Raw genomic sequence first — 288,358 nt, forward strand, 5'->3', positions numbered from 1 at the left:
AGGGTGCCTATTAGGAATTCGCAAAGATTGGAGGGAAGGAAAGGAAGGCAACAAATGGCAGTGAGGGAAAATATGATCAATGTACATTATCTAAATGCATGAAAATGCCATAATGAATTAATCAGGAGTCATACAAGAACTACTTTAATTTACTCTTCCAAGGGCTGCACCACCAAAGACCCAGCAACTTCAAACTAGGCCCCACATTTAAAGGGTCCACACCTTTTACAACCAGATGGAGTACCAATTCTCCAATATGAGACCCTTATGGTTTCTTACACTGAAAAAATGGACATTCATTCTATCCCCAAAGTCTCAGTTCCAGTATTACTGGAACATCAATGTCAAAAGTCTCATCTGAGAATTAAAGCAAACTCCTCCTAGCTGTGAGCTCCTATAAAATCAAAAAAACAAGTTGTATATTTCCAAAATACAACGGCAAGACAGGAACAACTAAATATTCCTATTCATTCCATTGTCCTCATGCAAAGCAACCAGTTCCCTTTCATCCGCACTATTCTCTTTAGCAAGCAGTTTATCTGCTGCATCCTTATGTACTCTTTCTTTACTTCTTCCCTGGACAGGCTGCAAATTTTCTAAATCTTTTCACTCTGTTTCCATTTGTTTCTGAGTCTCACTGTACATCTGACTAAAGGCAGCCAGTAATATCCATGCCACATTCTGAATTCTTTGTTTTGTAATCTCCTCCATTAGTTCATCATTACTAAGTCTGACCTTTCACAACATCTTAGGGAATGGACACAATACAGCTAAGTTCTTCACTATGATGTAGCAAGGATGAACCTTTCTCCAATTTCCAATTGGATATTCATTTTCATATTAGACCTCATCAGCATGGCTTTTACTATATACATTTCCATCAACATTATGGTCAGAACCAATTAGCTAGTCTCTAAGTTGTTCCAGTTATTCTGTAGTCTCTTGGCCTTCTTATGTGTCACCAGATTTCCCACAATGCTCTGCTTACAGTATTCTAAGGGACTTTTAGCCTGCTTCTTGAAACTGCCAAATTTCAAGCATTGTTATAGTAACAACCTCACTGTAGGTACCAATTTTCTGCATTAGTCCATTTTTGTTACTATAATACAATGCTTGAGGAAGGCTAACTTTATAAAGAAAATAGATTTTTTAAGTTTTCAATGCTGAAGATACAAGGTGTGAGGGCTATATCTAATGATGCCCTTCTTGTTTGCAGGGGCTAAAGGCAGCATAGCCTTCATATGGCAAGAGACAGGGAGTGTGAGTGTGTGTGCTGTCCTCTAGTCTTTCTTCTTCTTTTAAAGCCACCAGAGTTTAAAGTCATGGGAGCTCCAATCTAATGACTTTATCTAAACATAATCATTTCCCAAAGGCCCTACTTGTAAACACCATAGTTGGTTTAAGTTTCCAACTTAATGCTTCAAAGTGAAGATTAAATTTCAACACATGAAACCTTAGCAGACTCTGAAATCTTAACCAAACCATAGCAGAAGTTAAAGGTGCAAAGATACGAAATGAGTTAAAAGGCTTGAACTTCATTCTATAGCCACTAGTGACAGAAACTAATGACAATTTGTGTGTGTGGTAATGTGATAATCAGAACTGCATGTCAGTAATATTAGCCAGCCTTCAAATCAACAAATATTTATGGGGTGTCTACTCACTACAAGGTACTGTGTATGCTAAATGATAAGAATAGAAAAGGGATATATCATGTAACCTCTGATCTAAAGAGCTTACATTCTCTGATGTGCCATATTCAAAGAAATATAACAAATTATAGCAAATTGCTTTTTTAAATAATCAGTATGGATAAGTTGTGATACTGGTTTTGGTTTCCAGCAAATGAAATCTGAAATTGTTTCTGTTGAGATTATTTGTTACAAGGCTGTCTCTTTGTTCTCAGTTTGCAATCTATTAGGTGGTTTTTAAGTTACTCCTTGTAGAAGTGGCATTATATAGTAAATTAGAGTGCTGCAAACCCGCTACCCTGAGTGGATTTATTAGGTGGATTTAAAATACCTGAAGCTCCCCTTTCCCCTAAACCATGCAGTACAACTAGCTGAATGGAGATTCTTTGTCTCAATGATTAATTGCATCTTGCTTGTACTGTCCTAAACTTGATATTTAATTATCCTAAAATGCTTTATGAATATAGATTATGTATCTCCAGGTTCATGGGAGTTGGCCAAGGATGTTTGTTGAGTGATCTCTTCTCTAATCAATGTAAATTTTGCCAGAGATATGCATCAACATCTTCATTGTCTGACTTTGAGCCATAGCTACCTCTGTAGAGAGAGAGAGAAGGAGATCATCACAAGGTACTGTTTATCTCAGGGCACAGAAGGAATTTGGATGCTTTGACAAGTCTCAGCTGTTAATTTTGTTTTAGTTTCTTATCATTAAGGTGCACACACAAATGGATCATTGACAATTTAAGCAGCATAAAATGAATTCTTTTTTGTTGTTTTGCATTTTGCTTGCTTTATTTTGGGAGGAAACACAAGAAATTGCTTTCCATTGCTGAGGAAACCTAGAAAATATTTCTTTTTTCTTTTTATCACCACCAGTGTTATGGTTTGGATAGGAAGTGTCCTTCCAAAAGCCTCATGTGGCGAAGGCTTGCTTGGTCCCCACTGCAATGTTCAAAGGTAGGGTTTTGGGAAGTGATTGGATCATAAGGATTTTGACCTAATCCATGGGTAAATCCACTGATAAATTCACAATCTGATGGCATTATTGAGAGGTGGTGGAAATAAGGATGTACATCCTAGTTGAATAGGTTACTGGGGGCATGGCTTTGGAAGATATATCTTGTCCATCCATAGCCCCTTGTCGGCTTGCTCACCTTGAGGTGAGCATATCTGTTCCACCACATGCTCCCTGACATATATTTTTGTCTTGTCACAGTTTTATAACAATCATGGAGTGAAACCTCTGAAACTATGAACCAAAATAAATCTTTCTTCCTTTAAACTGCTTCTTTCAGGTATTTGTCACATCAGTAAAAAGTTTGACTAGCACAACCACCATCACTTTGTCATCATCATCATTGTCATCATCAAAATGTTATGAAAAACTTCCACATGTAATGTTCTTTATAAAGGAGATGCACTTAAAGTCCTTAGTGGACAAGAGATGTCATCTCTGTATCAATAGACTGTTCTGGCAGTCAGTAGAATCAGTTTGTACTCTTGCCCTGCTAACTTTGCAAGATGAGTAACTGGGACATAGAGCTTAGCCTGAGGCCACAGGATGTAACATGTGTAAAGTTAGGACCTACACTTTATATAGGTTAGATCTTGTTCACGCTGCACAGAAATCCACTGCCTAATTGCCTACAGGCAAATAAGGAACTGAGAGTTAATGTATTAGGTGCTGATGAAAGGGCTGAATGTCTTCGAAAAAACAGCTGCTTCCTTCAAAACCTTTCTCCATATTTTTCCTCCTTGTGGGAAGTCCCTTCTGTCTTTTCAAGTCATACATTAGGCCAGTCTTAAAATTGGCACAGACATAGGCCCACACCTGAAAGTTATTAGTCTGCCCAAAAGAATGTGGCCCTTGCACTGATATGAATTTAAATGAAATATTTGAAAATTAGTTTCCTTCACTTTCTCTAGTGTTTCTACAGGTATTTAAGTTTTCTGGGTAGCTGCTGCTTTGTTCAGTATTGTGTGGAAAGGGTTTGTGAAAATGTTGTGGACTGACAGATGTTTTGAACCTCTCTAACTCCCTAGCTGTACCAGAATCTAACAGCCTAAAAATGATTTCCCTTTATGATATTTCATACCACATTGCAAATCTAAATTGAGGCCTGTTTTCTAAATATATTTAAATATTAGCTGAATATAAAAATGAATACAGCCAACAATCCATGAATACACAAATGTATTTCAAAACATTCTATACCCTGAGAATGAAAAAATGGCATATCTGGGACAACTGAAGATGAATACAAAAGACCAAAATGGAAACATGCTTATCTGTGTATCTAAGTGTTACTGTTATGTCTATCACCATAGTTTCTGGGCCTTTTGTTAGGAAACATTTCGTTTTCTTTATGATGATAAACTCAGGAATATTCAGGAACAAGAGACCTAATTTATAAATAACATGGATCTCATCCATAATAGCCAGTATCCTGAGGTCATTATGTAGATGTGTCCAGATCATTAAGTGGCAAGGCTGGCAACATTACAAATTTTTTTTTAATAATTCTTTATCCAATGTGTGGAGGCTGGGAGAGGGTGGGATAAGGGGAAAAGGATAACAGGCAGGTGTTCATTTTTGGTTTGGAGATAACAAAATGTAATGGGAACCTCTCAGTTTCATATATTAGCATTGTTGTCTCTGTAATGCTTTGCTGCCCTTCATAACCTAGATCTAGGTTTACAGACCTCTGCATTATTTGTATACCTTCTTTGTGAAATCTATTTTGGAGAGTGAAAGAGGTATGGATTGATTCAATAAAATGTACATTACTGCCATGGCTTTGTTTTTATTGTGGGCTCCATAAAATTTCCCATTTACATTGTTGCCAATAATGCAACTAAATCCATGCTGATATGCTATACAAAATACATTGAACTCCATCATCACTAGTGATTGGGCCAAGAGTGAGGCCCAATTTCAGCTTTTTCATAAAAACATTCATGTCTTCCTTTTCCCTGCATTTTTTTCCTCCCTGCTAAAACTGAACAGTTTTACAATGTAAAGAAGTACATCCTACACAAAATAAGAATTTTCTAATCCCCAGCATAGAATAGGTTGCATAAACAATTATTTGTCAGTGGAGTAATTTTTAGGCTATACACTATTGTTTCACTTTCTGAAGTCACTCATAGCTTAAAAACAATTATCGAGCACATAATTGCTTAAGTTATTTTTCATTTTATGTCTCTATATCATTCTTGTTTGATCTCCATATTTCATTGCAGAGCATTAAACAAATAGAAATTTACTTTAAGAGAACTTACAGTGTTTGTTTTTCTCTTTAAAGGACAATTTTTTTTAACATACCGGAAGTAACATATAGATACCTTCATTCTCCTGGCATTTGTCTAATGTGGCCTGTACTTCTCCTGAGTAGATGGAAGCAGATGTTCTTTGCATTTGAGAAACCCAGAAGGAAAAATGTTGCTTTTCTTTTTGTCGCTCCCCAGGCTCTATGCCGAAGTCTAGGAATACAGCAGTGAACAAGTGATCTGATTCTTGAGCTCACTGTGCATAAAATCCAGGGCAAGTGCAGTATCAAATGCTATAATAAGGATAAAATTTTAAAACTTAGGTTCAGTCTTAGGAATTGACATTTATAAAGAAGCAAAAGGCCTGTCCATATAAATAATTAGCCACATAATGGCCAGGTAATATATAGCCACGGAAAATCAAGCACTACAAATATTCAGAAGTTATTTCATAATGGATGCTCAAGAAAGACTTCACAGGAGATGAAGGAGCTGTTATTGATACAGGGGAGATTTTGATTGGTAGAGAAAAGTTTGTTATGTGTGGGAAGTAATGAACAATGTGATGTATTTTGTTGGGGCCAAGTTTGAGTAATGTGTATTTGGAGGACATTATGTGGGTCAAATTGTTTGATCAGAATTCATATGAAAGGGAGGTTTGGACTGGATTGTGAAGGGCTCTGAATAGCCTGTTGAAGAATTAATGCCATAATGGCCACAGGCATCCACTTAGTGTTCCTTTCAGTTTAAACGCTTTATCATTATGTATCGAAAAGCTAGCAGAGATCTTGTGACACCACCAACTTCTAGCTCATGTTCATATATATACAACAAAATATACCAACCTGAACAGGAGGTATTTTTTCTAGAACATCCTAACTGCCTAATCAAGTAGGTCACCATTTTCTTTCAATTACTATGTGGATTCCTTTTGCAATCCAAATCATACAGAGCAGATTTTCACAAATCAGAGACTAGTCTTGTTTTTCTCAGACACATTTATGGGATAGCTTTGATTACCTCAGAAACTCTAAATGCTGGCATTTGTCAGAGGTCAATGTACTGGTCACCCTGTTGAAGTTCCCCACATTTTATAATGGCAGTATCTAAGGATGAAATAATAGTACTCTGCCCCTCAAATGATAATCTTTTTTTCCTAACCACTCTGATGTCTCTGTGACAGTATTACGAAGTTGTACCTAACATGATGGTCCAGTGATGATCAGGGCAATTCTCGATGAGGTGACTTTCTTCATCACCTCCTGCATTCCTTTTACTTTGCAGACACTATGAAAACTAAGGCTAGATAAACATTTTTTCCTTTTTTAAAAAGTATATTAAAATGGTTAGTGGGCAGTCACTGTCTGCTCAATATAACTGAGTATATTATTTTACTAGAAGTGGAAATCTCTAAGTCCTGGGGAGCAGCACAATAGCAAAAACCAACCATCTACTAAGAGATTCCACATACCCAGAAGTGGGGGGGGGGTCAGGGAAAGCTGGGACAAAAGTGACATGAAGGCACCTTTTGACCAAGAGCATGGGCCATATTTTAAACTGTTTAGTGGTTTCTTCTTCTTACCTTGATGACTGCACTCCTCAGCCATTGTCTGCTCCAGAAGTGGGCTGGACTCTCTCTCCAAGGTACTCACTCATTTTCACCAGGCAGCTTTCTGTGATTCTTAGAACTTACTTGTTTTGAAGCAGGAATACCAATATACTGAAATACTTACCTGATTGTTTTGCTCTTGCTCTATTCCTCTTCCACCCTTTCTTGAAGATTTGTCTTCTGCAGGACACTTTCTAGGTCCATATTAACCCTCACTGTCATTGATTTCTCCTCTCAATCACTCACACTATGACTAAGGTCCACACTGAAACATCTGCTTGTTCTGATTTCTGGCTGCTCAACAGAATCACCAATGCAAAGATCCTTTTATCTTTTTATTTTCATTTTTAAATATTGAGTCACTGACTTTTATCTTGGCTCTGTATCAGAATTTGCTAGGGAACTTTGCAGAAACAGAGATGATGTACCCAGAAATTATGATTTGGGGTGGACTGAGCTACACTTGTATAATGTCTTGTGGTTGTTTCAGAGACATTGATAAGGTTCAGAAATTTTTATTTGCATTTGCCTATTTTTGTTACAACATTTGTATTGTCAATAGTACTGCTTTGGTTAATTCGCTTTGCAGTGATGCTGGGAGAAGTCAGGGGTCTGATTTCAGATTTTTCTCTCCCCTGCACTTATTGAACAGTTCTTATCAGGACAGACATGCAAAGACACTCCCACACCTTAATCCTCACAGGAAACACACACACACACACACACACACACACACACACACACACACGCTCACACACTTCAAGAGAACATTGTTTTGCCAGAAACAGCAGCCTGCAGGCACTTTTAGATATTTTTGTTTGAGAATCCAGAATTTATATGCATGGCAGTAATTCCTGATGAAAATAAAAATCTGTGATGATCTGATGTTCTAATCTGCGTTGAACTGTGGCTGTTTGGGGATTTAATTCAGGAAATGGTGGAGCTGCAGAATCTCTGAATAGATCAAAAGAAGGAACATAGTTTGGATAGGCCATTCTTCTTCAGGTGCCTCCATCCCTATATGTCAGGAAACAGATGGGGACAATTCTTATTCTCTCTCCTGCTAAGTCTTCCCTTTCTGTTGCTGTGGGGGTTTTGTTTTCCTCATGGTAGGAGAACTCCGTGGCAGGCCTCTGTGGACTCTAGAAACCCACCCTTGGTGAGAAAAAGCAGTCACCCCTAGGTTGAGGGCAGGTGACCATTCTCACAGTCTCTTTCACTGCCAGGCTTGTAAGACTACAGTGGATATGCTGCATTCCGGCCAAAAGAGGAGTCCCTGTTTTCCTATAACAGGTTACTTCACTCCATAAAAAGCTGAACAGGTTGTATTTGAAACTCGGCCTTGTATGTTCTCCCTCCAGGCTCCCACAAGCCATCCACCACCCCCTTCTACTTCCTCTTGGCCTCTATGAGAATGTGTGAGCCTGGCTCAAGGAAAGGAGAAGGGTAAAGCAGCCCCATCCATCCCAAAGCTTTTTACTGGCTTTGCTTTTAGATCAGGGAATCTGCTCACTTGACTAAGTTACTTTTAGGTCTCCTTCCTTCTCCCTCCTTGGCATGGAGGGGAGGCCTATTTTCACGTATATGCTCAGACATGCAGAAGCAAACGCCAAAATGAATTAACTGGAATAGCTCTATTAATTTATGCTTCGACAATAATGACCTTAAGACACAGAAGAATTATATATTAATTTGTTTCTAGTGTATAGCACTGCTAAGTTAACACATTTAGGAGAAACGCTTCCCTGTCTCCAGCTGTGAGGGTAAATGAGGCCGACTATGGCTGGAAGACAAGTTCGGGCAGCGCCCCGCTAGATGGCAGGGTGGCCTCAGGGATGGCTCGGCGGCCAGCGGCTGCAAAACACCGTTTGCAGTCATTATTTGACACAGTCAAAAATCGACGATTTTTCTCATGTTGTTCATTTGGAAATGATATTTAAACTTATTTACTTACACGGGCACATACATAGCATGTATATTTACAAACAAATACGTCGACACTGTCCGAGACTGAGGAGTTTAAGACACAATGCGCGTCCCGCGCCAGCCGGGCTGACTTGGGTGAAATTTCCTGGCTCTGCAGGCGCCCCGCTGCGCTCCACGCCAGCGCGCACTCCGCCATCCAGCCGTATTGATGTTGGGCAGGGAAGAGATGTCTTTTGAAAGTCAAAGGGCATAATCCCTTCCAAGAGGGAAACTGTTTTTAACACATGGTTTGGTCAGTTCGGGGCACTCTGGAAAAAGGCAAAAAAAAAAAAAAAAGCAGAGGAACAATAAGCATCTTACATCACACCCTCCTTCAGAGAGAAGATTAAAAGTAAAACCAGATTAGAGATCTGAATTTTATTCAAATCCTCTCTCCCCCTTCCCTGGTCCTCTAATCTCTCTTACTCTTTTGCCTCCTGTCTCTCCTCTTTGTTCCTGTGTCTATCAAATCTTCCTCCTTTTTCTTTTCCCTTTTCTCTTCCGTCTGCATCTCCCCATCTCTCATTTCTCAAGCCTTCATTCTCTAGGAATTTGATGCAGCTGAGTTGTCTGTGATCCCACATCCTTTTATACATCCCTTTCCCGTAGTTAATGAATTGTTAAAATTTCACAGAGAGCCATGACTGTGCTTTCCACTGCTCCTGGACACTACAACTTGCATGCCACTTTCTTTCAGAGCAGGAATCACAGCCATGAACCTCTGTCAGGCTCCTTGTCTGTAAATACTTTCCCAAAGTGCACACATTCAGGATGCAGGAGCGCCCTTCCTTCCTCCCTCCCTCCCTCCCTCCCTTCCTTTCTTCCTCCCTCTCTCCTTCCTTCACTCCCTTCCTCCCTCCCTCCCTTCCCTTTCTTTGTTTTTCTCATTCAGGTTTAGACAGGGTAAGAATTGCAGTTAATGAAGGTTCTGAAGAAAAAAATGACTTTATTCATGGCAGAGAAAACTGAAATTCCAGCAATCTTCTAAAATGCCTGGATATTGCAGTGGAAAAATTTTAGGAGTTGCATGCAAGCCGAGGACTATTTGATTGCATTTTCAGCGTGAGATTCTTGGAAGCACCTCTGACCGCAGTTGCACACCATACAATCTTGTACCAAAATATTGTGGCTTTTACTGCATTTCTTTACAGATAATATTAAGGTCACAGTGTTGGTTGTTTCTCTGTCCATTTGCACATATAGGCTTCTGTTGCTGGGTGTGACTTTTTCTTTCTTTATTGTAGGATGCTTGTCTTACAGGTAATGTATGGGTAGAGAAAAATAGAACAGAAAATGATCAACGAATGGTAGTCTAGATGAAGAAGTGATTTTATCCCCTTAAAATTTATCTGTAGGATAAATTTTCTGTGCAGTTCTACATATCATGTGTATATATGTTTATGGCCCACTTCCTTATTTAATATAAAAGTGTGTACCTTTCTGGAAACTATGTTGTCCTTTCATCTTGAACCCACCATAAGTTTTAAGTTTTACTAATTTGAACCACAGACTATAACAGATATGATCATCTGTATTTTATTCCCCATTTTATACCTTGCAAAATTGTTGTTATAGCAATTAATATATCTTAGACACCTAAACTTCAAAGTTCTTGCATAAATTTTTAGAAAAAGTCATATTTAATTGAAGTGTCTTTGTTAAATGTGTTTCTTATAATAGAAAATCTATGCATAGGATGAATGCCATTTTTTAGCTGCAAAGAAATATTGCTTACATAGAACATTCCATCCCTTAAAAATGTTGGGTAACTCAGCATTCAGTATTCTTCATTCCCCTTTATTACCTACTGTTTTGCTTCTTTCTTTTCCCCTTTTTCTCTTTATATCTTTCCTGTATGTCCCTATGGTCATTAACGAGAAATTTATGTCAGCAGTGTTATGAATTTAAAAAAAGAAAAGAAAATCACTAGAATTTCCTTCTCCATCATAGCATTTTCTTCAAAGTAAAGATGCTGACCATCTCAAAACTAGTAAATGGGCATTGACATTTTACAAATTTGTGCCCTTACCATAAACCTCAACCAAGCCCCCTAGATTATTCCAGGAAAATCTTTCTTCTCAGCCAATATTGGTCACATTTAGAAATCTAAGGAAAAATAAATTGTTCTCCTCCTGGTATACTGTGGCATGAATTCCATCGTTCAGTGAATAATGGAACAGTTTATTGTAATCAGGAGCTCTTTCAGAGGGGGATGCTGGAGAGGGTTAATTGCTAAGGTAAAACAACTATGGGAGTTCAGCTTACTGTGGTGCTAATTGGGTGACAGGAGAACATAAATAGTGTGGAGAAACAGGAAATTAGAACATAGGAGGAAAAGGGTAGATGTTAAGCTCTGCAAACCTTATGAATGTACTTAAGCCATAGGTGCCTCAAACTGGGGAGCAAGCTGTTTTCCCTTTTGAAATTTCAAGCTATGGTGCTGCCACTGGGATTGGCATGAGAGAGAGAGAGGGAGGTGGATTTCCCATTGAGTAAGGAATCTTACCTGGATCTGGGAAGCTGGCCTGACTCCCAGTTATGACATGACCAGAGGCTGAGGTGGCTCCTTCTTCCTGTATCTACTCAGAATTGGTGATCTTTTAATAGGTGTCAATACTGTTCACCTTACAAATAAAGGTTAGGTATAAATCATGCTTGCTTATGATTTATAAACACATTTGTAAACACATTAGAAATGCAGTGAACTATTTCCACTTGTGAGTGTATTGAATTGAGAGCATATTCTTTTTTTTCCCAAGACAAGAATAGAAAGAAAAGAGACTAAAACTGTGATCCTTAACCTTGGCTGCCAGTGAGAATCATCAAGGGATTGCCTAAAATTTCCTCTGCCCAGGCTGCATCCCAAACCAATTAAATCAGAATTTCTGAGGGTGGGTCTCATATCTGTAAACTTCAGAATACCCCAGGTGATCTTGATATAGGTCAAGGCTAAGAACCAGCAACTAAAGATAAAAGCAGTCTGGAAAAGAGCAACTGTGTGTGATACAGTGTGTTTATTTTGTACTTTACTGTCCTATGTTGAGACATCTGTAAGGGAAAAAGGAAGATTGTGTACAGGGGCTGAAGAGTCATTAAAAGGTGATGTAATTCTCATGCTACTGGCCCAGAAGAAAGAGCTCATTTTTAAGGACTGGGTAAGGAGAGCCCTGCAAAAGTGGGAGAGGGACCTCAGTCTCTCTTGGACCAGACTAAGAAGGGTGAAGATACCTAAAAATGTTCTGGATTGCAAATCACCATACAGTTTAAGATTCTAATCACGTAATTGCATAAGTGCAGCAGATATCTTTGGTGTCATTATTCAGCCTACCACAGAGGTCAATGAGCTCATACTGCAATATTGTTATGTATGAATGAATTTGCTCTATTAGCTCAAAATTTCCGTCTTTCAAATAGAAGCCTTTCCAGTATCTGAGAATCCCCTGTACCGTCTTCTTTCTCCAATTTGCCTAGATGAATGAGACAAAAAGTTGGTAATATGTTAGAGGTCCTAGACTTTGGGGGTAGTAAAGCTGAGGAGAATAACACAAAGCAACAATAGTTACTTATCCACAGATTCCCTTTCACCAATAACCTCAACTTATTTTCTTATAATCCTCTTCATCTAGGGTTCCTAGAAGTTTTAGTTTCATTCATTCTTTCCCTGTCTGTCCATCTATCCACTCATCTATCCATCTTCAGAAAACAGTTATCCAGCACTATAAGTAAGGATATTGAAGTCATTGTGTAAACATTATTTTACAGAAATAAATTTGGGGGACCTCAAGTCCAGAGGAATGTAATAATCTTTAGTTTATTAACTATCACAATTTGACATTAAATTTCCTTCCTTCTATTCTTCTCTCCCTCGATTTTCCTCTTTAATCATTTCTATTCCACTCTGTTCCCTTTAAGTATCCTTAAATTTATGTGTATCCTTATAGAATATCTATTGTTGCATATATATAGAATATTGCTTTGAAAAACATTTTGCTATGGGACTGATAATGTTTCTTAATTCTTAAATTCATCATTGTTTTATTAAGGTCCATCCATTTTGTTTTTATGCATTTTGTTGTCATTGCTTCTAATGCTTGTATAATATTCCATAGTATGCACTGACTACATTTCTACTTTTTGCTACTTATGGACTCCTAAGTTGTTTCCACCCCTCTGATATAACAAATATTTTTATATGTCTCATAGACACCATACATCATAGATTATATGTTTACTTATTGGACCAAGGATTGTGAGATAACTCTAAGAAATGGCTGTCCCAGTCTCTTTTTGCAAGTAGCAAAATAGAAGGGTACTCTTTTCTCTATATTCCCAGAAACATTTGTTATTATCAGTGTTCCAATTTTTGCTATTCAGATAGATGTATTCATCATTTAAATTTGCCTTTAATTACTATTGAGTTTGAATATCTTTCCAAATATTTTGGAAATATCTGCTTCTGTGAATTACCTGTTCAAAGTTTTTGGTCATTTTTATTTTTATTTCTTATTGTTGATTTGCAGAAATATTATATTGTAAATCTATGGTGTCCAGTAGAAACTACTTACTAGTTACTATTCAAAATCATGAAATATTTTGTGTTTAAATTTAGCTAGCTGAAAGTTAAGTAGCATTAAATTCAATGCCTCATCCCCTTTACTTACATTGATAATGTTCAATAGCCACATGTGTCTACTACACAGGTACTATATTAGTCAGTTTCTCTTTACTATCATAAAATACCTAAGGTAAGTAAACTTTACAAAGGCTCAGGCTTTTATAACAATACACTCTGTGAGAACTCATTCAAGGAGACCAGTATTCCTTTCAAGGGCAGAACCCCACAATGACCTGAAGACCTCAAAGGCCTTCTTCATAAAGGTTCCATCATCTCCCACACTACCACACTGGAATCATGCCCTCAATGCATGAGCCTTTGGCAACAATTACACCATATCTAACCATAGCACCTTTCATATTAGACAGTGCAAATAATGTTTCTATTATTATAGAAAATTATTTTGAACAGTGCTCTTCTGGAAATATTAATTAGTTTCTTGTTGGTTTTAGGCATGATTAATATTATCTCCTGCTCTATCATCAATCAATTCTATGATGTGACAAATTAAAGATGGCTACCTATTCTTTGCCTTTCCTCTTAATAAGTGTAATCTATGTACTTTCACCTCTATTCTGGGAGTCTTTCTATCAATATAATAGAATGTACAGTTTCTTGGCTAAGACTTACTAAACTGGCAGCTTCTACTTTCTGTCTCTTAAAATATTGTCTCTGGGAGTTCTGACCCTTTATGAAAGATGTCTGACTGCTCTGAATCCATGGATAGGCCATGGCTCTGGTCAACAGTGCCAGCTGAGCATAGCCTACTACAGATCTCTACCCAGAGAAGCAGGCATTTTTGGGAAGCTGTATTGGTCAATGTACCATGGAATAGAAAAATTATCCAGTTGAGGCCTTCTTCATTTCCTGATCTACAAATTCATGAAATATTTTTGAAATGTATTTTTTAAGCCTCTAAATTTTAGGGTATTTTTAAATGCAGCAATAGATAACCAGAATACATGACAATTTTTAAAAACAAAAATCCTAAATTTATAAGTGTATAATTTGATTTAACACATGCATTATTGCATATTGTCTGCAAAGGATAGGCCAGCAACAGTTAGACTGGAGTTTGGATGATGGCTCTCCCCGATTAGAGGTGTGAGACCGTCAGTTTGAGCATACTGATTTTCATTATCTTTGTCTATAAAACTTGGAGACTAATGCACCACAACACTAAGACTGGATAGGAAAGAAATGAGATAGCAGATGTTAAGAAAGCTCTTAGCACAGTGCCTAACTCATGAAGGGAAGAATGTTCTAATTGAGGAATATATAAGGTACAGACATGGCATGGAGGATAGATGATTAACTGCTTGGCCAAGTGAGGTGGGAGAGGATGTCAGGAATTCTATCAGCAAGTCTCCTCAGAATTGAAGGGTTAGCTGAATAGCAGAGGTGAGACAAGAATTTAGCAGACTCACTTGAGAGAGAAGTGACATCACAGGTAGAGCAGTCATGGTATGCTAAATCAGGGTCACTCTTATTTATTCATGTATTTAAATTTTTATAACTATATTTCTATTTTCACAGTTTGGAAGGTTATTTAATGATGAAGAAAAATGCTTGTTAACATTGTTAAGTGAACAGAACTAAGACACAACAGACAAGTTCCAAATTTGCTAAAAGTTGTAGATATTTTTAGAGTTAAAAAATATAGGAAACCATCACAAAATATTTGCTATAATTATCTCTGGGTGATGAACTCTCAGGACATTTTCTCAATTATTTCCATCATTTTTAATGTTTCTTATATATTTTTATAATAAATACAATCGCTTTTGCAATCTAAGCTAGCACACCTCAATACAAAGTAATTAATTTTGAGAATACTTAAGTATAAAGAAAATCCAAGTACAGCAGAAGCTCTTTCTACTGAAATGCCTTGCATTACCCCCTCTTGCTTCAATCTTTTCTCTCACATCTATTTCTTAGGACTACCCTATTGGGATCTACCAGGCTTGATATTTTCAGCAGGGTAGAATTAGTAATAGAGAGTTGCAGAAGATAGTGCCCTTTTCCAGCAAGTAGTTCTTTTGTTGTTAAAGTCAGGTTTGAATTCATACCCAATTTAATGCAGACAGATGTAGAATTTTCTGTCAGGACTATCTACCTTCAACCCATTGCACACATATTGAACCATCTCTGCCTCTAGGGTTTGCTACCTATGTTCTAAGATCACCACACCTGAGTTTGATTGTTGGTGCTATTCAAAAAGAAATTCTTATATATTTCTATTTTTGTTGGTTTTTGTATTTCTACAGCAATTGATATGATTTTTTGCATCTTGGCTTCTAAGTGAGTCTCTACTCTTGACTTTTGTTTTGAGCAGAATAGTGTGTGCTTGTGGGATCCAGAGGTCACTACATGTGTGTTGATGGCAATAGTGGTCAGCTTCTCCCTTGAATCCCAATTAGTTGTCCCTGAGCCCTATTCCTAAAGAGATATCATATTGATCAAGGAATCTTTACTATCAAAACAACTCTAATCTCAGGTCTTGACTCACAGATGAGATGATAGGACCTTAGTGGATGTCTGGTTCAATGCTTGAAGACATCTTCTGAAAGTCAATGCTTGTAAATTAAGTTTGAATTTTACTCTCAAGTTCATCTTCAACACTGAAATTCTGAACTCTGGAAAGATCACAGAGAATCATAGTGCTTTGGAAAAGGTGCTGACATAGATACTGAGAAGTTCTTATATAATTTCCAATTTTTGTTCAATTTGCTAACCTTGAACCTATTGCCTCTCTATATTGCACTTTTAACATTTGTAGACAGAAACAAATCTATGTAATCATGAGGCTATTGTGATATTGATGAACCAGTGCTCATTTTTAAAAAACTTTTTGCTTAACAAAAAACAAGGACTTATCATTAAGAATCATATTCAGAGATCTCAAAAACATTATTCTCTCTTTCAGTGTCATTTTGTACTCTTTCTTCCCTTCTGCCCCTCTGGATCAGTAATTCACCAGGTTATTCACACTTTTAAAACAGGATCAAGTATTTACATTTCAGTCTTAATCCCATGTTATTTTCTTTCCAAATATCCTTTGCCAAAATTCACAATTTTAGAAGCCTTCGCTATCTAAAATCTTAGCACTTTTCTGCTGTATAGGAAGCCTTTATGGAACCTACTACTAAGAATTACTGCCTCTCTTCTCTGTGCTCCTACTGCATTTTGTTCCCCATTCTTTGTAATGCTTATGTAACCATGGCCTATACCATCACTAGATATTTGCAAGTCCCTGTCCTTATTTGAGCCATGAAGTTTTTGCAGACAAAGATTAGACACTGCTGCTTTCCCAGGTCCACCCAGTAGAACCTCTCCCCTTGGCAGTGTAGAGTGCCAAAAAAAATCTTTAAATTAAATGGACATGAAGGCATTTTGAAAAATAAGAAGCAAATTCAAGATATTTGAAGCTTTATCATCTTCTAGTTGATGGAAAATTATTTCTAATTTTCTCTCTTTCTCTGATGATAACCTATCAATCTTTCAGCAATTTTGGTATTTTCCAAAAGTCCACATTTTGCTTCCCTTACTCAGAGGTAAGTGACATTTTCCTTGTCCTTAACCATGTCTTAGCAAAATTCCTTCTTTTTGGCAGACTTCTGACTTCCACAGGACTCACTATTTGATTTGTGTAGATGCTTAGAAAACTTATGAAACAAGGATAAAAAAGGGACTTTAAGAAAAGTTTATTTTCTTAAACTCTCTCTCTCTCTCTCTTTTTTAAATCTTTGGATATATTGACGAGCCCATCAAGTTCTATGTGGCAGGAAATGCATCAAACTGCAAATATTGATCAAGAAACATGTTTGCTGCTGATCAGAGATAACATTACTTGTAAAAATGTGCATTTTGGTCAATATTTATTCCTTCCTAAAATTACACAATTATGTTTTCTTCTCTTAAACTCAATTTGTCCAATTTACTCTAATGCAATTTCCTGTACCTATGTATAATTTATTTATATGGTTAGCGTATCCTCTGTGGAAACTTAAACTGATATAACTTCCTTTGAACAACATATCTGGGGTGGTTATGAAGTGTTATTATCAGCTAAGGGAAATATCTTGCTCTTGAGTCACAAAAACAAATGTGAACAAACAATCTCTTACAGTGATCAACTTTCATGGGATAGGTCTAGCAAGGGCAGGGTGGACAAAATTTATGCTAGTCATATAACTACATTCTCCCAATCCTACACATAGTTAAATGTATTCTTTGGTAACAAGATAATAGTAGTAAACAAAATAACAGATTTTTAACTATTGTTTATTTTCTATGACATGTCATAATCATTAACTGATTCACATCATGTATACATTATCTGTACAGGAGAAAGAACTGCTAAATAAAAATCTAGTAATCATGACAATAGACAATATTTGTTTAACAAGAATTTATATTGTGTCTGGGGTATCGATAATACTGTGATTGTTTCTGAAAGAAATGTAAATGAGTTAAGATATATGTTCTTGTAAAGTTTATATTAATAGCCATACAGATTCTAAAATAACCAGGTGGTTGATGTGTAATATACTTCTATTTTCTCACAGGTATCATTATTATTAGTAACTGTGAAATGAATGAAAGTAAGTCCTAGGTTATTCTGGATCTGAGAAATAGGGGTAACCATGCACACACATACTCACAAACACATACACACTTGCACACATGCAAAGTTGATTAGCTTTGGGATGTTCTTACTTTTCCATCAAAAGGTAAAATGGTGGCAGTTGTTTCTCTTATCACTTCATTTACTTGAGACTCTGTTTTTTTCTACTTGAAATCAATATTTTATTTAATGGGGGCCCTTCAGGTTGGTATGAGAAGCAAATCAGATCTTTTTTGCGAAGGTTAGTTTTTTATTGTTGTGCTGGGGGTACACTGTAGCATTTACAAAATTTCTTACAATGTATCAAGTATATCACAGTAGAATTCTCCCTCTTCATCATTTCCCTTTATCCCCCTCCCCCCATTCATTGACTAGTTTTAACAGTTCTCACTTTTCCATTTGCATAAATGTGTACACAGCATTTGTACCATATTCACCCTCCCACACCCTTTTCTCACATCATCATTCTCCCTCCCACTGGTACTCCCCCCACAAGAACTGTTCTGCCCTCCTATTCTCCATTTTTGTAAAAAAATGAAATTTTTGTTTAAGATAGCTATACATTGGTTTCCTTTTGACTTTTTTGTGTATACATGCATTACAACCCAAATTGGTTCATCTCTGTTTTTCAACCTTCTACCTTGTACCTGAAGGAATGTTAAGTAAGGTTACAATAAAGGCACTGACATTCCCTCCACTCCCTGCCCATTGCCCATGACACACAAAGAAGAAGCAGGGGAAGATTCTATGAAAATGTTTAAACTTGAGATCATCTTATAAAATAAATGGCAGATATATGTGTGGAGAGGTAGTCAGAGGGCCTGGCAAGGAGCTAATCACAGCCTTAGTTCAAGTTGCTGGAAATGACAATGACCTGAGAATGATCAGACTTGTTCAGTAGGATAAAGGAGAAAAAATACTGAGATGTATAGATTGGATCCAACTGGTGAGCTATCTTGTAGTAGGGAAAAAATACTAGAAAAATAATAATGGTTTTGAGTTAGAATTGATTACTCTCAATCACTTTCAGGGAATTTGAACAAAACCTATGACTTATCTTATATCTCAATTTTCTCATCTGTAACAAGAAAATAATGTGACATAATTTTACTTTTTCTGAAGTATAATAAAATTTATTTAGTTTATGATAGCTCCTATAATATATAATAACTCACATCAGACTTGTATGTACTCTTCAGTACTTTATAAGTGCATTATAAACTCTACAGACTATGGCTGCCATGATTAATAATACTTGTGTTCTGAAGAGGTGGTTTTGTGGTGGAGGTGACAGAGAACAAATGGACTTTGTTTTATAATAGGGAAACGTCATATTAAAAGCAACATGCTGGTAGCACTGACTCCAAAAGTTATTAATATGTCACATTGAGAAAATATTTAAAACATAGAAAAAAGAATTTTTATACTTACTACATAAAGAGGTCGTATTTCCCCTCCCAAGATGATGGTTGAACTATGGGAAAAGAAAATCCACAAAGAATTTCAACTGACTGGTAAACTTATCAATTTGAAAACCTACAAAATCTTTTTACCTGATTTTATGATAAAAAAGAATATAAATTAAGGAAGGGCTTTTCAGTCATCGCAAGCAAAGAACTTGAATGTAACTAAAAATCTTTGAGGATACAGTAAACTTACTTTATTCACATGTTTATTGCAAGCAGTTTTACCAAGTATGGTCAACATAAATAATAAATAAAAAAATCAAAAGAAATTTCAAAAACAAAAATTCTAAACTCTCACATGTGCATTATGCAGCTCATTTGATGTAGAGAAGCTCTCTGTGGGTCCCCCATTATGGTCAGTTGTTTTAAAATCATTTATTTAATTCTTTTGAAATATCTTTGTACTTGATCTTAGCCAAAAGACCAAGAAGTGATTGAGGTTTTTTTTTTGTGTGTGTGCTAGCCTTATATTCTGTAAAAATATGAAAAAGTAGCAAAAACTTTGTAGCATGGACAAGATCACAGATGGAAGCTCCCTAAAGAGATGGAGCAAGATCACCATAGCAAATGTTTTTAGTCTGGCTCACTATGAGGATGCTCAGGAAATTTGGGACTTCTGACCTATGGCAAATGCAGAGGTTTATCATCTATCAACCTGTATTTGATTTTCTATTCTAATGGGGACTTCATAAGTATTTGAATAGTCCATTATTTAACTACCTGACCATACCAAATCAAAGACCAAATAGCATTACTAAGGTTTGTTTTGGCAATTCCGTACACATTTCAGACTTCCAAGATAGTATAAAACCTTAAAAGCTCTAGGAGATGTTATTCTCAGCTTGGCAATGTTGTACTAGAAGTTAACTAGATTATAAAACTTATCTGGTTGATTTGTACTTATTGAGCTTATTTGTTCATTTAAATGGCCAACTCTTACTATTTCTTGGCCAGTATAATCAGCTGTGCAATGAATTAAAGTTAATGTAGTTCTGTTCTTTTAAATAATTCACCACATGTTATAACTGTTAAATGACTATGCATTAGCATAGGAAGAATTTATAAAAGCCCTTTTTTCAATTCTGTTATGGTGCTTAGGTTAAAGAGTGAATTTAAGGTCTATTTGGCCTCTTAATGCTCCAGAAAGGGTTAAGAACAATGGCATGAGTGAATGTTTAATGACTCTAAGAAAGTGGGATCTGATTTGTAGCATTTTGCCTATACTCATGGTGTAAATATTTCCACCACAGCCAAATTCAAGATCCTATTGTCACTGAATGCGCTTGGGAAGGGAAAACCAATCAGTACTCCAGTGAGTATGAGCCAGCTGCAGCACATACTGAAAGAGAACCCTTAACTACCTTCACTGCATCCTGTGCTTACATCGTTTATTTTATAGACTGTAATATGTGGATTATGCCTATCTCCTTCCAAATGATGGGCTGACATGATATTAAAAGAAAGGAAATCTTTTTCATGTTTTGTTTGAAACAAAACATGTTTTGTATTGAAATACAAATCCTTAGGGCCATGTCACATCGGTGTTTGAGAATACATGGGAAAAGCACAAGAAAATATCCTGAACTAAAAATAATTAATTATATTTAAAATATTATCATGTAAAATACTTTGTTTTTAAGTGCTCAGGCATCAGTTGTGTTTACAAAATTGTAGTAGGCATCAAATTCCATTTGATTAATTTATAATATTTAGTGTTATATGGGAGAGTTCATCTTAGAATCATAAACAAAATGGGATAAATATAAAACTACAGTATTAGTAAGACAAGAATATTTCTGTAGGAAAAGCTAGTTGCCTAGAAAAAAAGCAATTAGTTTCCCAATATTAACTATTGGGCCATATCCTGGTATTGATTTGTGCATGTAAAAAATCAATGCTAAGATAAGGACCTTCATAATTGACAGGAGTAATTTTGAGGTATATCCTCATTGACATTCAAAGAGCCAGGAAAGACAATATAGATGAGAAAACTTTGGATTCCTATCAAGTTTCAAGAACTGCTTTTCAAAATTTTGAGGGAAGTAGGGGTAAGAAGAGGATAAGAAACACATATTATTTTGTTGTGTATTCTTTCCAAGCTTGAAAAAAATGCAATTGACATTTAAAAGTAGCTTACATTCATAAAACCTGTTTTAATTTCACAAAAATCCCTTCACATTCATGTTTAATTCTCATTTCAATCTGGAGTAGAGACCTTGCAGTTGTTTTTCTCAGTTTTTTACAGATAAGAAATGAGACTACATCCCTGGACTTTGACTCTTACTGCTGCCTGGTTTTTATTAGAATGTATTTTCGTCCTGATAAGTGTTTGTGAGTACACTGGCTTTTTTTTCTTGAAAAGATAAAAGTGTGAAAAAGTTTGTCAGGAAATCTTAACAAGTTTATATCTCCTGGTGAAAAATCCATATTTTTTTCCTACTTATTTCATGTATGACCTTTCTTCTGGTCCGTGTAACTCTCTACTTGGCAATTTAATGGGACATTTGCAATAAGCAAATAGCATTGCCAATAAGAAAAGAAAATCCACTGGTTTAGGGTTTATTGTCATCTACTTGGATTATTTATCACTTCAGCTAGGTGTGGTATGCCCTAAGACTTTGAGTTGTAGATCAAGATTCACCTAACTTTATTCTATCCCTATAAAAACACTAAGACAACATCTTGCCTTTTTATTTCTTTGAGGAATAAAGTATACACATCTCTCTACTTCATTTTTCTTTTTTTCATTAATTTTTGTTTTTAATACTTCCATTTCCTTTTTATGCAAAGGAAATAACATACAATTCTCCTCCCTTACTCTTTTAACTATAAGCACTGAATAAAAACTTTAAAAACCAAAGTATTGCCACATGTTTAATTTTACCCACATTTTTTCCCCTACATAAAACTTTAGAACTGTGCTGGTATAGAGTGATTAAGAACAAACTGTAATCTAAGAGAAATGTGAGAACAGTAGATGTTTCTAGTCAAGTGCAACTTTTCTACAAGAAATGGAAGGCCATTACATCTGCCTCAAAGAGAGATTATTGAAAGGACATAATAGACATTATTTACCTAGTAATGTTCACGAAAATAAGTCCAGTCCAGACAACCTGTAACAGAACTGGAATAGGAAAGATCTGAATAGAATTGTTTGTTCAACTACTAGTGCAGTCACAAGGTCTTGGCCTGTGTCCCCACTGTATGTCTGATTCATTCTGTTCCTTGGCATCACTCGTACATATGAACTTATATCCTGCCCATTCTCCTTAACATTCATCTACATTCACTGCCCACTTGCCTTGGTGGTTGCACAGTTTAAGAGCTACTTGTCTTACAAATTACTTTGTCAAAATTCTGACAGGAGACATTTTCATTGCCCAGCACAGAGTGGATATTCACTCCTGGGACTACTTATCTACTTGATGTAGATATTTACCCTTAGTTCCAGGTTCTGAGGGTGAGGCAACTTCCCTAAGAAGTAGGTGTGGTAGGACAGACACTGATTTGGAAAATTTAGTAAACAAAGATCAAAAGGATGAAAACCCAACACAAACAAAGGATAATTGTCAAGAAGAAGAAATGCTAGTTACCTTGATTTGATCATTATACATTATCTACAGGTATCAAATTTACACCCTATCCCATAAATTTGTAAAATTATTATCTGACAAAAAACAAAGAATAAAAGCCAAAATTCGAATTCTTCTGAAATCACAACATTCTTCAGTGTATTGGAGCAAAGACCCTAGAAGGGAAATAGTATCAGTTAAAGATAAAGATTGTTTTGAAATTTATATTATTTTATTTTACGACTTAGGTAATGAGAGCACATTGATGGATTTTGGTTTGGGGGACATTGTGTACAGGAAATATCCTAAGAGAGTTTTATGAGATAAATTATAGCTTGAGTGGAGTAAGAATAAGGAATCATATTATTACCTTAAAGAACATTATATAAATAGCATAGCTATCATGTTGTATAAACAGTATAAAGTATGATTTTATGTTTTTTATGCTGTGACTTTTCATTGGTTTTACTTATTGTTTACTTATTTATTTAGTTTTAGTGGTTTTGGGGTTTGAACTTAGGTCTTTGTCCTTCCAGACAGGCATTCTACCACTTGAGTCATGCCTTCGACCCCATAAATTTCCTTTCTGCCTCCATGTGGGAGAGGATGCCTCTCTCCTCCCTTATTCTATCAGTGAGAAAACATACAGCCCTACTAAGTGATTTTAGTTCTCTTTTGAATATAGCACCTATCACACCCTTTTTCTATATAAAAGGGTGTCTCTATTCCCCTAGTATAGTGTAACTTTCTTGAAGTTATTGTAATTATTTGTGTCTTTCCCATCCTTCTATTTAGTATAGTATCTGAAACATAATCACAGTAAGTGACCATTCTCATTTCTATTGAGGAATATCTGCTTCACCTTAATGATTTGTAAGCCAGAAAAAGAAGACCATGTTGAGATTAGGAGGATGATAAAGTTCTATAATAAATGAGAAGATGAAAAGAGATGAGTCATTTAGAACGGTTCTTTAAAATTCCTACAAGTATGGTCATGGAACCTCTTACAAGTGTGGATTTTTAAGCACCCAAGAGGAGTGAGGAAGGTGTTATACATAATGAGGTTGGGGAGACATTGTTCTAGGTTGAGTATGAGAAAAACATAAATCTTTGTAATTGTATGCACTTACATTAGCCTGGAGCTATCGTGGCAGGAGAGACTAGACATATTTTGTATGGCTCTATATTGAAACAAATAAATGAACAAAATAAAAAAGCAATCACCTCTTATGAGGATGTAGCTAAAGGATTTCAATATTAAGTGAGGAAGAACTTTTAAGAGGTAGAAGTATCCTGAATGAGATTGACTTTCAAAATATCTTCTATTAACAGAAAGCATTCAAACCAAGACTAATTCTAAGGGAGATAAGATAAAGATTGTTTTACTGGATAGAAAGTTGTACTAAACTCCAAACACTTTTCCAAATCTAATGTTTTATGGCGTTATATTTTCTAAGTTGCAATGAAACTTCACATGCCTTTAAAATATAATCCACAAACATGCCGATAATCTATTTTTGGTGGGAAATTCACTAATCAATTTGAATAGTTACTTCTTCAATTCACTTACGTTATTTTATTCACCCAAAAGTTAAGAACAGACATAAAAATAACATTTTATATCATCTTTTATCTAGAAAAAAGTCTTTCTGAGAAAGAAGAAATGACAGGCTTGTTAAGAGTAAGGAAGGCTCCCAAGAAGATTAGCAAGTATGAATCATGCGCAGAGATCAGAAGGGTCAGTTCAATAAGGCAGGCTTTAAAAAGGTCCATTGGTCTGATCCCCAAGAGACAGGTTATGAAATGACTGATGCCAATCAAATCTCAAGTTGAAGGCTCTGTGTGTGTGAGTGTGAGTGAGTGTGCTTGTGTATTTCAACAGCTGAAATGTCAAATCAAAACCAACGTCAGTCATCATGGTGTCAGTGTGGTGGAGATGGAGTTGACATGTGGCTGGAGACTGGAGAACTGAAAGGTCTCTTTAAATGTTGAGAATTCATCTTATAGAGTATTGGCAAGCAGGGGAGGATTTAAGGCAGAGTACATAATTCTAGTCACGTTTAAGACTGGAAAAATTTTTTCTACATTAACAATGGAAGAATAACCATCTACTATAATATTGAATACCTTCCCTCAGACAAGCTCTAATTGAAGGCTTCTTATTTCTAATTCATTTAAACCAAGTATTATTGTCTCCGTCTTTATTCCCCCCCACTACCACTACTTTTTATTGTTGGCTACAGATAGCTATTTTTTTTTTCTCCAAGTTCCCCAAAGACATGATTATCCTGTCTTTACTTATGGTTCCTTCCTTTCTGAAATATTCTTATTCCTCCCATCTGGTTATTCATTACAACTAAGATTTCAAAAGCTTGATAATATACCCTATTTTAATGTAGACCTATCACATCACAACATATCATAGAATATCATTAATTTCCAACTATTTAGCTTTGTTTCATTTTCTCGCTAGAACTGTCCCAAATCATTCTTTTCTGTAACTCCCTCTGTTCGCTGACTTGCTATTGGAAGAAAATCTGGTACCTTCAGAAGGAATTAAAAACAGCATAACAAGTAATTTTCTTATTCAGCATTTGTGCTATAGCATCAATAAAGTAATTGATGTCTTTCAAGCCAGTGTACTTCTCATGGTTCTCCTGTATTTTTCTTTAACATAGTACTTTTGTAAAACACCATGCCAGATTTAAGATTTATATTTTAATTTACATTTTAATATTAACAACAGTACTGTTGATTTTAAAATATGATCTGTAAAGTAAATACTTGAAACATCATTGAAAGTCTTCATCTTATTTATTATCCTTGCCTGTTTCGTTGGGAATTGATGGAGAGTGGATTTCTCAAAGACAGGAGCTGTGAGTTATTTAGCTTTTTGGCAATAGTACCCTCTTTGATGGTGAGCATGTGAGAGGTACTCATGTATTCATCCATTTTATAAATGTTTTGGGGCCTTAATTATGGTGCAAGTACTGTGTGAGGCTCTGAGGGAAGAGTGGTAAGGAATAAGACAACCTGATTACTGCTATCCAAGGCAGACATTGTAGCATATCAGTTCAAAACAAACTGAAATTGAGTACTAGTTATGCCTCTTGGCATATGCATAACATTGAGAAAACTCATTTTTTATTTTCAATCAGGAGGCAGAGAAGTATCATTGTGGGGAGACCTTGAGTTTTCATTGAATTAATAAAAAGTACCTTGACCACTGCCTGACATAATTCATATTAATTTTTATGTCATGGAACTTATATTATAGCAGAGGAATGGCTAATTTAAGACATGAAAGTGTGGCAAGGGTTATGAGAAAGGAAGTATAGGACATTGTTGAAGAACCGCAGATAAGTACCTGGCTAAGATTAAGCATCAGGGAAGTGTGTGAAGGAAGTCAGATTTTGCTCTGAGAACTGCCCAATTAATACAATGAACGAATGCCAATAGCAATTCCTTTTGGGAAAATTATCCAGATTGGTAGTTATACAGGTTTTCCCTAATTTCCTCTTCTAATTCTCTTCCTGCTAGCAGCGATGGTGGTCACTTGGGCCTTTTTCACCCTTCAGGAGTTTCTGCTTAGCAGACGATGGGCGTAGTCTCATAAAGCGTGTCATAATCAATTGCTGTATGCTTCTGTGGTTGATTTTTTTTTTCATTTTTCTTTTATTATTCATATGTGCATACAAGGCTTGGTTCATTTCTCCCCCCTGCCCCCACCCCCTCCCTTACCACCCACTCCACCCCCTCCCGCTCCCCCCCTCAATACCCAGCAGAAACTATTTTGCCCTTATCTCTAATTTTGTTGTAGAGAGAGTATAAGCAATAATAGGAAGGAACAAGGGTTTTTGCTGGTTGAGATAAGGATAGCTATACAGGGCATTGACTCACATTGATTTCCTGTGCGTGGGTGTTACCTTCTAGGTAAATTCTTTTTGATCTAACCTTTTCTCTAGTTCCTGGTCCCCTTTTCCTATTGGCCTCAGTTGCTTTAAGGTATCTGCTTTAGTTTCTCTGCATTAAGGGCAACAAATGCTAGCTAGTTTTTTAGGTGTCTTACCTATCCTCACCCCTCCCTTGTGTGCTCTCGCTTTTATCATGTGCTCATAGTCCAATCCCCTTGTTGTGTTTGCCCTTGATCTAATGTCCATATATGAGGGAGAACATACGATTTTTGGTCTTTTGGGCCAGGCTAACCTCACTCAGAATGATGTTCTCCAATTCCATCCATTTACCAGCGAATGATAACATTTTGTTCTTCTTCATGGCTGCATAAAATTCCATTGTGTATAGATACCACATTTTCTTAATCCATTCGTCAGTGCTGGGGCATCTTGGCTGTTTCCATAATTTGGCTATTGTGAATAGTGCCGCAATAAACATTTTAACTTTTACTTGATATAGTTGTCATAACCAAGTGGAAGAAGTGCTATATTCCACAAGTGATGAGGAAATGGCTGGAAGATAGGTATGGCTGGAACAACTGTTCCAGATCAGATCAGAGCTGAGGAAAAATTATAAAGTAGGTAACATTTATCTTCAGTGCTCATTACTCCTCCCTTTCTTAAACTTCAAGGTTGCCAGAGAACATTATCTTATGTTTCTCTAGGGTATCGTCTATTCCTGAAAATAGTAAGCTAATAGATTAATTACAAATATGGGTTTTATAGGGTGAGTATGTAATTTATTATTTAATATTACTTTTAAGAATGAAAGGAATTGCAGTTTATTATTTCAGGACAACATACATAACCTATGATTATCTTTGGTAAGCCAAGGTGCATGATCATTGAAAATAAAAAAAAAATATTTGTATAGCATATTGGACAGACTTCAGTGTTTATTTTATAAATAATACCTCTGTCTTTGAGCATTTTTAACTTATAAATAAAAAGACTAAGTGAAAGACAATGATTAACTTGAATTAATACATCTCTAGTGATAGCATTTTAGACACTTTAACGCAGAATGAAGAAGATATTTAGTGGTCGATCATATTCCCCATACCAGTTGAATTATATACTAGTTGAATTATTATTAGTGAATCTTAACTTGGCCCATATATAACTTTTAAGGAATATCCATAGTATGTGTGTGTCCATGGGAATACAGAGTTGGAAAAGTTGGCAACTCTTTTTTTATTTCAGTTCATACACACTAGACAACCTCACAATTAGGACTGGGATCAAAGCTAAACTATATTCAGTGGTGAATAATTCATAACACACTTCCTTTCCCTCATCTCCTTTGCTTAACCCAAACTGAGATCCATTTTGTGTTCCATTGCTCCTTTGAGAAATAATCACTCACCACCTTAGCCCTTTTCCCAATTTCTGCCTTTCTGACAATGTCTGCTGTTTCAAAATACCTCATTATCTCTACTCTCCCACTGAGCCTGCAATGTGATGGCATTTGCCTTGCCTGAGGAATGAAGAGACAGTTTTTCCTCTCTCAACAGTCCTGCACATTGAGATCTGACCAGAGCATTCTCAAGCTGATTCCAAATATATTCCCTGGAAAGGGGATAGCAGACTTTCTCATCCTCATTTTCATCAAGTGGGAGAATGTTCTGCCAGGTATCCTGACAGATTTCCTAGTCAAAGAGAAAAGCTCTGTAGTGTTTAAAAGACAAAGCTATTTAAGGTTGCTTGGCTGTGAGCTGATAAACAAGGCCTGAAGTGAGAACACATACACACACACACACACACACACACACACACACACACACACACACACACACACACACAAACACACACGGGATCTGGCCAGTTGAAGACAAAACTGACGTACTTAGCAGTCAAACCACATTGCTTTCTTTCTGACCTGTTGGCTATATATTCAGTTGATAGCTTCCTGTTACCTATCACAAAACAATAAAAATCTTTTAAGAAGACAGCCCAAATTGCTCTAATACCTTCTTTAAAGAGAACAAAAATGCAGAAAGTTTGCCTGTAGGGACTTCATTTTTCATAGATATGCAATTTATGGTGTTTAAATATAAGCTTTTGATTCTAGGTTGAAACGATCTTGTCAAAAAGGCACATGAAAGACATTTACACTGGGCTCTTTTCTACTTAGGGTTATAGCTGAGCCTTCTCACGTCTTTTATCCGCAGAACACTTGACTGGCACCTGACTTCACTTTGCTTTAGCAGCTGATTCAGGAAAGGCTATTTTCTTTCCACTTTTTTTATTTTTGGTCTTGGATTTGGGTCTGGAGCTAGGATGAGCTAAGTGAGGGGTACTTGTCCCAGGCACTTTTAAAAACCCAAATAATCAAAATAAATAATATTTTGTTGCAATATTTAAAAAATAAAAACCAATGCCAAAATCCATGATGAACAAACTATCAAAATGTTAAAATAAGATGGGATCAGGACTACTGGTTTTTCTTTTTACCTCAGATACCAATATTATTCTGTGTGGCACTGAATGGATTGCAATGATGACAAGCTGAAGAAAGGGCTAACATTTCTGAGGCAAATGCGTATCTATTTCTCTACTCCTTCTGGAAAGGGATTGGCTAAGGTCATCATAAATCAAAATCAACTGAATCATGAGCATTCATGGAGTAACACTCCTATGTCCATAGATATTATAATCATATAACATACCATAACGGCACAGGATTATACATCTCAGTGCATATGCTCACTGAAAGGAAAGGAAGAGTGGAATGCATGGGAAATTAGGCTAGAGAAGAGATCAGGTTCTTTGGAAATTGTCATGGGAAGACACAGAAGTAGACCAGCATTTGTGTGCAGTATTCTTGGTAGTGCTTCCATTGGTTTTCTGGGAAGGATGTGGTCTAGGAACCACAAATCACAACTTGGACAAGTTACTTACTTTTTCTCTAGTTTGGTGTCTACTAATCACAGTGAAGTGATATAATTGTCACAGGACAATTATTGTTTTTATCTTCAAGCTTTCTTTTCAGATACTGGAATTGATTCATAGTGAGGTCTATAAATTTCTTCCTAGACAATCTTTCTCATCTTTAAAAAATGTGGCAAAACATACATAGCATAATACTTACTATTTAACCCATTTTGGCAATCTAGGGCTCCTTAAAATTCCATATTCTTCCTCATCTTTTAAAAACCTTTTCTGAGGGGGTGAGTTCAAATATGTTATGTTTATTATATTGTAAGAATATTTGTGGATGTCACAATGTACCCTCACTGAGCACAACAATAAAAAAATGTTAAAAAAGAAAATGCAAGAGGAAAAGTAATGAAAACCTTCTCTCTCATTTTATTAAGACCCTTTCCCTAGTTCTCAAACTTTCTTTTGCCAACTATAATTATGAGTGAATTTTTCTCTTCACTTATTATGTCTATCCCCTCATTTCCTTTTTAATCCATTGTCACTTGGCTGTTATCCCTACCACTCACTGTAAATCTCATCCAAGAGTTTTGTTTCTAAATGTAGGGGATACTTTCTTTTCTTAACCAACCAGTTGCATTTGAGACTAATAACCTTTTCTTGGGTATTAAACTATTTTTCCTCTGGCTCCTTGGAAGTTACTGCCACTGAGTTCTTCCTATCTTATTGGATTCTAAGGTTTTCACCATGTCTTAGAATTTTTTCTCTTGTCACTTAACAAATGCTTCTGAATGTATTCCCTTGGCCTCAATGCTTTTACTAACTTAATTACTAAATTTTGCATTTTATTATTTTAAAAATGTATGAAGGGCTGGCAGAGTGGCTCAAGTGGTAAAGCTCCTGCCTAGCATGCATGAGGCCCTGTAGCACCAAGTACAAACCCCAGTAGCACCAAGAAAAAATGTATGAAAAATATGGTAGAAGTCTATAGTTGCAAAAAAGCATAGACATAAGTAAAATCACACAAAATTACCAAGGAAACAGCATAATGAGAAGGAAAGAAAGCTTAGATTAGGTTGAAGACCCTCTCTCTCTCTCTCTTTCTCTCTTACTCTCTTTATATACATATATCTATATATACACACATATATGATAAATGTAATATTATGTTTTTCTTTTGGAGAAAACACCTGATGTAGCTTCTGAAGTTATTGAAGAATATTCTTTCTGGAGTCTTTGACTGAGTTGAATCTTGAACAAAGGCTTCAGGATAGCCTCATATTAATTTTTACATACAGTGAACACCTATGATATCATACCTTTTTGATAAAATTGGCAATGGGTCAAACATATTGGGTAGGTGGCTAAGATAGGTACCTCAAACCATGCTTGATTGTGGGGACAAGTTGCTCAGCTTTTCTAGACCTGGGACACTTCAGATTGAAAAGATAAGACTTCTTGATAGAATATTATTAAACCTCAGTGCTAGCAATATCTACAAAAATGGCCATATCTATATTGAGGGCAAATCAGGTATGCCTGGATTTTCAGGGACATTTGACAAGCATGGAAAGCAAACACTTTATGAGGCTGGAGACATTACTGAGCAGACATTAAAATGGTGGCATTAGGCCATCTCTTTGAAGAACAGGAAAGATTTCAGATAGAAAGCTGTGTGACAAGAACTCAGAGATGGGATAGGGGACTATCGAAAGCATCCAGTGCAATAATACTTGTCATTTCTTGATGGAAGACTTTTGATCAATATCCCAGGGTCTAGACAAAAGAACTTTTCCTAATTATAAGTCAAGCAAAAAAATCCAACATTGGAATGTCTAGAAAGGCTGAGCAAATTCAGACAGCCCTGCTTGGTGACTTGATAACAACAGTGATATTTTGGGATGCTAATCTTAGAGTACCCTTTGTGTTTTGTTTATCTTGCATAAAAGTTATAGGTGCAAATATCTGCAGAAAGAGGGATATTTCAGGATTTAAATGTGGAGACTTTCATTCATTCAGCATATTCATAAGGCAGGTAGTCATGATGTATGCTTTGAACTAGAGTTTAAGAAAGGATTCGGGAGGTGCCAAATTATTATTTATTTTTTTGTCTAGTTTTAAGCTAGCCAGTTTAGGAAGGGTTTCTGAATGCATTTCAGAGTTAGATTATGTGATGGAAGCCACATAGTTCACAGACTTGGGCAGTAGAAGGAACATGTCCATCTTCCTGCCCAGACTACAAGCTCAGCGCCTTACTTTCTTTGTAACCTGCCTCACTCACCATATGGGTCCCTAAGGATTGCTTTTCCTATATTGGTTCCACATCTGCTACTTTTTTCTTGGACCTGGCTCTGTTTTTTTTTTTTTCTGCGATCAAAACTATACCTTTCTTTTGTTCTGCTGGGTAACAAAAGCTCCTCTGAAAATGTATTCTGAGCCAAGAAATTCAAGGGATATTACTTTATGGATTGTAATACCCATAGAAATTGTTTGTCTTTGATCAGGGCCATTTAAAATCTTGTCCTACAGCTGTTAATTTTATGATGCAAATGTTAATACTTGTGACATGTGAGCTTGTGGGGGGATATCTCTTGGGGTGGATGATGGTTGGCTGTTCTTTCTTCCCTACCAGTGAACAGATATTCATAGGAAGGAGGATGGCTGGCATAATCAGTTGGCCAATAATTCCACTGGACTGGATTTTGATTTCTTTCCTAAGGAACAAAACTAAGGGAACTTGTAGGGTAGGGGGTTGGAATTGTTTTGGAAGTTTGAACTGATTCCCCTTGCTAGTTAAGAAATCACTGTGGCATAGCTGTTTGCCGTGGTATTTTTCACACTTTATCTAACATCCTGTATCTCTGTTGCCTGAGAACTGTATTTATATTTACACTGTGAAGCGTGAATATGCTGCTGTCCTTTGGGGAAAGGGATTCATCAAATAATCCCTTTGCTTGAGTATTATTAAGTGGACCATGGCACTTCCTCTGCTTGTTTTTGCTTGGAGCCCTTGGGACAAGTGAGGCGGCCTTGTCCACTTTAGTGGGTTTCAGCAGGGTGAGCCAGATTTAAAGAAACATAAATTCAGTTGAAAGAGAAGGTAACATGGCATAGCTGAATAATGGCCTTTAATAGGCAAACCAAATAGTTAAATGCAAGATGCTCACTGCATGTTAAAACTTAAGGAATGCATATTCAATGCAATACATTATTAAATACAACATTGAGCATATGGGTACCCACAATTAATGTATATAAATAGCTGATAAAACTGCTCCGTATTAGAAAGCTAGCGGCAAAAATGACCTCATATGTCAAGCAGACAAGTAGGCAGCTACCATTTTCTTTGTACACCTTACAGATGATAAATTAGTTTTATGGTCTGCATGGGGCTCTTATCACACTACAGCACCAAGTGCATGATAAAGAAAAAAATGCCTCAGCTCAAAAATCGAACTGGAATTTGGAGTCCCAGCGGAGCTCATTTTTTAAATGTAAAGAATTTTAGCCCGCTTCCTTTGGAGAAGATTTATTGAGACTCAGAGAAATGTAGATCTTGGTTATGTGTTTTGATTAAAACTTGATTTTTGTTTTTATTGACACTGGGTAGAGTGTGAATCCGTCATAACTGGCTGCCTATTGATTGAGAGTAGTTTGGTCCAATGGGCACAGGACAGGAAGAAGAAGGAGTCTTGGCTTTTATTTCCAGTTCTACTGCTAACAGGCAAAGCTGACCTTGGATACAACTTTGTAACTCTTTGCTAGCTCTGCTTGCTCTATTTAATCCCTCTCAAGGGTGGGGGAAAAACACACTCTGTCTTACCCTTGGTCCATAGGATAAAAGGAAAGCAGCTGCCTTATTTAGAATTAAAGGAAGCATATGACTTCAATTTAGAATTAAAGTCATAGCATTTTATGGGGAAAGCATTATCTAAATAAATGGATTATGCAGTAGCTCTGTGTTTGTGTGCGGGGCAGGGGGCAAGAGGTACTGATGCCTATTTCAAAATTTTTCATGGAAAGAAACCCAGAAATATCCCAGGCTCTGTCACATGGTTTGTGTGGGGTTTCTCAGCTTTTGATGATCATGTATGCCTCTCTTTGACAAACATAAAAATCTCATGCACTTCTTTCCCACACTTTAAAAATAAAAATAAATTTTGTGACTAAACTCAATTATTGAAATGGGATAGAGGTCAGTTTTGTTTTCAAATGATCTGAGACTCTGTCCTTAAATTCTACTCCCCTGGAGCTACTTCTTTGCCAGTTTAGTCTCCTTAGCATTATTTTTATATCAGGCCACATTAATGATTTATTATTTCATACCTAAGTCAAGAAGTAGTGTGGGTCTGTGCACAGCATGCATTCCTGAGCCTTGGGGCATGCCTGAAACTTCAGAGGTGATTATAACCTTTGTTTTAGGACCAGCATGAGTCAGAGTGCTGTGGTGTGAGGAGGATCAGTTAAGAGCTACAAAGAAAGATAGCTTGAAGAAGTAAGTAAATCTTTTCCTTTTCTTACTTGTTTTTTCTACTTTTGCATACATCCCCTTCATCAGCTGGCAAATCTCCTAGGAGAATGATGTTTTCTTTTTTACATTATTTCTTTAAAAACTCACTTAATTCCTACAGATAATCAGGTATAGTGTTTATTTCATTTACTTTCCCACATAGTAACCAAAAATGATGTGTTTGTTCATCTTAGAGCATCTAACCTGTTCATCACTGGGAGTGACTGCACACTGGCATGTGCTAAGGCCAAGTCAGAGCAAAGCCTGTGGTCTGTTTACACTAAGGTGTTGTTTCTGTAAGTCTCAGCAAAGCTTCATTGTGCAGCTTGATGTCTGATTTCCGGGGATATCTTTGTAGTAAATATGTGTTTTGCCTAAGAATATTTAAAAAAATTTTTTTTAGCATATATGAATTATACAAATGGGGTTAACATGATATTTTATACATGCATATGTTATGCTGTGATCACATTAACCCCTTTTATTGTCCATCTTTCCCAATCTCTCCTTGCTCCTATTTTTAACAGTTTTTAGTGTGTTTCATTATGCCATCATATATAGACATGAAGCCTTTTAATATTATTCATCCCCCTCATTCTCTCTCTCTCCCCCTCCAATTCGACCCTCCAAACATTCTACAATTTCATTCTTGTACACACACACTACACACACACGTATATTGTATTCTTTAGGAGTAGATTCTACATATGAGAGAAAACGTGATATTTGTCTTTTGGAACTTAGTTTATTTTGCATAACATGATGATCCCCAATTCCATTTATTTTCATGCAAAGGACATAATTTCATTGTTCTTTATTTGCCTCAGAAGTTTTGTTTTTCTCCTGTTATTAGGGAGTAGTGTGTAAGGGAATTGGTTATTTTCCTAAACTCTGAGCAAAGTGAATATTCCTTCCTGGTCTACATAATATTGCTAGGGTTCTCTATATGTCTTGAAATTTCATTCATCCATGCGTGTATTAATTGAGCACGTTTATCACTCTGTGCCAAATGCCAGTGATACAAAATCCTTCACTATCACTTTCCCAACTCAGCTTCACCCCTCCTCCACAGCACCACCATTTCTCCACGTCTATGCCAGTCTACTAAATGTCAAGTAGCCTTGAATGCAGTATGGGTTCTGATGCAATGAGCATTGATTTGTACATGATGCTTCTCTGCCAAAGTCATCTTGCCCCTCCTCTCCTCTCAACTCACACCTGGTTATTCTTTAGGTGTTTAATTAATTTACCCATTCTTCAGGAAACTGACTAGACTTTTTTAGACTAAATTGATGTTCTCTTTAAGTTTTACTGATACCAGCTGTTCAACTGTATTTCATTTTTGCCAGTTCCTTGAAAGCAGAGGGCCTCCTCTCCATTATAACCCTGCCATCTAAAAAGACCTTGGCATGCAGAAGACACTTAACAATACTTGTCAATAAATGAATGAAAACTCAATGGTCTCTCTTTGCTAAGCTGAAGAAGTGTCTGAGGCTGGAGTTTTAAAATCTGGGAAGTATGGGTTTTACCTCCTCCTGGCTGTGGTAGTTTAGGAGTGTCTGGATGAGTTGCTTAAGATGACAAGGAGACACAAAGTGTTTTAATTTAGTAACTATTTAAAATAGTGTTATTATCATAAGGCTCAGATTGGAATTGATTCTAATGTGTGTTTATGCTGTACATAATTTGGTGCCAATATAATTTGCTGTATTAATAATGTTCACAATTATTGATGTACATGCTATAAAGTCCTGGGAAAGAATGAAGAAAAAAGGCCTGTCACTACTCTTTCCTTGAACTCTCAGATCTGGAAGATGCTACATGACATCTTACAGGAGCTCTTTTCTGTATTATGCCCATAGCTGCTCATGTAGCTCCACATGGCAGTTGTTACTCCCCTTGGCTGACAATAAATTTCTTGTCACTTAGAACATTAATCTGGATAGGTAATGAGAGGAATGAATAAAGTCATTTTGTATATTTGTGAATGTGGTCATTAAAAATAAAGTAAGACTTCTCAAGAGGCTGTCAACCTTGCCAGCTATTTGGCATTGCTTAGATCATAGGACACTGTGCACTGTCTGAACAGACAAGAAAACAGTGGGATTTCCAAACAAATGCTGTTTTTTTTTTTTTCCTTTTGTGGTTGGTTGGTTTTCATTTTAAGTTTTACTTGAGTTTATTAGCAAAGTGAAGCTGATTTGGAATGGAATTGAAATGGTGCACAAGTGGGGTCTAGCAAAGCAATATAAGCAGCCTGGTCTGGTAACAATCACTAGATACGTCTGTTGAGATGACCTTTATTTCAGCTTAGCTCATGACTGTCCCCTCTTCTCTCAGCAAATATTTGGATCCTAGAGACTCTTAGAAAAGTACAATATGCTTTGTTCATGTTTGTTTGTAAAGTCACTTCAGAAAGTAGCACTGACAAAAGCGTTAGGGATTGGTTTCTTTTCACAGAGATTCTAAATGCGTACATAGACACACATGCACAAAGTAGGATTTATGCCTCTGAATAAGGCTTGCAAAGAGGGAGTAAACCTCCTGAATTTAGCAATCAAATTTGTTAAGGCTTCTCTAAAGCCTAAACTTCCAATTAACAAGCAAATCATCATCAGACAGCCAGTGAATGGCAAATTCATTCCATTCAACATCTTTTCAAAAGTGGATTTTGTGCACTTATCTCCATGAAAACCCAGCAGGAAGATTTTCCCTGGGAGTGCTCCTACATCTGCCTGTTTTTAATGATGGTAATGGCAAGCAATATTCTACAATTACTTTGGTGATCTCATTTCAAGCATGCAAATCATATTATTGAAGAGCCCAGCAAAAGCCATTTGTTCCTTGGAACCACCAGATAAGTTTTGTGGGGTGAGCAAATGCTGCTTGGAGAAGAGCAGGCCTTCTCTCTCATAACCTCAACTTCACAGTGAAAGAATTTGCCTAACAAAGACAGAATAAACAACCTGAATCTACACATCAAAGGAGAAATGAAACCAAATTTCATTCCTAACATAAGGGAGTCCTTTTGGTTTTCTTCATGGATGATTAGTTTTGTGACTCATTTACTAATTACAAATAATGCCATTTAAAGAAACAGAAAGAAAACACACACACACATACTGCTGATAAAGTTCATGAAGTAAAAGCCAAGATCCTGCTCAAAAAGTGATAATTTCTGTAAGTGCTCTGATGGTCTTAACATCTTTTCTATTTTCTTTATTTATGTCTTACTTGTCTGAGCTATAATATAACAGGAATCTTAGGTTTATCATATATGTGTTTAGAAGCCATATTAATTGATAATCTCATACTTCTTCTCCATAAAGATTTTTTTACTTGTCCCAAGACACTACCTGTTCACTTGTTGGATGTGGAAGACATCATCATGTTCCATCCCCTTTCAAGAACAAAGGGTTGCTTACCCCAGTTGGCTAGAGTGCTGCTAAAAGACAATATCCTTTGTCAGCCCCTTTGGACACTTCCCCTCTTTAGAGATTTGCATTAATGGCTGATGGATGAGGGATATAAAGGCTCAGGCTCAACTACTCCTTCTTCCTAAACCTGCTTCCTTCCCATCTCTTACATAAAAGCTCCTTCCAAAAGCACTCTTTTCTAATTCTTCATTGCATTAATGTTTAACTGAGTCAACCCAACATGAGATCTTGGCTGAATATGCCAATCCACCATAAACATTTTATTACTTAATGCAAGAAATGTGCTCTGTTAAAATTTCAATATTGAATTTGGTGCTGTTCTTAAACAATTTTTACTTTAATATGAGTTTAAGATTTTTTCTATGAGAAAATTTCTTGGATATGGAGAGTAGGCAGTAAGTCATAAAAGGCCATGGATAAAGGCAAAGAACTAGGAATAGGGGGTCACCAGGGACAATCGCCAACAACTTTGTGAGTTTTCCCAGAAATTTTACTCAAGCATTATTGGAAATAAATGATACCTTCTTTCAACACTGCAGCAGGAAGGTATGCCATTGTAAGGAGTCTTTCAGGGATTGAAGAGACATGAAATTTCACCCATAGTCAAGAAGATCCACGTAAGGCAGCAACTGTCTGAGTTTGGAGCTTACAGATAGTTACAACAATTCAGTAGTTTTCAGATGACCACATTATTGCTTTCCCCTTAACATGATGTAGTTCTTTTCTGCATGATGGGTCTGTTCTAGTGTTACTATCAACTGATCTCTCTTTCTTAACATCTGTTTTCTTCAGCTTGCTCATAATTTTATATGTTCTTTGCATGATTTTACAGATTTTCTTAAGTTTTCACTCTCTTTATTATCTGCCTGATTCTCTCTTCAACAGCTTCTGAGAAGGAGTCTAAACTAAAACCAGAGATTCTTCCATTGGTTGCTGGTAAGCTCATAAACTATTTGTTCTATTGTCCAGTTCTCACCCACAGGCAGCCAATTGTGTATAATTAAGGGATTGCAGAGTAGTGATGAATCATTTGATATAGGTTATGCCAGGTCCAAGCTATTTAATTCATGCTGCTTTTCTATAGGTGAGTCATCTACACACCATCATTGACCTTGGCCTTGGAGATTTTGGCCCAAGAAACTGTTTCTTTTATGAACATATAAACTTTAATACCTTTATGGTGGGATGGCTTACTTTAGGTTGCTGTATTTTGGGTGAAACGTTTGATAGTAATATCAACAATTAATCTAATGAAAATCTAACTGTTCTAAGCTGTTTCATTGCAAAACAATTTTAAGTAATGGTCCTTTTCCTCAAAGATCTTACATCTTTCTGACAAAATGAAGTATACATACATGTAAGGTAAATAATCATAGTGTGTATTGACATGTGATAAAATTATTTGAAGACATACATTGTGAAAGGTTGGGTAGGAAAAAAGATAGATCAACAAGGTGACTACTCTTAACTGGCTCACAACTGTAAAGGGGGGGGAGTGGCCTTTTTGGTTGGGACAATCAGGGTAGATGCTATGCAAAATTAACAATGAGGAAGTAAAGATACAATTCCAATGAGTGAGGAAGGCTCTGGGAGGATATTCCAGACATGATTATCTTTGACCTAAGCCACAAAAGGAGAGAACTCAGTTTATATTTATAGAATTTGATGAAGAATGATAGTAAATGCCACAGAGGGGGAATAAATGTTCATATGAAGTCTGTTGTTAGTGCTTTCACACCTTTTGTATCAGTTCTTCTTATCCAGTTTGACTCACTTTGGAGATGAGATTTTTGATTTAGTCATGAGGAATCATCCTACTGTTTTAGGTTGCTTCTTTCCCTTTTTCTTTAGGGACTTCCTAAGAATACACATTAGTCTGAGAATGGCAGAAGATATACCATGATGTGTGAGCTCTCTTCATACACCAGTCATTTTAGTTAAGCAGAGGAAGTATCATGATCTACACATGGGACACAGTGTGGTTCTTTTTTTCTTTTCCTTTTTTTTGGTGCCACTGGGGTTTGAACTCAGGGCCTCATGCTTGCTAGGCAGGCACTCTTCCTGCTTAAGCCATTCTGCCAGCCCATTTTTGTGATGGGTTTTTTCAAGATAGGGTCTTGAGAATTATTTGCCCAGGGCTGACTCCAATGATTCCTCCTGATCTCTGCCTCCTGAATAGCTAACATTACAGGTGTAAGCCACCGGAGTCTGGCTCTTAATATGGCTCTGATACTTATTTCTAGGGAAGGAATTAGTGGAAAGTCTTAGTCCATTACAGTTAATATTGTTTTTGTGGTATTGGGATGGAAATCAGGGCTGCACACTTGTTAGGCAAGTACTCTACCATTTAAATTATGTCTCGGACTGTTTGTTTCCATTTTGTTTTTGATGTAGGGTCTCACTAGCTTTGCCTGGGCTGGCCTTGCCTCCTGCCTCCTAAGTAGCTGGGATACCAAGCGTGCACCACCATGGCTGATTCCAGTCTGATTTTATTTCTCTTTTTTGCTAGTATGTATTAATTGTACAAACAAGTTTCATTGTAACATTTCCATGCATGCATATAACGTAATTTGATCAAATTCATCCTCTCTATTACTCTTTTTTCCCCCTTTTTGGAACAATTTCAGATTTCCTTATTCTATTTTCAAACATGTATACGAAATGCTTTAATCACATTCATGCCCTTCACCCTTTCCTTTCATCCTCTCTGCTTCTCTTAGTTCCTACTCCTAAGCAGTTCCACCATTTTGTACTTGTTTCATTCATTTTTTAGTGTCTAGGTTCTACTATGAAAGACAGCATGTGATATTTGCCTTTCTCAGTCTGGCTTATTTTCCTTAACATGATGATCTTCAGTTCTATCCCTTTTTCTGGAAACAATGGAATTGCGTTCTTCTTTATGGACAAATAATATTCCGTTGCATATACATACCACATTTTCTTTATCTGGTCATAAGAGACTTTTCCTGGAAGGCAATGGAAAGGTTGTTTAAGTTTCTTGAGCAGAGCATTTCATAAAGATTCATGTACAAGCACTCAACAGAGTGTAATAATAACAATATTCATATCTAACACTTAGCATCACTTGCCATGTTTCAGGCCCTGCTTTGAATAATTTACCTGTGTTATATCATTTAGTATATGTTTTCTAATGCGCAAAGGATTCCTTAGAAGTCATTCAAATAATAATGATATGAAGTGATAATGGATCATATATTTGATTCCTTCTTGTGCAACTATACATTACAGCAAAACAATCCACTAGTTGGTTGTGGAGACTTTGCTTTTAGGAGTCAGGGGCTTTTGGTGCTACACTAAGATGCTAAGTCACCATATCAACCTTCCTCAAAGCTCAACCACCATGGTTGTCCTTGTACACATTAGAACTGCTTACAGCATCTGCCTGTGTGGTCTTTGAGCACTTGAGTTACCTAAGGCAATCATAGAGCAAGTCCTTCTGTCATCACCCATAATGGAACAGCCACTATTTCTTAAGATATAGAGAGGCAGGAGAAGTGTTGATTTAATTCTCCTGAAAGCAAATTCAAACAAGCCACTGGCCTTTCCTACCACACCCTCCTATTCCTTCTGTGTGTTCCTATGTAATTCTCCAAAGTCCCTGATGATTAAGATTTAAAGAATTTGGTTATGGAAGAAAGAAAATTGTGAGGTATGAGTGTATAGTCTTGTTCCACCTCTGACTTTTTTCTCAAGGCTTAGAACCAAAAGGACAATTCTTCTCACTAAAAGCTATAACTTAGCTGAGAAGACAAGAGCATCTGCATGGCTTGAGAATTCCGTGCTCTAGGACCCTCTTCTTTCTATCTTTAATGGGAGACAATAAATCTTTTGGGTCAAAACCACAAAGGCAGAGAATACAAAAGGTTGATGACTGTAGACCCTGTCCATTAACTAAGGCCTGGATTAATTAGGTCATAGATCAAAAAAGGCATCGGTTGGTGGGCAAATGACCAATATGAAGCACTAATTAAACAAATATTCATTGACTAGCACTAAATGGCAAGTTAAATAATTTCCTGTGAGTGACAGCTTCTTCTTACTAGCTGCTTTTTGAAGTTATTATGTGGGAGAAACATCATCCCCTATATCTCTGACTGAACTTTTGCCTGCTGGACATTGAGTTCAATTTGGTCATCTTGTGCCTTGACAAATTATGTACATATTAATTGTTCTTTGCTCTTTATTATGCCATTTCTTTTTGTAAGAGGTAGTCAGGAGCTGACCTAGCTTTTAGACTCTCTTAGGATGGGAAATAAGGTAGTTTCTTATCTGCACTATAAAATGTATGGGACTCAGGGGAGGGTGTAGTATAGAAAGTCAAGAAGAAACAGCTTCACTAAACCAGTGAAAAGAATTTGAACAAGTTGCCGCACATAGGAGATAGAAATAGATATTGATAGCCAGCTTATAGGGCTAAGAAGGCAAGCAATCTGAGAGCAAGCTAGGGCAATAACCAGTAAATGGATTTCTGTCTATAGTTGGCCCTTGTCTGAATGCTGTGCAGGGAAACAGATGAAGTGTGCTGGCAATTTTAAATGACTAGAGGTAGGGGAGATGTTTCTTTCAAATAGGACTCCTTTCCTCAACTTACCATGCTATGTATAGTCATTTGATTTTCATTATTCACTACTTTGTTTATAATTAGTTATCTTTCATATGTGCATATCTATCATGTAAGCTCCTGGAAGGCAGGATAAAGTCTAAATCTTCTTTGTATTCCACACAACTCATGAAGATTGTCTTATATATCTCAAGGTGACCATTTATGATTGATTGATTAAGACAGGTTATTAGGACTCACTGCTGTGAGCTGTCTCTTGCTGTTTTGAACAGATGGTAGTGGTTTTACTGACTTCATGTGAACATAGTAAAAGATTCTAGGCATGGTTAGGAGGAAAGCCAGTGGAACTTGGAGTCTACATTATGGTCACCTCAGATCACATAGTACTTTCTCAAAGGGAACTGCTCCTATTACGTAGATAGTACTGAGAATGTGTGGTAGTGAGGGGCTCTCATCATCATAATATGGGAAAATATCTTCACACTTAAATGCATCTGATTAATAGCGAGCTTTATGACTATCCAAAGTATAGTGACACATACCTCCTTTCTTTGATCAAATTAGAATCTTCCTGTGGATAATTCAGGCCTAAAAGTTTATTATTTAGGGAAAGTTTTCCAATTGTTTAAATCCATCATTTTGATATTTTGTTGCATGCAATTGTATCTGTAATTTAGTTATATTTACTTTTTATCTTTTGGTGATAGTGGGGTTTGAAATCAGGGTTTTGTCTGTGCAGGCAAGCACTGTGCCACTTAACCCACACCCCTAACATTGAATCTGTAATGTATTTATATCTTACATAGCATAGTAGATGACAAGGACTACATATTTATATTTATTTATTTATTTTATCATTTTTACATTTACTCACATGTGTATACATTGTTTAGGCCACCATTCCCCCCACCCCACCACACCAGGAAGAACCTGTTCCTCTCTCTTGTTCTCTGATTTTGTTGAAGATAAAACATAAGAGATAATAAAAGACATAGATTTTTTGCTAGTTTGAGATAAGGATAGTTATGCAGAGAGATTCCTAGTGTTGTTACCATGTAGATGTATATTACAACTCACATTGGTTCATTTCTACCAGACCTCTTCACTACTTCTTAGAAGATCTACATCTTGTGTCTCTTTTATGTACCTCTAGATATGATCTAGCACATAGACTAAATATAGGAAATGTTCAATGTGTAATTTCTGAACTAAAATAAATAGTAAACATGAGGTAAATTGTATCTTTATATCTGCCTTGGAGCTTGTGCTGAATTGTCTCCTCCCATTTGATTGCAAGCTCCTCAAGGATCCGCTATTTGTCTGAATATAATTTCCCTTAATTCCAAAGCAATATATCCAAGTATGGTTTGTATAATACATATTTATAGCCTGTGACATAATTTTTTTAAAACAAGGGACAGTGTAGAGATAGCACATTGAATGTAATAAATAAATACATACATACACAGCCTCCTCCAAGAAGGGTATCTTTTAGCTCATTGTCTTTTAACATTAAGCTAAAAATTGAAACTGCAGAGCTCAGGAAATGGTAAGGGGCTACAAAGAATTACAAGTTTGTTGCAATTCACAAGTTAACCTTCTTTACAACTTAGACTTTTTTAGCAGTAGGGTAAGTAGAGAAATGGTGTTCAAAGGGTTAAAAACTTTCTGTTATAAGATGAATAAGTTCCAGGATCTAATATACCCCATGGGTAGTGATGGACATGTGAATAAATTTAATTGTGGTAGTCATTACACAACTACATAGGAGGCTTAGGTAGGAGGATTGCATTTTGAGGTTGGCCCCAGGCAAAAAAGAGACTTTATCTGAAAATAAACTAAAAAGCAAAAAGGGCTCCAGCCCTTTCAGTGAATCAGGCCTGATTCAAATGGAAGAGAATGTGCTTAGCAAGTACAAACACCTGACTTCAAACCCCAACACCATCAAAAATAATTTTTAAAAAAGTAAAAATGTAAACATAAATAACAGAGTTTAATGTCTTGAAGTAGATTTTTTGATAGGTAATTTCCAAGTAGTTTTGTACCTGTCCTGTATCAAACAGCTTTTCTATTTGTAGGCAATGAAATGAAATTATTCATGTAGTTCTTTAATATACTCTTTGGAACATAATGAAAAGTCACCCAGAAAATGAAACAACAACAAGGAAATGTCTTGGTTTTCTGATTGCTGCCTCATGGACTAAAAAGAAGTTTTTTTGTCTAACTCCTAGATAGGGTGTATGTGTATGGCACCATAACCATCGTCTTTTTGGCAGGGTGGGGGGGTGGAGAGGGGTGAGGGGAGCTGGGAGGGGGTGGAACTGGAGTTGGAATTCAGGGCTTTTTGCTTATAATGCAGTCACTCTATCACTTGAACCACACCTCTAGTTCATTTTGCTCTGTTTTGTTTGCTTGTTTGTTTAGTGATGGGGTCTCTCAAACTATTTGCCTGGGCTGGCCTCAAACCATGATCTTCCCCATCTCAGCCTCCCAAGTATTTAGGATTACATGTATGTGCTACCAACACCCTGCATAGCCATCTTTTTAAAGCCAGCTTCTTATTTATCACCATCATATTGGTTACCGTTTGAACTTCCTGTGAAGCCATAAGAATATTTGAGAATATATGCTATATTTCTTCCTGCTGACAAGTCATTCTAAGTTACGTGTGTGTGAAAACCTCATGGGAGAAGAAAGAGTCATTGTGTTGTGTTCTCCTTCTTATGTAGAACGAAGTCTGTGCTCAATAAATATTAATACCTTATGGTTGCCTTAGCTACTAATAGCTGGTTTTATCAGAAATAACTGGACCATGGAAAGTCCATATAGAGATTAATATGTTAATAAAATTGGAACTCTGTTTTTAATTTGTATTTGGTTCTTTTAGGAAGTTGTGGACTCTTTGACTAGTTTTCTATTTCTGTCTCAAGTATTTTGAGACAAACATGAACAAAAAATGATTAATCTTGAAATCCAAACTTTTCTGCATCTCTAAGAAGTAGTTCAGTGAGGTCAGTGTTGGGGCATTAGAACCCTGCTCCTCCCAGGTATGGCCATTGTGTCCCTCAGTTTCCCTAGAGTGAGGACCTCCAATTCTTCAAAGCTGTCAACCTGGTACTTTTTAACAACGTTTATGAAAGCCCTTAAAACAACAATGACAAGCCTCTAAAATAGATTCACAGGGTATGTGGTGGCTAAGAGCTGCATTTGCTAAAAATAAAGCTGCTTCTACTCCCCTCCATCATCTTTTTTCTGCAGACTATAATTAAAGTCCACATCTGAAATTCTTATTGAGTAGCAAAGTCCCATGAGTGATTGGCATCTGGCATCCAAAAATATTCTGCCAGGAACAGTGTTCTCAGTGGTACATCTGACAGGCTTGGCTTACTTTCAGTGCTCCTGGCTTCCCAATGAGTGGCAAACCAATGGATGAGCAGGAAGATTGCTGCAGTCCAATATCAATCAGTTGGTCCTTCCGTCAATGACATGAAGCAATTTCCCATGTCTACCCTCACTTATGCCAAATTGGCAGATGAGAAGAGAAGAGTGTTGGGGGGAATATATCAGCCTCACTAGTTGGAGCACTTTTTGCCTTTGCCAGTGCTAAGAAAGGGGACCCAGCTTAGCTGAGAAAATGTGGTTCCCTGGTGAGATGGAGAATTGCCCTTGCCTGCTGGCCTAAAGAGCATTAGTTTTTACATAGAAACTTTGCTCAAGTAAAGGATTTTTGCTTGAACCCAAAATTTGTGGTCTCTCTGGAATGGAGAAATTAGTTTTTGAGAAGAGAGGAAAAGCCTTTGCCATCATCTTGTTTTTCCTGCTTGTGTCATTTGCATGAGAACTAGACAATGTGTGATTGCACATGGGTTACTCCTCATAGCATCCTAAGTAAGAATATGTTGGACAAGGAGAAGTACTTTTTCCTCTGAGCAGTCAAATAAACCTGATCATATGAATACACAATGAGATAAAACACCAATCTTGCACTGAAAGGTTTTATGATTTTAAGTAGACTTATGCTAAACTCTTATAATTGTAATTAGAAAGAGCAGGCCAGTTTCCTGCTGCTCCTGCTCACATTTGACATGTGAACAGTATGAGGTTGGATGCCTCAGCTGAATTCTTGATTTGCATTAGTTTAGAGTTGCTGTTTGCTATGTGGCAAGTAGAGGTCATATAAAGTAACATTAACACTGTTAACAACAAATACATTATCTTTCTATAATTGCTATGGACAGCCAATATTTCAACTTTGTGTTGGGGAAAACTGTTAGTATACTTTAAGTTGAATAATTAAAAGGCTTCATAAAGGAAACCCATGAATATAAGAATTATAAACTTAAGCCGCAGTTAATGATCCCATGTTTTGATATCATGTGATTCACCTGATAGGTTGGTGCTAGAGGCATGAAGTTTGGCAATTGATTAAACCTATTACCTAGATCTAGCTTTATCACTGTGTGTCAAAGAAGGAGCAACAAAATAATAGTTTTAACGTGGAACTAGGCGTGAATATGACTGTGGGAAGTAAGCAGAAAGAGTAAAAGGTCATTTAGAGCTGTTTCTGCATAACAGACTGATGAACCAAAACCTATTGACAATTTATGCTTACTGGAGTCTTTTGAAGAAATATGATGAAGTCTTTTGTTCTCAGGTAGAGAAACTCTGACCAAAGAAGGTTAAGGAAAGAAGGTTAGGGAATCAACATAAAGTCTCTGTAATCAATTATGGCTTCAGATTCGCATTTTGATGCCTTAAATGTACTTTCGGAGATGGCCATTCCCCAGAAAAATGGCCTTGGAAGGAATATGAGAAATAAAAGTGGGCTCCCCACTTGGCATTAGCATCATGAGTTCTCATCAGAAATACACTTGAGGTCCTATTGTGTTAAAACTGACTAGCTTTTGTCTTAGAGTTTCAGCTTATTGGAGCCAACTAGTAAATTTTCAGAAGCTTTTTTAGGTGGTGGATGTCATATTAAAAACCTGAAATCAGCCAGAATGGAAGAATTTTAAATAATGAAGAACAATGCATGGAGTGAACAATGCAATGTTTGCTTGTAAGTGTACCAAGCTGTTGCTGTGTAATAAATACTTGTTCAAAGTAAAAGAAACAATCAGGGAGTTCTACTCCTTTAACACATGCTCATAAAAATAGCACTATCTGTTAGGGACCCAACTGAACACTGTTATTATTGTAGAAATGTGCTCTGGCTTGGAGATGAAGAGAGATGATTTCTGTTCTTCATGATGAAGGAACAATATGCCAATCTCATTTAGAGCAGTCTAGGAAGGAATCCCAGAGACACATTTCCTAAAATGGACAGTTCAAATCCACCCCTGGATGACTCTTGCTTTCTTTGTCAATTGCAATGATATTTACAGAATGAATCTATCCTAAGGCTGTCTGGAGAGACATGATGGTAAGGTATCCTAAAACAGAGAAACTCATTCATATTAAAGATAGTGGGATATTCAGTTAGCATGAACTGATTCAAGAGGGTGAATGCACACATTTCTTCTTAACTTTAGCCTCTATGATATCACTTGGGAAGCTTGAAATCAGCCATAATGGGGATAGTTATAACCAGGAACCTGAAAAACACTACAAATCAGGTTTTGGTGAGTTTCTTTTCTCTAGAGAAAGCTAGTTGTTAAACATCAGCATGTCATTGGATAGTATAGTGTTGTAACTTTAAAGCTACAAACAACAGTAGACATTTTATTCAGAAGAGTTTAAAAATATTCTTTAGAAATCCTTTCAAGTAAATATATAATTATGAAGTGGGGACATGCCATTGGTAGACCTATGAGGTAAAGCCCTGATAAGAGAGCCTCACTTGGAGATATAAGGAGGATTTTTGAAATAAAAAATGAGAACCAAAGTCCAAAGAATTGGACTTATATTTTGTCGTTCATCATTTAATATGTTTTATCTAAGACCTACACAATACCTACAAATATGGTAAGTGCTTTTGGGAATGAAAAGATGTATAAGCTTGCCATTACAGAGCTTCATATCTAAACAAATAAACTCTAGCAAAATATTGGAGGAAGGTACACTAACTACAATAAGAATTAAAAGGGAAAACAAGCTGAATATTGGGTGAACTCATCAGACAAAGGTCTACGGTGAAGGTAAAACTAAAGTGAAATCTTAATGAGGAATAATATTTGGATAATATTCAGAGGCATAGAGACACAATTCCTAACATGTTCAAGGAACATGTCTACAGGAGAAGTCATTGCGTATGTAGAGTCTGTTATAAGGACTTTCCAGCAAGAAAGAATGGAAAATGTGGCTAAGAAATAGCAACAAATAGAGTGGGATGCAGAAAAGGAAAGAAGAGAGGGACAGAAGAGAGAGTTTAGGTAAGGAGTGAAACAAAAAAATAAAAGGAGAAAAGAATAAATTGATTAACACAGGAGATTATATGAAACAGCCCTTATGGATATGACATCAAGTAGTTATCAAACATAGCTTGGAACAGACATTGTCCTCTCTTCACAAATTACTAAGCAAAATGGACTCAAATAATCACGAATCTGCCAAGGGTAGAACTTCGTCTAGTCCATCTCCTCTGGCTCTGGATTCAGAGATCTGCTGCAAATACCTGACACTACTCCTGATTTCTTGAAAACTCCAGCAATTTTCTGAAACCACTGTTTTACTTACAAATCAATAAGAGAGGGAAATACTTTACATGCAGGAACACAGAGGGGGGGTGGGTGAATCAGCTGTACACCAGGCACTCAAACATTTAACAAATGCCCTGTTTGAATATGGAGCGACAGTCCACTATTGAGGCAAAGGTCAAGGTTGTTTAAGGGGAAAAGCTTCATATCTAGCAGAAAAGACACCAAAGGGGCAGTAGCCATAGGTATGGAAGGAAAGAGGTTAAAGTCGAAATGGAAGGAGACAAAAGATTCAATAAAAGGAAATACTGAATCCTGAGCATTTATCATGAATGGTACCTCTGACTGATTCCCAAATGGCAGAACTACTGCAAGTTAACTCACCAGGGACCAAAAGATACTTTTGACAGAACTACAAAATTCCCTGGTAAAGATAAATGGGGTGTAATTTAAGTAGTCCCAAACTTTTCTGCAGGCTTCAAGATCATGGCACATTGTTGGATCTGTTCATAATGGCCTGGACTGTATCCCAAAAACACCAGTGGGAGAGACTCAAGCAGACTGGCCAGGCTAGAAAAGGAAAATGAAGCCATTTGGACTTGGCTGAGGCGATAGATGGTCTGACAGGTTGCAATTTATAATTTTTTTTTAGTCCTTTTAACATTCTTTATCTGCCTTTATTTGCTCAACAGCCCTTCGCTCAAGTTCATGCTTAGCTTACCACATTCGGTGAAGCACACAGCAGTGGACAGGGGAATTTAATCTAGAAATCAGGCTGACTTGTCTTTGCAATGTATTTTAGCTTCCAGGGCTGTGCTAGGCAGATGTGTAAGCAAGAGCCCTGTCTAGGTCAGGTGGCCTGAGAGTCCTGCCAGAATCCCTAACAATGCCTTTTAGGCAATGCTGTCAAACAGACTCCCATCTCCTTAACTGACAGCAATGAGCATTTTAATAAAATGAGATTCTGGTTGTTTTGAAGCATGAAGCCTGGTAGAAAAGAGAATCTGATCAGCTTTCACCATGGCTTTCATAATTGTGAATCCTTCCATCTGACTGCCAGTAATTCACCTTCCCAGACATTCAAAATAGATCATCCTCACTTCAAGCCGTCTCAGATGCCTTGCTTAGGATTCTTTCAACCTGCCTTGTAGCTTTCAGGTGTAAGATGGCAGGCGTCCAGTCTCTCTGAAGAAAAAGCCTTCATTGTTCATTGTGCCACTGTATCTTCCAACCCTTTTTGTTATATCCTGGAAGCCTATTTGCCTTTTAACTGCTGACATATACTGGGAAAACATCTTTATCGAGCAGTCCTCAATGCTGTGGCTTGAGAGTCCTTTTCATCAGGGGGCCTGTAAGTCCCTAGCTGAGATGAAAAGTCAGTGTGTTTCTGTCCACCTGGTTATCTTTGTGTCAAACGATTGCAATACTATTGGTCTGTGGGCTGCAGAAATCTTCCTGGAATCATTAGTTATCTTCCCAGAAGGCACAACTCAAATCCATTGGTAGATATTCCCAAATTAGAATTCATCCTAGTTCTAAATACATATATAACATTAACAGTATTCCACAAGAGGGACTTTTCCAACACACCAAGAAACTTTTGGTCAAACATACCATAAGTATGAAGAATGGATATTTGTCTACATTGCCAAAAACACATTCAATCTCTCTTCCATATTGCCTAAAATTTCCTTTCCCTTCAATGTATAAAAGAGCTTGATTTCCACTGACTAGAGTTCATTTGGGATTCTAAACATACCCTGTGATTCAAAATACAGTGTGTATTTTAAGCATACCTTTTCAAAATAATAATTCTGGAAAGATCAAAAAATATCTTTCATTTACACCTTAGATGAATTTGCTTAATTATCCTGCTTTCTTCCTGATATATAGCAGAAACCAGCAACATTGAGTAATGCAATTTTGCATTATGTGCCAATTTTATACAATGTGACCACTTTTCTACATAAATGTACTCAACACCAACAGACAGTCAGACAAACAGAAACTGTGTAATGATTGACATGTTGATTGACTTGGTTGTGTTAATTATTACACTATATATATATATATATGTATCAAATCATCACATTGCACGTCTTGATTATGTACAATTTTTGTTTGTCAATTGTGCTTTTATAAAGGGAAAAATAATGTGGGACAAGAGAAGGAGGAGATGAGGAAGAAAACAAAAGGTGATTTTGAGCAAGTACCTCTTTGAGGAAGGCAAAGCCAATTAAAGAGAGAAAGATTATATTCCATATAAAGAATTCTGAGGATGTTAAAGGTCCAGGAAAACATCATACTTGCAAATGCTGTTTTCACTTTCAACAGTTCCTTCCACAGAGGGGAAGCATTGATTGCTGTATGTCACACACAGCACTAAATGCATTGCAGGAATTCTCTTCCTTAATCCTCATTATACCTCTATAACTTGCTTGCTATTATTATACCCAGTTGGCAGATGTTGACATTGAGACTTGTCAAAGGTTTTATTCCTCATGCACAAAGACCAGAATTAAATTCAGCTTTGTCTGATCCTGAATACCTGATGGATTTCTGAAGAAAATAATTCTATCAATTCCTTGGGCTGATTATGTGGAAAAAACAGAAACCCATGAAGTTCTGCATTTACAGGATGATTTTGAAGGCTTCCTTCTAGAATCTCGCCTCATCCATCTACTTCATATATTTCTCTTATCTATGTTGAGGTACTCCAAGCCTGTCCAGTTGACCTTGTGCTGTTTCCCACAGTCTTTGTTATTCTCCCCTGATCTTCTACTCTAAAGAATCCTGTTGAGAATGTCCAAGAAGGGTTAGATTGAGGATCTAGACTTTCTTGCATCTAAATTTACTATCTGTGTATCATGTACCTCTTCTAACTAGGTTTTCTGATCAGTAAGTAAAGCAGTATGATGTGAAGATTAAATGATACAAGGTACTTAGTGTGAAGTCTGGCATGTAGTAAGTGTACAGTAAGTAAATATCACATCAGTAAATATTATCATTATTGTTTATGTTGTGTTTATGCTAGGCCACCTTCTTCACTGTCTTCTCTGAACTTTCTCAAAGCTATTACTTTAGTAGTAGTTTTATTCTATATGCATCTATTTACTTCACCAAGAAGTGACATAAATCATCTTGTTGAAAAGGAGTAGTTATATACAAATTTTCTGAGAATACAAAGTTCATGCCATCACATAGCTGTAATCAGAATGTGCCTAGACAATAGTGTTCTGATCCCTACCTGGGTGTGTGTGTGTGTGTGTGTGTGTGTGTGTGTGTGTGTGTTTGTTTTCAGGTCCCAAGTCATCATAAGGAGTCAGACAGCATATATGACAGTCATTAGATGCAAAAGGAGAAAATCAGTATTACCTGATTAAACTCATTTCTTCCTTGTAATGACTGGTGTCAATATCTTCCTTATGTGATCGTCTGGGTTCAAGGTATGTATTTACTTTAAAACCTGGTAATTCCTTAACACCTTTGGAAGCTTGAGTTTTAGCTCTTAGACGTTCAACTTATTACTTTAAAAGTTTATTTTATTTTATTTTTATTATCATATTATTGTTGAACTGAAGGTACATTGTGACATTTATAAAAGTGCTTACAATATATCCTAGCTAAATCACCCCCTTCATTATTCTCCTTTGATTCCCCTCTCCCTCTTAGAATAGTTTCAACAAGACTCATCTTTCTGTTTTCATACACGAGTACATATTTTCACCATATTCACTCTCCTTCCCTTTTTCTTTATGTTATACCCCATCCCACTGGTACCAACACCCAGACAGGGGGTTTCACCTTCTTATTGTTTTTGAAAAAGGCTTTTTTGTTTTTTTAAACAAAAAAGTGAGTTTCATTACGTGAAACTCACATACCGTGGGTTTCATTATGACATTTCCATGTATACATGCATTATGTTCCAAATTGGGTCATCTACTCCATTATTCTACTTTCTACCTTAGTCCCCTTCTTATGGTAATTTTGACAGGTTTAAATATTCTAGATTCATTTTTATATAGAAAATACATCAACTATATTCACTTTCTTTACTTCCTTCTTTAACAGTCTCCCTCCTGTTAGCATAGCTGCAAACTGGGCCTTGGTACTATGCATTTTGAGAAAAATGTAGGGGAAATAGAAGGACTCAGCACCCTCTGACCAACTATTTTTTTTTTGTAGTTGTTTCTAACAGCATGTTTCTATTTTCAAGGAATTTCTAGTTAGATTATGTAAAAACATGTGTCTGTACTATAAATTTAATCTCTTCCTTAGCCTCTTGCCTCTGACAACTTAAAGTAAATACGTTGACTAAATGCTCTGCCCTGAGAGCCTGGTAAACTATGTTATCTCAGCTTTAAAGGAGGAGAGGGAGCCAGAAATTGCATCTATTGAGTAACTTCCTTCTTCTGTTCTTCAGGGTCTACATCCCAAAACCCAAGAAAGAGGTGAATTCTTATGCAATTTATATAAAGGAACTAATGAGGATATATAATTCATCTGATACTCCAATAAATATTGGGGGAGAGGTTTTTTTTTTTTTTTTTGTCTTTTCTTTTTTGGTGCTGGGATCGAACCCAGGGCCTCACGCATGCTAGGCAAGCGCTGTACCACCGAGCTACATCCCAGCCCTCCAATAAATATAGGAAGCTATAACAGCTGTTGCAGGTATGTGAAAAGCATGCATTTAAGATATCTGTTTCACCTCAAGTTTGATACTAGCTTCATCAGTTACAAGAGAACATGTACACTCAGCCAGAGGAAGTACTAAAAGGATTTAAAGACTACTTATTTGGATTGCAGTATCATTCAGAGAATAAAGTATCATTAAACTGATTTTTTTAAGTCACTGATGAAGGAAACCAGAGATAAGATAAATTGGAGATGATGTAGGGAATTCAAAGTAAAGAAATTGGTTTTGGTGGAAGAGAAAGAAGATAATATTTAAACACAAGTACAGGAAATATTATTGCCAAACTTCTGTTGATACTTAGGGCAAGTTGTATAAAGGAAAGGACATAATTTATTATTAAGCTAGCTGAATAGTTTTAGAATAGAAACAGCTTTATAGCTTCAAAATGTCTATAATTGGGAAAATGGAATGGAGGTATGGTGGAAGCTAGTTGAACTAAAATAAGGGGAATTACATGCAGAATTAGTTGTAAAGCAAGAGTGTTGCAAAACGCATGCAGATGGAAGGAGATTGTGATTTCCTAATACAGATCACAAAATGTCTAAATTAGGGATAGGATTCATGTATGTGAATGTATAGAAGAACTCTTTTCACAAAATATACAAGCTACATACTTAAGGCAACATGAAAACCAACGAATTTTTATCAAATGCTAAATGAAACTGATATTCTGGACTCTCTTTTTTATGATATTGGGGATTGAACTCAGGGCTTTGTGCTTGCTAGGCAAGTGCTCTATCACTTAAACAAGCCCCCCCCTGCCCCCCCGCAGTCTCTTTTTTGTTTTTGTTTTCAGATAGGGTCTTCTACTAACTTTCCCTAGGCTGAACTATGATCCTCGTACCTCTACTTCTGGAGTAGCTGGGATTACAGTAATATGCTGGATTACTTTTTATTTTAAAGAAAGAGATCAGACCCTTGGAACAAAGTGATCATACAATTCTGAAATTCGTAATTAAGAGGAAAGAAAGAGGATTTTAAAGTAGAAGTGCCTAATAGGGTGGGACAAGGAGAAGAGTAAAATGCATCAGAATCACCTGATGGGCACTATGAACCACACACACACAGTTTTCTTGATCAAATAACACTGCAGGAGTAGGAAGGGGATGCTGAGAACAGAGTCATTTTCTCATAGACATTCCACAATGCTAGATCTTTCTCTACTGTTAAGAGAAACCCAGGTTTAAGCACCGTGAACAAGCAAAAAAAAAAAGGGAATTATGTCAACAAGAGGTCTTATTAGATTATAATGTGGCTGCAAGTTGAGATGATCGACTTTTTGGATCATAAATCCCACTGACCTTTTTTTCCCACCATTCAGTAGAGAAGAATAAGAAGTACTAGATTCTTTTCTTTGCAGGCATACTTAGGTGCTAGCTAGTCCTCTCCATTTGACCTCATTTATAACCTGCTTTTATGAGCTGCTTATGATAATAAGACATGTGATCCTGTAGAAGGGGACTAATATGGCCAAGGGAGTTGGTTAACTAGGTTTTGTTCATATGGATTTTAAGTGGCTGGTGGGGCAATTACGCAGAAATGGCTTTGCACAATATTGCCAAGGAAGAGTCCAGATAAGGCTACATCCAGGAAGAACAGTTGTAGCTGTTGCTGGTTGGGAGTGCCAAGACCAGGAAAAAAGCAGAAACAGAGGAGGAAGAGAAAAAGAATAAGGTAGATAAGAAAGTAGAAGAGTCTGTTGATACTATGAGCTACATAAATATCATTAGATAGGTATTAAGGGAATCACGTAGATAAAAAGGAGATGGGATAGTCTGAAAAATAAAGTTTAGAGTATACAGTCTGAGCATGAAGAGTTATTCAGAGAAAATATGACAATGCTGCTTTCAAATTCAGATAAAGCCTAAGGTTAAAAGGATGGGAGAAAAAGGAACACATGATTAAGAAAAAATGCAAAAGAGGTACCCAATTATATTTAAATGAAGGATTCCAGGAAAATAAATCCCAGGCTAAACAAAAGTAGTATTTTAAAAACTACTATAAAGGATTTTTGTTAGCATAGAATAGTTGTGCAGAGGATACATTGTGATATTTACATATGTGCTTATGATATATCTTAGTTAGATTTACCCCTTCTATTGTTTTCTCTGTTCCCCTTCCCTCCCTTCTTAGAACAATTTCAACAGGTTTCATTCTTCTATTTGCATATATGAATACAGAATACATCCACTATATTCACACTCATTCACCCCTTCCTTATACCCATTCCCTCCTGCTAGTTCCCATCCCTGGAAAAGTCCTGTTTTACCCTCTTGCCCTGAGTTATTATTTATTTTTTAGTCTCAAAGATTTTAAATGCTGCATACAAATAAAGAGTTGGTTTAATGCCTGGGAACACAAACAAAAGTTAGAAGACAGTAAAGAGATTAACTTTGCTTAGCTTCTAATTTGCTTTCACATTTTTTAACCAGCAGAATGGATCTTCATCCTTTTGACTAAAGTCCTTAGTTCCTTAGTGTAATAACATAGCCACCATCCTTGGTTTCTTGTGATAAATACCTTTACCATTTTATGGCTTAAGAGATCTTTTTAGCAGTAAAAATGTATAGCAGGTATCTAGTGTCTTTGCTATACATTTCTTCAGATCCTTCATATAGCAAGGTCACCAAATTGATATAACTCAAGATCACCATCACTGCAGTGGCTTGGCTATTACTTTGGCTTTTATGACTATTCATCACACTTGTTTTAGGTTTAATATTTCTTTCTTTTATTTTTATACTTAGGAACTAAAATTCCAGGAAAAAAAAAAAAACACCTGAGTTCCTTATTTTAGTCTGAATGTGATCTGAAGGTAGTTAACCTTGAAAGAAAGTAGAAATGAAGACAAACTTTCTTTCTGGCCTCCTGATGCTTGTGTGTGAATTGATGGATCCCTCAAGGATGAATGCGACACCATGACAAGTGTGGAGGGAAAAGTTATGCTGAAGCTGACATTCACAGGGTGTATTAATTATAAGTATCCATCTCCCTAGTGATCATGTACTTTTTTTCCCCAGGAAGCAAATCGACCAAGAATTTTACTTTTGATGGAAATGAAGAATGTTTGGAGTTCTTGTTAAGTTTCAATACCTTTAAGTTAAATTTATCTTCACATTAACTTTAGAAATCTGCAGATCTCAAACCTACATATAAAAAGGCTTAGGGTAGGGGAAAGGCACATTTTCTTTTTTTCATAGAACTGCACAGAACTTGGAGGAAACCCAGAATTCAACTAATTTGCATGAGAGTGGATATTTGGACTTTATTTTGGTGGCTGAAGAGGACAGAATTTCTTAGGAGATGATTACTATTTTTCTTTCTATTAAGATAATGGGGAAGTGTTCCTTTGTTGAAATCTTGGCTGCAGAATGGATTCACGATTGTGAAGTCAAATAAAGGAAGGATGGCTGCAAGTGTTCATTACAATATCTGTAAAGTGAAGCTTCAGGAAGAGATGGTGGGCTTGTGAACATGATCCAAGTTGGGTGACCACCCTTCTGCAGGTCCTGCAGGTCCTGAAACCATGGTCAGCTGCCTTCTAAAGAAAAAACATTCAGTCGGGCTGACTGTCATGTTTTGAGTCAAGATTTAAAAAAAAAATAGTGTTGACAGTATGTTCTCAAGGAAGTTCTGTGGCAACAAACTACATATGTATTTATATAATCTTCTCGTGCCATTTGGTGATATGCAGACACAGCCATAGACAGCCTGTCTGGCTAATTCAGGTCAAACTTAATGCATTTTCTCAGCAGTTTCTTTTGAATGAGTTAAGTGCAGCCCGCATTTCTTTTGGACAGGCACATTTGAGCTCTCCTGATTTCCATATCCACTGGGGGCTCTGCAATTATGTCATTTTACTGAGTTGATCCTTTATTCCTTGAGTAAATTTTTGTTGCTGCTTCTATTGCTGTTATTATTTGTTTGTTTCCTGCAGGGGAACAGAACTGACTTTTCTTAATTTGGACATTAACTTTTTCTCTTATCTGGAACTTTTTTATAGACTTTTTTCCATTTTTAATGAAAGCAATTATCTCAAGTAAACAAGCATATGCAAGAGTATGAAGAAATGGATCAGAAAGATATTTCTGTTTCTTTTAATCAATCACTTTTCATTTATTTTCTCTTTGTTGGGATGAACATAAAAACTGTATAGATTTTCCAGAAATGGTAAATCACCAATTTAAATTGCAGAGTTCTAATCTCCAACACTTTATCTAACGTCCATTGCTTACTCATAGCACTTAATTCTGCTTCCTTTACATTATGAGTTTTATAATATTCAGAAGCTCTGGAACTATTTTCTTTTAGTCAAATGTTTTCCAACTGGAAAATGTCATCATGTGGATAAGTCACAATAAGATCAACTCATGAATATTCACAAGGCATATTTTGAGTACTGTATTACCCACTTAACGCTCTGTTACTGGCTAGATCACCCATGTTCCTGATTACTTTCCCCCATTAAATCCTTAATTGCTATTTAAGCCAGGCAATTTTTCATAGTAATTCTTGCCCAGTCTAGTGTTCTGGTATTGCCTTTTGGTATTACGTATGACATGTAATTCCCCCTAATTCTGAAAATTTATGTGATATTCATTTATTGTTTTGCTTTTCAAGTAGGAATGTTTAATTTTTTTATTAAAAAAAATCATTGTCCATACTTCACATAAGGGGGAACTTCTGAGCTGTTAGAAAATGAATTCTAATATAGAAGTAATATAACATTCCCAGTTCACATGAAAAGACCTATGTTAGAATTATCACTCAAAATTCTTCATTTCTCAATTTAGAACAAAATATTTTATTCTTCAATATTTGTTATACTTGGTGCTAGACATATAGATATAGCATTTCAGCTGATTTTCCTCCCTAGGAGGTTGTAAAAGCTAGCAAATTTTATTTCTCAGAATTGATATTTATCCCTAACTACCCTGTCCTTTGATTTTGTTATATGGTTCCTTGCTTATTAGTCATTGAAGATATAAATCTTCATTGACTTCATTGAAGTCTTTATGAAATGTCTGTCAAAATACAATGCCAGGTTTTATGGTTTTTTTAGTTTATGTTTTGGTGAAAGTTTTGGAGGGGTGTGCAAACTTTTAGAAATCTTGGCTGGGTTGATGCAGACAATAGTCAATAGAATTGAACTTGTCTGAAAACTGACTTGTGAATGGGAAGCTTAAATTTCAAGTTCAAGTTTTAATAGTATATCTTTTTCAATGCTCAATCTGTTTTGACCAGGAAAATATTATTATTCAGTTTATATTTTTCTCAGTTTTAAATATTTAAAATAATAATATATATATGATTATGTTTATTTGAATAACCCAGATAAGTGTCTATATTCAACAAGAATATAACATATCCCATGGTCTCTTCTTCTGGTTTTAATCATTAATTCTTATTCTGAGCTCAAAGGGACAGTTTTTGCAGGTTGAATCATTGTGGCCTGATAGGCCAGTCATGAGTAAAAATACTCAATGATGTGATTAGGGCTATGCCTTCTGTAACATAATAGCCTATGCTTTATTCCACATTGCAATGAAAACATCTCCAAGAGAGGTAACACACTGAAAAGGTAGTTTGTTTTCCCTGTTGTGGGGTTTCTTAACGGTATACTGAGGTCCTTAAAATATAGCAATTTTGGAGTTAAACAGTCCTAGGATTTGGTGTTCAATCTACAAGTTCTTTGGTATATATATTTGAATTAGCCTCTTATTCTCTTTACTTCTCAGTTTTTTCATTTTTTAAACAGAGATGATAATACTGGTTGATAAAAGGATAACTTATCTAAGTCTGATCTCTTGTAAAACAGTTGGCTGTCTTCAAAGCTCCAAGGAAACCAGTTATGAGTCAATGCCATATGACAAAGCTTAGATCCCAACAACTCCTCTCACCCTCACCTTTCTCCCCTTGAGAGGGGTTGGTCCTATCCCAAGTAATTGGTGTGATGAATGATACCACTATCTTGCATTGCATCAATGCAATGACAAAGCATGGGCTGCAGATCATACCATGCAAAGGTCTGGTTCATTCTCAAGTCATAGGCACTAAATTACCAGAAAATGGATGAATTTAAGATTTTTCCATGTCTTCTTTCTGTTTGTATCCTAGTTCTAATGATGCAGTAGAGTGGTACTCTTATTCTTGCCTCTTATAGTCAATAGCCCAAAGGTTGTGTTCCGTTATATACTTGCTAAGTCTGTTTAGGACTAAAATTCAGTTGGGAAAGGCAAACTTACACACCTACTTCTACTACTGTCTCTATAACTTTCCCCAAAGAAAGATGCTCCAGCAGTTTAGAACAAATCTTAATTATCCAAAGTTACTTTCTTTAGTGTTTAAATTCATCAGATAATTGCTCAATTATCCACTTTGTTTTGTCTGTGTAGATATCCTGGCTCAAGTCCATTAACCAACTAATGTACAAAAGATGAGAAAATTAGGAGATTGTGCCTATGTTGATATTTCTGTTCTTAACCCAATGGTTTGTCTGTATCACTGATGTCTGCTGTCCTTATTAGGAGTTATGAAATCAAAATAATGTTTAATGCATCCAGAAAGTGAATTAAAGTATGTGCTTACTCTTTGCCTGCCAGCTTAAGGAGGCATTGGCTATATATCAGGGACAGAAAGGTAGATATTCCTTTTAACATTAGAAATCACTTCAGAGGAAAAACAAAAATCTCAATTTCTGGTGAGGAAGAATATAAGGGCATGTTATATGTACCCAAAATGATTTATATCACAAGATTTTTTTCTAATGAGCCACCATATCCACCCCTTTCAGCTGGAGCTAGTGATGGCCTTTATTCATTAAGATCACCTCTATCTAGTTCTGAGAGGATCTGAACCAGCAGGGGCCAACATTAATGCTTTTTGCTGCCATCTGTTCTCTGGTGTGCTTCTGTGTTAGATAACCCATAGATGATGGCCTCATTTTTATCACATAGCATTTCTTTTCCCTTCTGGGATTGTAAATCTGTCTTGTACTCCAGGTTGGTCAGAGTGACTTGCTATACTACATGGGGGAATTTTGTGCCTATTATGGCATAATATAAAGATCATAATCATTGGACTCAGAATTTACATTCTGTCTTTTACAAATTGATTCACTGTGGGAAGCTACTTAATGACTTTGATTATCATGGTCCTTACATATATAATATAATTCCCATATCATACTCTGTGAGGATTAAATGGAAGCCAAAAGGGTTCAAACACACTGATTATGGCACATGTCTTTTGGAACCCTATCATTGCTTGAGGTAATAGATCAATTATTTTTATCTACAACTTCTTGGCTTCAAAATTACATAGATTCCTCCTCTACATCTACTTTTATTTCCTCAACTCTTTTCTTCTTAGCCACTGGATGTTCTTTTCCAAACTTAGTGCCTCATCATTATGAACTACCAAATGGGTAGATATACAGACAGACAGATGATAGCTAGATAGATGATAGATAGATAGACAGATAGAAAAATAGAAGGACCCTTGACCAAGCCCAGTTGGGTTTACTTTCCTATTAGAACACAACTTGTTGAACTGCTGCTGAATATCCTCAGAGAGACCAGCATCTCTATTAATTTCTCCTTGTCTCTGTTCTACTCTTTTCCCTTCACTGTTCATGGTGTTCATTGTCCTGAGACGTACACTACAGCATACCATGAGAGGTTTCCAGAGAATAAAGCAATCCTTAATCTTCAGCCCCCAAAAGACTATCGCCATAGATAATTCAAGACTATCTTGATTAGAGAAAGTTTTAAAATTAACCATTATTAAGATAGGTTTGGTTCTTTTGGTGAGTTAATGTCCCTAATGTGACTCACTGCACTTGAGAAGTAGATGAAGTATAGTAGGTATAAATAATTTTTTTAATGAAAGACTTAGAAGACAGTAGCTCTTTACCATTGCTTAGTGCCTACTAAGTGGTCACCTTCCTTCCCATTTGCAAAATCACAAACCACCTTTCTGACCAGGTCTCGGATGTTGGACAGCAGGACCCTAGGGACATATCATCATAGGCCTCTGGATGGTATAGTATCCTGTGTTATCCTTCATTGATATCCATTAATGTCCTAAAATTGAGTTGCCTACCTAACTGTTCCAACCAATGGAATGTAGACATTAATGATTTTTATTACTTGTGGGGAAAAACTTAAAGAACCAATGCAAATTTGACTACTTCACTTTTTATAAAACTGCTTCAGTTATCATATATCTCTCAGTGACTACAATGATCAGAAAATCCTGATAACGTATGATGGACATGTAACATGCATGAGAAATAAACTTTGTTTTATAAGCCTCTGAGATTTTATGGTTTCCAGTAATCCAGTACAACCTGGTTTGCTCGAGTGATAGATACATCACTTGACTCTTCTGCTTCTATTCCGAAGTCTCCAGCAATAAGCAATAGACTCCTTACTGAGTGTTGAATGGTGGGGAGACTGAGCTAAGGATGAGGGGTGAGAGGAGTAACACTATTTTGTCTTACCTGGGATCTGAGATAAATTGTCTAACAGATAGTTGAGGTTAACTGTGACTTTTGCTTTCCTTCCATTACTTTTTCTATTCAAAAGTCCCTATTAATTACCATTATGTGAGCTACCCCAGGACAACCCTGAAAAATAGGCTAAAGGAACAACTTTATATTTTAATATATGGGCAAATGGACTTGGTGCTAGGACAGCACAGAGCAGCACAACATGGGCCTTAGAGTATTTAAAAATTAAAAGAAGGAAAGAGAATATAGCCTAAGTTATAAGGTATTCATAAATATTCATGACTTAAATCTTGCTGTATTTTTATATTAATTATTTTGCAATCAGTGATAGAGGAATTTTATCATTTAGTTAGTATCCCTAAATGATAAAATATTATTAATGTCACTGTTCATGGCTGTAACAATTGTGGCAGACACCTTATAAGATAGACCATGTCAGAGAGTCTGTCTCTGAATGAATCTCCCTTTTCCAGTTGCCTAAAAAAGGAAGTGGTTCTTTAAAAAAGGAATGTTAATTATGTTATGCAACTGCTAAAATGTACTTATTGAATATTTTCTTATCACCCCATTAGTAAACCCTATATTAATTTGCAGCTACCCTACATTTTTCTCTCTTTACAATAGCTAGTGACCACTAATCTACTTTGCCTGGTTTGCCTATTGTGGATATTTTGTATAAGTTGGGCTATATATTATGTAACCTTTTTGTCTAGATTTATTTTCTTAATTTAGCATATTGCTTTAATGACTTGTCCTTATTGTAGCATGTATCCGTACTTAATTCCCTCTTTATTGACAAATATATTGAATTGTGTGGCTATGCCTCATTTTGTTTATCTATTTATCAACTCATAAACACCTGGGTTGTTTCCATTTTTGAATATTATGAATAATGCTATCATAAACATTTGCATACAGATTTTTGGTGAATTTGTTTTTAATTCTTTTGATATGTACCTCAAAGCAGAATTGCTGGGTTACATGACAACTATATTTACTAAAATTTTTTTCTTATCATATTATTTTTGTACTGGGGGTACATTGTGACATTTACAAAAATATTTACAATATGCCTCATGCCTCTAATCCTATGTACTCAGGAGGCAGAGATCAGGAGGATCACAGTTCAAAACCAAGCCAGGCAAATAGTTTGAGAGATACTATCTCAAAGGAAAAAAAAGGACTGGTGAGGTGGCTCAAGGTGTAGGCCTTGAGTTCAAACTCCAGTACCACAAAAAAAAAAATGCTTACAATAAATCTTAGTTAAATTCATCCCCGCCATCATTCTATGTTTCCTTTTTAAAGTAACCGGCAAACAATTTTCCAAATAGCCTATACCAGTTTATATTCACACCAGTGGTGAATGAGTATTCCTACGTCTTCATACCCTCTTCACACTAATTGCTTTCTGTCTTTTATGTTTACAGTCATTCTATTGAGGAATATTTTATTGTGGTCTTGGTTTGTATTTCCTTAATGATTACTGATGTTTATCACCTTTTTATGTGCTTTTTGGTCATTTTTACATCTTCTTTGAAGAAATGTCTTTTCAAATATGCCACCAAGTTTTAAAAAATAGTATGATGATATTATTGTTGTACTGGGTATACATTGTGATATTTATAAAGGTTCTGACAATATATCATAGTTGAATTCACCCTTTCATCATTCTCCTTTATTCTCCCAAACCCATTCCTGGAATAGTTTCAATAGGTCTCATTCTTCCATTTCATACATAGATATGTAATATTTCTATCAAATTCACCCTCCCATAGCCTTTCCTTGCCAAATTTTTAATTGGTTTGCTTTTTTGCTTTTTATTTTTGAGTTTCAAGTGTTCATCATATATGCTGGGTATTAGACGATATCAGTCATATGATTAGCAAATATTTTCTCTAATTCTTTGAGTCATCTCTTCACTTTCTTGATGATGTTCTTTGAAGAACAAAATTTTTTCATTTTCATGAAATTCAATTTACCTATTTCTGTTTTGTTTGTTGCTTCTGTTTTAAGAGTCATGGCAAAGATATTATTGCTTAATACATGTTCACAAAGATTTATTCCTGTGTTTTCTTCTGTTTTATAGTATTAGTTTTTGCATTTTGGTTTGTGATCTGTTTTGAGTTAATTTTTAAAAATGGTGTGAGGTAGGGATCCAGCTTCTTTTTGCTATTGTTGAAAAGATTATTCATTCTACTATTGAATTTTCTCAGTACCCTTCTTGAAAATAATTAACTATAAATGTCAAAGTTGATTTCTGTACTTAAATTTTTTTCAGTGTATATATTCAGTCTATTTTTATGCCAATACCAAGCCATACTTATTACATTAGTTTTCTAGTAGGGTTTAAAATATGGAAGTATGGTGCTACAAATGTCTTCTTTATTAAAATTGTTTTAGGTATATGGGTCCCTGAATTTCAATGTGAATTTTAGGATCAGCTTGTCAATTTCTGCAAAGAAATCACCTGGAATTTTAATGGGAAGTACGCTGAATATGTAGGTCAATTTGAGGAATCTTGTTATCGTAACACAATTAAATCTTTCATTTATTTACAATTTCTATATTTTTAATGAATGTTTTTTATTTTTAGTGTATATTATTTGATAAAATTTACTATTAAGTATTTTGTTCCTTCTTATACTGTTAAGTAAGTTTAATTATTGTTCAAATTTCTGTTTTGGGTTAATCGTTGCTAATGTATAAAGCTGCAATTGATTTCTGCATGTTGATCTATCTTACAAACTTCATGAAGTTGTTTATTATTCTGAGAGTTTTTTGGAGAAATCCTTAGGATTTTCTATAAATAAGATGTGTCATCTGTAAATATTGATAGCCTTCTTCTTTTCAATCCAAATGCCTTTTATTACTTTCTTTTGTCTAATTTTCTTAGTTAATAGTTCCCATGAAGTATTCAACAGAAGGGCAAGAGTGGACATCCTTGTCTTTGTGCTAATTTTCTGTGATAAGCTTTCAGTGTTTCATAATTAAACATGATGCTTACTGTGGGTTTTCTGTAGCTGTCTTTTTTCATCTTGATTATGTACTTATTCTATCACTATTTTGCTGAGTGGTTTTTTTTTTTAATTATAAAGGATATAAGATTTTGCCAAATCCTTTTCCTGCACCTTTTGGGATTCTCATGTGATTTTTGTTCTTTTAATAGATTACATTGATTTTCATGTGGTGATCTAATCTTTTATTCTGTAGATAAATTTCCCTTCTAAATGGTGTGTAAGTCTTTTATTGCATTAACAAATTTGGTTTGATATTATTTTTGAATAATTTTTCATGTATGTGTAAAATGGGTATCAATATGTAGCTTTCTTGTGATGTTTTTGTCTTAGGTGTCAGAATAATTCTGGCCTCATAGAATGAGTTGGTAAGATTTTCCTCCTATTTTTGCAAGAATTTATTAAGTATTGCTGTAAATCTTTAAATATTTGGCAGGATTCACTAGTGAAACCACATTATCCTGGGTTTTTCTTCATAGGAAGTTTTAAGAAATTATTATTGATTAAATCTCTTAACTTGTTAAGGGTATATTATGATTTTCTATTTCTTTTTACATCAGATTTGGTAGAATATTTCTTTGTATAAATTGGTCTATTTAACCTAAATTATCTAATTTTTTGCATAGAATTGTATGATTTTATCATTTTTTGTGGGCATTGAATCTTTTTTTTTGAGGTAATAGTAATGTCCTCTCCTCTATTCTTGATCTTAACAATTTGAGTCTTCTTTTTTTTACTGCTCAATCAGTCTAGCTAAAATTTTCTAATTTTGTTGGTTGTAATTATTATTAAGGTTTTTCTTTTGTTAAAAAAAAAATATAGGAATTTTATTGAGTATTGCCTTTCTTCTGACTGCCAGAGGGCACTTCCTTACAAAAGCAAATTATGAATTATATTTATTCAGCAATTTTCCTGAAACAACTCATAACTCATTACAGATACATTGCTTGGAATTAAGATGAATATTCAAAAGTTGTACTTATGTTAATCATTGCGTTGCAAAGGTCGGTAAGTTTTATAATGTAAACATTCTCAAATATGCCCCAAATCTACTTTTTTTAGGTTATAACACATGTCATGTCCATCTCAAAAGTTTTACAATGTATGCTCCTCTTGATTATCTATATTCTTGATATCTAAGGTTTGTTCAATCAATGTGGATTCCACCTACTCATCATTTTTAATATTAAATACTTTATTTTTATTTCCCTTTCTTTGTTTGTGGGTGAAAGGGTCCTCTTCTATCAGTCTGTACTGAAACAGAAGGTCCTTAATCAGTCCTTTTGATTATTTGGAACTCTTCCACAGTCATTATGTCTCCCTTGAGGTGGAGTGCCCAGAATTGCATGTTGTATTCCAGATGTAAAAGCACCATGGTTTTGTAACAGAAGAGGATAATTTTCCTTGTACTGTGGAAAGGTGATTGATTGCAGGCTATGTGAAAATGGTAGTTCTATGAAGGGAGATTTTGTAGGATGGGGCTTTAAAATCTTTGAAAGGAGGAAGAACAGAATGTCCTGTATTTTCCTTGGGACAAATGCTTCAAGTAAACAAAATACAGCACATCTTCCAAACTGGTTTGTGACTAAAGCACATACGTTTTTGGTGAGACATTTCTATTGCCTACTAAAGTGTCCTTCTGTTGTCTGAAATCAGAATATGATTTGAGGTCTGCATGTGCCATCATTCATCTTAGTATTTTTTTTTCATCACTTCTGTTGCTTAGTAGCCAAATGGAAGATTAATCACAGAATTAGCATTTTCAAATCGCCAACAATCTCTTTTGCAGATGTGCAGTTATATTACTGAAGTCTGTTGTTTTGCCCTACATTTATTTTTAATAATTAATGTACATTTCTGGGTGAAATTATGTGCTATCACCATCTGGTTAATTTAATAGAAATAGTCAAATCTAAGCACTTTATTAAATATGTTGGAAATAATCATCATCATTACTATAATATAGCAAACATCATGTTTTTTCCATAAAAAATGCCAAAAAACAGAACAATTCACCGTATGTCAACTTGTTACTGTTACTACACACTAGGGTTTTGAAAAACTCTTTTTCTCATGTTATGTAGTCAGTGTGGGAATTAACAGAATGTAAAGTTCATGCATTAAAAATAGATTATTAGTAGTCTATTGAATTTTCAGTTAAAGAACTTTGATAATAAAAGTAGATTGTATTTGATAGGTGAAGAGTATTTTTCTCTTCCTCATTCTAGTCTTCATATTAAATATCAAATGGAAATTCTGGAGTGTTACAAGAATATAATTATTTGTCATTGTTCTTCTTAGAACTGTCTATGAAAAACAAATGATGTGAGGTAAATGTTCCTTTATGAATTTGTAAAGTGCCAATATAATGAAGAAAACAGCATTCAGCCATTATATAGTATGTCCTTCTTGGTAAGTTTTTCTCTGACGTATAGAACATCAACGAATTTTTAATAACATCTTGTTAATGCTCTGCTTATGTAACAGAATGCTCACTCTTTATATGCAAGAGGTACCAGTAAGTTATCAGGGTTTTCCCTACTCCATAGAAGTTATTTGCTTCATCTTGAAGACAGAGTCCTCCAAATTTGTTTTGTTCAATAATTTAAATATGTTAAAACTATTCTTCCCTTCCCTTCCTATTTGTTCCCCACTAACATCAGTTGAGCACAAAATCATAGTTTATGTAACCCCATTTCACTTTGTGATATTCCTGTTCCCATTTTTCCCAGATGTACATCTTACCCTAAGTGATTTCCAGTTAATCTTTTTCCATTCTGTAAGTGGATTTTGGTTTATGTTGAGATGCCATTCTGCAAGGTTTTACACCATAACATAGCTGGAAGAAGGCCCTAACTTGTCTATAAACATGAATAAAGTGTGTAATCATTGTACAGTCTCCTTTCTGTGATGAGAAATCAACATATGACATCATCTCTGCTCTTGAGAAGAATGAAAAAGATCTGATAATTTGTTAATAATCTTAGCTCTCATTTATGAGTTCTATGTTCTAAAGAGTATTTTCTGTACTTTCTGTGGATTATCTGTTTGAATACAAATAATAATGCTATAGGAAAGTTACCATTATTTACCATTTTATAGACTGAGAAACTTAAGACTAGAACTTGACTTAAGTCATACAGTAGGTAAGTGGTGGATCTGGATTCAACATAGGTGGATACTTAAGTAGTGTGATACTCAACCTTGGTTGTACACTGGAATTGCCTTGACAATTTTGAGGAGTAATACTATGACCAGTTAAGTTTCCCTGCTGGGGTAGTGAGGCCTGAGGATCAGTATTTTCTTAAAATCTTTTAGATTAGTCTACAGAGACTGCAGTTCTTTCTTTCTTCGTCTTTCTTTCTTTCTTTGTCTTTTTTTTCCTCTTTCTTTCTTTCTTTCTTTCTTTCTTTCTTTTTCTTTCTTTCTTTCCTTCTTTCTTTCTTTCCTTCCTTCCTTCCTTCTTTCTTTCTTTCTTTCTTTCTTTCTTTCTTTCTTTCTTTCTTTCTTTCTTTCTTTCTTCCTTCCTTCCTTCCTTCCTTCCTTCCTTCCTTCCTTCCTTCCTTCTTTCTTTCTTTCTTTCTTTTTCTTTCTTCCTCTCCCCTAGCCCCCAGCCCCTTTCTTTCTTTCTTTCTTTCACAGCTCTGGTAATTGAACTCAGGGCCTTGTGATTGAGCCATGCCCCTCATTAGATGGTATACTCTTAAGGATAGACATGCTCAGCTTAAAATTGGAATTTTAAGTGTACAAAATACCACCACCTTCTTAGTGGAGACTGACAGCATTATCTTTCATAGACAAAGAGGCTCAATGTAGAAAGATTAAGATGCTTGACTAAAATTTTCCTGAAAATAAGTCACAAATGTAGATGCGTGTTGAGTCCATTTAACATCCAAAATCCAAAACTTTTTGCATATAAAATAATGAATATTAATTATTTATCTAGTACATGAAGAATAATGTGCTGTTATGCAAATGCTTGACACTGCAGTAAACAATGTCAGAGTTACATTATTAGGTGTTAAACTGTGTACGACCAACCTCAGTGCTGAAAGTTTCAGAGGAAAACTGAGTCATAGGATTACTCAGAAAAAAGAAGGTTTACTAGCAAAGAGAGACTTCACAACTGGCTCTCAAATGAAAAAAATTTTCAAGGAAAAACAACAGAAGAAATCATAAGAACATGCAAGATTAACCGTGATTACCTTAGAATGATGGCCAGGAATTGGCAATTACCTCACATAGTTATATTCCTGTGCTGTGTCAAGTCAAATAGAATGCAGTTTATGAGTAACCTAGTTTTTTTCCTCTGGCCTTTAATATTTAGAGGTGAAATTTCAGCCTTAACTTCCAGTTTAAAGTTCTTCTTAGGCTAAATAGCTTGCTCAATTTTTCTCAATTTATAGCACTTATTTACTAATTAGAGCCTAAATTCCTGTGTTTCTGTGCAATATTTATATAAAATAGCAATGCTCTTTTTGGCTTAAATTGGCACTCACTAAAATATAATTACCATTCATTTATTGAAACATGAGATGTTTTATTGTATATCTACTATGTACCAGGCACTCTTCCAGCCAGTGAGGATAGTGAACAAAATAAATTTCTTGCCTAAATGGAGCTGACCTTATGGGGAGGTTGATGAGGACAGACAGATAATAAATAATAATAATTTTTAAAAAGCAAGTGCTATAGAGATAAATAAATATTTCCTCTCTGGATTGGGGAGAGGAAAGCATGGAGGAGTGGTGAATAAAATCAAAGTACTTCATATGCATGTATGAAAATAGAATAATGAGACCCACTGAAATTGTTTCAAAAGAGGGAGAGGTGTGATAAGGAAAAGTAGTATAGGGTGAATTTGATCAAAGTATATTGTATGTATATATGAAAAATATCATAAGAAACCCCCTTGTAAAATTAATATATGCTAATAAAAAAGAGAGAAAAAAGATAAATATTTCAGTAAAATGGGCATAAGAAGAACCCAGAGTGGGGAGATGCTATTTTTGAGAAGGAAGCCTAGTGAAAACATTAAAGGGAGAGAGAAGATGACATTTATATATGAATAGGAAATGTTTTCTTGACCAGAAAAATAGCAAGGGAAATATTTTGAGGCAGAAGGGCCTTTGTCACATTTGCCACACAGCAGAAAAACCGGGTAGCTTGAGCAGAGTGAAAAGGGAGAGGTCAGGGATGCTTCCAGTGAGGTGATGGGGAGTTCAGTTTATTTAGACCATTGTACTTCATGGGAGACTTTCTTCTACTGTACAGAAATGGATAATTAGTATAATATGAATAGAAAAGAATTATGACCAGATTTAAGTTTTTAAGAACATTTTCTTCACCCACAGAGTGGGAGAAAATATTTGCCAATTATACATCAGACAAAGGACTGATAACCAGAATATACAGGGAACTTAAAAAACTAAATTCTCCCAAAACTAATGAACCAATAAAGAAATGGGCATGTGAACTAAACAGAACTTTCTCAAAAGAAGAAATTCAAATGGCCAGAAAACACATGAAAAAATGCTCACCATCTCTAGCAATAAAGGAAATGCAAATTAAAACCACGCTAAGATTCCACCTCACCCCTGTTAGAATAGCCATCATCAGCAACACCACCAACAACAGGTGTTGGCGAGGATGCGGGGAAAAAGGAACCCTCTTACACTGTTGGTGGGAATGTAGACTAGTACAACCACTCTGGAAAAAAATTTGGAGGCTACTTAAAAAGCTGGACATCGATCTACCATTTGATCCAGCAATACCACTCTTGGGGATATACCCAAAAGACTGTTACTCCAGAGGCACCTGCACATCCATGTTTATTGCGGCACCATTCACAATAGCCAAGTTATGGAAACAGCCAAGATGCCCCACCACTGATGAATGGATTAAGAAAATGTGGTATCTATACACAATGGAATTTTATGCAGCCATGAAGAAGAACGAAATGTTATCATTCGCTGGTAAATGGATGGAATTGGAGAACATCATTCTGAGTGAGGTTAGCCTGGCTCAAAAGACCAAAAATCGTATGTTCTCCCTCATATGTGGACATTAGATCAAGGGCAAACACAACAAGGGGATTGGACTATGAGCACATGATAAAAGCGAGAGCACACAAGGGAGGGGTGAGGATAGGTAAGACACCTAAAAAACTAGCTAGCATTTGTTGCCCTTAATGCAGAGAAACTAAAGCAGATACCTTAAAGCAACTGAGGCCAATAGGAAAAGGGGACCAGGAACTAGAGAAAAGGTTAGATCAAAAAGAATTTACCTAGAAGGTAACACCCACGCACAGGAAATCAATGTGAGTCAATGCCCTGTATAGCTATCCTTATCTCAACCAGCAAAACCCCTTGTTCCTTCCTATTATTGCTTATACTCTCTCTACAACAAAATTAGAGATAAGGGCAAAATAGTTTCTGCTGGGTATTGAGGGGGGGAGCGGGAGGGGGTGGAGTGGGTGGTAAGGGAGGGGGTGGGGGCAGGGGGGAGAAATGAACCAAGCCTTGTATGCACATATGAATAATAAAAGAAAAATGAAAAAAAAAAAAAAAGAATTAACCTAGAAGGTAACACCCACGCACAGGAAATCAATGTGAGTCAATGCCCTGTATAGCTATCCTTATCTCAACCAGCAAAAACCTTTGTCCCTTCCTGTTATTGCTTATACTCTCTCTACAACAAAATTAGAAATAAGGGCAAAATAGTTTCTGCTGGGTATTGGTGGGGAGAGAGGGAGGGGGCGGAGTGGGTGGTAAGGGAGGGGGTGGGGGCAGGGGGGAGAAATGAACCAAGCCTTGTATGCACATATGAATAATAAAAGAAAAAGGAAAAAAAAAGAACATTTTCTTAAAATGTTCTGTATGTAAAATATAGTAAAAGTTAAACATGATTGCAATGTACTTTGTGAGGAATGATGGCAACTTGGACTAGACTGTAGTTGGAGGAAAACAGTGGTTATACTCTGTCAATATTTTGAAAGTTGAGCCAATGGAATTTTCTCTTGGGTTGTAGGTTAGTTATGGGTTAAATAGAAGAATCAGATTGACTTCAAGCTTTAGGACATAAGCACATGCAGAAATGGAGCAACCATTTACAGAGATGAAAAAGGTAGTAAAAGGAGAAGCTCTGGGGTAAAAGTATGATAAAAATAAAGAGATATTAGAAATGGCAAAAAGCAACCAGTGTGGTAGGAAATAAAGAAGTGTCTCAAAGCCAGAAGAAAGGAGGTTTTCAAGAAAGAGTAAGTGGTTAGCTGTGTCAAATACTGCTGAGGGGAGGGACCAGATAAGGGCTTAAAATCTGATCACTGACTGTAGCAATGTGGAAGCCATTATCAACTTTAACAAGAGTTGTTTCATGGATTCATTAAAAGATTCCAAAGTGGAAATCTTACTTGTAAAGATGTATGTACTTTCTTAGACAGGTGAATGAAACAAACATCCTTTATAAAGCTTTCACTTTTTCAATTGTACTGATAAATCTTTTCACCACTTGATTACGGATTTAGGTTTTTTTAGTTTAATTAAACACTGGAACTAATTTCCCTAACTATAGAAAACCTTTTAAATAGGTAAAGTTAAATACAACATATGGAAAAGAGAAATGATAGCTAACCTGTTGTTTGACCTGCGTTACTTCAGACAACCAGTTGAACTGCATATTTGTCCACAATGTTCTGGTAGATATCACCCAGATACACACTAAAGGCCTGAGAGGAAAAGTTTTGAATTAAAAATTTGAAGTGACTCAACATTGTTCTTAACATTTGGATCAGAGGAATAAAAAGGATCTGACAGGTTATCATTTCAGAGCCTTTAGGAGTTCGTTCACATGCATGTTTAAGTCCTTAACACTTTGATTATGCAAATGGATAAGTTGCTAAACTTGACCAAATACACTGTATTAATGATCCTAATGAGACATTGATGCATCCATTAAGAGAAATTCTCTAGTGTTGTGGTTGGAATGTATTTAGAGTCAGAGGTAAATATGTGTGACTCCAAATTCTGTGCTTGTGATATTATGTACGGTATCCTGTTTTTTTGTGTGTGTCAAATTAATGGCTCATCGCAAACCATCTTCAGTTTCTTAAGTAAAGGAACTTCTCCAATTTATTTTGATTTGCATTTGCTTTGACACTTGTCTCTCCTTTATTCTCTCTTTCTTCAAGTAAAAGTGACCCTCTGCTTCACATCTCTTATAAAGATACCATTTTTGTTCATTTGCTGTAAATGTCTCTTGTTCTGCAATTCTCATGTTAGAAGGAGGCATTTAACTTTTCTTGACCTTAGTTTCAGCCTTTTAAAATAGAAGTTTGGATTAGCTGATCTGTATGATCTCTTCAGGTGCTGAAAAAATTATAAATTTTATGGGTAGATGTTAATAAACATGAAACAATGTTATTAGATATGAAGACTGACTTGAAGTGCTTTTTCCCCCCATAAGGCAGGAATAGCTCTGTGATAGCACTTAGTCACATTATAAAAGGAGGAGAAAAGGTTACATAGTATCTCATAATACTGAGATGTGGTGTGTAATTATCCATTTGCAAAAGGCTTTCTTTATGTTCTGTTTCACTGGGAAAGTTAGAGCAAAGTGAAAATAAAGTTTTGCAATTATGAAATCTGCTCACTTGGCTCTTTCTGCTCTTCAAAGTAAATTCTGTGTTAATAGAGAAAAGTTAGTTAGTGTAACAGACCCCTAATTTGTTTTTTTTTTACCATTGTAATTATTTTTTTTCAGACCCATTAACAATTGTGAATGAATTTAATGCTCAGGAAAATGACGATCTCAGCCATGGTCTGATCAGGTCATGGCACGGCCTTCTGGGATAAAGATCTTTAAAATTGCTTCCAATCTACTTAATTTTCACTTAAAGAGTGTCCTCTTTTTTATCTTTGGAGACTTACTTACCTGAGATTCAGTGCTCTGTATATCATCAAGTGTTCATCCATTCTTTCAATATTTATTAATCACTATGTAGATGTTTTGGGTTACACACTAGTGAGAAAGCAGGGCACAAGTCAGATCTTCCAGTCTTCTGAAGAAGACATACATTTAGTTTATAACTAATTAAATTTCAATGCTGGGGAATTATACCCAGGGCTTCACAAATGCTAAGCAAGAACCTCACCACTGAGTCACACCCCCAGCCCAAGATATACATTTAAGCAAATTACTATCAAGTGTGATACACATTATAATAGGGAAAATAAGATACTATGGAAACAGGATTTATATTCAGACTCGGTGAGGGGTGGTCAGAGGAACACTGGAGGAAATGAGGCTTAAGCTGAACTCTAAAGATGAATTAGAATGGCTTGTTCTGATTCACACATGTGAAGTGTGTGTATTTCTGTATTTTCCTTGTGTCTATGCCTGTGTTTTTGACAGGGAAGACTATATTAGGGATTCAGATTTGATGATCATATTTTTAAAGGGAAGAAAACATGGAAATATGAAGAAATCTAACAGAGCCCAATTCTAATGTAATAGATGAGAGAGTTTAAAGGGGATGAAAATTGATGGGAAATGAGATTGGACAAATCATCAGGGGAAAGTTTTCCAACATGTTCAGAAGTTTTGTATTTAATCCTAAAAGCAAATGTAGAAAAAAAGATACAATTAGATGTGGATTGAAGAATGATCTCGTAAGTTTTAGTGAACATTGAATTGGAAGGGGAGAGACCAGGAAGCAGGGAGATCAGTTAGCACATGTCATAACATGCATACCCTGAGCTAGGAGAGAGATAATGGTGTGTCTCTAGGTTACTGATACTGAGTCTTGATCTTTTAGAGCTATTTAAGAGATGAAACCACTGGGCTTGGTTGGATGTAAGAAGTGAAGAAGAAAGAATAGTAAAGCATAACTTGCAGACTTCTGGCTTGAGTCACTGGGAGGTTAGAGTGGGTTATCATCATTTTTGCTTACTAAGATGGACAACTGAGAAGTGTTGCTGAGATGGGGAACTCAAGAGGAGAATAAGGGATCAGAGATGCAAGAGAATGAGTTATGACTTTGTCTTTATGTTTCAAAAATTGAGGAGGGTATAAGACATCCAGATGGAGACACCAACAGGGTAGGTATATGAGACTAGAACCCAGAAGCTAAATCTGGATGGGATTTGACAGTCATTTGTATATAGGTGTTTTTAGCCTTTGAAGCATTGTGATCATCCCTCTATTATAGCACTCTTTTTACCTTGAATTATTGACATCCCTGAGAACTTCTTATGCCTATACTCTAGAGTGGACTCTTTAGGAGTTGAAACTGTATTTCCTATTTTTTGATTACCCTTTCACATGTAGCATAGAGCCCTACAGTGAGAATTTACTCAATGATTACGTTCTAAATGGAGTTGTTTTCTATGATCTTCAGTCACCAACTGTCTTGATCATGGCCCACTGAGCTCTGTGTATTGGTTTTTTCCTCCTGTGCCGAAGGTGCATGCTTCTCTTCTTTCCTAGTTTAAATGCTACTTTCTTCTTACAGTCTATTTCTTTGTATTCTAGAGAAAACCACATATAACACAAAAGGACATGAAACTAGAGTTGGGGACTGTGTGGAACAGTGTCAGTTTCTTTTGAGCTGAGCAATCATGACCAAGTTATTTCTCTCACCTTCAGCTCACCTGTCTGTTGAAGAAATGGTCTCCAAGATTCCTTCTAACCCTAAAAATCTCAAATTCAAGTCCCCCCCCTTTTTTTATCTAATTCATCTTTTTTTTTCATTTTGCATATTGGTGTTTATGTTCCCAAATGTATAGCTATTTATGAATTTTATGACTTTTCTCTGTTCAAAAAAATTCAAAAGCTGATAAAGACTAATATTTTCTGCTTCTCAGCATAGTCCTCTGTCTATTGTAATGATAAATCTGATAAGAAGCTTAATAAATACTTGCTGAATACAATTGGGTAGAAACAAAAGCATCACCAATATGCATGTGGTTATTCTACTGATTTGTCATACTTTTGCCTGCATAGCTCCAACTCAACAAGGTATTGTGGGGCAGTAGTTAAATGTTTTTTTGTTTTTTCTTTTTAGTCATGATTAATGTTAGATGATAACTTCACCTCTCTGGGATGCTATATGGAAAATTTCTCTAAGTTGTTTTTCCTCCCAAGCAGTAGAAAAAAGGTGTATTTCAAACAATGATCTCTTGTTTTAAAAAATATTTAAAAATTAAATAAGAATGGATTTCTTAAAATAGTGATGGAAGATGGATTCCCCTTACATAATTTCCTCTTTGTGCCTCTCCCTTGTGGATGTTTGGGCAGAATTCTTTTAGATTTCTGGAGATATTCACTGTTCTCTAATTTTCTGACTTTCCAACTCTATAATTCTAATTGTTAGTAATAAGTTTTTTTTTTTTCTTGTATCAGGCTTACATTATATGCTGGGGCTTTTAGAGATAAGAAAATGTAACCCCTGCTGTCATTTACAATGATAATCTGCCTCACATGCACAAAACAAGTAAAGGACCTTGTATAATAACTTGGCATTTTTTTCCTGACTATGGAAGAGTTGAAGCAGGTGATCCACACAGTCTCTTCCGGCTTTCACATTCTGTGATTCTAAGTGTTAATGATGTGGCCGTGTGCATTAAGTGCTTTGAGCTCAGGAGTAATGCACTGTATAAATTCAAGGATCATTACATGCATAATCACAGCTGCTAAGCAGGGACGAAGTCCCTATTTGCATGATATTCTCAGGAAATCCCAAGGGCTTTTTAGGATCAAAACACTATTACCTTTTCTCTTTCTTAAGAATAGGAAGAAAGGAAGGAAGGAAGGAAAGAAGGAAGGAAGGAAGGAAAAAAGGAAAGAAGGAAAGGGTGGGTCGGCTCTTTTGCTTCACAAGCTCTTTCTCAACACATTGCTGCAGGTAAGTCATTCATTTGTCACTTAGGAAAATATCCCAAATAATATTCTCCCAATTCAAATAAAATTTCCAGTGCCAAGCTGTGCTGTTTGCCAGAAGTGTGTCTAGGTTAATTGTACACCTGCATTTTATTTCAAGTAAATTGCATGGTGCCCCGCTCTCTTTGCCCCTCGCAAAGCAGGAGCCCACCTGTCTGGAAGCTCTTTGGGCATTAAAGGGCCGCAAGAAAAAATTAGTCATCCTTTTTTCTTCCCAGTGACTTCTTTGACCTTGAGACTTCTAATGGAATCTCAGACAAAATGAACATAATCTAATGGACAGCGGGGAAGAGGGAACGGCTGGGTACATCTGTCGTATTACTGGGCTGTCTGAACAGTCAATGAAGCAGGGCCAAACCATAAGAGGCCTGTTCAGTTTAGCTCCAGGGTCTGCAGAGAAGGAGCACAATCATTTATCTTTATTTACTGAACTCTGCTTTCTGTTTAAGAAAAAAAAATTGACAGGTTGACAAAAACCCAAGTTGGTGCTGCCCGCTGCCCAGAGATAAATGCTATTTGTGCTCTGGAGAGTCAAGGACAGCTCACGATGCCCTTTAGCTGGTCTCAGTAGGTGCCTATTATATGGAAACAAAAATGCCAAGGTACTTGGATCCTCTTTCCCCACCAATACCTCCATCTTTCCTTAGAAGAATTCCTATAGATGGATCCACAACAAAGGAATTCTGTAAGTAGGGACACATTCACCAAGGAAACAGAACAAATTGGAACAGCATAGGCAAAGGATCCAGAAGACAAAAACACCTGTGAAGTGTTGAGTATCTCATAGATTTCTCTCTCTGTTTTTTTGGTGGGGCTGAGGTTTGAACTCAGAACTTAGCATTTGCAAAGCAGGTGCTCTACCATTTGTGCCATCCCTCCAGTCCATGTTGTTGCTCTGCTTATTTTTGGAGATAGGTTCTCAAGAGCTATTTTTCTGGTCTTGTCTTGAACCTCCATTCTCTTGATCTCAGCTTCATTATAGGCATGAGTTACCAATGCATGTCTCATAGGTTTCTTTATGATGAGATAATGAGAAATCTACCAAGACAACTACAACAACATATACATCCATTTATACCAAGGAAACAGAGACCCCCAATAATGCATGTTTCAGCTACACAAAGAACTTTTTCTTTGTGTGACACAGCAAGAATTCAGAAATCGGATTATGAGGGCTGGTGGTATTGCTCAAGTAGTAGAGCACCTGCCTAGCAAGTGCAAGGTCCTCAATTCAAACCCTGGTACCACACACACACACACACACACATGCACACACAATAATAATAATAATAGAATAAAGAAAACAACAATGCAGAAATTGGATTTTAAAGTCCTGTCCACCTGTGTCTCTTTCTGGCTGTGTGACATCATTTATCCTTTTAGTGACACAGGTGTAGTTTACCACATTTTTCTTAGTCCAGTCCTCACCAAAGTGGGATTCCTGCCCTTAGTGGGCATATGAGACTTTCTACTGGGAGTGAGGAAAGTGCTTCTTTTAATTTTTTTTCCCTTCTTTCTTTGCCTCATTTATGTTATGCTTCAAAATTTCCATTTTTTCAGATGTTTTATTATGTGCATATTCATATACTAGAATTTAGGTACCATTTATAAATATAAAAGAGGCTGTATGTACACAAAATCTTTTTCAGATAGGAATCAGAACAGAAAAAAACCTAAGACCATCTGAGCTTTTGGAATGTGTTATACCATTAAGATTAATCCTCAGGTGAATTAACTATACTCAAGATGCCCTAATGTTTACCTAGATAACTTTCCAAAACCTCTGGGAAGCAGTCATTTCTTGATCCTTTTTAATTTGTCAATAATACTTCACAATAAAATTGGTATAACATCACTTTTTTTCTCTTCGTTAAAATAACTCATATGTATTTTATTTTTTATATAAATTTTTATTAGAATATATTCATGATACAGGGGGTTTCACAGTGACAATTCCGATTAGACTTGTATTGTACATTAGTTACATTGCCCTCATCATCTCTCCCCCTCAGTCCCCTCCCCACTCCACTTAAAGCAATTGCAAGAGGTTTTCTAGTTTTATTTCATATAGGTATATGAAGTCCATCTACCATATACATATGTATTTTAATATGACCAGTAATCAGTTTTGGAGATACTTTCTCATTCTATTTGCACAAGAATCACCAAGTCCTTTGTGGGCAGGGGTTAAGGTTGTTGATAGAGTGGGGGAGAGTGCAGAAAAGCCTTTATGCTTGGTGTTTGCTACATCTGTGTGTATGTGTAGGAGACTCTCAGTAGAGCAGCAAAGACTCTGTATGCTTTAGGGTATAAAGAGCACAGCTTAAAGGTAGACCCATCAATTTTTCTCCTCTTCACTAACTTTGACCAGAATCTGTTTTAACTACTTTTCAAAAAAATGTAAGTGTAAGTTACAGGTGTGTGACTGTGAGGATTTAATTTCAGAAGATTAAACAAAAATCTAAACAGAGACAGAGATCCAGCACTCTGGAGCCAAAGTTGGTGACGTACAACTCACTGCAGGGACAGCTGCAACAGCCACCTGAGTCCAGATGCAATGTCGGAGATTTGGGATGAGTCTGGGTAGGTTGAGGGTGGATTTGTTAGTACCAGAGCAGAAAGCTTGTCGAGAAGGTAAAAGGGATTCCACTGACACAAAGCCACAGTCTCATTAGAAGGGTGTTAATGAAGCAGACATGGAGTAAGAGTAGAAGAGGTCACTCAGAGGGCATGAATAGAAAGAAGTTAGATGGTAGTGACCCAGAATGAGTTAGTTAGTTTGGGTTTTCTGTGACTGGTCCTTGAATTCTTAGCAGTGGGCTTGGGAAGGAGGTTGATACATTTTGCTGAGATAAAGCTGGCAGCTGTGGAGGCCAGTGGGGTGGAGAAGGTTGTGTTTCTTAAAGTCACTTTAAAGGTTTGTGATCCATGGTTTCTGCTGGCTTGAAGCACTGTCACTGTGTCAGGTTTTGTCATGTTTAGGAAACTTACTTTGACTGATGCAGCAGGTGGGTCCACAGAACCTGATGCTACAGACCAGAACCTTGAAGAAGTGGTGTTATGAACATAAGTCTTGAGTGCTGTAGATGACATAAATGTCAGCAAGCCCAAATTCCCTTGCTCTGAGTTGTGTGCTAAAATTGTTGCTCATATTCTCTAGCCCCTGAAGAAATAAACAATCACCAGGATATTTTTATTCTATTAACTAAGAAAACAATAAATTTATTTTAAGGAGTGTATAAAGAGAGTATACATTTCATCCATTTACTTAATGATTTGTAAAAATGAAAAACAATCTAGGGGCATTATGATAAGTATTTTCTAAAAATGTCTCAACTAATTACTGTTTTCTATTCAGTTTTTTATAATTGGATAATTCAATTCTAAGCTGTTATGAATAATTATTTTGAAATATTAAACATAATCACCATTTTCTTTCTGATGTTTATTTCTTATTATTTATAACGTCATCAGTGGTATCCAGATACTTCTTATTCATTAAAATCCATTCATGATATGAGTTTGTGTTTCTAATTGATTTGGTAAGCACTGAATATTTAGTTATGTGCATAGTATTGTGCTAGGTGTTAGAATAGACTGTATGGATGATCAAACATGATGCCCTAGGGGATTCTTTGGCAGGGACTAATGGGGTAGCTCAAGTCGTAGAGTTCCTGCCTAGCAAGTATGAGGCCCTCAATTGAAACTCCAGTACCAACAACAAAAAAAGTAAAATAAACTTAAGACCCGATACAAAAACATATTATATCTCATTAATTTTGGAGTCCAATGTAGATGCTAGTATAATATCAGACAGCTCTGAGTTGAGGGTCCAGGATCTTTTCATCTCAAGATTCTACCATCTTTTGTACAAGGCCTTCAAGGTGCTTATAAAGGGAAAGAGAAAGGACTGCACAGGTTGGATTTCAGGTGCAGAGCTAGAGGTGACTTCATTGCTCTTGTTGACACTACATTGGGTAGGGCTTAATCACTTTTCCAATATACACTACTAAGTTTAAGTTTTCTAACCTCTTGCTTTAGTACAATAAGCTCATTCGGTGTGCAGTCTGACTTCCAACTTATAGTAGGGACAGTTCTACCAGTTCTACCAAGACTTTTTCTGGTGCATAAGATTCATACCATCTTTCTAACCTCCTCTGTTTTCAACCTCATGAATTTTACTGACTTTCATTGTTCAGGTACTATGTCAGTTCAGTATAGATTCTGTAACAAATAGAGCCTAGAATAAGACAGTTGGGATGAACAAGAGTTACAATTAGAAATATTTGCAGGATCCAGGTCACAGACAAGTGGGAAAAAGATGTAATTTAGCAGAAGCATACAGACATAAAATAAGGAGAAACAGAGGCAGACTAACCATTTAGGAGATGACTTCTGTAATCTTAGTAAGGAGGGAAAGCAAAGGCTAAAACAAAGGTTGTGTGAAAGGAACAGAAAAAAAGGGAGGTGCTTGAAAGATATCCTGAAAGAACATCTGGCTTTGGAGAAAAGTAGTCAATCAAAGTCAAAGGCACAGGTACTCATTCTAATTTTTCAATTCACTTGCCCTTTAATTTCCTTAATCCTTTGAATACTTATTCTAAGATTGAAATGGTTGAATTTGACCTATAGATTTCTAAAGTTTATTTTGAACACCAAATAGTTAAATAAGTGAAAATGTTTTACAAATTTTAGTAGGTAATATAAATGTTAATTAAGTCATTAGGTAAAAATGAAACCTTTTAAAAATGGCTCCAAAGCTTTGTGTTTGAATATCTATGGAAATGCTACATTCCTAAAACAAACGATAAGAAAAAGTGACTAATAGGACATAATGATGCATTTGGGGTTGACCACAATAAATTGGAGTTTTCATCCAGATATTCATGGGGAATATCAGTGTGTCATAGTGGATTTCCAGAGGATGATCCTGAAATGATGTATTGGGTGTAGGTAATTTGGGTTTTGGGTTTTTTTGTCTCTCAGAAATGTATTTTATTTTTATAATTTTATATATATATATGGTGAGGGTCTTTCTAGAGAAACAGCTATGGCTTCTCTTTGGTGTATCTAAATTGCCAGTATCATTATCCTCACACTTTGGTGCCATTATTAAGTAAAATGAGGATTATTTGGACATAAGCACTGCAGTGCCTTGACAGTCAATCTGTAATGAAGACTACTACTAAGTGACTAATTGGTAGGTGGCATATATAGCATGAATCTGTTGAGCACAGATGATTCACATCATAGAGGTAATTTGTTAGGTAAAAATAATAAAGTAGAAAAGCAGGTCAGGAAAAAGAGAGAAGTCACACAAGGTTCAGACTTCAGGTAAGGTGTTATGAAGGATAATTTTTGCCTGATCTTTCCAAAGTTGGGATTTTAACTCATTTTCTGTGTTCAGCCCATGTGGAAATAGGGGAACTAGGCTGTTAGATTGCTGTTCAGTTGCTGGCTAAAAACCAGAGGAACACAAACTTCTAGGTACTTCTTTACCTTTCTTGAGTTGGCAAACTGTCTCTGAAAACCAGTTGAAGAAGAGTTGCAGCTGTGGTCAATTGGAATAAAAAACATGAGGCAAAAACAGCAAGAGATATGCAGTGAGATCTGAGGAAAGTTTCAAAAGTATCATTTTTGATTATAGGAGAAGGGTGATTTTTTTTTTAGCCTTAAATAAGTAATTGAAGTTAAGGGCTCTATATGTTAATGAGATTTTTAAGTATGTCTGAGTTTTTAAAATTATTATCTGTCCATAAATTTCCAACTTATTGTTTCTCATATTATCTTTCCCCTAGTTTTCTTCTGTTGTTCTGGGAGGTCTGCAAAGACAGACTTGTGACTTAAGCAAAATTATCTTCAATGCTATACTAAACCTTTGCAAAGATCCTCAACCATCTTCTCAACTCTGATTGTATCTTACACCACCCCATGTTCTCCTGGATACACCTAACATGTTGTCTTCATTCCCAAGATAGAGATTAAGTTCTTTTTATCCTTTTATTCAGTCTAACATTTCCCCTGGTCCTTTAATAACATATTTATTTGTATGGTAGAATTTTATTTAGTATGAAATATTTATTGAGTATATTTTCTTTTTTAAAATTTTTATTAATTTTCTTAGTTCACAACTTTCTACAAGATATTAGGAACTGAAGAGATTTAGCCTACTGCATTTCACACCCTACTTGATATTTTTTGAAACATTGGATGCTTAAAAATTAGTCTAATTTTAAGTAACATTATGTTATCCCCACTCATAGCTTAATACTATGGAGCATAAGTGAAAACTGTAGTGATTTTTGAGAATAACTATGAGGATAATAAGGAAGAAGATACAGGGCTTGAAAGACCAGGAAGACAGCTCCACTTGGCTGGAACCACTGGCTTTCTCACTGACACACAGACTTCTGTGTCTTGAAGATGTGTCTTGAAGGCAAATCTGACACACAATGCTCTCTGAGCCCTCAAATGAAGTTACAAACTTTTTTTTCCCCTTTGCTGGGAAGTGAGGATTTATGTGGCAGAATTTCTACTTGGTAATTAATTTGGACCCCAACAGCGTGGAGGTGGTGAGAAAGGGCCCCTATTAAGACTTGATATTCTGTTAATAGCAGGTGACAGTGACTTCATCAAAACCCCTGTGCAAACCATCAAGTAGATGGAAATATCAGTTCTGGTACATTACTCGACTGAGTATCATCAGACCTGCTTATAAGGGTCATAAAGATTATTTGTACATTAAAGAATGGCCTGTCCATCAAGCTCAGTATGAAAAGAGAAGCAAGAAAAGTACCATCTGATGGAATGCAAAAAAAAAAAAATCAGCGCAATTCCACTAATAAAATGCCCAACACTGGGGAAAATTCTCACTGGCTATTTTTCATTATTTCCTCAGACTCTTAAAAGAAAAACCCACATATGCACATGCTCACATACATACATATACTCACATAATTCCTATTAAAGAATGAGGGAGGGAGGACTACAGCAGATATCATTACCATTTCTATAACCTCTATGAAGAACCACAAAGAGAAAGGTTAGGAGGGGCACTGGTTGCATTGCCATGCGATTTATACAAAACTTGCTAGCTCAATAGTTGTCAAGGGTCATGAAGTAAAATGGAAACTTACTAAGGCTAGGACAAGTATAAACAAATCACAGTCACTGTGGAATATTAACTCTTGCTGTGTAAAATCATTGTGAATGGACTAGAGATCAGGCTAAAAAGCAGTAACAGAAAATGTCTGCATAAAATTTCTAAAGTTGACAACAATGTGCACTGTATAAAGTTATAATTTAAAAAGATGATACAATCAAGTGTTTCAGATATACAGGACCACAGGAAGTCATAGGACACCCATTTCATCTTGAACCATTTGGATAATCACCCTCTATTCATCATGGATTGAGCCCATGATTTAGCAACACTTCTGTATCTTCCAAATAGCAAGCTTAGAAGTTGTGTGCAAGTTGTTTGCAACAGGAATATCTTTGTTTCTTACCTCTGTCCCTTGTGCCTTCTGAAAGCCAAAAGGACATTCCTGATTAATATGGTAATTAGATGGTTATTAAAAACAGTAATCATCCAGAAATTATTTGGTGCCATAAACATCCCATACAGAGAAAATATTTGAACATTTAAAAGTTGAACATTACAATCAGCTTCATATGCAAGAATCCAAAAGGGACATAAAGAATTTTTAAGTTCCCAAGAAAGCACTCACATTAAGAACAAGTTGTCTTCTTGATCAGGTTGGAAGTTAGTGCTACATATCCAACAGATTCCCCTTGTGGCCAGTAGCAATGAACCAATTTCTATTAATGAAGAGCTCATGTTTATGGCTAATATAGAAGAAAATGTACTGAAGGGGGGAGCTCAGTCATTCATTGGAGATAGCTTAATTCTGGTAATTTTCAATTTCCAAGCTTGTTTTAATTTGTTATCAAAGTAATCACTCATTCCGGCTGGAGTCAGAAATAGCTTTTTGTCGTCTGTATCCTGACAGATTATTCAGATGGAACTCCATTTTTTAAAGCTCACCTGCTCAGCATCTGTGATATGTTCACAAGTTCCAAGAGATACAGTTTTTACCATTACAGCCAAGATTGAGAAAAAAAAAAAAAAACAGGAGGGCTGGTTTTCTACAGTTTTCTGAGCCAGGGAGCATTTATCTCATGCCTCTAAATCCTGATTAAAACTCAGGTACAAAGAGCAGAATATGATGCAAACAGGGATGGGAAGATAAGCTATCTACCTGATGTCATCTCTATACCAGCCTAACTTTGCAAGTGTTCTTGTGTACCCTTACCACTGGAAAAGTTTCTCTGGATTTTGCTGCAAATATGGGCCTACTCTCACAGGATTGAACTTGGCTTTTCAAGTAATGGTCTATATTTCCTTTGATCCATAATTTTCATTTATCCACAATATCCAGGAGAATGATCAGCTTCGTGTGTTTGGCCATCTGCATTGAAGCTCAGCAAATGCTGTTGTGAAAATGCGAAACGCTATTTAGAAATTGAACTTTGAGGTCTATATTGGATTATGTGATTTATGAAAATGACTTTACCACCGGAAGTTTGGACATTACTTTGCATTGTTTTATTGGGGAGAAATAATGAAATAACAGTTCCTATTTAGTACCCTACTGGGTTCTAAAGCCATAGGAGTAGAGAGATTCTAGGAAGTATATGGAACTTTATTTAGTACATGGAGAAGCTGGAAAGACCTTAGGATTATTTCCATAGGACAGGAGAAGGCAAGCTGGCTCGATTGACTTAGTCACATTTACACAGTTTGGTAAGGTTTTATTGAGGATTTGAGGCCTGATTCACAATCAGGTTTTCTTTACATCTGAAGAAAAATAATAGTTGAGACAGAGATGTCAGGAGAAGAGGAGACAAAGAATAGAAATGAAAGGAAAGAAGAGAATTAAAGGAGGGCATTCATGTCTCAAAGGCTCATTATTCTCCCAAATTTGTCATCTCAGTTGATCTCTTGGAATCTCATTTAAAAAACAACAACAATAACAAAAATAAAGTACAGAATGGGACCTCAGAATTGACAAAGCTGATTGTCACTAAAACTGCAACTTCAGGATATGCATTCTGAATTATACAGAAACGCTAGAAAACCCAAACCACAGTTCCCTCATTGCCACTGAGTAGCTTCCAGGGATGATAATGAAGAATTGTCTCCTCTTATTGCTTTGGCTGGTGCTTGAGTCTGTGAGGCCAAGAATCTGAATCTCCCAGAGTCACACAGTGGAAAAACAATACATTAGTATTAAATAATGGAATCTCTGGTGCCTGGATTGCAAAGGAGGAAGGGTTAACAGAGCTTAAGCTTTGTAGAGTGGGAGCTTCCATCTATAATCTCTTGTTTTTCTAGGCTGGGAGGAAGAGAAAGGAGCCTTCAGGGAGGAAAGCACAGAGTGCCCTAATCTTATGATAAAAATAATTTGATTCCTATACTTGCTATCTCTCCCCACCAGGTTTCCACTCCTACCACAGAACTCCTAGTAATGCCCATAAATGTCGGTTAAAATAAAAATTTCTGTCCCATTAAACATATGAAAAATATGTTGCATTGAATACAGTTGGTTTGGGAAATGCATTTTTATCCCTTCTAACCAATTGTCCATACTCTTGCAGCTGCTACAAGTGACAATAGGGCGGGCCATGGCTGGTTTTCACACAGGGTTGGGTTTACAATGTGCACAGTTTCCAATGTGAGTCACAGTGGTCCTTGCAACAGCTCAACCCTGTTCAAATTCTCAGAGACACAATCTGGCTTCCTTGCTCCTGGAATTTAGTGTGTATTTTTGTCCTCCACTGAGGTTCTTATTTGGGGAATCTTAAACTACAGTGGTACATCCTAAATCAGGGTGGGACTCTCATCAGCACACATACTGAGATATAATATCAACCTGTAATAAATATCTTTGATGACACTTGGCAACAGAATTGGCTGTGATGACTCACTTGGATATGGAGGCATCAGTCCGCCAACTATTTAAGGAATATTTCTTATTTACCCACCACATAATAAGCACTGTCCTGAGGATGCCTCTCAGTTACTGAGCACCTTCTGTGTGAAGGAAATTATATTGGAAAAGATTCTTGGATAAGGTCATGCCCATTAATAAATGGTGCCTCTTTAGTCTAATTCCTCCCTCTCCCTTTTCCTAGATGTGGACCTTTAGCCATGGACAGTTCTACTAGCACATTCTGTCTCTCAGCCCCTTCTTGTACCTAAAGGGCTTTTTTTCCTTTCTTCCTAACTGTTATTTACTCTTCAAGATTCTTTTGTTAAACAAATAAGGAAACTGAATTTTATTCAGGCTATTGTAGTAGGAACAACATGCCACATATGAAGGATGGTGGGTTTTGGCAAGATGGTTTTGCCTTAAATTTTTATAGAAAGTAGTGGACAGGTACAGTAGATATGATTCACAATGGAAGTCTCAGTTGTCCAAACAGGAAATGTGTATAATTTTAAGGGATGACATTTTATCTCATTTACTAATTCATGAGACAAAGAATAGGGAGTTGGAGGGTCTGTGTCTAGAATTTCAGCAGGTCAAGCAAAAGGAGCAGGTCTGTGTCAGCTTTGTCACTGAGAAACTGGTGAGTCATCTGTGAGTCTTAAGGGAAGAGTAGACTACAAGTCTTTTTTAGGCCAGGTAAAGGGTGATTCTTTCATTTCCCTGCATACAGAGGTAGGGGATATTTCTTACCTATTACCATTTTCATGGCTCTGATGAATTTCAACATTGTCATATTTCAGGACAATCCTCTAGTTTAGATTAGCAGCTTCCTTTCCTTATTCCCAGTGTGTCCTGGACCTGCATCTATCATCACACTCATGACACTGTATTTACTTATTTGTTCGCTTGACTGAGTTCCCAGTTAACCACCCACTTGAAGATGATTGCCTCCTGGCCTTTTTATCCACACACCTAGCTCAGCACCTTGCCCATAGGAGGCATCATTAGTTGTAGAAATAAAGCAGGTAGAGTCAGATGCAATTGAGAATTCCAAGGTAAAGACAAAGCTGGAAAAAAGGCACAGTGAGTGAACCTGACTGGTGCAAGGGGGACAGATGAGAGGGAAACTGAGGCTAGATGATGTCTGGATCCTGCAGTGGTTCCAATTGCCATAAGAGTATCTAGCATCCGTCCCTAAGTCTAGCCACAGGATGCCCTTCAACACTCTTTGTGGTTTTTCCTGGAGTCTGGTCTTACAATGATCCTCACTGTCACTTTCACTTTTTCCCGAGTGGCTGATTTTTCTGTGGTTCTGATGATACTGCTGTCAGAAAGTTTTTCCTGGCAGTTCAGCAAAGGGAAACAGAGGGTATTGTATTCCATCAGCTGCTCACGAATCCCTTCTCTTCTCACTGCTTCCACCCTACAAATATTTATAGATATCATTATGCCTCCCTTAGCTATCATTTATCCAAGCGGTAACAGCACCAGTCTTTCCATCTTGCCTCATAAATCAACCCCTCCAGCCCCTGTAATCATCTTCCTGTTCCTCTCTGAACTCTCCAGGGTCTGACAACATCTTAATAAGGTACCCGAAACTGAAGTCTTCTCTCCACCAGGGTACCAAAGCAATTACCTGCCTATTTAGGGAGATGGCATATGCTAAAAAGATTCTTTGGCCTTGTGGATGCCATTATAGAGTTCAAGCTCATTTCTCACATGTGGCCACTTCTCCATACAATTACTACCAGTGTGCTCCTTCTCTCCCTCTACTGGCAGACAGACAAAAATTAGAAACAGGCAGGGTTTGCTCTCTGCCTTTTCTCCTATCCTTTAAGGCTCTCCATTCTAAATCACATCTTTGCATTCTCTTGACCTTCATGGTGGCCTATAATGGGCCACCAGTCTTGACTGTGTCTTTCTATATAAAACCCCAAACTTCTCCCCCTCCCTGGGTAACTACTGCATATCAGTAGGGCTTTACGTTTGGGTAGGCTTGTATTCAAACACTCGGTCCAGGACACTGGCCTGTGGATGACTTTAGGCAAATTATTTAAATTCTCTAAACCTCATTTATCTTACCTGCAAAATGAGAATAAGCATTACATCCAATATATGGATTGTGAAAATTAAAGAAAATCTTATAATAATAACACTTAATTAATAGTAGTCACTGTGATTGTCCTCTTCCTCTTCCTTTCCCTATACTTTTCTGTCTATTCTCCTTTTCATCTCATCTATTTATATGTCAGGGGAGGATTTATGCAAGTGCTTCATAAGTCAAAAAGTGGCTTTAAAGGAGACTTTTTCATTATTTGTTTCATTTAGCATGTGGAGGTGCTCTGAAATGGTATAGAGCTTCAAAAAGAAGCATTGATATTGTTCACTAATTGTCATGGTATTCACTAAAAAGTTACCAAGAAGAAGAAGAAAGGAATTTGACAGAGGATGAATTAAGTTACTTTCCTTCTGAAGCAGCCATGATAGTATCTAGGAAAGTGAAGAAAGAAATAGAATATATTTGACAGTGTTAGAGTATATTTAAATAGATAAATTGATAAATATTATGTGAGAGGCACCTCTATAGCTATATTAGAGTTCAATTAGAAAAACAGTTTCTACCAGGAAATTCAATAGTAGGAGTTTATTTTTGACAACTACTTAACAAGGTCTTGATTATAATACAGAGCCAGATATTAGCAATGGTAGGAAGAGGTTATTACCCTTAGGTTTAGAAAAACCAAAGGTTGTGTGGCTAGAACCCAAGAACCAGGATGCCTGGAAGGCATTGTTACTACACCGAGGTTACTCCTTAGGAAAGAGGTGGCATTGCTTAAGTCACTTGCCACAAAGGAAGAGAGAGGAGGTCCGTACTTCTCTCAATTTCCTCTCCTACAATTTTCCAACGTTTCCTGAGCTTAGCCAGAAATTAGTTGGCAAAAGGATGTGAATGAGTCCCTTCAATGAAGAGAATGAAAAACAGTTGAATAGATAGCACAGCAAAAATCATCAACAAATTATCAACAATAATAGTCAATAAAATGCTGAAGGAGTTTAGAGGATTATTCAAATGGAATTCTCTCTCTCTCTCCCTCCCTTGCTCCCACTCTTGTTCTTGTTCTTATACTTTGTGGCTCTACAACTACCTCTATTTTTATTTCTATCTACAGATTAAAGGAAAGGTACTTTCCTTAAAGAAAAAGCAAATTCTGCTTAATGGTCTAGGTTGAATCAGGAGACAGGAACCATATAATAATTTGAACAGAGAGAATACAATATGGAGAATTGGTAAGTAAGTAAAAGATAGATAACTCCTAAAAGGCACAAATGGTATCTAGAGGGTAACAGAAGTAGCAAGTGGGGGAAAAAGTAACCAAGAAAAAGCACTTGGATACTTAGGGGAGGTCCTCAAGGTTGACACCTAGCTATTGCCCAGCTAACAAAGAAACAAAGTTCCTTTTAATGTCCTAACTCAGAATCACAAAGGAAAACCAAAATAAAAAAGTGAAATTTTAGCTGAGAAGCAATAAACTAATAACTGGGAGATCTGCAAAATCTTAGCAATTTGGACTTTCAGTGTTTAAGTGTTTTCATTTTCTTATTTAAGCCATCATCTAAGGGTCAAATTCAAGATGAACACAAATCAACACATTTGATTAAGACTGTAATGGCAGGCAGTCACAAGTGAGGCTTTGGATATTCTATATGAGTTTCGTAGATATGTATGATTCATCACACCAAAAGATTGCTAAATATGGAGTCTATCTTGATTGAATCAACAAGAAGAGATTCCCCTGTCTGTGGGCAGAATGCTGTGGTAGAAACTTAGGAAATTGCTTCCCTCTTCTCTTTGCTTATCTAAGTCAGATCTTGCTTTCAGGTTCAGTTGAAGTCCCATCCATTCCCTTTCCTGACATCAACTCTTTTTCAACATAAATCTTTTTCTTATGGTGCTTTTATTGCTTACCTTCCATTTGAAAAAAGCCTAGTTTATGTGTTCTCTCTCCCTTCTCTTTCTTTCCCACATCAACAGTTTCAATGGGATTGGTAATCTGCACTCTGAATTCACTGAGTCCTTGAGAGGTTTATGCAGAGGGGGTGATACTTCAGCCTGAGTCACATCTTTCGATGATTTGAATTTCAATAAATGGAAAAGCAGTTCATGCATGTATCAGTGAACATCAGAGGGTCTGTGTATATGTTTGCTGGTTATGGTCCTAAGGTGGATCTGCTTCTTAACAATGAAAGCACAGTGCATGATTAGGAACACTGGGACCAAATCTAAGAAGAAAGAAGACAGACAGTATGTAGCAAACACTAAGGATTTGAGAAATATTCTTGCTCCCTTTCCTTTTCAAAATTATGACCTCGTGCCTTTGCATACTGATTCCCTGAGGAGTGAACAAAACACTCCTTTTGATTAGCAGTAATCTTCATGCAGGAAATTATTTTCCTTTCCCCAGCACCTCGAGAAAATGCTAGTTCTCTTTGTACTGTTTGTCCTTGCTGCTGAACGAGTGTAAGAGATGGAAGATCTATCAGGACATCTCTTCACCATCTTTTCAGAGTTGCATTGTTCCCAGCATAATACAATCTCTTTCCCTGCCTTTTGTCTGCTCTGGTTTTTTATTTTGAGAGCAGAAGCTGCCTGCACTTAGTTGGACAGATTGTCCCTGATTAATAAATCTTAGCATCAGGACCTGCTCCTTTGTACTCACTGAGAATTTTAGCCCTTATTTGGCTGAGACTGGTTATACCAAAATGTACTTTCTTCAATGTTACTCATTATCTTTTCTATTTTGGGTTTTGTTCAGGAATATGCTCTGGAAAGGTAGATTGCAGTAATTGCCCCAGGCACTGTGTTCCAGCACCCAATATTGCTGTAACTTGGGAACAGAGTGTATATAAAAATAAAATTTAAAAAGCCAAGAACCCAGTTTATATACTCCCACTTTATCCTGTCTCCATAATTCCCATTGTAAAATAAGTTGAAATGCTTCTTTCCCCTGTCTCTTCTTCATTCTTTTCTCCTCAGATAGTTTCAGTGTATATATTATATGACATTTATTCAGGAAACAAAGGTAACTAAAATTCTACCATCAGCCTTGGGGAAACAAAAACTATTATTTATTGAGTACCTACTAGCAATCTTATATACGTTAATTAACTTAATTAGACCAGGCAGGAATTATCTTCACTCTACAGATAAAGTTTAGAAAAAAAGATTGACCTGTGTTCACAAGAACTATAAGATCCCATATCACACATCATCTAACAGTTAGGATACCTAGTAACCTGGGTTCAACTCCCATTGTGAGAATGCTAAGTTTTAGAGCAGGTAGAATAGCTCAAGTGGTATAGTGCCTGCCTAGCAAGCTTGAGGCTCTTAGTTCAAACCCCAGTATCACCACAAAAATAACTAACTAACTAACTAAATAGATAAATAGATAAATAAATAAATAAATAAATAAGGCTAAACTAGAAGCAAAATACCAAAACCAAATGAAAGCACCCTCAGATGTTCTTGAACTATCCTTCACTCCTTCTGTGGTCACAGCCCACATATGGGTAAACACATGTCACTGCACAGAAAGATGAGTGCTGGAGTCCGGGGTTGGGGCTGGGCACGACACTCTGGGAGAGCGCTGAGGAAGAGATGCCTTTTCATGATCTCAGCTTGGGAAAAGATTCATAAAGTTTTGTCCAGTGGGAGCAAGGTAGCCAATGACAATCAGTGAGTGGCTATCATGTGGAACAAGGATTGGTCTTTTCTGTGTGTCTTAGGGGGCAGACAGTACAAAAATATACCTGTTGGGGGAAGATTGATACTGACTTAGAATCAGGAAGCTCATGTGACAGCTAGAGCTGCTCTGAAAGGGACTGGGTATGTGCAGAATGTGCAGTGCCTGGCACCAGGGGTGCTGAGCACAACCCAGGTTGGTGTCCTCTGCAGTCCCTTCCTGCTTTGACTCTGTGAAAAATAAACTCACTTCTCCCTCAGGCTTCACTCTTGATCTCTCAATGGGTAGCAATCACCTCTTTTAGTGATCATTTATTTCTTTTAGCTTGTGGTTGAAACCAAGAGAACAGAAATTTTAGGAGCCCCAATTCTTAGGTAGATTTTGTAGAGTCTGGTTTAAGAAAACCAATACAGAACTGTGTGTTCTCAACAGAGCCAACGTGCAAGGAAAGAGCCAGTGACTTAGCATCTGTTAAATGAGCTGGGAATGTATTTGTTGTCTCCACGTCAGGGTGGATAAAGAAATTATGCAGATTAAATAATTGTGAGCACTGCAAATGGGCTAACATCTCAGCCTGCATCCAAGCAATATAAACTGTTAAGGAAAAATGAGAAGAATTTTTCTGATAGTTCCAACCACCTTGAAATTTAATATTCAACTTTTAAAAATTATCAGTATTTTATTCTATTGTCTCAGCTTGTATTTAGTTTAATTCAATTAGTTTATAAACACTGAATTATGATAGCCAACCTAGAACTTAATTCTACAAGATCTGCCCACTAAGAAACAAAACCCTAAAAGAATATTCCAAAATGACATTTTTTTTCTTATTGTTGCTGAGGTAAATTTTTTTATTAACACTATTGTCTTTTGGTCAATTCTGACAGGAATAAATTAAACCAATTTAGGCTTAAAAGTCTAAAAAAAAGTGTGGTCATATATTCCTTAAATTAACCTACCACTCTTCCTAGATTCCTTTCAACTCCTTTTTTCTGGGGAGTAGTCAAGGATTTATTCAAAATCATGCAATGCCTAAAATAATCATTATTCCCTGTATTATAGGTGGCATTATATCCGGGGCCCTCTCACTTACAGGCATGTCTGTCAAAGGGACCATTTTTCAGGCTCACAGTTCCCAAGACTCTGTCACTTTCTTACTTACAGAGGCCCAAAATGGAAACTATTTTTCTTTTCATTATGAGCTGTCACTTTTTCATCTTGGCACTGCAATGATAGACTTTCATTCATCTTCTATATTACCTTTCCTGAAACCTCTGACACAGACTGACACAATGCAAAATGCAGGAGATCTTGGAGCATACGTTGGCAATTTTGAGGGAAGGCAGAAGCTTGTCTTGCTCTGTTATTTTGAATATATATTGAAAATGCCAAGATTCCCGATGTGGTAGACTGGAAATGCTAAACGTGCCATGGTCTGTTTTTACACATCCTTATAATGTCTGTTCCCTGACCTCAAATCAAAGTGAAGGGTTGGCAAAGGGCAGCAGAGTTGCCAAGTCTTTACTTGAGAGGAGGGCAAAAGTAAAAGTTTGCTCAAAATTCATGAGGACAAGAGGCAGGAGGGGGAGCATGGGTTACATTTCCTCAATTCCTTTTGAGACTGTTGAGGAGAACAGTGATACCTCTGTGTACATTGGGGTATGCCAGTGCCAAAATAAGTCCTTAGGTAATTCCACCCTACCACACATACCTGGGTATTGAGTAGAAATGCAAGGACATCTGATTAGCAACATCAGAATCCACATGCATTCAACTGATTCTGTCCTAAGTGAGGTTGATCCATAAGTATTTCTCACAGCACAGGAGATCAAAGGCAAGAAGGATTCAAAGAATAGGAAAAAAAAAAAAAACAGGTCCAATAAACTCCTACCTCTTTCAGAGCACACTGACTTTCTATTGTACTTATTTATAGATATAAATATCCAGTGTATCAACATTCCTTACATTGCTTGGATTCTGAAAATGTAAAAGGAAAAAAAGATATTCTTGATAGTAACATTTCTAAAGGGACAGAGGGCAGGTTAAAAGAAAAATTACTTAAAAAAAGAAAATTTGTTACTCCTTGCTTTACTTAAAATTGAGCATAGATATTTATTGGATAAGAATTTTCATTGCTTAGTACATTTTTGTGAAAAAACAACAGGACAGGTACATTCACCAGAAATGCCACAACATTGTCAGTCTACTGTCTCTGAAGTAGGTCTCATACCTGCTCTTAAAGTCTAAAATCCTCTAGCCAAACCCCAGTTAAATAAAATCTTACCATGTGTTATCTCATCTGAGAGTCTCCTTTTACATTGTTAGACAGATATTTTGTCCTTAAAGAGATTATAAGCTATTTATAGTTAGGAATTGGGTTTTACTTAACATTATATCAGTAGTTCTTGACACAATTCTTGCTTAATAAATACCTGTTGATTAAAATATTGAATGATGAAAGGTTTTAACCAGATTAAAAACCTGGTTATTTTCAATCCTGACCATAAATATGAGATTAGTGGTGTTTTTTTTCACCAGGGGAGTGATTTGAAAGTATGAATTGTAATGCTTGTTGACTGGACACACCCTTTTCTATTCTTCACAACCCACAGTATTCCCTCTTCATGTGTTTAGTATCACCTGTGTGACTTAGCTAAGCTCAAGTGTATTAGATTCTTCAATTTCATCTTCTACTGAATCTGTAACACTCCACATTTCATGGAGTTTTCAACTCACTCCTTATTACTTTGGGTACCTTTTTTTTTTGAGCCTGACAAAGGCCATGGACACTCTCCCACTCATAATAAGTCATGATTAATGTAGGCTACTTCTCAGCTGCCACTAAGTTCCACAAGGAAAATTTAGCCTATTTCATACATGAGTGGGCAACCATCCTCTGTGCATTGCTAAAGGATGAGCAAATAAGAGAAATAATCAGAAGAAAAAAGAAATATTGCAGAACACAAAGTGCCACCTGTTAGGCTCATGATGATAGGGAGAGAAGGATAAGGCAAGAGGCACAGGAAAGGATATTGAGGAGACCAGCTCCTGTGGGGAACAGCCATGGTGATCTGTCTGGGAAAATGACAAGCAGACAGAGATATGCAATGGATTTACAGAATTTCAAACATGGAAGGGCCATTCAGGGCAAGCATAAGGACATGCAAAGGGTAGACAAGGATATGGGTTGTGATTTTCTGTGATAGACTGAGATCAATGATGCTTTACACTCACCCAGTTTAACATGAATTCTTCCTCTTCTAAACTTTGATCACATCACTAGTTTTCACTCTGATAATAAATCATATTATGCTATGTAGACATTTTGCGTCTCTTCATATATTTAATAACTCTCAGCTTTTCAAGTTTTCTCTTTAAAAGGAATTATTAAGTAAAGCAATTCTATACACCTTTTCATTAACTAAATTATTTCTATTGGACATTTTTTTCTGTTGGAGATATGTCTAAACTTCCTTTTGTTTCCACAGCTTAGTATATTGCTTCTCCTACTATTTCTCAAACTATCTTTTCTACTCTAGATAAATATTTCCCCTTCACTGGGCTGATCCAAGGAGACTCCCTCTCTTTGCCTCTGGAAACAGCAACTCTGTGCTGAGGAACTCCCTAATGTCCACTAATTCCTTTCCCAAAGGAGTTCTGAGGAACATGTCTTGCTAGGTAATTAAAGCATCTGTTATTGAAGAACTTTGTGAATTTCTGCTTGCTAAATCTTTCTCTTAGTGATTCTCAACATGTCTTATCATGTGAAGGATCTGAGACTTCTTTCAGCAAAGAAATTTCCACTGGATTTTGATGGAAAAACGTTTTTTCATATAACCTCTGATAATATTCCCTAGAGATAAAGATTCTCAAACAAATCTCTGAGTTCCATTGCTTTTTAATTTTCACAATTTTTTTCTAGTAGTTTTTTCCCCATAATTTCTTAAATGTTACTTATTAAGTTTGGTTTTAGAGAACAAAGATATCTTCTGAAGGTCAAGAATCAAGACATGGTATGCTGCAGTGATGACATATAGCACATTTAATGACACGGAAAATAGATCCAGAGACAGACCCAAACAAATAGGAGCAAGTGATTCTCAACAAAACCACAAGGGCACTTCTGTAGAAGAAATGTGTTTATTCATCAGGTGGTATTAAGTAAGACAATTAGATATCAGTGCACAGATAACAAAATTTAGATCTTATATAAAAATTAACCCAAATGGATCTTAGACCTAAGTGTACAAGCTGAAACTATAGAGCTTCTAGAAGAAAACATAGCAGAAACTCTTTGTGATCTTGGATTAGGCAAACATTTCTTAAAATTGTGACTGAAATTATGACCTGGCACAATATATTTGTGAATAATATACAAGATAAAGAATATGTATGTAGAACACACAGTGATTTCTCACTCCTCAATTATAAAAAAATGCCAATTTAAAAATGAGCTTAAGATCTGACTAGATACTTCATCAAAGAAGATAAATGGGTGACAAAGCAGTATGTGGGAAAATGGGCAGCATCATAAGTCATTAAGAAAATTTGAGGTAAAACCACAATGAGATATTTCTAAAAACCTGCTTAACTGCTAAAATTAAAAAGAATGGTCATACAAGTGTTAGTGAGGAGGAATGCATAAAAAATGGAGCTCTCAAGCACTGCTGGGGAGAATAAAAATATGACAAACACTTTGAAAACTTTTTTTAGGTTCTAAAAGAAGGTAAGCATATGACTTTCATATGTTCTATCACTCAACTGCACATTTACCCAAGGGAAGATAATGTGCATGTCCACATGAAGGCTTGTATTCAGATGTCCCTAGGACCTTTATTGGGAAAAACCAAATCCTGGAAATAACTTGAATTCTTTAAGTAGATGAATGGATAAGCAAACTGAGATAAATACACACAATAGAATATTACTTATTGATGAAAAGAATGAATAGTTGATACACACAGCATGTGTGCATGTGTGGAATTATCACAATGAAAATTCCTTATATTACTCATGAATGCTAATTAAAAATATAATAACACTTAAAAACACAAACTCACCCCATCAATCTTATTCTTTCTTAGCAACTTTCCCTCTTGCCCTCTCTTCTTTTTTAACAGTTTTTGTGGGTTTCATTGTGGTATTTTCATATATTTATAGTACACATATATGAAGTATACATTATATATACTTCTTTAAATTATTTATTTTATAGACAAAAAAACTCCCAAAATTCAGAGAGCCAACAGGTAAAACTCTCCCTTCTCCCAACACATGCACACACACATAGTATATTTTCAAGTCTAAGCTAGTGCAGTCCCATGAAACCCTTTACAATGATGGACATACAGACACTGCATCTGCTCTGTTCAATATGGCAGCACTTGCCATAGTAGCTATGAAGCACTGAAGTGTGGTTTATGTGTTCAAATAAGCCATATGTGACTGGTGGCTATGCTGTTAAACTGTACATTTCTAAGGCCTTGTTCATATTCTTTCTTTTGTGCTTCCTGTTTAGGCTTGTTTTTCAAACTTCTACCCATTTAAAAATGTTCTTTTTTGGGGGAAATCTCACCTAGGTAGCCCAGGCAGGCCTAGAATTTGTGATCCTCTTGCCTCAGTCTCCTGAGTACTAGACTTATTGGTGCACACCACCACGCTCAGCTTAAAATAATGCTCCTTTTAAGAATAAGTCATTTCTCCTTCATGAGGTCTCCCTGGATCATTTTAGGTTATCTAGAACTGTAGTGTCTTTTGTTTTATTATCTTTTTTTGGCATTATCATTCAACACATTCAAAACCTTAGGCAAATGATTGCTTTTATAAATCTATGTGTCGTCAATTAACTTTTAAAATATGTTATATAACTTGTAGCTAACTCATAAATTATTGTTAGTTCTGTCTTTATTTTTATATGTGTCATGGCTTCTCATATCTTTCTAACTATAGATTATAAATCTCATGAAGTTGGAGATGATATCTAACAATCTCTTGATTTGCACAAAATAGACATCTGATAACTATGTTAGTTTATCAGGTAGGTGAATTTTGCCCCTGAATTGATGATAAAGTCATATGCTATAGAAGAACCAATACTATACTATAAACCAATACTATAAATAACATCTATGATAACCAATACTATAAATTAACATCTTTTTCCTGTCATATTTACCAAGTAATGAGGAGGTAGTGGCTTCATGATGTACTGGGATGGAGGAAAGAAATATAATACAGATCAACTTGTGGAATTTAGGTTAAAATTCCAAAGCAGAATGTACAGAAGTCTAATTTGGTAAACTACATTCTGAAGGATCTTGGGACTGTTGAAACCTCTGCTGTTTAAGGTCAGTATCCTATCTTTCCATCATGCCTTAGCATGATGCACAACAGTTTTATCTACCTTATTTTGTGATTTGTATACACATTAGTTATAAAGGAAAGATAATTTTCTTCTTCCTATGTAGTCTGCCAGTCATGGTCTCATTGGTGGAAATCAATGTATGGTTTCCATTCCATGAAATCTCTGGACTCTGCCTGTATGCCACATAATTAGGTAGGTCTGTTTAACTTAGTTCCCGTTCTTTGCATTCATTCATATTTCTTTCTTTCTATAAGTCTAAGCTCATTTATTACAGACTGATGAGTTTTAAGTGTTCAACTCTATTTTTAAATTTAACACATGATTTGGCAGTTTGCACAAGAATTGACACTTTAAATACATCAATAGAAATCTATTATTTTTTAAAAAGGAATAGATTGATTTGCCAATAGTAAAAATGTCCCTTTTTGCAGTATGAAAAGCCAGTGAGAGATTGGGGATATAATTTATCTGTTTACTGACAGGAGCTAAATAGTCAGAATACTTTAAATAAAAAGAGGTTTGCATCTGTTCTCCTCACTTTCTGATCTAATCAGAAGAGAATGAATTCATAGAGAAAGCATTTTTTGGTAAGAAACATTTTCTTTTCTCTACCATCTCTTTTTCACTTAGGGCCTACTCAAGTCTTACTTCTTTAGGAAACTATACCTATACGTTCACCTCCTGCAAACTCATTTTTTAAAATTCTTTTTAATCCTTTCTATACTTTTTTCTAGTAGTTAGGTTTGAACTTGGGACCTTGTATTGCTAGGCCAGTGCTGTACCATTTGAGCCATGCCACCAGTCCTCATCTACATTAGTTATTTTGGGACTAGGGTATCACATTTTTGCCTGTGTCAGCCTGCATGGAGATTTGCCTACCTATGCCTTTTGTGTAGCTGGAGGTTGTAGATGGTAATCACAATGCCAAGAATATTGGTTGAGAGTGGGTCTCACTAACTTTTTGCCTGGGATGGCCTTGAACCACGATCTTCTTAGTAACTAGGATTACAGGCATCAGCCACTGTACTTGAGCACATACAATTTTTTTTAAATTATTGGTTTCTTTAAGTGGTCTCTTCCTTCCTTCCTTTTTTCTTTCTTTCTTTCCTTCTTTCCTTCCTCCCTCCCTCCCTCTCTCCCTCCCTCCCTCCCTCTTGTCCTTCCTTCTTTCCTTTCTTCCTTCCCTCCCTCATTCTTTCCTTCCTTCCTTCCTTCTTTCTTCCTATTCAACTCTCAGTTTAGATGGCATACTCCCAAAGCAACAGGAAAGAATGTAACTATTGTCTGTCTAACATGGGGAAGTAGAGAAGTCTTTAAACATTTTGTATTGATTCACTGACTTGATTTTTCTTAGTAAATTCAAATCTCTTGAGCATTCTGTTTCACCTTGCCTATGCATTTGCATAACTTTAAGTAAAATTTCATACTCCTTTGGTGTATGTGCCCCTATGTATACCTGAATCACAGGTAAGCAACTGTAGGCAATTGCTTCTAGGTGTCTACAGAAGAACTTGCTGTCTGTCAGCAAGCCAGTGACAGGTTGGGGCTAATTTCTCAAAAGAAATAATTAACTCTCAGGAGTCTTAATGGTATATTTAAGGAGAAACAATCTGTTTTTCTTCACTCTCACCTTTAATAATGCTTTTCCATGCACAAACATACACACAAATTCAAACTCACACATGCCCAGGGTTTTTTTTTTTTTTTTTGGATTTTCTAACTATATTTATTATTCAGGTCCACTCGCTCAAATAGTATATAAGCAAAGACTCACTAGCAGAAGAAACCAGATCATCTTTGTACCTCAAGATAATAAAGGCACAAATAATTAATAAAATAAAGATTGCATGCTGTCCTGTCCCTCCTTAGGATGGATTAGGGGGATCCAATATTCTCTTAACAAAGGATTTGATGATACATTAGGATCTTTCATAGCTGAATACACATAATGTCTTCTTTCCAGGATGCTCAATTTGAAGGAAACTCTAGGATTAGAAAGCAAAGAACAAGCGTGCACTCCTCTATCAAAATCAGTTGAATAACTCAGTTTTAATGCACTGACCCCAAAAACAGCCTGCAATGCTGGTAGCTTTAGCTGTATTTGACAGGAGAAGTGAATAAAAATTAACTTACCGTAAGATGATAATGTTACTCATGCTCTTGTTTATAAAAATCAGTGACATTTTCATTGAAACACCTTTACTAATGCCTACTATGTTTACTATACTGGCAGGAGAAGGCCTGGTTGGCAAGCATGTATCCTCCTTAATAGACCTCGGCCACCACAATGAATAAATGAATGGATGCAAGAATAAGTTAATTTACTGCACATTTCCATTACAAGTCACAAAGCTTTACCATCTCTAGTTTAGTGGGGTAAGACCCCTTACAGTTTCTAAAATTAGCAATTGACCTGTCACTGTAGTCCCTAAATACACACATGTATCAGAATCATCTAGAAAGATCATAGACACCTTGGTCACACCCCTAGAATCTCTGATTCCCTAACTCTGGGATGAAGCCTGAGAATTTGTTTGGAACAAGGTCTCAGATGATACTGATTGTGCTGGTTCAAGGACCCCACTCTGAGATCGATACGGAAAACCCTGATCCTTGATTATAACTGCCACAGTACAGAAGTTATGGAGCAGCAATTAAATAAATATTGACTATTCACTCTTTCCAAATAGAAAGAACACGGCATGTTTTCTGTTTTCAGTGTATTCATCATGTCATTGAGAAGAAGTTTTAAACTGTGGTATGAAGTTAAATGACATAGTGCCTGTATTTCTCCTATTGATAAGAACATGTACTTGGAGGCCTGAGGTCAGATAGCCACAGGCCAGGAGCTCACTAAACTTTGCATAATAAACGGGATATAAGGAAATGTATTGCCTGAGGAATGGGTGACACAGAGACATTTACAGTCAGAAGTAGGAGCCATGGAACTCAGCAACTCTTTGGATGTAAACTGTTTAAGGATAAGGGCAAATTTCTGTTTTACTTTAAGGAGAACCTAAAAGAGAAAAAGCACTGACAGGAAAAAGCAGTGGACATTTAGAATATGGAGGGTGATATTGCCGTTGACAAATAGAGTTTTATCTTGCATAAAAGCAAAGTTTCACTGTCTAAAGACAAAACTTTCAAAATAAAAAGTCATGTAATGGTTAAGAACAGTCATCGTACCTTGGAGAATGCACCTTTGTAAACAGAGATCAACTGAGTGCTCTTGTTATTTCCCTTCAAAACCTGTGGACCTCTGAATGAACCTCTTCATGAATAAGGGCAAACCCCTTCCCATTTCAGCTTGCTCTTCTTGTCTAGTTAGGTGGTAAAAATATGTGAGTGTGGAGGTCAGCAGCACCAAGTTCAGAAGAGGCATTCTGTTGTTGGAGTCTTTGTCTGTGACAGGCAAGAGACACACCCACAGAATCTATTTAATAAAGGGAGAAAGGTGACAGGTAGTTATTTATTTCTAGAATATCAGAGCTTGGAAAGACCTTAGATATGAGCTGAGACAATAACTTTCTCAAGCAAATTAGAAAAGCTAAGTTCTAAGGAAGTGGGTGACTCACCAAAGATGGCATAATTCACAGGTAGTCTGAGTTCAGCTCATTTCTGGTCTGTGGTTACTCTTACTGGGGCCTTAAGTCTCAAAAACCAGTCCCAGAGCACACTCTTCTAGCCATTGTGTGAACCTTATTCACCTAGAATTTAAAAAAATCATCATAATAATTACATGAGGATTATATAAAGTTGAAAAAATTAATGTTTTGTTTATATAAAGTCAAATTTTTATTAACAAAATTGTGCTTGAGTATACTTTTTCAAACATTTTGTTGAAGGATCCTACTGAGAAAAGACTGCTTTTGAAGCAGGACCCTTATTCAGAAGTCTCAAATCACAAATTCATGCTGAAAAGCCCCTGTAGTTATTAACTGGCATGTTCAAGCAGAAAAGAATTCTAGGTCGCCAAGGCTCCTTGTATGTTTATAGCTCTAGCTACAGCAGAACTGGTTCCTTGTAAATGTCACAGGAGATAATAATTGCAATGGAAAAGAAAGAAAATGTTTGGAACTTATGAGAAAAGACCATATCTCTCCCAATCATAGGACTGGAGAGGTCAAGAAAACATCCCTAGGGCAAGAGAGATGAAACTTTCCTACGGTAGAGAAATTAATGCTGACACCTCGTCAGTTAGGTAAAGTGCAGGGCAGAAAGAGCCAGCCTGGCTGTGTTATGGCTTATGGATAGAGCTGTGTGTGTACAGTCCAAAGAGAAACAAGTGTAAAGATCATCTTGTCACTGTAAATAAAAATCACCCATTGCCCAAGGGACTGAGAGCTTAGTTACAGTCTGGCCAGTCCCAGCCAGGCCATCACTGTGCTGTTATTGATGATAATATGGGAAGAGGATCATTTTCGCTGTGGAGTGGGAGAATGTAGCCATAGTGCTAACGCCCAATTACCTTAATGAACACGAAATCTGGCTCCGTGTGGGCATTTCTCCTTTTGCTCTGAATTAGATTCTAGAGGGTAAAACAAAAGATAATGAAAGATTTTCTTCAATGCCATTTTTCTTTAGCTGTGGTTATAGAGATGTATTTGAAAGAAACATAGCCTTCTGGTTTATTAAACAGCCCATGTGCAGGATGTCTAAGTGTTGAACACAAGGCAGATTTTCAAGAAGGACAAAAGGTCTTTGCTATCTCTGTCCTTTTGGGTGCTTGCAGAACAATTCAGAACGTGTAATGTGTTTATCTGAATTCAGACAGATTTTAGAAGCCAGTGTAAAGAGCTGTCCATCTGAGGAATAAAGAGAAAAAGATCCACAAACATGCATGATGGCTATTTTACTCTGAGCATCCTCAGAATATTTTCCTCATTGGAAGAGCAATTTTGCCTATGGTGAGATTATTTCAAAGGATAATATATTTCTATATTACCTGAGGAGTAAGGGTTGAGAAACAAAACAAACCAAAAAATAAAAGCTATGGTAGACAGAATAATGGCCTTCAAAGATGTCCATGTATCTACCTACCTAATAGATACTCCCTAAGTGGCAGTTGACAAAACTAGTTAATCCCTGGCATGTGTGGATAGGTTATTTTACATAGAAAAATGAACTTTGCTGAGACAGGTGTGATTAAGTTAAGAATCTTGGGATGAGGAGATTATCCTGGTTTATCTAGGTAGACATTTTTATAATTGTGAGGCTACGTCTAAGGGAAGTGAGCAAGGAGTAGAGTCAGAGAAGATTTGGCAACAGAAGCAAAGGTCAAATGCCTCCCTTAGTGATGGAAACTGACCACCAGCCTAGGAAGCTTGGCAGCCTCAAGAAGCTGGCAAAAGCAAGGGGCAGGTTCTCTTCTGGAGCCTTCAGAAGGGGCATACCCTCACCTACTAATTTTATCTCAGTGAGACTTCTGACCTTCATAATTTTAAGCTACTAAATTTTTAATGTTCAGGCTATTATGTTAATGGTACTTTGTTGCAGCAGCAACAGGAAGCTAATACACAAACACTTATATTAAAGGAACATAACCACTAGATATCACTTTGGCTACCATATAGTGTGATTTAATTCTAAAACTTGATGTTAATGCTTCCCTAAAGACTCTGGTGTCCATATTATTAAATGTTTATCTTCTTCCCTTCCTCTCCAATGGACCTACAAATAGAGGAAATAAGCATTGGGTATGGCTCATTTATCCCTTGACTTCCTTAAAGCTTGACAAAATCTAATCCATTCCACTGTTAGGTATATTACAGAGGGTATATCTGGAATTATATTAAACCTCGATAATTTGGCTTTGTAATCTGAGAATATGTGAGAGGAATGAATTTTTCAGCAGTAACCTAATTTGAAATGCATTTAACTGCTGCTTAGAAACACACACACACACACACACACACACACACACACACACACATGCATATATACAAATATACCAAGCCTTATTGAGTCCTTTTGTGTTTAGAAAACACTTTCATTTATATTATCTCATCACCTTTCCACCACACATTATGTAGGTGCTATTATTGTCTCCATGCTAGCTTTGAAAGAAAGTAGGCTCAGAGCACTGGAATGCCTCTACCATGGCATCCTCAAACACTGAAAGCTGGAGTAAGGTTTTGATCTGGCATCAAAGTTCATGCTCTCTTCCCTTCATCACAGGACCTTATGGTTTTCTAACTCCCAACCATAGCTTGAAGCATTCACGATAAGCATGCAGGAAATACTTCCAAACATAGTTGGATTGATGTCTCCTTTCAGAAACTTCAAGGCCATGTCTTCTGAGTGAGTTAAGGCATTTGTGTTTTGGGGAAGAGAAAAGAAAAAAGATGAATTCTGGAGCTTAACATGTTCCAACTAAGCTGTATTTATACTTATGAAGAGCAAATATTGCTTTTTTTATCTTTGGCTGTATAGACCACCCCAAGCAAATCCATTGACCACTCTTCTCCTTTCTCTCACTGCTCAACCAATTGCAGAATAATTTTATTATCCTCATGTGAGAAAGAATTCTGAAACATGGTCATTTCCTACATTCTGAGGATCCCCAGGAGTTCTGTTCTATTTTCCTTTTACATAGCTCCATTTGCTGCTTCTCCCATGTCTTTTAGCTACACAGTGGCCAGCACAGATGCCACAACACATTGAAGCCACCACCATAGTGAACCATTAGCTCTCAATGAAGGCTACCTGGTAGCAGACTCTGGGAGCTATTTTTGCATATCTTGCATAATCTAATGACAAAACAAGCTAACAGCCTGCCATGTTCTCCTGATGATAGGAATGTGACAAAGACCAGCAGCTCCTTTTTTCTGTCTTTGACCTCTAAGGGTGTGACATAGATCAGTAGATTATGTCTACTTTCATCTGTCAATTTATTATGAAGTGAATGAGTATAGTTTTGTTCTTCAGAGTATGAAGGTCTTCATTTCTTTAATAGATCTTTATGTGTTGAGAAGGAGTAAAGAAAGCCAGTTGACACTTTGGCCAATGTCCTTGCTCTGTTATATGAAAGCTGTGAATGTTGATAAAGTTTATAGCTTAAACACCGCTCCTCAATTACTTTGTCTATAAAACAAAGATAATTATGTTAAAAACATTCATAGGTTCCACATATAAATGAGGTCATGTGCTTATTACTTAAATGTGGTAGCTTAAAACTTGATTTCACATAAAAGTGTAGAACAGTGATTATTGGATCATAAGAAGGGTATGGGAAAGGATGGACAGAGAAAAGACGGTTAACCACACAGGCATGAGATTGGATGGAAGAAATAATTTCTAAGATCCTATAGCATGGTATGATAACTATGGTTGACAATAATTAACCATATGTTTCAAAATAATAGGCATGATTTTGAATATTCTCCAAAAAAAGAAAAAGTATATGTCTCAGCTGATAGATAGTCCAATTACTCTGATCTGGTCATCACACATTGGATGGATGTATTCAAATATCATACTGTGCTCCATAAATAGTACAATCACTGTATGTCTTTTTAAAAATTAAAAACATTAAAAAATATCCCATAGATTCTCTGGTGAGGACTACATAAATTTCTACATATGAAGTGATTAAAACAGGACAAAGCACATAATAAGTATTCAATAAATAAAAGCTATAAACCTTATTATTGTTTGTTGGGCATCCACTATGTATGTAACTCTCTTCTGAGTATTGAGGTATCAGAAATAAACAGGACAAGAAGCTCACATCTCAGTGCACATCGTATCATACTCAAATTCCTTGAATGTACTTTCTCTTCCCTTATCCATTATATTTATTATAAACGCCAGTACCCTGGGCTTCATCTCCAGGGATGCTTTGAAAACTTGTGATCTACTCAAAGTAGACAAATCCACATATTTGACATTGCACCTCACTACCTCTTACTGCTGGAGCTCTGTACACGCAGCCTATTTTAATGGAAATGTTGTCTCCAGGAACTGCCTCTATTGAAATCTAACCTGATGACAATTTGGCTCATTTAAAAAAAAAAAACAAAAACAAAAAACTCACCTATAAAGCATTCTTTGATGTCCATCCTGCATAGTCTATACTCTCAGAGTTAATATTCCCTTTCTAGGACGCCCTTGGTGCTTTTTATCTGCCTTCTTGTGGCGTATATCACTTCATACTTAGAAGTAAAATTTGAGTCTGGTTTTTCTTTGACTCTGGGTAATAAGCTGCTTAGGGAAGAGTCTATGACTAATTCATCTTCATAGCTCCTACAGCATCTGATTCATGACCTAGTATATCATAGATGCTCAACAAATATTTAATGAACATGTATCTGTTTAATGATGAATGGTGAAACTATTTGTATTATGGAACTTGCTCTCTATACATGAGCACATGTGTGTACTAACATTCAATAATATTACGGACTTTTGCATGTGTTGTATGCAAATCACACAAATGCACACACACACATGCCCACCTCAACCATTGGAAAATATTTGAATAATGGTTACATATTACGTGAATAAATATATTTTCCTACTGGAAATAATGCCAATGTTTTATTAGTGTCTCTGGCTGTAATCATCCTCTCCGTGGTCTACTGATTCTGACTATCATAACCATATCAACAGAACCAGGGAACCTCTGTGCCTCTTTCTTGAGGGATTAGGAAATAGGAAACCTATTATAACTCTGAACAGCTGAAGTGTGAGTGAGGAAAGAAGAGAATAAATCCATTCATGGTATAAATCAACAAGTAAATTAAGAGAGAAGACTGGATGGACAGGGGCCAATGAAGCTGGTGGTTTGTACTGGTCCCCAGCCTATGTCAGTTGCCTGAGTTATTTTGTTTTGTTTATTCTTCCACAATCATCAAGGTGCTAGCTTTTTCCTCCTCAGTGGAAATAATTTTAGAAGATGAAATCTGTCCCCAAGCTCTGTTACTGACACACTTACCATAGAGTAATCGGCAAACACTGCAGCCTTTTGCAGCAACTTGGAATATTTTTCATGTCACTGTAATGTCCCTACTTAGCCCGGATGGCAATTCATTTTAATATTTTTGTCTGAAAAGAAAAACGATTTCGATTTTTCTGATCACACTTGTGTTCAACTATGTATCAATTTATTTTTAAGTTCAATATTTGTATTCCTGATTTAAGTGCAAACATACAGTCAAATAGAGAAAAAATACCTAAGCAAAAGAGCAAGTTGCAAATAGAAGCAGAACTAAAATTTGATTGTCTAAACAGCTTGTCTTCAGAATTAGGGAAAATGTTTATGGGATTATGATGGATTATCAAATGCTAATAGTTGTAATTTCAATTGCTTCATTAATATCTTCACATTTTTTATTGTTATTGTATTTTATTTTTCCTTCTTTTTTTAAAAGTGGGATTGAAGCTTATTCATATGAAGTCAAAAAAAATCTGGAAGAAGAGAGTTCAGAACTGGAATGGTGGGTATGTGAAGTAGACAGAAATAAGGTTCTTCCCTCTACTTGGATTTCCAGAGAGAGCAAAGAATAATGCCTTCTGCTACCTGACATTGTGTATACATCCTGCAATCCTTCCAAGTGGAAGGCTGAAGCAGGACTCCAAGTTTAAGGCCAATCTGGGCTGAATAGTGAGACCCTGATTCAGAAAATCAAAAAGGGGGAAAAAAAAAAGATATTGCCTGTCTTTTAAAGAAAAATAAAATCCCTCTGACATCCCCTCATTTTTCAGTCAGTTTACTTTGGTGTTGCAGATATTACTTCATTACTTTGACAGTACTGATGCTCCTTACATTGAAGTGTGCTTTGACTTTACAAATGCACCCCACTGGCTTTCTTATTCTTATTGTTTTCAGAGCTTATTTTTAACTATACTTGTACTTTGAAACTCTCCTGGCTTTATATTTTAAGCACACCATTTTTAGATAGCAGATGAATGGTCATGCTGTGTTTATTCCATCTGACAGTCTCTACTGTGTAAATGGAATGTTAAGCTCTAAGATTTCTTAACATCTTTCATTAAGTCCTGATTAAATAGGAGGAGGCCCAAACAAGAGGATCATGGGTGAGATGGGATTAGTGAGGCCCCATCTCAACAAACAAGCTAGATGTGGTTTATATATATCTATAATCCCAGCTACTCAAAAGGAATAGGTAGGAGAATCATGATTCAAGGCCAGCAGGCCAAATTAACTTGAGATACTATCTGAAAGATAAACTAAAAGGAAATGGCCTAGGAGCATGGTTCAAGTGGTAGAGCACTTGCCTACCATGTACAGGTCCTGAGTTCAGTTCCCAGTCTGTTTAAAAAAACAAAAAAACTTCATTAGATAAAGATAGATACTTACAACACATGCCTATATTAGAAGCATGGCAATTGTATTGCCACCATCCACTTTAAAAAGTAAAACTTGAAACATTCTGTGGGCCTTTTATTCCGTTTACTCCCATTACACTTGCCAGAAGGACCACAGATCTCAATTGGGTTGCTATTCTCCTTTATGTTTTATTGTTTTACAACAATTATGGATGTTCCCACATAACATATTATTTAATTACCTATGTTTTCAGTGTTTACAACTGTAGCAATACCCTTTAGCTTTTGTGATTTGCTATTTATTCAGAAGCATGTTAAAAGTTCCATCCATGTTATTACATGCAGCTGCAGTTTTTAAATTTTTATCACTGCATCAACTTAATACAAATTTCTTTTTTACGTACTTTTTTTGGGTAACACTGGGGTTTGGCTTGAGGGCACTCTTACCACTTGAGCCGCTCCACCAGCCCCTGCATACTGTTCATGGGCATTTCCCTTGCTTCGATTTTTGTTTTTACAAGCAGTATTACTTATGAATATTCTTTTTCCTTTTGAACATTTTCAATGAGATAACATTTGCATAATATAAATTGCAAATATCTAAAGTATACTATTTGCTCTTTGGTAAGGTTTTTTAGATGTTTTCAATCTTCTACCTTTGTTTGTTTTTTGTACTGTTGAAGCTCAAACCCTGGGCCTGATGCTTGTTAGGCACTGAGCTACATCCCCAGCCCTAATAGTGGGGATGCAGGTGTGCACTTAGGAACTCATCACCACCATGGAAACTAGGAAAATAAGCATCCCTCCCTAATGTTTCCTTATGTCCTTTGTAATCTTCTTCTGCACCTCCCTCATTACCAGGCAACCACTGATCTGTTTACAATAATTGTATATTTGCATTTTGTAGATATTTTATAAATGCAGTAGATCATTTGTACTATTTTTGTCTGTCTTTTATTCTGCATTATTTTGAGATTCATTCATGCTGTGTATAAATAGTTCACTCCTCCCCTCTTTTCTTTGATGGTACTGGGGGTTGAATTCAGGGCCTCGTGCTTATTAGACACGCACTCTACCACTTGAGCCACTCCACCATCTCTCTTTGTATTGGTTATTTTTTGGATATTGTCTCACTTTATGCCCAGGCTGTCCTGGGCCACTGTCCTCCTATTTGTGTATCCCCTGTAGCTGGGATGACAGGTGTGAGCTAGTCACCACTCCCAGTCTTTGGTTGAGATAGAGCCTTTTAAACTTTTTACCTGATCTGACCTGAAACTGTGATCTTCCCTTTCTCTGCTTTCCAAAAGAACTGGGATTATAGGCTTGAGCCACTACCTAAGACCTGTTCATTTACTTTTACTGCCAAGTAGTACTCCATTGCATAGAATTTGTTTATATTTTCAATATTGCTAGGGATTTGAGTTATTTCTGGATTTTGGTAATTACAAATAAGGCTACTATGAATATTTGTGTGCCAGTCTTTAGATAGAAATCTCTGTTCATTTTTCTTGAGGTAAGCACCTAGGAATGGAATGATGAGGGTAATATAGTAGATATATGTTTAACTTTTTAAGAAATTACCAAAATTTTGTATCATTTTCTGTACTCATCAGAAGTATAAATCATTTACAATGCTTCATATACTTGCCAATGCTTATTACATGAAATATTTCTAATATTTCAAAAAACGTTTCAGTGATAGCTCATTGTGGCTTCAATTTCCATTTCCTTAATGAGTAAGGAATTTGAACATCTTTTGTGTGATTTTTTTTGCTATTCTTTTCTTATTCATTTGCTTTTCTTTTTATGGGTTGTTATACTCCTTATTATTGAGTTTGGAGTGGTCTTTTTAAATTCTGACCAGAATCTTTTATCAGTTGAGTAATATACAACTACGTCTCCTAGTTTATGAAAATACTTTATCCCAGCTTGTCTTTTTATTTTCTGAACAGTGTTACTCAAACAGAAGAAGCCTTCCATTTGGATGAGATCAAATGAATGTTTCCTTCCTTTATATGAATAGTTGGTGTTGTATGCAAAGAAATCTTTGATTAAACTAAGTCATAAAGATTTTTTCCTATACTTTAATGTAGAAGTGTTATAGCTTTATATTTTCAGATTTTATACTTACTTCATGGTTCATTTTTAGTTAATTTTTGTACATGGCAGCACAAGTTTCTTTTTTGGGGAGCTCATGGTGTCCAGTTGTTTCAGTACTATGAGTTGAAGTGATTCTACTGCATTGGCCTTTAAGACTGTCAATAAACAGTTAACCATGTATGTGAGGATTTAATTCACTATATTTTGTTTAATTGTTGCTGTGATTTGGCCATATGGGTTTTTAAAAAATCTCTTGCTATTGTTCTTCGATCATTCTTTGTCTTCTTTTAGTTCAACATGCTATATTTTTAGTATTTGTTTTTTTAGCTTTATCTATTACCCTTTTTGATTGTTTTTGTTTTTTGGTGGTATTGTGATTTAAATTCAGGGTCTCACACTTGTCTATTATCTGTTTAAAGCTATAACTCCTTGTATTTATTAATGGTCAATGGTGGGTGGTTTTTGTTTCCTTGACTTGTCACAGTCTACACAGAATTAATATTATAGCACTTCAGGTAGCATATAGTTATCTAACAAATGTATTATTTCACTTATTCTCCCTCATGCTTTGCTCTGTGCTACTGTGTCAACTATTTTATATCTATACATATTCTAAACTCTATAATAAAACACTACTTTAATTATAAGTAGTCAGCCATTATAAAGAAGTCAAGAAAAAAAATATGCTAACATTTTGTTTTTACCCACATATTTACTATTTCTTTTACTAAAACTCTGAGTTTCCATCTGATGTCATTTCCCTTCATGATGAGTAACTTTTTAGCATTCTTTGTCATTCAGGTGTACTTATAACAAATTCTTTAAGCTTTTATGTTTCTGAAAACATCTTTATTTCATCCTTATTTTTAATAGCTTTTTCAAATGATATGGGCTTCTGGTTGATTCTTTTGTTTTGTTGTTAAAGCACTTTAAAGATGTCATTTCATTGTCTTCGGGGTTGCATTGTTTCTGATAAGTTTGTTTTCATTCTGTGTTTCTGTTGCCCAGTATGTAATGTGCTTTTTTTCCATTGACTGCTTTTATGATAATTTTCTATTTCTGGCAGTTTTATTCTGATGTGTCTGGGTGTAGTTCTTTTTATATTTGTCCTGTTTAGGGTTAACATGGATTTTTAGATCTGTAATTTGATGTTTTCAAACAATTTTGCCATTCTTTCTTCATATACTTTCTGCCCATTTGGTAATTTTTTCTTTAGCAACTTGAGTTACATGTAAGTTAGATCTCTTGATATTGATTCATGAGTCTTTGAAAATCTGTTGATTTGTTTAAAAAATTTTTGCCTTTGATTTTTAGGTTTGATAATTTTTTTTCTCCATGGTATTAGACTTGAATTTAGGGCCTTGCGCTTGTTAGGCAAGCATTCTGCAGCTTGAGTCATGTAATGAGCCCTTCTCTGTTCCAGTTATTTTTTTTTTTTAGATAGGGTCTTGTGCTTTTGCACAGAGTGACATGAGAATACAATCCTCCTACCTGTGCCTCTTCTGTATCTGACATGGAGTTTTCCTAACTCTTTTGCCTGTGCTGGTCTCTAACTATGAACTTCCCAATCTGTGCCTCCCAAGTTGCTGCGATTATAGGTGTTTGTTACCAAACCGAGGCAGATGTCATCATATTGACCTACCTTTAAGCTTTTCAAATATTTTTTTTCTGCAGTTTCCAGTATGTTATTAAACTCAGTCAGTGGCTTTCTTATTTCACAATTTGTATTTATAAGTTCTAGAATCTCCATTTATTTTATTTCCCGTTCCTTATCTATCCATTCAAGATGATATTCTCTATTTTAATAATTCCTATAGTATATATATATGAAAACTGCTTTTATAGTCTATCTCAAAATTTATTCTCCTTTTTAAACTTATTTTATTTTTTGCAGTACTGGAGATTGAACCCAGTACCTTACCCTGAAGGCAAGTGCTCTAACACTGAACTATATCCCCAGCCCAATTTTTAATTTCTTGATCGTGGATTTCATTTTTTCCACTCTCTGTATGTCTAGGAATGTTTTGGTTGTATGATAGATATCAGGAATAATACATTTTGTTTGGAACCTAGATTGTGCTATCTGTAACAAATGTTGACAACTTTTTGTTAAATTATCAGTATATCCTTTAGATTCTATCAGGCTATTTTATTATTTGCTAAGATCAATGTTTATTCATTTACACTTTTATTTGTTTATTTTTGTTTTGGTTTTGTCTTTAATCCTATAGTGCTGCTCTTTCCTTAGAGCACACCCCTTACTCCTAAAGCAAGGCTTTTTGGGGGTCATAACTGAAGACCTGAGATTTGAGTCTCTTCAATCTTGTCTGAAATGGGAAATGAACACCTCCAACTCTGTCTGACTTGTGATATCTGCATTTGGTTTTCAGCTCCACAGCATGTGCTCCTTACCTATGTGGCAGACTTTATAGGTTCTTGCTTGATACATACACAGCTCAGGCTTGGCCATGGATCTGTAGAGAACCCCCATGGAGAATTTGGAAAGGTATGGAAATGTAGCTTTGTGCCAGGCAAGCACAAAGCCTGAGTTCAATCCCTAGCATAACAGTAGTAGTAGTAGTAATAATAATAATAATAATAATAATAATAGCAATAGTAAGGTTAGAAGTTGCTCTATTCTCAGTTATTTTTCTCTAGTCCTTCACCCAGCAAATCTTGGTGACTTTAGCGTTCCTGAATTCCAATGTCTGTCTTGTCAGCTCATGTTGTTTTGCTGGACTTCCCACTCTGTGCCACAGTAGTGAAAATGCCTATAGTTGAGAGTCTTCATGAACCAGGGACTCAATTTAAGTGTCTCCTTCTGTTAAGAATCAACATCTGACTTTATTTCATTACTTAGAAACAGTGGAGTTTTACATGTTGATGAATTTTATATTATTTACAGTAGGTGGGTATACTTTCATAATTAAGATAAATTTAATTAATGGGCTCAAATAGTGCTACAGTAAATGATATTTGAAGAATTAGAGAAAAGCTAGGGGGAAAATGTTATCATGGTAATTTCTTTGCATAGAATTAAGAATAATACTGTGTAATGATAGCTACTGCCATGAAATGTTTCAAAAAATTTAGCAACTAACTATATGTCTATATGGTTGTAAATTACAATGGAAGAAAAAATGGAAAAACTAGGGCAAGACAAGGTATACAGTATGGTTTTTACTAAACAAACAATGATGACAGTGCAGAAAAAAAAAAAACAGCAGAAGTCAGGAAATCTGGCCTGCAGTCTCTGCTGCTCTAATTACTCTAGGTAGAGCAACTGGCCTCTCTGTCTTGTCCTACACCTCTTAGATGGATATAGCTATACTTACATATATTTCATTCAGGATACAGGACATAATGTAAATTCTGAAGTTTTACAAAAGCAAATTTTATCATTATTATCAATAATTATATCTGTAGAAGTCACCATGTTTATTGTTTTTTTCATTGATTTTAGATAATAATCACTACTATGTGGATTATCAAAGGATGAACAATAATTTCTCCACCAAAGCCCCAGGGAAATAGTAGATTCCTGATTATGAGAAAAAGACTATTGGGCTTACTGTCTGAGCCTTCTACTGTTGACTTTTTGGAGAGATTTATTTTTGGAGATTATAAACCATATCTTAAAATGATCTTCAAACATAGATTTACATAGAAATCAGCCTTATATTCCACGTGGGGGGAACACTTTGAAAAATCAAGTTTTGCCTGTGTCACACACAGCAAATAACATAAAAGAGAATGCTCAGACAGTTATCTACTTAATCCCTACTGGTTTGCTGATTTATTTTTAGTAGTTTCTCCTGTTTTTGATAGATTCATAGATGCTTTAACTCAAATATATTCAGATAAAAGAGAAAAGCAAAAATTCATTCCTGGGCTTATGAAGTGAGCTGGTCCACCTGGATTCAGGGTACAGGTTGGATATCTGTTGTTCTATGTGACTTATTGAATGCACATGTATGGCTTATGAATCTCACTTATCTTTGATTCTAATACTTTCGTGATTAAAGGAGAGAGTTATTACTTTTATTGAGAAAAATAACTGTATATAGATTCAGTTGCCACTAATTCTTTAGGAGGGAAATAATATATGTTTTTAAGAGAAGGAAGATTTTCTTATCAAAAACACATGCTAGAGCCAGGCACCAGTGGCTGACGCCTATAATCCTAGCTTCTCAGGAGGCAAAGATCAGGAGGATCGTGGTTCAAAGGCAGCCGAGTGCAAATAGTTCGTGAGGCCCTATCTCAAAAAAGCCCATCACAAAAAGGGCTGGTGGATTGGCTCAAGGTAAGGCCCTGAGTTCAAGCCCCAGTACTGCAAGAAACAAAAACACATACCAGTTATATCCTTTTGAGGAATACCTCACACTTAGTATGTGCTCAAAAATATTTGACTAAATAAATGTAAACTTTTCTTGATCAGAGAAAAATATTTAGAATATTTTTACCTTGGCAGAAAATATTTAATAGGAAATTATGCAATCAATATCTAAAATAATTGACTTCATGATGTGAAAATTGTTGTTACATCTTTGAAAGTGGTGAAATTTTATTGACCCATGTAAGGCAGTAAGATTAATCATCAAATGAGCAATGTGAATTTTGATTGTGTGAGGACAAGGTGTATCTGACTTTCCATTCAGACTCTTTTGTGCATCCATCTCTTTTTATAAGTTACTGTGACTAAAGGCTAATTTGAGGGTTGATAAGGAAGCTGGAGTGGACTATACCACTTTCTCCATTTCCAAGGACCACTTTAACAGGAGCTGTGTGAGTCCTGGGACAGCAGCAGTGTCACCTGTGTATGTAAGTAAGCAAGGGCAAGCAGAGTAAGAGAGAGGACATTCTGCTCACGTTTTCCAGGGACAGCTTGGCCAAACATGGCAAAAAGTGGGAAGAAGAAGGGCAGGCTGGCCTGGATGCAGCACTCTCTCAGAACACATCATCACCTATGGTAGAGGAGAGGCACGTCACTAAATGTCTTGGTCAGTGGACTTCTGATGGAACTTAGAGAGAAAGAACAGATATACATTTTTTCCTGAAGAAATACAAGGTGAAGCTCATTCTGGGGCCTCCCAAAAATAACTGAGAGATGATCAAAGACCTTGGGGTGTGGGCCATGGGAATGAAGAATGAGAACCTGCAGTTCTGCAAGTGTGGCTGCAGGCCAGAAAAAAACTGATTATTAATATTAATGTGACCTCATTTTACCCACAGACTGCTGAGAGTGCGAAGTTCAGGTTACACATAGTATATTTCTTTTCCAAGCACTTTTATTTCTTATTGTATTCTTATTTGAGTCTTGTGATCAGAGTCATCCTTGGGCATGTGGATTGAAGGCCAGATCTCACTGTGCTAATCCTTTGTCCTGATCATTCTCAAGAGAAATCAGGTTAGGGTGAATATCAAGAGAACCCTTGAGGAAAATATAAGGCATAACAGGCACGTCATTGAAGTGATGTCTCTTCACTCTTTCCTTCTGATTGCTTATATAGGGCCAGTAAAGGAGAGATGGGTTTTGCATATATAAGCATTAGTGAGTTTAACCTGAGCATTAGTTATGTGGATTCCTGGTTTCAGAAGTGTTCATTGTGATGGAGAAACTCATCGGGGGCAGGAGCTGATTTTTCTAAAAGCATGATGCTGTTTCCACCACCAGAATATTAGCTCCATATTGTAAGTTGAATTATGTCCCCACAAAATTCAATGTTGAAATTTCAAACCCATGTACTCAGACTATAATTGTATTTGGATGAAAACTCTTTAAAGAGATGATGAAGTTAAAATGAGGATGTTGGGGTGGCTCTATCTAATATATCTTTATAGCAAGAGAAGAAAATCAGAAGAGTGCTGTACATAGACAGGTGACCAAAGTTGGCCACCTACAAGAGAAGGAGAGAGACCTCAGAGGGAACCAAAAACTGTTAGCACCTTGATCTTGACCTTTCTGGCCTCTAGAACTATGAAAATAAATTTCTGCTGTTTAGCTCATCTCATCCAGTCTGTAGTATTTTGTTATGGAAACTGTACTAAAATATTTCACTCCATAGTGACAGAATCTCGGTCTCATTTCTTACATGTGATCGACACCTAGAAAAGTTCCTGGCACATAGTAGGTAATCAAGAACGCTTTGCTGGGTTAATAAAACTGGAATGGGACACAAGATTGGAAAGTTTCCCTACCAAAGAAATAGTAGTTACAAGAGAAGGGGCATGTTTGAGTGATTATGGCTTTCATTTTCTTCTGCCTAAAGTGAAATTTCACACTGCACAATTAAAAACCTTTCTTGACCTGAGTTTCACTTACATAGTCTTAATTTTCAGTTTCTCCTCTATGAGTCCTTCATATACGCTGGTTTGGCCTATAAATTATTGCCAACACAGAATGACTGTCACATCCTTGCCATTTTTACTCTTCTTATTTCCTCTATACATACCCATACCTGTCCTTTCAGGCCCAGATAATGTTCCACCAGATTCCTGGTATTTTGTCTTTTCTGATTGCTTCATTTATGCTCTAAAATCCTCCCTCACTTACTACCTATATTATTCACCTGAGTTAGTCATAATACCTAACTTAACACTCTAAATATAAAAAGCTAACAGAAAGAGTTAGGCTCTGCTAAAGTAACCATGATGGCAATGGTGGTGGAGGTGGTAGCAAAGAAAGTTCTTCTGACTTTGTACTGAGCCATTTGCCTTTATCTATGGACACAGGACCACAGCAGACCTGATCACTCCATTTCACCACACTAGCTATAGAGTTTTTTAATGGTGGCAATTGTGGCCAAATAACCATCAAATATCAATATCTGTATCCATACCAGCCCTACATGGTGCTGTAGCATCATGAACTACCTCCAGGTACCCCAAAAGAGTCAAATGATCATTTCTCCATTGGGAAGGTTCCTGAAAGCACAAAGTCAAGGGCTTTAGGGGTAAATGGACCTCTATCTGGCACTAAACCAACAGTGAATATACAAAGCAGGATTTGCAAGCTATTAGGATGATAATTGCTTATGGAATTGCTAGAGCATGGCATCTTTTCAGACGAGTCTACCTGAGAAATTCAGCTCCAGTACACCCGAGGAGTGACTGAAATAAATTAGGAGATGGGAAAGATTCAGAACTGCATCAGGCTCAGATGAGTCAGGGGAAGTGAATCAGATAAAAACATTAACACATACACATGGTGACGGATGAGGCAGATGACATTTTATGCTCCTTTAAACTGACTGATGAAGATCAGACAAATTAGAAATAGCTGTGGACAAGTTCAAGAACGTCTTTCTAGTGTGTACTACAAAGGAATCTTAAGGAGCAGAGATGTGAAGTACCTCTGGAAAATGGAAAATGGGGTAATGGGAAGAATATTATATTAGTTGTATACCTGTGCTGAATTGTTATAAACTATAAGAGAATAATTACAAATATATGTCTTGAAATATAAAAATAAGACATTATTTTAAAGGATCTCAGAGCATAAAAATAACATTAAAGACTAAGACCATTTCAATTACAAATGTATGTCTTGAAATATAAAAATATGACATTATTTTAAAGGATCTCAGAGCATAAAAATAACATTAAAGACTAAGACCATTTCAGTTTTAGTATGAATTATAATCTTATAGATATTAATTTTTCTTTTCTTTGTTTTTGTCATGGACTATGAACCCATGAGTTTAGAGCATAACTTAGATCACGAATAATATACCACAGGTACTGACTTTCACTTGCTGTATATTCAGTGCATCTTTATTACATGTGAATATCTGCAGAAAATCACAATGTATTTTAGTTACTTAAATTTAGGTTATATTTAGATCTCAGAAGTCTCCTGATTCTAATTAAGCTTTATGTAAGGCATTACCTGCCTTTCTTTCTCCTCTATGTGGAACTATATGAGTGTTTGTGTTTCCAATGTATATTTGCTTTTATCTTGTGTTGGAAGTTTGGAAAGCTGAGGGATGAAATGGTATGTCTAATCAGGAAATAAGTGAATTTGAAATTTGTGCCTAATGGCAAGTTTACATTTTGAAGGTACATTGATTTTTGGGAAAATAATGATAAAATAAGTTAATTCATAAGCAGAGAAGAAAAAAGGCAAAGGGTAGAGGTGACTGGCATTTCCTTCTTCATGAGTTGTTATGCTATGATAGCTAAACCCTTCCAGTGCAATGGTAAACTTAACCCTCATAGATGGTCAATGCAGCACAGTCATCAGCTAGTGAGCATGCAGTTGGTACAGAAATAGACAGTCACATACCAGAGGTAAAGTGAACTTCTAAGTCAAAACTGGACAAAAGCAGAATCATGTATCATTTTCAGAGTACAGTGCTTCAGTGTATAATAAGATACAAGGCGTCTCTGCATGGAATAAGTAGGAGCAATCAAATTTCAATTCTAATTTTCCAATGCAAGCTTTCTGTTTAGTTAGATTGAATTATGTCCTAAATTCATCATTTCCAGCCTAAACCCCTCCCAAAAGGACACCAGGAATTGTGATACTGTGTTACATGGTTTGCAAACATCCATTTGACACTTCATGTTTGCCACTTTATAACATGATAGTCAATGGGAACTTCATGTCATCTTGACTGTCATTTTTCTGAGGGGACACAACGTGGCTTTTGGTTCTATGTTCTCCAATTTGTTTATTGAAATGTGCTCATTGATTAGACAAAAGACAATTGTTTAATGACTTTCCATTTGCATATTTCTTTTACTTTCAAATAACCTTTTTTAAAAGCTGAGCTGAGAAATCTCATTTTGATTTTTATATTTGAGAAACCATTTATTAAGGGCACTTCATTTACTATAAACCCAGATGATATAGAAACTTGAACTATATTAAATAAAAATGTTTTCAGTGTTTCTCAATGCAGACCTCATGGCATTGTGTCTCAGTTTTTCTTATTAAGGAACCATAAATCAGAAAGAAAAAAAAATACAGTGTCTACTATCACTGACTATCCAGAATAAATTTAGAGCTTTCTAGACTGAAGGAACAGTTCAACATGATAAGTGTGGGGAGGTAGGGAATATCTAGGGATTTGAGAAGCATCATGGCAAGTGTGTGTGGGGAGTTCATCTAGGGTGTTTAGAGATGTTGGAGGAGCAGTGGGTTATGTACAGTTTGGTGTTTATGCTACACAAAGACAGTGCCAGAAGACCTGAGCATGTGACTGGAGTGTAGCAGTAGTCAGATCATGAGAGGCCTGGATGCCCCACTGAGCAGCAAATTCATTGGAACATGCAGTGGAGGATATGGGGTTAGATTCATATTTTATTAAGACCACCACTCTGTGTTGAATATTATTGGCTCATTTCCTCATATGAGGTATATGACCATGACACTCTTAGTCTTGAATCCACTTAACCACAAAATCCATCCTCCTAGGCTATAATGACTTATGACTAGTATTAAATGTCTTGGGGAAAACTATACCAAGTGAAAAAAGGTGGCATTATTCTCAAGTCATCTAAACAGTGTGACTAATTACTGAAGATCAGCTTGACATTTTCTTCATTATTATTGGGACAGAAGGAATAGATAAGTGTAGGTGGAAAGACTGCTAAGAGTAGAAAGTAACTAGAGTGCTAAATGCACTTGACACTCATATTTTGAAGATGGAAAGATAATGGTGTCTAAAACAAAAGAAAAATGTTTTATTTTCAAATTCCAATTAGCAAACAAATAACAAAGAAACTTCATTGCTTTTCTAATAAAAAGTTAATTTTTATTTTCCTAAAGCTCTATCATTGTTGCTTAGGGCAGGAAGACTTAAAGGAAATTTAAGATATTGAACCAAAAAGGAAGATGTGGCAGCTGGCTTGGAAATAAATCAATCAAAGCTTAATTATATAGCCAATGGCACCTGTCCTAAGTCACCATAACCCTCCAGATGTCAAAGTGAGAGACTGGGAGAAATAGTTTAGCAACTTGCTATAGTAATTTTTTTTCATTTGTTGTGCAGAAAGTATATAGTGTCACTATGTGATACTAAAATTTTAAAGATTTGAAAAATTAGGGAAAAATATAGGAGAGATTTGAGACCCTGTAAACCTGATTCACTATCCCTGAAAAGGAATCTTGGCTTGAGAAAATCTGTAGAGTGTGGATACAAATTTGCTCAAATGTCATATTGAAAATTTGGAGATTTGTCAGTTTGGGAGGTCATTAGATCCTTCCTTTGCTGGGCTGGTCTTTTCTAAGCATTCAGCTTTCTAGAAGAGGAATGTTTGGTCATATTGCTGAAATACAGGCTTGGAACAGGAGCTATAGCTCACCTACTGACCACCAGGATTTGTAATTGCTTCCACAGAGGCCTGTTCATCTCCACTAAGTTGTATGGCTTAAATGCTATTACTCAACAGCCATTTGTGTTCAAAGGTAAAAGAAACCATGCTACCTAGACCAATATCTGCTGCATTGGATGGAGAATACACTTTTTTTATACAGAAGTGATTCATTGGGTAGGATACAATGTGAAAATCAAAGTCAGACCAAACCAGTATTCCAGGATGAGAGTCTAAGGGCCTATTTAGGCCTCACAGGGCTGGTTACTAGATGTTGTACAGTATTGTATGATGTCTCATTATAGATAGTACCAAGCTCCAAATGAAATGTCACAGGGAATGATGGAACATCAAGGACAGAGACTAGAAACTATGGGTTTCAAACACCAGATTTCAAAATTGCCTACTTGGTTTAAACAGAGAAAAGAAAAAACTACTTATAGCTTATTCATTGTTCATTCATTCACTTCTTCATTCAGAATTATGGCTTTATTTAATGTAAATATACACTGTTGAATTAAAGAAACTATAGTAAAAGTCAACAAAATAACAGAAATAAGAGAAATGGCAGTCAACTTCTATGATTCTAGTCTTCCTAATTTGCCCTACTTATTCACATTTTGATCTTTGAGATCATTTCCACTTAAGATCTAAAGTCTTACTGTTCAGTGCCAGGCAACCTAACATAACCGTCTTGTTTGTCTCTTTGTTCTTTTTCTTATTCTCAAATCAGTTGATGTTCTGGTGTCATGTTGAAACATCTTCTGAATGGGGAGAGTCAGGGAGGAAAGACTGTTGCCTAAGTCACTGAAACAGAAACAGTATTTTGAGTGTTCTGAATAAGTGTCACCAAACCAAGGAATTAAAATTATGTATTTCATCTGACAAATATTATTATTTTCAAGTCTATTAGAATTGTCTAGAATTACTTCATTCTAGGTAATAATAGTACCTCCTTGTTCCAATGGTGCTGCTGTAAAGAATTTACAAGTGATAGTAATTATCCTTCTTGATATCTTCTTGCCTCCTCTGAAAAAAGTAGAACCAACAATATGTCCAGTTTCCTCCTTGAAATGGGTGTAGGATAGTTACTATGACAATAAACTACTCCTTTAGTCTCTCTCTATCTCTAACTCCACCCTTTCTTGTGGTATGTAGTAGCTGTATAAGTTTTCCTAGAAATAACCAGTGCCATAAATAACTCTGTAGAAATGGGTATTTGGATACTTTTCTGTCCTATACATACAACTTCACAAGTTGTCTGAGGGAGGCTTTCAATTCTCCCCTGTTTTATTGCAGGCTGCATCCATCTTACATTGATAAGTGATTACAAATAAGATAAAAATTTTCCCAAATGTTTCAACAGAAAAATCAAACAAGAATTTGTCTTGGTTTTACTGTTTTGGATTTCAGGAATGTGACATGGGCCTGTCCTGTTGACTTCTCATTTCGAGTGTGTTATGTTAACTCTTAACACCATTGTTTCACTCCTGTCTTACTCTATTTGGCCATCCACTTTCTGCTTGAATTCAAACTGTTTGTCAAATGTGATAATGGACAGAAAGGTGCAGCCTGAGAAGTTAGCCTTCTTGTCTTTCAACATTTTCTTCTAGATGTAATTTTCTTAATATTAGTGCAACTGTGTATTTGACTCACAAATTCCAAAGCCCTTCAGAAAGGGCAATTGTGTCTTCATCATGAGTTCATAGTCTTATTCTGTGGTTCCAGTAACCTTCATTTTTATGAGTTCAGGCTCATTCTGAAGATGCAGAACTGGGAAAGATGCAGAACTGGGGGAGAAGGAACCTTAATCTCCTTATTTCTTGGTGTACACTCTCACATATCCATGTTTGACCTCTACTACCAAACCTAGGGAGCCCCAAAATGGTTCTGCACTTTGTCTCATTTATGCTGCATTGCATCTTTCAATCCATCTTCTTTTTAGTGGTTGTTACTTCTGACATCTCTCTCACTGGCATTGTCACCAACCACCTCTATCTTTATATTCTTTTCCCTTTTAAAAAAATGTCAAACTGTTGTTAAAGAGGGTGGATTAGCCAGAAGTCTAAGGACAAAGCTAAGTTGTTGGAGGCTCCAGGTCTCTCTGTCTGCAGCAGATACTCTGTTTGGCCTTGTGCAGGTCATTCTGGATCTCTCCACTTCTGCTTTCCCATCTGTTAAAAAGTGGATAATAATATTTGCCTCACTAGGGTGTATTTATGCTTAATTACTGTAATTGCTTGTAAACAATTTGGTATCCCAGGATAAAACATATGACTGAAGAATAAAAATTAGAGGAGATGATTTAATATCTCTTTATTTATTTTTAAAATTTAATACATGATTGCTTTTTCCAAGATAGTTTATTTTAAACTGTATAATGCTTTTCAAGACAAGGAACAATGTGACATCATGAAAAAACACCTTGTGCTAGAAGTCAAGTTTTCTTGCTAGATGTAGCCTTAAGTTACTGTGTGATTTTTTTCACTTCTCCATGCTTCAGATATTTATTTTAAAAGGGATAGCAATACCTGCCCAGTTTGTCTTACAGAGATGAGAAGAGTATTATGTGCAGCAACTTATGTAAAGGATGATTTGGGAAATTAAAAGACCTATGGTAATGGTTTTACTCAGCTCTTTTAAAGCAAGATGAATCTTAGGACTAATGCATGAATGAAAAAAATAGAATGATGGGAAAATGCCCAGAAAAATTATACAAAAATATTTTCCTAAAAGTTAGAATACTTGGAAAGTCCTTAGTTAAATTAGCTGTTATTGATCCTGCCTGGGGGCTAGAACCAGTGGGAACAGGGAGGATATAAGAAAAGAGTGAAGGAGGCTAATGTAGTGGAAATATTATGTACTCATTTATGAAAATGGAAGAATGAGACCTGTTGAAACTGTTCTAGAAATGAGAGGAGGGGAAATAAAGGAGAATAATGGAAGGGGTGATTTCAACTATGATATATTGTAAGAACTTTTGTAAATGCCACAATATACCTCCAGTGCAACAATAATATGATAGTAAAAAGTTTTAAATGATTAGCTGTTACTATTATCTGTTGGTCACCCAGAAGACTTCATCTATGACCCTGAAGCTAACACTACCAATGTCATAGGATGTGATTTTTTTCTATGGTCTCTTTTACCCATGTATGGCTAACTCTACATACAAAAGGCAACATGCATGGTGTTATCAAAAGATGCAGTATGACCTTCATCCCAGGCCTCTGACATCTCTCTATGCACCTTGAATTTTTAAAGGAACTTATGAACTCATTCCAACATTATGTGTCATTCCAACATTAGAGGTTCACTCTTCTTGGTCTCTTTACAGAGGGAAACAAAATCTTAAAGGAGTTTTGAGCTCCTTTAAGTCATTACTACTGACTTTCAGACTTGTCATTTCAAAGGCAGAAATTTTCTGGTATTTGTGAAGTGCTTCATGGGTAGTCCTGAGGACAAATGAGGTAATGGGGTTGCCAAAAAGAAGATGGAAATAGAAGTTTGTAAAGGTGGGATTGGAACAGATATTATATAGAAAGAGAATAGAGTATGGTAGAATAGAATAGAATAAAATAGGAGAATCCTACAGAGGAAAATAAATCTCTTGCTGGTCATTCTGGCACCCCTGTATTCTGCCACTACCAGGGAGGCTGAGGAAGGAAGATCTTGACTTTGAGGCTAACCTGAACTACATAGCACATCTCTGTCTTCAAAAACCTTGAATCTATATAGGTATATCTATCTATTATCTATCTGTCTATCTATGTCTACATTTATACAATAGACAAATTTATAGAATTTCTTTTTACTTTATACTGTCCTTGATAGAGTTCATGAGGTTTAACTCAGTTTGTTAAAACTGGCTTGATTTTTTTATCATATTAGAGAAGGGGGATGGGTACTGATTTTGGGGAAAATCTTTATATATAAGAACCTCTCAACTCAGGGATCACAGATGGAGATCCACATGGGTAAGTACAGAGCATATGCCAGACACCGCAAGTTTGCTTTCTTCACTCTCAGAAGGAGAGGAGTTAGGCCATATAGGGCCCAGGAATTCTACAAATCCATTCCAGAAAAGTCACTCATATTCATTTTTTAGGCCCAGCATTGGAATGTTTTCTAGGTAGAAGGCTATTGTACCTGGTGAGTATTTCCTTGCTGAAGTTACAGTTATGCCCCCAAAACAGAGATCTTTGGAGGACAATGCTAAAAAAAGAAAAACTGTGTCCCTATGTCCATCAGAAGGAAGTCTTCTGGATCATAGCAGGACAGACATGGATATGTGGATTTTGACTGTAAAAGATATTCAAAAGTACTCCCAGTGTTTATTTTCAATTGTAGATATGAGTCATCGTGATGATGTCAATATGAGCTCAGATCAGAAGAACCATGTGAAAGCTAGCAGGGGTGAGAGGAGTAAGTCCGAGTGGAGTTAATCTTTTCTCCCTATTATGTGTTTTGTTGTATGACTGGAAGTTCCTGAATAGGCCCAGACAAAGCCGCATATTGATTCCTCAATTCCTCTTCATGATTTTGCATGCTCTGCCCCGAGACCATTATCTAAAACACTGTCTGCAATTAATCTTCAAGGCAGCGTATAATCAGCCAAGGGTTACAAGACTAGAGTTTCAAACAGTCCCAAATACTGAGGTTTGGGATATATGCTAGGGAAGACTAGGTAGAGAGTCAGCTAAATAGTCAAGCTTCCTTGGACAAAGTAGATTATTATGTGTGATGAGTTGGGACACGAAAACACGAGGACATCGGATATGAGTGAATGTATTTCTTTATAATGTATCTGTCCATGGAGGCGGAGGAAGGAGGCGGGGAATTGGAAGGTGAAAGCGTCCAGATGCTTGAGCGCAGTAAAGCATTCCTGGCTGTTAGTTCCAGTAGGTCATTACTGCATTAATTTGGTGTTTAATTAAATGCCTGTGCAACAGACCATTTATTTGTTATCTAATATTAGCTTTAGTTCTTATCAATTAAATGCTAGCTGAGGGCTTGATTCACTTACATTTTATGTCCCCTTACACTCTATTCAGAAACAACAGCCAAACCCAACAAGGCCTTACTGTGCCTGCAAAGATTTATATCCGGATTTCAGTGTGGGGACTACAATATGCTGTTGTTATTAGGTGAGAGTAAGGGAAATAAAAAGAAGACGCCATTTCATTTTGAGAAAGCAATTACCTCAATACATGGTTCATCGTCTCCCTCTCCTTTCCTACTATTCCTCCGTGCAGTAAGAGATATTAAGAGGGAAATGTATAGAAGGGACATATATTCTCCATCCTGTGTCAATATACTTCCTGCTCCACTTCATGCTATGTTCCCTAGTGAAGGCAAAGACTGCTGGCTTCTCCCTGCTAAAATGCTCATTCCCTTGTGTATACCTAAGCTTTTAGTGAGTCTTACAGCATCACCACAAAATGCATGAACAGTGGAGGGTTGTGTACTTACTGTCAAATCAAACAAGGTGCACTTCAAATGAATGATTATTTTGGGCAAAGGGTAGCAAAAAATCCAAGAAAGGTGGAAGAAAGGAATTCTGCAGCCCAGTGGAAGTGTTGAAAGTCTGAACCAAACCAGTGTTTGCTGCCAGTCATTTGCATATCACTGTCAACATTTGCCCCATGTCTTGTCATATACCCCTTGTACTATCAGTGACTTAATTTTTTTCTTCAAGCCTAGTCACTCTTTTGTAACTCAGAACTTTATTTTTAAGGGAAAATTTGATTTCATTGCATTAAATAAATAACTGGTATTATTTTCCATAGAAGAATAGTAAGAAGAAAAAGACAGACAGTATAACTAAACATTATTAATTTCTAGGAACATAATATTACCTGTCAAAGGTTCTGAACTTTAAACATGCATCTTCTTTATTAAGAAAGCAGAAAAGAAAGTGTTGGAGATGTGTTAAAGATGTTCAGAGCCAAACTGAGAATTTATCCTTGATGTCATCAGAAGGATCAAAAGAGAATTGAAAAGGGAATAACTTTCTCACTATGTAATTCAATTTTATTTGCCAAACTTATGCACCACCTAAAATTATCTGCAGTATTTTACACTAGAAGAAAGACATCTCTAAGTCAAAATAGCACAATAGTTTAGTTCTAAACTTTTCCAAAGTCCTAAGATAAACTCAAGAATACTTTTGGATGGAACAATTGGAAGGGATAAATAGTACACTTTGGAAATCAAGAGTCCATTTGGTTTTGGGGAGGATGTCCAGTGAAGGGGAATCACAAAATGGAGCTTTTAATGGTAACAATTGTTTCCATGGAATGTTTAGTCATAGCCCCTCAATGCTCAATCTTCCCTCCTCTGTTCTCTTGTCTTATCAAGGATATAACAAGTATATAATCTGTCTTTTATCATCAATCTATAGACTTTAACACCTTACAAAATGCTCCCTAAGAATCATTCCTTTTAGGCCCTTACTGTGACAAATTGTCACATATTTTTAATATCAATAGTGCATCAAACCACAATTAATCATAAGTTTTATCTTGCACAATGGATAACAGCATGTGTGATAACAGAGCTATTGCATTTTGGAGATGGAAAATGTTAAGCACATAAAATAGAAATCTGGTGCTATAGATTAAATACTTATGGCCCTCCTAAATTCATGTGTTGAAATCCTAACCTACAATGTGATAGTACTAGGAGATGGGGGTTTGGGGAGATGCTTAGGTCATGATGGAGAAAATGTCATGAATGGGATTAGTGACTGTAAAAGAGACTCTCCTGAGAGCTCTATCTTTCCTTCTGCCATATGGGGACACAGAGAGAAAACAGCCAAGTATGGACCAGGTATTGGGGCTTCACCAGCCACTGATTCTGCCAGCATTGTGATCCTAGACATCCCATTCTCCAGAACTGCAAGAAATAAATTTGTATTGTTTATAAGCTGTCTTGACTAAGGTACTTACATAACAGCCCAAGAAGACTAATATCCGAGAGTGTAAGCATGGTGGAATACCTTGGTGAGTCACTTATAGTACTGTGCCAGACTTAACCCATCTGTACCCGAAGGGTTAATTTCTCAAGGCTCTATGAATATGGATACTTAATAGGGTTTTTTTTTTCAAATCTTAATTGTTTCTCTTTCATGGCTTAACCTATTCTGTAGCACATTGTTTTCAAAATACAACTGAAATGTAGATTATCTTGTAATCACTTTGGCAATGGTCTCTAATTTTCAAATCACATAACAAAGCATGAGTTCAGGAAGCTGAAAGGACTACAAAAAGATAGGACCAGAAATCAGGTCCCCAGGTCCCATTTAGGTTAAAAAAGTACTGATGAGAATGATTCTGCTGTTTGTTCAACTATAGTGGGTAAAACTAGATGTTAAAGAAATGTGGCAATAAGTATAATCCAAGCAAGACATACATTTTAAAGGTATGAAAAATGAGAAGATGTCCCATCAGTCAGGAAAAATGCTACATGGCAGAAGAACAAGATGATGATCTGTAAAAATTTAAGTAAATGAGCTAATCCATAGAAGCCAACATTAGAATCATTTTTGGGCATTTTGGAGATCCCAGTACCCTCAGGTTAAAGGTTTATAAGACCACTCTTAAAAGTGATATAATTCCTCCAGAGATAGATTCAGAGGAATAAGTATATGATTCAAATGTTCAGATTATGGTATACAACTGAGTAGCAAAAATCAAAATTAGTGTTATGTAGATACTGGAGCAGGAGGGGACAAATACTGGGGAGGGGACAGACTGAGGGAAAGAAAAGAGTGTGCTAAAACAAAGACTGGGCAGGATGCCACTGTGACCTGTGGTAATGCCTTGGATATCAATGAAAGCCTATAAACAAGAAACTACAACCAAGAAGGAGGTGAATTCCAAAGGAAGAGAGGTGAATGGGTGGTTTTTATAAGCCAATAATAGATTTGTCAAGGTCCAGCCTGGAAGAATAAACTAAGAAAATATATTAGGGGGAAAATAGGCTGGGTATGTCCAAAGTCATCAACTTTCCCTCCTCCCTCACAATGCAAGACCCAAATGATCCTCAAGTAATCTGTTTTGTCTTTCTGTTGTTCCTTATTACTAATCTGTTTCTCCTGCTCTTCTTTTCCTTGCTTCCTTCTGAGAAATCATATATTAACCACATACAGTAAACCACATGTAAACCACAGCAGTTCACTAGTCTTTCCTTCCTGTCTCACAGCAAACATGCACCTTTCCTTGTACATCTTTAGCACAAGTTCCCTGTCACTGACTGCCATTTATCCTTAGGTTGCATATATCCTAAGGTTTTCTTACTTTAAGGAGATGCAATGAGAATGCTCTCCATGAGTGCAGGATAGCATATATGGATGAGTCCTATTGTCTTACAGGGTTCTCTGAATATCCAAAGAAATGTAGCTGAAAAAGTGCTCCATAAAATTAAAAGTACTTTACAAATCTAGGAGTGTTCTTCCTGTGATATTATTTAGTTAGTAGTTGAATGTCTTTGCTTTGCTCAGCATATGTAGACCTTACCATGGACTTGGTTTGCTCTGGCCCTGGGGGAGTTCCCAGCTGCTCCATGCTTCTCCTGGAACTACTGACAAAGCCTCAGCTGCAGCGGTGGTAGCAGCTGGTGTTCTGATAATGTCGACTCCCGTTGAGGTACAGGAAAACAGAGCAGCTGAAGACTGAAATCAGAGAGATAACAGGAAATGAAAAATGAGGCAAAGTTATATCTTCTGTTCCCTCATAAAGGCTCCTGTGACAAATGGAATCACAGGTATCACGCAAACTGCCTCACTGAGCTACTGAAGACATGAGCTATCTTGACGGCAAATATCCGTTCTCTGGTTATCTGTGGGAAAATAATAAGCAAATGGTGCATGAGAGAGAGAGAGAGAGAGAGAGAGAGAGAGAATCAGTTAATCATCAAATATAACTACTATCTACAGCATGAAAAAATAGTGACCTGTGTATCCCAAATGCTAAAATTTGAATATTTGTTTAACTACTGTCTTGCTGAAATTGCTGAAATAGTGCTAATAACTAAAACAGCTGCTAAGTTGATTTTCTGCTTTAAATATAATTTCAAAGAGTATGGACTCAACCATAAGTGGTCATACAATTGCACTCTCATGGCCAAGGCAGACACTCTTAATTAAAGACTAATGTTTAGCCTTTTGAATTACTGTGTGAATATACAGTTCATTCATACATTGTATAGTTTATACTAAGTTTGAAATTCATCTTTTAATCCATATGTATTAATATAAATGTAAATACATAATGGTACAGACAGGAAAAATATAATCTCTTTGGCATTCAATTTATTAGAAGGTAAATCATGATTCAGTTGGGTGTCTGACAGAGACTAGATGTTCAATAAATATTGGTTAGAGAATGTACTCTTAGAAGGATACGGTGCCAAAGTAAAGCCTACGTTTCCCTTGTCATGTTTGTATGGAGAGTAAATCATGTCAAATGGTATTTAGAATTTTGAAAGAGAAATGAATTACAAAAAGTAATCCTATAGAAGCAGGGTGCTCTTGAGGAGAGGTGGAGGAGGAAAATAGAGGAATATATTCTACACTTTGCCCAAGGGGGTGGGGATGGTTACAGTCAGATCTCTCTAAGCACCGTTGAGTAAGCCTCTAACCCAGCTGGATGTAAACTTAAATTGCTGTACTGGAATATGGGTTATGGAATATCTCCAAATCACTTATGTGATAGATACATTGATTCGCTGTTCCTCACAGGGGAACACATCTCCATCCTTACAAGCACAATTCACCTGAACTGTGAAAAGCAGCTGAAATATGTGGTTATTCCAATTTATTGTAGCTCATTATTGACTCTTCATGATTGTCAGACTGCAGTATCTGAGCAATGGTGCCACTGGGTGGGGAACTAGCACAAGAGATTGTAACAACTTGGTACCTCAAATCTTTAGGGTGATTATAATTCTGACATCTTTGGGAAGATTTAACACACCTGAAAAAACTTCCCTTTAATCTAGTCAGTCCCTAATTCATCTGTAATTATTTAAAAAGAGTACTAGATGGGGTGAATATGATCAAAGCATATCATATGCATGTATGGAAATGTCATAATGAAACTTATTATGCAATTTATATTATTATATTTATCATATAATTTAGTATATGACAATAACAATGTAAAAAATAGAATAAAAATAAACTGCCTCATTTTATAAGTAAAAATATTTTAAAGACCCCTTCTTTCCTTTTTGGGAGTAGGCACACAATGCATTTTAAAGATTCTAGGCAAGTACCTTGTCTTAGACAAGATCACACCTCCATTTTGTTTTTTATAGAGAAAAGAGGTTGCATTTTCAAGAAAAAATATAAGACACAGTTTCCATAGCTTTAGTGGACCAGCATAAGCTTCTTGGAGATATTTTTAGAACCTTAAAGTTCAAAGAAGTTGGTACTGAGGATATAAATTTGGGAAGTATCAAAATGCAAATGTCAATTAAAGCTGTGGAAATGAAGAGAAAGGATATAGAAAAAAATAGAAAGGTGAAGCCCTAAAGGACTCAAATATTCAGCTGTCAGAGAGAGGAGAAGGAACCTATGAAGCAGGCTGAGAAGAGCAATGAAAATAAGGGAAGGATGTCATTCCAAAGTTCAGAAGAGGAAAGACCAGGAATAAGGACCTGCATTCAACACTGCCGCCATGTGGTACATTTTCAGTGGAATGTTGGGAGGGAAGTTAGACTGGAGTGGATAACAAAATGGAAAAGAAAAAGAATAATAGAGTGTATTGGGTAATTCTGAGAATAGGTTTGGATGAGAAGAAAAGCAAGGAAATGGTAATGTAGCTTTAGGAAACTATAAGGTCATGGTAAGCTGATTTTATATTGCTATATTTGTATTTTAATATATTAGCGGTAACATGTTTATATGCAAATATGAACAATTTGGTGAAAAGAGAATTGATGATATAAGACAAAAAAGCGGGGGGGGGGGGCAGGGAGGGACAACTGACAGAGTAAAGTCTTGGAGAAGATGAGGGGATTTGTGATGCAGAGCACATGTGGTGAGTCCTCTTGACAGAGGAGAGATACTTAATCACCTGAGCCGAAGGAAACATGAAGAGAAGGATATTTATGTGGGTTGGTTAATGGATTTGGATATGGGAGTAAGAAAACTCCAGGCTGATGGCTCCTGATTTGCTCAATAAAATATAGGAAAAGATAGCCTAAAGTAGTGAGGACAGAACAAAAATAAAAGAGATGCAAAGTAGTCTCTGATAATAATGGAAGGGTGAGCATTACAGAGAAATGTAGTAAGAAGGTCAGCTAAGGCTGCATGTCTGCTTGTAGATGGTTATCAGAATTTCATAATGACTTTTCTTCCAAGTTATGTAATTTTGGTTAATAAAGGGGGAAAAGGAAAGGACATTGGGGTCATCTAAGTTTGGAGTTTTGGCACAAAAATACGAGGGAAGAAAAAGGAAGCCATGGAAATTCAGTGTTTGTAAGGAAGAAAGAACAATGAGAAACTGGAGAATCCATGAAGCCTTGGGAGGAAAGCAGAGACAGAAGAAGGAGAGTAATAAGAAGAAAACCAAGAGATGAGAAAGCTCAACAAAGCAGATTCATTGCCTTTGAGGGATGCTTTAGCAGGTGAACTAGTTCAACAGAAGAGTGGGATACTCTAATTAGTAATTTGGAAGTTTGCTGCTATTTTTTTTATGACCACTTTTCCTTAGATTTTATGACCCTATTTCACTTCTGCCTCCTATAGATGCATCCAGGTATTGGGAGCTTAAGGGACATTTCTTACAACTTCCAAGAAGCCAAGTAAGAAATCAATCTGCCACCTCCTCTGGGTGATTCACAGGAGCCATCTGGCTAGGAGAATATCCCAGATTTACTGAATTAGGAAGTTCAAAGGGTACAGAAGAAGCAGTCAGCAGAGCAATAGGAATAGACTTGCAGAAAGTCTGACTGAACTTAGAAAATCAGTTTTTATAGCCATAGTCATCCACAATCACACGAATTGTTTTCACATAGCTGCATCTCTGATTAGTGAGGGCATGTTGTTGGTAGATATAAGTTGTAAAGGCCATTATGTTCTCTGCTTCTGGACCTGCCTTTATTACAATAGGATTTCACAGATTGTTCCACAGATATCCCTTCTCCTACCACCATTTCCTGGCCTTTCCTTTCATTTTCTGGCTCCCAGAGCAATTGTACCTGTAGACATTTTCAAAAGATTTGACTTTCTTGTGCCCACCATCCATCTCCTCTCACTTAGCAACCCACACTTTAAGGTTGAAAGCAGGTAAGTTACATTGTAGAGGGGAGATAGTGGGTTCTGAACTTTCTGAATAAAGCACAGAAGTGAGAATAGGCAGATTTCATTTGAAAAAATAAAAGGAATTTCAGTGGCTATGATCTAATACAGGGATGGTATGTGAAAAAAATCTAGTGCTAGTCTAGGGATAAATCTTACAGTGCTTTATAATTCTAAGTGTTGTAGGAAGCCCCTCCACTTTCCTCCACAAACATCACAGATAAAAGTTTGAGTTATCTTACAGTGTCACTTGATACTTTTGCTTTTTGAGATAGGGAGCTCAAGAACCTGAAGCATAGGCAAAGCAGTAAACTACTGGAATGGAAGGGTCTCTCTATACGTCCCAGCTCTACCACTGGTGGAGTAGAAATAGAATTCAATTCATTTGTACAACTGTCCTTCCCTACCTTTCTCCATCCATTCCTCTCCCCTCTCTTCTCTCCTCTCCCCTTCCCTCCCCTGTGCCTCCCTTCCTTCCTTCTGCTTAGTACTTCTTCCTTTCCTGACTCATTCCTTATGTCCCTTCTACCTCTGCCTTTCCTTTTCACCTTTTCTCTTCTTTCTTATCTTCTTTCTTTTGCACCACACCATCCCTTCCTTGCTTTTCCTTTTTCACTACAAGCTACTAAATAAGCAGATTTGCAGGCCTCCGTGGGGAATGTGAGCATCAGTTCTCTGCTGTCCCCAGGGCCTCAGTGTCCATTCTTCTTTCCCTGCTGACTGAAGTCTGCATTTTTTCGGCCCTGCTATTCTTGGTAAAGAGGCCAATAAAATGGAGATAACAAGTCCCAAATCCCAGTCTGCAGGGAAGCTTCTTCTTCTCAATGAGAGATTAAAAAAAACAATGGCTGGGGCCTCAGCAACGCTGGCTGCAGCCAACTTTAAAAAGTCCAGATCAGACCATCTGGGCTTTTCTTTCTTATTTTTAAGACTGTTCTTCTCTCCTTCTTCTTCTTCTTTTTTTTTTTTTTTTCAACTCTCATCTTTCACAATGCCCTGTATTTCCCTCATTAAGGTGTATGGTTTGGAAATGAAAAGAAAAAAGCAGGTACATCGTTCTTTATTTCAAAATTTAATCATCGTACAATCCTCTTTGAGATCACCAAATTACAATTAGATTTCACTTTGTTAAAAGCAAATAGAAGGTTATATCTTAGAGTTTCAAGCCTGTGGAAGCTTCCTGCTCCATAGTTCTTTTCCTAGGGTTTGACAGAGGACCATACAACCACTGGCCATCTTTCCCACTGTGAATTTAATGTCTCTAAGGCACCAGGTCTCAGAATTAACTCACTAATTTTTTACTCAACTTCTTACTCACTGCATGGGTGAAAACCATCTACTTTCAAAACTACCTGTGCTCCTCACTACTATGCAAATGCTTAGAAGGCAGCAAAGTCCAAAACACATCTCTCTAAGCATTTCTACCTCTTTCTTGAATTCTTAAAGTTACAGGGTCTGAAAAAATACCTGGTGTGGCCCTGTATTGCCCAGCTATTTGGGAGGTGGAGACAGGAGGCCAGCCCTGGGATGGATGGAAGGTGCTATATGAAAGACAAACTTAAAGGAAAGGACTGTGTCATGGCTCAAATAGTATATATACCTCTGCCTAACAAGAGGATGTTAGTTTGATTCCCTGAGTTCAGTCTCCAGACAATTGCATTATTTAAGTACTGTAATTTTTTTTTAAATTTGGGGATAGTGATTTTAAACTCTATGTCTTTGCATTGATCAATAATCCTGACATATAATGCCATAGTCCCTTTCAATACCTGCATTCCTACCCTCCAGAACTTCCATATTTTATAAAGCAGTGCCTTCCCTTTCATCTCAATTTGTGTAACCAGACACTCAAACAAGACACACAAATGCTACAGAAGCCAGGCAAGGAAAAGAATGATTAAGGAAGATAGGATAAGGCAGCATGAGGCAGTAGTGAAGACAAGAGCCAATAGGATGACCCAGACATTGGAAAGTATAGGGAAAAAATGCATTTCCTGCCTTAAAGGAACTTTTAAAGGGTAGAGAACAATTTTAAGACATGAAATATTTAAGTGACAATGTAGATGATTTAGTGACAAAATGAATAGTTATTAAAAATTACTCTAAAACTAATAAAAAAAAAGTGGCAGCCTATATATCTTACCCACAAGTATGTTTTACTAGTACGGTGTTTAAAAAGAGTCACTATTTAAAAATTGTGGGTCTAGAGGCATGGCTCAAGTGGTAGGGCACCGAACAAGCACGGAGCCCTGAGGTCAAACCCCAGTAGTGCCAAACTGGGCACTACTAAACCCTAGTAGTGCCAAACAACAACAACAAGAAAGCTTTTTAGCTTCTGGTGAAAACATTAAAAGCTCTTGTCCCATACTGGGGTACCATCTTGGATGGTAACATCAGAGCTGACTGAAGGTGGAACCTCTGGTAAGGCTAGGAACACAGCCATATAATCAAAACCACAGTTTCAAGGGAAGTTTATAGGAGTTTGGGGTTTCTAATAAGCAGAGATTAACATGTAAAAGATGTGCTTTCCTTTGTTCTTCCAAAAAGATGATATTTAAGATGAAATTCCTAGAGTGACTTCACCCCTTTCCATTTCCTATATTAAGCCCCAAATCTTATGCTGTACTATCTATATCTGTATGTAATAGCACAGAACTCAATAATTCGAATAATTCAAATGATGAACAAGACAGTCTGGTCTGCTTGAATGTGTGTGTGTGTGTGTGTGTGTGTACACTGAATGTTTCCTGAGTCTCAGTTACCTAATAACAGTTACCTGACATTAGCAAATTTGTACTGATAATTCTAAGAAGTTAGAATTCACTCTCTTCCCCATTCATTCCAGACCCACTTGTTTTTCCATGTCCAGCCTCGCTGCAACTTCAACTGCCTATCAGAGTGGCATTAACTTCTGTCTCTTTGATCTTCTATAGCTCCCCTGGCTTGTATTCCTAGGCTACTTTATGTTATCACTTATGACAACATTTGCAACTTTCTGGGCACATGGAATGTCATATAAGTCACTGATCTTTCTCTCCTCCTGAGTCTAACCAAGTGTTCTGCACTATGCAAAGGTCACTAAATACTGGATTTGAGACAGGCTAGAAGTTGGAAAAGTTTGGGACTCATGTAGGTTGCCTGGGGATGGCCCAGACCACCTGCCCCTGGCTGGGAACTGCCCATATCCCTCCCCACTCCTTCATTATTGGGTGGGAATCTCCTGGGTCTGTTCTTCCCATGGGTTTGTGTATTAAAAACACCTGAAAAAGAAAAGCATGCTCTCTCTGCCGGCAGACTCTATCTGCGCCCCACCATGCTCCCTTTGTATTTTCCTTTCCCTAACTTTTATTAAGTCCCATTTATACCCTTGTGTTCTGCTTGGATTTTTCCATGCTGGCACACAAGAACCAAGGTCTTCTAAAAACACTGTTTTTCCATCAACAGAGTAAACAGGGTTTCTGTGTGAGTTTTTGCTTTTTCTTCTTAGTACATAGACAGCTCTTGGTTCCTCACAGGTGTTTGATAAATATTGTGAATAGACATGCTCAGGGAAGTGGGAATGTAGGAATTTTGGGTGTCCTTTATACAGAGCCATGGGGAATGTGACACTGCTTTCACATGGCAAGTGAGAGCCATGCTACTCTTAGAACTGAGATGTCCCAGTTTCCTGTCCCATGCTCTTTCCCCATAGTGGTGTGTGTAAACACTGACTCTAGTGTCTGATGGTCTGGGGTCAAACCCTAGCTCTGACATCTTCCCACCTTGAACATGTTTCATCTTGTCTCTGGGCCTCAGTTCTCTCTTATATAAAATATGGATTATAGAATTTGAGGGAGAATTAAATGAGTTAATGCATACAAACTGTGTGGCTCAGAGCCAGGTGTATAGCTATCGTTCAGCTCCTACTATAACAGTTTGGTAGGGTAGTTTGTTAGCCAAATCCTAGAACCGGAAGTTTCTACCCTTACCTTTATATCATCTCTATACTTAGTTCCATTTCAATGCAACATTTTGCTTTCCTGCCAATCCTAAAGCCTGAAATAATGTGTTCTGCATAGTGTAACTGATTACCCCAGATGGAGCCAGATTTACCCACTAGCATTAGATGCCCTGTATTAAGTGGCTAAAATCAGAGTGAAAGATTCAGGGAAGGAACACCCACACCAAACATCAAGCCCAGAAAGTGAAACACAAGATACATCAGAGACAGTGGCCAAGGTCGGGTGTCAGGCCAAATAGAAGAGAAGAGCGTCATCATGTCTCAGGTTAGGATCCCAGAAGGAGCAATTGGATGGACCCTGAAGTCCCAAGTTCATTCCCACAGTCGTTCGGCCATTGGGCCACACATAGATACATAGTTTGCTGCCAGCCTCCAGCCCGGTCACCTGGTCCCAGAGAAACCTGCCTGTCCCATAGGAGTTTGTGCACTGACTATTAAGTGATTAGACAGTGGCTTCAAGAGTTAAACATTTCCATTGTGTGAAAATAGGATTCAAACATCCTCCCATGACATAAATCTAAACACAATAGGCCTTGTCTATGTCACTAACCTAAAACACAGCTCATGCATATTTCTTCACAGATGACATGCTTCTTGGGTGCGTCATTGCTCAGTTCTGAAGCATGCCAATCTCATTACTGCCTCAGAGCCTCAGCACATGTTTCTCTCTTTGGAAGTTACCTCTCAATCTTTATTCCATCTTTGGTCTGTGTTTAAAGCTCTAACCTAAGGTAATCCCCTCACCTTACTCTGCCGAATCATTTCCTATTTCAATGTTTTCCTTGCTTCCATTATGCAAATTGTACTCTAATTTATAAACATATATATATCTACGTATGTATACATATGTATGTATGTATTTGTCTCTGCATTTTTTTCCCATTATTACACTAGAATAGAAAGGCTAGGCCCATAAGCATAAGATGTATCTTATTCACCATGGTATCGCCAGGATCTAGCCTAGCTTTTAATGCTAAATTTTTAATGAAAGAATAAATGAATGAATAATTTGCTTTTCTTTTATCAACATCCTGGAAATATAGGCATTGTGTCAGCTGGGAGTACAGAGCAGAGTATCATTGTGCTCCAAACTTTCACTGCTTTGCTTATGTTTCTGGCTGCATTGCTTATGATACACAGATAGTCGAGGATGTCAGCTTTGTTTAACGGAGCACAGCCAAGCAAGGCAGAATGCAAAGGGTATTTCCTTTTAAAAAAAAATGAAGACAATCTAAGACTTAAATAAATATTTTAGAGGAAATGGAAGCAAATTATCTCAATTATCAACTTAAACTCCCCAGTTCCCTGAAGATCTTTTCCCCCTTGAAAATGGATTAACTCTAATGGCCCACCATAATGTGATAGCAGCAAACTTGTTGGGTGGTAAATATCCAACCTTCTTTTCTAAAGACACCAGGGGAAAGAAGTCAAGCTCAGAAAAGGAGCCAGCAGTTACACTTGCCAGGCTAAGACTTACAAGGGCCGTCAGGACTCTTGCTTAGGGGCAGAAGTTGGTCACCAGCTGGGCTCAGAAGAGATTGCTCCAAGCCCCCTGCTCTGACACCGCACAATTAGGTACATCTCAGCAAGGAATTTTGCCTTTCTTTTTCATACTGTTCTACACTGGCTACTCTCAGAGGCAGGATCCTGGGCTGGATGGACCATTGGTCTGGTTCCACTGGGGCAATTCTTGTGCTTTGATGGTTTTAAACAAACTTGCTGAGAGATAAATGTGATTCTAAGAGGATTTTTGAGATAAATTCCCACAGCTACAAAGATAAAAAACATTTGACTCCAGTTTTGATGTAAGCAGCAGCCTTAATATTTAGTCATTTGCTTCATTTATTTTCTCAACTGTTTCAGCACATCTGAAAAGACACGACTTGCAGCTTGCACTAGACTAACTTCTTCCTTTATTCTGCAGGGAATCTTTACCCTGCAAGCTGATGCATCTATAGAATTAGCTGTAGTTGAATTTTTCTTCTTTTTGAAGCTTTTTCTGTTCATGAATTTGCCCTCTTCAAATTGTACTATGTATTTAAGTTCAAATATTTCTATAAACACATGATTCTCAGTATAAGCTAGTTAATTTGAAAACTAGCATAGAAAACAGCTCTTTACTTTTATTTTTTTTTCTACAGTTAAAGCCACCAGATTTTTTTGTCTACTGTATTATTACAAAGAGGTTTTTTTTTTTTGGTGGTGGTACTGGGTTTTGAACTCAGGTCTTTATACTTGCTAGTTAAGTATTCTACTACATTAGTTATACCTCCAAACCTTTTTGCTTTAAGCTATTTTTCGGATAGGATCTTGTATGTTTTTCCTGGGGCTGGTCTCAGACCTTGACCCAGCCTCCTGTGTTGCTGGAATTATAGGCTTGTCCCACAACACTTGGCTTTGTTTGTTGAGATGGGATCTCATGATCTTTTTACCCAGGGTTGGCTTTGAACTGAGATCTTCCTGATTTCTGGCTCTTGAGTAGCTGGGATTACAGGCATGATCCACAAAAGGATTTTTTTTCATTGTACAAAACAAAGGGTTTCATTATGACATTCCCACACATACATACAATTTACCTTGATCCTATTTGTACCCCATCCTCTTCCTTTCCCCTGGTCTCCCCTCCCCGAACAGCCCCCCATTTAAGTTCATGTCTTTTTGTTTGTTTGTATGGGTGGATCTAGATTCTGTGTGTGAGAAAAAACACTGTATTTGCCTTTGTGAGTCTGGCTAATTTCACTTAACACAATCATCCCCAGTTCTATGTTCTTCCATTTTCCTGCAAATGACATAACTTCATTCTTCTTTATGTCTGAATAATACTCCATTGTGTATATATACCGTATTTTCTTTATCCATTTATTTATGTGTACCTCAGTTGATTCTATAACTTGGCTATTGTGTATTGGGCATCAAGAAATATGGGTGTACAGGTATCTCTATTGTATACTGATTTACATTCCTTTGGGTGTACGTCCAGGAATGAGTATAGCAGGATTTTAAAGATAAACTATAAGAGGTAATCAGCTCTATTTAATCCTGTTTAAGATTCTAGGTTAATTAATAAAACTGTGTTATGTATCTCTTCTGTGCTAGTGCCAGGAGGGTTTGCTTTCACAGAGCTGGAATGAAATCATAGTATCAAAAGACAATTATCCATTCCTGGTGTATATACTCAAGAGAAATGAAAATATGTCTATACAAAACTGTGTCCACAACCATTCATATCAATGTAATGTAGAATAGTTAGGAGAAAGAGGAGACAACTGAGGAGTCCATCCACTGATAAATGAGTGAACAGAAGGTGATATGTCTATACAGTGAAATATTATTTGGCATAGGAAAGGAATGGTGTATGATGATATATGCTGCAACATGACGGAACTTTGAAAGCATTATACTAAGTGCAAGAAGTCAGACACAAAGCACATATTGGGTTATTCCATTTACATTAAATGTCCAGTAGTCAATCAACAGTGACAGAACGTAGATTAGTGGTTGTCAGGGCCTAAGGAGAACATGAATGGAGAGTGACTGCTAATGGGTACAGAATTTCTTTTGGTGAAATAGCAATGTTCTTAAACTAGATAGTGGTGATGTGTGTATAACTTTGTGAATATACTAAAAAATGAATTGTATACATTAAAGGAGTGAATGTTATGTACTTAAATTATATCACAACAAAATTTATATAGACAATAAATAATAAGAAGGACATAAATAGTGGAAGCATTAGGCAGTGGAATGAGCTCCACTTAACCAGGTGGAAAATGACATAGAAAGACTTGGTATTTTAGATTAAGGAAAATAAGGGAAGGTTCTCTGAGGAGATATCATTGATATGAGTCCTTGGTGAACCAAAAGGACCTAAAGATTCTGGGGCAGGTACATTACAGGAAGACAGAATATGTTTAGCACATTTGAAGTCTGAAAGAAGGGTAATATTGAGCAGGGGAAGATTAATTCAAAACCAATTCAGAGACGTAGGCAGAGTCCAGTTTTGATGGAACCTTGTAGAACATGGTATACAGAATTTATTTCATTTTAATGGAGAACCACTGGTGAATTTTGAGCAGTAGTGGGGGATGATCTTATGTGCATTTTCTGTTGTATATAATATGGATTATGAATGCAGAAATGAGTTAGGATTCAATGCTGTATTTCATAGCAAAGATGACGTAGCGGAGACTAGGTTAAGAGTTAAGAAGATAGAAGTGGGCAAATGTAGAAATCTTTAGAGGTGATGTTGACAGACTGAAATAGACTCATGATTCAAAACACTCATGTTTCAGATTTTGAATTTTTTCAGACTTTGGAATATTTGCATATATATCATGAGTTGTCTTGAGGATAGGATCCAAAGCTAAACAAAAAATTATTTGTATTTCATATATACATAGTATGAATATGATGGATAATCTTGACTGTCAACTCGATTGGATTAAGTAGTGTTTTGAAGATTACAAAAGCACACCCCTGGGTGTACCTGTGAGGGTGTTTCTAAAGATTAACAAAGGAGGAGATATATACCCAGATGTGGCATCATCCCTGTGAGCTGGTGTCCTGGGTAGAATAGAAGGGGAAAAAGGAGAAATGCAGGCATACTCATCTCTGCTTCCTAGCCACAAAATATGAGCAGCTCTGCTTTGCCCTGCCCTCCTCATCATAATTAACTGAAACCTCTGAAACTGAGCCAAAATAAATCTTCCCTCCCTTAAGTAGCTTATATTGGGTATTTTGTCACAGACATGAAAAATTCTAAAACAGAAAATTGGTACCAAAGAAATGGAGTCTTTCCTGTGACAACTTGTACATGTGGTTTAGAATACATTCGAACTAATTTGATGGAGTTTTAAAAGTTTGGAGAATCAGACTAGAGAAGCCCTAGAACACTGTGTGCATCTAGAGCTTCATGATTCTGGTAGGAGCTTAGAAAACCTGACTGTGCTCATGAGGTTTCAGATGGGAAAGAGGAATCTATTGGGAACTACACCAGAGGACATTCATGTTACATTATGGCAAGGAACTTCTTTACACTATGTCCAAGCCCTGAGACATTGTGGGAAGTAAAATTTAAAGAAGACAGAGTAACTAATCTGGCAGAGGAGCATTCAGGCTGTGGCATGGTTATTGTTTGCCTTTTTTGAGCCCAGTTTGGAAGGAAATTGTGATCAAAAAGCAAAGCGCAAAGTTTGAAAAACTTAGTTTGTCCAGAAAAGAAGCATAAAACTGGAGCCAATGAAAGTGTGGCTGCTGAGGCGGAGATTAGAACCATGAAAAAGAAGCCAAGTATTTTGCATAGGAGCAATTGGAAAGATAAAAGGCATCTCAGGAACTGGCTAACACCCATACATGAGACTCATGGGTATAAAGATTTTCAACTCATTTGAAAGACTTTTCTTTGAGAGGAGAGTTTGGGGCTCCCTGCTCGAACAGGGTGACTTATGGAAGGTTTTCCCATGTTCAGCAGCCAAGCACTTAGAGGCTCCTGCAGTCATGGTCTGTCTCCCTCACACGCTGGTAGAACACCAGCTGGTGTTGTCCTTATGATGCTGATTATGGGGTCATGGAGACTTCCATATGGATTTCAAATGAAAGCTGTAGAAACCAAGTAATGTGTGGCAGGATCAGGATCCCTGCAGGCCATCCCTGAAAGGGCAATTCCTGAAGCTATGAAGGTGAAACCAAAGATCAAATGGAGTCAAGAAGTTTGAGATGGCAAGAATGTAGAACAGCTACAGAAGAAAGCTGGAGGAAGTGAGTGGAGTCAGCCCAAAAACGAGAAACCATGTGGGGTGAAAATTTCAAGGCCATAGTGGTGAGGCTGCTAAAGAATTTTGGGGCCCACAGATCATGCTACCATGTTTTCCACATGTTTCCCAGATGCTGGAAATAGATCTACAGGATTTGCTATTTGGTTTACTTAGTTTTAATCTTGCTTTGGTCTAATCCCAACTTCACATCCCCGCATTCTTCCCTTTATGAAATTGGAATGTTTATTCCTTTCCATTGTATTTTAGAAGCACATACTTGTTTTTCATTACAGGGACTAACAGGTACCTTTAGTCTCAGAAAAGATTTTGGACTTGGACTTTTGAAAAATGTTGGAACCAAATGTTAAGACCTATTAGGGACTCTTGGAGAAGGATGGATAAATTTTTCATTATGAGATGTACATGAATCTTTTGGGGCTCAGGGGTGGAATAGTATCATGAAAGGAGACATGCTTGGGTATCAAGTTGATAAGGAGTGGACTTTTGATGGTTAACCTTGATTGACAACTGTTTGGATTGAGAGATGCCTAAAAGATTAGTAAAGCACACCTCTGGGTGTGACTGTAAGGATGTTTTCGGATTAACTAAGAAGATCTTCCTTGAATGTGGGTAGCACCATACCACAGGCTGGGGATCTGAAGGAATAAAAGGGAAAAAGAGAAAGCATGTATGTGCAGTTACACTCCTCTCTGCTTCCTGACCACCATGATGTGAGCTCCTCTGTCTGGTACACCAACTCTCTGCCATGCCATGATGGATGGAAACCATGAGCCAAAATTAATCTTTTATCTGTTAAGGGGTTTATGTCAGGTATTTTTTCACAGGCTTGAAACAGTTTAATTTGTAATACATTGAAGGTAATTTTATACAATATTATTAGCACACCTGTGTTTTAATAGTGACCCCCCCTCATTTGAAGTCAAATATGGAGGTAGAAGTCAAGTCTACTGATGGTGTCATGTTGGTGTTCAAAAAATTCTAGATTTCGGGACAATTTGGATTTTGGTTTGTGGATTAGGGTTGTTCAACCTATGTTCACAAAAACATGGCAAGATGTTAATAGTAACACTTTTACTAATAGCCTTGATTATACCCAAATTTTTATCAACAGTAGCATGGCTAAATACATTATGGGCTATTCACACAATGGACTATTATACCAGCTATAATAAGGAATAGATTGTAAGAAACAAAACACCATACCAGAGTTCATTCAGTATTATCCTATTGAAACAAAATTTGAAAAGGGGTTGAAATAATAAAGTTAGAAGTTAGAATAGTGTTTTCTCCTGCTGAGCAGGGGCTAAGAGAGGGGGGCTGGCAGTAACAGAGACAAAGGAGGAGCTTCTGTGGGAGGGATGCTTATGTTCTATTTTTTTTTTAATTTGGGTTTGGTTGCTAGCTATAAAAGTTGTCCTCTTGAAAATTTATCAAGTTGGACACTTAAGCTTTCCCTTTTCTGTCTGCTTACCTGCATAAATATTAAAAATGAAATAATGAGCCCAAACTAATATGTCAACATTAATCAGGGATTCATGAATATTTCTGCTTTTGGACTCAAAAAGTATCCATAGTTTAACATATTTGAATAGGTATAATTAAAATTATTTAAAATATTTGAGTTTGGGTTGATGATAATCTTAGTATAACAATATGATATGGCTATAAATAATGAGTATAAGCAGTTTGGGCTCTATTACTATTGAAATAGTATATATCGTGACTGCTCTGACATTCCTTTTGCCATCCTGGTCATCTTTCCTGGTACATTCATTTCAAGGTTCAGGACCTTTTATGGCTCTTTTATAAAGAATTCTTGACTGGATAGTGGAGTTTTTCCACTTAATACTTTATTTATTTATTCACTAATTCATTTCATTATTTTTTCCATTCAATAAATGATTAATAATGAATGAATCTCTAGGATATACAAATGCTATGCTGGTGCTATGGACCAAAGATGACTAACACATTGCCTTGAATTCTCAGGCAATCCTATTTCAATATTTTGTACTTATCCTCTTACCTGAGGCAAGAAACATACAGTGTTAGAGAATAATTAAATTCTAGTTTTAAGTTTTAAAAGTTTTTATTAGTTTATAATAGTTGCACAGGGGGTTTGGTTGTGACATTTCCATGTATGCATGTATTATTCCCCAGTTTGACTCATCTGCTTCATTGTTCTCCTTCTTCTCCCTCTCCCTTCTTTAAATGAATTTGACAGATTTCAATGTTCCATATTCAAATATGTATAGAAAATATATCAACCATATTCACCATTCTTTACCCTCTTAATTTACCTTCCCACTAGTACCCTCCTCTTATCATGACTTATTCTACATTTTTGTCCCTTATTGTTTTAAGAGTCTGTTCATGGTTTGGTGTGTTTTTGCCTTGGTATTTCACCTGTAAATATATTGTACTTTAGTCAGTCTAACACCCTCTGTTATTTTTCCTTACCCTTACCCTATATTGTTTAGCAATTTTTAGTGTGTTTTGTCATGTTTTGTTTCTACACAAATGTGACATATTTCAATATTATTCACTATCATTCTCTTCTTTCCATCCTCCTCTAGTCTCTAACAGTCCCACTATTGGAGGTGTGTTTTAGCTATCTATCTATTGTTCTACCTATCATCTATTTATCACCTAGAGCAATGCTCTCTGGTTCCATCCATTTACGTACAAATGACCAAATTTCATTCTTCATTATGGCTCAAGAATATTCCATTGTATATATATCACATTCTCTTAATTCATTCATCAGTTGTAGGGCATCTGGACTGTTTCCAGAGCTTGGCTGCAATAAACATGGCTGTACAAGTGTCTTTATAGTATCCTGATTTATATTCCTTTAGATATATGCCTAGGAGAGGTAATGCTGGACCATATGGCAGCCCTATTCTTAGTCTTTTGAGGAACTTCCACACTGTTTTCCATAGTGGCTGTATTAAATTACATTCTCACCAACAAAACATGAGGATTCCTTCACCACCACCACCCCACCCCAAATCCTTGTCAACATTTGTTATTTTTTGTGCTCTTGATGATAGCCATTCTAACAGGAGTGAATAGGAATCTTTATACCTTTTAAAATTATTGTGCTGGGTGGGGTACATTGTGGCATTTACAAAAGTTCTTAAAATATATCAAATATATTATACTTGAATTTGCCCTATCTACCATTCTCCTTTATCCCACCTACCCCCCCACTTCCTAGAATACTTTCAAGAGCTCTCATTTTTCCACTTACATACAATATGTACACAATATTTATACCATATTCATCCTCCTACACCTTTTCCCCACTTCTTCCTCTCTCCCACTGGCACAACCCCCTCCCCCCCACAGGGAGGACTCTCATGCATGCAGGGAGTTTCCCTGTGGTGCTTTCATATATGTGTGTGTGTGTGTGTGTGTGTATTATAGCCTTTATTGGTTCATCTCCTCTATTTTTCTTCTTTCTACTTTAGTCCCTTTCTTACAAGTTGGAATCTTATATGGTGAGGGATATTCAGCATTTCTTCATGCTTTTTGGTCATTTGTACTTCTTCCATTGAAAAATTTTTGTTCAGTTCCTCTGCCCAATTCTTCATTGGGTCATGATTCTTTGGGTATAGCTTTTAAATTGCAAAATGATGATATCTAAATGATTAAAGGCTCTTTTATCCTCTATGATTCTAGGATTTTATATTTGAACTATTTCTGTTTTGAGAAAATGGATTCAACTATTATCCCTCCCATTTTACAGATGAGAAACTTTTGGAAAAAGTTTCCAAAGTAAGGAGTTTATCCAAAGTCATTAAGTTCAGAAGTAATTGTTCTCAAGGCTTTTGTTTTTTAGTTCTTGCTCTTCCCTGAAGAGAGACTTTCCCAATAACATTGAGCACATCATTATCTCCTTAGAAACAAATACACCCCCCCATTGATTGTTTTATCAGTTTCTGGCAGGCAACAATTGGTGCTGACAGTAATTCAAAGTATTAGTGCATTGTGAGGCAATTCATTGTGCTTGTGACAAGGTGGTGCTCAGGGAAACCAGGGACTCAGTGGATTTTATTGTAAACCTTTGGAGTCAATGCAGTGTCCTGCTTGTTATTGGAGACACATCAGGGCTGTAAGCATTATAAATTACTACACACAGTGCAAGCATGGTTTGAGATTCTAATTTCACTTAGTGAATAAAACAGGAAGGAAATTATGAGTAATGTTAACAAAAGCCCTGGATTTTAAGATTGTTTGGGAGATAGCTAAAACATTGCATTTCTTTGTAACTTTTTAATTTTTATCAAGAACAATATTTTTCATACTTCTTATTTGAGAAACTTGTTGCTCAAATAAATTTAGTGTGAAATAGAATCAGTATTTTACAGCCAGTTGGAGGTGGGTAGAAAATTAGAGGTCTATCTCTGAGGGTCTCCTATCTCCAAGGTAGACAAGTAGGTGGCAGAAACGCAAGCTCAGAGAGAATTTGTATGATTCTTGGAGTTCAACTCATAAATCATTGTTAATTCATTTTAATAGAAATTTTAAGTTTTCTTACCCATACTCTGTGAACTCCATCAATTTCATCTGTTCAGTGTTCAGACTCTGAGAGCATTTTCACATAATTTGTGGAATTGGCTACCTTTCAGATTAGTCTTTAGTTAAATACTTTACACATATCATTACATTTGATCTGTTCCTGTCCTCAGCTGCCAGAGTAGGAATAAAGGCCTCAAGCTAGGATGGGCGTAGGGCATAGGACAAACCCACTGGCAGGTAGGAAACTCAGAGCATTGTTCTCCAGGTCTCCATCTGATTTTCTAGACCCAGTCACTGAGTATATCTTGTCATGGACATACAGGTTATTTGGAAAGCCTGAAAGGTAATCTCCCTCTAGAGTAACAACTGTGGAGGCAGAGCTGCCTGATCTCTGAATCATTTTGTTGGGATCATGCTGCTCACCTCTTTAGTAGGGGAAGATCCTGGAGGTGGAGAGCTGAGCAAATGGTCTACTTCTGACTCTTCTTCATTTCCCGATTCTTGCTCCCATAGACATAGGCTTTTCTGACCCTCTGTTCTTTTTATCTGACTGGAGCTCCTCTTTCATATGTCATTTAACTCCAGGTTCTTGGGTGGCTGTGTTACATAAAACCCAAGGCAATTTAGGATTTCCTTTCTGGAGGTCTTTCCTTAGTACATTCAATGGTGGCTGCCGTAAACTGCATCAATTCTTGCCTCTCTATGCGTAGGCGGCTCATTTTCCTGGTGGGTGAGGAAACTAGTTAGTGCTTCTGAAACTTTAAAATACTTATTTCTGGAATGTACACATATGATAACATCAGGGCTTCTGTATGGAGGTTAACTCAATGTGTTAGTGGGAGAGTGCAGGAATCTGTCTTGAATAACTATTGCTCCTCACCCTGACCCAGTTCCATCAGGTGACTTATGTAAATTTTATTGTCATACTTTGAAAAACACTGTCAGGCCTTAGAAAGCCACTGTCCCTATATCTACAAAATGCTCTCCCTTTTTTTTTTGCTCTTGTTGAATTTTATTAAATAATGTTACTGACAGAAAATTATAAATACTTTATTTCACCCAAAGAAAATTAGCCAACTCCATAAATGAATTTATGTGGAACCAGTAGAATCACCATTTCAAATTTAGTACTTAATTAGGGGGTAAAGATAATTTGATGAAATTCATTAAACAATTTTAAATCTCCTCTCTTCACTTTGGTGCTATGACGATGAATTTTTTTAATTTGGTGCAATCTCAGTCTACTTGGTAGATATCCTATAAGTTAGTATTGACAGTTTGTAGTTTACCTGCACAAAGATATTCACTATGCACAAATCAAAGAACATGACAGATAGGGTCCTGAATAGAACCTAAACTATTTCTTTCAACCTGTTCTTGTTTTTGGTGATGCTGGGGTTTGAATTCAGGGCTTTGCACTTGCTCTGGTTATGTTTTGGAGATAGGGGTCTCTCCTGGGCTAGCCTTGAGCCATAAGTCCTCTTGTTCTCCACCTCCCAAGTAGCTAGGATTACAGGAGTGAGTCCCCAGTGCCTGGACAACCGCTTCTTAAGGTAGAGAATGGATGAAGATGAGTATTTCTACTGGAATTTTTGTTAAATATGTTACTTTGAATATTTAAGTAAGAAAAATGGAAATAAGCTGACATTTGTTGTGCACATCTGTAATTCTAGAACTTGGCAGGTAGAAGCAGGAAGATTGTGAGTTCAAGGACAGATGGGACACATCTAGAGACCCTTTCTCAAATACAAAAAAAAATTTAGAAAGGAAATATGAATATAATTTGATTTTTCTTCTTTCACTAAGTAAGTATCCTGGATAATGCAAATTTTTTATGAAGAATAATCGTCTATGTTAAGTAAATGGCACTTCTCAAATTTATTGACATGTCTTGCTTTGTCAAAATAATCACTGGTATAGAATTCTAAAAGCTGTATGTTCCAGGGGTCATATTCATTCATTGTCACATTCTAAGAAGTTAGCTCTTGGTTAAGGTGACTCATTCTGGTAAAAATATAAGATGATCAAAATCAGAACCATAAATTGAAATTTACCATGTGTTTACATTGTATGTTCTTTTGTAAGAAGTCAGAAAGGCTAAAGTTATTACATGCTTCATGGGTACTATTTAATTCATTTTATTTCTTGCATATAGAATAGGAAATTTATATTGCAAGGCAGAGTCCTCCTCGTGAGGAACCAGGGATTGTTAATGTTTCAGGTACAAAAATATTTACCATAACATTTTGCTCCTTAGCCAAATTATCTACATTTCCAAAAATATCAGGTCATGTTGAAAATGCATTTGCTGGGAAGTTAGAACCAGAGGTAATCTATAACATTCCACTGAGGAAGTATGACCTTGGATAAAAAGATTTCCACACTATAGAGTTGTTCAGAGAGCACTGAGTTTTAATTCAACAGAACTCGGTTCAACCCACAATTTAGGCACTTACTCCCCTTATAATCTAGAGAAAAATAGCTCAAATTCTTAAAGCCATAGTATTCATAATTACAATATGAGAATAATAGTAGTGGTTACCTCATTGTGATATACAAAATGATTAAAATAGTTAATATGCATAATGTGCTTAAAAGAATAATTTTCAATGAAAGTTAGTGGTGGTTGTCATCTCAGTGGTTATTATATTCTCTAACCAGGGACAAGAATACCTATTTGTTTAATTTCTTTTTTGATGTGTATAAATAAGCAATTATATGCATAAATATTATTTGGAAACCAAAAAACACTGCATCATTTTATTGTTATTTCATAGTTTATTTCTGGTGTTAGCATTCAGTCTACTTGGCAGAAGTGGCTTTGTTGGAGGTGTGTAGTCTCAAAAATGGATACATACATTAGCACTTTAGTTACCCTGAGGTCCAAGACTGAATATCCAGGAAACAATGGCAATGGGAACATATGAGATTGGTTTTTATGTTAATGCCTACATTCCTGGAGGAATTCAAGTGGTCCAAGAAGTGTTGGAATGGTGTTCTATGAAAGGAGAAGAGAGATGACAGGAAGGTGCTCAAGACAAGCAGGAGTCACAGAAAATGATTTATGTTTCCTATATAGATTGCTGCTCTTTGGCCTATCATAAAGTCTTACTAGCAAAATTGTGACATCTGAAGTATGGTTTTCTCTCAAATTCTTTTGCATTTCACTTGTCCAGCCTCATTGTGTCTTCTTAATTTGAGGCTTAGGAAGGATACTAACACCTTTGTGGGAATTAGTACAGTGTATTGGGACTATTTTAAATTTAAAGGGTCAATTCTGTATAAAAACTTTAACTAAGTGATCTTTCTAGAGTAACATTTTAGGAGACAATGGCAACCATCTCAGAGAGCTCTTTACAGATGCTGTTCAAACCATAGACATCCACTGAGGTATGTGGTACATATGCCAAGGTCCAATTTTCCTTGAGATGGAGAGAAAATAAGAATAGGAAGCATGAACATTAAGTAGGATCTTGCATTGTGTCTTTTTCTTATAACAATAAATAAGGTCAAAGTCATCTTAAAACAAGACAAAACTCTTGTGTAAACTCCAGAAAATCTTTGGCTATGTGATTCATTGCATTCTTCCTCAGCCAGAATTCATTTTCTTCCATACTTATATTTGATTTCAATTAAAAAAAGGACAGCTTGTGCTTAATCTTTCTCACAAACTGATACAGTATATACCTGAGTGAACGGGACAATTTTCCTTATAAATTATGTATAAAATCCTCAGCTGCCACCTCTCTCTTAGAGACTCAAAAGAAAATTCAATTTCTTTTAGCTTATTTTTTTTTATGGTTCTTGGGATATTCATTTCAGATTTTCCACTCATTTTTATAAATGTCTTATTTATTCAAGCTCTTCATAAAGGAAAGTAATGCTGTGCATTGCTGATTTTATTACTCTGGACAGGTTACAATATCTTCTCAGAAGCCTACACACTAATTGATTTTAAAGTTCCTGTAAATGTTGGGAAGCTTTCTTTCCACACACTTACGAGGGGAAAATGTGGGAAGTCTCTGGCCCCACTAAGAGGTGGGACACTCTGAGTTTTGTCTATCCTCCTTCCTTCCTTATCCTAGGAATGTTTCTGGACCTTAGCTGCCTTCAGTTGTAACATGTCTACACCATAAAGATCTCAATGTTTCCTAGAAAATCCTTCTGATATTTCTCTGTAGCACTTCTAGATGTTTGTCATGATTCTACTCATAACGTCCCTTAACAGAAACAGTTTTAGTGAGAACCTCCGACCATAAAAGTGAGAGACGAGAAGAGTAGTTAGTTATCTTCTGCTCTGTTGACCAAGTGTCCTTCAGTCATTGTTTGAGTTCTTAGAGACTCTGGGGCCAACTTGGATGATGGGATCCAGGGTTATGGGGAAAGAGTCTGTAATAAATATGATGAGCCTTTGTTCATCTTAGCCTATGACCATAGCTGACTTTGTTTCCATTTCTCTCATTGAAATATCTTGTTATACTATATTTTCTCCCATTATCAAGTGTCTTTCTTTGCTTTATGTATACAGTATAGGAATATAATATAATATGACACGATATGATATAATATAATATAATATAATATATGGATGTTTGATATTATTCCAATGAGTGAGAATCTTTGACTTAGCCAATGTCTACTTCTTCAGCTCCTCTGAAAGCAAATGTCCAATCCCAAGCATTCATCTTTGCAGAGCACTATTCCTTGTTTCAGGAACTTTTATATTTTAACTGAATAGCTGCTTAGATTCAAGTTCACTGGAGATGCTGTGTTCCATTCCTGTATGCTTTTGTGGTCTAAAAGTTCTAGAAACTAACTGAGCATTTCACCAGGATAGACCAGCTATGAATACTCCTACCTCCCCACCCCATCCCTATGAAAAAAGTATATAGAATACTGAGCCAGCTGTGTCCATGAAAGTGAGATTTAAGGGTCAACAAGAGAAAAAGAGTTGAACAAGTAGGTTTTAACCCAATCTAAATAAACTAAATCAATTCAGACATATCTCAAAGAAATTTTAAGATAGTGCCAGATTAACATTGGCAGCTTTGCTTTATTCCATAATTTTTTTTTGATGCCAGACTGTTCATATTGTCTACTGGTCCTTTGTGAACTGTGTAAAATGGAAGAGGAAAAGGAACTAATTCAGAGTTTGTGGGACTAATCTTTCTGCACCATCACCATGCTGCCAGCGGGAGAGCTAGACATTGTGGAGACGGTCTAAACTCTCTAGGGCACAATTCCCAACTGCAGGACAAGAGGAAATAGATCAAGGAGGGAGCCACTCTCTGCATACCCTTAACTGTTGATGTTTAGAAATTGTGCATTTATAGTCTGGTTACAGAGTCCTTTTCCATTTTGAGTCTGAATACAAACATAGTTATAAAAAAGGAAACAGGTTATTCTCTTTTCTATGAGTAAAAAGATGAGAAGCAGCAATTCAAGGTTCAGCATGGAGGGAGTTAAGTCATATTTTAGGGAAGATTTTCCTGACAGTGATGATTCCATGGTGCAACAGGGTTTTAGGAGACCTGCAGGAAGATAAGAACAATGTATGATTGATCTGCCCAGAACATTCTGGATGGCATACCTTCCGAAGGTGAAAGGGGGAAAGAGGTGGACATCCACATGAAGAGCTACCATCCAAAGGCACAAGCAATATTCAAAACAAAAGTCAGTTTGTGAAATATGCTTTCAAGATAGGGGTATTTTATGGGTTCTACAATTTCTCTCTCAGGTGTGTTTAAAAAATATTTTTTGAGTGGGCTGTTATGACTCATGCCTGCAATCCTTGCTACTTGGTAGGATGAGATTGGGAGGATTGTGGTGGATTGTGGTTCAAGATAGTGTGGGGAGGGCAGGTTGGTTAAAAGACCCACCTCAATCAATAAAAAGCTGGATGCCATGGTACTTACTTGTCATCATAGCTAAGCAGGAAGTATAAATAGGAAGACCCTGGTCCATGCTGCCCAGGGGATATATTTTGCTATTTGCAAAATACCTAAAATGTAAAGGATTTGGGGCATTGCTCAAGTGGTAGAACACATGCCTAGCAAGAGCAAGGCTTTGAGTTCAAATCTCAGTACTGTGAAAAACAACAAAACAGATTTGAATTTATTAGATTCTGAAACAGCTAGTGATGGCTTTTATCATATTAAGCAACAACAAAAAATGAATTCATTGAGGCATGCAATTGATATTTGAGGCTAGATGCAGGCCCACTCTGATTTATAGGGACTTCTTTCACAGGGCTGCTGGCAGGGGGCTCTAGCTTTGACATCCTCAGGCCAAATTTCAGCTTCTGTAACATCTCTGAGGAATGCGTTTTAACTGGTGCAGGAGCCTCAGCAACATAATGGTGCTAACATTTTTTTGCTGCCTTTTAAGTCATAGCTCGGTGGTCTTGCCCTTTCCTATTTCATGGATTTGCCTTCTCCATTTGTTCTTAGTTGATTAGGAAATTGCTGAACACAGAACTTCTCCCTGTCCATAAATATCACCCAAGTTGCACAGCATGAGAAGCGAGCTGCTATTTGTTTGGTTCACTGACTTCGGGATTTTTTGCAAATTAAAGGATTTGAGAGGATCTAATATGGCCATATTGTCAGATAAATCGTTAGGGTCAAGTTCTCTCCTTGGGGTTTTCATTTAAGTTAGCGTAATAGAAGGTGTACTCGGGCATCCAAGGACAGGAATTAGTCCTCTGTTAGTAACCAGATGCCAGTGTGGGGGATGAGCCTCATTTCTGAGTTTGCAGCCTTGCTTTGTATTTCAGAATTTCAAATTGTCATGCTCCACTGTGCAACATGGTTTCACTTCCTAGAGGAGTTTAGAAAAGGAATTGCTGTTTTTATTGGTGCTCTGTCACATGTTTCTTTACTGAAAGATAGTGGGCTTTTGAGATGGAGCAGGATTTCGTGGTAATATTTGGAATGATGAAATTTAGTAAGTCTAATGAAAAAACCGTGTTGTATGCTGTCTGCATTCTCAGGTCTGTATTAGGTTTTTTGAAGATGGAAAAAGTTTCTCTCAGAAAGGAAGTTGAAATTCAGTTAGAAACAAAATCATACACATAGAAAGCAGAAGTATACACAGAAGTGCTTATCTTTGTGGTCACAGATGGGGTGGGATCACAGGGACCCAAGAAGCATCATGATTAAGCTGAGGAAGTGGTCCCTAAGGAATTAGTCATATTTTACTCATTTCCAGCTGATTGATAGACCATATATTATAGGAAAATAACATTATCCAAAACTCTGCAAGCTGTTTCTAATTGCAGCCTTGCAACTAGAACCATTTGAATTTCTTCAGAAATTTTATTTCCTCTACAGAGCCTTCATCTAGAGAAATTCAAACAACTCAGCTATATTCCCTTCCTTCCTTATTGTTGTGTTGTCTTTCCACACTTACACTTTCTTTCAATATGATAATCTGTGGAAAGCATCCTAAAGGAGTGTTTAACTCATACCACATTTTTGTTGTCTTCACTGTTGTAATTGATTACTTACTACTTGGTACATTATTGATTGTGGCATTAATCTTATCTATGTTGATCAACACTTATTTTGTTTCTACTAATGGACCAGCATTCTGTTAGTTAAAAGGAAGTACAAAACAAACAAAAGGCAAAAGACATACCTTGTGCTATCAAGGAGCTTCATGGGGAAGGAAAAATAATGGATGTGAAACATTTGATGAGTAGTTCACTGCAGGGTGAATTACAGTGTAGTGAGCACTTGAAAACAACTAAAGATAGCAAAAACTAGAATGATCAAAGAATGAAAGAATCAAGACTGGGGCCAGACTTGAACATGTTGGGAAAATTTAGAGGCAGAAAGAATGCCAATTTCTGGAAGAACAGTCAGATCTGTCAATAATAATCGTTAAACATCCACAAAGTACATGAATGGGCATGAAGAAAAAAAAAACCAGAAGAACAAGGAAAATACAAACATTTACTTTTTCGTTGTAACTTTTTCAGGTAGGAGTTATTTGGAATTATCTCTATTGTACAAAAGAAGCAACTGGAGCCCAGAAAGAAAAATGGCAGAATTAGTTAGAAGCCTGACTCTTTACAGTCTCTATAGCTTCAAAATGCCATTATTTTTGCTCACCACTCCCTGATGTGCCACCTAGCAAGATATTTTGCCATACTGTTGAAGAATGAAAATAAAAGACTTCTGATTCAGGGAAAACTTGATTTATCCAATTGAAGAGAAAAGATGCAGACCCGGAAAATCACCACACAAGGCAACCCATTATGATCAAAATAGGAAGTCTGAAATCACCACACAAGGCAACCCATTATGATCAAAATAGGAAGTCTGAGAGATTCGTGTCCTCTGGGGTCATCAAAAGAGGTGGGAATTGGGTTGGACAGTGAGACTATGATGCTTAGAGTATGATTTAGAACCAAACTAGATTTTGACAGATTTTATATCAGCTTGAAATGGTGGTCAACACAAGAATTTATAAGCCTTACTAATCTAAGTATCCTGTACAAAACAGCAGGTCTTATCTGCTGCTTCTGGTCTTCTATGAATGAATCTATGACAGAATTCAAACAAACAAGTTTGGGTGGTATGGAAGAAGGTGGAAACTTGGGGAAAAAAAAACACATGTCCAGGAAGCAGAAGCTAGAGAGCTTGTTTATCTGTCCTAATCAGGTCTGGTTTTGGGAAGGGATTGTTGTAATGGAAATAAGTAGAATAGGCAGTTTTATGCCCTAAATATTTATATCATCTATTAAAGATATTGCTATAGTCCCTTTTCAATGATTTGCTGGGCAGTTAAATTCAGACTTCAGTTCAGTTTAACACCCTGAAGTGGTTGTTTTGCATAATTTATGTCACCTGGATTCCTTTTGAAACACATTCCAATGTTCACAAAGTAAAGAGAAGGCCACAATCTGAGTCCAACCAGGGATTCAGCAGGACTCCTTCAGGAAGTTCACTAGACCTGGTTTGTTCAAGCTGTAGTGTCACCCCATATCTAGGGAGTGTATTGTAAGAGCACATTTATTTTGGGGTATTGAACTTAATTATGTGCTAATATGTTAGTCTCCATCACTGACAGCTCTCTGTGTGAACATGTCTTGTCTCCACAATTACGCTACGACTCCACAAAGGTGGGCTCATATCTCATATCAGATCAACGAGGTTAGTTTTTGTTTTCATCAAGCTTTCCATAAAGATTTACTTGGCTTACTTTGTAAGGAAAATGGGAGGAAGAAGAAATGTTATAATATCCATGCTTACACTTTCATTTGTAATCAATCTGTTTTCTATTCTCTATGCCACATGCTCCTTAACGTCCTGTTCCTACCCCATACAGAACTGTATTCATACATTATTAATAGACTTTCCTAGCTCTCCATCCTTTCTGCCTATTCATTCTTTTCATTTAAACTGCATGGGCAGCTACTGTTAGTGTCTACCCAGCACTCCTATGCCTATTAGGTAAATGTCCTTTCCCCATCCTGTCAGGTATAAGGAGACAGTCACACACTGTTTCACCCACTTCTGGCCTCAGGAATAGGCATTAGACTAAGCTGTGGTTCTCCCACTCTATATGTGCATGGTACGCTGTTTACAAGGTGACCTCACAGCCATGCAGAGTCAGTGGGCATCCTGCCAAGAGATTATTAAATAGGTGGAAACCAGGGAGGGAAGATGTTTTTGCCACTGGGGTCACAAACAGTGAGGGCTATGTGTGTTCAGACTTGAAAGGAGCTCTTTTCCTGTCACTTGAAGTTAACTGCCTGGGAAAGAACACAAAATCCCGGGAAATGAGTTCTGCAGGACTGGAGAGTGTATGTAAAGTGTGACAAAAAGTTGAAAAGGATATTGTTTGAGTACCTGGATTCAGACGTGCTTAAAATCAATGCTATTCCTGGAGTTCTTATTAACCAATAAATTCCTGTTTTCAGTTTCATCTCTGTTATTTGGTATCAAAAGATTCCCCACCATCTCAAAAGTCAATGGCAAGTTTAATCCACCCCCTCCCTACAGCCTGCTCTGATAGACTGCCCAGTTTGACCTTGCTATTTTAATATAAGTCTTTTCTAGTTGTATGCAATGTGTTGATGTTTTCTACATAACCTTCAAATTCTGGAATAATGTTTACTCAAGTACTTACCTCTGTCCTGGTGCCTGAGATGAGGGAGGGTTGAACAGTAGGTTGCCAATAGAGGTAGGGCTATTGAAGTGCTTATACTGGTTCCTGAAAGTGAGAACCAAAAAAACTAATGGTACTTGTAGAGGATGCAACTCTTCCATTCTTTCTGTGAGTTGTGAATGGCAAATGTACTGATCGTGAATTCTGGAATCTGAACTGTTGAAAACACATGACGATAAAAATGACTCTCCCTTGTTTTATGATTTGTATTCTAGATTTCATTTTCTCTCCCACACTTTTGCTAATGGGATTTGGTTCTCATGACTTGATGGAACACTTGGAATAGGTAAGAGAACGTTGGGCTGTGGGCCTTACCAAATCAAGTCTCATACTTAGGTTTTCTGAATTTGGGTATAGTTTCTTCACTCAGATGAAATGATCCTAAAATTCAAACATAAATAACGTGAAAATTTTTATTCTGTGCAGTTATTTGTTTATAATCTAAGGAGAGCAATTTTATAACAGGCACCTATATAGAAGAGTATTGTATTCTATGTTGTGAAGGGAACAAGAGTCAATAATAAATAAAGACAAAGGGCAAGAAGCTAAATAACTGTATGATTTTAATTATGTATTTTTTTTTCTGGTTCACACTCCATCTATTTTGTGCCTTGATTCAATGTGTGCAAGGGCCCTGCTTGGGCCCTGCTTGGGCCTGAAGCTGAAGCTGTGACAAGGGACCTATTTGGGGTTTTTATACTCCATTGTTCTCTTTTTCACAGTAAATGCACATTGAGTACTTAGAACAGAGCTGGTACACATGTGGGAAAAGCAGTACACTTTTTTTTTTTGAGAGAGAGAGGGTCTTGCTGTGTAGCCCAAAGTGGCCTCTAACTCACAATCCTCCATCCTCAGCCTCCTGGTGCTAGGATTATAGGTGTCACTACCACTCCTGGCTAGTACACTTTTTGTAAAAAACTTGCATTTATACACAAAATATATAATATAAATCAAAGGAATATAGTTGAGTTTACTAAATTACCTGTCTTTCTTTTGAATGTGTCTAAATTTTTCCATTTCCCTTTCTGAAGAGAATTTTTAAATTTCTTATCTACATATGAAAAAACAGACTTCAGTTCACAGATGGATCCCACATATAAGAAATCTTTTCATCCTGGGTTCCAGGACTCCTCTAAGGTACACTCTAATACTCTTCATGTCTCCAGAGATATTCTTATCCAATGACTAATGAAAGTTTGTGATTATCACACCTGGATGCTTCTTAGTGCAAGGTTGGTTCAGTGGGGATGCAGACTGTCATGGAGAATGAGGGTTTTGTTCATTTCCTTCAGCCTAACTTTTAGTTCACTAATGCCCACAGAGCTGACACCTTAGTTATAATCCCACAAGCACTGTTCACTGTTCTTTAAGTGAAAGATTTTAGAGACTAGAAGCATTGTGAAAGCAGAGCGGCCCAAAGTGGGGCTTCAGTATTTATGAGAAAAATAAGTCTTTTGTTTCTCTCTTTCCCAAAAAGCTCTTCAAAAATGACTTCATGAAATAGTAGGAAAATTGTGAGTTGAAGTGACTTTTTTTCCTTTTTTTCATTTACATCATTGATATGCACTGAAGAGAGAGGGGACCATAGAAGTGCAATAATACACTGGAGAAATTTAAGTCCCCTGCTAAATGTAGACAAGATTATTTGTGTCATTTATAGGAAAATGTTGTGATTTCTTCTAGATCAATTTTTATCTAACACATTTCTGCTTTTTGCCACATATTAGTCACTGGAGTATGCATTCACTTACTCTTTCATATTGTTATACATCTCAGTGATTTATTTGAAAGTTTATAATTTCAGAGTACCATTGAATATTTATGTGAATTAGCAGTCATTGTTAGAAATTGATTGTTGTATATTGATTGACAAGAATAAGATAGTAAGAGAATGGTTAAAAAAGTGGACTCTAATCGAAAGAAGCCAGACACAAAAGGCCACATGTTACATGCTTTCATTTATATGAAATATACAGAATAGACAAATTCATAGACAAAAAAAAAGATTATTCTTTCCCAGGAGCTGAGAATTGGGAGTGATAGCTAATGGGTTATGAGATTTAGGAGGAGGATGATGAGTGGTTTAAAATTATCTTGGAGACTGTTGCAGAATTCTCCACATTATATACCTTACATTGGTAAAGATATATGGTCTATGTATTAATGTGCTACAATAAACTAATACAAACTGAGCATCTCAGAGTACAGAAATTTAATTTCTCACAATTTTGGAAACTGAAAGTTCAAAAGTCAAGGTGTCAGTAAGACTGGTTCTTTCTGAGATTACACAAAAGTTGTCTTTCCAGACCTCTCTCTTTGCCTTGTTATAGCTACAGATATGTGTGTATATATAGATGTATGTGTGTGTCTACATATGTGTCTTTGAAACTTCTTTCCTTTGTACCTTTGTACCTTTCTGTGTCTAAATTTTTTCTTCATGTAAGGACAGCAGTCATATTGGCTTAAAGCCCACTCTAATGATCTCATTTTAGCTCAATTCTTCTGTTAAGGCCTATCTTCCAATATGATCACATTCTACAGTACTAGCAGTTAGAACTTCAACATATGATTTTTTTCTTTGTTCTATTTTTTCAGCAAAACTGAGGTTTGAACTCAGAGCTTCATGCTTGTTCAGCAGGCCCTCTTACCACTTGAGCCACTCCACCAGCCCTCAACATATGAATTTTGAGAGAAGACACAATTAAGCCTGCGAGAGTATGTGAACTGTATCACAATAATGCTAGAAAGAAAACAATCAAACAAGAAAAAGATACAAAGAAAGCTATGCTGTCAGGCTTACTGAGTTCAAATCCTGTCCTTTTAGTGACTTTGGGCATGATATCAAGACACTCTGTGCCTGACATTCTATATTTATAAAATGGCAATAATAATAATAACACATCACAAGGTTATTGGGAAGATTAAATGAGTGGTTATATGAAAGATTTGAGAGTGTTGACTGGCATACAGGAAGCATTAGATATAAATGAGCTGCAATAATGGCAAATAAGGGCAGGAGGCAATGTAAGATTATGGTGAATCACATGGGAAGGGAAGTCTGATGAATTAGACATGGGTATGCCTCTTTCCTGATAGTTATAAATTCTTCCTAAGAAGATTACTTTGTCTAAGCCTACTTATGAGAGTTTGAAAGCAAAAATATCTTCCCAGACCAACTAGGGGTATCGTGCTTTGGAATAATCCATTCACCTATTCAACACATATTTATTGAGAATTGCTTGATGAATGACTGCATTAGTGCCTCTTTAAACACACTACATTGATAGGGAGAGATGTTGTATTACAGTGCTAGCTTTGTTTGTCTTCTTTTACTCATTAGTATCTTTTTTTCAGGCTTTACTGTTTTTCAGGTGTCAATGGGTTGCTTAACCTATGCTGTGCTTCATTACTGAGACTATGAATAATGAGGAAAAGTTTGTAGTTTTCTTCCTTTGTATGTTTTTCAATTAAAATGTAGAAGTTCTTTTCAATTTATGACCAAAAGTTGTGCTCTTACCTCGACCAGGATCCCATTTCTTTCCAAAGAAGAAGTATGATGATTAATAGTGATGATCAAAATATAAAAAGTCTCAAGACAGACTATCTGATTTTATATTCATTAACTTCTTCCCACAACACCAGGGTTGTACTTTCCTCGCTCTGTTTGTTCTAACCACATGTCATTGTTACCCCTGTTAAAGATGTTCTACCTCCTCCTCATTTCTCAAAAGCCACCTGAATCCAACTTAAAGACATTATTTCTCCTCATTTCTACATTTTTTTTCCAAAAGCTTGTGGCAAAAACTTCCTTCTCTTTCTAGTCTCCTCTCTTTTTACAATCCTTTCTACCTCTGACTTTTATTTCAAAGACTTTTTTTTCTTTAAAAAAATTACTCTCCAAATGATTCTCACACATTAAAACAATTTTCCTGAGATTCTGAAAATGCATCTAGTATGACCACATTTACCCTGAAATTCGACCTAAAGTCAACTTCTATGGGGTATTTAAATTATGGTAGGGTGGTTTTGGGGAAGATTGAGTGAATACATATTAGATGAGTATTGCTTGATATATAGGAAGCATTCATACTAAGTTTGTATATTTTATATGTGATATTTATAACATTTTATATAGTTATATTAATAAATATTTATATATGGTGTTATCTTAACACTCATATCTTGTATGTGGTTGCATTTATATTTATTAGTAAATATTAATTTACTGTCTAATTCTGTGGTGAGTGTTAGTAGGAAAATTAAAGATACATAAAACACTGCTCCAATGTTTGGGAGCTTACAATATTGTAGGATAAACAAGAGAAGTATATATAATATATAAAGCAGATGTGAGAGAGACTCTATTAATGAGATATAGCCACATTTATTTGGAACAAAAGAGAAAACTCCATCTTATACATAAGAGTAAAAGCTTATTATGAACTGATCCATCTGATTGTGCTCCTCTAAAAATTGCTCCTACATCTCCTCTAATTTCCTATTATCTGGAGTATCATCATGGAAGTAATAGGGATGTTAAACCAAACTGTAGGTCTAATGAGAATAGAGATGAAATTATTCTTTAGAGTAAAATAAATAAACTAAAATAAACCCGTCTCCTATAAGAGAATGCCCCAGCAGGTAGCTTTCTAATGAAAACAATGATTTCCAAGGGGTTGTGCATTTCAAAAGTTTTGGCAAAGTGCTCATTTTCAGAGGCTGTTCATCCAAAGAAGAAGCAGACAATATGATGACTCCAGCCTTATACTCACCATCTGAGATTGAAAGAAATGATTAGGACAATTACCCACTCCCCTTGGTGCCCCTCCCCCAAAGTGAAAACTTGGTTGGAGTGTTGTAGAAGCTTGACATAACTAATTGGGGCAAATATTCAGCACAAGGCATGGGAAATTAACCACCAAAGTCTCATTAGCATTAATGGGAATTGCACAGCTAATTCCCTCCCCATTGTGCACAATATTTACTTCATAATGTTTATCCTGACACTCTACAACTTCTAGCAGGAAGCAATGATTTAGGCACATGGGGCTGAAAATTCTGTTGGGAACCCCATCATCTCCTTTTCACTCTTGCTCATAGACTCTAAGGATGACCTCTCAATGCTGTCATTGGTTTGGTGGTAGCCATGTTTGTCTTTTTATCCCTAATCCCCTTCCATTCCCTTGTTCCTCTGCATTCCACACAGATACACATTGCAAGAACATACATTGATTTCATCTTGATATTTTTTCTACAGAAGTCAAAATTCCAAAAAGGCACTGCTATTGCCTCTCCTACCTTTTCTTCCTATATTCAACACACCACCTACTGTGCTCAGAATCTCTCATGGCCAAAGCCTCTAAACTACAGTTAGATATGTGCCTGTTTCATTGTAATGATGTTTAGGGTATCTGTGGAGTCATGTTATCCAAATTACATATTCTTAAATTGCCCATTGTCCTTGAAAGTGCAAAGATCTTTGATCTCTTTAGTTCCATTAACTCCTTCCTCCTTGATAAGAGTGTCTTGTATCCATGAAGCTTTGAGCAACAAAGTACTGTGATTTTCTCTGAGTACTTGTTCTGGCAAGTGGAATTTAAGGCCATCCTTTATCAGTTTGACTTCCTGAGGGACTGGAGCTGAGTAGTAAATGACAGTTATGTGGACACTCTGCAAGTATGTGATTAATTCCTATTCAGAACTCCAGACATGTTGGGTACAAGCCAGATACAACTGCAGTATAATTCCAGTTGTGTGAACTTTAAAACAAAAATCAAACTAACTGTAGTATTTAGAGATGTTGGGTAGGGAAAAAGCTACAAGGAATTACAAATTTGGGTATGTGTACAAAACCAGAATAGTGGCTCCTGGAGGTGTAAGGTAGAGTCAGAAGGGATTTTCTTGATCTGGAAGGTAGTTTCATGTTCACTTTGTCACAAATCATTGATTATTAATGAACCCGTGTACTTCTTTTTAAGTTTATTGTGAAATAAACACACCACAAAGAGAAAACTTCATCTTTTTTTTGTTAATTTACACATGATGCAGTGGTGATAAAGACAATTTAATATATTTAAGGAGTTATTTCTAAAACAATATGGTTAAATCGATGGATGGAAACCAAAAGAAAGAATAACTTTGATTCAGTTTTAGAAAAATTAGAAACATACCAAGTTTCATTTTGCCTAGTAGGGTGGTGTTTACCACAACTGTGGGGCACCCTATTCTGCCTTGACCAAAGGAATCTGTCTTTGTGATCACATGCTGCTTTCCAGGATCCCTCTGAAAGCTTAGTGGAGGGAAATTCACTGTCTAGTGTTCTGCCAGAAGCATTTATTCTGAAATTGCAATATGAGCAACTATGTCAACGCACTGAAAATTTAGAAGGGAAAGGCTCATCTTATTAAAAACTCATGCTTCCAAACCTTGCTTGGGGGTTATCTAATGAAAACTGTGGCCTTTCACCTGTCAGATCCTTGCCAGAATATCCAGGAGTTAACTGAGAAAACACACCACCAGCAATGTTATTTAGCGGCTCCAGAATAATAACTATAAATTTATGCCCTGGCCTCATATACTGTCTTTTTTAAGAAACACCGCAAGGCATTGTAAATTCACTATCTCATCATAGTTCCTTTGGGCCCACAGGAGCAAAGTGGCTTGTTTACTTCATATTTACATATAAGCAACATAGATTGGTCCTGCAGTCCTTAACTGTTTTGACCTTTGCTTACTGGCCTATGTCACACAGTATCCTCAGATAACTGGTAGCTTATCTCTGAACTATCCCTGAAAATGAAAGTTTTGTTAAATCCACCCTTTGACCACCAAATGACAAAAATATATCTTAAGATTTGGAAATTAAAGAGTATCAAGCAAATTACTTACCTACAGATAAATGAGAAAACTATTTTTTTGCTAAAACACTTCCAAACAGCCTAGAGTATGTGCTTCTTCTAGTCAGTCCCTTGTGGTAACAATAATTAGGTTTCTGACCTTAAGTTGAGGCTCTTTCGGGGGCACTTTGGCTTTATTCAACCCAATTTGATTTCCTCAGGATACCACAATGAACATTAGATTTCATACTCACAATCTGTAGACGGCATTAGAGAAGGATCAGAAGATGAGTTCAATTTATAAAATTCCCAGTTTTCATTGTCTTTCTTCTCCAAACTTAGTGTAAAGAAATCTCATCTCAGTATTTGAGGCAATCAGAGACTCAACTATACCCTTTTCCTCCCTATGTAGACCCTTGTGCGATTTTTTCCTCAGACTTGGCGCCTGCCTTCTTTGTCCACGTGAGGATAGACACCGCTTTATGAGTCACTAAAAGGATCAAAGTGACCCTGGGCTCCCTGAAGATTTATATCACTCATGCACACATTTAATAAAGGTTGGAATTTGATAGTTCTTACTATTCTAAATTAACTATTGCTTCAGATATGTGTGGACTTACAGAAAAAAAATGAAGAAAATGCTTCTATTAACCCTTACATATAACAACTTCAACTATTGTTACTTTCTGTGACATATATGAAAGGTTATTGCTCATTCTTTACCATTTCATACTTGTTTCATATATTGCACCGATGTCTTTATTTAAAATGTGTGTAGGTGTTTAAACATTTGCAAGCTGGAACTCTTGCTTATGAAATACCAGAATCCAAGTTTTGGAATCAAATATCTTGAAGTTAGAAGAGGAAATTTGTATATTTGAAAGTACATGTTTGCCTTCTCATCATTTTTGTGGAGATTGTATTAGCAATATTACACAGAGAAGTAAAATGGGTTCTCTAGAGGCTAGGCTGCCTTCTCACTAATCTTCCAGGTATTTTTCTAGGTAACTCTGAACTAAAAATGTTCCAGGTAACTCAGAGTATCCCAGATCCAAACAATGATTTTGAATAGAGCAAAATCAGGTTTTTTTCCTAGTAAAACTGGACAGTGATCTGCTTACTAAATTCTAATCCTTCCCATACCAGAAGCTATGTTTGTGAACAATCCTCAGGCAGAATTTCTCCCTCAAATCTCTTTTCTGTAAATCCTATTGTCTTCTGAGGGAGTAGATATGCAGATTCCTGGGCAGAACTTGGCTGCCATTTGGATCTCTTGTAAAGAGATCAGATCAGTCAACAGGGAGGCTCTCTAAATGGAGGTTTATGGTAATGCAATTGTTCCCCACCAGCAAGGCAGCTCTCAGCACTCCAAGGGTTGCAAGAGGATTGAAAACCAGGTTGATAGACAGCCAGTCCCAGGCCAATGTTGCCTGTGTTGGAAAAGCCCAAGGCCAGCAGCCTGGTAAACTTAGAGCTCCAATCAAATCGATGTCTATTACAATTGGTGTTACTCCAAGCCCATGCCAACTCATGGGCTTTGTTGGATTCTTAGGATCAAGATGCTTCTCCAGAAAAGAGGGATGAAAAGAAAAGAAAAGTCAGGTTTCACTAATGATCTACTGAGGATGTACTTTTTTTTTGAAATCACAAGAGTTTTCAATGTGGGGAAATTATTTAGGCCTAAGGAGAAAGTAAGAGCTAGAAATGTCCAGACACTTGGGAGAAGGGATTCATGATACAGTTCTTATATCATTTCTGCTATTGCATGGATACATAAACCAGTCAATTGCTAGGAGCTTAGCTCAGTAAGGTTTCAAATACAGAGTAGTCTTTATTTTTCTAAGTACTTCTTTCTACTCTTTTCTGTCTCTACTCTCTTGCTACTGCATAGCAGTTCCCACAACTTCATGATCAATTCAAAATATTAAAATTAGTACAGTCTGATTGGAAACCTAGTCTGCTTTTCCTTTCTCACCTTCCCATAATGGCTGTGATTCTGAGGAGCTCTCTATGACACAGAGAGTATGGTTTACAGTTTTAGTTCTTGCCCAGCTCTACATCTGTCTTCTTTTATAGTGTGAATGGGACTTGGGAGGCAAAGGACTTCTGGTAAAATTGGTCACATACTTAGAGATGTGGAGACCACAGCAGTCTCTGTGGTTTGTTCTGGGTCTGTAAGGCCAGGCCCAGACTGGGTCCATGCCAGTGGGGAAGCTAATGGGATTTCCAAGGAGCAGAGTCCAGCTGAGTCCTCCCTTGACCTTCCTATCACTTTCTATCACAGAATATTCCCTTATTTCTTTTCTTTTTCTGGGGGTAGGGGGTGGTATTGGGTTTTAAACTCATAGCTTCATGCTTGCAAAGCAAGTGCTCTACCACTTGAGTCATACTTCCCGTCCATTTTGCTGTAGTCATTTTAGAGATGGAGTCTTGTGAAGTATTTGTCTGGGCTGGACTCAACTGTGATCCTCCTGATCTCAGTGTCCCAAGTAGGAATACTGGCTCATTTGACACTGGTCATGCTCCTGGTACTGCTATAGTTGAATCTTATCTTTGGCTGATTCATACTTCCTGGGGTAGCCCCACTACTCCCATTTCTCCTCCTGAGTATCCTGGGATCTGTCTTTGCTGTAGTTAGAATAAATATCCATAAGTTACAGGCTTGATCCTCAGGGTGGTTCTATTGGGAGGCAGTAGAACCTTTTGAGATGAAGTCTAGTAGGAGGTCCTTAGGTCATTGGCAGTGTTTTCTTGAAAGGAGTTGTGGGACCCTACTCTCTTCCTGCTTCTCTCTGTCTCTCTCCCTTGTTTCCTTTCTGCTTCCTAGCTCATGAGGTGAGCAGTTTGCTTCACTATGCATTCCATACTATTGCCATATCATGCCCTCACTAGAAGCCCAAAGCAATGGGGCCATCTGGTCTTGATCTAGAATCTCCAGAACTGTTTGTCAAAATACACATTCTCTCTATAAGTTAATTGCTTCAGGTATTTTGTTATAATGGAAAGCCCACTGATACAATCCTCCTGTAGCATCATCTGCACAACTGAGGAATTCTTTTGACTGCTCCGGAGGCAAATGGAAATTAGATCAACACCTTCTACCTACTCTCTCTACCTCATCTTCAGATTTCTCCAGGAAAAAAAGAGGGCACAGGTCTCAAGTTCACATAGGATCTCAGTTTCCATGTCCAAGTTATGAAGTTTTCCCAAGAAATTACTCTCCTAGTAGACTCCTACTCTGCTCTTCAGCAATCCCAGTGTGGACCTACTGAGTGTCACCAAGTTCAGCTAGATCTGTTTTTATTTATCTTTGTTTCTCTCAAATAGGTATTGTTTCTCTTTACTGGATATTGTTTTAAAGAAAGACAGGAAGTTAATGATCAAAAGTCTATTTCTTATCTTTAATAAAGAAAACTACAGATATTTATAATTGGGATAAATAAGCAAAAAAAAGGAGAGAGAGAAACATAAGCAATGTGGCAAAAACCATGTCTAATGCCAGGAGACAAAACAAATCAAAAGAGAAAGCTTATACATTTATGAGGTTTTCTGGATGTCACACCTAGGCAAGCAATGCTACATAAAATATTAAGCAGCTCTAATGCTGACTGAAAAAATTTATGAAGTCTGAAGTATCTGTCTTAAATCATATCTACTGCTTACCTCTGTTTCTTACTCTTTAACCAAGCTTCTCTAACATTTAAGTTGTGCCTTTTTGTTTCTTTGAATTTTGTGTAAAGGCTAAACCTAAGAAGAAATGAGAAAAACAGAGTCGGGGGTATTAAGCATAGAGAAGATTGTTGCCATGTACAGATGTGCTCAAGCTGCTGTTGGCTGGAGGTGTTTATTTTGGATGAAGAGTTTGCTATTAAATGAAAAAAAAATAGGCTTATTTTTCCTTCATTCCTCTCTGTTACATTCTTCCCTTTATTCTATCAAGAAATATTTATTTAGCAACTTGGATTGCAAATAAAGTGCTGGAAGCCTTGAAAGATGACAATTATATGAATCATATTCTCTAGCCTTTAAACTCTTTCATCGAGTTTGGGAAAAATAAATCTTATATATGAACAAGTAATGTATTACATTATGATAAGATAGGTGCTTAATTAATTGAATTAAAGAGTTATTAGTGAAAGGAATAAGGGATATTATTTTATTCATGACTTCATTTATTCATTTACCCATTAATTTCAGAGGTTTTTTTTTTCTTAGTGCATAGCCTCTCCCACCCTTGCCCCAGGTTCCTCTGCCCAAGTTCTGGGAAGAGAGCCAATTTTCTTTCTTTCTTTCTTTTTTTTTTTTGGTAAGTATTATGCATTTTTTTTATGCAGTGAAGATTGGTGATTTTTAAGAATTTTCATTCTAGTGAAGAAGATTATAAACATAATGAATAGTATAATTTTAGACAGTAGCAAGACTCTGAAGGAATAAAACCATGCAGATTTGCAAGTAAACTGGATGGAAATTGTTCTACACAGAGTCATCAGGAAATGCCTCTCAGGAGGCACCATTTAAACCACTACTTAAGTCAAGAGAAAGAGGCAGCATGAATGTGAGTGAGGAGGGGAGTGGTTGTAGGTCTGGTTGATCAGTTTGGAAAAGGAGGCAGGGCCTGCTCATGCATGGTTTTGTAGATTAGTGGAAGGATTTGGATTGGATTCTAAATGCAATGGGAAGGTGGTGAAGTGCTTTGGGAAAAATGTGAGATTGTATTAGAATTTTCAAATGCTCATGCTCCCAGTAGCTTGGAGAGTGATTTGGAGGCAAGGAAGAGAAGCAGGAACATGCAATAGTTTTTCAGTGGGAGATGCTTGTTGTTTAGATGGAGGTGATGGCACATCCTTCACTCTAGGGCAAAGAAAGAGTTTATGAGATGTGTCACAGTTTAACTCCTGGTGAATAGACAGCCAAAAACAGAAAGACCTCTTCTTTTGGTTGAATAACTCAGTGCCTGGAGACAATGAAGGAGTTTATTTACAAATGTAGTAAGTGATATAAGTGAAATATTAATAAGTGCTGTTAGGTAGAGAGTTTGAATTTACCCAAAAAGGTCTGATTTGAGGTAAATAAACAAACTTTCATGCCTTGAACATATGGATACTATTTAAATCCTAATACAATGCTCTTTTAGGAAGAAGGTGTAGAGGCAAGGAGAAAAGAGTTTAAAGAGAATGCATGGGAGAGAAGAAGTACACAGAGAAGCACAAAATATTGCAGTAAGGTAGGACAAAACCGAGGAAGGCAGCTTCATAGAAACTTAGAGAACAATGTCAGAAGACAGACACAATGAATTCAGTTCCCTATCCATTGGATATGACACCTTGAATCTGCTATAGATCCTTAGTTCTTTATTGTTTTTACTAAATGCCAGTCAATAGACAGGTCAACACAGGGTTGCTATGCTTTGGATCTTATGATGTTCCCCAAAGGCCCATGTGTGAAAAGCTTAGTCTCCCATTTGGTGCTATTGAGAAATGGTGTAAACTTCAAGAGGTAGGGCCTAGTAGAAGATCTATCCATTATTGGGAGTACACTTGAGGGGATTTTGAGTCTCCAGCCCCTCTTTTTCCTCTCTCTTTTTCTATTCCTCGCCTTGTGGTAAATAAGGGTCTACCATTACACACTCCTGCTATGAAGTACTGTGTCATCATAGGCCCAAAACAATGGGTCACTAGGTCATGGACTGAAGGCTCCAAAACTGTGAGCCAAGATAAATCTTTCCTCTTCTGAACTTGATTTATCTTAGGTATTTCAGTAAGGGAAAGATGACTAACGTAATAGTGTTATAAGGCGAACATTTGGTGAGCTCCTTTCTACTATCCCAGTAATGCAGAATATGGCCAATAGAAGAGAACTTATCTAGATTCTCTTCTACCTCATTGTTTATCTTTAAAGTCCTCTCTGTGGTATTGTACTGCTAGCACTACTTTTCTACCTACTTCTTCTCTCTCCCAGCGACTGACCTGTATGAATTCCATTAATGGATTCACTTGCCCATGGTTTAGATCAGCCAATGAGGAAACCTAGCAAGAGATCAGAAAACAGGTTTTGACATCTCTATGGTGTCGTCTGGGGCTGAATTTATTCTTTTAATAGAAGTAACAATAAAACAGTGTAGAGCATGTAAAACTTTAAATTTAACACACACACACACACACACACACACACAAAGTAACGTCTCTTTTAGAAGAGTCCATCTTTGTACAGCTTTCTGTCTCAAGTTTGGCCCCCTTCTCAATCATTTCAGACTTAGGAAGTGAGGCATGACTGCTGTTGACCATGTTGCTCTTTTTGTTTCCCTACACCCATCACCACTTCTGAAAGTAGCTCTATTAGATCTTCCTCAACTTATCCTGATTTAAATGTGCCATCTATTATTTGCTTGACATCAAACATTATAGAAATTAAAATCTAGATGAAACAAGCTAATACTAACTGAGCTGTGTTACACATGCCAGGTGATATAGGAACTCAGAAAAGGAAGAGGGAAGTAAAACAAAGAAAGATTAGGAGTCAGAAAAAAGATAAGGCTTAAATGGGAAGTAAGTTGAAAGTGAACCCTGGGAAATGGTTAATGGGAGACAGTATTATACATATGTGAATAAAAGGAACCACCTTTATGGCAAGAAAAGTAATGAGAGGATGCAAATGCATTGTTTTAAGGAGTAAAACTTTAGGTCTATATAGGCAAACTTTCTAACCTTTTTTTGACTGCAAAGGAATCTGAACCAGATTCCTGGTTCAGACCTAAAACTTTTTTAATATTCATAATGAATCCCTTTCATCGTACCTGAGTTTATTGGACATGAGTTCATTTAGGGTGCGCACTGTAGACAACTTCAGGATGGTACTGCTAACAAGAAAGCACATGCCTTGAGGGTAGACAATTTAGCCTCACACCTTGACCTCCAGGGAGAACAAGGGAACTGAAGATTAGGTTAAATAATCTCTTGAAAGATAGATTTTTTGGTGAACATACTGAGTTGCTAAGAGAATGATATGCCTGGAGAGGGCATGTGAACTCTGTATCTAGTCTTATGTATCTTTTCCAATTGGTTGGTTCTGAGTCATATAATTTACAATAAACCATCAATCATAAGTAAAGCATTTCCTGAGTTCTGTGAGTCATTAGTGAATGATTAAAACTACAGGGAGGGGGGTCATGAGAATCACCAAATTTATAGTCAGCTATGGGACACCTGGGGATATTAATAATAGCTGCTGTCTGAAGCAGGGATGGTCTCATGAGATTTAACCCTTCAACTTGTAGAATCAGACACCAATTCCAAGTAGATGGTGTCCGAATTGAATTGAATTATTGGACTCCTAGTTGGTGTCAGGCTTTTGGTTATTAGTGTTGGAATGTACACACTCACACACATACAAAAACAAACTAATTGCAATTTCTTTTACTTTATAACAAAAAATTGAATTTAAAATAGCTGCAAGACTGAGTAGTCTTGGCTTATCCCTCACTCTCTAGTAGTTCTTAAATCCATGTTTATGGTAGCACTAAGCTATGGAATCAGCCTAGGTGCCCAACAACTGATAACTGGGTAAAGAAAATGTAGTACATTATACAATGGAGTATTTTTCAGGAATAAAGAAGAATTAAATTATTGCTCTTGCAGAAAAATGGAACTGGAGATTATCATGTTAAGCAAGAAAAGCCAGACTCAAAAAAGAGAAATATCTCGTTTTCACTCATGTGGAATCTAGACCTAAAAAATAATAATATGACACGATTGTAAAAGGAAGACTATTGAGGAGAAGAAGGGGGAAATGAGAGGTGATGAGGGGGTGGATATGATAGTATATTATATATATGTATGAAAATAGCATAATTAATCCCACTAAAAACTACTAAAAAGAAGGGGGGAGAAAGGAGTGGAATTAAGAAAGAGTAGTACAAATGGGGTGAATTTGAACAAAGCACATTATATGCATGTTATAAATATCACAATGAAACCCCTTTGTGCAACTAATTTATGCCTATAAAGTTATTTTTAAAAGCAAATACATTTTCAAAGTCAGTAACAAGACACAGTGCATCCTTCTCTCCTCCTTGGGATGCCTGACAATGAAGGGACTTACTGTCCAGTAGGCCAGTCACTCCTCAGCCTAAGAATACATTAGGAAGACCCAGGGTGTTTAATGAGGATAAACACGGGAAGCATTCTCTCTCTTCCTTTTTCTTTCTTTCTTTGTAAACTAGAAGGACTTTAACTAATGCTCCATAAAAACTGGCTTAATATACAGTTATTACAAAGCTTCAGATTTTTGACAGATTAAGTGCTATTAAATCACCTTACTGTGAAGGCACTAAAGGTCACAAGATAAATTAGTTTAGGCCATCTTCTCTCAGTCTTCAGCAACCAGCTCCTTTCAGACCTGCCTCCCCTCACCAAGAAAAAGAAAGATGAATAAAGGTAAAAGGAACTGGAAATTATGACCCTCTAAATGTCTCCGGGATGGGAGGCTGTGAAGAATGGCACCGCCTTGTCTTGGGAGGCAGACGGGTTTTTATCAGCTTGGAGGGCAATTTTCTACTTTACTTTTCCCCCTTTGGTTGACTGTGATCCATAATGTTGCATTTTGCCCTTTAGGAAGAATTTTCCAGTTGACAGACTCAACAGCCACATCTTGTCCCAGTGCTTGGGAAAGAAAGACAGAAGAAAGGACTTCATCTGGATTCAATAATTTTAACAATACAGTCACATCTGTTTTTTAGAAATTCTTTTCTTTCTGTGTGTTTTGCTGGGAGAACTGAACCTCAAATTTATATAACAGATAGCTACTCTCATAAATGCAGTTGTGAAGGTTCTGATAAATATATATATATATCCCATACATTAAGGATTTCTGGGGAAAAGGAAGTGTATGGAACACTGTTACTGAAGCAAGGCAGGACTGATCAGTGATTATTAACAGCCATGGTAGCTGTTGTAATTTGAAAACAGTAGCAGTGTTTATTTTTCTGTTTTGTTTTTACTTGCCTGATAACCCATCTATAGAAAAATCTCACATAGGGAAAAAAAATGAAAGCCAGTCTGAGAAAACGGGAGCATAATTTCCTACAAAGGTAACTTTGGAAGTTATTTTTTCCATGTAGGTAAAAATGACACACAATTCTAGGTTTTGTCTTTGTCTTTAACTAACTCAGCCCTGTCTCTGTCAGTTGGTATCCTGTGTGGCTCTGTGTCAGGCTCTGTTAACACACAGGGTCTTGTCTTAGTAGCTTAGCTACAGCTGCACAGAATGGGCAGTGTGGCCCCTCAGCACACTCCAATCATACAGACACAGCTTCATATTGAATTTCTTCCTTCCAGGTAATTTTTCGTCCAGATTTTAGTAGGGACCTACACTCACACTCTAAGCACATTGAAATACGCACACATTCACACACATGCACAGCCATTCAAACTCACAAAAGTAAACTTAATTTCTTAAATTAATTTCTTAAAAACTTAATTTCTTAACTTCTTAATTTCTGAGGCTCATTTTTCCTCTAATCTTAAAGTTTCTGTGGCTGTGTTTTACTGTCTTAGAGGTGATTTAACAGAAGACCTGTTCAGAATGGGGTGGGCGGCATGGCTTTGGTGAAGATTTCCAGTATCTTTGTAAACCTACATCAGAGAAAGTAGGAGGTCCTGGATGACAGGTTGTTTTGAAGTGAAAGAAAAGGAAATAAACATTTTATTTGCCCTCTTCTACACCTTGTGCTAGGTCTGTCCTAAGTACCCTCACTTAATGAGATTTGAGAAATCTAATTACAAATCATCACTGATGCGATTGCAGAGAAAACTTATTTCTGAACCCTAGTTTCTTTGACCCCAGTATCCATACCCTTTCCATAGTCATATCTTGACTCTTGAGATGGTATTAGTTTCTTTAGTTAGCTTTTATAGTTTCCTACAGTGGGCTATGGATTGTGCCAGGTATCACACGTAATCCTCACCAGCACACAACTACCTCATGAAATGGAGAGGAGACTGGGGTGTGTAATTGGTGACCGACTATCCACATTTAGCAACTGGAAGAGTGAAAACAGTCATGGCCAGAAAGTGGTGAATCTAAGTCTTGGGTTTGTGTCTTCTCGTTGCTAATACAGGATTTCTTCAGTGATAGTTGGCCAAATTGGTGGTTCAGGCTTCTCCTAGTTTTTATTTTTCAGTGTATTGTGGTAGCTCTGTTTCTCTGATATTACAACAGAGCATGGTAAAGTTCCTACATTTCTTTACCTGAGTTCTTTTTTGTTGTTGTTGTTCCAGATATCTTGTCAATAAAATAAGAGATTAGATTATCCCAGGATTTCTCTTCAAAGAAAGACGTGGTGAATAATTATCCTTGAAGGTTAGTTATGGCTATAAACAGTATTCATTTTCTTCAAAGCATTTCTTTAGACAGTTCATGAAGAGATGTTGAAGAAGTATAACTAATTAACTCTTGCTTACTTTGAACAAAAATGAATCAATGATACCTAGTATACTTACCCTAAATAATTTTGCTCAAGACTTCAGATATATTCAAGATCCAACAAAGAAAACTTTAGAGAAGATAAAGGAATAATAATGATGGATAAATAAAATGTACTTATAATTCTAAATGTTAAGCCCAACTTTGTGCTTGTCAGTTCATACATATTAAACCTTTGCTTTGACCATGGGTAGGCTCCGAGAAGCAGCATATCCACAGCAAGTGTGTGGTCTGGAGGACCCACAGGATAAGTGAGTACCAACCTTTCCAGGAGTTCCGGTTCATCAGGAAAGGGGCTTCAAAAAAGCCTCCAGCTCTGCTCCCAGCTTCAGGGCCTATGGGTGTCTAGTCAAAGCACAGTTTTTATGACATTTCCCAGTGGATAGAACCATGGGAGGACCTGCACTCTAACTTCTGCTTTGTGCCTGTGCTTCCTCCTAGACATCTAAAGTGCTCACTCTTGGTGGGGCTGTGCATCCCACTTTCCTTTCTTACTATCCCACCAAGGTAGAAAGATAAGAACACTGCTGGGTCCTCTGGTCTGAATAGTTCTTGCTACCAACAGGAAGGTAGCCTGCTTTATACATGCAAGTCTTCCTTCCTTCACTTCTGTTTCTTCTATCAGAAATGTCCTTATTCCTAGATTACCCTACATTCTACAGATGTTCTAAATCAGAATCAGGAGATACTCTCTCCAGGAGTGTTCTGGATAGCTCCTGTAATCTATCTCCTTAATTGGACCATCCTGTCTGTACATGACAGCCTTCTGATAGTCTTAAGAGACGCACCCCATTTCCAACACTTGGACTCTGCAGCACTTGGCTTTCTAACACTTGAATGGATGAACCGATCATGACCATTTATTTGGAGGTAGCATTCTCTAGTAGGGGAGATTAGAATGTGCTTGAGGTCTAAGTAGTTTGCTTTTTATCCCTGAGAACTCACATTATTCTCTGTGTTTAAAACAAAAAAAAAGAGCCCCAAATGAGAAATCATTTCTGCACATTTTTACAAGCACAAACTCACTTACATTTTCTTTATAACTCCCTTCCCTTAAATATTAGCCCAAATTTCAATTCTATTCAACCCTATAGCCTACTTTAATCTAAACTCTGCATCTTCATATTCTGGATTACTTAGGGAGCATTTGCATATAATATTTTATTTAAAAATATTCTTTTATTGAAATGTTCTCTCTTCTCATTTATGATCTAAATGACTATGGAGTGTAAGTCTTAACCCTCAAATCTGGGAGTGTTTCTTGATGATAACAAGCATCTAATAAGTGCTTGTTCTGGCTGTTAAGCTCTACTTTTATCTTAGATATTCACCTGATACTCATTCCATTATAGTTTCCCTCAAGGAGATAGTATCTGTCCATTTCTACTTGTATGCTCTTTCTCCAGTTGAGAGCTTTTCTCTCTGCTTTCCATAGTGGAAAATCTGGTGTTTTGTCCAGAGTATATGCAAAAAACAAATTGCTAATAAACTTATTGCTTTGATTTTTTGTTTTGATCATCAAACAACATAATGCTTGTGAATGCAATTTGCAACAAGAAAAAAACCCATAAAATGTAAATGTATGGGATTAATGCTGTGATTCAATGAGCCCAGTCTCAGGTTGGCATGTGATTTGATGGTGATGATTTAAATCCCCTAGGTCAATATGCAGCAAATCCTTCTCAGACTCACTCCCCTTTAAAAGGCATGATATGATATAGGTTTATAATCTCAAGTTTCCTGATTTACTAAAATACATTTTTAGATGAGTGTGTGTCATGGTCAGGGACCCTACACATCTAAATATTAAACAGGATTGCTTTATATGTCCTTACGCCAAAGTTGCCAATATGTTATTTGGCTGTTGCCTAGTGGGTCCCTCGGCTTTTCATCATCCAGTGCATATATTGGCTGCAGAGTGCCTGGGCAGCAAGAATAGTGGGGTTGCTGAGGCGTCCAATGCAATCAGAATGTTATTTAGAAAAGCTGGCTTGGCAGCCAAGCCTTGCACACCTCTTTTATTACACAGTATCTTTGTGACATATTATTTCTGCTTCACAAGGTCACCTGATCCTGAATGGGACCTGTGGTCCATTGATAACACAGCTGGATGATGGCTGTGAGATGAGTTAGGACTGGACACAAAGGACGATGAATCTCCAAAATTCCCAGGATACTGCGACTGAGTTCTTGATGCCTCTTCTGTTCCTTACCTCTTCCTTTTTGCTGTTACCGGTATGTGAAGAGGGTTAGACCAGGCAGGGGATGGTTTAATCAAATGCTCTTTCCATAGACAAGTGGGATGGAAAGTCAAAGAAGTAGGCAAAATTCACCACTTCTTACACCTGAACTGCAGCCCATATCTTAGCCTCTGAAGCAAGGTTTCATGCACTGGGTCTTCTTTCTTTTCATTTGTCTTGTTCTCCTCACTGGCCACCTCCCAAGCAAAAGCTCAAAATTTTGCTATGAAATATTTATGTATTCTTGGTGTTTGATCCCTTGGCGAGGCAGAGAACAATTTGCTCTCTGACTGATTTATTCACCTACTGTTTATTTAGCATCTGCTATGTGCCAGACATCTTTCTGGTTACTAAGGAAACAGCACCAAACATTCTAGTGAGGACAGTCAGACTTAAGTAAGTAAATCAACACCAAAATGTTAAGTAATAATTAATGCTATGATGAAAACATAATCATGTGAATGGATGCAAATTTAGATTAATGGTGGGGGTAAGGACCCTTCTGAAGAAGAAACATTAAACTAAGATCTGGACAAGAGGTCAGCAAAGTGAAGGTCATGAGAGAGCAGTTGGTTCAGAAAAGACCTGAAGATACAAGGAGGTTTGTTGTGTTCTTGGAATAGACAGAAGTTGGTGTTTCTGAAAGGCAGAAGCCAAAGGGAAGCATGTATTGAAGTCAAGTCAGAGAGATGGTCAGCACCAGTTTCTGCACATGCTTCTGGATTAGGATGACGAAATAGGGTCTCTTTATAAATGTGCAATGAGAAGTTGCTAAGGAATTTTAGACACAGAGAAGGTGCTCTGATTTATGTTATTAGGAAAAAAGAGTCAAGGTCATTAGCCCATTCTTATGGCCATCTATTGATTCAACATCATTCAGAGACAGATAGAATCTTAACTCTGGTTAGTAGTTGACTGACCTTGGGCAAGTTCACCCATCTGTATTTATCTTTCCTCAGCTACATAACCAGAGCATCAGTACCCCCTTGTAGCTTTTGGACAATTAATCCATCCAGCACAGTAGGAAGCATATGGCAGAATTTCAGCCTATAGTCTCTTTCCTGAACTACTTTTGTACAGGCCTCCTGAAATTAAATCATGGGTTATAAGGTGAACAGGCTAATCATATCAACTATCAGATCATTTTCATTAGCACCGTCATGGTGACAAACCAAAATGTCATTACACTTTGGAGTCAGATGCACAGAGAGGGTCAGAGTGTAAAAGCGATATATGCCTTTCCTTTTGGGAAAAAAAAAACGTGTTGTTTCACTGAGTGACAATATCAAGCTTCTTTTGTAGCACCGGTCTGAAAAGGAACAGTCTATTTTTTCCCCAAATATATTTTCCTGACCAAGTGGGTGCATTCTGTCAGGCAGGGCAGCTGCTGACAGCTAGGCGAAGAAAAGAGAGGAATTATGCAGACATTTGGCAGTGTAAATGTTAGAACAACTCAACTGCATGTGTGTTCAGGAGAGTTCAGTAGCTTAGGTGAACGCAACTTCAAGAAATAAAATGACAGCGTCCCTTAACCATTATGCTAATGGGCAGGGTGGGAGGTGTCTCCGAGTTGGAGCAGACACTTGGGAGACAAGACTTCTGAGCTCAGATCCCACTGACAACAACATCTCCCACTGTGATTTTGGGCAAATTACTGAACTTCACTGTACTTTTAGTTCTATTTCTCCATCTACAAACCCAAGCTAATAATAGTTACCTTCGCTACAGGGGTTGTACAAAGATTAATGAGTTAATGAGCAGAACGTGCTGTGGAGAGAAGGCAGGCTGTAGGAGTGCTATCATTTTTACAAATCTCTGATTTGCACATAGCCTGCCATAGAAGCTTTTCTGAATGTTATGCTCACTTCCTTTTCTTCCCTGATAAGGAACCATACATCCCATTTCTGTTCTTGAGAGATACGGATTTCTTCTGCAGGAAGTGATGAGTTCTTCCATGGCCCCAGTCAGGGTGTAGTATTGAAAGGATAAGGAGAGAAAGCCTGGGTCACAGAAGGATGGAAATCAGAGAAAGATGTGAGAGGTGAGAGAACTCTATGTTTAAAATAAAGTAAATAGTTTAAGCACCTTCCTAATTTTGCAGTTCTATCTGAGAGAACAATAAACAGTGATGAGCAGGAATATTTTCCAAAATGAGTGTCACAATACACAGAATACAAAGTAACTTCAGTAAAATATTTTCAAATGCAATCATGATGTACTCTAGCAAACAGCAGACTTTGTTGTGTTTTAGGGTGTGGAGTAATACAGTTCCCCTACTATAGGGCTTTTCCTGGCTTCCTGCCTTCAGCAGAAATCAGACCTAGAAGAAAAATAGCAAAATAGAAACAAACTAATATTATGCATAGATAAAGGCACCAGATTTGCTAATATAATCTTAGGACTTAAAAAATTAAACCAAAGACAAATAACAAACAAACTAGTTTTAAGAACAAAGTACCTATGAATACTATCAAAAACAGGAAATGAAAAGTAATTATGTTATACACATGATCTCATTCATTGGTCTTAATTTTGGAAAGTAAATATATGACTCCACTTCCTAAAATTGGAGAGTCTGTGGTTCATAGATGTTAATGACCTTGCCCAGAATCACAAAGGTAACAGTGGTGATCTGTTATTGAATCCAATTCTTAGTTACATCAATATCTGTGTTTCAATTGCTTTTTCCCATACTTTCTGGAGTGCAGAATGCTTGCAGCCTATAGAAAAAGAGTAATGTGACACATACTACATATATAACTGGTTGAAAATGTGTACATACATTCTTTTGATCATCTGCAAAATATTTGATGAATACTATGACCAGTGCTAAGATATGGAGTTCAGCAAAGGTAAGGAAGACTATGCCATTTACCTGAGTGTGGCAAGTAGGACTCAAAATCCAAAAAAGCATCCCTAAGCCAGCAGAAATAGACTCTGATTCTGGAACTGTGGACAGTCTCTTTTGCTGGGTACAGTGCTATTGGGACCAGAGGCTTTGATCCCTGCTAGAAGAAGACCACAGTGCAACTCAGCTCCTACTCTGGTAGAGACAATAAGAAAAAAATTGAAGTAAAGTATAAAATATATATTCTGTTGCATCTCTGCTATAGTTATTTCCTTATAAAGAATTTGGAATGTATAAAAATTTTGATTTGGTGGCATAACATTATAAGGGAACTCTAGAAAATCATTTTGGCCACAATCTTAATAGTCCATTGATCTCCCTCTATTGAGCACATCTGAATATTTTAGGCTTATTATCATTTAAATAGGTCAGGAGATATGAAACTCAAACAGGTCATACAAAAGCCATAAAAGCACAAATTTCTTATGTCTTAGTTTTTGAAAACCAATTTTTGTACCCTGTGTCTATTCAGCTTGATCAGTTGTTTAGAATTATCAGAAGATGCGTCTGCTTATGATGGAATAAAGGGAATAGAATTTTGCATCTTTATGTACCTGGGACTAAATAAAAAATCAAGAGATCCAAACAACTCTGATTGCCTGAAGTGATGATTGCAGATAACTCAGTTGCACTCCTTCTAGATAAACATTGCTAATATGTACCAGGTGGTCATGTCCTCTTCTCTGTTGAATTTGTAACAATTATTGTCTATTCTACTTACCTATTACACAATCAGGTATTCTATTTATGACATAAACCTATTATACTTTGGATATGAAGTCCCCCCAAAGGTTCATGTGTTGAAGGCATAGTCCACAGCACAGCAGTGGTCAGAGCAAATAGGATCATTAGTTTCAATGGACTGAAACCTCTACTATGAGCCAAAATGAAACTTTCCTTCTTTAAATGGGTCTTTCTCAGGCTTTTTGTCATAGAGAAAGATAACTGAATAACACAAAAAACTATTACAAAGAAGCAGGGTTGTTGCTGTGACTATACTTAACCATGTGGCTCAGAATCCTTAAAAACTGGTTTGTGGGAGGAATTGAGAAACTTTTGGAGAAACAGACAAGGAAAAACTTACAATGTAAGTAGAATTTAATGGGTGATTCTGGTGGAAGTTCAAAAAAAACAGAGTGCCCATTGTAATGTAAATAGTAAAGGCTATGTTCATGAGGTATCTTTTAGATGAAAGTGAGGACTCTGTTGGAACTGGAGTAAAGACCATATATTACAGTCTGGCAAAGAACTTGTCAAGATTTTTGTCCATATCCTAAGACTTTGTCTGAAGCTAAGTTTAAAAGAGATGGATTAAATAATCCGGGAAAGGAAATTTCAAGGCAGCAAATCATTCAGGCAATGTCATGGGTATTTCCAGTGACAGAAATCTGACTAACACAATACCTTTCTTTGCTGCTATTTTAATTTTGAATATTTACTCAACCTTTGTGCTGGCATACAACTTATTATGCTTTTTATATCTCATATCACAAACAGATTATATGCACTTTATGCCAGAGACTTTGTCTCATATATCTCTAGTCTCCTTCATTTCCATGTATACTATATATGCTTAGAATATTGAAGGCCTTCAGTAGATACTTATTAATTCACACAATTAATGAATCTACTTGGTGTTGAGGACTGGTTTCATGTGAAATCTGACGCTTATAAAGTTTGTATTTGGTATTCTTGCACTTGACTGTTAAATGCCAATGTTTCTTTACATAATTCTCCAACATAGGTCTGGTTGTCAAAGTGTTAAAACCAGGTCAGAATTGTATTCTATTATGAAAATAATTTTGATCATTATCTTAGCATCTTCTTTTTAATCACTTTTATAGTGGTTTTACTCATTCATCTGTTCATTTGTCTGTTCTTTTGTTTATCAGCCAATTATTTTGTGCCTTCTTTTGTGTGTACAATTGCTCTGGTTAGATAGATACTGGGATTCAGTGTTATGCAAGAAAGAGAATGTTTGCGGCTGTAATGGAACTTATGGTCTAGGAGCAGAGGCTGACATTAAACATGCCAAATATCCATAGAAGACCATTTCATATGTGATGGGCATCCTAAGCAAGAGTGACATGGATGAGAGACTGGGGAGATCACACTTGGTCTTTCCAAAGAGGTGACACTTAACTAAGACATGAAGGACAAAATGTGTACCAGGAAATGATCCTTTGGGAAGTCATTGCCTAAATCTCAGAATGTGAAGGAGGAAAGCACAGATGTAGCCAAAGTACAACTGATGAAGTGCATGTTTCATACAAAATGAGTTTGTCTAAGCCAGCAGGAATTGGAACACATGTCTCTTATGGGAGATAGTGATACATTTTGATAATAAGGGTCAGAGAGGGCGTAGAGAAAGGTCTAAGCAATAGAATAAATTGATTGGAATTATACCTTAAAAAGGTGTCTCTCACTACTTTTTTCATAGTATGATTTTTTTTTCTAAATTGTATTATAAAGACTAATGGGTGAATAGAAAATTCATTTTACAGAAATTTTCTGTAAGGCTAGGTTTGTCAAACTAATTTTTGCAAAAAGCCAAAGAATCTAGTGAAAGACAACATTTAGCAAGCTCAAGATCACCTGTATTTCAGATATATGATATGCCATGCATGTCTGTATTCCATGCATGCTGATATTTGACTTCAAGCATACCACAAACTCTCTGGGTCTTATAAATGAGGAAATTTGAAATGATTGCCAAATTCCTTTTGAGCTCTAATATTTTATGACCATGAAATTAGTGCATTACAAACTGATTAAAATCTAAAAGGCTATGAAATAACCCTTCTCTTCAATCTTGTGAGTGAAATGAATCAGAGATATGACTACTATTTATGATGGACAACCTGTGTGCAGCATTTTATAGTCTGCTAAAGATACATCCATTGTACCATTTGAAATCACATAATACAGAAAATAGCCATTATTATTTTTTCCAATGAGAAAAGTGAGTTTGGAGGAATTGTTTGCTGTAAAGAAGATAAGTAATTAGCTAGTGGTAGCACCAAGATCAGACAAGAAATTTACTGTAGGGACAAATCGAGAAAATTGTATTTTATGTTTCCTTAAAATAGCTATATTGGCTTACTTAGAAATTAACCTTCCACCACTTCCTTACCAATTATATCTGCCTTAACTCTTTGATTATTTACTAACAATTATTCAAAGGGCCCTTAAGGTTCAAATCACTGCTCTTTATTGCAGTTCAAGGTAGAAAAAAGCATGAAATAAGAACAGCTTTATTAAATCCACACTGTTGGTGAAGGTCTAATACATGTGTTGTCTATTTTAATGTAAGAGTCACTGAAGAAATTATTTAGACAATTGACAGGTTTTTATTGTTTGCTCTGTAGACATATAGCCTTTGAATATAGGAAACACATGCATATGAGTCTTTTTCTTAAGTTTTATTTTGTCTTAAGGGGCTGTTATGGCTCTACCTGCTCATACATGTTGATATGGTCACATGTAGACCCAATTCATCACTACCACCATCACAGATTTTGTAAGCCTGAGTGAAGATGGAGACCTATCACTTTTCTCTGTGATGGAGGCTCTTTCCAGATTAGGTTGAAGGAGTTTTTAGAATAAACTTCCTTATCACTCCTCCCTACCACTTCCTCCCAGGTACGCTTCTAAAAGTTTGACTGCATTTCTTAGCTGCTTTTTGTATACTAATGGTACTAATTATTGCATAAATGCAAAATTGTTTTTATCATGTAGATCACATATATCATTATGCACAAAACTTTCAGAAATCAAGCAAACAAGCAGCTTCATATAAAATCAGACAAGGATTGGGTCCAAATTATTTTAGAATCACTCAGACGAGTTTGGCAGTATAAATGTTTCAAAGACAAACCTGTTGAAATGACTTACTTTTGACAGCCCTTTGTGGAACTTTTGCAGTCTCTTCCCCTCCCCATTTTCCTCTCCTCCCTTAGTGTCAGCTGTGCCTTGTTTGAAATTCCTGGGCCCACTATGTGTGTGCTGTCTTTATATATACACTCATCTCTCCTGAGGAAAGATTTCAACTTCATGGCAAAACTGAAGAAAGCATGTCAGAATGCTGTCGGCAAGAGAACTTTCTTTTCTACAACTGTTTGGGATACCAGCCAAAATTTTCCCTTTCTGACTTTTACTCTTGACACTATTTCCCCATGGAGTAAAAGGGATATTTTAGCAACTGGCAGACGGTGCCCCCTCAATGCCAGCATGGGCACTCCAGAATTCAGAGCACTGACTCTATCTTCGTGGAGATAGGAAATAAGCATATCATTTTAAGGCAATGCAGGGCAACTTTTCTTTTGAGGCTATCTGGGGAGATTTTTTTTTATTTTATGAAGGGTTTTATATAAGACATCAAATAGTTATGAGGAATGTGGTTGTGCTTTTTATAACACAAGAAAGGTTAAGAGCAGAAATTTTTATAGACACTGTAAGAACTTTCAAGGGACTAAAAGGCTCAGTGGACTCTGTAGACAGATTTCACCTTCAGGAAGAGGATTCAAGTTCATCTGAGGAATCAACAAGTTACAAGAATTGAGAAACCCTGCTAGGTCTCTGTTGTTGGTTGAGCACTCCCTCTGAAATCTGCTTTGCAACTAATTGAAAGAAAATTGTTTTGCGTGAAAAAGTTTTGTAGCAACATAACATGCAGGGGACTGATGTTTGAGAATGGCCAAACAGTAAGGTTTAGGCTATGAATTTACTGAAAATAAAAGTGTTTTTATTTTGCCTTTTTCAGTGCTGCAAACCAAGAGGAACTGTGCTGAATATCCACAGAGATGATTCTGTGAAAATGATATTGTTCCTTTTGGGTAATTTTTTACACTAATACAGGCCAGGTACTCTCTGTGTTGAAGTGTGGGTTACATTTAGGAGATAAACGTTGGGTAGATGAAATTCTCTGACATGTAGAAGACCTAGGAGCAAGTAGGGGATCTCCAAAAGAAAAAATGGATTGAGCATGGAAGTGAATCCAAAGCAAAAGAAAGAAAATGAGGACATGTGATAATTAAAATCAACTGGCATAGAATTAAGTGGAATGTCTACTTCAGTAAGGTTACGTTCTTTGCAGTTGAGAGTTACATGCTAATAGTATAACTTGATCTCATCTTTTGTCCAGCAAGAATTCAATCATTAGGATTATTTAGCCTGAGACTTTGGCTATATGAGTAACTGTGACCTTGGCCAAAAGAATGACTTAAATTATCATGCAAAGAATGAGTTAACTATGCTTATAGTATTGCTTCTTTTGTCCTTAGAATTATTATCCCAGGAGAGGATCAGATTTAGTGAGTGTTACCAGTGTCTTTAAACTACAAGTCTGAGAGGCCAATACAATTTCTTTTTCACTACCAATGTTAGATCCAAAGACACCCAGACTGGAAACCAGATGGCTTAGATTGCTTTCTGAAAAGAAAAGACCTTGTATAGAAGATAAAATTCCCTGCACATGTATGAAAGAAACTCTTTGAACATAGCTTCTTTACAGTTTTGCCTTTACCAGTGATATTCTATAACCTCAAGTCTTTGTTTTTCAGACTTTGTACCCAATAATTTCAACTCACATTGACCTCTCCTTCTTCAAGGAGTAATCTTTATAGCAATCTTTACATATAATCTGTCCCTCAATGTTGTACTGTAATAATTTTTTCTTTTGAACCAGAAATTACTTGTTTACTTCCATATTTCCAGCAATAGAGATCCTATTAGCTATCTAGGTAGTCACATCATTTTCTTGCGCCTTGTAAACATATTGCCGAAAGTATTATATTAACATATTCCTAATATTTCAGATTGTTTTTAGCAGTGATAGCTTACCGACAAAAATAATATGACCATTTCAGAACATTTGGACAATATTAAAAATACAAGAAAAGTAGCAATGAGGTTAGTATGGCTCAGTGGTAGAACACTTGCCTAGCATGTGTGAGGTCGGGGGTTTGCTCCTTAGCAAGATAAAAAAGGTAATAATAATTCATAACCCAATATTTCATGTATAAAGTATGCTGTTTTTCATAAATTTATTTAACTTTTTCTATATTTGTCTACTTTTATATATGTATCTATGCACAAAATTATATACATAGAAACATTCTTAATAAAATCTAATGTATATATTTTATTAAAATATAAATATTTGTATTTTAACAGATATAGTTTATGAGTATAGATGAATTTAATTAAAAAATAAATAAAATATTTATAAACTCATTTTTCTTCCTATCTATTGGAATCATGTCAGTAAATATTCAGTGTATACTACTTAATTTTCATTCTTTAACATATAGGATACCCCCATTTTTTGTTTGTTGTCAGTATATATCATGCTATCATTTTATGATAAATAACTATCCTGTAGATGTATTTATTATGCACAGCATCTTTTGCCTTGTTTTGTTTTCTTATTGCTGTTAAGGTAAAATATCACAGTTCTTTTTTCAATTTATTTAAATTCTGCTGGTTATTGTCTGTTCATGCCCTTCATCTACTTTTTTCAGAATTGTTTTCTTTTATGAAATGTCTGTGTGCAGATTTTCTTACTCATTTAAAAGTTTTGCTATTGATTTGTAAAAACACAAATTTATATTAAACATTTTTGTTTGTTTTTGTTTTTAGTTTAGCTTATAGGCTCTTTGTTGAGTTTCAGGAATATTCTGTTTTTTATACCAACACATTGTTTCTTGCATCCCCAAATGACTTTCCTAAATTTTATGCATAGAAAAACCTTCTTATCCTGGAAAAATATTGATGTCCTCTGATATTTTCATCTAGCATTCTGTTGTATTATTTCAAAGAAAGATTTAACACTTTGATATATGAAGAATTTTTCTACTTCACATTCTCAATAACATTTATAAAAATAATGCATACTTTTGTCACTGACTTATGATGCCAGTTTCAAAAATTCTCCTTCAGTTTGTTGCTATTATTATTTCTGTGCAGTTTTTGTCTATTTCTTTCTTTTTTAAAATTTTTTAATTATTATTTTATTATTCATATGTGCATACAAGGCTTGGGTCATTTCTCCCCCCTCCCCCCTCCCTTGCCACCCAGTCTGCTCCCTCCATCTCCCCCCACCCCCTCAATACCCAGCAGAAACTATTTTGCCCTTATTTCTAATTTTGTTGTCTATTTCTTTCTTTCTGGAAATTCTTGTTGAACAAAATACTTGTCAATCAAAGGTATGGTGATAGTTATTGTTCCTACTCTACTACCTTAGCAGTAGCCAGGTCTCCTTTCAGATCTACATTCAGCCTTCAATTTGTGGGACTAGCTCCTGCTTCACTGGTCTTGGAGAGATATATCCGAGGCTGTTGACCTTTCTGATCTCCTGGATGACTATTCCTCACAGGTATGTGAAAATCTGCACTGCAGGAAGTCCTGTATCACAAATTCTTATTTTTTTCTCTTCATCTCACTTATCCATGACAACATTTTATTTGTGAGTGAGCTCTGTCCATTTGGATGCCAGTTTTCCTTGTGTGTACTTATCCTTGACACATTTCTCCATTCCCTGCTACTCCCTCTCCTTCCCTAACTTTTTAGCTAGTCTAGATCTTTTATTTATGAACCAAGAAGACCAGTAAGGAGAAGAATAAATACTATTTTGATGTATGAACACATACATTATAGCTTTGTGTTTGTAGAGGGGTGCATGACATAGAGTAGTACTTCCCAACATGGTAGCCATTAACTCCATATGGCAACTGAGAAATTGGAATCTGGCTAGTTTGGAGTGAGATGTGTTTTAAGTATAAAATATATGCTACACTTATTTCAAATGTAAAATATTTCATTAAATTTTTATATTAACTAATGGTCATATTTTGGATAATTTTAAATTAATGTTGCTTTTTTTAAAAAATATGCCTAGTAAAAAATTTTAAATTACATATGTGACTCATATTTTTGGATTGCATCATAATTTTTTGGATAGCACTGTATGTATGGAAGTTTTACAATGTTCATTTTTAGTACCATGACTGTGTCCTTGCAGTTAAGAGAACATTTTTCCATGTTCTGAAGATAGGTTGATGCCAGTTTTTAACTGCCATGTATATGAGTACATATCCTGAATCTTTATAAGTTGATGCTCACAATAAATTTTGCCTTCCTCAAATATGTTCTTGTTAAGGCTGATTTCTGTTGTATTGGTTAAACAAAGTGGCTATTTGATGCTGATTCTCTGTGTCTCTAACTTAATGCTTAGCATCTTTTGAGTTTATGTGTGGCGGGGGGGACATGCACTCATGTAGGTGCCTTTTTTCAATGTAATTTGACATAGATAAGGGTATCTTTTAAATCCTTTTCAATTGGATGCCAAACAATTTTGTGAAAATGGTTTGTTTTGAAATTTGTGAAAATGACCTGACATTTACTCTGAAAAAGTAAAAATGCATATATTCTTTCCCTCTGTAACCCTAAGAAGTGAACATGACATGGTCTTTGAAGTCAAACACAACACCTTTGATATCAAACATGACACCTTTGAGCTTTGTGGTCATTGCACAAATTATTTACTTTCTCACAGCCTCAGTTAACATATCTCTAATATGGTTCAATCATAATTTTATTTAAGAGTTCCATCACTTAACATGCCTAACCTCTACCCTCTTCTCTTTGCTGCTTTATTTCATGCATTTAGATCTATATGGCATGAGACAAATTGCCAGCAAGCAGGTATGAGGTACATGATACTGTTGGTAGGGGTGTCAATGGAGTGACTTGCTGAGGAGGAAGAGTACCTTAATGCCTGTTAGACTAGGTCCTGATTCCAAATGCAACTGTCAGAAATTTACAAATTTTTATGCAATAGATTACAGAAAATAACAATTCACCATGCCAACCTTGGCATCAAGTGTGCCTTCAGACCAGAGGGTGATGCCAACCCCTTTAGGAGATGTGAGGAATGGATTTGCATTAAACTTCCTTCTTGAAAGAGGCCAAGAAATTTCAAAGCTTTTAATTTTTGCCAGAGAAAAGATGTTATGAGTTTCTTCCATACCCTCCTAGAAATAGAATTTCAGCAAGACACTTGATAAATTATCATAAATGTCAGACCAATAACTGTGTTAAACAAGAATGGCAGTCTCCCTGCCAAAGGTGCAATGTGTATGGGAATGATTGCAGGGCAGCTTGTGGCAGGCTGTCATGGCAGGTGGCCATTTTGGAATGAGGAAATAAGTAATGACGGATGAATGGTAAAATGTTCTGACTGGGTAGATAACACCCCAGAAGGTCTAATATTCTTTTTGCCCATCTGAAGCTCAGTACTTTCAGTCTTGCCAAATTTGTCTGGAAGTCTCCATGTTGACCATTTTGGGTTATTTATTAATGTCCATCAAGTTACAGAATGTCAGCAAAATGAAAAGGAAGGTGGAGTAAAAGGGGAGACTATACTTTATCTTGGATTAAGAAAAATACAAATCACTGAATTTGAGTTCTAAAAATCTCCCTAGTAATTTATATTTTAAAGGGTAAAGATTCCAATATTGGATAAAGTTAATGCACAAAGTGTCAGTGGTTTCTTTTTTTGGTATATGTGTATATTTTCTTTAGATACCATTACTTATTTTCTCCTTCTTTGTGTTTTAGCCCTGGGTTTTAGTATTAAAACCCATCAGAGTTCAAAGTTTAAGGGATTTACATGCACAGATAACCAATCTGGGTAGCCCAATGGGCTTACACACACAACAGTTCCATAGTGTGGAACCAACAGAATGTTGCAAAAACGGGGAAAACTGGCGGGCTTGGAATATCAATAGGCTACAAAACATTCCTAATGATTTTAAATTAGGTGAGTTACAGTGTTTAATATCTGCAATGTGTTCATTAATTGGTAACATTTACATAGGTCTCTATATACATATGTATAGGCACCCTCTTCATGAGAACTAGTAATATATATTAGGTGATTTACACAATTGCCAGTTGGGTTTGAATTGAGGGCTACTGAAGGTGGTTTTCTTTTCTAAATGACATTCTCTGTTAGTCTTTCACTGTGGTCAGGAACTGTGCTTCATTCTTAGAGGCAGCCTAATACAGTGGAAGCAGCATGAGATGTAGAACTAAGCAGAATTGGCCGCAATCCTCTATCTATGCCATTTATTAACTGGGTGATATTGCACCTCAGTTACCCCTCATATAAAATGGGGAAAATAACTGACCTGGCAAGTTTGAGTTTAAACAATTCATTGAATGTACTATGCCTACCATATGGTAGGAGCTCAAAAAATGGTAGTTTATAGTGTTGTTCCCACTGATAAACTGTAAACAGCTCCGAAAAGGTCCATTGAGCCCTGCCAGTCATTCACCATATGTGAGTAGATGTATTCCATTCCTTTTGCCTTCTGTGTCACTGAGCCTGAATTTTGCCATGTGAAAAGGAGGTTAGAGGAAGGAAAGGATCAGCACAGATGTCCTTGTGAGATGAGACTAAGAAAGTCACTAACAGAACTGTACAAAGGACTGCTCTCCATACATCAGCATGTCAGCTTTTAGGTCAGTGACCTTCTCCTGCAACCCCATCCCCATCAGTAACACTGCCCCTCCTCTGTTACCTGGAATAATTATATTTATAATTTTCCCTCCCACCAGTCAAATTAATGTTAGATAAAATCTGAAAATTTTATTTTCCCCTTAGGAGATATGAAAAATTTGTATTTTATAGAAGATGCTATGCTCTAAGTCAGAAGAATAATTATCTTTCTGAGAGAATTCAGACAAATTGGACATGTAAACTTTGTTGGCTTTAAGGAGCCTTCGCAACATTTCCTTCCACCTCGCCCCTGATATCTCCCAACTCAGTGATATATATATTACATTATATATATATATTCCACATTATATATTGTATATATATGTGTGTGCTTATATATATAATATATATGTGTGCATATATATATTATATATACGTATATACCACATATTATTACTGAGAAACTTTCATCAGGTAATAATTTTTGTACAGATTTTCCATGGAAATTTTGAAGAACAGTTCTAATCAAGTGAGGGGCATATAAAGACAGAAATAGTCCCCATTTTTTAGGAAGACCAGAAAAAAGTTAAAAGATTTACTTTAAAAATGGGGAGCTAGTACTTATTAGGCAGTATTTTTATTGTACTAAAGCAAAGGGAAAGTATGAATTCAAATGATATGTATGACAAAGGTACATTTTAAGAGTTCATGTATGCTCATGAGTATTTGGAGAAAAATTTCATGTTGTGTTTTGCAGGTAGAAATAGAAGAGATAAAAACATAGAATTAGAAAAGCATGTCTCAGGTAACAATTTTCTTGGAACTGTACGAATGATGTAATAAAGATAGCAGAAAAGAGACTTTATGTATTGGCATTCTCATTACCATAATGTGCCTACTAAGATGTTGGGGAGGACGTCAAGATAAAGACAGAATATAGGGGAAGGGTATGAATTGTGGATGAATGAAACATGCCCTTGATTCCTTGCATTTGCTTGGTCTCAATCAACATCAGTATGCCGGCATTCAAAACTGCATACTGCCTTCTTCTGTAGTTTTACCTCATCCTAAAGTATCAGCTGTTCTCCTAGGGCATCTGTGAACTTCTCCTGGCTAGCAAATCACCTTCTGGAAAGATCAAGATGGGTTGTTTCAGGGGTACAACTGTTCACATCAGCTCAGCTGTGACATCCTCTGGTTGCATGCATCCCCCTTTGCCTACACCATCACTTGTCTTGCTCCTGAATATTGGGACAGATTTTCACCTTATGTAAGTTGACATTATCCAGACTAATCCATTTTCTCCATTTTTACATCTCATTTACTCTTTTTGAAAATAATTTTCATCGAAGATATACATTAAGTTAGTTTAAAATGTCAAATAATCCATGTCCTGCTTCCTCAAGGTAATATTTTTAATACTTTCAATTGTGTGTTTTACTATTCATTTCCATGTTTAGAAATAGTATTTGTATTATTATTTCTAATATTTCTAAAATTATTCCTAAAATCGCTAGCTAAATATATAATAGTTACCTTTAAGTATGTTTTTGCTTCTCATTCTTCTAGTTACCTATGGTAAGCTGTGGTCTGAAAACATTAAGTGGAAATTTACAGAAATAAGTAACTAATAAGTTTAAATTGTATGTTATTCTGAGTATCATGATAAAATCTCACACCATCTTGTTCCCTTTTGCCCAGCCTTTCAATGCTATTTATATTACCATCCCTTTAGTCATATATTGGCTATCTCACTTATTGCATTGATTGCTTGTGTTTAAGTGACCCTCATTTTTGTTAATAATGGCCTCAACATACAGAGTGGTGATGCTAGAAATTCAGATACCAAAGAGAAGTCATATTTGTCTTTCTTTAAGTGAAAAGTGAAGGAGAAACAGATGTGGCAAAGTTTTGCTGTCATGCCACCAATTGTAAGACTGGTGCCACAATGTTTGACAAGAACTTAGTTAAGAAGAAAAGGGATTAGATTTCTGTGTGTGTAAATAGGAAAGCAGTGTATGGAGGGTTATATATTATCCGTGGTTTCAGACATTCCCTGGGTGTCATGAGATACGTGCCCCACTGTCAAGGAGGGAATATCATAGTATTTTCTCATTCTTCTTACAAATGAATTTAACTTTATTGCATGCATCCTCCTTTGCATAAACAATCCACCCAAAATCATTCCCTTTCCTTATTTTTTCAGTATAAATATGCCATAATTTTGATATCATTATATATTTATTTTTTCTGACTATGTAAGCTATCTGAGAAATAGTTTTCTTGCCTTTCTTCAACATTTTCTTTTGCTGTTTATTTGTTTGACTTTAATAATTGCTTTTTAAAAATTTCTACTTGCTAGTATTTTTATATATCAATCAATAGATCAGTCTCAAATAATATGAAAGCTGTAGAAATCTCCCAGCAGATTTAATTGAGGGAGGCAGTATTTTTTTCCTGCCTCCCCCTTCATTTCCTCTTCCTTTCCCTCCCTCCCTACTTTCTCGGAGACAATCCTGTATATTTTCAGTCTTACTGGACCATTGGGCTCACAGTTGTTCATGCCTCCTCTCATCTTGGGATCTCCCTTTATGGGAACTCACAAGTTTAAAATTTTTTGTGTTTTCTTCCTACCATTTGTTCAATAATTCATTCTATATTGAAAATCATTCCTCTCAGAGTTTAACAATGGAATATCATTGTTGAGAAGATGGATGGCATTGTAACTCCTGACCTTTTGTGTAAATTAGTGCATTTGTCTTTGTGTAGAAACATTTAGAATCATCGCTTTGCACACAATGTTTTGAAATTTTATGAAGATATGCCTTACTATTTTAAAATTCATCATGCATAGATTGGAGTGGATCCTTTTAATTGCTTCCTAGAAACACATAGTATTTATTTGGAGGACTTTTGGGGAACTTTTTATAAAATCATTTATCTTCAGGTTTTTTGTTTGCTTTTCGTATTTGTACTTGTGGGTTGATAGTTTGAATTTTTCATTTTGTGATGATCTTTAAAATGTTAAGATATCCTTTTTGACCACTCTATGTTATCTTTTAATAAGCTTCTCTTCATGATCTATCTACTTGTCTATCTAATCTATCTATGTATAGCGTTCATTCATTCATTCAATAATCACTCAACGTTTTTCATTTTATGCAGTTGAAAAACTATTCATAAAGGAGCCAATTTTTAACAAAGCCTTCCCAAAATTAGGGACATGGTCCAACAGGAGAAGAACACACCAATGAGTGGATTTAACCAAAGTCCTGAGCTGAGTGTGTATATGAGTGGTATATGAGGCTACTTGGACCAACCTTCCCACTCAAACACCTAAAGATTAAATCTACTTGAAAAGTAACAAGGAGCTAACACATGGGAAAGGAATTGTAGTCTCAAAATACCATTTTCCACTAAAAAGAACTGAAGGACTCTGAAGAACTAAAACAAAACAGGTCTGGAAATGAATAAAAGGAACCTGGAACATTGCATCATATAAAAGGACTCAGGAGCCAACCAAGTTGAAGAGGTTTTGAGCACCAATAAAAATGATATTTGTGATAGATTGTAATAAATCAGTGATGTATAAATCTATGAGTTTATAATGCTATTTAGGAAAATGAAAACATTTCATTGATTACCTGCAGAGGATACTAGAGGATACACACTCATTATTATGAAAAATGTATTAATTAGGAAAAAAGGTAAGCACTTATTTTTTTCATTTTTGTTTTTTAATTTGTTATATTATTATTGTTAGTTTAGTAGTGCTGAGGTTTGAACTCAGCGCTTGCTAGGCAGGCACTCTACCACTTGAGCCATGCTCATATTCGTTCTTAGCTTTAGTTATTTCTCAGTCTTACTTTTGCCTGGCACTGACCTCAGACTGCAATCCTTCTAACTACACCTCCCATGTAGCTGGGGTTACTGGTGAAACCATGTGGAGCCTTTTGTTGAGATGAGGGTTTACTAGTTTTATGCCTGGACTGGTCTCAAACTACTACCTTCACGATTCTACCTCCTAAGAAGCTGGGATTACAGCTATGTACAACCATACCTGGTCTCTTTTTAAAATTAGTTGAAATCAATTGTACAAAATAGTAGGTTTCATTGTATCATTTTTATAAACATATAATGTACTTTGATTATAGTAACCACCAACTACCTTCCTTTATCACCCCACCCCCTTCCTTTTTCCTAATAGTCTCCCTTCTACTTTTATGTCTTTTTATCTTAGGACAACTAAACATTTAATGAAAAGAAGTTTTCTTTATCAAAGTATTCCAGTTAAAAGACAAAGGACAAAGCATAGTATTATATAAATATATGTATGTATGTATATTATATTTCTAGTGAGTAAAAAATAATTATCAAGATTTAAAATGTCATAAAAAAATAGACAACCAGAAACTACATCCTTCCTGATAGAAGTACATGTCATCAACCACAGACAACTCTTTTTAAAATGTTGAACTCAAGATTGGCTAAGCCTCTAATTTCCAATTGATGAGTTATCAAGGATAGAGAAACACGTTTAATGATACCACAAGGATGCAAAATATAGACTATGAAACACTTTATAAAAATGAATCAATATCTTCAAAAATAAATTTCAAGTTGGATAAAGAGAGAGAGAGAGAGAGATTATTGCTCAACCCCATCAGCACTACAACCTCAGCCTGGCTCTTTAATACTATTGTCCCGTAGCTCTTCTGTCTTTGGGCAGAAGGAATGTTTGTCAATAATTATGCTTTTTAAACTCCTTCTATATCTTTGAATTGGCAATGAGCCTCTATGTCTCATATTTCTTTGTGGTGTTAAGTCCTTTGTATGCTTGTTAATTTGTGATGATCATTACATAAATTACAAATTTTATTTCACAGTACATTTCTGCAATTTAGGTAAGCACACAGTTTATCTCTTGTACACCATCATCTATTTCTCTCTCATCTCAGATCTATGTTTTTGCGTGGGAATTGGCTGGTGTCTAGAAGATAGAATGCCAGCTTCTGTAATATCTTTTGAAAGCAGCCCTCTCAATATACCTCTTATCTTTTCAAATCTGTAATTTAATAATATGCTCCCTCCTTTTTATCTCTTTCATTGAAATGATACCTTTAGAACGTAATTAATACCTTTCATTTGTATGGTGCTTTGAGCACTTCAAAGCACTAGTTCGTCTATTATCACTCTGTGTTTTATTTTTTATAACATCCCTGTGAGTAGGCAGAATAGCTCTTATTATTCCTATTCAGAGGGGCAAAAGTGGAAAACAGAGAAAGGTAAGGTGACTTCCTGAAGTCCATGCAGATGATTAGTGGTGAACCTGGAATGAAGATTCAACTTTTCTAACTTCCAGTGTCACCCACTTTTCTTTATCTGTCTCTCCTATCCCATAACATAGTTGCTCACTTTCAGCATTTGGATTCCACCCTGAGGCCGAGTTGTGCAGCCATCACCACCCCAGAGCTCACTGCCTTGTTGCTTTACTATTGAGTTATTTCTTCATTTAGCATCCCATTGTGGCACCTGCAGTGGCTCTAGAATCACATGTGGGAAGAAGACCTTTTAAACCTGCCATAAATCAGACACATTTTACCTTGCTGTTGTCTGTGGTCTTTGAAAAATCTATTTTTTAGTTAAGACATTTTTCTTAGGCAAGTAAAAGTCTCTTCTTACTTTAATGAAAACATTAAGCTTTATTTGATGTCATCTGATTTTTCTTATGTGACGAGGTCCATCTGCAGAGTCAGTGTATGCCCTGATAAGTCAGTGTCTTCCCTGATAAGTCAGCTCCTGATAAGGTGCATCAACTTCCATTACCCTTTCCCCTCTTCCAATTCTGACCCTGGTCTTTTCTAAAGTGCTGCATTTTTAGAATTGTATGGAATCAGTCTGCATCAGCAATAAAATGCTGCATAGATTCATCAAAGTTCCCTCTATTTTTGTCTTCATTTGTCTCTGTCCCAGTTACCTGGAAGGAAAACAAGAGTCAACACACCGATTATGCCAACTCAATGAGAGAAAAATAACCATATTTCTCAGGAGAAGGTCAATCTGGCAGTAAGACAAATGTCTGGGGGTCTGAGAGGTTGTAGTACCATCAGATACTCATGTTCCTCCTTGGGCAGGTCACATCTCTCTCCCTGATGGTTCTCAGGTTGGGTATTTATGATATTTAATTTTCCTACTGAGTTATGGTATTGTAACTAGGTTATAAAGAACAGCCAGTGGCATGGACAAATACTTTCAAATTTGCCTGTTTAATTAGGTAACGGCAACAATGGTTTAGGTAGTTGAAGTCCAAATACTGCTTTTTACACAAATGCTCACATAATCAAAGGAGGAAATTTTGTCTTAATTCTTGTTTGTCTTGATTTCTTTTCATTCCTTTTGTTGTAGCTGTTCAGGTCTATCTTTAAAGGCAATGTGGTCATATCAAATTCCTCTGGTTTTAAGGAATAAGGAATAAAGTAGAACAAATATTGTATAATGGAACATTTGTGTAAACAACTTTGTGCTGAACACTGGGAATGGTAAAATAAATGGGATATTATCTTGAAGGGTTTACAAACAAATTTCAAGCAAGAGAAAATAATAGCCACCGGTGGAGGAAAATATTGGCAAAACCAGAGGTAGTATAACCCATGGCCACTTGTTTTAGGGCTCAAGTACAATATGGTTGCACAGACAAGAAAGACTGTGAATGGCTATATAATCAAGATTACCTCATGGAAGAAGTGTCTTAATGTTGTCATTGAGGGATAGTCATATTTAGATAGGCAGAGAGCAAGGAGAGTGGCATTGTTGGGCAGGGGAATGACATACTCTAAGGCATGGAGGCAAGAAGGACTGTGACTTTGCAGATGATGGGGAAAATGACTCATATGTGGAAGCAGTGAACTTATGTGGGACCTTACAAACCTGTGAAAATGAAGCCTCCCAGGACCTTTTCAAAGCTCTTTCCTTTAACTCCCAGTGGATGACAACCAATTTTCAGACAGCCTTATTTGAGTGCCCAAACTTGGAAAATGACATTCAGCTGACATTTCACAATTTGCACACATTTTTCAAGGGCTTTCTTTTTCATGTGTGAAACTAAACCAAGAGAACACAAAATGAGATTGTATGAGAACACCTGGTAGGAGATTAAATGAGAGCATGGTTTAAGTTAAAACATTATTTTTCTTAAGTTTATAGTCAAGAGAAGTAAGTGATGGACTCTGATAAATTTTAGGACTGAAGATAATATCTTTTGAATTCTGCTATGGATAATACAAGAACTCCAGTGTTCATTGTGAACATTCCCATGTAGGTGTCATGGTTAATGGCTACCCATGAAACCTAAGGTTCCTATGAAAGACTTAAGTGTTATTTTTTTTGAAAATCTGTAAATGTCAGTGTTGGGCTGTTATTGAACAGTGTGCATTTGCATATATCTTAAAGGTCCTAGAACCAGAAAAGACTATAGGTATCATATTTAAAATAGTCCAATTATAAAGATAAGGAATCCCCTACCCATAAAGGCAATGTTCTCCACCAATGTAACAGATTAAGGTGTAGACCAGGCTTGGCATTTTGACTTACCATTTAGTGTTCTCTCCAGAGTTTTGTGTGTGTGTGCATAGGTATGTGGGTGTGTGTGCATGCATACATGTGTACTTATACACAGGACACACAAAATTACTTAAAATGTATCAAAGTAACTCAAAAGAGTAAAACTTTCAAACTTCACATTTATTGTAGTGTCTGTAAAGGTCCACAGGAAGAGCTGCTAAGTTTGATGAAATGTTTCAAACAGCAAAGAGATAAACAATTAAGTACATTCACAATGAAAAGGTTTCTTCTTGACTTTTTATTACATTATATTGATGTTACTTTGGAGACATAATTGAATGAGTGTAATTATTTCTCTTCTTCTATATTTTAATTTTGTCTTCCTTTATTTAACCTGGAAAGAATAATTATATGCCTCCAAATCCATAGTAAATGCCAAGACAGCAGATAGTAACTTGCAGGCAGTTCTTATTTAGTTTACTGGTAATTATTAAATACTGATTCTCTAACATAGGCAACTGGCTTGCAGACAGCATCAGCATTATATTTTTCTCATAGACTAATTAATTTCACCTTAATGACATTTATTTCATTTAACAAAATGACTTTTTGTATTAGTTTCAGAGATTACAGAATATGTTATGTCAGATAAGGACAGACCATCAAGGCCATAACCAGTGTTTAGGCTCATACTTGTAAGGCACTTAATGGATTTCACTGAGTATTTAGATAAATAAGACCGTGTCCATTTATCTGAGGAATTAAGAACCTGGTGGAGAATGACAGACATTTTTACAAGCATTTTTATGCTATGATCACCTCAAGTCACTTTTGAATGAGGTGGAGAAAAGCATGGAGCCCACAAGAGGAGAATTTAACTGGGTTGTAGTCTTGGGTAAAGCTTTAAAATGAGATTTTATTTAAGAAATACTATTAGTTATCCGCTGAGTCAGAAGAGAATTTCAAGAGCTGTCTTGGGCAATGGTATGAAAGTATGTGGGACAAGTTCTGAGAATGCAAGGCTTTTAGTGAACTACAAAGGTGAGGCCTGAGGCTGATGGTTAGATTGAAAGGTGTTGAATTGGAACCATGGACAATTCTGGGTGAAAGGATGTTGATACTAGATTAAATTGCAGGAAGAGGGGAAGCACTGGAGCATTTGGGCTAAGCCATTAGCTTAGAATCCTGAAACATTGAGGTTGGGGTCAGATTATTTTAGAAACTTGTCTGAGGGGCATTTGGAAATTCCCACTCTTTATGTCCCCTATGTTTCTACTCTTGTCTAACTTCTTAAAAGTTAGAGTGACTTGTCCTTCTTGGCCCTTTTTTTTTACAGTGATTCTATACACATAGTGAATCAAGACAAATAGGTATAACCAGAGAAATTTCTATAAGATGAGTTCAAAAGAAAGATTTGGAGGGATTCTATAAAAGAAAAGAAAAATGTTAGGCAGCTTCCTTGAGTGAGGGAAATACTGAGAAAAGGAGAGTGATACAGAGGAAGAGAGAGAGAAAAAAAAAGAGAGAGAGAAAGAGATTGAAAACAGAGATTTGTTATTTTAAGTATAGCTAAATTGGCTCAAGCAGTAAAGTGCTTGCCTAGCAAGCATAAAGCCCTGAGTTCAAGCCCCAATTCCACCTTCCAAAACAGTACAGCTCAAATGGAGAGTTGCAAGTCTGGCATTGTACACTACAGAAATCATTTTCTGCTTGATATGTCTCCTTGATCTCCTGTGATTTATCTCTTTTCAACTATTTCATATAAATAGTTTCTCTAGACCTCTACAGATTGTTTGGTTTGGTGAGATCTCCTCATGCTGTGTGATAGGCTATTCCTTTGAGGGATACTATAGACATGCCAAATACAAGAACGTGTGAATGTAGATAGGAGGGAGCTCCTCAGATCTAGAAGTAGGAAGGAAGAGTCAAAAGATGAATATGATTTCCATAGAGCTCCAAGGGACAACATTAGAAGCTAAAAGGTGTTGGAAAAGGTGAATAAGGATGGGCTATAAATAATAGGAATGAGGTAAATGTGGATAACTGAACAAATGGGCTACAAAGGGACAGAATTTGATATAATTGCTGTGCATTGGCCTGTGAGAAGTACAAATCTTTTATTACTTTTGATTTGTTAAGTAGTTATGAGAATAGACATTTCTTAAAAAGACAAATTCTGTTTATTCAGATGGTTTACAAACTTATAGTGCTCTGAATTATAAGCCACCCTAACAGCATGTAAGAAGGTAAGGGATAACCAGTTAAGTTCAAGGTATTGCTTATGGTGTGGTCAAAAAGGTTTTTAAAAAAATGGTGCTACTTCTTGCCACTGCTGCCACCACCACTGCTGCTGCCTCCAAACGTGCCTGTATGTCAGTTGACCAAACAAACAGGTGAGCACCATGCACCACATAGGAATCCCCTAACCACTCCCAGGAACATAAACCAGTGCAACCCCTGGACAGACTGCTCCCCTGCCTCAACAAAACTGGAAAACAAACAGCAAACTGAAATGAAACATGGACAGTGGAGGTGGTGGTTGGAACACTAACCTGCACCAGAGCAGGGAGCAGGCAAGGAGCTAAACTCAGTCCCTAACCATCAGTAAATAAACACAGGAAAGGCGAAGACTGAAAGTGGGCAGGCGATAAGCCAGTCTCCAAAGCAGGGCAGGTAGTGGATCACAGAGCTGATCTCCTGAACTAGATGGCAGCATTCAAAACTGAATTGCCCTACCTCGCTGGGGGAGGAGCTGACCAAACAGCTATGGCTGAAGGATAACACTGCTATCAGCTGGGGAAAACAATATCTCTGACCACCCTGAATGATCTGGCAAACCTACCATACCTCACAATTTCAATTAAACTAGTAGACTGAAGAACAAAACACTATCCACAAGCCAGTCCCCTGGTGAGAACACATCAGAGCTTCTGCTTATATGCCAATACCAGGACTGGATGCTGGAGGAGTAACTCCAGAGCTTAAACTAAGACTGAAATTCTATTGTTCTTGAGCCTTGTGTTTTTTTGTTTTGTTGGTTTTGTTTTTTTGTTATATTATGGTGGGTTTTTCAATTTTTATTTTTATTCCTATTTTCTTTCTGTACTATCAACTTTACCATCACTATCTTCTCATCCCTACTCTTACCCCCTTCACTCTTCCTCCCTCCTTCTCTTGTGCTAAAAATCCATTTCTGTCCTTCCCAACTACTCTTTCTGTCCCTTCTCATCCACTCTCTACTCCTGCCATCACCTTCCCTTCCCATTCTCTCCCAACCTGTCCCCAGAATGTCCCCCTCCTACACACTCACCACCTACTGACCAACCTACTATAACAACTTTACACAACCACAACCACCTGTAATCCCCAACACAAGCACCCTACACTACAAGAGAAATACACCTAAACACACAGAAGGGCCACAAAACCCAGCACCCACCACACCAGTTCTCCCACTCACTCACCCCACTTCCTGCCTCCCCTTTCAGTGCTACTCTAATTCCACAAATTTCTATAGCTAGCCTAACAAATGTTAACCCCCCACCTTCCACTGTTTATAGATATTACCACCAGAGGGTATTGAACCTGTGAATTAGTTATTGCTGAATTATTCCTCTAGACAGGGACAGAAAAACACACCAATGTAGCTAACAACCAAGACAGCCACAACACAAAAATTAAATCAAGAGAAAGAGAGCAGGTGACTAAAACCATCAACTAGCCTACCAAGAACACAGTTGCTCAGTACCAAGTGGAGCAATGGGAAGAAGAAGGGATGGAAACCACTCTCCTCAAAAAAATAATTTAATACCAGACTCAGAAGGAAATGAAGAAAATGATAAACAACACTAAGGAACCCAGCGATGCCCACAAAAACACCCTCAAAGAAGAAATCACTGAGAATTTCATTGAAAAGTTGCTAGACATGGTAAACCAAAATGTACAAGATGCATAGAAGAAATTTCAAGACACCAAAAATAGAACATGAGAAGACACAAAAACAAATAAATGAACTCAGAGCCACCCTAAATAGACTCCAAAGTGAAACAGAGAACACTATAAATAGAGAGATAAATGAATGAAAGATGAAAATAAAAATAAGAAAATGTGGTATTTATACACAATGGAATTTTACTCAGCCACAAAGCAGAATGAAATTTTGTCATTTGCAAGTAAATGGATGAGAGTGGAGATCATCATCTTAAAGGAAGTTAGCCAGGTTCAGAAGGCAAAAACTGCATGTTCTCCCTCATATGTGGATTATAGACCTAAAACAATTGCAGTAATATTATGGGACATAGATCACATGCTGAGGGGAGAACATGTATAGGAGGGATGGGAAAAAAAAGGAAATCTAAAACTTGAAGTTGTTTGATGTGCTTACTGTGGAGGAACTAATAATCTTAAACTGACAGAGGCCACCATGGGAAGGTGACCTGAAAGTAGTGAAGAGGTCTGGTAGACATGAAGCAATGTGGGTTGTAATACACTTGTACATGGAAGCAATGCTAAGAATCTCTTTGTATAGCTATCTTTATTTCAAGCTAGCAAAAAAATGCTATGTCTTTCTTACTATCTCTAATGTTTTTGCTTCAACAAAATTGGAGAAGAGGGCAGAACAGGATCTGCCTGGAAGTGAGGGGGGTAGGGAGAGGAGAAAAAGGATAAGGGGCGGGGGGAGAGATGTCCCAAACAATGTATACACATATGAATAAGTGAATAATCAATAAAAAAAAATGCAAATGAATCAGACCTGTACTAAATTAACTTTCCCTTAAATAAACTTACTTGAGTTCTGCAACTAAAGAAAAATAATTCAGTCAAAAAATTATAAAAGAACTTAAGAAGTAAGTCAATAACATTTATTGATGTCTTAGTGGATGCTTATGTCACTGAGGGACATAAGAATAATAGAAGATCGCAGTCTTTCTCTGAACCTTCTAATGACCATCATGGTTAGACAAAAATATTTTCTAGGTGTCATCCTACTCATTCCAAGATTCTGTATCTTAAGAATTCTATGAGCATAACTCTGAATAGAAAAAAGAAAAATCTGACATGGTATCTCAATCCCAGAGATGAGGAATTATTCCCAAATTAGAATATTTTGGTCTACTAATGGGATAATTCCTGGTTGAATGGGGAATGGGAAGAACTGGTTTACAGAGAGAAGAGAGGCAGGTAGCTGAAACTCAGTGAAGAAAATGGTCAGTGAATGTGAAGGTGAGGACTGAGTTTATTCATCAATCAAACAAAACATAAAATGTGAAAAAAGAAAGCACCAAAATGGCCTAACATGAAGCCAGAGCATAGTCTGGACTACGCATTTTAGCTTGAAAAGTTTATGTCCATGAAAGGTAAGCCAAAGAGCAGGGATACAGAGAGCTCATTAAGGATACCCTTTTACTTTCTCCTTAATTTCCAAATATGCATAGTCTGCATCTCATGGACAATGTCTGGCTTGCAGTTCTCCATGTGAGCTATGTTTAAAATGAAGCCAGACTGCCAAAATTTAAACCCTAGATTTATATCATATTAATTGCACAACCATGGGACATTTCTTTAACTGACCTCTAAAAAGGGGGAATTAATGTGCTATATCCCACAGGATTGTAGGCAGCATTGAATGATTAATTCATAGGGCATACCCTGAGGAGTGCCTGCAAATAGTCAGCACTGAGTAATGCAGCTAGGTATTGTTGGTGTAGTGTAAGAAAATCCTGATTACATATAGAATTGCCCCCACCCATTATCTCTAGTAGATACATCCTAAGTTGCCTGACACTATGGATAGTATTGAACTTGTACAAATTATATCTTTCCTATACCTACATACCTAAAATAAAGTTTAACTTATAAATTAGGTCCAGTGAGAGATTAACAACTGATTAACTAATAGTAAAATAGAGCAATTATAGCAATATATGCAACATGTATAATAAGTTACTTAGAACTAATGAATTGTTTATGTCTTCAATTTTCCATTTAATATTATTTGATCTGCATGTATCATGGGCAGCTTTAAATGCAGGAAAAAGATGTGCAGTTAAGGGAAAACTTCTGTATATTGGATGGAGAAATGTGAGGAAGTGATTTCAGAGATAAGAATCAAGTTTCCCCAGCAATATTCAAGATTTCCTCTCTCCCAGATCAGCAGTCATTTAGATCACTGAAATGGCAACAGGACCCATTAAGTCATGTTTTCAAGAAAAATGCAGAATGCAAAGTATCTGCCATTATAAAGTATGTTGAGCCATAGATAATGTTTGTTCCTGGGTCAGATTATGATGGAGCAAGAGCAGAAGATGCTAGGAGAACCAGGGATTGCCTATTGGAGAAAGCAGTTCTATGGAAATAGAGAAGCAGTTACTACTGCCAAGGCTTGAGGCAGTAACACAAACCTTGCTGACCTTGTAATTTTGACAGCAGGCACTCTGAACTCAGATATGAGTATTAATAACACTTACAGTAACATATAAAAAGGAAGGGTTTTATGGAAATGAAGGCTGAAACTGGTGAAAAATAAATTGTTTTCCCCCTTTATATCCTTCCTTAAGTCTTCAGTTACCAAATGTGTTTGATAATTTTTCTTTTTTGATGCCATTGTTGCTTTACATTTTGCCAGTGGTTTGTGCATGTGCTGAATATTTATAGAGAAACTAAATACACCATAGATCTTGTAAGTGCCTCGAGGGCAGGACCTGGGTTAATAAAGTCATAAAATTATTCATAACCATTCTGGGTGAGAGCCATATAGTATTACAAAACCATATGAATATTAATAAAAGACATAGAAAAAGACTTAAATCACAGATCACTGAAGCTAAAATGGTGGCCATAAGAGGTTTTAGTGTTCAAGTCAACCTGAAATCTTGTTTCAGAAGATAAGATAGTTTTATGTACTGGTTGGACTAGTTTTATCTGTGGGAAGCTTAAAACAAGGGTAATTTTTTCACTCACATGAAACATCCACCAGGGGTCGGCCAAGAGTCTTTCTCATCCCATCTTTACTCTGGGACCCAGGCTACTGGGGAAGCCTCCATTTAGAGCATTGCCAGTTACCAGGATAGAGTGAAAGAGATGCTCATAATCTTATGCTAGCATTTAAAGCTTCCACCTGGAGGTGATGCACATGTCTTCTGCTCATATTTCCTTAACCAAGTCATCTAGCCATAGTTAATTTAAGTAGGGTAAATGGTACAATTCTATCATGTGCCTAAATGTGGGGAGCTTTGGAGTATCTGGGGACTACCAATTTCAGCTATCACAGCTGAGATCATAAATGAGTATTTCACTGCTAAATTATCTATGTCTACTAAGGGTTTGACAAAATAATGAAGGCTGTATTGGCCAGATGTTAGGTATTTCATAAAGGAAATAACATGGTATAAAGAATATTAACATATACCTACTAAGCATTGACTACATGCCAGGTGAAAAAATGTTCCAGCCATCAATGATTAGCAAGACATATAAAACACTTCATATAAAATAAAGTCTCAGAGTACAATGTCAGTGGGCATGTTCTCACTAAAGTGACTGAACCCAATGTAGTCTAACTTCCTCTGTGAAAAAAGAAATCTGGAAATCCACATTTGCTGACTCTAGTTTAGCTGTTAGTCATGCTATCTAGGATTAACACACTTGTAATCTTTGTGCTCTGTCACTCTTAGCATATTGGCTATTTTTTTTTCTATAATTAGTGTTTCTGAGTCATGCAGTTCTAGGCATCCTCCACTTCTAAAAACTTGAGAAAGATGTTATATCAACTGTACCTGTCCCCTTTGTAGGAAAGCAAAAGCCCCCTGGCAGGCTTCCATTATTTTTTTACCCTTACAATTTATTAACCATAATGAACATCAATTACTGGCAACTGGAAAATAAATGATCAAAAATGGGTTTAACACTCACATGCAACTTCTTGGAACCAGGAAAAATCCTTTGAGTTAAAAATAAAAAGCAAGATTTTTGTAAACACAGAACAGGGATCTCTATAGTATATAGGATGAACAGTGCCTCCATGAGTGAATGTTGAAATTGTGGTACAATTGTTAGAAACTGTGTGAAGTCACAGATGAGAATTCAGTGTCAGCTTTTGTGGGCTGGAATGACTTCTTCACTATGGCCACACTGAGTAAAGCACTAAGGGTAGCAGGAATGGCATACACAGAAGGGTGACCATTTCAATAATGGTGTGAAGTTTGCTGAGACTTCTATAACAAAGCACAACAGATTGAGTGGCTTAAACAACAGAAATTTATTCTCTCATACTTCTGTTGCTTAGAACTCAAAGATCAAGGTGTTGACAGGGTTGGTTCCTTCTGAAGACTGAAAAAATCCTTTCTTTGTATCTCCTCTAGTTTATATTGGGTTGACAGCAATCTTCAGGATTCCCTGTGTTCATATGTATTTTCCCAGTGTTAATATCGGCCACTATTTTCCACTTTGAATAAGGACACTAGCTATACTAGATTAGTATCCACCCTAATTACCCTGTTTTAACTTGACTTCCTCTATGAAGATGCTGTCACCAAATATGGTTACATTCAGAGATTCTCGGAAACTACAACCTAAGAATTGGTAAGGAGATAGATATTAATGCAAAACAGAAGAGAAAAGCCCAGACAAAGCCTCTGGAGCAATTAGAACCACTGCTTTATGTAAAATACCACCTATGTGACATCAAATAATAGAAGTTAAAGGAAAAAAGCAGGCACAACTATCAAATGGTCTTCAAAAGTAATTATACTGGTTTACTTACTGAATGCAACAGTCAATAAAACTTGCACAGGAAGACAATTTGGGGGAGGAAGAAGGAAAATTAAAAGGGTCAGACATATAGATGTTTAGACTGATATACAGTGATGAGGACCTAAAGTAGTATTAGTAGAAGGGAAATTAAGGATGAGCAACAGACCTGAGAGACTTTTACAAGATACAAAAGCGAGAATTTAGGGATAAATTATATGTACTGGAATCATGAAAGATAAGTAAAAAAATGACATTAAGGAAACATACTAAATTAAAAGCCTGATTATTCATGGGGATTTGAAAACACTAGGGTAAGTGATTTCCACTTTTACTTTTATATGTTCTTTACTGTTGCTTTAAAAGCCAAACAAGAAATATCTACATCTTTTTTGTTGTTGTTGTTTTACTTTCAGAAAATTAGGGGATTTATTTTTAAATTTGGATAATGTTTTGCATTGCATAGATTAGATTGAGATAATTATTAGACATCTAAGTAGAAGTGTCTGACTGGAGATAAAGGACTTGAAATCACATAGGAATCATTCACATAGAAGTGGTAAATAGAGTAAAATATTAATAACAGTGTGGTGCTTATTATTTAGATGCTTGAATAATAATAATAATTATTGAGTGCTCATCAGGTACCAGAAACTTTATACATATTGTTTCATCAAGTCCTCACAATTACTCCATAAGATAGGTATATTACTTCTGCTTTACAGAGGAGAAATCTGAATCTTTGCGACATTAAGCAATTTGCCAGGGATCATATAGCATGTAAGGGTTGGAGGAACAAGCCTTCAAACCCATCCTTGTCAGACTTAATCTTTATGTGCTTCAACTCCACTTTGCTTCAGGATAATTACTTCATCTGTGGATAATGAATTCCTTTCATGGGGCCATGTATTAGGAATCACATAGGAAATAAAACTTAGCTGTTTTCTACAGGTGGGTGGAAAATTACATTCCCTTCTCTTTATGTGACACAGGCCAGGTGAGGGGCATATGAATATGAAATATCTGACAGGAGGAAATTATTACCCATTAAGCTACAAAAGTTCTGCTCAAACCAAAGATGAAATTACTGTTGAATGGTGAGGGGGACTTCCCTGGCAGACACAGTAAAGTAACTGGGCACAACCTCTAAATTCCCCATACTGGATGTGTTAATTCAGCAATTCCTGATTTAGGGAGAAATCTTGTATACTGCTATGCCAAAGCAATTTTGAACAAGAATTAGCACTTTGAAATGGGCCTGCAAATTTCTCATTTCAACAAAAATACCATTGCTCTATAAAGAAAAATGTAGAGCTAGGCTAAATTTGCTGAGCTTTTGGAATGGACATAGTAGAAAGAAACTAAAGACATTCTGTTTTAGAGTCTCTATTGAATGGATAAAATAGAACTTTGTTTGACATGATATCAACAAATGGATCAGGATCGACAGCAAAATTGGAAAAGAAAATGGGACTTAAAATTCTCTGTAGTCATAAACTTGAATTTTGCCTAGTTGTGAGTCAAAATTTTTGATTATTTTGAAAAAATAATTCTAGTATATTCTTGACTACAATGACAAATCAGTTCAGATTTCTTTGTGATGCACATCCATATCACTGAGGAGATAGCAATGCTGATGAATAACAGTGGAAGCCTTCATAACCCATCTTTACATATTCAAAAATTATAAATCAATAAAAGAAACAGCTAAATATATTAAAGACTCAGGTTACCAGGCTTGAATGTAGAATTCACAGACTCCTTGAATCCATGCAGGTGTGATGATATGGGGAGTCCTAGAGTAATACTTTGTTATTGGCCTTTTCCCTAGGCTCTCCCTTTCTTATCTCAGGCTCTATTCAGCACTGTAAATATCCTTGTGCTTACAGTGTAGACACCTCATCCTGCATATCCAAACTCCAGCCTCAGCACTGGACCACCCTCAGGGAGGAAAGGCCCATTTATAGACTTTAGAAATAAGTTTCATGAAAATTGGAAAAAAAATTCCTGGGTGACGTTACAAGGGAAGTTCCTTATTTGAGAGTTAAATACCAGATCCCAGTTAAATTGATTCTTGTACTGATTCTTGGCTTGTAACTTAATTCTGTACAGAGGAGAACCTATACTAAATTATTGGTACCACCAAACCATTGGTACCAAAAAGGAAAAGATGGGAAGAAGAAATTACTTGAAAATTCACAGAAACTATACTTTCAAAATACTTAAGAGAAAATTTAGTTTGTGTTAGGGCCTTCATGATAGACAATCATTCAGTTCTCAACCTTGAGTGTATTAACACTGTGAAAATGACTTCTTTCCTTCCTTCGTTCCTTCCTTCCTTCCTTTCTTTCTTTCTCGCTTTCTCTCTTAACCCCTCCCTTTCTTTTCTCCCTGCCCCTCCTGTCTCTCTCTCAACAGGGTGAAGTCTAAGCTGGCTCAGAACTTGCTATATAGCCCATGGTGACCTGGAACTTAGGATCCTCTTGTCTCTGCCTCTCATTTGCTGGAATTACAGACATGAGCCACCATGCCTAGATAGAAATGTCATTTTTTTATAAGGAAAAAGACAATATAACTAACTGCAACTCTCTTCTTTTCAAAGTATAAGTTTATTTTTACCAGGATCTTATCAAAACTATAGATATAATAATTCATTTATGCACAGTTATTTCTGATATTCTAGCTTCACTTTTCTCTGAAGTGAACACATTATTTCCACTCTCCTTTAGGAAACCCATACTGTCCACTGCTAATATCTAGGGAAGTTGTTAGAAGAGTGGTCTTTATTGAGGCAAATCTTCCTGTTTTCATGTTTGTCCTGCTACTAATTTACTACATGGCTTTGGAAAGATCATTTACCTTCCTTATGTCTCTCTTCACTTGGGAAGAAGACTGTACATCTTATTTTCACTTAAGTAGTAAAATGCAGGCACGTATTATACACGAAGGAAGCACTGGAACTGAAAGTGCTACAAAGCCCCTCTAGAGAGGCATTAATCCAGGAGAGTTTGAAAGATGGGGGATTTTGTTACAAGATATGTGCCATATTTGTTACGATGGTTTCTTTTCTTGATAGGTATGGATAGAAGCAGAAGATGTGTGATACCAAGTTAAAATATGAGGAATGAAGGAAGGATATTATCAGACATCTGTTACATGATGCTAAAGAGAACAAAAGATAGTACAAGGAATCCTAAGAAGAAATTTGAAATGCACCAAATGATAAATGTTCCTGGATTTATCTGCATAGTTTATATTTATGATTAAAATATATTTTAATGACTATGAGTTATAATAATTTACTCTTTATTGTCACATTTAGTGTCTATAAGGCAAACAAAAACCACTGAATGTAAAACATTTATTTTAGAAATTTAACAGTTGGTTTAAAAGTTTAATCTGAAAAGTTTAGAGTTATCTACAGGACAATAGACAACTCAGTTTATAACTCTTAACAACTGACAAAGAATACTCAAAGATCTCCCAAAGTAGAGGAAAAATACTTTTGAAAGTCTCGTGATTTTGTTCAGTATTGATTTGGGTCCTATTGACTATAGGCCAGATGGGACAAACTGATAAAATCTAAACAGCAGATGTCAGTAGATATCTTGGCAGTAGTTTGACATCTAACCACATGAATTATCAAAATAAAGCCTTATATTCAGGGATTCTGACAAGAATGGATTCTCAAAGCTTTTTTTGTACATCTCTCCCCAACCTTACATGTTCAGTGATCTTATGTTGCAAGCTTGGAACAGGTCAGTTTGGGGGTATTTACACCATAGAAATTTACAAATACTACAAATCTGGTTATTTCCACTCCTGGAGAGTCAGTTGTTAAACATTTGTCAGTATATCATTAGATAAAAAGTATACCAAGAATTTGTTGTTTAGTATATACTACTTTGAATTGTCAGCTAATTGCTCTTTTTTTTATATCCCAGCAAGATTTTTGGACATTTGGAGAGCAAGATCATTTCTTACATTTTTGTCTTTCTCAACATGCCTCATATAGTGTTCTAGAGCACTGGATATTTGCTTAATAAATAGTAGCTGACCAAGACACTCAAACTTCTGTAAGGAATAAGGATTATTCTTTTCTTAGTAGCACTAGATTGAACTTGCCAAATGTCTTTAGAAACCATATATTTACTTCTTAAGCAAATATAACCATCAGAGAGCTCTTCAAATATTCATACACAGATGTGTCAATTAATTAAATTATAAGCCAGGTAAACTATACCAAGAAATGATAAGAAATACTCCATCAATTCAAATACCTATTTAAATACAGAGACTCCTCAACTCAGAGTGGGGTTGCCTCCTTATAAGTTGATAACATTAAATCTACTAAACGTCATACCTTAGCAACAAAATACAGTGCATGTATGGTTGTTCACTTTCCTGACAGTGTGACTAACTGGGGCTGCAGTTCCCTGCCACTGCTCAGCATTCATTATGAGAGCATCATATAACAAATCACTAGCTCAGAAAAGATCAAAATGCAAAATTCAAAATACAATTCTATTGAATGTGTATGATTTTTGTGCTTTTCATAAAATTGAGAAATTATATGTCCACCTATCATAAGTTGAGGACTGTCTGAAATAGTATCATGCCAAGAAAGGCCCAAAGAACAGAGTAGACACTCAACATGGAGTTGAAAAATAAAGAAGTTACTCTTTCTTTTTTATTTTTGCAGTACTGGAGATTGAACTCAGGGCCTCACATTTGCTAGGCTAGTGCTCTACTTTGGAGCTGTACATCCAGCCCATAGAAATTACTCTTAATTATCAATGCTAAAGAAAGGCCAATCACAAGTAATAAGGGGGAAGGGATGTTTAAAATCAATTCCATTTTCAAGAGTGGAAATGTACAAAACAGATAATTCCTTTACTTCCACCTTCTGAATTTTCTTTCAGTAATTCCACTTTTACCCTTATGAATACCTCTGCTTTGGTACTTTATGAAAGGGAAAGGAGCATTCTCTGTGGTCTACCAAATTTCATGGGACTTCTTCTTTTCTGTTGCATTTTAATGACACTATCTTAATGCCATCATTAACTAGTAGAATCTAAAGGTTTACTTTTCCCTAAATGAAAAGTAGTTATGCTAGTATTATTTAAAGTCAAGAACATCCATTTGGATTTATAAATCATGATTTCTAGACTCTGCTGCTCACTCTTAGTATGAATGCATGATTACATGCACAAATACACCAGTCCTGTTTGTTTTTGAGTGTGTTGTATGTAAGTCATGATAGCTAATGTAAAATTTCTTCAAAAAGTCAAAATGCATGATTAATATGAAAGAGAATTTTCTCCAAATTCATAAGAGAAAGCAGAGCCCTAATAATATTTTTATGTTTTAACCCATCTGCTTTAAAATCCAATCTGTAACTAGGTAATAAATCTTTAAAAAAAATTTAAGAGTATACCATGTGTCATGTCATGCATTAAGAAGGAAGAAATAGGGTCATTCATCCTAATGTGCTTGACCTCCAGCTGAGGGGCAAAATCAATGAGAAAAGCAAGGAAAATATAATTAAACAACAAAATATACAACACAGATTTCTAAGAACTTTAGGAGTTTAAAGAAAGAGAAGGTGAGTAAGTATAGCAATGGAGGTGGGAGAAGTCTCCATGGATTAAGAGGAACGTGACTAGAACCTAAAAGATGGCACACATTTTGGACATGTGAATGGATGCTCATTTCAAAAGGTAGAAGGACAAATTTTGATGTTCTCAGATAAATCCTTTCCCAAGAGATTTCCATTTAATAGCAAACTGTTTTTGAAATGTTTATACTTCTTGCTTTGATGAGGTCACTTTTGGGCTTCAAATGATTTTAAATGAGCACTGGAGGAATTTGTGGCTTCTGCCTTTCCAAAATGTCCCAACTTTCAGCTGTGTCAGAGTGAAGTAAATAAATAATAATAAATAAGTAATAATATTTAATTTCTTGGCTATAATGATGTCATTGGAAACTTGGTAAAACAATCTCGCTCATCCTGAAATTGCAGAGGCCTCCGAAGCAAACCAAGATAGAAAAAACAAAGGGCACATCAACATAATGTACATATTGTGGGGATTCTTGAAGGTCAGAGCATGATCTTTTACTTCTTAGTGACATATAATGCCAATATTTGTCAGATCTTACTGAAGACTAAAGCTCAGACAAAGAAAAAAATGCATTGCATGACATTTGTTTTTTATCCTATAGCATTAAATATCTTACTGTTATAAACAACCAGTTTTGATGATTAAATGTTTTGGGTTTAATTTTTTTGTATTAAGCACTGTCCAGAACACATTTTAATGAATTATAAAAGGACAGTCCAGTGAATTATAACAAATCTCTTTAAAAACTCTACCATTAAAGAAGAGATGAACATTATTTTAAAGTTATTTTATATATATAAATGAGTAATATACATATACAAATATAATAATATATATATTACACAACACATGATCTGAAAGGAAATTATCTTCTCTCTGCTTGGGAAAGGTGTTTTCTTAAGATCTCACAAATATTAAAATTATGAAGTTGTATGCTACACTGGACATAGCTTCCTAAGTGCGAATGCAATATGCTGATTATTTGTATGGACATGGTATTACCTGGAGCACACAGGGAGAATGTATTAGCTGAATATCCAGATTTAGGGACAGATGAAGACTTAGGGTTGTTTGTGGTAGTGTTTATATTGAAAATAATGCAAACATGGATAATTTTGAATTAGGAATCTATAGGCAGTAAGCATATTTACATAGGAAACTGTGTGTGTCCATTTACTTGATAACAGAATATTGACTGACAATCAGAAATCCTGATCATGTGGTCATACTTTCTGGAAAGGGCTGATAGAATCTGGGCAAAGACTGTCAAGATTTTGAGTAGATGTGTAAAAGAAGTTAGGCTTCTTCCTACTCTCCCTTCTATGCAGCTTCTGGGCATTTGTTACTTCAGTTGAATCCCAAGGACTAAATATTACCTGCAGACTACTATCAAGTGCAGAGGCAGTGTTTGTCAAAACCACTCTTTAAGCAGAATGAACTGTGTTCACACAGCACCAATTGTGTTGATCACCTGGTGAGGAAGGTAAGACTGAATGGCCTATAGCACAAAAGATAAACATTTCAAATCACTCTCTCAACATAAAAATGTATTGTTCTCTAATTTTGAGAACAAGAGATTGGTCAAAATATGTTTAGACTACAAGGATACCAATTTTGAATGTTTCTTATTTTTGCTTGTCTGTGTTTCTCTCTACATGTCTGCTTATCCCCGAGTGTCTGCATACCCTTTGGAAAAGCCATGTCTTTTTTTTTTCTTTTATTATTCATATGTGCATACGAGGCTTGGTTCATTTCTCCCCCCTGCCCCCACCCCCTCCCTTACCACTCACTTCACCCCCTCCCTCTCTCCCCTACCCCCTCAATACCCAGCAGAAACTATTTTGCCCTTATTTCTAATTTTGTTGTAGAGAGAGTATAAGCAATAATAGGAAGGAACAAGGGTTTTTGCTGGTTGAGATAAGGATAGCTATACAGGGCATTGACTCACATTGATTTCCTGTGCATGGGTGTTACCTTCTAGGTTAATTCTTTTAGATCTAACCTTTTCTCTAGTTCCTGTTCCCCTGGAAAAGCCATGTCTTAAACATGAGACTTTATTTTGGCACAAAGTGCGGGATGCTGACCTGACTTTATATTTCTTCCATATGCTCTGCCTCTTTTCCCAGAATATGGATTTTGATCAGTTGCTACTATTGGCAATATCTCTTTCATTTTTTTCCTTAAGATGTGTATAATGGCTCACATCCTAACCTGAAGGTCTTCTTTTAAATGAGATGAAATTTCCAGTGGGTCTTAAAATAGAACATAAGAGAGAAGAGGGGAGAGTCAAGCCAAATCTAAGGGTCTTCAGGGAGAAAATGAACCACAAAAGAAGTATTTTACTTCTTACCTCATCCTAGCAAGAATTGCATCAACCACATCAGCCTAATTTTGTAAACCTTATCAATATCAGAGTTCTTATTACCAAGAAGGGTAGCTGATGAAAGCGACCATAGCAAGTCCTAGAAAGGAGAATGTGTGATTAACAAGCTGTCAGCCCAGAAAACAATAGAGAATTATTCAAGTACACACTACAGTCTTGGCCTTAATGTAATAACTACTTTAAAACAATTTTTAGTAAACTTGGATTCTACTTCCTCAGCACAATTCTCCTTCCTTCCTGAGTGTGGGCTGCTGGGGTGTCACTTCTAATTCTTATGCATGAGTAATCTCACCGTATTCAGTAATATATTCCTCTTATGAGAAAGTAATCAAGTACAATATAACTGATGACTTTCTTGATTCAGTAATCAGTAATTTGTGATCAATTTTACCTGATGGTGACAGCCTGGTGTATAAGTTAGTGCTAATGTATATTACTGCATTTCATTTCTGCGGAGCCTGTCAGCTAAGTGAAGGAGGGGGCCTATGGATGAAGAACTCCTCCCCCTCTATCCATAAGTGGAACACCACTGGCCTCCTGGTGTTATTAAAGGAAAATTGGAAAAGTTTCCAGAAGATTAAGCAGAAAGCTTACAACTTGCACACGGCTCTCAGTTTTCCAGTGGCTCTGACAGAAGGATAAATCTTCAGCTGTTTTAACTAAAATGTAAGCAAACCCAATGTCTAACTAGAGTAAACAAAATTTATTATGATTCGGACATAGCAGTGGTGTTTACATCTACGTTGACAAAATTGCCAATGTGTGAGACCCTTAGTTAAGAAAAATGTAGCAGGCTGTTTCTTATCCATCAGGCAGAAGAAAGGGGGATTTTTTTGAGAGTTGTGAACATACAAAGTGACTTTGAACAGTATGCTTTGATTATTTGTGCATATGAAATTTGGCTCAGCTTGAAGCATAACTGAAGGAAATATCTGACTATATGGTATTATGTGTGTGTACCTCCATTCTAAAATAGATTATCATATAAATTACAAATAATAGATTGTTTCTTTCTTCTTTTCTGTTATCAGTCCTGAATTTATTAATGTATAGTTTATTAATCCATTATTACCCATAAAACTTGATCAGAAAATAGTTACTATATATTCTTCTGTTGCCAGAAGAAGGACTTAGAGGAGATGGGTCAAATGATAAGATAAGGGGGAAGGAGGATTAAAAAAATATCACACAGAATATCGGGCAGTGTGAACCATGCCACCATGCAATGGAAGGACCCTGAAGAATCAAGGACATCTAGATGGGTTGGAGTTGATAGAAAGCTCACCTGTGTATTTCACATTTTGACTGATCCTATTAGAACTAAGTGATTAAATTTAAAATGTGCTGGGCACATTCAAGCCTGGGATTATTGCTTTTGCAGCGTGGTGCCAAGGACCTTCCAGTCATGTGGATGTTTCTATTGTAGGACTATTCCTCGAGGAGCATGGGGATGATTCGTGGATTTGAGAGCTTTCTAATGTAGCTCAAATAAGAAGATTCTGTAGCAAATGCAAAGCCTTCATTCTCCCCTACAAAACCTCAGGCTTTTGCTGTTGATACACGGAATTGTTTCACTAGGTATATTTTATTTTATAATTATAAAAACTACTAAATTCTGCCTGAGAGTTCTAATATAGTAATTTCAAGGAATATTGAAGTATATTTTTCTAATATTGGAAATTTTGCTGACACACTTTGGAGAAAAAAGTTATAGGAGTTTGGAAAGTGACAGAAAATAAACAGGGGAGTAGAAAGGAGAAGATGGGAAATAGTTTTTCCTTTTCTCACCAGGCCTTAGATTGCCACTATTGGCTGTATCACTTTCACATACTAATTGTACTTTAAATTGGAACCTGGACACTCATGGGCAAAGTTTGGATTCAGATGAAACTAGACACCAGCCTAATTCTAAACTCCCAGGCCCCCCAAATATTTCCTATTTGGATTGATAAGAGATAATGTTTATAGACAACCAAAGAAAATGCTACTACATATAGTGAATGGCATATTGTTATACAAGAGGAAAGAAAAATACGAACACTTTAACTTTGTAAAATGCAGGCCACATACTCTCAAACATGTTTTATACTTGTACCTATTTAATCACAGATTAGGACTTGAGTTTTCCATTCACCTAATTGTTACCAGTTACTTACTTCAATGTATACATTAACATAATTTAATTTGTGTCCATCCTGTATTACTATAACCACATATATGGGTGTTGGGTAATTTAGTATACACACTTGCACTAAAGTCCAGTAACAAGTACTAGAAATAATTTCCTTGAAAGATCCTATGTTTAATTTGGAATAAATTTGCTTCATCCTATTCTAGATTTTCTTTTCTGAAATTATATCTTATTTCTTGAATATTTATACTATTTCTCTTATTTTTTTTCTCTCAAATTTGAATGCTAACAAAGGAATTGTTTGAAGTATATGTGCTGTGAATGATACGTTGGGGTTTTTGTATTAATTTGCAATGTGTTTCATTTTCTTTTTGCTTTCAACTTCTATTTTGATTTCTCTTCCTGTCTTGGTTTCCAATTCAAGTCATTTACTTGTCTTCACAGGCTATAGATTCATTGTTCTGATGGCTGCAATTACTTTCCAATATTTTATGTACTAGTTATTCCAGAGTTGCAGTTTCATTTTATTATGGAAATAAAATTTGCCCATTCAAATACCTTAAAAAATTAATGGTTTTGGTCTACTCCCTTTGACTTCTTTTTCTCTCTATCAGCACTGAAAATTAGTGCTTGCCCTTCTGATTCACCATGTATGGAACTTGTTTACTGATATTTAGTTAATTAAAATTTTGCTCTAATATGAAGTAGCTCTTTCACCATGTTCACTTGCTTGCAGTATCCACATTGTTCACTTCCTTTACGTGTTTACCTGGATAATGTTGCCTGTCTGTAGGCTTGCATCAAACTTGCAAGATTTAAAATTAACAACAGCTTTAAAACATATACAAAATTCCTTCAAGTAACTTGTCATTGATCATGAAATCATGTTGGCAACAGCTTTTCCAGCAAACATACAAACATAGACATGCACATAAACACTTATTTTCTGAATATATACACACATAAACATAGTACATATATTTATATTCATACAGAAGGGAATATTTTTATCTACACAAATAGTTTCTTCTTCATTATTCTGATCAAAATCTAAGCCTCTCATTCCTTTTGATTCTAAATATTTTTCTGAAGCACTTTTGACCAACTAAAGCTATGCTGTCAACATGGCATGCTAATTTTCAAAATTCAAACTTAAATCTTATCCTTATTATCACATTTAAAGACATATCAAACGATTTAATCCACACTTACTATTTAACATATTTAAATGTTCACTTTAATTTTCTCTAATTAAAATGATATTGCTTGAAGTTAAATAGCTGTTCTTAACTATCAACTTAAAATGTTTGATTGATAGATGGTTGGTGCCTCAGGAGAGTTCTTTAAAGTACTTTGTCAGTCACAGTAACCTTTCCTAAGTCTGAAAAATTTCCAGTGTAAGCCAAATAATTTGGCAATTTCTATTACCTAGCATTGAATTGATTGTGGTGGTGAATAATAATTTTTCATTTTAGTATAATCATTACAAATTTAATAAAATAGATTATAAACAACTTTACATAGTACAACTATTATATAGCCAATGTAGATAATTCACATTATAACAGAGTTATTTTTCAATGTGTTCTATGTGTTATGAAGACATATGTAGGTGCTCTGTCTGTGCAGTTAGATAGAGCAGTCTATAAACTCTGGGACAATCATCCAAAATCTAACTTCTGTTTTCATATATGTAATAGGGACCACAAAGCCTATGCTATAGGGAATAAATGAGAAATTGAAGTGTATGCTTTCTGCATGTTGAGTAGTATAAAATAAGTTTTCATCAAATGATAGATTTGAAAGAATAACAACACTGTCCAAAATAATACCTTACTTTTGTAAATACTAAAGATTTATGTACTTTTTCCAAGGGGTGTTGGCTTTAAATTTAGTGGTTCATCTCTGCAATAGCTACATAAGATACACAGAAGAAAAACCTGACAACATCTATTGAATTAATCAGGAAATGATGCTCAAAGAATGACTGATTTGTTCAGAACCCTAGGGATAGTGTGTTCAGAGGTAGGACTAGAGTCTGTGTTTCTGGATAACTTACTCATTGCCCTGTTGTCCCTCTGGTGGGGAAATGATAAGTGAAAGAAGAGCTTTGAGAATTATAAATTTCACTATGCTCTCCTTACTAAAGAACAACTATGGAACATTTAGAAAAAAAGTTTGAGCAATTTGAGATGGAACTTACAAGGATGGGCTGAAACTCACATCATGCTTTACTTCATTTAACCTTAATAGGAAGGGTCAAATTGGTACCTTTTATCATGGATCTAAACATACACCTGGTCAGGAGTCAGAGAAACTGAAAGAGGATTCAGAAGAAGGTAGAAAAGTTACAATTCTGTTTGTTTCCCCATATCATGAGAGAAGCCAGAAATTACATTTAATCAACACAGTGGCTTCTGCCTTACTTTCATCCTGCAGATATTGAGAGAAAAGACTGTTTCCTTTAGCCTGCTGTAAATAGAAACATACAGAAAAGAGAACTATGGTAAGCAGTCATAGTCCAGCCTGATCAAATTGACATATTACAAAGCCATCACCTAGGGCTCTAGCAAAATGCTCATTCATATGAACAAACACAATGGGAAGACAGGAAAATTATGTATGCAGAGATGAGTGCATTGTGTGTGCTGAGCTTAAAAATGTTTCTCTAATTCATTTTTTTATTTATTCAACATTACTTCCTTAAGCAGATACTCCGTGTAAAGCATCATGCTAGGTAAAAATTATAAATATGCAATTAATTAAGTCATTATTAATTCACTCAACAAATATTTGAATGATGACTATGTTTCAGCATTGGTAGGTACTAGGAATAGTGACACTAAATACATATCTTTTTCTTTGCATTCATTACATCAAATAATAGTAATGTGAGAATGATGATAGTTTTATATTCATTTTCCAGGATAGGAGACTGAAGCCTTAGAGTAATTAAATTATGTAAATAGCAGTGTCAGAACTTGAACCTGGTTCTGCTTGGGATCAAAGTAGTGCTCTCGATATTTATGTGATACTTCTTCCGTTTTGTCACTTATGTACATTTCCTCCTCATCCACTAAACTGAACTCCTTAGAGACCAAGGCATATGTCACATTTATTGTTTTATGCTCTTTCCCTAGTGCCTGCCACAGCACAATATATATCCATCAAACCAGCATTTTCTGTAGAATAGCCAATAGACTTTAATACACTGGGGATTCTACAGTGTTCTTGAACAAGTATTTCTTGAGCCCTTTTTGTACATGTCAAGTTCTGTTCTAGGTGCTATGGTGGACTTTACACAAGAAAGAACTTCTCTTATCAAAGAAGCTATAGAAATGCTGCTGAAAGCAAAGGTAATCTGGATTTTCTACCACAGGATTTCTTAAAGATTTTAATATGTTGATAAGCATTTGGGTTAAAAGGAACACAGTATGCAATATTTTCTCAATTTCCATATGAAAATAGTATACTGAATCCTGCCAAAACCTGTTAAAAAGGAGTGGGGAGGAGAAAGGTGACAAACAAAGAGTAAAATGGGTGGGGTGAATTTAATCAAAGTATATTACATACATGAAACACGTTTGTACAATTAATTAATGCTAATAAATTTTTGAAAAAGACTTTCTCTACTTCTTTGATCAAAGGTCATTTTCCGCTCTTTGGATAAACCTTGAATTGTCAATGCCACTCTAAAGATATGATTTGCAGAATTGGACACAGAATCCTTAACCAAAGAATTAATAGGTGATATAGTATAACTTCTAACAATGAAATCAATGTCTAAATTCATTTAGATTTACATTTCCAACCCTGGTTTTTGTTTGTGAAATGAAACCTGTTCTTTCAGGTCCTAACACCCAACAATAGTGCAAGCACTTACTTTTTAAAGTTGTTAAATACTTCTTTAGCTAGTAGAGGTATAGCACTTCCTATACTCCAAAAAGGAAACACTTTCTAAGATCCAAAATAAAGTGCTTTTTATCACCGTTATGTATTTTAATAAATGTTGGAAGAATTGATGGGTAAGATCCACTCTATCACATTTAGATAGTTACTTACACAAAAGGTAAGCCTCTTGCAATGTAACTTTGGATCATACAAAATAAGACAGCAGTATGTATGTGGTCCAGCATGAGTCCAGAGCAACGGCTGATTAAACTAAAAAAATGCTATCTACTGTTAATTCACAGCCTGTCATCATGATGAGAAGTTTCAGAGTTCATGGCTTTGGAGTCATAAGCAAGAAACCCTAACCTCCTACTGGGTGCATGACTTTGGCAAAATTTATGATTTTTCTAGATTGCATTATCTAAGAAAACACATGTGAGTTCTGAATGTGCAAAGCATGACATTTTTCCAAGATAAAATGCTGGGAATCACCAAAGCAAAAGAAAGATGAGGAATCAGCTCTTCTCCACAGGAGGCATTTTGTATATTTGTGTATTGCAAGCTAAGCAATACAACAAAGCATTTTCCTCAGCAGTCAGTTGCTGTCCTCATTGTCTTATTTTTTGATAAGGAAAATAACCACTAAGTTACAGTCATTATATATAATATATGTTTGCACCCTTAATCCTCTCATATTTATGATATATATGATATATTGTCTCTATGTGATCTGACACATGATCTGATATGTGGTCTATATGAAGGAATAAAAACTGAGGGACTTGCCTATTATGTCTCAACCAGTGAGTGGAAGAACCAAAATTGAAAACCAGGTTTCTTTCTCTCCAAAGAATAGGATTTGTAATGTATTTACATTCTCTTCACATTAGTTAACATTAGTGACTACTACTTCCATTACCTCAGTTTCTTTCTTGGTTAAAAAAACAAACAAACTAGATCGGTTCTACATTGTTGTTTTCTGTTCTAATTCTCTTTGAAGAGAAATGTAATTCCCTTTAGTCATAGCATCTCCTATGAGGCAGTAAAAATGTATTTATATCATCTATCAATTCACTACCCCCAACTTTTTTTTCCTGTATGTTTAGGTCACCTGGGTCCAACATCCCTGTCTTCCTGTCAACTTCTCAAGTAAAGTAATGCGTTTCATTACATTTTGGATGCCACACCAGTTTAATCCCATTGATAGAAGGCTATGCAATCAAGCTGACAGTTGGATGATGATTTGAATCGTCCCTGACTCATTACTTTGTGAAGGATTTGGCATGCCAATCAATGGGGAATGATGTGCTGTGCCTTGAAGAATGACAGTAATCCATTTTCCACCAATTGACATGATGAGTCCTTGACAGACTCACAAGTTATGGGGCCAAAGCCAAACATGATTTGGCACATGCCTCCCAGCACTGCCATTTTGCAGACCCTTAGGGTATTTATCAAAGCAGTAGCCTTCTTGTTTTCTCCTGTCATCAGCCCCACATTCTCAGGAGGCAGTCCAGCATTAATAGACTTTTGCAGGTGAGTAATGGGGCAACTTTTTGACCTCACCTGGTAAACTTACCCAAAGTGTGTCTGTAAAGAAATAAATTGGGCCTCCTAATTATACCCACCCATGCTGACACACCTAAATTTATACATTCCAGTGAGAGCTGTCTTTCAAAGTAGTCATTTTGGAGTAGATGTATTTATTCTAATGAGGCTGTTGGGATTCAAAATGCATTCAGAATTTCTCTTTTGAAGTTTTCTTCAGAACAATTGTCCAAGTCCTGATATTTCCAAAGGATAAATATTTTGATGACAGAAATTTATCCTCAGTTTTATCATATTTCATGTTAATCTAATTTTGTCTCTGCCTATTTCTCAAAGGAATTCATGTTAAGGCATTGAAAGCACTCAAAAAAAGTACTTCGGGATTCCAATGGAAATCCAACAGAAGTTCTGGAAATCTTTCTAACAATATCTGACCATTGGATTATGAGTCTGTATTCTGTATTACTAACATGTTTGGCTTGAAAGCATTGATATATCATATATATATATACATATATATATATATATATTTCTCCATCTTTTCAAATGTTAGTAATGGTTTTCTGACACAAAATGTTAAGTACCACCAGCTTTCTTTTTTCAATCCCATAGCTTCAGTCATGTAGAAAATTTCTAGAACGCATTACCCTGTTGTGAACAAAAATATCCATGTTTTTCCCTGTATTTTCTTTATAAATTGGCAGCTATTTGTATTTATCTATATACTACACATGTAAAATCGTAATATGCCATCTGCATGTGTTGTCCAGTAAAAGAGTAAGTGATTTTCTGTAAAACAAAGCTGATAGTCACTAAAAATAGAAAAAAAATAAATAATAGGAGGTCAGGGTTCCTAACCAAACAGCCTAAATAGAAATTCATCATTTCTCAAATTGTGTCTATTATCTGCTAAGCTTTCAGTTGGTATTTTAGTGTTTTCCTCTCAAATTTGAACAAATATCACCAACATTTAAGAAAAATTTAAAATAAAAACCAGAAGATAAAACAGAGAAGAAACATGAAGGATCTTTGAGAAACTGGTAATAGTGATTACTTCTAGAGAGAGAACACTTACTTAAGAGCATACATACATTACACACACACACACACACATATATACACACATATATTACAGGAGTTCCTGGACTGATAGTGAATGAAATAATAGTTTTCTAAAAGTCTACAGAACAACTAGTTCAGACTAAATCCTAGCAGGATTGTATATTAATATGAGATTAAACCCATGGAATATAAATATATAATATATGTTTTATGTATATATTGTATGTACTTATCATGCATATAATATATGATACATTGTGTGATACATATTTTATATATAACATTTTATATAAATATGGAGAGATTTATTTGCTGAAATTGTTTTATCAATATCCCAATGATCTCTGTATTCCAATATCCTGATGGTCTGTAGTGTGCTTTTCATGCAATCTCTTTGTCAGGTTTTGGTATGTGTAGAAGAAAGTTTTTTGAAATCACCTTTCTTATTCCTGATATTTTTAATATCTTGTGTTCTGTATTTTTTGCTGATAATTTTAACAAGAAGTAAAATGCTTTTATTGATCAAAAAGAAAAATACATAATACATTTTATTGATTTCTATATTGATTTCTTATTTATTTGCTTTACACTCTGATCTTTATTTCTCTTTATTCTGTTTAATCCACATTAATTTTTTCTCTTTTTTCTGGTTTCTTAGGGTCAGAGGTGAGATCATTGACCTGAGACTGTCTTCTCATCTATGCATTCGGTGCTATAAATTTTCCTCTTTGTACTGCTTTAGTGACATTCCACAAAATATCATTGGCTTTTGATTTTTATCCATTCAAAATACTTTCTAGTTACATTTTTTTTAATTTTCTTTTTGATACATGGACTATTTATAATTGTACTTTTTAGTTTTCAAATATTTCAGAAGATTTTCCAGTCACCAGTGTATTATTTATTTTAACTTTATTATAGTCTGAGAACATATTTTGACTTCTCTTATCATTTATTAAGACCTGTTTTATGATCCCAGAATATTTTATAGCTTGGCAAATGTTCCAAGTGCACTTGAAAGGAATGCTTATTGTTCTTTCAGCAGAGTGTCCTTTAAATGTCATTCAATTGAGGGGATTGACTGTGTTCTTCAAGTCTTCTATATACAAGCTGGTTTTGTGGCCACTTGTTCTGCCAATTAAAAATAGATAAGTATTGAAAATTTTTATTATAGGAAGATTATTATATTTCTCCTTATAACTTTTATAGCAGCTTCTGTTTCATGTATTTTGAGGCTCTGTTCTTAGTTACATAAACATATAGGAGTGGTATGATTTTCTGATAACTTAATCCCTTTATCATTATAAAAATATCTCCTGTATCTTTAGCAGTATTATGTGCTCTGATATGTACATTGTTTGATATTTATAAACTCACGCCAGTTTTCTTTTGATTAGTGTTAGTGTGGTATATTTTTTCCATTATTTTACTTTTAGCGTATGTGTACTTTTATTTAGAATGAACTTTATGTTATTAGCATATTTGATGATTTTTTTAAAAAATTATAATCCAATCTCACAATCTTTGATTGTGTTTAGATCATTGACTTGTAATGTGATTGATTTTTGTTTTCTAATTGTCCCCTCTGTTAGTTCCCTTTTCCCCTTTACCTGCCTTCTTTGTCATTAATTGCTATCTAATTTATATCCTTTGTTGAGTTATTATCTATTATCCTTTCAACAGTTATTTTGGTGGTTGTGTTAGAATTTGTAGTACATATTTTTAACTTAATATGGTCTTTCTTCAAATGTCATTACATTAATTCATGTGTAGTGCAATAGTGTAATAATGATACATTTCTCTTTCATCTCAGCTTTTATGATTTGGCATGTACTTTATGTTATAAATTTTTGGTTACAGTTTTTGTACTATAACTGTGTGTTTTGTTTACATTATTGTTATTATTTAAACAGTAAATTATCTTATAAAGTCATTGAAATAAGATAAAATAATCGTGCATATATTCCCATATATTTCCCACTTCTGAGGCTTTTCATTCCTATGCATAAATTTGTACTTCTGTCTACAGGAAGATCTTCCACAGGTGGACCATTTAACATTCCTTACAATAAAATTCTGGTGGTGATAAATTCTTTCAATTTTTGTGATAAATTTTTTCAATTCAAACTTAAACTCTGAAAAAGACTTTAAGTCAGGCTGGAATATCTATAATTTGATTAAATGGAAAATGTCATAAAGAGGAAACAGAGAATGGAAGAGAAGAAATTATCAAAGATATTATTTATATTTAATTTGAATGAGTCCGTGAAATGTACATTACAACACACAAAAAGTGCCTATGTCAAGAATAGGGAAAAGAATCCATAATTTTTCAGACATGGGGGGGGAAATCTTTTCATATAAAAAGAAATCAAAATTATGTAGGGTTACTAAACATTTTTTCTAAGCAAGAAGAAAAAAGAGTTAGCTGACTCCTAGAATAAAGACATTTTTATGTAATGAAACAGGTAAAAGTCCTGTTTCATGTATCCTTTTGCTGAAAAGTTATTGATAAATATACCCATGAAAATTAGGGCTGATACTAAGAGAAAAAATAGAAATATAAGAAATGGAGGATCAATTATAGGAGAGAATTTCCAGAATGATAGTGAATGGAAATGTAAAAATGAAAGTTTTTTGAAACTTTAGAACAACTATTTCAGACTAGAGCAGGAAGACTGGAAACTCTAGAAGGGGTTTATGTAAATGTGAAGTTAAACCCATGGAATTCCTGTCATGTTGAAATACATTGAGTGAAGGCTTCAATTTCTGTGAGTTAGGGTGAACTAGTGAAATGTACTTAGAACACTAAATAGCTGGAAATAATGAGATTAATATTAACTCCTGGGTGAACATGAAAGTGTATCAGAAAGAGAGTTGAACTCAGAGCCTCATGCTATGTAGACACTGCCATTCGATCTATGTCGCCATCCCAGAAACACTGAACTTTGCTTTAATTAATAATTTTAACAAACTGTGAGAGGATGAGAGCTGTACAAGTATGTGCTCCTGAGTATGTGGTGAAATGATGACTAGAGCCAGGTTCTCAAATTCCATAGCAGGAATTCAAAAAATATTATCAAAAACTGAACAAAAGAAAAGAATAAACAAGTTGTTTATAGGTACAAGGAGGAGGGAAAACTCAGAAAAATATAAAAATATATAAGTAATTACTGTGGAAATGGAAGTTTAGAGTTCAGATGGATGAGGCAATATATCATTTCTCATGAATTTTGAAAGACTGTGGCTTATTAAACTTTGTATATATAGATATAGACATGAAAAATAGATGAAAACTAGCAAATTTTTATGGAAGAAAAGAACATGGAACTCTAAATAGATGATTTCATTTAGGAGAGTGAATATTTAACCCAAACATTTTATGAAAGTTATTTTGATGTTAGTGACTACCATATTTGAGCATGTATTAACTATCAGGAACTAAGCTAAGCACTTTCCCACTTGTTTACATTGTCTTACTTTGATATCATGCTGTTATTTTCTCCTTTTTTTTTTTTTTTTCATTTTGTTGATGGATAAACTAAGAGGATAAATAAGTAGTTTCCAGACATGGAGCCAGATATAGCAGAGGCAGAGTTCAAGCCAGAGCTCTCTGATGTTGTAGTAGGAACCTTAACCTGTGAGCTGATTGTCAATTTTAGATTCATTTTCAGTCATCGATCAAAATTGTGACTGTTGCTTAAAATCATTTGTTCTGTCTCTTTACTACACTAATAATAATTCTTTAAAATAATTCCACTAATTTGTCCACATTTTTTCTCATTCCTGCTCTAGTTTATTCCACTTTATGGCAATTTTCCCTCAAGTTTGTTTGAATATCTTAACTTTACTTGAAGTTTTCTAAAAGTAGGTTAGAAGGAAATGCATGCTAAATGATTATGCAAAGGTATTCATTTTCCTTTTTCATGATAAGAAAATTGTTAAGACTTAGGAGGTGGGTATATAGATAGGGAGATGAATGAGAGAAGAGAGAAATCAACATAAAGAAAGAAACAGAAATGATAGAGGAAGAGACAAATATTGAAGAAACAAAAGATAACAGAGAAACACAGAGAAAGGTAGGGCTTCAGACCCAGAGAGATAAGAAGGGGGCCACTGGTTACAGCAATTCATGTACTGACATATTTTTGATATTTAGCTGTAAACAGCTGCATGTAGACAATCTATAATTTTTAGCAATATTAGTATATACTAAAACAATAAAAATAGTTTCATATGTCCTCATCCATGATTTGGAGTTGATTATACAACTTTGTCTTTGCAGAGTTGTAGAAACAAGACTGTTTCACACACTTCATGTCTTCAAAATGTTCTTTGAAGCAAATGTATAATTCCCCTTCTTTAACTCATTTAAATATGATAAAATTCTTATGAATAAAAAGAACTGTGAATGACAGAAAAATCTACTAAAAGATCTATCACTTGTCAAACTTTAAAGATTTATTAGCCCTTTTTTTTTTTTTTCCAAACATCCCTTCTACTCCTATCCAAGGTCTGAATTGTAAAGACTCATCTGCCACTAGAATCTTCAAGGACAAGAGCTGCAAACTTCCATCCCTTTATTAAAAAATCCTGGTGTTATATTTTTAACTGAATTTCATATACTAAGGATGGGACTTTCAGACCCTTTTATTGCTTTGCTGATCTCTTGCATTATATTCTCTCTCCAAAAATGCTCCTGTGGCCTAAACTCCTGTACTTTCAACTCCTTAGATCCAGCATCAGAGACAACTCAGGATGTCTGATTTTATATAAAAGATAATGAATGGGTACAAGTAGATTGCAAGATTACAAACCAACCAGGATTTTAAGATATACTGGCCAGGGGTTTATTACCAAAGTTTCCTGTAATCAGCATATGGATAGAATTTTGAAACTCATGAGATCACAAAATAATTTTATAGAAATACTAGCTGCAGTCTGCATAGATATGCCATATGTCATCATCCACATAAATATAATCTGTCCACATCTCCAGTTTTGCTTCTGGAAACACATTTACATCATGTGATTCTTTTACTAAAACCTCTCTTGAATTCCCTTTCTTTGTAGAAATAACTAAAACTCACAGACTTCTGTAATTACACCCACCAGTAACAAATTTTATTTTTCTCTCCTATTAATCTTATCCTTCAAAGAGACTAGAATATTGACCACTCATCTTCCAAATCTAAAATTTAAAATAAGGTAAAAAACAAATCACTACCAAAAATAAAAAGAAAATCCCTTTATGTACCTTTACACTGATTTGTAGTCAAATTGCCATGTCTTTTCACCTGGTCCCATTCTCTATCCACAGACTGGACCAGGGCATCACCTTAGTCACAAGCAAATTCTCTATAAGATAGATCTAAGGGAGTTTCAAGACCAATTATGTGACCTGGACAATTTTTTATGTCATCAAAAGCCCCTAAATGGGTGAGATAGGTTATTGAGAATATTTACTTCCCACAGGGAACCTGGTTGTTGCTCTTTTTTTTTAAATTTTAATTTAAAATTTTTTATTTCTTTTATTCATACACGCATACAATGTTTGGGTCATTTCTCCCCCATCCCCCGCCCTCTTCCTCTCCCTCCCCCACTCACTGCCAGGCAGAAACTATTTTGCCCTTATCTCTAATTTTGTTGAAGAGAGAGTATAAGCAATAATAGGAAGGAACAAGGATTTTTTGCTAGTTGAGATAAGGATAGCTATACAGGGAGTTTACTCACATTGTTATTGTTTTCCTGTATATATGTGTTACATTCTAAATTAATTCTTCTTGAACTAATGAATCTATTTCATGTCAGTGATCACAGCTCATAATAAGACTTCTTTTCTTTGACTTCTTATATTAGTTATCATATCCACTAATTTGCTATTAGTCATATGTCACCTTCAGACAACTTTGTACCTGCAATTCTTGCTATACTTTCATTGTTATTTATATTTCCAATGGGCTTAATTTCAATCTCTCAACCAGATGTTAAACAACTTGAGAGCCCAGGCTATACTGATTACATGATATTGGCAAATATCTTTCCTGACTTCAGGTACAGTTTGATATGGCTTAAAAACCAACTGTTAAATTTCAGGGAGGGATGTTGGGATAGAAGATAGCTTAGGACTGGAATAAAGAATGATCAATTTAGGGATGACATGAGGTTTATGACTAGTATGCAAAGTGGCTAAAGTGTTTGAAGTGGCAAGTGATTCTGATATGAGACTAGGATCATAGATGCATGTCACTTGCAAGGTGAATTGGGTAATGAAAAGGTTTTACCTTCATTATCTAGCTATTTTGAATAGAATTCATAAAAATGGTACCAATAACAATATCCAACTTTGAAACCTGGTAATCTCATTGAACAGCTTTTGTTTCTGTGAAACCATGCATGACATGAAATAGTGACTGAAGGCCTTAGAAAAGAGGCAGTATTTCTGTCATATCCATAGTTAAGGACTCGTTACCTTTAATCACACTTGTATTGTGGTTGAGTGGTACAATATCTGAGCTGTAGATAATGACTTTTGAAATCATTCAGAATGTTTTTAAACTACATTGAAGCTGGGTAGAAAGGTGACAGTAACTGGAGGGATAATTAAAGATTACTAATAGAGTAATCCCCCAGGTTAAAACATTTTCTCAGAATGGGGCAATCATTTGTGCATAATGAGAATGTCATGCCTTATAATTGCATGGCAAGTTGGTGGGTGCAGTTGTAGCTCCCTCTTTTCTCTGAACTCATGGTTTTATTAATTTCTGAGTATTTCTGTGTTGGTGTATTACAATGTGTTTCCTCATCTCAGATATATTTAAGTAAAAATTGTCTTGCTGGAAAAGGGAGGCACAACTTTGTCTCCTTTTGTGAAGTGGGTGATGGCATCTAGGGAGTGTGCTTTTGGAGTTGCAAAATTTCTCAGATTATAGCTGCTGTTGCTATATAAAAACTGGTGGAATTAAAGATAATTTGAGGTTCAGCAACTGGGAGACTCTTATTGGAGTTTTAAAAACCATTTATTTTATTTTTCCCTTGTGTGTTTATGACTCTTGTGTGAACTGGAAACAAGCCTTTCTCTGTGGGAGCATGAGTGGGAGAGTGGATAATGACTTTCTGACAGTACAGAGTTGCCTCTTCTTGTTGATGGCTTCTCCTTGCACATGGTGCACAACCATTCTGGTTGTAACCTTGTGTGACACACAGCTATGCATTGAAACCTTGTCTACTTTGTACAAAATTAAAGTCATTAATCCCAGAATCTTAGTAATTTGTTATTAAGTACAGCATGTATAACTTGATTTATGTAAGTATTTATATATTATGTAGCCACATAAATGTGTTTAGTTTGTTAAGGCACACCTCTAAGCTTCTAGGAACACATATCAGGGTTATGATTACTAGTGGGATATAATGCAATGGAACAAATCAGCTATCAGTGGTTCTATAGGAAATCTCATAAGAAACCTAAAGGGAAGTAAAAGAAAAAATATACAACTCAAAATTGGATTCATGGTGATAACAGAAGTTATAAACATAGTTTGTAAACACATTATTAACCTAAATTATGTGTATATTCCTGCTTTCAAAGAAGGCACTTTAAGCTGAGGGTGTGCCTCAGTGGCAGAGCACATGCTTAGCATCTGCAAAGCCTGGGTTCAGTCCAGTCCTCAACACCACCTAAAAAAAAAAATCACTTCCTTTGACAAACAGCTCCTTCTTGTAAGTCAACAGTTTCTTTTTGTTCAAACAACCAGTCACTATTAATGACTGAGTCCCCAAAGTCACTTTGGAATGTGAGAATATACAAAAGAACAGAATCGAAAATAGGTTCTTTCCACTAAGGAATTCATATCTGGTTGGATACAGGACCACACAAGTCCTGTTGTACATATACTTGCTGGACTGGCAGAGTGGCTCAAGTGGTAGAGTAACTTCCTAGCAAGCATGAGGCCCTGAATTCAAGCCCCAGGGCTGCCAAAAAAATAAAATAAATAAATGAATAATTAAAGGAACAGTAAATAGAGTTATATATGTTATCCTTGATGTAGTTGTCAAAAACTAGAAAGATCAAATTTATTTTTGTTACTGTTTTGCCTATTTGAAACAATGTTTGAAAAATTATGTAATTTATTTTTATTATGGCTAGTTGCTCTTCACAGAGAGTTACACTGTACTAGGCTTTTCTCCCTGAAATAGAGCAGTCACAAAAGTCAAGATCATCCAGTCCATTATGCCTGCATTCTGAGAAAAGCAGTGTTTTTCTCAGATGCCCAGTTCAGGTAAGGAGTGACCAATAGTGGCAAAGGCAGGGGAAGAAGTTCTCTCCTTCTCTCTCTCTCTTGCTCTCTCTCTCCGTCTCTCTCTCTCTCTCTCTCTGTGTGTGTGTGTGTGTGTGTGTGTTTTAGGGAATATTGACCTTTTAGATCTGCAGTATGCCTTCAAGACTACCATATCTTATGCCATCATCTTAGAGATAAGGACGTAGAGGTCTTTGGGTGACTAAATGATATGCCCAAGGTCACATTCTTTAGCCTTCAACTCATGGAAATTATTATTACTTCTGACAAAATGCAACTCAGAGCCATTCCAAAGGGCCAGAACTCTGCTCCAAATTTCCTTTTTCTTTTTCAGTGTCATCATAATCTGCCACTCTTTACTCTGGTGCCTCAGGAAGAAGCAAGGGAGTCTTAAAAACCACCCAGCTCTCCAGATTCAATTGGCAGGTTAATCGAAAACAATTTTTTTATAGCACAATAAAGGGTCTGAGAACAGTGGAACATTAATATTTGTTTCCCAAAGAGTGGACCCTGAGAGAATAAAGCTGCATGCAATTGAATTACAGTACCCATAGTGCAAGGGATGCATTTTGCATTGCTTCATTTTATGCCACCATTAATCAGGTGGCGAAGAGCAAAGACTGCCTGACAAACCACTGCTAGGGCACCCCAAGAGGGATTTCACCCCACATCCTGGGTAAGTCAGGCAGCTTTCCTAAATATCTTGTGTGATTACAATATAGTTTTCATGATGCATTCTTAATAAAACAAAAGGTGGCCCTCTGACAAAAATATCATCTAGTTTTTATAATGTAAAATACAGCAATTTTATCAGCATTAATACTGATTGGCTGCCATTAGCCCCTTGCCTTCTAATAAAATTTATGATACCTTTCAGGAGCCCAATTTGATAGAAAGTGAAGTGATTGCACCCTGCTTAGATATCTCTCTGGCATCTATTCCAACAATAATGCGGTAATTTTATGCATGAAATAGCACAATTGGCATAAATAGTTATAATACTGAGTGCTGTCTAAGAAAACTGGCTGGTGGAAAATTAGAAAGCGCTTCACACTTTTGAAACAGGTAATTAGGATTTTTCTTCATGCTCATACAAGGCAGACTGGAGTTTCATTTTATATTTCATGTTTCATTAAAATATAGGTGTTAAAAATAAATGTTGAATTTAAAACTGCATATATTATGAAATTAAAGGTATAGTGCACAGTAGGAGGTACAAAGTGTGCAATGGGACCTTGGAATGTTGTATTTAGGATCAGTGGTAGTATTTTTTAAAAAAATAGTTTAAGCAGGTAATGTACTCTTGTTTCAAGCATGTTTCTTTGAAAAGAATTGATTTAGAAATAAGTTGCATTCAATCACCAGGTCTTTAGTCCAAGAAGCATGATGTTGCCTTGTTTAAACTCTAACTGGGGAAGATCTTTTTCTTTTAATTGGCAGGCAAAGGTAGGCTTGGGGTCATGAGGGATTCACTGAACAGTTTTGAACTTTGCATTGGGCTCAACAGTTCCCTGTCTATTCCACATTTTCATTTTGACCTCAGCTGCTCATTTAGACCCAAGCCAAGACCCAATGGAACCTTTTTGAGTCTCTTGAACTGTGGGAGGCAGGCAAAAGGCTGTAATGACACCATTGTATTAACCTCCACTTATGACCCAGCTGAGGGCAGGCTTTTAAGTTTTCCCAGCTGTGTCATTAAATTTGTTGCTCTGGCCCCACTGACATGACACCGTCACAATCCCAGCCACAGACTAATGACCACAGTTATAAGGACAACATGTTGTAGAGAGAGTACATAGGGCAGAGTCCAGAAAACAAGGCTGTCTTCTTGTTTTGCCATAACTACCCATGTGGAATTAAGTAGGGCATTAACTTTTCTGTGCCTCAGTTTTCTCACCTGTAAAATGAGAATTATGCTTCCATTTTCTTTCTTTGAAGTTAGTTGTAAAATACAGATTGCAAAGCAAGTGGGAAAAAAAGATAAAAAACCAAAATAAAACACCACACTCCACAGAAGTACAGTGCAATACAATGTTCAGAAAACATTGAAACTTATAGAAATCATTTTAAATCGGGGGAAGGGAGTGGAAGACGAGGGAGAATGATGGTGGAGGTGAACTTAACCATGGTATATTATAAGCATATATGGAAATGTCACAATGAAACCCCCTGTACAACTAATACATGCTAATAAAAATGTTAAAAAAGGAAAAATATGTTATACCCAAAGCATTTGCTGACTGCTCAGAAACAAATGGTTACATAGAAGGAAAGTTAGTTTGGGGATCATATTAGGCTAAATTTGGTGTGCTGTGGACATTTTTCAAAGGACATATCATTTTCTGGCTCTCAAGAATGCTATCACTGCCGTAAACTTAACATGCTTCTGTGATCTTCAAGATTTTTCCTGAATAATTTTTTTAAAAGAAAAGAAAAATCAGAGCTACAAACTAGTAGAAAAGATACAAGGAAGTTGGGGTGAAATTTGTATGGTTAAAAAAGAACCAAAACAGGTGTCTTGAGAGTACAGCCAGGTATGGTTAAATGGACAACATAATGAGCAGGTAAAAACCTCTTTGGTCAGGAATGTGCAGGATTATAAAGAGAAAAAATGATGCAATGTCATGTCTAAAGCATAGCATACATACAAAGGATGTCCAATCAATTTTAATAATGGCAAGAAGCTATTTTAAACATTAAATTCTTCTTTTTCGAATTTTAAAAAGTGAATGCATTTACCCTAATGAGTTGAAAATAAGTACAGATTAAAAACTTGCACACAAATAGTTATAACTTTATTCACAACTTCTAAAACATGGGAGCAACCAATATGTAATTTGCATAGGTAAATGGGTAAACTGGTCCTCTGTACTGTGGAATATTATCTAATGTAAAAAGAAATGAGCTATCAAATCACACGTAGGAAACCTGAATGCATGTTTCTCAGTAAAAAATATGATATGAAAAGGCAGCATACTTATAATTCCAACGCTATGACATCAGGAAAAGGCAAAACTAGAGAGACAGTAAAAAGATTAGTGGGTAGAGCACCTGCTTAGCAAGCTCAAGGCCCTGAGTTCAAGCCCCAGTATGACTAAAAAAAAAAAAAAATCAATGGTTGCCAAAGATATGGAGACAAGGAGGGAGGAACAAACAAGTGGATCAAAGGGAATTTTTAGAGCAGTAAAACTATTCTGTATGATACTACAATGGTGAATATATATATCTTCGTCAAACTGTGTGGAAAGTACAATGTAAAGAATAAATCCTTGTATAAGCTATAGACTAAAGTTAATAGCTGTGTATGGATACTGATCTATTAGTTGTAACAAATGTACCACATTGATGCAAGGTTTTAATAACAGAAGAAGTAGGAGAAATACCAAAAACTATCTGGAAACTATTTCCTGCTCAATTTTTCTGTGAAAGTTAAATGGCTCAAATAATAAAGTTTGTTATTTTAAAGTAAATGCAAAGTAATAGGATATTTTTTAAATACAGTAAAATATTTTTCTTATAATTTTATACATATTAAAGCAAGTTTTGTCAGTGATTTAGAAAGCTATTATACTCTCATAATTTAAGATATACAAGAACCATACTATACAAGACCAGCTGGATTTATTTTGACTAAGTAAAATTTCAAGATCCAGTACAGTTATTCTATCAAAGTCAAAAATCATAAAGCAGGGACAAAATTCAGCCTTGCTAATAATCTCACTAAAACTTCTGTTCATTATTCCTATTATATTTTCTAGTGATTGCACTATAAAGCTGTATGCTGTTAATGTAATAATATATTCACATTTTCCAACAATCCTACAAAAAAATTCTCGTCTATCAAGGCAGTGATCATGCCAAGGAAATTGGGACAAATGCTATTTTCATTAATCTTTAGCATGTTACTAAGTTCTACATAAAACTTACTCATGTCATAGTTATTGTGTATACATATTGAAAAGCAACTTGGCCAAAGATTTTTAAGAGGATTTTAAAATAATCCATTGTTTCTTTACTTTATCCTCCATTCTGCCAATAGGATAATCTTTGTAAATCACAAAGCTGATCATATTTTTATTCCATTTTGTTGAAACAACTTATGCCCCCCAGTTTAAAACAACAGTCATTGGAAAACATGTCAGTTTTCTTTCTCTAAATATCTCACTCTCTCCTCCTTGAAGGAGGAAGAGGTAGGGTTCAATGACTGATGAAACTGGGAAACGGGTCTGTTTCTCAGCCCTTTCTCTTTCCTCACTTTCAGATCAACCTGAATGAGGATGGGAATAGTTTTATCAGATTCTATTTTCTTTCATGGAGAAACTTTGAGTGGAATTTTCTGGGAATTGATTTGCTGCAGTACCTGGTACCTGCTACATAGTAGGGACTCAATATTTGATAGACAAATGAATGAATAAGCAGCATAATTCTATATTAGTGAATTAAATATGAAGACATTTTCTCTGGGATGTGCTACCTTGATCTCTAAACTAGAAGGAAAAATACTAGGAAGTCTGGTTATACTCATCCATGTGAGTCACATTCTCTGAAGAGAGTACTGTTATACAGTTTCATTCCCAAATAATTACATTCATCCCCAACTTTAAACAATTTCAATTTGTTTATAACATAAATTCCAAAGTTTGTTAAGATGAACATTGGGGATTTTCATTATCTTTGCAGAATTATTGCAAAAGAAAAAAATTTAACTAAGTTGAATAACTGAGAAACACAAACAATTAAGGATAACTAGATGAACAGAAAAAGTCTAGCAAGAATTAGTCAACAGATGTGCCAACAAAAGACACATGATAAAACTTTGAAAGTATTTATAAAGCAAAGTGTTGACATGGTATGTCAATTATATATGCTTTTCTTACTTATAGTAAATATCCCTCACCTTTTATAAATTTTAAACATCATTGGGTTTGATGTGTTTTCAAAATATTTCAGTTTAAGCTCAGATATCTGGCCTGTGTGGTCTAGTCAGCAGTATGAATTTTGACTCTCATGAAGAAGAAACATACTGTTATGATTCCAGCAAATTAGTGCAGAATATGTTTTTTTGAAGGAAGACTTGTGCTATTTGGAACCTCTCTTTAGTACCTAAAATCCAGGAAGGTACTATATATTCTTTAAGGTATAAGTTAATGAACTTAAAAGTTTATGAAAAGGAGTTTGTTTTACTGCATCCAGATATAGTCATCACACTGATTCACTTTGAAAATCAGAAATGTGTCTCGTGCTCTGAGGGAAGATTAACTGATCAGCAGAAGAAAGAATTTCCACAGACATGAATCAGAAATTATTGTTATAAAGTTTCACAGAGCAAGCAATATTGAGTTTTTGCTTTAAGAGTTGCCTTTTGCCAAAAAGCACATTTTCTATAGTTAACATTAAAAAGAAAAACAGAACAATGACAAAGAAGCCCATGAAAACCTAATTTTAGCATGAAAAGTTTCACTTACTCACTTGTTCATTTATTTAGAGAATAATTTAATGAATGTAAAGAAGACATTGGGAAGTTCATTAAAAAAATTTGAGAAAAAAGTATTTAGGGTTGAGAATTTGCTTTGTTAATGTTTACTTGACAAATTATTTACCATTACCTCAGGACTTAGTTTCTCTATTTTACAAACAAAAGAAAATAATAGTTTTATAATGCTATTGTGAAGACTAATATATAGATAGGGCTGGCAAGATGGCAGATTTCTGACAAGCATGACTTCCCTGTGTTTCCACGAATCTGAAATAAAACATCAGGTATATGACTGCAACCCAAGGTGAGCAAGTTAGTACACTAAAACCAGGATACCAATATAAGGACAGACAGCTATAGATACAAACCTCTAACTAATCCTCTAAAAATGAAAATCTGCTGTGGGTATGTGGGTATGGACCTGGACCTCACACATCTTTCCCTGTCCCAGATTTTTTTCTTTTTCCTTGTCTGAACCTGAATTGCTTCCTATAGGAGCCCCTTGTGAGGGCTACCCTGTGAACAAAACAACTGTATGGAGGGACAAGAACATATTGGCAAGTCTTGCCTAAGCCACTGGGCAGAAACTGAACAGCATCTGTACACTACAACCCAGACCAGAAAGACCAGCTCTGAAACCAATAAGATGAAGGAATCACTTTCAGTCCTTAGGGATACATGCAGGCCAACTCAGTAAGCTGGATCAAATTCATCTGACCACTGAGAAATATTTTGGCTAAGCAGGCTGAATCTGACCCCCAAGAATACATTCGGCTAAACAAGTTAATTAAAGACTCTCTGACTAGCCAGGTGAGGGTGGGGTGAAGCCACTTAGTCCAACATCTCTGCCCAAAGGAAAGGCATGAAATAAGCAGGCTATCTGGCTACAGCTCAGCATGTGGGTCTCTATCCCAAGACAAGGAGGGAAACAAAGTGAGTTGGTTAGATAGCTAGTACCCGTAACCTACCACCCAATCCAGAAGTGAATGCATATTACACAAGTATTAGGGGCTCTTCACTCCTGACATAATGAAATATTAGACAGGAGGCTTAGTTGGAAAGGGGAAAAATCATCATGGACAAGCAGAGTGCTTTCTAACTCACTAACTGTACTCAGAAAACCCACCACTGATTCCCTAATGGCTACTTCACACACATAAACCTGCCCTACCACACTCTAGCAGCTTCCCTAATCCACAGAACCTCATCCCAGGTTATGCCTGCACCATCCAGGACCCTGAGAGAATGCATAAATAAACACAATAGAAAAACTGCAGAGAAAAACCTGAGGTACAGAGATTGGAAGGGAGCATCCAGTATACTGATAGAGTACAGAAGACATCCATTCTTCTCCTCAACAAGGAAAAAATATTGAACTATTTTTTTATTGTGTTGATTTTTCATCCCTATTATATTGCCATTTTTTCTCTTTTCTTCACTTTTCCTCTCTTATTTAAAAATCATTTACTTGGTGGTTAATTTTGCCTCCATCTTAAATCACTCTCAACTTTTCTATTCTTTTCCAATCCCAGACAATAGCAAACTTCTCCATAACAATTGAACTATATCTCTACACATTAAGGTTTTGTTTATCTGTAGCCATCACACTTCACTCCTCTTTCCCCCTTCTCACCATCTTCATTCTTACTTATTTTCTCTCAGTCCCCCCTTATTTTTACTATCTAAGTTTTAACTCCTATACAAACAAGTTTTATTTTTCTAAACCCATACTCTACCATACAAGAACAGTAGTCCCCTTCTTATATAATGGGATTGGTTACATTGATAATGCCACCAAGTTATTCTATGTCAAGAAAATATCTGGTGTGGTATTGAATTGGTGAATTTGTTATTGCTAAGTTTCACCCCCAGGCTAGTGGTCAGAAATGGCACATTCACCTATCCACTAACCAGTACTATAAGAGCATAGAAAATAATTCAAGAGAAATATTTGGGGTGATTAAAAGTTCCAATGAACTAATTAGTTACAGATGAACAAATATTAAAATAGATGCACAAGAAATATGAAAAGGCAGGGAATTATGACTCCTCCAAATGTCAATGATCACACAACAGAGTATCTGGTTGACAATGAAGGAGATGAAATCTAAATTTCTGATCTCAAAAGAATGATGATAAGAATGATTATTGAGGTAAAGAAGACATGCATAAACTCAATGAAATTGAAGAGCACAAATAAAAACTAAATGAAGGAAAACAATGCAAGATAAGAAAGGGGAATTCTATAAGTACATAAAAACCCTGGTAGAAATGCAGTTGAAACTCTGGAAATGAAAAACTCCTTTAATCAAAAAGAAAAGTAAGTTGAAAGCAGCTCCAGCAGATAAATAAGTGGAAGATAGACTATCAGGGCTTAAAAACAAAGTATATATAATAGAATAATCAAAAGAACATATGGAAAAAAAAGTGGATACATATGAAGTGAATATGCAAGAACTCTGCAACCCTGTTTAACAGGGTTCATAAACCAATCTATGAATCTTGGGCACCGAAGAAGAAGAAGTGCAAACTAAGACACTTATTCAACAAAATAATAACAAAAAACTTCATAAATCTTGAAAAAGAGATGCCCATCCAGATACAAGAGGCCTCTGCGACTCCAGACATGTTCGAAATATAACCTTCCACACATATTAGTTATAACACTAAATACAGAGAACAAGTGAAGAATATTGAAAGCTGCAAGAGATATGCACCAAGTGACCTATTAAGGGAAACCCATCAGAATAGCATCAGATTTCTCAAAAGACTCTATAAAAGCAAGGTGACATGGAATGAAGTATTTTAATCACTGAAAGGCAGTAACTGCAAATCTAGATTACTCTACCCTGCAAAAGTATCATTCATAATTGAAGGAGAAATAAAAATCTTCCATGATAAAAACTAAAGCAATTTATGACCACTGAACCAATACTCTAGAAGATACTCAAAAGAATCTTACAAACAGAAGATTATGGTAAATACAGCCATGAAAGTATAAGAATGAATAAATCTCACCAGAGGAGTAGAAAAGAAAATGAAGAATATGAATGAATCAAACACACACACACACACACACACAACACACACACACACACACACACAAAACCCACAAAAAACATATCTTTCAATATTAACACTGAAAGTTAAAGGTCTTAATTCCCCAAACAAAAGAAATAGATTGGTGTTCTGTATTAAAAAGCAAGACCTAATGATTTGTTGCCTACAAGAAATGCATCTCACTGCCAAAACAAACATTGGCTTTGGGTGAATGATTTTTCAAGCAAATGGGTCTCCAGAATAATTAGTAGTAGCTATATTTACATCTGATAAAGTAAACTTCAAACTAAATTAGTAAGAAGACACAAAGTCACTTCATATTAATAAAAAAAATACATCAAGAGGAAATAATAACTGTTAAAATATATACAACTAATGTCAGAGCACCTAATTTCATTAATCAAACACTACAGGCCCAGGCAACAGTGGCTTACACCAGTAATCCTAGCTACTCAGGAGGCAGAAATCTGAAGGATCATGGTTCAAGGCCAGGCTGGGCAAATAATTTGTGAAACCCTAGCTCAAAAATACTCAATACAAAAAAGGACTGGTGGAGTGGTTCAAGTGGTAGAGTACCTGCCAACAAGCATGAGGCACTGAGTTCAAACCTTAGTACTGCAAAAGAAAAAAAAAAAACACTACCTACCTTAAAAGCACCACAATGATAGTGGGAGACTTCAATATTCCACTGTCACCCATCCAGACAAAAAGTCAACAAACAAATATTAGGAATTAGATGACACTGTAAATCAAATGAACTTAACAGACATATATAGAATATTTTATCCAGCAGCAGCAAAATACACATTGTTCTCAGGAGTCCATGGAACTTTCTCCAAAATAGATCATATTTTAAGACTTAAAGCAAGTCTTATCAAATATAATAAAGTTGAAATAACTTCCTGTGTTCTATCAGACCATAATGGATTAAAACTAAAACTCAAAAACAAATGAAACTATAAAAAGCATTCAAGCACATGGAGACTGAAAAACAAAACAAAAACAAAAACAAAAAAACAAGTTGTTCAAATGCAGCAATACTATGGGACATGGGTCACACTAAGGGAAGGCCATGCCCTGGAGGGATAGCAAAAGGGAAGGAATCTAAAAACTTCAATGTGGTGATATGCTCACTGTACAGGAATGAATATAGAAATCTTAAACTGGACAGAGCCACCATGGGAAGAGAACTAGGAAAGAGTGAAGAGGACTATATTACAACCAACCAATTGGGGTTGTAATACAAAATATGCATGGAAATGACAAAGGAATATCCCTGTATAGCTATCTATCTCAAACTAGCAAAAGTGCCATGTTTCTCTAATTATGGTCTATGTTTTTTTTCTACAAAATTAGAGAACAGGAGAGCAAATGGAACAGGTTCTGCTGGGGGTATGGGTGAGTTAGCATGGGTGGGCCAGGGAAGTAGTGGGAAAAGGAGTTGGAGGGTGAATATGGTACAAATAATGTATACACATGTATGTAAATGCAAAAATGATACCTGCTGAAACTGCTCCAAGAATTAGGGGAGGGGGATGAAAGAGAGCAGTGAAGGGTGAATTTAAGTATATTTGATATATTGTAAGAACCTTGCAAATGCTACAATGTACCCCCACCCAACAAAACAATAGTAATAAAAAAAGTAAAAAAAAAAAAAGGAAGACAAGTTGTTGAATGATGAATGGATCATTGAAGAAATATAGGCTGGTGGGGGTGGGGGGAAGCTCCTAGAATGTAATTAAAATGAAAACTCAACCTACCAGAGCCTATAGGACACAGCAAAGGCAGTGCTAAGGAGAAAGTTTACAGCTGTGATTGCCTACATTAAAAAAAAAAAGAAACATATGAAATAAATAACCTAATTCTGTATAAATGCTCTAATAAATAACCTCAAACTCTTAGAAAAACAAGAACAAGCTAAATCTAAAATTAGCAGAAGGAAAGAAATGATAAAAATTAAGGCCAAAATTAATGATATAGAGATAAAAAAACATAAAGAATTGATTTAAACAAAAATTTGATTCTTTGAAAAGATAAATAAGATTAATAAACTCTTAGCAATCTGACTATAACAAGGAGAAAAAAGACCCAAATTAATAAAACTAGAGGTGAAAAATGAGAACCAAAGGATGTATCATTAGGGAAAGCTTTTAAAACTTACATTGAAATAAACTGGAAAATCTAGAAGAAATGGTTATATGTTTAGATGTGTTAGTCTAACCAAAATTGATACAAAGGACTATAAACCACACAAAGAGATCTACAATCAGCAATGAGATTAATGTAGCAATAGTCTCTCAATGAAGAAAATTCTAGGGCATGATGGATTCACTAACAAATTCTACAAGATCCTTAAAAAAGAACTAATACCAATACTCCTCAAACTTTTCAATGTAATAGAAAGGGAAAGAACACTATAAACTCATTCTATGAAGCCAATATTACATTAATTTCAAAACTGAACAAGAAAAAAGAATTATAGACCAATCTCTTTGATGAACATAAATGTAAAAATTCTCAATAAAATACTTGCAAATCAAATTCAACAACCTATCAAAAATATCATGCTCAAGTCAACTTTATTTCAGGGATGCAAGTATGATTTAACACACACAATTTTATAAATGTAATAAACACAATCAAATTAAAAATCACATTATCATCTGAATTGATGAAGAAAGGCCTTTGACAAAGTTTAACATCCTTTCATGATAAGAGATCTTAAGAAACTGGGAATAGAAGGACTGCACCTCAAACATAATAAAGGCTATATATGACAAACCTATAGCCAACATCATACTAAGTGGAAAAAACTGAAATCATTTCCTCTAAAGTCTTGGATAAGACAAGAACGTCTACTATTACTACTCTTACTCAACATAGTTTTAGAATTCCTAGCCAGAACAATAACATAGGGGAAAGAAATAAAAGCTATTCAAACAACGAATGAAGTTAAATCCTCCTTATTTGCAGATGATGTAATCTTATACCTAAAAGACATAAACTCCACACACAAAAAAATCTTAGACATCATAAACACTTTTAGCAAAGTCTAGTTGGATACAAAATCAATGTAAAAAAAATCAGTAGCTTTTCTATAGACCAACAACAAACAGACTGAGAAAAAAATCAGGAAAATAATCCTAGCTCAAAAAATGCCTAGGAATAAATTTAATGAAGGAAGTTAAAGACCTCTCCAATGAAAACTATAAATCCCTGAGGAAAGAAATCAAAGAAGACATCAGAAGATGGAAATATCCCCCATGCTCATGGATCTACAAAATCAATATTGTAAAAATGGTTATACTGCCAAAAGCAATCTATGTGTTCAAGTAATCAACATCAAAATTCCATTGACATTCTTCATAAAGATAGAAAAATTAATACTAAATTTCATGTGGAGACACAACAGACCTAGAATAACCAAAGCAATACTGAATAAAACAAAACAATTCTAGCAATATCACAATAAATGACTTCAAACTATATTACAGAACCATAACAAAAAAATCAGCCTGGTACTGCCACAAAAATAGACATGAAGACCAATGGAAAAGAGTCAAAGACCTAGAATAAATTCATACAGCTACATCCATCTGATTTTTAATGAAGGAGCCCATCTGATTTTTAATGAATGAGTCCAAAATTACTTTAGAGGAAATAATAGCCTCTTTAACTAATGATGCTGGGGAAACTGGAGAGCCACCCATAAAAGCAGAAACTAGATCCCTGTCTTTCACTGTGTACCAATATCAATTCAGAGTGAATCATTGATCTTAATGGAAAATCTGAAACTTTTAAACTAGTACAGGAAAGAACAGTGAACATACTAGAAGAAATATGCATAGTTAATATCTTCCTGACTAGAACTCCAATAGCTCAGCAGTTAAAAGAAAGGATTGACAAATGGGAATGCTTAAAAGCTTCTGTACAGCAAAGGAAAGAGTCACCAGACTGAAGAGACAGCCTATGGTAGAAGAGAGAAAAAAAACCTTTGCCAATGATACATCTAACAAGGAGTTAATAACCAGAAATTATAGGGAGGTCAAAAAACAATAATTTCCCAAAGAATCAACAACCCAGTGAAGAATTGAGAAAATGAATTAAACAGACAAGTTTCAAAGGAAGTACTAATGACCAATAAGTACATGAAGAAATGTTCAACATTCCTGGCCTTAATGGAAATGCAGATCAAATCTGCATTGAGATTTCACTTCACTGCAATTAGAACATGAACAACAACAAATGTAGGTGAAGATAAATGTTAAAAAGAACTCATACACTATTGGTGGGAATTTAAATTAGTACAATCATTATGGAAGACAGTATGGATGTTCCTTAAAAATTTTTAAATTCCACTCCTGAGCATATATTCAAAGAAACATAAGGCAGGATACAATAGAGACATTTGCACACCTATGTTTATTGCAGCACCATTCACAATAGTCATGCTATGAAAGCTGATGAATAGCTTAAGAAAATGTGGTATATATACACAATTGAGTCTTATTCAGACATAAAGAAGAATGAAATTATGTTGTTTGTAGGTAAATAAATGGAACTGGAGATCAACATGTCAGGTGAAATAAGCCAGTTTCAAAAAGACAATGATCACACATTTTCTCTCATATGTGGAAGACAGATTCAAAAGATAAACCTATACACAAATAGAAACATGACCATTATATATAACAACTTGCAATAGTGGGATGGTTTGAGGGGTAGGGAGAGGAAAAAGAATAATAGACAGTCAATAATACCAAAATACATTGCATGTGTGTAGGAAGATGGCATAAGGAAATGAACTGACAACAATGGAATAACAGAGGTAGAAAGAAAGAGAAAAGGTAAGGGAGAGTAATAGAAGGGGTTAATCTGATTAAAGTATAGTATATTCATGCATGAAATACCATGGTGGAACTCCACTGAAAAACATAGTTTTGACAAGAAATAAGGCATATGCATATTAATCAGAGAAGAGCATGTTAGAATCAATCAAATACAGGACTCAACTGTAGGCTATGAGTTACACATCTATAGTGATTTTAACTAAAGGACATATAAATTTGTTGGAATTGGTCAAGGCTTACACATAATCAACCATCCATCACAACTTGTCAGATGACTCCAGCACTGTCAAGAAAACTCACACAGATTCATTAGTAAAAAGAAAGGAGCCAGAGCAAAGTTGATGGTATGAGCATTATTCAGCTTCATAGGAAATATCAGTTCATCATGGTTGGGGCAATGCAGCCAAAGCAACTTTTTGAGGACAGTTTCCTTTTTTGGTCTCCCCAAAACAGCTTCTAATAAACTTGAAACAGCAAAACATCTGCTGTTCTCTGGACTTTTCTGGTCCAAGCAGTGAAATAATGTATTTTTTTCCAGTGCAGGTGTGAGGAAAGTGTTGAGATTATTTTTCCTCCCCACAGCATGAGGCCACTGTAAGGGGATGGAAATATTTATTCAAATGGCAATAGTATTTCATTTTAATATCATTGTATCACTATTCTTCTGTTCATTTAAAATAAAAAAAATTTTTTTTTTAATGTTGCTAAGAATATCCTGTTTTCTCAGCAGTAAAAAAAGTACTGATTTTTTATGAATCCTTTTGAGGCAATCATTTTGTTTTGAAGTTGTGGATAAATTTTTAAGAGCTAAAACCATTTTAATCTGGCCAAATTTTAAGTTAAAATTATATTTAGGAGCTCCCAGCATTTGATGGATTTGCATATGGGTTGAGAGAGAAGAATAACAAACAGAAAATAATTAGAGAACCAAAAAGGAAAATTATAATCTTGTGCCAATTTGTTTATTATACTGACTATAATTAGGCTAGGAGGATACAGGTGGGAGGGATTAATGTCAATTGAGTATCCAGCTATGGTTTCACAGAGGGTGTGAAATTAAACTGGGTTTTGCCAGATGGATCGACATGGAAAACATAGAAGGGCAATAAATTTAGAGATAATAGCATAAGCAAAGATGCAGTACTGGGAAGCAGCAAAGTAATATTAATAATGACATTCATGCATGCTATTAAGCAATACAGCTAAAATGATATTCAGAATAAAATACTCCATCAATTATAATTCTGAATACCCTTCATGTGCTTTACAAAGTACTTAAAAACTAAGATAATGGTATTAGTCAAAGCACTTGTGAGACTAGAGTTTAATAGAATAATATGTGATATGAGGTATGGTTATAATGCATAAAATCTCAAATGGAACTTATATGTCTAAGGTGACCATGTGTCGCTGTTTACCTGAGGCATTCTCTATTTATACGTGTGGTCTTGACATAAATATTAGAAGTGTCTTTTCAATTTCTAAGTGTGTTCTGATTTGGACAATAAATTGTATGGTCATGTCTCTTATAACTGATACAGAAAAGTGACAGCATCGCTTTTTGAGCAAGAGGAATAATGGGATAGAAACTATGTCTAAGGATGGTTTTTGTGGCTTAACAGATGAGGAAAGGCAGGTCAAACAGTAAGGAAACTGCTCTTCATGTTAGCAAGGCAGACATAGGCCACAATGACAGCTATCAGAGGAGATTCAGAGATAAGTTTTAGTAACCAAAGCAGGGCTCAGGAGGAAAACAACAGGTTCTTCTTCCTTAACCTGACCCCTGACCTTTGATTCCTCATATTCCTATTTAGGTTCAAAACTTTCTTAGCACAATTCCTGAGTACAACTATAACCTTTCATTATTAGAAACCATTAATCAGAGAGACAACTCTTGCCCATCCTGAAAGGGTGGTAGGCATTCCTAGTCACACTACTTGGTCTAAGCCAAATGGTACAAACAACTCAGAACAATGTAAGAAATAATTCTTTTGCATCAACTGACTGATTTTCATGGGCATATTATAATTGTTCTCTGTACAAACTGCTCTGAGGATTTATATTGAATGACTCTGTCATACTTCAAATTTAGATCACTCTTTAATATTTCAGAGCATGCTAGCCACAAAAAAGTAAACTTCTCCAGTGAAAGAAGGGTAGTTTAATTGAGATTAAGAAATCTACTTATTATATAAAAGAAAGAATGTAGGAGAGGGCATTCTGGTAATTGGAGGCTCTTTGTAAGAGGAGTACAATGATGAATGACAGTAAAGAGGTAGAGGCTGGACTGAGAAGAGCAGAATTTCCTCTGTAATTTAAGTGGGGGTAGTGGGGATAGATTCTAGGTGGAGACCAGAGATGAGAGACTGGGCACTGTGTTGGGGAAGATAGAGAGAAGAGAACCTGTGATTGTTGAAGAGGGACTTGAGGGAAGAAAAAATTATGTCTGGGTATCTATGTGACTATGTGCTATGAGGTTGCACTGTTAAACCTTCCACCATTTCCCAAATGTAATTATTAGAACAAAGCATCCTACATTTTTGTCAGATGCTTTTGGTACCTTGGCACTTTTTCTAGTGCTGTGGAGAGTAGGACAGTCATGTGACCATAGGAGAAAAGTCATGTGACTATCGGAGAAAGTCAGGAGGTGGGGTCAGTGGCCTCATATCAGGTATAGCATACTCTGAGCTACACTTGTACCAGACTGAGATTAAATCTGGACCAGGAGAAAAATGTGAAGGAAAATTTCTGGTTTGGGGATCTGGTATTTCAAATGTTTTGTGTATACACTTTTGACCTATCAAGTCTGAAGGAGAGCCATAGTGTCTAAATGTGGCAATTCGTCTTTGTGAGTGTTTACCTCTAAGTCCCAAATGGGTTAAGCCTATGAACTTTTAAATACTGAAGAGGAGTTCTTAATTTAAAGAATATCCAAAGTGAACCACCTGATACAGCAAAGAATCCTTTTGTAATGCAAATCACCCTTCCACTATGCCATGATCTTATCTTGTAAGTTTCTGAATTGGGGAAATGCTGGGTGCACCTGTACTCCATTCACCAGGCACTGAGAAAGCAGAGCATAATAGATAGTGAGCACTAGGAATATTTCAACCCTAGCAGCATGGTTCACTGTTGTCTATGACATGTTGTTAAATTATTGATACCCAGCCAGGCTTTGGGACACAGACTTTGTTGTTCGGAACTAACAAAGCCACCTGAGAGAAAGCCATAATGAGAGAGCAGGGACTTAGCAGGGATGGGGTGAGGCTTCTGAGCAGCGATTCCTACTTGTAACAGGGAAGGCTACAAATTACTTGGACTGACCACTCTTGCAAAAAGGAAGAACATAGGTGCATTAATGAAATTCTTACAACAGATGGCAAACTGTCCTTGGATTCTCTGGTGGGGGAAAAGATTAAAAAAAAAAAACTTTCAAAGAATATTTTATGTGAGTATATCACACAAAATCCACTTACTCTGAGGACTCACAGAGAGCTATCTAAGAGACATTCAGCTAAATTATTTAACAAAAGATGACAGAAAAGAATTAGAGAAAGAAATTTTCCCATCTCAAGTTAAAACAACAATCTACTCTCTATCCACGGGTAAATCTCTGGGTCCAGATGGTTGCCCAACAGAATTTTAGCAAACATTTGGAGAGATAATAAGGCCTGTAACAGTAGATAATTACTCACTTATATATGGCTCAGTGCCCCCTCATCTACATTAGTTTCTATAGCAGGTTTTTTGCCAAAAGAAAGGAAGCAGACCCCTGCTCTATTTTCTCATTTGTAACATTCTCTTGCTTTCTCTGTGCAGATGCCAGGAACTGTCCTTTTTATTTCAGTGTCCTCATGAAGACCTTTGAACACAATGGGAAGGTGAGGAATCATTAAATATTACTGAAACAGGGTATGGAAGCAGTCACTAGGAAATCCTTCAGGAAAATAGGTAAAGGTCCAATTTAATTGTTAGGAAACAGCCAATTGATAGCTTTGGAAGAATGGGGGCTCCTTACCACTTCTTCTTCACTTCTTCCATTCACTTTCCCAGGAAGAGGAATAAAAGGTGACATTTGGGGACGATGTAGGCTTGAACATTCACCCAGGGCATAAAGAGCAAAGGTTAAGGACATTTTCAACACCAGCCAGTTTATAGTCATTTTACCAGGGCTTAATGGAGGCCAATGAGTTTAGCAGCAATCTGTGCTATAGAACTTGGAAGAAAGGGTGAGTGAGGCTCCAAATTGTAGGCTTCACTGATCAGAATGGCTATAAACGTCTCCACAAATTAACAAATTATAGATGCTTCAGGGAGACTGTAAGACTTAGCTCTTGTAGGCTCCCCCCACCCACCGCAGAACAGTTGACAAAGATGAACTAATTAATCCTCTCACAAACCCAATGATTTCAGACAGTGATTTTTCCCATTTTATAGATGGACAAACTGAGTGCCAAAAGTTTTGCCTTTTAAGCTGTCAACACATCGAAGATGAAACAGATTTGGAGCAGCGAGTAATTACTAAGTCATTTCAATTTCAGCCAACCAAAGCTGCCTACCAGTTTTCTGTTAACTAGATTATAACATCCATGCACAGGAAGCACACTAATGTTTATTGATTAATGCAATGATAATAGCTATCATTTATTGAGTGCTTAATATGTCCTACTCTATACATAGCACTCTGCCCTACCATCCTTTAGAAGAATAGCTCTTATCCTTGACTATATTAGAATATATTTGGAGTGACTTAAAAAGTCCAGATGCACATTAGAGCCTCTGTGGGGGTGGAGACTAACCATCAGTATTTCTTAAAGCTCTCTCAGGTGATTTCAATATACAACCAAATAAAAGAATATTTTGGCTAAGAAGACTAAAAGATAAATGGAAGTATATCCATGCATAGGCTCCTATTTTCTTTTATTTTGCTTTTTCAGTGAAAGATTCTTGAAAAATAGGATGAGTAGTAAGAACCAGTAGAAAAGAAACAAAAGAAACAGGAGTAGTTAAGTGAACAAGTTCCCAGAGGAAGTAAGGGAACTGGGATTAGCCACATTCTCCTTTATGACTCTTTTGTGCACTCACAGATTTCTTATATAGCATCTGTTATCCTAAATTTTTTGCTTACATGTCTGTCTGCTTTCCAAACTGTAAATTATTTGAGGTGTGGGGTACTGGGTTGGCCATTTCTTCTGCCTAGCACCTTGGGTAATGTCCAGATTATAACAGGCTTTAGATACTGGACAAATGAAAGAATAAAATTTAAAAATCTTTCCTACCTGGGAAAGACTTCCCAACTGTGTCTCATATAATGCTTGAATCTCACAGCATTAATCACTTTTTTTAAACTAAAGCTCCAATAATCTGAGTTAAGAATTGGTTGCAGGGACATTACAATGCATCATGCTACCTTCAGCCATTTGTGCTTCTACATAAATTGTTTTGACTCATTAGCCACTCAGTCACCAACAAGACCCAAAGTTAATGAGAATCTAAATAGGTCATCCCCATTTGGTGTTTCCGAACACGGGAAAGGGTGACACATAGAGCACTGGGGTCTTCTCTTAGGTTTCTGTAAGGAAATTGGCAAAAGCCTGCAAAGCCAAAATCAAGGTAACCAAATTAAGTGTGTGCATATGTAGGGTGGGGTTTAAGAAGGTTTGAGGAAGACACTGTGCCTGAACTCCCAGTGAGACAAAAGCTAGCTCTGGTGCCACACTTAGAACCTCACACCACATGGTCATGCTATCATTTAGCATTATTGTGCTTTCTGGTTTTCTGTGTGTAGGCTGCTCAGGAAATTGATGAATAGAAAAGATTCGTTGAGATGGGCCAAGTTATCTCAGAGAGAAATGTGATATGGTAAATACAGTAAAACATGTATAAATATTATGTGAATATAGTAAACAGTCCCATACCATGTTCCAGCTTGTGTCTACAGGCAGCAGGAGCTCTCATTTCCTGACACTGCTCAATGCTCGTCTCTGCCATTTATCACTACCCAATGGATAAGTCTGTGAACTAAGTCCCTCTTGCCTTCACACCACATTGTAAACTGCTCCATGTTGTACAAATTCACATACTACTTTGCTTCCAGCCATAACTCATTCTTTTCCCTCTCAGAAATGTTTACTCTATGATCGGAATATTTCTTCATTGTCTCAAATTCTTTCCTAAATATTCTTTCTGGCATTTTATCATAATCTTGAAATGATTTTACTTTAAAAGCCATTAATCTAAAATTACTACTGTGATGCCTCAATTTCCCATTCTTTCAGCTCTTTTTCAAATAGCTCTACCATGAATGTTCAGGTCCACTCCTTTGACTCCTATTCATTTTGCTATCTATGGGCTTTTGTCCTGTGTTTGCTCTCCTTCCTGTTCATCATAGATTGCTTGATCTTTCACTACAATTAAACCTTGAACAAATACTAACTTCCTTTACCCCTCCATCTTTTATTTATTTTAACTTGGACAAATCTCAGATTTCAAAGAAACTGTTGCCAGGAAATATCATGTTTTCCTGGAAAAGGTATCATGTAACAGTGTGACTCCACTTGTGAATGTATGATGGCCAGCCTCAGCTGAATCCCAATAATTGTACTATCTGCTAATTGTACTGTATTTATCTGGTCAGTTTCTCTCCAACTTTTGCAATGTCTATTTTAGACATATTACATTTCCATTAATCTTCTAGCTCTCCCCATCTGCCCTGCCAGTTCTAAGCAGATGATCTTATTCTTCAATTCACAGGGAAAATTTGAATTATCACATGGGATCTCTTTTGTCTCTCATCATTCTATCTGTATCTATTCTTTTTTTATCCTCTATGACTTGTTTAAAAAGGAGAATTATCTATCGTCTTATAAGGCCAATTCCTTTCCACATATTTAGTTGCAGTTCACTCTTTATCACTATTTTCTTTGTTGGAACTCACATCAACTCCTTTTGTAAAATCACCCTAATTATCAGTTCATAACCTCTATTCTTTCACAGGTAAATTATACTTTCAACTCTATACCTACCACTGTTCTTCAGTACAGCCCTATTTCTCTCCTGACCTTAAAACTAAAAATTTCAAGGATTTTTCATAAGTTTTCAGTTTATTTCCCATGAACTCTCTTGTCTTATTTTATTTTGATAGAACATAACATGAGAATCACACTTTTAGCTGATATTTTAAGTGTGCATTGTGATGACTACAGGCACAATGTTGTACAGAAGATTTCTAGGGATTATTTATTTTGCTTTATGCTCTTTGTTTAGTAACTCCCAATCCCTCTTCTTTCCTCAGTCTTTGGTAACCAGCATTCCACTTTGATTCTATGGATTTGACTATTTTAGATACCTCATATCAGTGGAATCATGCTGTACTTGTATTTCTGTAATATAGCATAATGTCCTCACAATTCATCCATATGCAGAATTTCCGTCTTTAACAAATCAGAGTATTTAGTTATATGCATCAAATTTTCTTTATCCCTTAATCTAAGGATGGATTATTTCTACACCTCTGTTATTGTGAACCCACACATTCTTGAGTTCACTTTAGTCAAGCTCACATCAAAAGCCCCATCATTCAAATCACTGTATGTCCTAATGTTTCTTTTTGTTTTTCTTGACTTCTCAGCAAATCACATACTTCTTTCCCTGGAAACACTCTGTTGACATCAACAGTAAAATTTTCTGTATTTACTTCTACTTCTCTGGATTTTCCTTTTATGTTTTGCCTTTAATTATCCTATCTCTTCAATGTTCAATCTTAAGCCCCCCTCTACGTTTTTAACTTACTCTCTATTCCATCTCTAGGCAATTATATTCAACCATACAGATTTCTCATTTGTTTACTGACTCAAATTTCCAACCTGATCATCAATTTTCTTCTGAAATTTACAGCTATGCACTCAACTGTTTAAGTGATGTTCCAAATGGATTGATACTTCAAAATCTTTGCAAAATTGAATTGGTTTCCTACTGACAAATACGTTCATTGTCTATGGTTTTCTCCTACCTTCTTTTTCTTTATGGAGTATTTATTTTCCTTATTACTGAATTGACTGGAACCTCCAAAAGAATGAGCAGCAGGCATTATAGTGCACATCCTGACCTTATCTTTGATTTTAATTAGACTGCTTCTAAAACATCACATTAAATATAATGGTAATCATCCAGTAGTTGACACTGCCAGATACCCATGCAGTATTCATTACCTCCCTTCTATCTTAGTAATAGAATTTGAAAAAGGCAGTGATATATCCAGGTTAAAAAATAAATCTTGCTTTTTCAAACTCTATTGCAACTAAAAACTTAGTTCTGGACAATGACATGAAAACTGTAGGATTCTGGAAGATCTTTTTCATTCTTGACACAGCCACTGCCTTCCCTCTTCCACTGCCTCCTTCCTACCTGGAAGTAGATAGGGTCTTTGAAAGAGGAGTAGTTATTTTGCATCAAAGATTATGTGGCAGAAAAGTAAAAAGAGCCAGGGATACTTATGTGATTCCACATTGTGTTTCCACCCTGTCCTGGACTGGACCTTCTTAGGCTACTGATAGCATGAAACAAATGAAAACATTACTTACATCCTTTCTGATTGGATTTTGATTATTCTTGGCTGGAAACAATCCTAACTCTTATGTCCGTGTGGTATGTATGCATGTGGATGAACCATGTTTATTCCACTTATATGAAATATGTGAACTAACCATGTCATATGTATTTGTGGTAAGAAGACTAATGGTCTCCCAAAGTAGTGCACATCCTAATCTAATTCCTATGAGTATGTTTAATACATAGCATAAAGAAATTAATGTTGAACTGGAATTAAGATTGCTTACTTTACCTTTACCTTAAAAGAGCGAGATCAGTGTGGATTTTTAAAATGGGTGTAATGTAATCACAAGAGTCCGCCAAAGTAGAAGAGGGTGGTAAAAAGAAAGAAAACAGTAATGAAACATGAAAAGGATGTGACCAGCTATTGATGCCTTTGAGAATGGAGAAAGGAGCTACAAGCCAAGGAATGTGAACAACTTTTAAAAGATGGTAACACAAAAAAGTGGATTCTCCTTAGAGCCCCCCAGAAGGAATCTAGCCCTGCCCACAACTCAATGTTAGTCCAGTGAGTTCTATGTTAAATTCTGACCCACAGAGCTATTTAATAATAAAGTTGTATGGTTTTAATACACATCTGTCATAATTTGTTACAGAAGCTCTAAAAGTATAATATAGTACTCTCTATGAGGTTTAAGAAGTATCTTAGTATTTTTATCAGTTAAGAGCTTTATCATGAATAAGTTAACTCAAAATGGATCAAGGATCTTAATATCAGACCCCAAACTCTTAAGTTGATACAAGAAAGAGTAGGAAATACTCTGGAGTTAGTAGGTATAGGTAAAAACTTTCTCAATGAAACCCCAGCAGCACAGCAACTAAGAGATAGCATAGATAAATGGGACCTCATAAAACTAAAAAGCTTCTGTTCATCAAAAGAAATGGTCTCTAAACTGAAGAGAACACCCACAGAGTGGGAGAAAATATTTGCCAATTATACATCAGACAAAGGACTGATAACCAGAATATACAGGGAACTTAAAAAACTAAATTCTCCCAAAACTAATGAACCAATAAAGAAATGGGCATGTGAACTAAACAGAACTTTCTCAAAAGAAGAAATTCAAATGGCCAGAAAACACATGAAAAAATGCTCACCATCTCTAGCAATAAAGGAAATGCAAATTAAAACCACACTAAGATTCCACCTCACCCCTGTTAGAATAGCCATCATCAGCAACACCACCAACAACAGGTGTTGGCGAGGATGTGGGGAAAAAGGAACCCTTTTACACTGTTGGTGGGAATGTAGACTAGTACAACCACTCTGGAAAAAAATTTGGAGGCTACTTAAAAAGCTGGACATCGATCTACCATTTGATCCAGCAATACCACTCTTGGGGATATACCCAAAAGACTGTTACTCCAGAGGCACCTGCACATCCATGTTTATTGCGGCACTATTCACAATAGCCAAGTTATAGAAACAGCCAAGATGTCCCAGCACTGACGAATGGATTAAGAAAATGTGGTATCTATACACAATGGAATTTTATGCAGCCATGAAGAAGAACGAAATGTTATCATTCGCTGGTAAATGGATGGAATTGGAGAACATCATTCTGAGTGAGGTTAGCCTGGCTCAAAAGACCAAAAATCGTATGTTCTCCCTCATATGTGGACATTAGATCAAGGGCAAACACAACAAGGGGATTGGACTATGAGCACATGATAAAAGCGAGAGCACACAAGGGAGGGGTGAGGATAGGTAAGACACCTAAAAAACTAGCTAGCATTTGTTGCCCTTAACGCAGAGAAACTAAAGCAGATACCTTAAAGCAACTGAGGCCAATAGGAAAAGGGGACCAGGAACTAGAGAAAAGGTTAGATCAAAAAGAATTAACCTAGAAGGTAACACCCACACACAGGAAATCAATGTGAGTCAATGCCCTGTATAGCTATCCTTATCTCAACCAGCAAAACCCCTTGTTCCTTCCTATTATTGCTTATACTCTCTCTACAACAAAATTAGAGATAAGGGCAAAATAGTTTCTGCTGGGTATTGAGGGGGGGAGCAGGAGGGGGTGGAGTGGGTGGTAAGGGAGGGGGTGGGGGCAGGGGGGAGAAATGAACCAAGCCTTGTATGCACATATGAATAATAAAAAAAAAAAGGAAAAAAAAAAAAACAGATGTCTACAATAAATGTTTATATGTGGAGTTGCAAAAAAAAAAAAAAAAAAAATGAATAAGTGTGACATTTAATCAAATGCTTTTTGGTCTTTACTAAAGAATAAGTATGATGTGAAGTTCTTATTTTTCATTTCTTCTTTTAATTGTCAATATTATGAATTTTACTAAAATTGCTTTAGTAAGTTTTCTGAATAAATGACCATTGCATTCCTAGGATTAAAAATGAATGTGACGGGGGTAGGGAAGAGAGGAAGTGGGCGGGGGGCAGGGGGGACAAACTATTGTATACATTGTGTATACAAACAATGTATGCATATATGAATAAATGAATAAAGAAAAAAATGAATGAGCATGATGCTGAAGTTGGTTTTGTATATTTTAGGAATTTTGTCAATATAATTCAATATGATTAACTTGTAATTATCTTTTCATATACTAACTTTGTTAGTTTTAGAATTGAGGTTAAAGTAACCTTGAAAATTATTTAGTAAACTTAATCATATGTCCTAGTCTGAAAAATTCTGAAAAAGGTAAGATTGTTTGATACTTAAGGGCAAAATTGATTGCAAATTCATTTGTGGTTATTTTCCTTTTGAAACAGGGCACATTTTATTTTTTGTTTTTATTTCAATGTGCATATTTCAAAAGTTTTTGAGCTTTTATGCAGTAATGTAATTTTGTCCTATTAATCTCTGATTTTAAAAATATTTGTTATATTTATATTTTTATGGTATTTCTAATCTTAATGTCCTTATATCCTTTTATATGTCCTTTTCTTTTCTTCTTCCTGCTAATTTCCTCTCCCTTTTCATCAAACTTGAAGATATTACTTGAAATTGCCTTTACTTTCATTCTTCCTCTAATTTTATTTAATTTGCTGTTCTTTATTACTTCCTTGCTTTTATCTTTTTGAAAGTTATTATTTCTATGGCATCTTAGTTGAACATTTAAATCATGTATTTTAAATCTATAATTCTTTTCTTTTTAATTTCAATTACTATCTACAATTATAAACTTACCACTAATCTTATGTAATTCATAATTCCTAAATTTGGTTAGAAATGTTTTACTTACCATTCTGTCTTAAATATTTTATACTTTTCATTGGAATGATATCTTTTTTAATGCAAAAATTGTTTCGAAGTGTGTCTTTCTTTTTTATGTTTCACTACCTTTTTTTGTTTTCAGTGCTGGGGATCACATCTAGAGCCTTGCACATGTCAGGAAAGTGTTCTTACCACTGAGCTACGCCTAGAATTCAGAGTTTGCTCCTAAATACCCACACAGCTGGAGCAGGGCTTTTTTTAATATATATATATATATATGATGCAAGGTGGGAAGCCAAAATGCAATTTTCCACGTGTATAGCCAATCTTTTAAAACTCCATTAAATAAATATTGCCAAATTTGTCCACTGGTTTGACAGGCTGCCTTTTTCATGTATGCATGAGTCAATGTGGAGGCTGCTATTCTGTTTCTTTTTGAATTTTGTTTCTTTCTACTCCAGTCCTTTGTGGATTTAATTTGTGTACTTGTGAGTGAATAATATTTGGCATCTGGCAAGATCAGTGTTCTCTCTTTTTCATCTTTTCGAAAGAATCTTGGCTACTCTTAGCATATATATATATATATATAGACAGAGAGAGAGACAGAGAGAGAGAGAGAGACAGAGAGAGAGATTATAATATTAATGCTTTCCTTGTTTGAGCACAATATTTCCCACAAGAGTAGGTCCACTTTAATAACTATAAATAATAAAATATAATTTTCCAATTATCTTTTGCTATATCTATTCATGTTTATTCATAGTTACTTGGTGCTCCTTAATGATGTTATCTTCATTTTTAGCTACATTTACTGAGTATGAAAATGCAAATGATTTTTGGTTTTCTCCTCATTTGTACCTTCATTCACTTCATTTTGAGAGCTTTAATCCACACTTAATTTTTATTTATTTTTAAATTAACACATGGCAAAATTCAGTAAATTTGATATTTATTCAGGATTTTGACAAGTACATGAAGTCCTGCAATTATTTCCATAATTAAGACAAAACAACTTTAACATATCTCCACCCTGCAACCCACACAGATTCAAAATTCCTTCTAATTTCCTTCTGAAGTCAAATTCCTTACCTATTCAACCTATGGGAAGCCCAACTGCTGTCCATTCCTATAGTTTTAGAATCTCATACAAATGGAATCACAAAACATATTGCCTTTGGAATATAACTTCTCACTTAACATTTGAATATCATCCGTATTGTAGGATATGCCAGTAGTTTAGCCCCTTTTATTGCTGTGTAGTATTCTATACATTCCATTAGGTGAATAGAACATGAGGGTTTCTTTTTAAACCATTTCTCAGTTGAAAATAGCTTGGATACTTTCTACTTTTTGACAGTTACCTATAAAGCTGTTATAAACATTCTGTGTAGATGAGCATACTAGTTTTCCTTTCTCTTGATAGAAATTAAGTTTTAACAGTCAATATTTGATTTATATAGTTTATTTGTACCAAAGAAAAGTAGTCTTCCTATGCTTTCAAAAAGCCTCGATCTAATCACTTTCTAAAATTCATTGTATTCAGAGGGGATTCCAAGATGGCGGCTAGAGGTAGGAAGCAGAAAGCGACCCTTCTATAGTGAAATCTTGGAGAGACACTGGAGACACACTTTGCAGGCATAATCACTGAGAAAAGGCATAACTTTGACCCTTCTACATCTCCAGCCGGTGCAGAGAATCTCCACTTCACGTTAAACGGAGAAACGAGGAGGGCCCCCAAGGCCGCCAGTGGCTGGCGCCCATACAGCTTGGGAAGACGCGGACCAGGTGAACTTCGCGGTACTGTGGTACTCCCACAGACAAGCCTGGGCCAGAGCAGCATAGCCTCCTGGACAGACTGACCTCCACCTGGGAAAAAAGAGAAACTGAGTAATAAGCAATAAGAACAGTTAAGACACGCTGGAAAGAGGGTGGGGCGCCCTGAGCGCTGAAGATTGGGGGAAGGGAATCCTTCCCGGGACTGTAAATAAACAAGCCGGGCAGGCCGGAGAGGCTCTGGCGGGAGCGGAGTGCGCACCCAGCAACCAGGAGCGGGAAAGCTTGTGAGAGGAGGGAAGACCCACTTCCCACGTGAACTGTAAACAAACATGGTGGCCGGCAGGAGCAGCAGCACCACCCAGTAATCAGGAGCAGGAAAGCTTCTGAAAGTGGCAGTGGGAGGAAAACTTCAGAGGAGAAGGGGGAAGACCCACCTGCCACATGAACTGTAAATAAACACGCAGGCCTGAAAATGCGGGGGCAGTGTCACCTTTCCCAGTGCTTGGAAAGGGGAAAGCCTGTAGCAGAGGCTCCCGAACAGGAGAACTCTGAGCAAACAAAGCCTATGGGACCAGGTGAGTGCTAGCTCACCCCAGAGATCTGCATAAATAACGCTGCCAGGTACAGGCTGAGAGCAGCAGGGAGGCAAGCCACAGTTGCAGATACCACTCTCAGAACTGTCTCCAGATGCTTTTTTTCTTTTTCTCCCTACCTTTGATGAGAGAACAACCAAATTACACCTGCAAGCTGAAAAACTTACTGAAACTGTATTGCATTTGAACTGGGGACACTTGGTGGGGCTTTTGTGTGTGTGTGTGTATGTGTGTGTGTGTGTGTGTGAGTGTGTAGTTTTGTTCTACTTTATGCATCCCCTTTGATGAGACAACTACAGAACAACATCTGAGGCACCAACTCCAGGACTGGAGATTGAGACGGACACCCAAATTATTAAGACTGAAACTGCATTGCATATAAACTTGGAAGTTTTTTGGTTTTTTTTTTTTTCTAATTTTTTATTTTCCATTTTATTTTAATTCATTTTTATATATAGATATTACTTTCATTTACTTATTTTTTATTTTTTTTTACCTTTGATTTTCAATCCTCTCTCTGTCTCTCTAATGTCTGTTCAGCTTATTGTTGATTAGTACACTAACACTCCCTGTTTATACCTTGGAAACTCTCTTGTCTGATACCTTGTTCTGCTTTCTCCCTCTTGTCTGTATATTTGTTTTCCCCTTTTCTTTAACTTCTTGCTTTCCATCTCAGCTCACTCTTCCATTCTAAATATTACCATTGTTATTATTACAAGCTAGAAAATACTTAATTGCACACAGTACAGGGACAGTAACAACACCAAGGACAATGACGGGAAGACAGAAAAAACAGCGAAACCAGTTTCCCCACAGCAAAAAATTAGTACAGGAACCAGAGGGGAATGAAGAGAACAGAAACTCAGATCCAGACTCCAACAAAATGAAGATAAACTATGCCAAAGGACCCAATGAAGCCCACAAGAATAATTTAAAAGAAGACATACTACAAGTACTCAATGAGAATTTTATAGAGATGATACTGGATAGGGTCAACCAAAATGTACAGGAGACACTCAAGAAATTCCAAGACAATAAAAATAGAGAATTTGAAAAAGCAAAAGAAGAAATAAAGGAAACCATAGAAGCACTGTATAAACACCAAAGTGAAACAGAGAACACAATGAATAAACGGATAAATGAACTCAGGACAAAAATAGACAACATTAAAGAAGAAAACTGCCAGGATATGGAAAACCTCAGAAAAAAGAATGAAACAGAACTGCAAAACAAAACGGAAGGCCAATCCAGCAGAATAGAACAAACAGAAGACAGAATCTCAGAACTTGAAGATGAAATGGTAATTAAAGGAAAAACCGAAGAACTATTAATTAAACAACTCAAGACCTGTGAAAAGAAAATGCAAGAACTCACTGACTCCATCAAAAGACCAAACTTGAGAATCATGGGCATCGAAGAAGGAGAAGAGGTGCAAGCGAAGGGAATGTGTAATATATTCAACAAAATAATAACGGAAAATTTCCCAAATCTAGAGAAAGATATTCCCATACAGATGCAAGAGGCCTCCAGGACACCAAACAGACCAGATCAAAATAGAACTACTCCATGACACATCATCATTAAAACAACAAGTTCAGAAACTAAGGAAAGAATATTGAAGGCTGTAAGAGAGAAAAAACAAGTAACATACAAAGGTAAACCCATCAAAATCACAGCAGACTTCTCAACAGAAACATTAAAAGCAAGAAGAGCGTGGGGTGAGATCTTCCAGGCACTGAATGAAAATAACTTCAAACCCAGGATACTCTACCCAGCAAAGCTATCATTCAAAATAGATGGAGCAATAAAAGTCTTCCATGATAAGCAGAAACTAAAACAATATGTGACCACAAAGCCACCATTACAAAAGATTCTGCAAGGGATCCTGCACACAGAAAGTGACACCCAACTTAACCATGAAAAGGCAGGCAGCACCAAACCACAGGATAAGAAAAAGCAAGACAGTAGAGAGTAACATCAAGTTAGGTACACACAATCAAACCTTCAAACAACGAAGACAACTAAATGGCAGGAATCACCACATACCTATCAGTACTAACGCTTAATGTTAATGGACTTAATTCACCCATCAAAAGACACTATTTGACAAAATGGATTAAAAAAGAAGACCCAACAATTTGTTGTTTACAGGAGACTCATCTCACCAACAGAAATAAGCATATGCTTAGGATGAAAGGCTGGAAGAAGATTTACCAAGCCAATGGCCCCCAAAAACAAGCAGGAATAGCAATACTTATCTCTGACAAAGTAGACTTCAAACCTACATTGATCAAATGAGATAAAGAAGGACATTCCATACTAATAAAAGGGGAAATAGAACAAAAGGAAATAATAATCATCAATTTGTACGCACCCAATGTCAACACACCCAATTTCATCAAACATACCCTGAAAGACCTAAAAGCATATATAAACGCCAACACAGTGGTTGTGGGAGACTTTAACACTCCATTATCATCAATAGATAGGTCATCCAAACAAAAACTCAATAAAGAAATCCAAGATCTAAAATATGCAATAGATCAAGTGGACCTAGTAGATGTCTACAGAAGATTTCATCCAACCTCTACACAATATACATTCTTCTCAGCAGCCCATGGAACCTTCTCCAAAATAGATCATATCCTAGGGCACAAAGCAAGCCTCAGCAAATATAAGAAAATAGAAATAATACCGTGCATACTATCTGACCACAATGCAGTAAAAGTAGAACTCAACAACAAAAGTAAAGACAAAAAACATGCAAACAGCTGGAAACTAAATAACTCATTACTTAATGAAGAATGGATCATTGATGCAATAAAAGAGGAAATTAAAAAGTTCCTGGAAGTCAATGAAAATGAAAACACAACCTACCGGAACCTATGGGACACAGCTAAGGCAGTCTTGAGAGGAAAGTTTATAGCCATGAGTGCATATATTAAAAAGATTGAAAGATCCCAAATCAATGACCTAATGATACATCTCAAACTCCTAGAAAAACAAGAACAAGCAAATCCCAAAACAAATAGGAGAGAAATAATAAAAATAAGAGCTGAAATCAACGAAATAGAAACCAAAAAAACCATACAAAGAATTAATGAAACAAAAAGTTGGTTCTTTGAAAAAATAAACAAGATCGATAGACCCCTGGCAAACCTGACTAAAATGAGGAGAGAAAAAAACCCAAATTAGTAGAATTAGGAATGCAAAAGGGGAGATAACAACAAACACCATGGAAGTCCAGGAAATCATCAGAGACTACTTTGAGAACCTATATTCAATAAATTTGAAAATCTAAAAGAAATGGACAGATTTCTAGATACATATGATCATCCAAAACTGAACCAAGAGGAAATTAATCACCTGAATAGACCTATAACACAAAATGAAATTGAAGCAGCAATCAAGAGTCTCCCCAAAAAGAAAAGTCCAGGACCTGATGGATTCTCTGCTGAATTCTCTCAGACCTTTAAAGAAGAACTGATACCAACCCTCCTTAAACTGTTCCATGAAATAGAAAGGGAAGGAAAACTGCCAAACACATTTTATGAAGCCAGTATTACACTTATCCCAAAACCAGGCAAAGACACCTCCAAAAAGGAGAACTGTAGGCCAATCTCCTTAATGAACATTGATGCAAAAATCCTCAACAAAATAATGGCAAACCGAATTCAGCAACACATCAAAAAGACTATTCACCACAACCAAGTAGGCTTCATCCCAGGGATGCAGGGGTGGTTCAACATACGAAAATCAATAAACGTAATAAACCACATTAACAGAAGCAAAGACAAAAACCACTTGATCATCTCAATAGATGCAGAAAAAGCCTTTGATAAGATCCAACATCATTTCATGATAAAAGCTCTAAGAAAACTAGGAATAGAAGGAAAGTTCCTCAACATTATAAAAGCTATATATGACAAACCTACAGCCAGCATTATACTTAACGGAGAAAAACTAAAACCATTCCCTCTAAAATCAGGAATCAGACAAGGATGCCCACTATCTCCACTCCTATTCAACATAGTACTGGAATTCCTAGCCAGAGTAATTAGGCAGAAGAAGGAATAAAAGGAATACAAATAGGTAAAGACACTGTCAAAATATCCCTATTTGCAGACGACATGATCCTATACCTTAAAGACCCAAAAAGCTCTATTCAGAAGCTTCTAGACATCATCACTAGCTATAGCAAGGTAGCAGGATATAAAATCAACATAGAAAAATCATTAGCATTTCTATACACTAACAATGAGCAAACGGAAAAAGAATGTATGAAAACAATTCCATTTACAATAGCCTCAAACAAAATCAAATACCTAGGTGTAAACCTAACAAAAGATGTGAAAGACCTCTACAAGGAAAACTATACACTTCTGAAGAAAGAGATTGAGGAAGACTATAGAAAGTGGAGAGATCTCCCATGCTCATGGATTGGTAGAATCAACATAGTAAAAATGTCGATACTCCCCAAAGTAATCTACATGTTTAATGCAATTCCCATCAAAATTCCCATGACATTCATTAAAGAGGTTGAAAAATCTACTGTTAAATTTATATGGAAACACAAGAGGCCACGAATAGCCAAGGCAATACTCAGTCAAAAGAACAATGCAGGAGGTATCACAATACCTGACTTCAAACTATATTACAAAGCAATAACAATAAAAACAGCATGGTACTGGCACAAAAACAGACATGAAGACCAGTGGAACAGAATAGAGGATCCAGATATGAAGCCACACAACTATAAGCAACTTATCTTTGACAAAGGAGCTAAAAATATACGATGGAGAAATAGCAGCCTCTTTCACAAAAACTGCTGGGAAAACTGGTTAGCAGTCTGCAAAAAACTGAAACTAGATCCATGTATATCATCCTATACCAAGATTAACTCAAAATGGATCAAGCATCTTAATATCAGTCCCCAAACTCTTAAGTTGATACAAGAAAGAGTAGGAAATACTCTGGAGTTAGTAGGTATAGGTAAGAACTTTCTCAATGAAACCCCAGCAGCACAGCAACTAAGAGATAGCGTAGATAAATGGGACCTCATTAAACTAAAAAGCTTCTGTTCATCAAAAGAAATGGTCTCTAAACTGAAGAGATCACCCACAGAGTGGGAGAAAATATTTGCCAATTATACATCAGACAAAGGACTGATAATCAGAATATACAGGGAACTTAAAAAACTAAATTCTCCCAAAACTAATGAACCAATAAAGAAATGGGCACGTGAACTAAACAGAACTTTCTCAAAAGAAGAAATTCAAATGGCCAGAAAACACATGAAAAAATGCTCACCATCTCTAGCAATAAAGGAAATGCAAATTAAAACCACACTAAGATTCCACCTCACCCCTGTTAGAATAGCCATCATCAGCAACACCACCAACAGGTGTTGGTGAGGATGCGGGGAAAAAGGAACCCTTTTACACTGTTGGTGGGAATGTAGACTAGTACAACCACTCTGGAAAAAAAATTTGGAGGCTACTTAAAAAGCTGGACATCGATCTACCATTTGATCCAGCAATACCACTCTTGGGGATATACCCAAAAGACTGTTATTCCAGAGGCACCTGCACACCCATGTTTATTGCGGCACTATTCACAATAGCCAAGTTATGGAAACAGCCAAGATGCCCCAGCACTGACGAATGGATTAAGAAAATGTGGTATCTATACACAATGGAATTTTATGCAGCCATGAAGAAGAACGAAATGTTATCATTCGCTGGTAAATGGATGGAATTGGAGAACATCATTCTGAGTGAGGTTAGCCTGGGCCAAAAGACCAAAAATCATATGTTCTCCCTCATATGTGGACATTAGATCAAGGCAAACACAACAATGGGATTTGACTTTGAGCACATGTTAAAGCGAGAGCACACAAGGGAGGGGTGAGGATAGGTAAGACACCTAAAAAACTAGCTAGCATTTGTTGCCCTTAACGCAGAGAAACTAAAGCAGATACCTTAAAGCAACTGAGGCCAATAGGAAAAGGGGACCAGAAACTAGAGAAAAGGTTAGATCAAAAAGAATTAACCTAGAAGGTAACACCCACGCACAGGAAATCAATGTGAGTCAATGCCCTGTATAGCTATCCTTATCTCAACCAGCAAAAACCCTTGTTCCTTCCTATTATTGCTTATACTCTCTCTACAACAAAATTAGAAATAAGGGCAAAATAGTTTCTGCTGGGTATTGAGGTGGGGGAGAGGGAGGGGGCAGAGTGGGTGGTAAGGGAGGGGGTGGGGGCAGGGGGGAGAAATGAACCAAGCCTTGTATGCACATATGAATAATAAAAGAAAAATGAAAAAAAAAAATTCATTGTATTCAGTCACCTTGCCCAGGGAAGCAGAATTCTTGGCTACCACCATCTGTATTTTTAAAAGATCTTCATTTTGTGCTTCCATTCAATTTTTTGCCCTTGGAGTTATTTCTTTTATTTTTCCAGATGCAGTTTTGGTTTGCTCATTATGTGTTATGTACATAATTGACATATAGCAAAACAGAGAAGTGATCAGAGTAAAAACATAGAGTTATCCTGAAGAAGAAGCACCTGCCACAACAAGTGTTTGCCATGGCAAATAGCATTGTCATCTATCTGACTGAACAAGTCAGAAGACCAATTGTCATTTTTGACTTTTCCTTCACCCTAAACTTTTACATAAAATCAAATGACCCTCTTACGAGTTTTTAACTTGGAATTGTCTTATGAACCTTTGCACTCTTTCCATCTACTTCTGTCCAAGCTACTAAGTCTCTAATCTAGTTTCTGGTGTGGCCCCTCCATATTTATTATCCTTTCATTCACCATGCTATTTCTCCCAATGAAGGCAGTGGTTTCTTTCCATAGGTACTTGTGTACCCCAATCACCCCCTTGCTTTAAATATTCTTGTGGTTGCCAATGAGCATAGTTTAAGATTAAATTAAACCTGGGGCAGGGTGTAGTCTATCTGTTGCCTACCTTATTAACCTATTGTCAAGACCTCTTCCTTTACTCTTTGTCTTCTATTCATACTAACTCCCTCTCAGTGCTTTACACATAGCTCACTTGTCTCAGCTCAGAACCTTCACATGTGTTAGTTTGTCAAACTCCCTTTCATATACAATTTCTATGAGAACTTAATAGGACGGTTTCAAGAAAGCCTTCCTTGACTTCCCAAACTTCTCCGGATCCTGATTACATATTGTCATTGTGCTTTGTATTTATAATAATTCTTTAATCTGTTGATGAATGTCTACCTTTTTGTTGTTGTTGTAATACTTCTAACTTGAAAACAATAACTTGTCTCTCAAGACTTCTTAGTGAATGAATAAGTGACTATAAAACATTATGTAGTATATATATATATATATATATATATATATATTTGTATATTTACATATACAGCTATTTGTATATATAGTGGAGTTATTTAAGTGGCATGATTTGGTGAATTCCAAGTACTTCCCTACCTTCAAATACCACACCTACTGATGTTAGGAGTTAATCAATCCTCCCTGCTTTTGATTAACCTTTGACATATACAGACTCCTCATTTAAAACACTTTTTTCTAATAACAATAATGCATGGTACCTTTATCACCTTGGTTGTAATGATTATATCAGATTGCTTTCAGTCCTAAATGACAGATGTGTCAGATAATATATATATAACCTTGAAGGGAATTATCTAGGTTAAGATCTTAACTGAAACTGTACTATTTCTTTCCCCAAAGGTATACATAGTAAATTCATGAAGTAGCTTATATTGTAATAGCTTCTTTTGTATCCTAAAGTAGTCAGCACAATTTAGTTAAATTGAATGGGATTGGTATTTCTCAAGGCTTAAACAATAAGCTGCTTTTGAGACTGAGTTAACCTCACTGCTACAAATGTCCTCATAAAGCCTACAGTTGCTCCCTTTGACTTTCTTTGGAGTTGGGCAGATATTTGACATCTGTGATTTCCACCAATTTAGCCTGTAGGTTAGAAGAGAACTCCATAAATCCTTTTTGAGACACTGGTGAGTATGTTCCACAACATGTATATTATAGAATAAATACCAAACAACCTGGTTATAAGAAGTTTGGGTTATTTATTTGTTCATCTTTTTTCATAATATGCAGATATTGAGACAATGGACTTTTGAAAATGTTTACAAAGCCTTAAAAGAAGGGTTCATCCCTTCTTTCTGGGTGTCAAGGAATCTTATGACAAGGAAAAAAATATGGGTGAAGAAATATGGATTAACTAACATTAATTGAGTGTATAAAAGGTACTTGATGCTATAAAAAGCTCTTTGTATTGCATCATTATATCAAAACCTAAAATTCATGAGTTCAATATTATTATTGATCCTATTTTTTAGATGAAGAAATTGTATCTCAGAAAGTTTAGATAACTTACTTAAAGTCAACTTTCCAAGTCAGCATGGGGACCCCAGAGTGATCTTCTCCCTAGGTGAAGAGCAAAGTTCCAAAGTGTTTGGTATGCTACCAGTCTCAGATAATTCTAATGTGGCTGGCTGCCATAATCAAGGCTGCTGTGAAAGAAATTATTGACTAGAAAAAAAAATAGTTCACAAGGCTAGGGATATGGGTCATATGCAACAAGGAAAAATAGCAACAAGGAAAAGACCTCAAATATTTGTTCAGTTCTTCCAAATACAACTTCTTGCTCCAGGGCTAGGATGTGAATACGAAGGTTTTTTAGTTGTGTTAGAGGTGGAGGAAATTAAAACCTTTCTTTTGCTTTTTAGAAAACCCATCTTTCAGATCATAATAACCCTTCAAAACAATACAGAATGAGCTAGAAAATATACTTAATTTCATCTGATACAAAGAAACATATTTAAGAACCAAAATCTAACCCAACAACTAACTCCATGCCTCTGAGACATGATTCCAGGGATCTTGTAATGCCATGGTGAATTGTTCACCCTTTTTAAATTACCTGTGCCTCAAAACTTGCTCTGTAAAGTTTATTCCTTTTGCTTTGTGCTATAATCCCTGTTGAAATGCAGATTCTTTTTCAAAAGCTACATTTAAAGCAAGTTGTTCTCAGACATTTTAGCTAGCACATCTGAAAATCATCCACACACACACATCCACACACATCCACATCCATCTGCTGCTGTGGTTCACTCTGAAGTGATTGTCAGATGTTCCCACAACCTCTGGGTGCAGAGGGTACCAGAATTCTAGGGAACAGTTGATGTAGATAAAACTGGAAAACACACTACCAAAAGGGAACTATGCTCTAATTTCTATGAGAGAAAGGAGAGCAAAGGACATGTGGAGTACAGGGAAAGAAAAAAGATGGAAACCTTACCAATAGCTCTTCTGGTTTCACAATCCAGTAGAAATCATCCTACCTAAAGCAGTGATGCAATAGAGGTGCTTCACAGATTCATTTAATAAAGTCTGTTGTCTTTTTTCAGCACTATGGTTTGAATTCAGTACCTCATGCTTGTTAGGCAAGTGCTCTACCACATGAGCCATGTCTCCAGGCCTTTACGCTTTAGTTATTTTTCAGATAGGGTCTTATATTTTGACTCCCAATTGGCCAGGGTGGGGGGAATGATCAGAACCTCCTGCCTTTGCTTTCTGAGGTGAGGCATGCCCCACCACACTCAGTTTGTTTTTGAGATAGTGTTGCACTAACTTTTGCCTGTACTGGCCTAGAACCATGATCCTTCTGTTTCTGTGTCCCACATAGCTAAGATTACACATGTTAACCACTAGCCTTGGCTGTGAATTTGTTGTCTTTAAATAGCCTTCAAACCCACTTGAAGTATCATTCCAGGACTCTTATAAGAGAGACACGCAGGTACTTGAGCTTTGGCAGAAAACTTAGGTTTCAGTTTTTTCATCTTCGATTGACTCAGCAACTTGGAGTCTATTAATAAACATTTATGAGAATGTTTCTATTATAATGTGTTACATATGAATAACAATTAATGTTATAGAGTTTCTATGAAGATCCAATGAGATAGACTCCAAAAAGTGGGGATCAGAGATACTTAATAGGATTGACACTCCACAATTCCCTTATTAGCACCATGATCTATTTCTTCTCTCTTCATGTCTCTCTCCACGCTGAGTCTTGCTTTTCTGAAGTCATCTCATTGAGATTTGTACTTTGATTGAACCTTCTACCACCACACTCACTCATCTCAAGAAAGGTCCCAGGTAAATAAGCTATGTACCAACATATTGATAATTGAAAATCTAGTTAACATTATTTTCTGACACATAGTTTCATTTGAATAAAAGGCAGCACATTTAGAATTGAAGTTTTAATATCAAAAGAGAAAAAAGTGACATTACTGCTGACCAATTAATAGAGAATATAGGACTCCATTTTTTTTCCATGTCTATGATTCTAGATGAGTTGGCTGATTTCAGCTGAACCTGTAGGAAAGTTGGAAGAGACTAAGATACATGAGCGCTGAGGGGGTTGTGTACACAATGGTGTACACGCAGGCATTTAGAAGTCAGGAGATGAAGGTGGTCAAAAAGGAAAAGCCAGCAAAGCTGGAAGAAAATGAGAGTATTGACCTGCATAGTTGCTCCATATCTGTATTTCCACCTGCTCAGCTGGGAACTGCCCTCGGGCATACAAAGTTGATATGCCCAAAGCTGTTGCATGTACTTACTCTGTCTTCATCACAACCAAAGACACCCTGGTTTTATCTTTTTTACTGTTAGTCACTTGGTGAGTCCTTCTTTAACAGTATTTGGGCTAAAATAGCAATTTTTAAAAATTATTAGCTTATGATCAAATCAGAGAGAGTTTTACCCTGTTTTTGAATTTATTTCAATGATTCATTTTGACAGCCTCATCCCTCTTCATAGTTTGATGGCTAGAGCTTGGGATTTGTAGTAAGATAGACATGAGGTTTTATTACAGTTTTACCACTGTCTAGACAGGAATCTTGGTCAAAGTTAGCCTCTAGTTCTTCATTGTTAGTTGAGATACAAATACTTCACATTGTTGTATCAATTGATTTCCAAAGAAGGAAAAGCATGTCAACAATATCTGATACATCAGCAGTGTTTCTTTCTCCTGTAGTCTTACCCAAAAAGTCTCCAAAAAGAATTCACAATGGAAGGAATCTGGGGCCCCATGAGGTCAGAGACTTTGTAGCATAGAGTGACTGGTGACATTTTTCTATGCTTCTAATGTTACCAGGGTAAAAAAAAAAAGGTAATCTTCTAGAAGACAGAATAATGTTATAAAGGAAGCATTGCACTCCATAGGTTATTATTATGCTTTCTGTAAAGAATATTCAACCCCAAAGCCAGACTATACCTTATTGGATGCATCAAAATTATACAAAGTGTTAACACAAAGCATCACAACCAAGCCACATACAGTGCTGAGAAATTTAATTAGCCAAGGAAAGTGGATGTTGCCCCAAGTACTTGATGCACTATTGCAAAAAGGGAGCAGCATAGTCAGTATCACTCAGTAGAAACTTTGTCTCCATGGAAAAAATAACTTTCTCTTATAAATTTGTCTATCTTATGAAGTAAAACTATGGATATTTATTATGGATATTTGTTGGAAGCATATTCTGCAACCATGTTATTATGTCCTCTCGATTGACTTGTGAGATGACTGAGGCCAGGTTTGGTTTAGTGACTTTCACAGTCACACAGGAGGGATATAGAGACAGAAAACATGGCTCGAGTCCCTGCTCCACTACTCTCTAGCCATGAAACTTTATTTCCCTGTTCTACTTTTGATATTCCTGAGAGAGATTGAGAGCTTGGAGAGATGAGATTTGAGGCTGCCTCCTTTCATTAAAAGTTTGACTACAAGAGCTGGAAGAGCATGGAGGGGTAATACTTTTCTATCATAATAATATTAGCTTTATTAGTTCACTTGTAATAAGAGCAGCGTATGTAAATAGAAATCATATGAATCTCTCATGCATACTGCTTCTCAAGTGGCTCCTCAACCATAATGAGAATCAAGTTTACCTTCCTCTTGTCAGAAACCAGGTGAAGAATAGCTTTGACATTTATCAGACTGAGGATGCTAGGAAAATTCCCATAGGCAGAAACAGATTTAGGTCTTGAACATTTCTGTGCCATGCTGTGGGAAGGAGGGCAGGGACTCAAGAAGAAGGTAAAGGTAGAAATGAGAGACTGTAGAATGGAGTGAGAAGGTGAGAAGGCAAGGTAAGGGCTGGGGATGGAGGGATGGGGATAGATTTGAACATTGGCCTAAATCTAGCAGCTAGTGGTGCCCTCACATGGCCCATCCAGAGACTTAGGCAGTGGCATTGCTCTTTTTTATTTTTCCTTCTCTAGTTTTTTCAGTTATATTTGGGTGCCTTTAGTAAGACTGTCTAAATCTCAGGTGATGGGAATACTTTATCCAATTTAGGAACAAATAAGGAGACAGACCTGAACATGGTTTGCTAACTATAAAGTAAAACACACTTTTGATCAAGGATAGAAACATTGAGAGTATCTGATAACTTATAATGCTATTATTGTAAAAGGTCTGTTCACAGGATATGCAAAGATGGGTAAAGGGTATCTTGCTAATGATCCAAACTGAGACAGATTTAGCCAGATGTTGGCAAATAATAGATTCTTGGCTTAGCTAACAGGAATATCTTGCTGTCTTCCTTCCTGTAAATGTAGGACTCAGTACTGAGAACAAAAAAGTTTTCTATATTACAAATATAGAAGAGATTCAAACATGCTGTGGCCTGGGTATGCAAATGGAAAGGAAATGTCATGGTGCTGAGGTGCCATTTCAGATTCTTAAATTTCTAGGACAGCCCCTTGATCCCTTCCTCTTGATTCTGTGCACGGCTATCTGTGGCATTGGCTGTATCAGCTGCTCTTAGCCATGAACCAGAGCATTTTAGAGAAGAACTGCTAAGTGCCTACTGAGTTTGTAGCATGGAAAAACATGCCTACAAAGTTAATAGAGAGCTTTGGTTTCTAGAGGCTGAGTGATTTCAATCACTACTATTGTCATTGAATGAGGATGGCTGGAGCTACAGCGTATTGGAAAAAAAAAAAAGCAGCAGTTTTATTTTTTTTAAAGCACCCAAAACCAAAACTCCCCAAATCAAGCTTGCTGAGTAGGTGCCAGGTCCAATTGTAAGCCACTGCAGGTGTGTAGGAAGACTGGAAATGTGCCAATTTCTTCCCATGGAAGAGGAAGCCCTCCTGCAGGGCCATACAGTTCACCACAGCTCCACTGCTCAGAAACAGGAAGTTAATTAGCCCAGTGCTTAATGAGAGCGTCTGGAGGAACTGTTGAGAAAATACTAAAAAATAAATGAAATGGTGGAACGATGTAGGGAAGACATAGATATGCTCTGAAATGGCTGGTAGGAGAAGTAATACGGCTGAGATAAATTGAGAACGACTGAACAGCTGAGGCCTAGTCTCCATGCCGGCAGCCGGGTGCCTGCCATTAAAATGAACAAGCAGTTCAGAGATGGAGGAGCCTGTGAAGCTTGCCAGCTATGGTGGTGGTGTATGTAGAAGGGGAAAGGTTTTGTTCTCATTGAAGGACTTGGGAATCACAAAACTAAGGCAATGAAACTATTATATTCTATCTCTATGATCATTTTAATTGACCTCCAACCATGCTTGGCTATACTCATTGAAAGTATTTGTAGAATAAGTGAATGGATAGAAGAAGAAATGAGTTTCCTGAATTTAATTAACCCCATGGTTTCATGGCAGTTGTTTTCAAAGCATGCTCTGAAGAGTCCAAAAGTTATGTAGAGATATATTAGGAAACTCCATGAAATTGTTGGCAAAATTACTTGGATGGGTTTATGGCTCTTTAGAGAAGGTCCTTCAATCTGAGACAATCAACAAGGACTACTTTAGATCCAAGGATCAAACTGAGCCAAACTTTAGCCTGACTAGTGAAGACCAAGTTCACAGGCAAAGCTGGTAGTTGAGTCGAGGATTAAGTCAAGATCTTTTGACTTCAGTTCCAGTGCTCCTTCAAGTTCACCATGCTGAGGGCTGCATAAAATTTACGAAATTGAGCCAAATAATTAATCAGATATTTGTATAAATTGTCAGTGCCTTGAAAATTGCAGCAAAACATGGGAGAGCCAAGTGGCAATTTAGTCAAACTTTTAGGGAAATGAATGTCCAGAAATGAAAACTTACACAAAAAGCAAAGGACTAAGGATAGAAAATTCAGTAAAAAGGCATACACATAGCATTTGCAACAAAGAGAAGACCTTAACACTGTGAAATCCCAATCTCTTAATTTGGCACACTTTTCTTTGAGGTAAATAATATTATCTCAGTCCTATGATCTGAGAATTAGTGTCTCCCCAAGTTTATGTGTAGAAACATAATACTTTATGTGATAATATTAAGGGAAGTGAAATTAATGTGCTTATAAAATAGTCTCAAGCAAGCTCCCTTACCTGCTTCTGCTTGTGAAGGCCAGCAAGAAGGCATCAACTTTCATGCAGCAAACAAGCCCTCAAAAGATACCAAATCTGCTGGCAGCTTAATCTTGGCTGCAGAATGTAAATAATTATTTATAAAGTAGCCAGCCTGAGATATTTTGTTATGGCTTCAGGAACATAATAAAATAACCAATTTATAGACAATAAAATTTGGGTTTGGAGAAATGAAGTAACCTGACCAAGGTCATAGTACTAGGGAATGGCAGAGCTCAGGCTCAAACTCAAACTGGTTGAGTGCCGATATCCTTGATGTCACCAAGTATGATTACTGAACACAATCTATAGCTAATTAATAAAATTCCAAAGTGAGTTGGCAAAATAATTTAAAAAGAAACATTCTGCCAGATACTGTGGAGGAAATGACAACCAAATCCTTCCCTCTTCACTCTCTGCCTGGGCACTCAGAATAGAAAGCATACTGGTCCATTTCTCACTCTTTGTTAGATGTTTTACTATTGTTCTGTCTTTGCTGTATGACCTTACCTTTCAAACGTCTCCTGCCTAGGCAGATATTTTGATTGTGCATTACAGCAAATTCCTGAAAGTCTCAGTTTTTCTATGGAAAATATCAATACATTATGACTCCAAATTCTTTGAATTCTTAACCTCAAAATACTCACCAATCCTGAATTTGTGTACCATGATCCTTCATCACAATCAAGCACCAACCTCGAGCAATCTGCCAGAAAGCAATAATTTTTTTACTTTACCTTCTCTTCTCAAGACACTGCTAAAGTTTTGCAAGGTGGCATTCTGCCTTACAATGGTAAGCAATCAATTATAGTTTGTCTTGTCAAAAAATTGTTCTGGTTATATTTGAAGATGCAGCTTTTGACAAAAATTAGGATTGCAAACTACTCAAATACCTAAAGCACCTCACTCTCACCTCTCTAACAAAGGATGAGTTGAGAAACTCAGACATAGATAACCAAACAAAATCAGAGCTTACAAAAGACTATAATATGCTAAATATCTTTTACCTCAGAACAAAGGCCAAATATTCCATCCTTTCCACCCTTTTCCCATAAATGCAATGACTCCTTTGCAGTCAGAGTTGAAGTCAATGTTATCTGGAAGACTGATATCATTTCAACAAGAGGAGAGAGAGGGAAGAGACAGAACTCTCAGAGGACTCCTGTGCCATGGCTGGGAAGAAAGAGTCTAACAGTGTTGCAAGGGTTGATACACTTCTCACTTAGGCTTAGAATGCTGTTGTGGAGGTGTAGAAGTTATTCTTTAAAGAGAATGCAGAGAATGTACATATCTTCCTATTTACTCCTTTCACCTTTAAGTTTTGTTCTGTATTTATGGAAGTCAAATTCAATCTTCCAAGTCACTGCTATTAGTCTATCATCAGAGACTAGGTAGGAAACAGGAAGCAGTGTAGGAATATAAGAAAATGGATGGGATGTGAGTTCTATGTGATGTGTGAGGCTGGTCTATAGACAGACTTAAATATAGGCTTGCCTCCTGTCATCTAGTGCTCAGGCTCTTGACTCAGGTAAAATTGCATAATATACCTGACCCAGTGGTTTTTCAACTGTTCATTGAATAGGATTACAGGTGAAGGTGCCAAAATACTTTCCATACTAATTGGCTTATTTGTATTATTTTAACCCACTGAGCATGATATCTAACACATAGTAATATTTCTAAATATAAGCCAGATGATCTAATCACTTAAGTTAGGTTAGACTCTGAAGGTGGTTAAGAATATTGCGAGTGAGAAGGATGGCCCATAGTTGACCTGCAGATAAACTTTTCCTCTCATTGCTACTTAATGTGCATTCTTCCTCTTGGCTGCCCATGATCACACCAACCACTGCCTTGCATATGAATCATCATCACTTGGCTAGGTTCAGAATCTAGCTCCAACTTTACTACAGCTTCTGGTGTTTATTGTAGATTGTGTCATAATTGCTGATCCATCTCAAAGTATTGTTCTACTTTTTCCAACCTGCTGCTCTCTTGCCTGGTTACCAATAGAAAGAACTTTGAATAGGAAATGTACTACAACTAGTGACATATGGTTAGGTGAGTTATGTTTTTCCCCATTACCAGTTGCTTAACCTGGGAAACACATTTGACTTTTCTCATGTGAAAAACAAAGGCAGTACCGTCTTGAGGTGTTACTTCAAGAATAAACTAGAAAATAGTTGTGAAGTTTAGTAAAGCTACTGGTATATATGAAGTGTTCAACAAATATTTGCCTTTTCCTGTTTGTCAGGCAAATTGTACTGAGTCTATGACAGTTGGTAGCCATATGAAGGGAAGCTTGGTTTGTTAATCATGATGTCTAGCTCACTATTCAATGTGTTTCTTGCAAAAACATCTGTGAAGACTAACAGAATCTTTAAAAACATCACAATTTGCTGAAATACAGTGTTTTATATCAGTTTATTTAAACTTTCATCTACAATTTCTTGATAGTTATGGGAGTTTCAAGTTTGAACTGTGGTATTTTCACCCAAAACATTTATTAAACTATTACCATGTATATATTTGGATACTTGTACTCTGATATTTATTAAGATAAAAATGGCACAGATCTCACCATTTGGAAACTAACATTTTTCAAATACACTTTTAAATTTTCACATACATAGTAAATTTACTCTTTTTTTATGTAGTCCTGAGTTTTAGCAAACTGTACCACCACAGTCAAGGTGCAGAATCATTTTGTCACCTCCTTCTCCCACCAAAATTCCCTCAAGCTTTCCCTTTGATGACAAATCTTTCCTCCAACTTAGAGCTTTCAGCCTGAGTTTTTAAACCTATAGTTTTGCACTTTCCACTATTTCATACTAATGGAAGTCCACTGTATATAGCTTTTGTGTCTGCTTGTTTCACATTGTATAATTCATGTGAAATTATTTATGCTATTGCATATATCAACAATTTAATCCTCATTTTTAATAACTAGTATTTCATTGGATGGATGTACCATTTGTCTTTATCTGTTGAAGAACATTTGAGTTGTTTCTAGTTTGGGTCAATTACTAATTGAGAAGGCTCAGTTTTAGCCTTCTATGTCAACTTCAGTTTTCAATACTTTTCAGTTAAAACTAAATGAGCAATGTAGGCTTCATTTTATGAGACTTGCCAAATTATTCTCCAAAGTGGTTGAGCCATTTTACATTTCCACTAACAATTTTTGATTTATTTGGTATTCTCAGATTTAAAATGGTACCCATTTTAAAGGTGCATATTTTCTCATTATGATTCTAACTTTTATTTTCCTAATGATTAATGGCAATGAGCATTTCTTCATGTGCTTATTTGTTATTTGTGTTCTTTGGTGAAGAGTCTCTTCAAAGCTTTTTCTCATTTAAATTGCTTTCCTATTTTTGAGTTTTCAGAATTTTTATATACTTTAGATGCAAGTCCTATATTGACATGCAATTTTCAAATTTTTTCTATCAACCTTTGTCTTTGGTATTTTCTTTCTTTCCTTTGTAGTTTTTTTTAAATGGTGCAAGCATTTTTAACTTTGTAAAGTTCAACTTATCAATATTTTCTTTTATGGCTCTTGCTATTGATGTTGCATCTAGAAGCTTTTAATATGATATTATGCCTTTGAACATGACCTTTGTTTGCACACCCATAGGATAGGCTAAGTGGCATATAAGGAATAGAAAGTGCTGGGAGATTTTACTTAAATGTAGGTAGATTCAGAAAGTTGCATAATGGTTTTCCAATGAACGACTGCTTACTCTTGAATTTTCTAAGTATTGAAATACACTGTTAATGTTTCAAGATTTGGCTTGAACACATAAAGCTTAAGAAATGTATCTATCTAGCCAGTGAGCCCTAAACCAAGCCATTATTGATATAAAGTGTCAGTAATATTCCTAAACTCTCCAGCTTGGCCCAGTACCTCCCATTGCCCCAAGGTAAGCCACATATCCAATTTATTCTACAGGAATTTACTTAAAGTTTTGGTAGGACGTTTAGGTGTTATACATTTTTCTGTGTGGTTTATGAAGAACACATAATCTGGTTATTTTCCTTCTTGCTATGTTGTTCCTGCAACACTAAAGTCTAAGGTTTTGCTTATCATTAATTTCCTTCTCAAGGATTGTTGACTTTATATACATGCAAAGTCATATGGATATATATATTCAAAGTTACATATATTTGTATATGTGTGTATGCATATGTATTATGATTGGTTTGTATACATGATATATATAATTAGTTCATGCTTTCATCATAGCACTATGTGTGCTTTACTGTCTTAGTGTTTGTATAGCCAGGATTTAACACCCAGTGAAGAGAAAGAATAAATGTCTGAACTTCTGACCAATAAGAAGAGAGTCGAAAAGAGCTTTTAATCCTACTCTTGTATATATCTATTCATATTTATATGTATATAAATACTAAAACCAAGGTGTTACAGAATACTTTGAATGAAAGATTTTTCTCTCTGATACTATGAAGGAAAAAGTCTAAATTTCTCAAAGATATAAAATAAAAGGCATTTTTCCTTTCAGTTATAAAATGTGACATTGGCTTTATTATGATTGCTACCTTATTAATAGTCATGCTTATAAGACCAGGAAATCTAGATGTAGTAAAGGAAAAGAAGCCCCTGGCTTCATTGTCTTGGTATCCTTCTTCAATCAGTAGTTGATGCCAGCATGATGAGTCTTTCACTAAAGTGTCTGCAAACCCTATTCTTGCCTTGTGATAGTTACTGTGGTCTCTCACCAGGTGGACATAGAACCCCAGCCTACTCCTTTATGCTGCCTTCCAATAGTGCTCATAACCAACATATGCTCTCACTGAATGACCTGGCTTCATTCACAACTAAATCAGTACTAAAACAGTCTGAATGATAGATAGAAGCTTATCAATAATTGAAAAAGAAAGGCTTGGAGATGTCCCATTATCTAAATAATTAATGCTCCACTTGGGTTTTGTAATTCCTTAATAAAACTGACTGATTGATTTGGTTAATTAATTCTTCCTTTGACAGGCTTATTGCTTTCTTTGGAGACAAGGATGGACAAAAAGAAAAAAAAAGATAATTCAAGCCAAGAAGAGAGATTTAAAATCTTCATAAACTGTAACCCTCTCAGAGTATTATGGAAACAAATTCACCAGCAAACCTTCCTCAGTCTGCTTTGCCAAAAAGATCCCTATACCTCTGTTGACAGACACAGGACACCTGGGTGTATTTGGATTTGCAACACTGTGAGGGCTTTAACCACATCTGTAGAAATAAACTCAGCTCTACCTTAAACACTTTTGAATAAATCGATCTGAACGAATATTTAAAGCCAACTTCCATTAAAAGCAATGAGCTCTGAGAAGGAAGTGGCAGCTACCTCTACACTGAGAGAGCTGAGGGCTTGGCCTGCACTGAGCATCCCTCTAGCTTTATGTGCACCTGCTCTGACTGAGAGCAGTGCCTGTCACGAGAATTTGGTCCAATTCCAACTCAGCTGCCATCTTTCTTTTGGTGACTGTGGTCCACCAGAGAAGAACTAAACAGCCACAGACAACTAAGTAACAACAAAGACAAAAGAATGCACAGAAACAATGCATATGGGTTGACAGATGGAGGGCAGAGATTGAAGTAACAAGAAAGATAAGAAAATAAACTGACTGGAAATAGGACATTGCAGATAGATGCGAAATAAAGACATTTTTCTTTTCTTTGTTTTTGGGTTTTTTTGGCATTTTTCTTAATTCTGGAACTCATATACAATTTACTATTTGAAAAATAATACTATCATTGCTAGGAAAAATTTTTAAATGGCTCAAGAAAGGTAAGTTATTCAACTAGAAGAAGAAAACAATCCTTAGTAGTAGACCTTTCAATGGCTTGTCAATATTTTTCATTGAGTTAAAGAGCCAGGATACACAGTAGAAGTTTCAGTTATGGACTCTATTTCACAGATCTATGGTCCCATGGCACTGAGAACTATGAGCTTCTCACGAGCATAATTAAAGGGTACCAGGTGTGGTGGCACATGCCTATATTCTCAGCATTGGAAGCAGAAGATTCATGAGCCCAGCCTGGGCTACATAGAGAGAACCTGTCTCAAAAATAAATAAATAAATAAATAAAAACATAGGCAGAGGTTATAGCTTACCTTTTCATGAATGAAATGTGGGTACATTACCCAACAATATACGTTTCAAGATAAGGCAGCATGAAATCAACTAACTGGCTAGTGGAGGTTGAAATAATCTGAGCTGATTTTAAAATGTCTTAAAACACACATCTCACAATTTTGACTTTTGTCATGATGAAAGCTATAACTTTTCATTTCAAAAATAAACAGATAAGTACTGGGGAACACCTGAATAAGCATTCTGAACACAGTTCCAAGAGGTAGGCCACGTGTCATCTCAGTGAATATTCATAGCAGTCCTATAAGATAAGCATCATTAGTCACATTTTATAGACCAGAAATCTGAAACTAAAAAAGTTTCAATTGCAGAAATGGGAACTATATTTAGCTTACCTTTTTGACCTCATTTAAAAAAATTAATCACTTTGATTTGCACCAATTCTCTAATCCTTTGCCCAAGTTCTCTCTGGTTTTCTCTCCTCTCCTCCACAAAGACATCACTGATTTCCCTGGTCCATATCAGTCACTTCTCTGAATTATTTTCATCCCCAAACCCCCATACCTCCAATTTATCAACAGTTTCTTTTTCCATGTGTTTTACTTTAATCTTTCTACCTAATATATAAACATCTTTGGTATTAGGATCTATCTGAAGATAATGTGCTATTTAGTATATTGTTTCTCAATATATATTAGGCAATGAATTCATTGATAGGCAAATTGAAGTTTTTGTTTTGAAAAAGTAAAATTAAAATTTATTTATCACAATATATTTGGGAAGCTTTTGACTGGAATTTCACTTAATTAATGATTGCTACATGCTAAAAATGGCAAAACTTAAATGAGGTTTTGGAAGAATAAGATTCAGAGTTCTCTTTTGTACTCTTGTAAACTGTAAGAAATCATCATGTACTATTTCCCCAGGATGTATAATTATTATGTGTTCACATTCTCCCTTCTTTTGAGTTTCTGAAGAACACTGAAGTTCCTTAGAATATCACTCTATTCTCAGTTAGGTGATTTAAAGATCAACCTCCCCCAATGGCTCTAAGGATAGGTTTAATTACAATAAACTAATCAGCATGTCCCATCCTGATGCATGTTAACTTGTTTAGAGATGGGCCTACCATTTTTGATAGGATCTCTTTTTATCTTTTAAATTTTCCTGACTAGACAGAACATTCAAAAATGAGAATGAAGACACAAGTCCCTAACTGAGCTACTGCAATCACCTGTTATGTGGTCTCCTTGTGTCTTCTTTCTGTCTGCATTAGTTTAGCCTTTCTTTTCTAAAGTCTAAAACTAATGAAGCCTCCCCAATGCTTAACACATTTGATGGTCCCCATTGCCTCCAGGATAATGTCCTACTTCTTCAACATAACTTATCATTTCCTGTAACTCTACCTAATTCCCACTATGCCCTGGCCAATCTTTCTCCAAACTACAAATGCTACTAGCATTTTTGGACAACATGATTCTTGCTTCTGTACAACTCTCCAACACAATAAGAGGATATTGAACATCCCTGGATGGCAAGTATTAGCATTAATGTTTTTCATATTTATGAAAACTAAGAGTACTATGCATATTCCTAAACAGCTCCTTTGCTACGGACCTCAGATGAGAAACCCTGCAACTCTATTCTTTCCTTTCCAAACCGGATGAAGCATCCATATAGTCTTCACCTATAGAGCAGAGAATAATCAAAGCTATATCTTGACTATTTCTGTATATTGAACTGAGTAGGGCAAAATCCAATATCAAAGAAATGTTGTTATATTTTATTACTAATTTTGAATTGCATAAAGTCTTCTAGGGGAGGAAAAAAGTTCACCCTTTTGGAAAGTGAATTATTTGTATGAGAATAAAATCCTAAGACAACAATTTAGAAAATCATACACCTTATTACAGGATTAAATATTTACTGAGGTAGAAAGACAAGTTTCTGAACCTGGCACTGGTGGCTCATGCTTATAATCCTAGCTACTTGGAAGGATTGCAGTTCAAGGTCAGCCTGGGCAACTAGTTTGTGAGACCCATTCTCTAACACCACCAGAGCAAAATGGGCTGCAGATATGTCTCAAGTAGTACAGCACCTGCTTTGCAAGTGCAGGGCTTTGCAAAGTCCTGAATTCAAACCCCAGTTCCATCAATAAAAAAAAAAGAAATGATGAGTTTCTGAAAAGCTTTTATAAGTTCAACAGAACTATAAAAAGATCCTAAAACTAATGTCTTCAATATATTTCTACCAAATAGAAATATGAGTCTAAAAACTAGATATAATTCTTAATAACAGTATTTTATCATTCACTGTTTTACCAAATATGACAGTTCCATATATATTGGAAACACAAGCAGAAAGCATTTTCTTTGATAATTTTGCAAGTGTAATAGAATATTCTTTCTTTTCCTTTTTTATTGTCGTACACAATGCACAACATAAAATTACCATCTTAACCATTTTAAAAAATTTTATTGTTGTGTTAGGAGGGGTACTTTGTAACATTTTCAACGGTTCTTGCAATGTATCAAATTGATCATATTTGAAATTCATCCCCTCCACCATTCTCTTTATCCCCTCTCCCCCTATTCCTGGAATAGTTTCAACAGGTATCTTTTTCCAGTTTATACTCATGTATACACATCTTCAACATTTTTAAGTGGATAATGTGGTAGCATTAAATATAATAATAGGGTTGTGTGACCATTGCCATCTGCCATCCCTATAATTCTTTTCATCTTAGAAAAATGAAACTCAGCACCCACTAAATGATTTCCCATTCCCTGCTCTACCTTAAGTATCTGACAACTACCATTCTTCTTTCTATTTTTAATAATTTTTTGAACTGGAAATTGCATCTGGGGCCTCACACTTCTAGGCAAGCACACTACCATTTGAGCTACACCCACATACTTTTGTTTCTATTTTGTTTTTGTCCAGGATGGCCCTGTAGTTCCTGCCTGTGACTCCCGAGTAGCTTGGATTACAGGACCATACCTAATTCTGTCATCATAATTTTGACTACATGAAGTACATCACGTAAGTGGAATAATACAATATTTGTCTTTTGGTGACTGGTTTATTTACGTAGTATAATGACCTTAAGATTCATCTGTGAAACTTTGCCTATGGCATGAGTCAGATATTCTTCCTTTTAATAGCTGCATAATATTCCATTTTATGTATTTAGTACATTTCGTATGTCTATTCATCTATTGACAGCACACATGAATTACTTCCACATTTAAAATATTGTAAATAATGCCACTTTGTACATGTGTGACCAAATATCCATTTGGGACTCTTTTTTCAATTCTTTTGGATATATACACAGAAGTGAAATTTCTGGATGTATGACAATTTTGTTTTTATTTTCTTTAAGGAAATCTAATTTGTTTTTCATATGTTTGCATTTTAATCAGCAGGGTATAGGTCTCAATATTTACATCATTGATTTTTTTGTTGTTGTTTGTTTAGGATAGTAGACACTCTGATGGGTGTGTAGTTGTATGTCATTATAGTTTTAATTTGTGCTTTCTTAATGATTAATGATGTTGAGCATCTTTCTTTTTTTTTTAATAGGAATAGAATGTAAATATTTATTCTGCTTTGGCATGATTACTGAAAAAAGATCTTAGCAAAACCACATAGTGTAGATACTCTGTAAACGTTTTTCAGTTTTTTTTATTGTTTTATTATTCATATGTACATACAAGGCTTGGGTCATTTCTCCCCCCTGCCCCCACCCCCTTCCTTACCACCCACACCGCCCCCTCCCTTACCACCCACACCGCCCCCTCCCTCTCCCCCCACCCCCTCAATACCCAGCAGAAACTATTTTGCCCTTATTTCTAATTTTGTTGAAGAGAGAGTATAAGCAATAATAGGAAGGAACAAGTGTTTTTGCTGGTTGAGATAAGGATAGCCCAACAGGGAGTTGACTCACATTAATTTCCTGTGCGTGGGTGTTACCTTCTAGGTTAATTCTTTTTGTTCTAACCTTTTCTCTAGTTCCTGGTCCCCTTTTCCTATTGGCCTCAGTTGCTTTTAAGGTATCTGCTTTAGTTTCTGTACGTTAAGGGCAACAAATAGCATACATAAATGGGACCTCATAAAACTAAAAAGCTTCTGTTCATAGAAAGAAATGGTCTCTAAACTGAAGAGAACACCCACAGAGTGGGAGAAAATATTTGCCAGCTACACATCAGACAAAGGACTGATAACCAGAATATATAGGGAACTTAAAAAACTAAATTCTCCCAAAACTAATGAACCAATAAAGAAATGGGCAACTGAACTGAACAGAACTTTCTCAAAAGAAGAAATTCAAATGGCCAGAAAACACATGAGAAAATGCTCAGCATCTATGGCCATAAAGGAAATGCAAATTAAAACCACACTAAGATTCCACCTCACCCCTGTTAGAATAGCCATCATTAGCAACACCACTAACAACAGGTGTTGGCGAGGATGTGGGGAAAAAGGAGCCCTCTTACACTGTTGGTGGGAATGTAAACTAGTACAACCACTCTGGAAAAAAATTTGGAGGCTACTTAAAAAGCTAAACATTGATCTACCATTTGATCCAGCAATACCACTCTTGGGGATATACCCAAAAGACTGTGACACAGGTTACTCCAGAGGCACCTGCACACCCATGTTTATTGCGGCACTATTCACAATAGCCAAGTTATGGAAACAGCCAAGATGCCCCAGCACTGATGAATGGATTAAGAAAAAGTGGTATCTACACACAATGGAATTTTATGCAGCCATGAAGAAGAACGAAATGTTATCATTCGCAGGTAAATGGATGGAATTGGAGAACATCATTCTGAGTGAGGTTAGCCTGGCCCAAAAGACCAAAAATCGTATGTTCTCCCTCATATGTGGACATTAGATCAAGGGCAAACACAACAATGGGATTGGACTTTGAGCACATGATAAAAGTGAGAGCACACAAGGGAGGGGTGAGGATAGATAAGATGTTGAGCATCTTTCATGAGCTTATTGATCATTTGTATATTATGATTGGAGAAATGTCTGTTTAAAGGGCTTGGGCATATCTCAAGTGGTGGAGCATGAGATCTTAGATTTAACCTCCAGAAAGAAAGAAGAAAGAAAGAAAGAGAGAGAGAGAGAGAGAGAGAAAGAAAAAAGACAGAAAGAAAGAGAAAGAGAGGCAGAGGGGAGGAAGGGAGGGAGGGAGAGAGAGGGAGGGAGAGAGAAAGGATAAAAGGAAGAAAGAAAGAAAAGGAAAGAAGGAAGGAAAGAAGGGGGGAGGAAGGAAAGAAGGAGGGAGGGGGAGAGGGAAGTAGGGAGTTGGGAGGAAAGGAGAGAAGAAAGGAAAGGAAAGAAAAGGGACCAAAACTAAGCCAAAAAAAAAAAAAAAGAGATTATCTATTCATGTCACTTCCAATTTTTTGAATCACTGTTTCTCTGTTGTTGAATTTTAGGATTTCTCTATATATCCTGGATTTTAAAATTCCTTGTCAGACATATGATTTGCAGATATTTTCTCCTGTTCTGCAGTTGATTGCCTCTGTATTATATTGATAGTCTTTACATGCACTTATTTTATTCCATAAAGTCTAATTTATGTATTTTTTTCATTTGGTGGCTATTCTGTAGGTATCATAGCTAAGCCAATGATGGCCAAACTCAACATCATGAGGCTCTTCCCTTTGTTTTCTTCTAGGAGCTTCACAGTTGTATATCCTATTTTTTTGACTTAATCTATTTTCACTTAATTTTCTGTACATGGTGTTAGTTAAGGGTTCAACTTCATACCTAGTTTTCCCAGTACCATTTATTACAATGAATGCCCTTTGTTTGTTTAATTGTTCTTGGCATCTATTCTATCTAGTTGGTTTTCTGACTGTCTTTATGTCAATACCACACTACATTAATTATATAAGTTTTGAAATATGTCTTGAAATTGGGAAGTATTGGTCCTCAGCTTTGTTGTTCTTTTCAAGGTTTCTTTAGCTATTTAGGGTCCCTTAACACTCCATGTGAATTTCAGGGCTTTTATTCTTTTTTCTGCCAAAAGGTATTATTTGGATTCTCATAGGAATTGGGTTGAACCTGTGGATCATGTTGGGTGCTATTGACTTTTTAACAGAATTAGCTATTCCAATCCATGGATATGAATGTATTCCTATTTATTCAGACATTTTGAAATTTCTTTCAGCAATGTTTTATAGTTTTTATTGTACAAGATTTTTTTTAATCTCCTTGGTTAATTCCAAAGTACTTTAGACTTATTTATGCTGTTATAAACAGAATTGTTTTATTAATTTCCTTTTCAGATAGTTCATTGTCAGTGTATAAAAATGTAACTGATGTTTGTGTTCTGACCTACTTTCATTTTTTTTTTTATTTTAGAGGGATTTTTTTGTTTTATTTTGTTTTCAATAACAGGAATTGAGTCCAAGGTCTCTTGAGTGCTAAGCAAGAGCTCTACCACTGAGCTGCATCTCCAGCCTAGTGTACTGACTTTATTTTGTTACTTTACTGGACTTATTTATTAGTTCTAATAGTACTGTGTATATAATACTTAGGATTTTTGACATATAAAATCAGCTGAGAGCAGAGATTATTTTACATTTCTTTCTAATTTGGATATCTTTTATTCATTTTTCTTACCTAATTTATCTGGGTATATCTTTCAGCACTATATTGAATAAAAGAAATGAAAATGTTCACCTGTGCCATGTTCCTGATTTTAGGGGGGAAAATCTTTCAGACTTTGATGACTTGTTTTCTTTTTAATAAACTTTTTAATTAGCATATATTACTAGTACAAGGGGGTTTTGTTGTGGTAATTCCAGAGATTCATACAGTGAATAGTTTTACTGCTTCTATTATATTTCCTTAATCCTCTTTGTTCCTTCTTCCCTCTTTCAAGCAGTTTGATAGGTTTTATTAGGCTGCCATCATATATCTATGTATGTATCTTTATATTTATGGAGATGACATAATAGCATATGTTATATATAATATATATGTATATGTGTATATATATATGAAGATATATACCTCATTGTAGTGTAGGTTTTTCATAAATGATTTTTGTTATGTGGTGCTAGTTCAATCTATATGCTTTATATATTATATATTGAAAGTTTTTATTATGAAAGGTTATTTTTCCATAATTTAGCTTTGATACAGGTTTTATATTTCTAGGAATTTGTTGATTTCATCTATGTTATATAATTTTTAGGCATACAAGTATAGCACTTACTCATAAACCATTTATTTATATTTTATTGATAATAATGTGTTTAGTTTTTTTTTTTCATTTTTCTTTTATTATTCATATGTGCATACAAGGCTTGGTTCATTTCTCCACCCTGCCCCCACCCTCTCCCTTACCACCCACTCCACCCCCTCCCGCTCCCCCCACCTAAATACCCAGCAGAAACTATTTTGCCCTTATCTCTAATTTTGTTGTAGAGAGAGTATAAGCAATAATAGGAAGGAACAAGGGGT

Source organism: Castor canadensis, chromosome 4 (genome assembly GCF_047511655.1).
Source record: "Castor canadensis chromosome 4, mCasCan1.hap1v2, whole genome shotgun sequence".
Classification (NCBI taxonomy): Eukaryota; Metazoa; Chordata; class Mammalia; order Rodentia; family Castoridae; genus Castor; species Castor canadensis.